Here is a 288,358-nt window from a genome sequence, read left to right as displayed (position 1 = left end):
ATACATATACACACCTAAGTTTAGGCATAGGCAGGACCTTTTGTCACACAAAAGACATTAAACTTTAAAAATAAACAGCGGAAACACGAAGTAAGTATGCATGCAGGCCACATGCTTCATTGCAAAGACAGTTTACTGGAAGAAAATTTACTGGTGCTTGTAGAGAAATGGCAAGAAAAACAATCAGCAAGGAGGCTCAGGACACAGGAGGCAGCAGCGGTAAAAGTGAGACTTTGGTTTATGGCCAAACATATGTTTGGCTCTTTTTGTTTGGCTAAATGTAAGAGCTGGAATGCCAAGCAATGCCTAAAAAAAGAGTGGTATTAAAACCAAAACTGCTCTGTGGTCTTCATTATTTCTTCAGGAAAAATAAATGTATGCAAATTCCTTGTAAATAAACAAGACTGCATAAAAGATATCTGAGATATCAAAGCCAAATTGTTTTTATAACTTAAACAAGATTACATCTGTAAGAGTCATTTATAAAATCTTAAACGAGTAGGTTTATTCATGGGATCCACCTTGCTATTTTAAATGGACATGATAAAGCACGACTCAAGGCACAGGTACTTTGTGGATAAATTAGGCTCACACAGATGTCCTAATTTACAGTAGACATTAAGAATTAGTAGTGCTTCTCTTTACTGAACTAGGTTTTGTTTCTGCATTTAGGATACACATATATGTTGAAAATGGTGCTTTTCCACATGTGGCAACAAGACGACTAAGAAACATCAAATCACATAACCACGGCACTTCTCAGGGATTCAGATGTGAGCTCCTACAATGAGGTCCTCTAAGAAATCTAGAACTAAGCTCTTTTAAACTTTAATTTTTGGCTTTTAAAGGCTTTGCTTGGTGCTCTTGAAACTTCAGCGTACTTCTTAAAACTTTTTGAGCAAAGTAGGATTTCATTAGATTGTATTATCAACATTAAAAATGTTGGTGAAAAGAGGTTCATGCTGTTCTTATACATTACTGCAAATGAAACAAGTAGCCACAAATATTTATTGTAGCAGCTTACTTTCTCAGCAATATTTTTGGCCACTTTGATAGTAAACATGACAAAAGTTTCAATTAAAAGTTTGAAGTCCCCTAAGAATCTCCATAATTTCTCAGAAGTTGCCTTTGGGGAAAAAAAGAAAAAAAAAAAAAAAGAAAAAAAAAAGTGTACCCAGTAAACTTTGAAGGGAAAACAATGAGAATTACTAATGAGATGAGATAAGCAACTGCCAAATTTCATGTAACTCCCTTTCAATACAGACAACAAGTACAAATTTGACTGCAATGAAGAGGTGGAACAAAGAACTGCTGGTTCTCTGGGGAAAGACGGGAAGGATTTCAGCCATCGTTCACACATCTCAGCAGCTGGTACAGCACAGGGATTTACACACACCAAGTCTGTCTCCCCAGTCCCACCCATTCACACACTGTGCTGCGCAGAACGGAGGAGCCTCTGCAGTGTCGAGTCACAGACTTTGGCGCATCAGCCCAAACTTTTCTTATGAGTTTCCTTGCGGCAGCTTTACAAACGTTGTCCTTCTGTTACAGAGTCCTTAGAGCTCCTTTGCTATGGGTAAAATGACTAAGACAAATCTTAAGTGAAGAAAATTAGCTTTATTTATGTAAATTAGAAAAATGAATTGTTAGAACTTTGGTCAAATGATTAATTCTGTACAATTTACAATTATATTTATATACAAAACTTATAATAATAAAAATACAGTACATCACACTTTTCCTGAGTCACAGTGTGTTTCTCAGTTCTGTAATTTTGTGTTTTTAAAGAAATTAGATTCAAGAAGGAAATACTATCCTCAGTTTCATAGTGTCTGCTTTAGATAATACTGGTAACAAGAAAGAAGTCAATACACTACCTGTATAAAATACTTTATAGCCATTGCAAGTTTGATAGTTATTTTTCTATATTAAAATATGTTCCTTGATAAAAATGTTAATTAAATACTTCATATTATAAGTTTGTTGCACTTAATTTGACACAGGACATGCTGACTTCAAATATGTCCATCTCTCATTGCAGAGATGCATACATTTAGGTGAGTTACGTGTATATATAACCGATCATTTAAAGATCAGGAAACATACATCCGGATAGAGCAGATGTCTGAATCGAGGCACAGTATATTAAAATCACTGTCCTATCCTGGACAAGATATGTAAGCTTCAATTGCCTGGCTAGCCTAATCCAAAATTAACGCGAGTATACACCCTGAAAAGTGAGACTGTGTCAGGCAGCGCAGCACCAGCCTGCAGGTACTTACATGTGCAGAATCGTCCCACCGGTGACGCCCTGGGAGCCCTCGGTGAGCCCACGCTGGGGAGCTGCATTTCACAGCATTTGCTACATCTCGGCCAGCTCAGGAAGTTATTAGGATTAAAGCTATCAATATTACCTTTATTGAGCTGAGAGTTTTGAGATCAACAATAATCTATTGTAAGGCTTACAAGGATATTTAATCTGGTTACTTAACGATGCAGTGTGTTAAATTAGTAATTAGGATAGATTACAACCTGCAAGTAAATTTATGTCACGGTTAAATCCAAGAACCAATCAGGGTAACTTATTCTTGACAAGCATTGATCTAAACCAAAATTAATTTTACTTAATGGCTAAGCGTGGGCTGCTCCTAAACATATCTATGGAAAAGTTAACTATACTTATCTAGGCATGTGCATTTCTGGTATTTTAGTCCAAAATAATCCAAAAATACAGATTAGGTGGCTTCTGATAGATTTATGCATAGTGTGAGAAGTCTTACACTAACCGAAAGTTATCTAGAGATTTGCTTTCTCTTAAAAACTTTTTGTAGTACTTCAGTGCAGACTGAAAAATGAGAGGTCAATTCATAGGGATCTTGCTCTGATTAGAAATTAAAAGGGACGTGTTTTGTTGTTGATATCAAAGTGCATAAAATGACAATATGAGACTTTAAAGAAAATTAGTCTTTAGCTGAATGCTTGAACTTTTCCCAGGATTCTTTGCATGTTTAGCAGTCTTCACTTTGATGCTTTCTTGATTGCCTTTCACAGCTGACTCAAGCCTGGCTTTCATAGTTGGAGAGGAAGCTATGAGTTTTTTAAAAACTGATGAGTACTGGGGACCAATCTGCATCAGGTTTTGCAAAGCAAACTCATGTAGATTTTTTGCTGAGTTTGTAGCAGAAGTCAGGGCATTTTCATCCAAAAGAAAGGAAATAAGGATGGGAAGAAGGCAGGCCACCAAAGGAGCACCTGTAAACATGGAAAACACAACTTAAACACACACTTTTTGAAAACATCTTCAGATCCTACCTAGAAGTATTTCTCTAAGTTAACACTTAACACAAACTATACAGCTTAAAATGTTATTTCAACTGTACAGTAAAAAGAACCAACATTCTTGTTAGCAATTTTGTTAGCAAATAGTGTTCAGGACTGGATTCCTAGTGGTTGTTTTCTTTTAATTTGTTACTTACGGCAACTTCCAGCATGTCTAATGCTTTGGATACTAGTAATGGACGTAACTTACGGTGCTCTTCCTCAGCAGCCGCTGTAAGAGCTGTAACCACCTTTATTCCCTCCTGAATGACTTGAAGTTCAGCAGCATGTTCAGGTTTTGCTTTTTCTGTTTCTTGCAGTTTTCCCACAATGGATGGTGCTAGAGAATGAATATAAGGATATGACACAGTTTTGTTTGGATGCTGAAAGATGGAGTGCAGCAGCTGGTAGCACTTACGCTGTACCTAAAGAGAAAATCAAATCTGCAGTTACAAATGGTTGTACTTAAAAATACATGCCAGAGTGTTTTAGAACTCACAGCTTGTCAGAAAAAAAATTAGGGAAGAAGAAATATGTGTCTTACAGCTTGAAAATTCATCAGGTTGCAGGTCTCTAATGTATAATACTTTATAGGAGCATTATAACTTGTAATCAAATTATTAAAGAGAAATTAGATCATGCTTCCTGTTTCTTTCCACCGAGTCCTACATCCTCCTACATTTTTGAGTTAAGGAAAAAATATTATTTTTGTGTGAAGATTATGTCTTAGAACTGTTTTGAAAATATAATCTTTTTTGCACAAATACAGATGACTGAAAATAGGTGCTTAAAATACAAGCATTACCTCTGCCAAACTGTAGGCACAGTATTACAAAGCCTCAAATGGTGCAGTAGCTTGCAGGTCATTGGAAGTCAATAGGACCAAAACTGTAAAGTTCCTACACAATTTCTGAAAGGCTCAGATGCCTAAACACTTGGCTAAAATTTGCAAATGCATACTACCATTTTCTTGCAATCATATTCAGCATCCCCAGTTTCCTGTGTTACTACACAAACATATACAGAGAAGATGCAAGAAAACCAGTTTATGGTGAATTGTCAGTCAAACATGAAATCTAATGCATGTTCTCTTCAGAGCTGGACTTTCAGGGTGAGGAAGTCTCAACTCCTAGAAAAGCCATTTGTATTTGCAGTGATAATAAATACAATTTTTTTCCCCAGTATGTTGGGTTTTTTTAGATGAAGAATAGTAACAGATGAACTGTAGCACTACAGTCTAAAGCAACTATGTACAAATATGAGTACTAGGTCAGAACAAAGCATTAATCTTGTTCAATATTCTGCCTCCAGCAGTGGCCAAGAGCTGATGCTAATGGGACAGTACAACGTAGTGGTACTTGCTCCAGCTCCTAAAGACACAGAGGTGAGGGATTTCATGTGCAAAAGACAGCATCTGTGTTTTGAAGATAAAATGAACAAATAAAATGAAACAGGTGCCTGCAAAACTACACGACTGTATCGTGTACTTATCAACGTATAAAGCTCTGAGTTTGATGCAATAAAAAATAGATCATAGGAATACAGAATTGTATACAGAATAAAAAATGAGAAAATGTACTGCTGGACATGTGCTTGCTAACTTGTTCGAACTGTACTTTAAAATACAACAGATATAGTCAGGACAGAGTTAACTGGAATCAACACACAGCACAAGCGAAACAACTGAACAGAAAATAAGCTAAAATCCATTTAAGATGATACTGATTTTCTTAAAACTTCACCAGTACTTACAAGAGGATCTTTGGAGTCCAGTGTGAATTTAAACTTCTCAATACAACGCTTTTGAAGGCACTCTATGGTAGTAACTTCTGGACTGGTAGACATAACAAATACTGTAATAGCAGTAAGCAGGCTAACTTCATCCAGTTCTTGGAGCAGCCCATCTGCTGTCAATAAAGTAAGCAGTCTGTTAGGTTTGCATTAAAAAGTAATTCTATGAATTCAAGTGTTATTGTATAAAGAGGTGGAATAGAAATATCAATGCCTCTGTTTCTTCAGGAGTCTCTTTTTTCAAATACATGACGTGCTCTGATGCACCGATATGGACTTTTACTGTAATAAAAGCCAAGGCCAAAAAGGGAATTAAGAAGTGGTTATGTGCACATTTAGAAATAACAGCATACTCCTATTCCATTGTTTGCCTGTATAAAGTACAATAAATATCTTTGAAGAGCTGGTATGATGTATTAAGGTACAAACTATTTTTAGAATTGTTTACAATTTTCATTAAGAACATATATTCTTTTACTATAACTTAAAAAACCCCAGCACTCTAAACAAAAGTTCCAACAACAAATTACAATTTGGAGATTAAAGGTAAGGAATTTTAAAAGTACTACAAACTCGGAAAGCTGAAGAAGCAGCACACAGAAAACTAACTTTAAGACAGAAATATTTTTTCTTGACCTACTGTTTTAATACCTGTTGCTTCGACACAGACACTAATAATTCTTCGTGCAGAACCTGCATGCAGTACAGCTTTTATACTCAACTGTAGGCTGAAGCCGTAACCCCTGTTTATTCCATCATACCATGTAGCTACACTGTGGCACTACAGAACACAGGGGTCACCCTGCAACCCCACATTTATACCTCTACAAGTGATGACTTCTCATTTGAACCATAGGGACAAGACTGCACTATAGTTTCAACAGTACTTGGTAGCCAAGTGATTCTCCTGTGACTAAGATATTAGTCTTTTTTTTTTTTTTAAGACATGCATGAATTTAATTTAAATAAAAGCAAACAAGCTTTCACCCTCTTTTTTTTTTTTTAAACACTGAGACTTAAAACTTGTGTTTACCTTGATCCCAGCAGTCAAGCACTGTGACCAAAGCACTACGTAGAAGATCAGTCCAAGCTGTTCGACTTTTCTCTGCTCGAGCCATTGGAGAAGACAAGAGTCCTTTAAGAGCTTGTAGAGATGCAGCAACCGTCAATGGTAACTGCCCATCTTGCAATTTCACAGCAGTTTCTCTAAGTACTCCAATAATTAGGTACAAGATAGTAGGAAGAACTGAAACACTTCCTGTAAAACAAAGCAACTTAATGTCACAGAAGTTAAAAAAATTCAGGTACCTTTTCATTAAAAAGAAACAGTTTTCTTGGATTCTCTTTTTTATTTAACACTTATCTTTTTTTAATCTCTTATCTAAATGGAGGCACCAGTAATTTGCAGTGAGATCTGAAATATCCTGCAACTTGCTATAGCAAACATGGAGTCAGACTGCTTAAGTGAAGTTATTGTATATCTTTTCTTTGATGATTTTATTATATGAAGTGTGGAACTATGTCACGTTCAGAGAAAAGCAAGAACAGAAAGATCAGAACCACTGAGGAGCAGAAAAGCAGCTATGGAAGTATATGAAGTACTGAATCGCAGAAAACAAATTATGAGCATCTAAGCATATTTTGCAATGAAGACAACACAATGAAGGAAATTAACAGAGAGTAATTTCAAAACTGGTAAGAGGAAATACTTCTCTCATGTGATGTGTAGTCAGCCAAGGATGTCATTGCTCCAGGAAATCACTGAAGACAACAATTCAGTACGATCAATAAGAGAAGGATCTCAGATTAAAAATGCCTAACAAAAATTCCTAGAATTATAATAAAAAACTCTAACAAGTATTTTGGAAAAGAGGAGACCTAAGCAGAGAACAGACTGTCCCACAGCCTACTGAACAGATCTTCATCTCTCCCTGAGAATCTGATGGTTGAGCTGTCAGAATAAGTAACTATTAAAAAAAAAAAAAAAAAAAAAAAACCACGGGAATAACTCAGCATGGCATTTTTGCACGTTCTTTTGTCTTTGAATCTAATAGTAATACAGACTTCTGCACATATTGGAGACAATCTAGAAAACTGCATACTTATGTGTTGCTTCTGTCTTAAGTTGTGATTTAGCAAAGCACAGAGTTCAGCACATGGCTTAATACGCTTATGTCCTTCCCTAATCAGCAAAAATGCTTCCGAAGATTTTAACATAATGATGTTCATTGAATAATTAGGGTCTCTGACAAATGCATAAGTATTTTCTGAACTTGAGGACATCTACCTTCTATTTTTAAACAGCCAAGTCTCTGAAAAATGACTGTTTGAATTCAGCAGGAAATGCAGTTCATTAGCATCATTTATTTGAAAATTTTATTATGCATACATATCATGGCAAGTGCCTGAAGTAAGAGACATGGTAGTCACAGGACTGTAACTCCATTTACCCATAAAAGGGGAAAAATTATGCAATTCCCATAGGAATTCCCTTCTCTTTGATTATATGCATTGACTTTTGGAGATGCTTCCTTATTCAACTGACTGCATAACCAAGCTTAAGCTTCTCATTTTAGTCACCTGACTTAAATGCTCAAGTTCTCTAGTGTAAATGTCCCACCTAGTCTGAACCTGCAACCTGTTAGTTTGTGGAACAACTTGAACAGCTAAAGACAAAAAGAACTACAGTGAAAAAAGAAAAATCACAGACTGTTTTTCATACAAGAGAGTTGCCCTAAGAACTAAGTGATTCTATGTTTGTTTCCTTTTGCTTTGAACTCACAAATAATGAGGTGCAGATGGAAAAGATATATCATCACCCTACAGCAAGAACTGCCTACTATTTCATTTGGAGCACGTTATCCCCCAAAGAAGAATCTTGTAACACAGAACAAATTAAGAAAAAAGAACAAATTTCCAGGGCTGGTAAGTGCAAAAATTTGCATAAGGTGTAACACAGATACCTAAGGTGGGAAGAGAGGAGTAGGGCAGAAATGGTTTGTAGGTGTGGCTGTAACAGTACTGAAAGATCATACGTATGAATATGATATTGGGGGGGGCGGGAACCATCTCAAAGATTGGAGTGAACGCAAAATGAATCATGGGTAAAAGTCAACTAATCTGAGAAATCAACCATAACTCCCTACAGTGGTTTCCTAATGTTCAAATGATGGCTTTCAGTGAAAGGTAACACGATACATTTCCCTTTTAAATTGAATTTAGTCTGCATTATAAATTCCAAAACAGACAATTCAAGTAGAATAGAATCATGTAGCTATCACACACTTCCCCTGTAACAAATGAATCTATTAATTGCATTGCTATGTGTGGGAGGAGAAGAAAAACTATTCCTTTAATTGCTTCAGTTTTGTAACTTGTTTTGTAATCTGACAGTCAAAAACATAATTAGAACAGGAAACTGTCACAAGCAAATCAACAAAACTTGCTGCCAGATTTATCCAGCCGAGAAAATTAGGTAATAACAAAGGGGCTCAGAAGAGCCCAATACTCTTTCATTAATCTTTCTTTGTGATGAAACAGCATACCTTCAGGAGAGCAGATTGCAGGAACATCAGAGAGAATAACCAATGCTGCTGCTACCAGTCTACTTCCATCTTCTGACAATAACAGGTGTTTTCCAGATTGAACTGCAGGGCTGCAAGTTAATTTAGGGTTGAGCTGGGGAAGCTGTCTGACAAGAATACAAACACACAACTCCAGTGTTGCGAAGACTAATGATTTCCCAGGCACCAGTCCTCCTGTATCTTTGCCTTCTCCAAATTCTGGTAACGTTTCCTTTTCTGCAGCACCATCATCAACTATAACAAAAAGAAGAAATATGGCAGAAACCTGCAGGCTGTACCTTGTTCCCCAAAAGTTCACTTAAGACTGTTTCATCACCAAGTGAGAATCTTGATACATATATATGTGCACGCATATGTATCCAAAGTTCTATGGGCAAACGTCCATCCTTCTGCATAAGCAAACTATGCACCGATTGTCAAAAGACAAAGGTGCGTGCAATAGATCTAGATGTACAATGTGCTGAGGCACCATGCTAATATGATGTCATCTGATAGAAGTGTTCTGTTTCTTCTCCCAGCTTTTTTTTCTTTTAGAAAATGAGCTTTAAGAAGTTACGAGTAAGTAGTGGAGTGTGGCTTGTCACAGCTGTGTGTGCAGAGCCTCTCCATTGCTCTACTGTAGCTGATCCCAGCTTTTCACTAAGACTCCTCTCTCCCTGACACCACACAAGATTATCCCAGCTGCAGTTTCTCTAGTTTTTCTCCTCACTTCATGCCATCTAGTCACCACCAAAACCACCTGACACCATCATACCACCCTGATTTTTTATGTCAAGCACCTGGACTGACTTAAGCAAACCAGGATTAGTCACCAACTGTGATTGGTGCATCTTTGAATACCACCTTCAGGAACCCAGGTTTCCAAGAAAGAATTGCTTTAACCCAGATTATACATATTCAACATCTCATACATTACTATACCTTCTGCACTTCTCCGCTTTTCCTTCACGTGTTCTTGAGCTGCAAAAAGAATCAGCCGAACCACTTCAAGGGCAGCAAGCTGAATATCAGGTGATTCTCTGGTCAGTATCAGTCGATGCAAAACATTCAGCAGCTCTACACCCAGCTCCTATGGTAAGAAAAATGCTTATTGTATCCACATATCAATGCACGAATTTTAGAAACTTGTTAAAGCCAACAATATTACTCTTATTAATCTCAGTAAGGAACACAGTATAATTGATACTATCACAGGAGTTGGTATTTTGTTCAACATCTAGCTCCTAGCTCCCAGTAGCAGCAGTCCTGCTCAATTCTCCCACCAAATAGTAATCACAGTAATTTAGAGATAAGGCACTTAAAACTACTAAAGAAACCCCCAAGTAACCTTTATCTTATGTTTTATGGCTTTTTAACTCTTGAAGGTGGGGATAGTACATTGTATCCCTCCTACAGTATATGCATCTTCTTGGAGAGAACAACAATAGTCAGCAGAAATTGGGCATGTCCACAGGATTTATTGCTTTTTCCTGTGTTTTCCTGTGACAATTGCATGGCACACAGGATGGTATATAGCTTAATTTAAATTTAAAAAAAAAAGGTTTTTGAAGTTACTGCTTCTTCCTAGGATCACTGGTGTGTTGTGCATTTTTTTGGTTTTGCCCTTTTTTTTTTTTTGGTTAATACCATTGCTTTTGTCCAGTTTCCTTTTATCTTCAATACTTACAACAGAATAAATTCAATTGTTCCAGGACAGCGAGAATAAAACAATTTTTTTTTCCTGGGATTCTGTCTTTACCTGGCTGTCATCCTACTCATCTAATCACCCCTTCCTGATGAAATGTCCTCAAGTTCTCTGCCCCTCACTATCTTCTTACAAGTTCCACATTGTGCTCTTTTTCTCTCCTCCTTCTACAGCTTTGGATTTTGGTAAAGGATATAATTCACCTACCACCTATCTGTTGATGATTCCTGGATATACAATATAGAGTACAGATACTGTTCAAACTAAAATTATGCCTTAATTCTGGGGGGCTTATAATCATTAAGACAGTACCTGATCACCACCTATTTTAGACCTCGGCCACGGAACATCGAAGAGTGCCTGCAGGGCACGTAAGCAGGCTATAATGTTCTCCATTGCTGCATCCGATCGAGGAGAGCAGAGAAATTCCACGCTAACTCCTGGAAGCATCAGAAGAAAATTTCAAGTACATATGGGTTTTTTAAGTAGTACTTTTGTCAGTTACTAAGTAACGTAACGGTAAGTTGAGCAAGCACAGAAATAGCATTTACATTTTCTATTAAGTAAATTAATCTCCTATTGCCAAAGTCTTGGGGCAAGAACTCCATTTCCCTCAAAACAATGAAAGAACTTCAGCTTCTAGACAGTGTTAGACATGATTATAACTGGCTATTAACATAAATAAATTTAAAAAATAGAGCAATTTCTGACTAAAACACTGAACGCTAGGTCCAATTAATAGGCAGACAATTCTTAATGGGTATATAACTGAATATTTGCCTAATCACAATGAATTATATAATAGAAGGAAATAATGGAGAAAATAATAGTTCACAAACTCAGAGGCTGAGGCTTTATCTTCCTATTTTACAAAAATGCTAAAGATCACATCTACCACAACTGGATCATCAGCAATAAGTAAATTACATGGAACCTAAGCTTGCAAATCCTGGAGCAGATAAAATCAATAACTATTTTTCTGAGCTTTCAGGACTCTTCAGATGACATTTTATGACATTGGAGATAAACGTTATATACTCTGTGATCCATATTCTCATTCCGGTTGAACAGCTGTAATTCGAAAATGTGTGATGACTTGCGAAACTTCTCACTGTACACTACAGAACAGCTGTGCAAAGTGCCTGTGTTTTCAAGTTCTTTCAGCTTCTCTGTGGGAAGTGAAAATGAACAAGTGGAATATGTTCAGAAGCAGAATAAACAAGCCAGGAGTCCACAGTAAAGTATATGAAATTTGAAGCACTAATCCAGTAGTACAGGAAACAGGGAAAACGAGCAGCTTTGTACCAGAGGTCCTACTTGTAACTGAGGGAGCAATGGAGTTCAAAAGGAAGCTGGATCTGTGCAGGAAGACTGGGATTCAAAAGAAACCACATTCAGCTGGGTCATACAAACCCATTCCAAAAAGAGATTACAAAAGAAGGATACAAAAGAGAGACTGAATTAAAAAAAATACAACCAGAAATGCCTGATTGTGTAAACTCTGAGAACTGAGATTGAATTCATCTGCCTTATTAGCCTCTGCAGTGGTGGAGGCCTAAACAGAGTTTGATGTGAACTTAAGGAAACACTTTTTTTACCATGGGGGCGACGAAGGACTGGCACAGGTTGCCCAGAGAGGCTGTGGAGCCTCCATCCTTGGAGATATTCAAAAGCCAGCTGGACATGGTCCTGGACAACTGGCTTTAGGTGGCCCTACTTCAGCAGGGGGTAGTGGACAAGATGATCTCCACAAGTCCCTTCCAACCTACACACTATTATGTCATGTAAAACTGCACTTCAGTGATGCTAAACCGTACACTGTATCTGTTGTGCTACAAGCACGATAAAATCTACCCTTGAACTTGCATGTTTATGAGCAGAGCAATAAGAACTTGTTTAGGACTTGTTCAGCTCACACAGTGTTTTTTTTCTACCAACACGTGGGAAAACACTCTACAATTTTCTCACTGGGACTTAAAATTCTTCTGACTGTACCTTTTTCTAAGAGATGCAACATTCAATGTTGCAGTTAAATCTGAATAATTCAGTATCTGTTTGCTAACAGTTTTATCTATCAAAAATGGCATTTTGTGTTACAGCATCTAGACAGATTATGCACTCACTCACCCAAGATAAGATGAAATCTGTCAGTATTCACATCCTCAGGAGATTTCACCAAGGGCCTGGTAGAAGAATCTTGACACATTGTAGTTGGGGTGACAGGTCTAGAGAGATTAATAACTCCTTCATCTGGATCAACAACGACGAAACCTGTGCTAGTGAGCCATAATGCTGTAGCATAAAGTATCAGTGCCCAGGAGTTGTAGTAATGAGGTCTGGCATTTTCAATTGTCTCTGCTGTATAAAATGTACCACCTACAAGAAGAGAAGTTACAGTTTTAAGGACGTCATTTATTTTCAACTGCCATATTTTCTCATTCTTATAAAAGGGAATTCTTCTTTTTATTGAAATTATATTTATTGTATTTTCTGTATGACTTTTTTCTTTTGTAAATGTTCAATATTAAAATTCAGGCCAATGAAGGCACTTCATTTAGATTTATTTGGATAGAATCCAATAAAATTACCTTTTTCTTCTTTCAACCATAAAATTACCCAACAAACAAGAATACCAAACAAACTACTCTTCACATCAGTGAGCCCTCTGGTCTCAAAGGCAGTCTTTAACTTTAGATAGGTAAACAAGTATGCGTATTCTCCATACAATTTAATCTTATTGTGAACTTAACACAAGTCAGCTAGGACGTTAATGACGTGCACTTACAAGCGACCTGTGAAAACACAATTGATTTGCCTTCTTACCTTCAGCAGGTAGTTGTGATGCATATTCTGAAGGGAGAGTTAAGAGAGCAAAATCCTGAAGTGCAGCAAGCCAGAGCTTGCTTAGTGTCCCAAGATCTGCCTGTACTAAGTCCAGAAGTCCACTGGTTGAAGATGTTAAATCTCGGTAGTTTTCTTCTACAAAGTTTGCAATTTTTAAGCAGTGATTGTGTTCATCACTTTGTTTTTTCTGCTTTTCAACTGCAACTATGTAAACCTGTTTACATGTTTGGAGAGAGATTTACAAATATTAACACTTGGAAAACTACTGTGATCATTAGCATGACTTGCCTGTTGATCAGGCATGAGGTTTCCTAGAATGTATTCCTGCTTCATGTCTAGTAGTCATGGGTGAAGAAGTACTTATTTTCTAAACCTTCTGAATCCACTCCCCCAGCTAATCTTAATGCAAGAGTCCCAATAAAGTGAAACCCACTAAAATTCCTAAACATTGCTGCAGTCAACTTCCCTGCTCTTAAAAACTAATACATTACTTGTCCAGTTTCAGCTTCCAGTCACCAAATCCTGTTACAGCTACAAGACTGAAGAACTTGTTGTCAAATAATACACCTATAATCATGATCCCAGAATCACAGTGAAATAATTCCTAAATCCTTTTAACTGAAATGACATACTGCACTTGCAACCAACTTCTAAAAACTATGTATTACTCTGTGTTAGCAGTAAAGAATGAAGAATACAGTCTTGTATCATTTGCAAGCTTTGGCTAGTACCATCAATAGGTTGACTTCAATGTGAGAAGGTTAATTTCCCTAGATGCCTCTCTAGTTATTGAAAAAAGATAGGCTTGAGAATGTTTCAGACCAGCAGCCCTCTTCAGCCTCCAAAATGCCCCTGGAGGGAAGCTCTACTCCTCAACAAAGGAGATTTAGGACAACAGTTCAACTAATTTGAAGTTAGCTTTTGTGAGTATCCATCTCCTGCAATTTTAATTTCTGTATCTTTTTAAAGTTTGCTAGTTGCAGTGGGCTGACCCAGTCCAACCCACCAAGCCGCTCTTTCACTCCTCCCTGCAACAGGATGAGGGAATTCCTTCAAATTCTGGAAACAAGAAATAAGTAAGATCCTAACTGAGAAGGAACTGCCTACAGTTTAAGCGAAATATTTGTAAATTACAGGTCACAAGAGCTTATCCCCAGTTCACTTTGTCATAGTTTCTCATATCTGAGATCCAGTAGAAAGTTATTCAGAGGTTTTTAAGACTCCTAGTGATCTTAATTACAGACTGGAACAATCTACAGATGTTCACTTCTTTCTTACAGTTCAGCCTCACATCTAGTCTGATTTTTGTCCCAGCTTCTGACCACTGGTAAATTATTGTTATATGCCATTAAAAACCTTTTCTCCATATAATAATTTTCAGTTGATCGCAGCACCATATCTTTTCCTGAATAAATAGGCTGATCTACTCATATCTCTCAGTGTAAGCAAGTTTTCAAGATTTTTATTCCCACTTGCTAGCTTTTCTCCAATGGCTTTCCTATTTTGCCAATAACCTTTCTCAAGTATGGACAGCAGACGTTGGTATGCTTTTCTAGAAATGTTCACATAAAAGCTCTCTATTGCCTGCTTTCTCCTTCAAAATAACTTCCTGGTTATACACAGAAATATCATATTAACTACACAACATGCTCATATTTAGCAGGTTATCAACCATCAGCATCCAAGCTCTTTATCAGTGCTTTTTAAGACACATCTTCTGGAGATTACGTACATTATTCACATTTTTTAAATTTTTAAATATCTAACCTTGCATTTACATGTATTAAAACAGGCATTTGCGTGAGCTGACTTTAAGGCAGTTAGCCAATGCAGTACTGAACTGAAATTGTTAACTTAGAACTACCTGTAAGAAGTCAAATGCCAATATACAATGAGAAAAATGGCACCTATTTAAAATGGTACATTCAGTGGACCATCATCATAGCCATTTACATCATGCCAATTTAAAATGAATAATGAAAGATCAGAACATGTTAAGAAATTCATATTGCCGAAATACTATACATATTTCTTAACGTGTAGTATAATACAAACGGTTTAACTAGCAGTGCTTTTGTCAAGATTACAAAATTCAGGAACTGTTTAGACATATCAAAGCAAAGCAAATGACCAGCAACTTCTACTTAATGAAACATGTAAGAAATTCCTGAAACCGTTATAACTGAAAGGTTCTAACTCACCTACCAGATATCAAGACTTTCATGACAAAGCTGGTACACTAACCTCTGCCCAGGCCTTAAGCACAGCCAGTATCTCCATAGTTGAGGTGCTTTCATTATATTGTTGACTTTGTGCTTCTTTCCCAGCCTGCACTTTGATCAAAGAGGATACGAGCAACTGGTGAACTCTTCGAAGGTCATTAAGATCACTTACTACACCACTTGCTATCCAGGCACTGCACACCTAGTGTTGTAAAACAGAAATAATGAGAAATGAGAGCCAAACACCACTGGATACTCTTTTTTTTAATCTCTAAAATTATGAAAACCAGATTTAATTTCTACTGAGATACAGCTACTCTCAGATAATAATCAATGTTAAATGACATTATGGTTTAGTATACAAAAGTAACGAAAGCCAAAACCATCAGAGAGATGTCATAAACAATAGCCAAAGGATCAACTGTGACTAAGTTTCTCAAAAGATTTTAAAGTGCATAAATTGGAGGTAACATGGGTGACATTATTTTCTGTGTATTGAGGATTTGAGGCTAGATGATGCATTTCCTTTTTCTTGTGTGGTGTATCAAGCAAAAAGAATATTTCAGAGGGTCTGTTATCTAAGACTTTTGACTTTCAACACTTGCCTGACATGCTTTCGCTGTGACATCGGGAGGAGTTTCAGGAGCAAAGGCAGGCCTAAGTGCTGCTCCAACCTAAAAAGAAGTTAAACAACATTTAATACATAGTGAAAAATTAACTAAATAATTACTTTTCATAAGCAAGCTTTGTTGGCATTTTCCTTAGTTTTCCTCTATAAAACATAGTTTCCTTTTCATTTTTCCACAGACTTTCAGTGGAAAGAGCAGGGAGACAACTGCAGTCATACTTTTATTGTTTTGTTTTGTGTACACTGAAGACATCGTTCTCTTTGAGAGGCGTCTTCAAAGTTTATTCTATTTTTTGCATAGTCTAAAACTGAAACAGAAACCTCTTCCTTCCTGAACTCTTGACTTGATGAGTAGCCCTCAAGAGAAAAAACAATGTTCCAAACCATGAAAGACTTGCAAAACACGTAAGGAGTGACATTTCCTTACTCCGAAAGAATAGAGATTTAAGGAAACAAACAGCTGAAGTTGGTCAACTTTGCAAAGTCAAAAGATGGGAGAGCACAAACCCTTTTTGCCTAATAAAGAACACATGAACATACTTATCAGGTTGCAGAGATTTTACCTGCTCTCACTGCTGAAAGCTATTTCACTAAAAGCTAATGAAAATTTCCCTTGCTGCTTTAGCCAATATCTGAAAACGCAGACTGAAGTTTGGTGCTCTTTGGGATGAAAGTACAAAGTGTAGTACAAGTACTACAAACACGAGTTTTTGAAAGTAAGTGAGAAGGAGTTGTTTTTAACGGCAATTTTAACAACAATGAATGACCCTCTAAAGCTCAGACTTCATTTAAGGAACTTCCAAACAAGATTTCAGGAAACCACTACTTAAGTCTGGAAAAATCTTTTTTCTGTAACAATAACTAGAAATAGATGGATACAAAGGACAAGAAAAAGATTAGATATTTAACTGCTTCACATCTCTTCAACTACTATGAAACAGCTGATGAGAAGTTCTATGCATAGTATTAGCAGAAACACCTTAAGGGTAGTGAAGGTTAGAAGAAGAATTATTAGCTCTACTTGTGACCAGCTTGCTGGTTCCAGACAGCAAGGACAGATGGTGTATTTTTCCCCTTAGTAGTTCCAGACTAGATCAAGACACTTCTCCTTTCCCACAAAGAAGTGTCAGTAGAATAGAATTCTAATGGCAAAAGCAAGATCAAAGCGGGTTAGGATGTCTTCAGTGTCAAGATCTCTCCATTTCTATGAGACAAATTGGTCTGACTTATTCAATGCCAGCTAGAAATTGAAGAATGGGAGCCAGATGAGTCTTAATACAGCTGCCTGTCATATTTAACGCAAGTGCAGTCTGGAATACAAAATGCTCAGGATGTCTTTTCTGTAAGTCTCAACCAAGACTTAACTGAAACAGACCTTGTGAATACAATCCATGCTTTTACCTACCCCTTCTAGCTTATTTATTGACCAAGGTCTTCTAATGTGAACTCCGGTGTGCAAAGGCTACTTTCTTCTAAGCAGAGTTTTAAATGACAGCTGTTCTTAATATTTCTTGGAATACTTCCAGACTTTGAAACCAATTCTTTCTAAAAACCCCCCCCTTCGTTCTATTTCCTTTTTGCTGTATTCAAATAGGAAAGAGGGAAAAATGCTGAAACTTGAAAAACTTCTTTGGGGCTAAAACATATGCCAACTGAAAAGATGCTTTCTAAGTAACTTAAGTCCAAAGAAATTAATAATAGTTTCCGTAACTAACTGAAACCCAACTCTAGTACTCTGCACTGCAAAAGGCAAATTTCTTTTAGTGATTAACTGTAACACTAAACTTTTCTAAGTTATTAGCAATGGTGCTTACATTGGCTTGATATTGCTCCAGAATTACATGACCTGGAAACTCCGGTTCTGGAACAGATGCAAACTTCCGAACAATAATTAGCAATGTTTGAAGCCCAGAAAGACGAAGTTGATCACTGTGATCTGTGGCAGCCATAAAAGCCATTCGGATCAAGTCAGCTAAATGCAATACCAAAAAGTCATCTGAAGAGAAAGCAGACATTGAAAAAGGAAATAGTTTTATTAAAAGTAGATTTAGACAGAATATATTCTATAAGACAGCTCCCAACTTCTTCAAAATATATATTTTACATTTTACCTTATGACATATCGAAGATTCACTTAAGGCAGCTTATATGTACAAAAATCTTACCTGAACATCTTACATTAGCTGATCTAGACTCCTTTCCATTTCAACGTAAAAAAAAAAAATAAAGTGCTTAGCATAAAGAATAAATATCTTTATGTAGAGGCAGATTTTCTAAAAAAGAGTTTTGTGGAAAACACCTCCACATAAACATAGAGAGGTACTGAAAATTGGCGCTGTGTTTCTACTAATAATCACGCAAATTATGGAAAGAAAAAAAAGTGGCATTTTTTAGTCATACTCCCAGATACCAAACTGTGATGTCGTAGGCTGGTGCCAACTATCACTTCTGACTGCCAATGCTTACGCAGAAACAATGGCTTCCTACACATACGCCATGGCACTATAATCAGGAAAGCAAGGGTAAATGCTGCAGTGATATGCCAATATTTTGGAACGTGAAAATTGCTCTACAACTTAATAAATATAGGCTTCTAATCAGAGGAATTAAAGGTTTCAACAATTACAAACAACAAATTTCTGATTAAGACGCAAACAGCTAACACTTATTTTAAGCATACTTTGCATTCTGTGAAATTCTTTCAGGGCTTAACACATACCTCTTGAATCACGTTGTTTTCCTTCCTGAGCCAAAGTTACATCAAAATGTGCACTGCCTGCATTTTCACACTGGCTTATAATTTTACAAACACACTCTGCAGCAAAAACTCTGGTAGACCATCGTGGATTACTGAAAGGATGGAACCTCTCATCACTGTCGGACGTTAATACAGATGCATCATCTCCTTTGGCAGTTTCTTCTTCTTGAGTGGTATCTATTGAAGCTACTGTATTGAAATCTGTATTTAGGACATGGGGGAGAAAAGAAGAAATATAATATTCTTTCTTACTGTAACTGAAAACTACGGAAGGACTCAAAGTAATCTCTTCAAAGCCCATCTCTAGCCTCCAACTCACTATGACTCCCTTCAGCCTTGGTGTCCTACAGTAAATGATAGAATTAAAAACAAATGTAACAAAACTGTCTGCATTTGGTTGATATTACCTACTGGAAGACAAGATCAATACCACAAAAACAAACAAAGAACTGCAGTAAAAGAAGTCAAAGAAAAAAAAAGTTTAAAATAAGTGTGACACATTAGAAGCTAGTACCTTTCCAAATAAAAATATCTAAATCAAAGAAGTTTTCCTACCCTCTCACCCCCCCGCCCCAATATTCAGTGTAGTAATTTTATCTGCTCAGGAGTGTCTTATGATATAGTAGGTCTGCATCATTCCTATTATTAATTGAAGAGAGGGTCTGATTATTTTCCTTGTACGTAATTGCACAAGACCCACAAGTTCAAATGTATTCTGCATTTCCTTTTCTGATATGGAAATAAGTTAACATTAGAACCATAAATCAACAAGAACATGAACAGGCAACACATACTAAAATGTTTACAAAAGTGCATTCAAAAGGAAAAGGCAATCAGAAGGGAGAAAGTCAGGTTCCTTCTGAAAGGACTAAGTTACGAGTCCAACGTTTCAATATGAAGTACGGTGAGACACTTCATAAATGTCAGACATTGAAGAAACAAAAATACTTTCCCTCAGGACACACTGCACTGCTGCAGCCCTTATTTTCATTGTGTTCTCAACTAAAGTGTATTAGGACTTACCAGCTGAGGCAGCAAGAACATCTTTACAAAGCTTCAGCCAAAAAGAGAGCTTTTCCACTGCCATTGAAGTAAGCATGTGAGTCAGAGTCTCTTTGATATCTTGGCACAATCTTTGATCCAATTCTTTGTCCAGCAAGCCCAGCAATGCCCCCTCCAGGCCTATTTCTCTGATGTTAACATCTGCTAAGAACAAAGCCTGTGAGCTGAATGCTGCTCATCACAAACTACAGTAATGACCACAGAAACCCCACCGAAGGTTGCACACAGAGTATCCTCTGAACAACAAGTATCTAGCCCTGAAATACTTTTGAAATAATAGTATTAATTACTTTAATACCATATCCAGGCCATCTGAGTATAAAACAAACTTTGAACTTTTACAGAAACATAGTAACAACAGGAAAAAAAAAAAAAAAAAAAGAATCCTACTTTGAATTTCACAGCATTACCATCACCATGGCATCTGAGCTCCCAAAAAAAATTATCTTGGGCAATCTGATTCTTCACACTGACTCATACAAGGTAATTGTAAACCAACTTTTCAACTAGAAAGTTAAAATTATTCTCCAAAGCAGCTCAAAACCAGACACACAGAAAAAAAATAAATGAATACAACCAAGTTTTATTTGCCCAATATTACCAATTTTAAAAAACAGCATTTTTACAATATGGTTATAGTCTATCTTTTCTGAAAATTTCCAAATGAGCTTGAACTGAAATCCAAAGTGAAATCATTTATTACCATGATCCCCTCACAGGAAGACACATGAGGATGATCATTCTCACGCCTTTTAGCAAAAACCCCAAACCTTTAGGAAGTTAAAAATTCAGGGATCCCAGCTGATCATTACTTAACCAGTTCTCCAAAGAGCTCAACAGAAACTTTCTTCAACAGGCTTGATACACCTCCCTCAATGACAGATTTTTAACTTAAGAAGAGATTTATGTGGGAAAATAAAATTATGAATACGCATGTAAAACACAGGATTATGAAGCAGTTAGTGGCTAGATATAGAAAGATTTAGGTTTCTCTGGATCTCCACTTGCATTTTCTCATTTAGTGACCCTTACTATCTATAGTATATGAAAAGCAATAGTATCTTCATTGTATCACTAAGAAGGGGTTTGGATGCTTCCATAATTTGGTACTATATAGGGAACTGAAGCAGAAAACTTTTTTGAGTTAAAGATTTCCAGAATGTAGCAAAGTTTTCACACCCATAGCAGAGTGTATTTAAAATTCACTATAAATATGTCAAGCTCTTTGATCTCAAAACTTTAATACATTACCTGGAGTAAAATCTTCTCTGCTCTCTTTAACCAATGCAACAGCATATTCTGATACCTCAGCAGCTTCTCTTTGCACAAGCTGACGTAAGCAAGCTACCACTGCACGTCTCAATAATAAGTATGAGCTACAGAGATTCACCTGAAACATGCAAAAAAAAAGATGGCTAACAAACCTTTATATAATAGCAATACCTCAGTAAGGCAGGTATTTTCTGAACAATTGCAGTTATGACAAATCTGTGAAGTCAGGAAGTCAGTAAGCAGGTAATTGATGCTATCTTGCTAGGCTTTTTTATTTTATTTTTTTTTTTTTAAAACATATCAGTACTTCTAACATTTTCTCTCCAAGGGTAACTTAAAAGACTGGTCTGGGGCCAAATCCATCTCCCCCAGCTCCCACAGGTATCAATAAAAAGACCCCCATTAACTTCAATGACAGCTGAATTGTGGTCTCATTGAATAATTAACTCTATTCTTTGACTACAGGGTACATATAATGGGATTGAAAACTTAGTTCAAGAGAAAATTACACAAATTATCCTTAGATGTAACTAGAGAAATGCCAATGTAACCAAGGGTGAGACAGTCAACAAGGCTTTAGTAAATCTGAACTCCATGCATGAAAGGAAGTTTGTAAGAAAGGGCAAAGAGAACACTGCTGCAATTTCATCACAAAAAATATTATATACTCAGATTACATTAAATTACATTTTAGAGAAGGTGAAAAGAAAGGTGAGGGTTACTGGTGAATGTATCATGCTGAGACAAGTCAGCTCTCCTGAGCAGTTTCTAGCAAAAAAGTTTATAGAATCACCATATTTTAACACCACCAGGCCAGTGGTTGGTTTTTATACTGAAAAATACAGCATAACAGATTCATTATTACAGGAACAAGGAAAAACACTTGAAAAAAAAAGAAGACATAACCTCTTTTTGTTACAGTGGAGCTTTCTGATTATTATTCGCTTGCTTTCAGTTTTAAGAACATTCTGAAGGGGATCCCAAAGGTAAAATGAACCAGCAGCGTGGCCAGGCAAGACAGCTACACCAATACTTATGCAGCTTCTTTTAAATCAAGCTTAGCTTAACATAAAAAAGTTACTCTCTACAAATAAGCAATTCTGTACCCTCAGCTGTCACCATCCTTAAACCAGACAGAGCTGAGTGTCTGCGGCAAGGAAATCTTGCAATAAGGTCACACTCCTCATTTGTCAGCAACAGGTCAATACATGTTAGTCAAAACGACTAGTACACATTAGTTCACGTACAGTTGAAAAGAACAAGTTCAGGACAAAAAGAGTAAGCGATACAGAATTTCAGCTTTGTTAAATTAACAAAACTAAGCTTCGTCTTCTGAATTTCTATGCATGCACATGAATCTACGATACTCAGAATGACACATTTAACACACACAAAGATACACTCTCTGCATAATTCTTCTAAAAGAAAAGAAACTTGACTCAATATGTATGTCTGCAAAATACTTTACTTCAAACTTTAAAAACAACAAGTGAGGCTTTTAATGCAACATTTATGCAAGCAGGGTACGCATTCTACTGCAAGTTGGACATGCATAAATTGCGTGCTCATTTTTAATAGGGAAAAACCAGAGGATCCAATTAAGACTACTGAATAATGCAAGATGCACATTTGTCATCTCTCTCATTCTTCCACATTCTAAGCAGGGGACAGGACTAAATTACAGACACAAAGTGCAAGCATCACATACAAACTTAAATGAACAAACAGTTCCCTTTCTGTGCTTAACACGTTAAAAACCAAAATTATGCCTCACTAAGCACACAAATGAACTGCATGTCTACCATCTGCAGAAAGTTAGGAAGGGTCACTTGACATGCTAAAAGAAATTACATTAAAATGGTTAAAAGGAAAAGATAAAAGATGAAATAAAAAACACCACTGCAAACTGCTAGAGTTTAGGATTAACAAGGCACAAGGACCTACCAACACAGAATTATCCAACAAGATTTCCTGCACAAAAACAAATGACAAACCAGTCATGACAAAACCAAAATATAGATATCACAGTGATACCAACCACACATGGAGACCATTACATGTAAATTCAGCATATATTAAAATTCAGAATCTTATCTCAAACATACCAAAACCCTAATTTGCTTAGTTCATTTATCTTACATTTAATGTTGAACACACTTAAATTGCAAGCCAGCTGCCCCTAAAATTAGTACTTAAACAGTATCAAGACAACAAGTGCGCCACAGTTATTGACATTGTATACTTATTGTATTTCAAAATATCTTTAATGTTTTGCAGCTGAAAACTGGCATTTGCTACATCACAAGCTTACACAGATAAGCTCTTTAGAAGTATGTGCTCACATAAATTGGCTTCAGAGCTAATGTTAGACATGATTAAAAGCATATGATTTCTATTCCACTGGAGCCAAGGATAAGCAATACTGTTAGATGCAAAGCCCCATGAAAAAAGTTCCAATTGACAAACAAGGAATACTTTCAGAAGCTGAAGAAGGGAAGCCAGATAATGGCAGGCACATGTACACAATTAAATAAAAAGAGCCAGTGAAGCTGTGTATCCACTGCCCGCGTCGTGTTTTGTTACTGCTAGCATAGTCACAAATGGAAAAGTCTAAATACTCTGGGGACCTGAACCACCTCATGCTCCGGGGGGTGGGCAGGCAGGTGGAGCAGGCAGCTTGCAGCTGCTCACAGCAGTTGTGTTGGCATGCCCGATGCCACATTTATTTTAAAAAGGAAAAGAAAATGTCTGTTGCAGAATTTTAAAAAGGCAAGTTTGAAGACACAGAAATTTTCTGGAAACCCTGAGGGAAAAGGGTAGAGAGGGAAGTTTGTTCTAATGTCACTAAAAATAATTATTTGCACAATTGTTTTCAAAATTTTATGAGTGAGAATTCATGTTTCTATGGACAGAAGGGGAAAAGATCACTTATCTGACCACAGATTCTTTGCCTCTCCTGTTTTTTTGCCTTAAATAAAGAATGCAGTGGTGAACATCCATAGTATCTAGCACCCACTTTTATACTCTACTTCCCTTTAAGACTTCAAAACACATTGCAAAGGAGGACAGTCACATCTTTTTCTCCACTTGCAGAAATTTAAACTCATGGAGTATGACTTGCTGAGGGTCACCTTGCAAGCCAACAACAGAGTCAAGAGCAGATTTCAGGTCCAGTCCAATAGTTTATTCTGCTTCCCTAGCTACGTGGTGATTTAGTGGGTGGAAACTACATGGATGGATGGATGGATGGATGGATGAAGAGTTTTACAAATGCAGAATTCTGACTGTGCAATGATCTTCTCAAAGACCTGCAAAGTACACACTTAAACCTTCTTTGTTTATGATGCTCTTGAGAGATATATTGTCATTCACTGAAGTGTCAGTATCAGCAACATTGGCCATAGTTTTGTAACAAGTTCATGAGCATAAGAAAAGTTCATTGTGTAAGGCCATCAGCTTTGGTGGAACCTTCCATGTAAAGCTCACAATCATTTCTGGGGTTGAGGTGAACACACACACTCAAGTCATGGACTATGCTTCTTCTCACCTGAGTAATTCAATTATTATTATAAAGTACTGTATGAAGTACTTGGAGACAATTTGTAAAAACAATAAATATCAATAATATTGTATAGACAAGACAACTTTATCATTACGTCCTTTTTATTAGTAGGTACTTGCTATTAGTTAGAGAGGTCATACTGTGCATGGAAGCAGACTGTACATAGACTTACATATGATCCCAAATCCTAATACATTCTCTGAGCAAGAGAGTGTCTTATAGGAGTTGTTCTGATTTTATCAATATAAGAAAAACTGCGTGTTACTCAGAGAAAATAAAATCATAACTGGTATATGTTAAAAGAAAGAACATGTCAGGTGAGTTCCAGTTCTTCTGCTACTAGCAGATCCCTGCCTAACACAATGCGAGGCTAAATTTTTTTTTTTTTCCAATTTTTCCTGGCTCCCACAATCATGTTTCCAGCCAAACTGAATAAAGATAAATAGAAGTAATCTAGACTTTATACAAAATCAATATATGGTTACTATTGGTATACTAGAGCTACCCAGGGGAAGATGTGAATAAGAACTGTGTTAAGATAGATGAGAGATTAAAAGAAACCCACCATACTTTATTGTCTAGGTTTTTTCCATTTCTCTCTTATTTACAGGGAGAGTAGGCAGTCTTATGTAAAAAAAATCCAATCAACCAACCAAAAAAACCCCCTAGCTAGCCCTTGAAAACCCACGAAGGCTAATAACTACCAGAAAATTATTTCTTATTTCTGCTTTCTTCATAGAACTACGTGCTTGGGAACACCAGCTACTCAAAGACAGAGAGACTTCTGGGGAAAAAAACAGACAAAATCCCAGCAAACGAACAACCCCTCCACCACCATTTTGTCAAATGGAGCTGAAGAAGAGTTTTGGTTATTTTTTCCAAAGACCTAGCTTGACTATTACTTATGTAAGCATCAGAAATTTTTATAGAAACTGCCAAGAAGTCAGTACACTGGAGCACTAGTGCTACAGAAATTACAAATTACATCATCAAAAAAATCCAAACAGAACACTTCTCAGTAATTAGTACAGACTTTTTTTTAATCAGTCCTTCACCTAAGACATAAAAAGCAGCAGAGGAAAAATACTGGCCAACATCAAATAGCTGGTAAAACTCCAGCCTAAAACTGTAATAATGTTATATCCTGCCAGACAACTGGCCTTAATAAGAATAGCAGAATGTGCTTGCAAGCAGTTCAGAAAGTCAAGATTTCTACAGAATGTGATCATCTGGTAAAAGGGAAACAGAAACTGAAGAAAAAACTGAAAAAATAAAGAATACTTGCCTGCAGGAGGATATGAAACACCTCACTCCTACATAAGGATCAGTTTATCCGGCTAAAGAAGCATCTGCATTTTTTAAGTGTTTCTGAACAAAACATTTTAAAAATACAAAGATACACACTAGTAAAAGTGTACTCACACACAGGCAGCTGACAAGGCTAGACAAGTTGACATGTCGAGGAGCAAACATGTGAAGCTGCTGAAGGCAAGAGATGGCTTGAGCCTGGACCAGGCAGTCGGGATGATCCTGCATCACTGCGCAGCCCAGGAGACAGGAGGTTCTTAAGGCTGAAACTGTCGTACTGCTGCCTACGTTCAGAAGAGAAAAAGGGTTTAGGTTTTTGTTTTTAAAACATCAACTTTTTTTTTTTAAACTTGATAACCTGCCTTTTTCCCAAGCCACCCCTAACTGGCATCCTCTTGAAGGATACTTTCTGTAACTGTGTTATACTCTGATATCGATGAGTAACCATCACATTGCTCTGCGAAAATTTCAGTGTCCAGGTATCTAAAAGTTGATTTAGATGCAAATTTTAAATGTCTGTGTCATAACAAAGACATAGACTGGCTCTCAACTCTGAAAATATGAATACAGTATGTTTTCATGCTAAATGTAAGAATTTTCAGCCCAAGGTAAGGCTTGGAGAACTAGTTCAAACAAAGGAAAAGATGTCAAAAAGAGACACTACTTTTTAAAAACTAGGAGTCATGTCATCTTCATTGCATAAGCTCACAGCCTGTGAAATACTCTTACAATGATGAAAAATACTTAGCACGCAGTTCCTTGTTGATAAAATTTGAATTGCACATTCATACCATGTTTAGCAATTTTGTTGCTAAGCTAAACAAAGCTGACGCTGTTGTTTATGGCCTACCTTGCAACTCAGGGCCCAGTGCGGTAATAAGTGCATTTAAACAGCGACCAAGGCTTTGGTGAACTTCTGCGTAAGCAGGAGGCACAGTCAACAACAACATGAGAACAAGAGATAAAGTAGGTTCCACATGCACGTGATACAAGGGACCAGCTAAATCTACTACCAGTGACAGAGAGTGTAGTGCCCATGCCTGTAAAAGAAAAGAAGCAGTCAGGTAATGTCTACATGACAGAACAAATACAAGATCTTTTTAGAATTTGATAGTTCAAGTGAAATTCAGTGATTAAGTGTAATGAAAATAGCACTTTTAGGTTCCAAAGGGACAAATGGAGAGGTTACAGAAAGAAACTTTAAGAACCTGATGCTTAATAAGCCATTTTGAATATTTTATGAGGAATTCTATGTTCTGCAATGAAAGAACTGTTTTAAATTGGTCATTGTTAATTTAAAAAAAAAAAATCAACCTAATAGTAAATAAATTTAATAGTGATTATTATTCATCAAATACATCCTACTCTTTGCAAAATTTCTTAGTTCCATGTGCAAGAAGAATTATGAAAAATACTACAACAGAGTTGCTGAAACAACATATTATTTTAGTCTCCGTTACTTTGCACCAATAGCCACATTTGTTTCATGCCAACCTACAGCTCTTCTCTGTGTAAAGATATTGCAGATAAAGGTTAAAAAGATTATTTAAGTGAGATTTAGACAATTACATGGAATACACTCAATGTCTCTTAAAGCTATTCTGATAGATAACAGAGAAATAATTTGAATTAGTCTTCAAAGCGTCTTGCCTTATCCAAGGCCTTATTGACCAAGTTCTACAGCATTCAGGCTACAAATCCCTGTTATTTAATATATAACCCTTCAACAAGAAATACTGTGAGGTAAACTTCGTAGCAGACGCTGACACAAACAAAAACCCTAGGTACTATCTAGTCAAGGTGAATGTGAAATTAGTCAATTCCTAAAACATCAGGTATTGTTTTTGAAACCAGCATATCTCAGCCTTAACAACCTCATTGAGAGTTAAATAAGAACCTCTCACATGCCATCATAGTTCTTGCTTGGAAGGTGGATTTCAGTAGGGACTGTGGTTTTCATTGCCTTTGCGCTCCACCCATCACCTATGAGGTACGTCTAAGAGGCTGTGAAGTGTTACTCTTACAAGAAAAAACTTAATACTCCAGAATATAAATCAGTTCATGTGCAACATAACATTTTTAGATAAGTGACAAGTACCTGTACATCAGGAGAAGTGTTGTCCTGAGATAAAGTATAAAGGATTCCAACACATGCGTTCAGGTGCTGAGTAGAACCTATTCCTCCTAGGTACCTATACAGACATCCCAGAGCCAAAGAATGACCTGTTCTTGATACCACATCCCTAGCAGATTTTAGCCTATTAATTACAAGGAAAGAAAGCTGTTAGTGTAATGACCAAGACTGATACCATTGAATAAGCACATCTACAAATTGAATTTATACTATATAATCACAAAAATATTTTATTAGACATTTATATTTTGCCAAAATTCTAAGTTAATTTATCTGAAGGAAATAACAAAAATATTTTAGATATATGTAAATGATGCTGCTAGGACAGCAGCCCATTTAATTTATCTGAAAGTCTACATGCTTACTTATACAATCTTCTTAAAGAACACAAAAACTAAGAAACATATGCAGAAGCCAGGCAGTGCTTTTTCCTGATAATTTCTTAAGTAACATCAAATTCATGAAGGAAACCAGCTTTTAAAAATTGTTACCATAATAGGGGCCAGGTAGATTTTTCTCAAACGTGTTTATAAACTCAACCAGTAACTTACCACACCTTTTTTGATCTTACTTGTCAAAGCTGACTTGTGCTAATCCAGCAGTGAAGGCACTGTCAGAAACCACCTGTGCCAATCTGGCCAAACACTCTGCAGCAGCACATCTCAGGAGGGGATTATTGCTTTCCAAGGCACCCATTACCAGTGTCAGGGCAGACCTTCTAACTTCTTCTGGACCTAAGCTTCCCTTGCAGTTAGCCAAGTGCTAAAAATAGACATCGAATATATGGAACAGCAAGACAGTGTAGTAATCAGAATGTGTTTTTCTGTCAGTCATGCAAAAATTACAATACCTGCAGAAGGAATCTGATTTTCTTCCCCTTTTATCTGAGGAATTTCTCCATTTTTATTTGTTATTTTGTAAGTTAGAAGTCTAACTCCAGGTAAGTGTAAATCATGGCATGACATTATAATATCAGCATTCTGATCTTAACAAATACTGGATAGATTGCAGTAGAACGCAATAAAACAACGCACTAGCATAAAATTCAGGAAGCAATATCAAGAAGCAAACCAGTGAAAACAGAATAATGACACAAAGAAAAATCCCAGGCCAAAAAAACCCAAACCCGAGTACGAGCAAAAGCTACAGCTGTTATCTGGATTGCATATTAAATATGCCCCACAAATAAATACTGTACAATGAAAGATCTTGCCTATTCTGAAAACATTTTGCCTTAGTTTGAAGAAAGCCTAAGAAGGGAAAAATAAAAAGTGCCCACAAACAAAGGAAAATAAAAATAAAGCATCAGGGAAAAGCAACAAATGGCAGATAGTTGTGAGATTATTTTACCAGTCATTACTTTTTTATTTATACAGTAAGAAATATGAAAGAGACAGTGACAAAGACAGAAATAATACAAACAGAATTTTTCCATCTCTCTCCTATTTGAACGACACTAGTGTGGATGATAGTGTACTAGAGTGTACTAACCCTTTAACATTACAAAAAAAGGGAAAATTAGACTGTGACTCTTCAGCACTTAAGAAAAGTGTGACATCACAAAAAAATGTATTATCACAGAAAATAGGACTGATCTTCACCTTGACTGTTAATCAAAATAAGAACTTCTGTGTAGACGCATTTGAACCAACAGATGCCATGTTTTAGTGACAGAGAAACAAAGGCGAGAATCAAAGGAGAGAGAGATGAGATTTACCTTTAAGGAAGTAGAAAAGGCTGACACAACATTTAGTTGTACTATTTGTTGCCGTGAACCTTTTGTTTGCTTTATGGAATTCAACAACTGTTCTAACACCTGGAGCCTTAAATAAAAACAGAAAAGAAACCACCGAGTTAAGGAAACAAATCAAGCTTTTAAATTTTTTTTAAACACATAACAAAGCCTATATATTATAGAAACAGAGGTGGAACAATTCTATTACCCTAACTGTTGAGTATTTTCCTTCAACTGACATCCCTGTCTACTACAAAAAAAAGTTGTATGCCATATTAGAATAGGTAATTGCTTTATGAACATGAACGTTTTGCCTTTGTTTCCTTGTAACATATGTATTCACAGATAATCACTTACATCTAAGTAACATTAGACAGATGTTATTAAAAGGAACTGTGTACAGGAATGATGCATTTTGGCTTCCACTTGAGAAAGCAGGAGGGAAAAGAAAAAGAACAGGAAAATGCAGTTATCTGCCACAATTACTTCAGGTCTTGAGAAACAGCTGAAGAAAACCAACCAGCAATCTGATGACAGTAGGGACAACAAGCCCAGAAAAACAGAAAGAGGGGAAAAAAAAAACCCAGGCAGTCAGTGAAGACAGAATGAGGAAGGAAATGCAAGTCAGAAGAACGTATCGTAAAGCATGTGGCAATTTTATTGGTGGGTATATTCGCATACACAAACAGCTGCCTTGGGATGACACTAAATCCCAAGCATGCTAAGCAGCCAAGACTGGACTCACATGCTAAGCACTCATCCCTTGCAGGAAATTACAAAACTATCGCCACCTATAATGATCATAATCCGAATGCTAACTACAGCTGGCTTTGAAAATATAAAGCTGTTTAATTTAAAAATAATTGATTTGCTCAATGCTGCATTCAAGAAAATTACCAGCAGTAGTCAATAAGCAACACACTGCAGAAATCTTGAGGAATTTCATGGTTCAGCAATCGGTGTGCATGAAACAAAACTAAATGCCTGGTGTGCAGTAGGAAGATACACACATATACACAAACCCAAGCCTGTGATCCCTTTCAAGCATTCTTGTACCTCGACAGAATTGTTATGACACACACTCTTGTTTCTCCCCATCCACTTTTTATGAAGAATGAGGCAGGATAAGGGTTAAATTTTACTGCAGCTTCCTACACATTTTGTCCGTCTTTGGTTCTGCATCATTTAGTAATTATGTGTTAAACATGATAATAATTGTGTAATATCTCTTAAAATAACTTCTATTTTGATCTGGCTATTAAAACAAAACATTATTTTTCATGATCAATAGAATTTATTATAATGACAGCAACCTCTTACTGGATGTGTGTATTCACTCTGAGTAACTTCAAACAGAAAGTCTAACAATTTGTTAGTCTGAATTATATTATTCAGATGGTTTACAGAATCCACTTATACAATTAATTATTTTTCCAGAATTGTTTTCTTATGTGTTTAATCTCACACACTGTGACCATCTTTTAGCATCTCCCAAATTCCCCAACAGTTAGAGTTACTACTTTACCTGTGAGATTCTGCTACATGGGAAAACATAACTCCAAAAAGATGAGTTGCTGCACTGATAACAGACAATACAGGAGGTAGAGGTTTGGGTACTGAATCTCCTTTTGCAACTTTCTCATAAATTGCGTAAGGGTCATACTCCAGGCTGCCACCAGCTATGCTGTTACCTAATAGGAGCTGTAAGAAGGAAAAAAGTGATGACCAAGTCAAAACCAGCACTGACCCAAATAACCAGAACTGTATGAAATTATAATACCATCATTATACTAGATCAAAAAGTACCTGCTCTTCAATAAATCGGTGGTCAGTCTCCTGCAGTAAGGGACCAAGTAAAAGGAGATCATTCTCATGACAAAGGGGTGGAAGCAAGAATGTAGAGGCATCGATCTGGCTATCTGGGACAGTCAAGTCAGCCACTAACTCTTTTAGAACAGCAGAGAAGCTTCCTTTAAATTAGAAACATATTCAAAATTTTTGTTAATTATTTGCTACAAGCAACTTTGGGAGCAAGATATTTATATTGCAATGGCAACATCAAACTAACATTTTTTCTTAGGTCTTCCAATAGTTTTTTGGAGAACACTCTCGCTACAGGGGAAACAACAGACCACTACCTAAGATAAGCAAACTAAGCACATACAACAATCTAGTATCTGAAAACCAGAGACCTTTACCTTTAAAGAAGGCATAATGCCATACAACAGCTAATCCAGTAAGTTAGTTACATTTACAATTGAAGTAGAGGAAAAAAGTCAGTTACAGGCACAGAAATATTTCTACTACAAATTTCCTGAAAATTAATGCCGTGGAATGTATTACATAACCATGCAGGAATATTTGGACTTGGCAAGCAGATGTAATTTAAAACATACATCAGTTTGATAAATAACCAAAAGCTGCAGAATGTACTCCGCTATTTCAGGAGTTTGCACTCAAAAAGCCAACCATGGGTAATTTACTGTAAGTTACATTATGATAATTTATGCTAGTAGTTAAAACTTTCACATATTCTTGTACATAATATTTCAGACAAGACTGTGCATTATATATCAACAACATCAGGCATTCTAAGTTTGACTATTTTAGGTTATTAAAATAGTCCCTGCAGAGAGAGAACATTTCCAGTGCTGAACCACATGTGAAGAAAGAGGTCTGGCTTATCTGGTAAGTTGTGTTGAAAAACGCTGCAGAACTGATCTTAAAGAATATACACACTCTCTATGCAAATATTACATAAGAATTTACCTCCAGAGCATCAAGATTGCAAAGTCAAGCCCTCATTACTGGGAAATATCAGCATTAAGGGGAGCTTAACTTCACATATCCAGGTCTTCGCATTCAGTTTGGTTGTTAGATGATCACACAATTACCTGTTTGCACCGATTATAATCTCTCACCACACAGAAGTTCCAAAAAGTGGGACAACACAGTTATCAGCACCTCACGGGCCCAAGCAGAACCATTTGTATAGCTGGAGCTGGTAGCTGCAAACAGCTGGTTTACCCTTCCTGAGTCTTGAATCTCTTCTGAGAAAGCTGATCGCCTTCCCCTACCCCCAAACTCCCGTCGGCATCAGCCTCTCCCCTGTAGGCATCTGGTGCTTCGCCTGCCTCCCTGACTAATTAGCAAGGATCTCCAAATGCTTAACTCAAATCTAAATGTAAAAGCTTAGCACTATCAAATACATACCAACATGCATGGATAGTGTGTGAAAGGGAAAGAAATAGTCTCTTTTCAAAAACAACAATAATCAAGAAGAACAACTAGAAATGGCTCTTTCATTAGTTATTACCCATCACAATAAAAACAAAATTTAATTTAAAAAATCCCATTTCTGTGAAAACAGCTTTTCAAATAAAATGTAATAGAGATACTCAGCAATTTTTAACCAAACTAACATTTATTTTAGTCCCAGACACTTGGCCATCCTCAACATGTCAAATAATATTATCTCAATGTAAAGTAGCTCAAAAAATTGAGCTAGAATGTGGCTCCAGCATCCTAGCTATTCATCTCATCCTATTAAGAAGGAAGTGAATGCTTATATCCAATTTTATGGTTTACACAGTGGAACATAACAAGCACAAAAAGCTGACGCATGAAAATAACTCTAATGAGTTGTCTGACAAATCCCGTTAATTTCAGACCACAGAAAATGTCAACAAATCTAACAATTGAAATTCAAACTCCTGAAATTATTTGTGTGAAATTACCAAATTGGACATTATAATAATTAAATTTTTTATATCAACTCACAGGAAATAAATGTTTTATCCTCAAAAACATGAGCACAGCAGCATCCAAAACTAATGAAATGAGAAAATGATCGAGAATATAAATCACCATCGTAGAAACAGAACCTGCTTTTCCCAGCTTAACAACTTCATACTTTGCGTCAGCTAAATTGCAATGTCTGTTCACACAGGAGGGAAGACGGCACCTAGAACATGCTAAATGTTTTTCACTGATGTTCAAGTTAACCCAATACACTCTTCTCACATCTGTCATTTCTGAAATAATGCAAAAAATCATCTGCTACTCGTGCACATTCACAGTAAGCCTTCATAATTTTGCTGTTTGAGCAGATACTGATTTTTACTGATGACAGAAAGCAGCAAGAGAAACATCAGAGAGGCCGAAAGAGAGCAGGAAAGGACCAGAGTCTAAAAAAGTCATCAGAAATCTAAAGCTTTGAGATGAGAAAAAGGCTTGGAGCCATCAATAAGAATCTGTTTTCAACTGTTTATTTTGCTGGGTATTTTGGTTCGTTCCTCTTCTGCTACAGAAAAAAAGCTTTGCGCATTATTTGCAAATACTAAAAGCTTGAGTTACTATTGCTACTATATGTCCCCATCACCAGCTTTCTCAAAAAGAAATAACTTGCACGTTTCTAGCCTCTGGCTAACAACCCAGGTCAAAGAAAATGGAAGGAAATAAACCCATGAACTGGTGAAAGCTTTTCATTCAGTATGTCTCCCCGAGCCATGCAAAATGTGTCAGGCTGTGCAACACAAGAGTGCACCTACTATTCTTCCTAGTCATAATAACTAAAATTATACAGAGAAAAAACACTGCGTTCCATATTCATATTGTTTTCCCAAATAATTTATTTCAAAAAATCCTAGTATTTGCAAAGACACAGTTTCTGCATTAAGCTGTCATAAAGGAAATAATATGGAAAGAAAATTATTTGTTTCAAGCTCCACCTTAAAACCTTTTTTTTTTGTATTTCTAAATGATACATACTTACATGTTAAAATACATAACAGGCCTTGACAGTAAGCTCTGGCAATGTATGCATTTCCATTCTTTCCTACATCTCATACTGCTGTATTACAAACCGGTGAACAACTCTCAGACTACATCTGACAAATTACTGTTTTGATTCTAAGACAATTTACAAAGCTTTCAGCAGGGGGACCACTTATTTTTAACAAATGTTATAAGCTTTTTCTCGACTTATTAGTTCTAGATTGCAGCATCCCCAGCTAGGATGCTCTCTCACTATAGTCAGACTTCAGAGGTCACGCTGTAAAGTAATTGTCTATTTTTCAATAAAGTTACACCATATGCAAAAATCCCAAACAAACCAAGAAATCACCAGAAACCATCCACACTCAAATATCTGTATCCTATAGTACATTGCCCCTGTAATAGTATGGAAGAACCGAAGAAGTAACTTGCTGTAAGGGACACAGGTGTCATTTTCAGTCAAGTACAAGTCACAAATGAATACCACACACTATGCTTCAAGCATTATATACAGACTTCTAACGTGACAACACCAGCTTTAAGGCAAAGGTCAGCGATTATAGAGATTCATTTAGCAGTTACCACTAGATGGAGCAGATTATTTGAGTGAGGATTCCCTCCATGACACAGAGGACGCAGCCAACTCAGCGCCTGGCTGGCCCATATTCTCTCTGTCCTGATGAAATACCCTGTACTTCTTTTTACAACTGCCAATCCTTATTTCAATCCATACAGTACTGTATGGCAAACTCGTATATTCACATGACAATTGAAAGACAAAAGTATTTAGTGTTTTAGTTGAACTGCTAGACCTGTCTAACCATAGTGCATAGTTCTTGGATTAGAGGACTATTTTAAATACTGCCAGTTATGTTCTGCTACAGGAAAGTGAGCCTATCCCCAGATTTTTTTGACATTTGTCTTTAAATACAAATTTTTCATCCACAATCTGCACAGGATCAGATTAATAGATCTGTAATATATAAATCTACTTGAAGCAACTAAATTCTTTTAATTCTTTTAATATTCAACTGCTTTTGCTACGATTACATCTTTTGGACTTAGGTTTCAATGAAAAGTAAAACAGGCATCAAAGTAAGTAAATTCTTAGAGTAGTTTAAAACTGTATGGTTGTCTACCTTCAAGTTACAAATATAGACTTTTGTTGTATTTTTAGTTGAAAGAGAAGAGAAAAAAAGATTATCATGAACACTAGTTTTTCAAAACCATAGTAACTTCAGTACAATTTCATCAAATCTAAACAGAGGGAATAAAATTTGTTTATTAGAAGAGGTGGAACTATTCCTTGCTAACTGAATATATGTTGAATAAAAAGTTAAAAATGAGCCCATGGTATTTTTAACAGATATCTCTTTGTAAGGAAATACATACCTTCATAGGTCTTTGGAGGCAATACTGCTAGTAATTCATAAAGTTTGTGTCTGTAAACTGTTGATGATGTTTTTAAAGAATTTCCATATGATTTACATATTGAAGAAAGCCTTAAAATATGCAAAGCACATCAGAGATGTTAAAGACTAAGCATTATGTAACACTCTGGTTTCATTTGTACCACTTTAATGAATACTATTAAAATCTATACATACAAGTACAGTTTTGATTTACATTACCAATAGTAGAAGCAAAACAACTTATTTCACATATTCTGACAGGACCTCTCTGTTCTCCATTCCCAGTCATAACTTTTATTTAATACTAGATAAATAAATAAGGCTTTCTAGTGCCTTTGATCATATGTATACAATGAATTAATTACAATTAACTTTTTTTGTGGATATCTCTCTGTAAATTTGAGTTTAGATCCCAAATACTTTAATTCACTACATATTCTTAAGGCAAAAGTTTAAAAACTATAAAGCCCTTTTCCAGCTTAGCTCTGAATCTAAATATAAAAATGCCCATCTCGAAAACTTTCTGTCCAAGCGTATTCTCGAACTTTTTTATTTTATTAAAAAATGATCATGCTTAAACATAAATTTGCATGTTTGATTTAAAAAGCAGAATAAAAGCATTAACTTAACAACAGCATGCAATAATTTCTTCCCTTGCTTTTTGAAATGATACTGGAAAACACAAGACATTATGGCAGCTAAAGTCTTCAGCTATACAGCTGAATTCTATACTCTAATTTTTGTACTTTGAAAAGAAAGTTGTTTAGAAAGTGCACTAAAACAAACGCAAGAAGATTGCTCTGTAGCTTTTCAAAACCAGAATCTCATTTAGCAGTTTGATACACACACTTACTGTGTCAATAAATCAACAGCACTTGGGAGTGGAGGAAGAAGTCTCTGAACAACTTCATCCGTAAGAAGACCAGCACAGTGAGAAACAAAGCTCTTGATAGCTAGAAAAGGAATTGGATATTTAGTTATTTAGTATGAGACATGTAGAAGAAAAAAAAAAAAAAAATCACGAGTGCAGTAATAACATTGTGACCATGCTAATAATTTAAAGATAGAAGAAAGCATGCAAAAAAAAAAAATTCAAGTATTTTAACTAATAATTTAAGAAACTGACAAGAATCTCAAATGAAAAAAGTCATATTTACAGATGCACTGTTTTGGTGTCTTAGCTTGGATGTTCATACACTGACTTTTAATTGCATATCAAATGCAAGCATTTTTTGCTTTTTGTTATGGAATATAAATCAACTACATGATAACTCCATGATAATAACTAAAAAATTTTTTAAAATGGGAGAAGGATGATAATCAGATGACCTACTGCTTACTTTGCTAGCTCTCTATTTAAATTTAACTTAATTACTGTACTTTAAGACACTACTTATATGTACATGACTATTTTTCATTATTTACAGAAAATTAAACTTGAGTTCATAGTTCAAAAAGCATCTAGAGAATATACAGTATTAAAGACCAATTTCCAAAAGGAAAAGAAAATATTTAAAGTTTAATTATTAGGTTACTTCTAACATTAGTTTACCATTGAATTCCACATTTTCCGATAGATTTTTAATAGTGAGAGAGAGGGGCGATCACTATACTAGGGCTCACATTTCTGCAACGCCAGGGATCCTTTAGTACTCTGGAATACATAACTGAAACTCTTGAAGTGTTTAAAGACCACTGGAGTTCTCTTTTGGAAACCCAAATTCACAATATTTCATTATGAAAAATTGCAACCTACCAGATAGCAGCCAAACACATAGTACTCTTCACTGGCTGAGAATTGCAACTTTCTTATCCTAATTTTTACCTGAGCCTTCCCACCGTCACAAATGTGTTTGACTGACTCACCAACTCTATTTGGCTTACAGTAAGACAGCTACTAGGAAAGAGAACTGCTGTTCACCAAATATAACAGACTGTAAAAACAAGAGAGCATACCCTGGTTTGGGTCCTCATTCATTACTGTGATATATATCTGTTAAACAACAGAAGGGAAGCAACCTTCCTGATGTCACTTACCACTTGGAATCGACCGATTCCAAGAAGAAGAACAAGAGAAAAAAAACCTCTTGGATTTTTTGTTTGTCTGTTTTTTACAAAAATGAAACACATGTATATAGATATAGATATTTAGGTAAGTATTTCTCTACAAGTATGTATGTTGGTGAATGAATACATTCTTTACCATTCAGTGAAAAAAAAAAAAAAATCACTGAAAAGTATTGTTCTTTCAGAAGGAAAAAAAACTTAGCAGTCAAACTATAAATACGCAGAGCGAATACGCACAGTAAATCCCACTTACCACAGAGAGCACCAGCACGACCTTCCAGTGTTACTTGCCAGGTAAATGAATCTCCTCGTGTCTTCTCTGTTTCTAGGTCTTTAGGAGATGATGGAAAGATGCACTTCCACAGTAACAGCATTCGTGGCAGATGATGTTGGACAACTGCAGGACCTGTAGGTGTTGACAGTTGTCATGTTACCATAAGGGTTAATAAAATTAAATTTTCTCTTTTGTTCTTATATCTATGTTCACAAAATCATTACAGCTGTGAAGAAAACTTTATGCTACCTTCCCAATCATCTCACAGATCATTTCTCAAACATTTACTGGCTTGATACTACATTTTCATATATAACTACGTACTGACACAATTACAATTATGTCACCAAGCCAACTACAATCTCTGTTTTACTAAGTACAGACCCTGTGGATCATCAGCACAAAAGAATGTAATAAGCAACAGTGACGTTAAGAAAAGCAAATATTTGTTATAGGTTAATGTACAAGGTGTGTTTTCCCTAATCTAAGAAACAACTGGGAGCTGCTTGGCACAAGTAACCACTGAAAACATGAAAGGTACATTAAAAATACAAACAAAACAGATAAAATATGTTCTTCATAAGTAATTTAGTGATCACAATCAATCTGACCACTAGTAAATATCAGAAAATTCTGTAAGGTTTCAAATGCCTGACAAGAGGGAAATAACAAATCATTAGCTGATTTTGTTCTGGGATACATCTTAAAAATACCAGTGTAACTCTTCGTGACCAAAGACATTTGATTAGGTTGACTCTGAAATTTATCTTCTACATTTAATTAACAGTGGTCCCACCCAGCCACTGTTTTTCAGACATTGCTCCCAATGAACTAATAGCAAATTTGAAAGAAGTGACATTTTTATTTTAGAAAGTTTTTCTAAAGATTCCAATTTGCATTGTTTTTTAACAGTTATTTTGCAGTGCTAAATTAAATGAAACATCAAAAGAACTAAAAGAACTGAAGTCAGAGGAAGAACACAGAACAGCTTAATTTAGTTTAAGAAAAATTGTAGAAAGCTACTACCTAATGTCATGAGGGCCGCTATCAACAGCCATCCGGCCTGCGTTCGCTGCAGCGAAATGCGACTGTTCTGAGCAGCAGAACACAACAAATCCTCTGCTACCGTCATGATTACCTTTGAAGTTAAAGAGAAAAACAGAGCATCAGCATCTTAGTTACTAACAAATATTTTTCAGTACTATTTTCTGTGATACTTAATCCTGTTTCAGTGTCCCCAAATAGAATGCCATCATCTTCTCACACTACAGCAAGAAACTCAGGCTCATGAACTTGGAATGACCAACTTCAGTACTAGCCTGGTATACCTTCAACAGTTCCTGTAGCAAAGTTACTTGGTTGCTTTGTCCCCTTCTTTTACCAGCAGTAAAATGAGAGCTAACAATTCTCAAAGGAGTATGCGTGGTGAGGATCAAAGTGTTCCCATATTCTGTTTATGACACTATGTAGAAAAAGGACAGCAGGAGACCTATGAATTAGAGCTCAGAAGAAGTGGTGAAAGGAGTAATGATCTTTTTATCCCTCTTTTAGAATAAGGTCTACCATTCTCTCTGACAGTTTTCAATCAACAAATGGTACAACTAAACAAACAAGTTAGAATGCTATGGTACAGCTAGAATTAATCCTATCTTAGCTTCTCCACGATAATTGCATGTGCCTACTATTATGTGCTAAACGCAAGGCGACAATCTGCGCTTATTATCAGAGCCCGAGCTACCCAGAATTTCCATGGAGGAACAGAAAACATGTCCATGGACAATTACCACAGTATGGCTACAACTTCAAAAAGTATTCTGCAACTGGTTTGCTTCAATTGTGTTTCATATACACCAGAAAAGGTATTTCTTAGATCTTGTATTATGTCTGGTTGCCAAAGCAAATTGCTTGTAAATTAGTATTACAAGTAAGAAGTGTCATTATCAATATCATTAAAAGCCTCAGTGTAGTAAATTTCCTTCTATATTTTTTTTTTGCACACTATCATTTATTTGGACAGTACAAACAGCATTCCTCTATAATTTATTTGAAAAACTATTAAAAAAAAGTTTGCTTCATGAAAGTTCGAAATTTGTATACTTCCAAAACTTACTGAAATACTAACACTCTGAAAATAATAGTTTCCCCAATTCCATAATGCTACCGGATGGTTGCAAATGAAGACATTTGACAGACTCTTTATAGATTTAAAGTATTTCATTCTAAAATTAAAGTGGCACCCTTGCTAAATTATACTATTAAAAATTACTGACAGCTTAGTATAAACTACCTGATAAAGAAGCATCGTAGAAAGGATTTCATATAATGATTTCTGACAATTTTTCTGTCTGTGCACTAAGAAAAATGTTTTATTTTTGAAGGATTTTTTTGAACTGAAGTATAAGCATTAGTGCAGCATGCTAAACGCATACAAACCCGCTCATTACTTTGCTCTCTTGAATAGGTTCCACCTGCAACTCTAACCACTCTCTCAAAGGAAAAAGTGTTAATATAAAACAGCTTCTGTCCAGGTCACTACCGTCTACGTTTTATATTTCCTTTTCAAAAGTGCTCCGTTTAACATTGGTCTCTTTCAGCTCCTCAGAAGAGGAGCGAGTCTGTAATCTGGCAGTAGTCCTGGGAGAGAATGGAAAAGGGCTTTTGTCAGCTCCTCTGTTCGCCCCCCTGCCAGCTTAGTGCAGAATCCAGTGTTTCTCCCACACTTTTCTGAGCCCTCTCATAGCTCCTCCTGGCCCTATTTCATCCTATTCTGTTCTTCTAAAAATCTTTAACAGAGAAACTTAATTCTTAATAAACAGAAACTTTAGCTCAGTTTAGGTGTAGAGTATTTGAATGGCACTTCTTATCTATACAAATGGGCAAACGATACTCATTTTGTTCTCTCCCCATGGGCTTTCAGTAATTGCAAGGAAAAGTTTTTAAAAGCTAAGAAAAACAGGCCTTTTTTTAACATTTATAAATTGTTTCATCAGCAGTTAGGACTTTGCACGTTGAGAACTGCAGGTAGCAATGTCTGTTAAGGAGTTGTGTGGAACTGTCAGTACCCAGCAATGCTGAAAGGGTGGGCTGGAATCACTGCAAGGGACATTTCCCCAAATGTACTAAAGCACTCCTTTCATCTTACAGTGGTGTAATAACAAGAAAAAAACCCCACAATCCTTGTGTCAAAATGTGCCACTTCTCCAGTGTCCACTGGCTCCCAAACAGATATTTTCAGAATTGAGAATGGAGGTTTCTACATTATGCAGAGAATTAGCACATACTGTTGACACCTGTGTTGCACCATGGTTTTCTCGCTGTGAGTAACTCCATGGATAAAGTTCACATTGAGATGGAAAGAGGTTCTTCTCCTGGTCTATGTTTCTACATCTGTACATCCCTTAAACTTGCAAGCACAGTATATCCTATCTGCACTAGTGGAGAGCTTGGTACAAGCATCTTAGAGTATGTTAATGCAAGAAATTGGTTTCTGTCAAATTCTGTAAAACAAAATGAAAGTGTGTACTTGTCGGACTTGACCAAATACTTTCAAGACAATACATAATTACCGTTATTGGTGTAAGCACTGACTGAACTGGAGGGTCACTGGTGGGCCTGGGGAATATTAATTTGGCTTAATCTGTTGTTGAATGAGTTTCCTTCCAGGAAAGTTATTTCTAACATCACAGCATGCAATAGATTTGTATGTATACTTCTAATTATTTTTTAATAAAAGAAAGATATTTTCCTTTGGCAAAGCTTGATGCATTTCAGCCTTTTCTCACTGTTAACACCGCAGAAACATCAGATTTCTAATTTAAGCCAATGTCAAACTGGGACAGAATTGCAGAAGCTTTGATCTCGCTGTAAAGAATTCAGTTTGAACTTCTAAAAAATTTAACTCTAGTCATGAAATATTTTCTCCAGGTAAACCTTCTCTTAGACTGTTCAATTTAAGTCCTTACAGCTCCACAGAACTGACCTCTGTCCCTAAACAACAAACTTCCTCTCCAACAAACTTTACCATTAGAAAAAGGTAGCAGTATGAGTGGCAAATCAAGTCATCAGTGACATTTCCTGAGAAATTCACAATCCTGACACATGTGAGAAAAATACTTGCTTGTTTGAGTTACAGTATGCTTCAAAATCCCCTTCTTGAGGAAAGAAAATATCTGATCAGTATACTGGGTTACGTGATCATGTAATAAAGAATATATGGAAATACTACTGCAGTGCTAAATTAAATGAATTGCCTGTAAGTAAAGTATTCAGAGCATACCTTCCCTTTTCCATGTGGAATTCCTAAAGGACTGTGTTTTACCGCACCCAGCAAAGCAGCAACAGCAAAGCTGTAGCCAGTTACTGATTCTGGGGAGGATTTCAATGCACTAAGACGTTCAATGCAACGATCCAACAGCAGGGACACGTAGGAGGGCAATGCTACTGCAATACAGCGTAAACACCAAGCTGCTGTTAGCCTAACCGAAATGCTGGGATGAAGAATGACAGAAATTACTGCTTCCAGAACTCCTGAAAAATAAAATGAATAAACACACCTAAGAAATAGGCAAGCAGATTGTCAAACAAGCAAAAATGTATACAGAGGGCTGGTGAACATACCACTATCCAGGTTCTGCACTTCTCTTTAAAAGGTACTACTGATTTTTATTGTGAAATATTTCTTATCACATTTAAATATATCAATACTTTTCAAAAAAGTTACCCTGAACAAAAAGTAACAATATGGAGAAAACCTAACATACAGTTATTCACCAACATGCATAGAAAATATCTGTAAGTGTTCTCAAGGAAGCAGAAATCCATCCAGTGGAAACAGACATCCACTTGAACTCATCCAGAAAAAAAGAATTCTCACTGCAGTTAAACGAAAACAATGAAAGTAGATTAACATACCCAGCTCAATCAGACTGATTTACTATAAACATTATGAGGTGTTGACTTTAAATACAACCCTTAATGGAGTTAAATTTGATACGGATTTTTTTTTACTTTATTTATTTTAAATTTTTCATACTAGTACAGGCCAGAGAAGATACCTAACTCTTAACTCTTTCTTTGGGCAATGCCTGAACATTTCCTACAGCATGTAAGGTAGTCAGCTTCCTCTCTGCCTTTTTTTTTTTTTTTTTTTTTCTTTCTTTTCAGTACAGTGGAAGAAAACAAAAAAGGATAGAAGGACTAAGGTTGTCCAGGTGAGGAGATTGCACACCAGAGGAAAGGTTGCCATAGTCAATGCCAGACAAAGGATCCCAACAGATTTGAAAGAACTGACAGCCTAGCCGTAAGAAATCAGAGAAGATCACAGTGAACAAGGAAATACATTTTGTACTCTGATCCACAACATAATTGATGGCTTGTACCTGCACTGGAATCTTGGAGCAATGGTGCTGCTGTGGTTCCTAAGCCATGGATGAGACTTCCGAGCTCCTGAAGTGCACACACAAGCACGTGCTGACCTGCTGTTACATCTGTCGCACTAATTCTTGTTTCCAAGTTACTGTCACTCATTGCAGTATCTGGTAACACAATATAGGAAGATCCCCATCAAATCATTACCAAAACGAAGCAAACAGATCGAATTCTGTGTGATAAGTTGTTTATACTACCAAATAAGATTTTATCGTTACCATTTTATTATTGACCAAACTGGTTTCATAAAGGTTTACCTTCACTGAGACAAGTACATTTCTATTACTCAGACAGCATAGTAACACCTGTGAGGGCAGGAGGGCAGATAAAATGGAAACTACCAAATTGCTTATCTTTAAGTGATGGGGAACAGTGGCTAGTAAGAACAATGCTACTCTCAGCCCCACCAAAAGTGACTTGAAGAGGTCACGCTTTGACATAACTTGCCAGATTTTACTACATAGTAGGAAAAAAAGAAAGAGAAAGAAAGAGTGAAAAGGAAAGAGTGAAATAGTATGAGAGCAAGAGAGCAAGATGGTGCGAGCAAGGTATAAAGAGGGAGGGAAAAATCTGGAGTTCTTTGAAAGTTCATCTTTTGAGACAGTATTGTGTCAGCTTGGACATTTAACATTTATATATTTAACCAGTATACAGGATGCAGCTGTATAGCAGGGGATGACTGGTTATGCCCACTATTCTCTTTCTTTTCCCCTACGAGGATGATGATGGAAGGTCAGCAGCTTTTTTAGGAACCTGTGTACAACACTTTAACATGCAAGAGATCTGTTTTCTCCAAGAGAAATGCTCATTTTGGCAATTAGGAACAAATGCTTCTTTTTTGAACCATCAGTAATGTCAGCTGCTCTGAACAGGAAGGCAGAATCTGGCTAGACATATATTAACTGCCAATTTAACTTATTTTACAACACCATCTATATTTTATTAAGGTATATATTTATTATTTTATTATATTTGTAATTGGTTAAAACTATATTCTCCAGGGAAGAAGTGTTAAAAAAGGCGTCTACACTTGTGTGGGTACATGCATGCAGAAACACAGACACACACAAACAAATAACCAGCTGAAGTTAAAAACAAAGCAGCCCATCAAAAGCTTTCTACATTATTATGGTAATAGATCAGCACTATATATTCTATTTCTGCAGTCTCTGGATTAGTAAGTTGGACAATCACTTAAAAAAGGAAAACCAGGGGCTTGAATGGATAATCTTGTTAGACCCATACCCACAACTTTCTTCAGTTTCCAGATGGCCTGACAAATCTCCTTGGCAGCTGCAATTTGAGCTTTTTCCCCAAGAAGGCCTCCTACTGTAGCTCGAAGGATAAACGAAACGCAGCGGCGACAGCCGATAGCATCCGTCTGACTCTGAACAGCCTTAGGGTGAGACTGAGACACGAGATCTAGAATATGGGAAAGGAAGGCAGAGAAGTTCCTTTCAAGCCATCTTGCTCCTAATGTAGAGACAAATACCACATACGCCTGGAAGAGATTTGAAAAGAAGCCAGATTTTAGAGCAAAATCATCTGGAAAACCACTGCCAGCTATCCTGCATACGTTGGGTTTTTTTCTTATCTCTGCACATTGCCACAACTAGACCATCACTAAACTGAGATTATTAATACATGTATGCATACATAAATCACATACATTCTCACTTCGGGTAGCTTCAGGTTTTTTTGATCTATTTAAATAATTTTAATTACTATCAAAACTGCACAAGCGATACTGCAGCCTTCCTTCACTGTAAGTTAATTCAAGCTGCTTGCCCATGTTATTTCATTCCAGAGTGTGAGAAATGGCAGTTTACCCTGCACAGGCACTTGTTATGTAAAACATTGTGTTTGGTCTCACTGAACAACAGCTTCCAGCTATTTAACATTCTGCACATGGAACCCAAATTTAATGTATGAATGCATTTTAAGAACTACTATGTTACAAAACTATACCACATAACCCTGAGAGAAATCTGTTATTATAGGCTTTGCATTAGGGAATATTTGCAGCCCTCAAGCACTGCTCTTTATCTCAATGAATTTTAATTGTTTGTCTTGCAATGGAGGTGCCATAAAAAGACTATGTTTGTCACAACAAAGAGAAAGAATGCAGAGTCACTTTACAAACCTAATCACCACAAGACCGTATATTTTGCCACATAATATGCCCCCCTACAAATGTGTTCCATGTGCCTGTGTTAGATGGTTTTTAATGAATAGATGTACTAGCATCAAGAAAAGGGAATAGAAAAACGAGAATATGCAAATGAACACATGAAATTCTTCATAAGAAAGTTCACAAATACTACCCATATCAACAAACTTCTATATTTGCCTCATACATACTTTGTCTCGTGTCTAATATTAACAACTAAATTATTCACGTGGAAGAAACTGAAGTAGTGTAAATGGAGAAATTGTACTATTAGATCCTGGCAGCATCTAATCCTCTTGAAAAATACTACTTAGGCTTCATAATGTACCAGGACATTACTCCTGTTTTACAGATTTGAAAACTGAGGAATTTAACAGGATAAATAGACTTGTGAAGAGTCACACTGCCATGGCTACATCTTGAACTATATCTTGAACTTGGCTGTGTCTTGAACAAATACAAATTCTTCTTCCATCTGTAAGAAGTCACCTTCAGTGTTTTTCTTATTTTCAAATTTATAATAAGCTGCAAGTCACATCATAATAAATATAAAATCTATAACTGCAAGCATTTTCTACTTACAGGCACTGATCTATGCACAATTTCTCGTTTTTTCTTATGGAAAGGTACAGTTAGAGCATACTATCTAGCACAGGTACTATTGTGTTAACATAGAAATGCATGAAAAGGAGACAACCTCCAAAAACCAGTACATATAGTCAAAACACTGAACTGAAATATCTATTCCTGGAAAACTAATAAAACCACCATGTATACAGAACACCCTAGGAGTCTGGCACACATTTTCTAGGCAAATAGCTGCCAAGGTATTATTGTTCCCCAGCTTTTCAGTCTCTCTGCTGCAAGTTAATGCTTCCACCCAGCATGATCTGAGCACAGAAGACAATTTGGGAGCACTTTCTAGCTGTTTCAGTGCAAAGTCTGGCACCTTCTATCAGTAACTCAAGCTAATTTACAGATTTTTTGCACTGCAGAAGTTGGAAGGCACTGAAAAATTCCCTTACAGGTGAAGAGGATGTATCAAACAGCTGTGGGGACTGCAAGATATTAAAATAATGACAGTCATCTGATATGTAAATGTCCATCATGACCTGTAGTGTTGATTCAGAGGTTTAACATTTGGATATCTACATCTTAAAATGTAAATCATGTTTACGATAATCTTTACAGGAAGACGACTGATATCTGAAAAAACTACACTGCTTTTATCAACATGCACTATATAGTCTGACTTCAGTTCTGCTCAGTTAACAAGATTCTATCCTCTAAACAAGTATCCTGGAACAAAGTAAAACAGATATTTGTTTTTTTCCACTAAATTCTGTTTTCCTTATTTTTCACCCACTTGCTTAAAGCAGAACCATTCTTTCAGAATGGGACCGGGAACATTCCTTAATAGAAGGAAAGTACTGCAAGTTCAAAGAATTCTTTGAACTTCCCCCTTTCGTTTCTAGACAAAAGATATCAAGTTCTGAATTAAAGCTTTGAGGAAAGTACTTATTTATATCACTTACTTGAAATTTATATCATGTGAAGCTTTCACAAGCAATACCTATCTAATTTTGAAAATTTCAAACTATCAGATAAACATCAGAAGTCTTTTTTATTTTCTAACACAGCTCAATAAGTAAATCCTTATTTTAAATTACATAAATTTCATCACAGATTCAAAAAAGGACGAAATAAGAGAAAACGAAATAATAATTATAGGAATGTTTAGCAATCTTAAGAAGTCAGAAATAACATAATCCAAACCTGGGTGACTCCAACTCTAACATCTCTGCTGACTGAACTGGTCCCTTTCAGCATATCACCACTGGCTCGTAGAAATCCACAACTTCCACGCAGAAATCCAGTTCCCAATAGCTCCATCACATCTTCGAAAGAGATTCTGCGGATGTTATGCCTGGTAGATGCTAAGAACAGATGTAAATCTTTAGAGGAATAACTGTAAAACTTGTTACATCTTAGAAGAAAAGTTTCGACTCTAATCATTTTAGAAAAAACAATTTGCACAAGTTTGGTAGCACAACCAAATCTAAATATTGTTGGAGTATAATTTCACAACAGAAACTAAGATATTTCAGGACTCATGTGCTCCAGCAAACCACAATATTTCTCCAGTTTTTCTGCTTCAGCTGTCTTTAAATAGTTTAGGCCATCATCTAATATGTATACATATATTTATCCTCTCCCAGTATTTACCATCTAATCTAAGCTCCCTTTACAAAAATGTGTGTATGGCCTCCTCCCACCACCCAAAGCTTCATGGAAGTCCTGCCTCTAACTCATTCCCACTTACAGCCAAGGACAACCCGCTGTTCCACACTCCAGGCAGGGCAGAATTACCATTCTGCTGTGCTTAGGGGGGCAATAACAGGCCCTCTTATGAACAAAAGCATCTCACCTTGGTATTTAATTAGCTCTCCAAAATAATGACAATAGAATATATTTACAATCTTCTAGGAAAATTATTTATCCCTAGTTCCTATTCTGTTGTTTTATTTCTTGATATAAAGTTCATTTGAAATACGTGCTGGGACACGTGATTGAGAACATTGCACAATGACTGCATAGTGTGCAAACTAAGTGACCCAAATTTTCACTGCATTTTTCATTCTCTTTGAAGTATTGCATTGGGGAAAGAAGTGAGAGAATTTAAGATAATCATGTCCAAAAAAAATTTTAAAAACCCAACTCAACATCAGCAGGTTATAAGCTACAAAGCAGAAACCTCAGGACCAGGCAATTCTTCATGCATTGCTTCCTACGCTTCCCTCCCAGTCCCTTCTCCCCCCTCAGCTTCTGTCTCACTTAGCTCTAACCTGTTTTTAACCAAGTGCTTTCCCACTAAAAATAACCAACCAAACAGCTGATGAACTTCTTGTATTTCTAAAGTGCTGAGGTGAGATTATATAACTATATTGCTTACAAAGATTAAAGAAAACTACTGATTTTATAAGGAGGTCAGAGTATTTTTTTTTAACTTCTATTGGGAAAATATAAGTGCTGATTGTTTTCTGTAACATAATAATTGTCTCCAAATACTGGACCAATGGGACCAATACTGTTCAATATATTCATCAATGACTTGGATGAGGGAATTGAGTGTACTATCAGCAAGTTTGCTGATGACACCAAGCTGGGAGGAGTGGCTGACACGCCAGAAGGCTGTGCTGCCATCCAGCGAGATCTGGACAGGCTAGAGAGTTGGGCGGGGAAAAATTTAATGAAATATAACAAGGGGAAATGTAGAGTCTTGCATCTGGGCAGGAACAACCCCAGGTTCCAGTACAGGTTGGGGAATGACCTATTAGAGAGTAGTGTAGGGGAAAGAGACCTGGGGGTCCTGGTGGACAGCAGGATGACCATGAGCCAGCACTGTGCCCTTGTGGCCAAAAAGGCCAATGGCATCCTGGGGTGTATTAGAAGGGGGGTGGTTAGTAGGTCCAGAGAGGTTCTCCTTCCCCTCTACTCTGCCCTGGTGAGACCTCATCTGGAATATTGTGTCCAGTTCTGGGCCCCTCAGTTCAAGAAGGACAGGGAACTGCTGGAGAGAGTCCAGCGCAGGGCCACAAAGATGATTAAGGGAGTGGAGCATCTCCCTTATGAGGAAAGGCTGAGGGAGCTGGGGCTCTTTAGCTTGCAGAAGAGGAGACTGAGGGGTGACCTCATTAATGTTTATAAATATATAAAGGGTGGGTGTCACGAGGATGGAGCCAGGCTCTTCTCAGTGACAACCAACAGTAAGACAAGGGGTAATGGGTTCAAGCTGGAACACAAGAGGTTCCACTTAAATGTGAGAAGAAACTTCTTCTCAGTGAGGGTGACAGAGCACTGGAACAGGCTGCCCAGGGGGGTTGTGGATTCTCCTTCTCTGGAGACATTCAAAACCCGCCTGGACACCTTCCTGTGTAACCTCACCTAAGTTTTCCTGCTCTGGCAGGGGGATTGGACTAGATGATCTTTTGAGGTCCCTTCCAATCCCTAACATTCTGTGATTCTGTGATTCTGTGAAAGCGATTCTTCAAAAAATACTTCATAAATCAAAACTTCAGAGTCTCCAATGCAAACACACAGCCTCAAGAATTTTGAAAGGCAGTTAGCTGGGCTTAAAGGCATATAATTTTGTCATTTGCTGCTTGTTGCACTGAAGATCTTCTGTGATGCCATTAAAAGCAAAACAAATCTCGGCATCCTGTTGTATTTCATTTAGATTATGGTTAAATATTTAGCTTTGGACTCCTATGATTGGACTGAAAATGTCCAGCTGGAATGACATGAAAGATTTGAGATGTTAATTTTGTGCCAGGATGCTTCAGTTGGATCAAGTCTGTCAGCAAAAATGGTTACATACTCTGTCGAGTCAACCAAACTGCATGCTCATTTCTGCTTCTGGTCACATTTGTACTGCTAGACATTCCAAAGGTGGTTCTGATGATTGTGGAAAAACAGCTTGAAGAGATATTCTTAACTCTTTAGTTTGACAAAAAGACACTCCCTTAAAATCTTAGTGTTTTCTACACTACTGAAATTAACTTTGCCTTTAAATTCTCAAGGCTACTAATTTCTCTCCATACGATAACAATCTTGTGACAAAGCCAACTAGTTTTATCAAAAACTTTTCCTTGTTTATGATTTTATAAATACATATGTGAATGGGTTAACACAACAAAACATGGCACTTCACAAGAAAAATGTTACAAAAAAGACCAAACTGGAGATACACGCAGCCAGATGGAGTTTACATTGTGATTTTTAGTCCAAGCTTCAGCAGAACTTGAGAGTTTCTGATCATCTGACAGATTTTTACAGATGAGGAGTCAGCAAACAAAGTACATACTTTACCTGTTGTCTGTTTTGATGTTAGAGCTCTAGCCAATACTGAGCCTAAAAGTTTTGAAACTGCTAATCGTACATCATAATTGGAACCTTCAAAGGATTTAAAACACAAGGTCACAACGCTATCCAGGTCTGTACTCCACATAAATACAGCTTCATTCTGAAGTTCAAGAAGACACTAGACAAAAAAGGGAAATAAATATCTTTTGATGTGGAAAAGCACTCAGTACGAATTTTAGCTTGTTACATAATACACAGGTTCATACTAAAATGACTTGAATTTTTGCTGCCAAGGCAACAAAGAAATAAAGATAAGCAATTTATGTATTTACTGCTGTGTTGACCATCCATTAAAAGAGAATTTTATTTAAGGAGCTTACTTAATAAAAACAGCTATTAGAGCACTTTACCTTTGCAGCAGCACAGCGGACTGCCATGGATCGATCTGTCAAACATGATCGGGCAGCTTTGTAAATATCTCTATGACAGGGGATAGCAGCAGCTCCTAAACCATTTAATATATTTTGCAAACTAAGCATGATTTCGTAACGACCTTGAGACTGAAAAACGAAAAAGAGAAATGTTGAAGTTTTGTAACCCTAAGCTCTTTGGAAATATAAAATGCCAGCTACCGAAATAGGTAAGCAATGGTTTGGGGCTTTTAGACTTCTAGAGATCTTTTTATGCGGAAGTGAGTTAAAGCAGATAACTTGCACTGTAACACTGTAAGCAAGTGAAAACAGCAATTCTGTGTTCTACTGGAAAGTATTCATTAGCAGTTTAAAACTCAAAACGTGAAGTATAAGCTGGAGCAAAAATATTCTCATGAATAAGGCAATTAGATTTTCTAGTTTATCAAGTTCTTTCATGAAACCAGCTTGAGAATAGCTATGATTCATCCTTTTAAAGCCATAATCCATTAACTCTCTAGTAATTATTCGGAATTTAGACATTGATCTGTATCCTATGACTTTCCACAATTTTTTCATATTTTCGTATCATGCACTTTCTCCTATTCATTGGTCCAGCTACCAACAGTAAACATCCTATTATTTTTCCAGTCATTTTTTAAACATGCTGTTCCAATACCTCTGCATTCTTCATTGCTTTAAGTACATTCCCAACGGTGTCAGTAAAACTGTTTCCCAAAATTCTTCCCAATTTTTTGTATAAATAGCCCAAGCATACCACCGCAGCACTAAAACAAAAGCAAATCCAAAGACGCGTGAAAATGAATGCAGTAACAGATGAAAGGGATTAAGACGACTAATGTAATCAATGGGCAAACAACAAAATAACTAAATAGAATGTCCCAAAAATGTAAGTGGATTATCAAAAGGAAAAAAAAAAAAGTCTGTGTGGGGCACGTATGTTCTAGGAGAAATGCAGATACAAGGGTTGGGAAAATAATTTGGATAATACAAGAATTCAGGTAATACAATCTTCCAATAAATTTTACAATAGGAATACAATTTTCATATCCACCTTTAAAACTTAACATTAATCTCTAACTAATCATGCCCTGCATTATGTAGTCTATGGCACTGTGCTACAGCAGATGCTGTTAGAACCAGCCAGGGACAGGTTTATTTACAACCCGATGATCAATAGTAGAGTGTAAATTGTCTAGTAATTAAAATTCTGCCATTTATATATAATACGGAATAATCAATCACCTTGAAGGAAATAAAAGTATAAGCCTATGTCCTTTTCACAGCACACAGATTCTGAATTTAGTTTCCAGGTGAAGTATGTGACAACTGGAGTCTGTGTGCTCATTGGCAACTCCTTTAGCAAAAGTAAAAATTGCTAAACATTGAGAAAAATAAACAAATAAATAGTTGCTTAATTAAAGAGTGTTTTCCTTTGAATACTTAATTAAGGAAAACATTTTGGTTTTATATTGACACACCTATAACTAAACCAATTAATTTTATAAATACAAGGAAAAAAGAAGTTACATCTTTGATCAGCTTTCAGCTCTTTGGCCAGACCTACTTAAATATGCAGTGATGTTGCTCAGCAGTCCCTTCAAGAAAACAACATTTTACTTATTCCCCAACTGAATTCAACTTTCACATAAAGAATTTTAAAATATCATACTAAATACATACTTAATTAGAAGAATGCATTTAATATTAACAGTAATTCCCTAAATGAAAAAGCACAGTAAGGAAAACAAACTGATATTCATTACCTCTTATACCAAAATCCTATTTTCCTTAAAGCAACATTTTTCATTATTGCTTTTATGCAACTCAGTACACGCCAACAGTTTGGATTCTAATTTTGTTCATGGCATAGCTGGGCATAAAATTAAAATTGCACCATCTTACTACTAAATTGATCATCTGATGGTCACAGATACTCTTTTTAATTAGCTTCAAGACTAAATAGTGTATATTCCACATCATAATCCAAAGAAGGAATATTTAACAAATATGTACCAAAAAAACCCCAAAGCAGAACTACCTTATTACATGATGGTATAACCTGCAAACACTCCTACACAGTTGGCTGTGCTGTCATGGACTTCAGTGTTGTAGGAAAGAGTCAATCCATCACTGTTGAACAGCGATTTCTAGCAACAAAGTGGCAATATTTGTTGAGGAGTAACATCTAGTAACCTAATGATGAGAATCCAGCTACTTCTGCACATCAATATTTAAGTTTCTATAAAAGTTCAAAGCACGGGACTTAGGAAGCTCTTCTGGCTGCTTTCCAGGAATGTATCATGACTCTAGTGGTCTACTTTTTTCCACAAATGTTTCTTCTCTAAGTCCAAACTGCATTAAATATTGAGTCACTTTATTTGTCAAATCACAAGCAACAGCCAGCAGTTTCCAAGGAAGCCTGTAAATTTATATGGGTTTTGCAGGGAAAAAGACACTCTGCCCGTGTTTTTTCCTCCCTGGCAGCACACCTCCATTTGGATATACAGCTCTATATAGGATACATTTAACTTGTTATCTCTGAAATTTGGCCTTAGCGATTGTAGTTGGAGAAGTACCAACAAAAATGCAGAACTAAAATACTTAAACATGTGGTGAAATAGCACTGAGATCAGCTATGAAAGTTTGCTGACCGGCCAAATGTTTTCAAAATGCTTATGGTTTAAAAGCAGCCCTAGTGGATATTTTTAAAACTTTGTAACTCAAAGTAAAGTAATAAGCGGTATTCACACTACATAACCTGTTTATCTGATCTGATACAGCATTCACACACACTCAATTTTAGTAGAAGACAAGCACATAAGGTTCTTTTTAAAATGCTTGCCTACAACATTTCCACATTCTGCCTACATGAAAGAATAAAAAGTTTAATTTATAAGGTAAGAGAACAATTCACTAGAAACTTTCTTTAAATGAGTTTCCAGCTGAATCAACACATTGTGAACAATGATGGTGAAGTGTTGCTACCAGACAACATGGACATGTATGCTAAAGAAGGACAGAAGACAAATAGAGACAACACTTTAATCAAGATTTAAAAAGAAAAAAAAAAAAAAGAAAAAAGCAGTCTTTGTCACTGAACACCAAGTATTCTAAGTATGTGCAGCGCGAGATGAAAGATTTTACTCAATAAAGAGTTCTGTAGTTCCAATCATTTTTCTGTAGCCTGCTGTTTCAGTGTCAGTACTACAAGAGATCCCTTTTTCAAGCCTTTTTTGAAGTACACCACGTTACCATTCCCCTTTTCTCCACTTAATCTCTTATTTCCTCTCCTCACTCCTGCTTCCATACCCAGCAGGATTCTGTACACTGGCACCTCTTCCTCACTCCTCCAGCTACTTCTCAGCCTTCTGAGTCTGGATATCTGGGTATCTGTCAGTTCTGTCTTTGTCATTTCTGCCTTGCTGCCCATGGACTCCACCATCCCTCCTTGCTGTCCTGACATCGTCCCACTCCCCCCAGTGCCGCATCTTGCAGCTGAAGCAGGGGAGACCCGCACAACTCCATCCCACACTACCACTCGCCTATAACGTTAATGCACTGCTGAGGAGCCAGTGGTGTAGCAGTAATTTACTTTGCAGGACTAAGACCCTTTATAGCAAACTTATTCTTAACTCAAAAGACTGCACAAGAAGTCAATTGGAACATGAGGGAAACAAAAAGAAAAATATTATGATATTGGAAAACAGAACTGATTCCTTGCAAAAATCTGTTTTCAGGAAACTTCACATGGGTTGTCAAAAACAGGATGAGCATGTGCAGTAAAGTTGGAAGACAGATTCTGCTCTGCTTTGTATACTGTATCATTAATGCACAATGATATTTTACTATCTCCACCTTTAATTTTCTTCACCATGGTGAAAGATGTGCATTGTTTCAGAAACAAAGGTTATTCATAATATTTCTGCACCTTAAGATCTGTTTTCGCGTCCTGCAATAACAGTAGACATTTCTCTGTTCTTTGGCTAGGCTCTAGGCTGTTAGTTACAAACAGTTCAGGTGTTTCTAACTAACTATATCTGGTTTCCCAGCTGGATTAAGAATTGTACTCAATAACTGTGTTTTGCACCTGGAGTTGTACTTCTGCTTTACTGTACTGCTTTACTATACTCAGCAGTATATTTACCTGCTCTTTGTTTTTCAAACACCTCTGTTATCCATTGCTGGTATTCTGATTTTCAATTGCCTGGCTGGAGATCATCAACTGCCTTCTACCCTCTTGCTTCCTGTTGCACACATACAATCCCCATACTACCACATTCTTTGTTTTATGATCTGTCATAAGTTACATATGAAAAGTTTTCTTCAACTTTTTTGTAACAAGCAGCATTTGTTTGACTTGCTGTAAAGCAAGGTTTCCTCAATATAGCAATATGTATTGCAAGCTGCTTTTGTCCCCTCACTTGAACAAAAACACAAACCAAAACCCAGCCTCAGTTTACCCTATTACAATAAAGTATACTATGGTCATTACAGTTCTGACTGACAGCAACAAGTTTAGCATTCCTACAGTCCTAAATAAATTAATTTGGCTTAGCTTTCAAATCACTCAAGGAATTTATTTCCAGTGGATCCAGCAAATACTAGCTAGCTAGGGCAAATTTTGTTCTAAGATACACAACCTACACAGACTCGCATCCATCACCAAATTGCCTCTGCGTTAAATGCTTCAAAGGTAATGTGTTTTTAAAGCATTTTAATACGATTGACTTTATATTTATGTGAATCATAACAAGAAACTTCTAAATAAGGAGGAAAAATATATTTTAAGCTTATTAAATTTTCAAGGGCAATTTAGGTTGTAAAGCACTGACCAGACTTCCCTCCCCAACATGCAACTGAACTTCTTACTCAAACCTTTCCAGTAAAGACACAGAAAGGAACACATAAAATGCTACCCAATTACTTAACCACTCATAATTTTGCTCTCAAGGCAGCATATATTAAAGGATTAAAATAAAATTGTTATAATACCTAGAGGGAAGGAAGCAATTTGAATTTTGTTTCAGGTTTCAGATCAATTCAGTTTCTCTGTGTAATACTCAAGTCTAAAAATGTTGGAGATGTAATACCAAAGAAAAAATTACTTTTACAGATGGATACACCCACAATAACGATACTAATCAGGGAGGCTCCCAAATTCTGTGTGTCATATGGTACAAGCTTCAATGGGCAGAAACGAGGGCGCATACGCTCTGCTACATTAAATTCTCAGCGTGTAAATCTGTCTCTCTTGTTATTACTGCATTCGAAGTTTGGGGTTAAAAAAGATACTTACAGTTTCGTAGGCAGATAACTTGGTGAATCATCTTTACTCCGAATGAGTTCATTGCATTTGTCAATTGTTTGGTAAACAGAAAAAGTGTCTCCAGTGCTATAAAGTACAGCTAAATTCTTGGCAACAAGCCGTCTGGTAGGAGGTCCTGGTGAATTGTTTAATAAAGAAGTCAACTGTTCAACCAGTATCTTCTGGTTTTCCCTTATATCAGCCTGGAAATAAAAATCAGTAACCAGTTATATTTCAGTTAAATTTAAAAGTTAAAGATAATTAATGCTAATTCTCTTTACTTTTCAGTATTACCATTCTGATAATCTGACATTCTTAATTAAAAATGAACATTTTATTGCACCTTTCTACTTATAGCCATCTCAAATACATGATTATTCTATTCTTGTTTTTTTAAAAACACATTTTTCAGAGCATAATTATTTCTAGTAGCATTTCAGGAGTATTTTCCCCACGGCACTTGAATCATTATATCTGGCTAAAACAAAATTGCCATTTCTTGCTTCTTTTATGCCCATTTTAAAATAAAACAATTTGTAGAAATATGGTAATTTAAGTAGTAAAGAAGAACTTCAGCAGAATTTCAAGAAGTTGAGCATTAGAATGGAAAAAACTTCCCTTCAGATAATAATGTATTTTAGTCTTCTCAATTTTTAAATCCTCTTTAAAAAAAAAATAAAGAGCCTGGCTCTGTATTCCATTTACATATTTTAACACAAATAACATAACTCTTCATAGCATTATCTAGGTTGGTTTACTGTTCACTACCCACGTATGTTATTTAATATACATTAAACAGTGAACAAAACAATTGAACAGCTGGCTGGAAACATGATTAGGAAAATATAAAGCAAAGAGAAAGTTGTTACATTCTTGCTTGCTAGAGCACAAACAAATAATTTGCCATGCTAGGTGGAAGGATGACTGCCGTTCTTCATCATCAGGACGCAAAACCTTGCAGTAATAATTTGAGTTAAAAAATAATAAATTAAAAAAAAAAAAATCACTTAATGCTTATTTCTTGAATACCTTTCATTGGATAAGTGGCTCTGTCCCTTGAAAGACTGTGACCAAAAACCTGTAACTTTTAGAAATTTGCTGCTAATACTGCTTTCATTGTGTGTACATAAAAGACATGAAGCAAATGAAACTGAAAACTGCTCTTTGTTTTTAAACAAAATAACAAAAAAGACAGAGGGAAATAGCTCTATAACATGCTTTTCTTGTCAAGTCTCATTATACTTACTCTGCTAGTCACTGGTAAAAGTTTTTCCAAAAACTGTAACCATTCAAAAATGAACTCTGCTTTTTGAAATTCACCAAGCTGGTTATACGCTTCTTCATTAAGGAGCAAACTGTGAGCTAACTCCATTCCTTGAAATTTTCTTCAAATACCGTAGAATAATGAAAAAAAAAAAATATATATATATGTATATATGGTGACTGAGTCAGAAGTTTAAACACCTAAACGGAAAAAGGAAAAAGAAAAAATTACTAGCAAGTCAGCAGTCATATTATACTTACGCTTGACTTTATTAATACTAAACTTTCAAAAGAAAACTTAATATTAAAAAATAAACACAGTAGTTTTATTTAGGTGGCTTTAGTAATACTTAATGGTTTTGGAAATTAGATAATGGCATTGATGTCATTATGAATTAAAGTTAAATATACTTCAGAAAAATAAGAGGGATTCTCACTGAGCTATTTTTTCTTCATCTTGTTTTGCATGAGCGAGGTTTACTAGTACTTGATCATGTGTATACCTGAAAGTAATGATCATGTGCCCCCAAACATAATGACTTTTGCAACCCAGAATTAAGTGCAGCAATAGCAGTAACCTACACCTAGCAAACTCATGTTAAGTGCATTCACAAATAGAAATGCCAACATCTTATTCAAACACTTTATCTATTTTCAATGCCAAGCAAGGCATAAATAAAAAACAGAACTTAATTACTGAACAAACCTCTAATGCTTTAAAAAAACCACCAAAAAAAAAAAAAAACAAACAACAAAAACCAAACCAACCAACCAAACAGAAAACAACCCAAACAACAACAAAAAAACAGACAAAACAACACACACCTGAAAAAAAGGATGTTTCAAAAACTATATTTTACTTATGTATCTCAGACTGGTTTGGGAATTTCCACATTGTCGATATTCATAACTAGAAGCATTGCCCCACTATTTAAATGTCATATAGCCTCAAACTACAAAATATAATATTCTGTATGCTTTGCAAACAAAAATAGTCAAGGAGATTCTGGTAAAATGTCGACTGTAATTTAAACTCCCAAACAAATTACCCTTTCTAGAGGTCACTGAGGTTGCTGAACACACATTTTTTTCCTGTGCAGTAACAATATTATAGTGTAAAATGATCCCTCAAACAGTAAATGTGCAATACAAAGCAATGGTAAATAATTCAGTACTCGGATTGTCATCAACTGCACAGCAGAAGGTTATCTTTACTACTTTCTATACGATTTTATGTAAAATTTACTCACAGAGGAAATCAGTCACATCTAATTTACTATAATGAATGGTCACTTCAAATGTACATGAAATCCCAGACAGGCTGACAAGGCACCACACTGTAAAATGGCAACCGAGGATAAATATACATACCTAAGTATACCTATATGTATTTAACCTGCCTAGGTACAACAGATGTTCACAATTTACCAGTTTCCTCACTCTTAGAACACTCACAGAACTCAACTCTATCCTCACATTTTCTGAAACATACAAAAAAGTAGGATTACATATGTCATTGAATATTTGAGTAGAGTTTCATCACTGCTCAGCATGGAAATTACATGAACAGGTCACAAACCCTCCTTTGTACCTCACCCAAGGCCTGTCCCAATGTCCAGTACATCTAAATCACCTACTACCACAGCAACTGATTCCACATACGTACAGAGCTGAGGATTACAACTCATCCCTGTTTTCCCCAGCTGAAAAGATCACAGTTCATTGTCACTTAACTTACCCAGCAGATAATTTCTCCTCATTGTAAAAACTGTCTCTCTGCTGCTCCAGGTTCTTAGACAAAGGATGTCAAGAGCTTGATTTTCTAGGAAAACAGTTAACACAAAAATCAACTTTTAAAAAGCACGTGAAATACAAGTGTCTGTTCTACAAGAAAACCCAAGAATTCCAAATTCTGCCATACTGACAATTTTTATTAGCTAATAGGTCACCAAAAGGCACTAAGTTCCATAAATATTATTGGCTGCTTATATATTGCATTCGAATTCGGCCGACTCATCATATTCACCATGCAATTTGATTCATTTAACTACAGAAACCACCTTTCTTATTTGTGTCTTGTTAATTCAGATTAATTCTAAAACAAACAAAAAAATTAAGCTCAGACAGCATAATAGCATCGTTATTTTCTAGGATGATGATTTCAGTGCCTTCATCTGACTTGATGTATCTAAAAAAGCATAGGTGGAAAATATTTATTATATTAATCTGGAATGCTGTCACGAATGACCATGTCCTTGTCATTAAGTCATAAGAATACAAGAGCATTCATGTCTAAATCAACAACCAGCAGAGCTGGCAAAGGTGACTCAACTGTTTTGAAACATTCGTGTACAATACTACTGATACAAAAAGACATGAGGATTATCAGTCCGTTCTCCCAGCTCCCAGACATAATTTTAATATTAGAATCAATGGGCGAAAACTTTCCTTTTAAACTCCATTCAACTTGAACTTCGTCTGGCAGGACATGAAATACAGGTTGCATGCTATTTCAAAAGCAATCAGTTTTCAAGCAGACTTTAAAACAATGAAGTTGGGAGCGGATTAAAAGTACACGTAGATTTCAAAGTAATCTAAACTGCTGTCACGCTGGGGAACCAGCGTTCAGCCTGGCAAAGAGAAGGCCCAGGGGGACCTAAGAGCAACCCTCACAAGGACAGAGAACCAACGAGACAAAGACAGGTCCTTTACTGAAGTGTACGGGAGGGAATAATACCAGAAGTATCGTAATTAGAAACGGGGAAGGTTCCAACTGAACAGAAAACAAGCAGCATAAGGATTAGCGGCCACTAGGACAGATGCTGAGAGGCTGCAGAACACCCTCAGGGGTTTCTAAGACCAGGCTGGACAAAACTCTATGCAACCTGGTCTGAACTCACAGTTAAATCCTTCTTTGAGCGAAAGGCTGGACAAAAACTTGCGGAACGACCTGTCAGAGAGCACTGTAGGGGAAAGGGACCTGGGGGTCCTGGTGGACAGCAGGATGACCACGAGCCAGCACTGTGCCCTTGTGGCCAAGGAGGCCACTGGCATCCTGGGGTGTATTAGAAGGGGGGTGGTTAGTAGGTCCAGAGAGGTTCTCCTTCCCCTCTACTCTGCCCTGGGGAGACCGCATCTGGAATATTGTGTCCAGTTCTGGCCCCTCAGTTCAAGAAGGACGGGGGACTGCTGGAGAGAGTCCAGCACAGGGCCACAAAGACGATGAAGGGAGTGGAGCATCTCCCTTGTGAGGAAAGGCTGAGGGAGCTGGGTCTCTTTAGCTTGGACAAGAGGAGACTGAGGGGTGACCCCATCAATGTTTATAAATATATAAAGGGTGAGTGTCACGAGGACGCAGCCAAGCTCTTCTCGGTGACAACCTATGATAGGACAAAGGGCAATGGGTACAAACTGGAACACAGGAGGTACCATTTAAATATGAGAAGAAACTTCTTCGCAGTGAGAGTGACAGAGCATTGGAACAGGCTGCCCAGGGAGGTTGTGGAGTCTCCTTCTCTGGAGACATTCAAAACCCGCCTGGACACCTTCCTGTGTAACCTCGTCTAGGTGTTCCTGCTCCGGCAGGGGGATTGGACTAGATGATCTATCGAGGTCTCTTCCAATCCCTAACGTTCTGTGAAAAAAAAAAAACCAAACAAAAACACCACACAAAAAAACCCCACACCTGTTAGGACCCCCTCCAACCTGGGCACCGTCTACATGTTGTTGCTATCCTGCCCAGAACTCACACTGCTGACATTTCTTCTTCTGTTAATGTCAGTCAAAGTAAAAGTTTATGTTGTTCCACTGAAGTTATTATCATAACGTGTTTCTTTATATGTGATACTTCTATTAAACAAGCACATATTTGCAAAAATCAACTGGAAATGAGGGGTTTTTTTTAGGAATTTTGTAGTCTAAATTTAAAAAGAAAAGCGTTATGGTGTAGTTGCTGATCTTTATAATGAACACCTGCTAACTAACATGGCTAGAAAGAGAAGCATTTCTCAGAGGAAAGACTATCAGTTCTGAATTACACAGGCTGATTGTTCATTATGCAAGATTTAGTTTTGTAGAAACTGAAAACTAAACACCCAGAAAAACACAACAACAACAAAAAACCAACCAACCAACAAACAAACAAACAATCACAGACCTGATCTTTCCAGTGCTGGCCAACAAACAAACCTTGGTTTCATGAAGCTACATACGAAACAGCACACTCTCCATCCTATCGAAAACACTTATCCCAAACACCTACTAAGACTCCCTTTAATGAGCTGTAAACCTGCACACCAGAGAAATTTATGAAGCTTCAAAAATAATAATAAAAAAGGCCACAGGCATACAACCTTGTGAGAAGAAAAGAATGTAAGGAATCAGGTTTTTACTGCAGCATGTTGGTTTTGCAGTCAGACTGGAGAGCAGCACAAAAGGCACGGTGCTTGCAAGGCTCTTCAAAGCAGCACAAGGACAGAACGCGGGGATGCACTGGGTTTGATTAATATTAAATATGTCCTTGCTATGCGTGCTAAGATGTTACTGGGCAATTTCAAAGTGCAGAAGGAAACACCAAACCTAAACGCATACAGACCAGACACGGGTTTAGCTCTGTCTGTTCTAATGAGAGGCAAGGCAGAGCCACAGGGTGGGCTGGGCAAGCAAGGTCAAAGACCAAATGTGACGCCAGTTGTTGCGGGTATTACAGGGTCTTGAACATCCTCACACACCGGTAAATGCAAGTACAAGCTAAGCACCTAAAGATGCATCCAAATCTACGTGACGCCCGTGTTTAAAAATGTTGAATTATTTGAAAGTCCCTTTCCCCTGATGTTAGGATTTTGATCCTTCTCAATCTGAAAAAGAAACCTGGAAAAATAAATGTGAAATTTCATTGAATGAAACACATACTATGCCATCAACAAAAAATGATAAGGCATATGTGGCTGATAAAAATCTGAATTTCCTAGCTAGCACACCACACCATCCTTCTGGTTTTGTCTTTAGATAACTGAAGTAATTGCAAGATTTACTTTCCCATCAGTGCTACAAGAGCAGACAAAAAAAAAAATCCGTCTTTTTTTCCTATGAGGCAGGTTTATTTTACATTTATACTATGCTACAAAACTGTCACAAAGATTTATTGGACAAGACAGAAGTTGTTCCTACTTATTACTGATGAAAAATTCTTCATTTGCCAACTGCCAATTTGGCAAGCAGAATTGTTCAAGACTGATTAGAAAAGAGCTGAGAAAAGCTCTTAGAACAAGCACTGTATGGAATGCCGCCCTGTAAATTGAAAGGAATATAAGGTGAATCAAGCATTAAAAGGCAATAGCAATTGAGTTTCAAAAGTCCTGATAACTACAAGTCCTTTTTTTCTCTTTGTGGCTTATCTTTAAAAAAATTTTAAAAAAAATAAATAAAAGGTGACTGAACCAGGGTAAGACTGATCTGGATAGCTGCCTTTAGCAACTGGCTTTAAAATACGAGAACCAACAGATCACCCGTGACAAAGGTATAGCAGAGCCAAAAAAAAGGATGAAATTCAAAACAGATCTGTTACATGTATTAAGTTTGTTCTGAGATAGCCAATCTTCTCAGGCTTTAAAAGCTGAGGCAAACAGCCCATAGACTTGTATTTCTTTCATATGGAAGCCTAAGACAAAAATTAATACATAACAAATGGAAAGCTATGAGCAGTAGTGGTAACTTAAAGAATTTTACTTTTCCCCTTCCTTCCACTTCACAGCATATTTTGTGTCTTCAAAAAAAAAAAAAAAGTAATCTGCAATAAAGCAGACTCCTAACTGATCTCCCACTAAAAAAATTAAGCCTTTAAATTATGACTTATCATTTCAAGAAAGATCAACACGAGTAATGGAAACTGCTACACAGATCAAGTATGTACTTAGACACGTATTTTCTTTTAAGATTTCTCACATTTGATCTCCTGTTGTTCCAGCAGTTTGTCTCTCTTTGCAAGGAACAAGTGCTGCTCGAACAGAAATCAGACCAACCCAAGATGTCTGAGCATGATACCGAGATGAGGATCTAGTATACAATCTAGCTGAGGACCTAGCTCCTCTACATCTACTATGCAGGGAAGAAAAGAAAGTGTCCTATAACTTACACTAAAAATAATTATTAATATTTTTCTAATTTCACAAGTATTAAAATGATCCTGTATTAAATCTGTTACAAAGCATAAACATAATAAACCTGTGGGTTCAATTTTGTACCAAACACTAGTCTAGCAGAGAAGTAAAAAGGACATTATTCTTCTAAGAAATGACCACTGTCACTCATTGCCAGTAATGAGTAATAGTAAAAATGAGTAATAGTAAAAATGAGTAAGATTTAAAAGTTACCAGTAATAACTACCAGTGTTTTCATAACAGCTGCCATTGGACTGACTACACGATCATAGCCATAACCGTCATACTGCTGAAAAACAGAGCTGAAGCACATTGACTAGCTTCAAGTTGTCCTTCACTGCATCGCAGTGGTATTTTAACTGACTTCAAATTCATAGGTTTTTTTCCCCTCAGAAAGCAATATTTATTATCATCTATCTAACAAATACATTTAAGAGAAAGCCTTCCAGCCTGACACGTTTAGTCCTAGTCATTAACAGTTGAGATCAATGTTACTCCTGCAGCACTGTTTTAAAAGTTTAATGGGATGATCATTACCCGTGCGGCTGAGCGGACTGCAGGCCAAGCCGGTCGATGCGCAGGCCTGTGTTAGGCCCTCGCGCGTACCTGTTTGGAGCATCTCCCAAACATAAACAAAGCTCCTGCCCAGCTCCCTTGGGCTTATTTCTGACACGAGAAACAGAGTATGATGCTGTTTTTGCATGCTGGGCCGAAAAAACACCCTAAAGCACCAGCCAAATTCAGCTATTAATGAACGAAACATAAACCAAAGTCCAACGGTTACCATGTGCCATTTATGGTAGTAGGCAAACATAAGGAGGCAGGGAGGTCTGCGAAAGGCAAAAAGTGCAAGATCAAACTCCCAGCAACTTCAAAAGCAAGATCCGATTGCCCAGGGAAGGAAGGATTGAGTTATCTTCAGCTGTAACGTAGCTAGAATTTATAGCGCACACAGAAATAATCTGATTTCCATAGACTACAATGACAGACTCTTAATAATTTAATAAGAAATAAACTCTGATTATTTCGGTGTCGAGAACTAAAATCCCAGCTTGAAAAAAAAGCTGACAATTTCATGTGCCCTTTCACTGCTTTCTTGCATGTAGTTTCAAATAAAACATACAAGGAAATTAGGGGCATTTCAGCACCAAGACACCAAGGGAAGGAGAGGAAAAAAAAGAGAGAGAGAGGGGAAGAAAAAGTTAACTCCCCTGAAGACTGCTTGCGTCTTTAGCATTAGTATGTTGAACTGATTAAACCCTCGATGAGGAAGACTATGAAAAGGTTATGAAACCAGAGCCCAGTCTTCCATTGCAAACACAGACATGCTTCAGTTTATCAGTGATCAGTTGCATCAATTTGGACCAAATTACTCCTTGACACCAACTAGACTTGATTGCTTTTCATCCAAAATTAATATAATGCCATAAGAATCCAGGTATTTTGCAGTGTTATGTTATAGTGGTCAGCAGGGGGGAAATTTGAAGCCAAGCACAGAGAAGGTGGGACTGACTGTGATGTTCGACAGCAGTTTGCAAGAACAGGCCATGAGAGAAAGTCATCACGACGACACAACCCAGTGCGCACAGAAAAACAGCATCAGGCCACGGAGAAGAAGGTCCAAGATTTTAAGACTTAAATCAAGCAGAACTGTAACTCTTAATATCAGATTTTAAGTGCCCTAGCACATGAAAAACACACCAGATAGTAAATCTGACAGTTGAGTACTTGTTTGTTTTATTGCATACTCTGTGTTATGAAGGGATTCAATTCCACTCACAAATAAAGCTATCTTCCTTTTTAAATAAAAATATGTACACACTTGCATCACATACTTACCCCAAAGAGCAAAAAGCAATGAAGAATCTGTTTGACTATAAGCAATAAAAAATAACAGATTATTACACAACCATCCATTTCCTCTAATTACTGTGGAAGATTTCAGATTGGGACAACTTCCACTTACATTATATTTTTGCATGCAATTATCCAGCTTAGAAACATGATTCTGAAATCATAGCTGTTGAAACAAGAACCCTTTCTTTCAGGCTCTTTGCTTAACAGTGTTCCGGATTAAGCAATTTGCCTCAGGAAAACTATGCATCTATTTTATCATTGAAAATTTGGCAGCATTTGCGCAGGTACTTGTTAAAGATGTAATCCAAGTGCATCTTCATATACTGCACCTTCCATGCAGGTCTTGCCATATTCACACAGCATTTCACTCTGTGCTACAGAACAAATATCAGGCAGCCCAAACAGAATTCCTATTAGTTTCTCAGCTACTTTCATCTTTGTTGAAAAACAAAAGGGCTGTATTTTGATGTTTTGTGAACAATGATGCTCACACAAAGTACTTGTTTAGTCCCACAGGAATAGTTCCAAATGACTGGCTTTCCTGGAAAAATGCTCAGCAAATGTTATTGATTTTCAAGTTTCAGAAGAATCGCCCTGTATCTGAAAAAGCAACAAAGCTTAAAGGCAACAAAGATCTAAGTGAAATCTATCAGAATCCTTGTTCTGGGCTTGCTAGTTTTAAAAATATTCGCACAAAGAATGTGACCACCCACAACCCTCATACATAATGGTGACATTAATAAGAACTACAACACAATATACATTTGCTGAAGTGTGAAAGAAATGAGAAGACAATGTCTTCTAGGAATGCTGAATTATTTCTGTGAAGTTTTGAGGACAAAGCTTGACATAACTAAAGAAAAAACACCCTGGAAAAAAAATGTGCCTGGAAATGCAATAGCTGCTGAAGCAATGCAAAGCATTCAGGACATTTTTTAAAACTCAGATTTTGGAAGACGCTCATTCATCACATTAAAAAGTACATATACTTTGCTTTCATGTTTCTTATCATCGCTTTAAATCTCCACGTGAGAAGAACCGTTCCAGGAAACCAAGAAACAGCTACTTTCAGTTACCAAGAAATATCAACCAGCCGTTTCCTGAGCCTCAGAGCAGGCGCTACCAGCACACTCCATCCCCCCTTGCGCTCATAACTCTTGAGTAAGAGTTAGGTTCATTTCTGAAGGTTTCAGTCAAAAGATAAACTTGGCTCTATTAAAGGGACCTCTGAGCATTATTTTATTTATAGGCAATCTGGCAAACTGCATATAAATAATTAACCAATGCTTCTAATAGTTAGAAAAATAGTATCATGTCTGGAAGCCTGATTCTGACAAAGTGAGCTTAAAGGATATTTTTTTTCCAAAAAAAATTAACTAAACTTCAAAAAAACAATAACTAGCTTTGGTCTGAACAAAAATGAATAGAGTGCTTTGGTTTTATTTCTTTGCAGGTTTGAAAGCTGGTGTGATAGCAAAGTAAGTACATAAAAACCACAGGAGTATAAAAATCCACATAAATCCTAACAATAATTTCAATTTATCTCTGAACATAGCTTTATTCCTGACAATGTTGTAGATGATATTGTTTATCTAACATAGACAAAATATATCAAACTGAGTATAGTGACAGGGTTTTTTTGGTCACAATGACAGGAGTTTCATGAAATTAAGTTCTTTGTTAAAATGTTAAATTGACTCACAGTAGGTGATATATATGCATATGGATAATCCAAAGTGCAGATTGATTTTAGTATCATTAAGGTAAATGCTGAATACAGTCTAGCTTAGAATCAAATTAAACCACGAGACATTTTTGCTGAATGTTTCTTGAAATCCCAGAAAAGTATACTTATTTTTCCTGAAAACCACTATAGCTATCATAGTACTATGATAGACTTCAACTGCACCGATACCAACATAGAAATTCTGCAGCAGCAGAAGCCCTCACAGGTGTACACTCTGCAGGAGACTTGTTTGGCAGGTCAGAGACCACTATCCAGAAATAAATCACTGACATACCTCACTGCAATGGTTGATTCTCTAGATGTTTTAAATGGCTGTTCTCCAATTAAAACTCCAAAACAGCTCAAAAAAATGTAACTGCATAGGGATTTCTTGATTTTTTTTTTTGCTTTGTGGTGTAGATGCAAACGTAATTCTTGTCATTTTTGAGGTTCTGCTTCTTTAAAAAACAGTAAAAACTGCAAAGGTAAAAACTGAATAGAACAAATATGCCACAATCCAAAAAAGCTTTTGTGAAAATGCTTTTGTGAAACTTCCTGCCTCATTAGGATGTTCTGAATTTTAAAACAGAAGATCATCAGCATTATGAAGTAGTCAGTAACTGACATATTTTACTGACAATAAAAGCAATCCTCTGTTCAGGAATGAAGCACAAGTTTTCAATATACTGAGAGACTTAGTGTAACATTAAACTGGCTTCCTCTTTCCCCTCACCTCCCTTTCACTGTGTCAAACCATCAGGAACAGGAAAAGAAACCCAAACTTCATTCAGCACACAACCAGAAGTAATCTATCTTCTGGGCCTCAATTGTTATTTCACACATGAATTAAGAATATCACATCTCATGTAGCAAAATACAAAAACATACTGACTATTTCTGAAGACAAGGAAGATATTTCTGGCATATGAGACTAAACTAAAAGTTTAGTACAATTGTGGACACAACTATAAACATTTAATCCTACTAAATCGAAACACAAACTTAAAGAAACATTACAAACAATTAATCCAATCTTTCAAAAATATAGAATTTCATTCATAGAAGCACAAAGCTGAACTCACCTTAACTTTATCTTCCTTCCTCCTATCATTCTTCCACCTGTATCTCAATAAACTTTACTCTAACTAAACTTAGACATCTATTATTCTTTCCCTCACTCCAAACTGTCAACACTAACGCAACTTTACAGGTTTCACATCCCTGTGCAAAGTCTTTTACCAGTTATACACTGTGGAGTTGCTCCTTGTCCTGCCTGGACAGCCAAGAATTCAAACTGCAAAAGCCTGCAATAACACTTTTGCATATACTGTGCTACCAAATACTGCCACCCTTCCCCCAGAATACTCTTAATTAAAAAGATTTCTAAGAAAATATAAAAACGACCCCTAAAAACATGTACTCTCCGTGTAAGTGAACGCCAAATCCTTCCCTGCAGTCCCAGGAGCTGTATGGACGGGCACCAGGCGAACATCCACCCTCGCCCGCAGCCCCTCGGGCTCACCCCAGCCCGCGGGGGCGGCTGTCCTCCCGCCCCTCCCCGTGACATCCCGGCAGCGACACTCGGACGGCCCCACGCGTGTGCCCGGCTTCCCTCCCCCCGCCCCGGCGAGACCTTGCTCCGCTCCGCTCCCGGGGCTGAGACCTGCCCCGCAGCGCCGGGGGCCGGGCCGGGGCGGGACGGGCTGTGCCGAGGGAGCCCGGGAGCCGCCCGGCTGCCGGCTTTAGCGCCGGCTTCTCCGCCTCAGCCACCCAGGCGGCTCCGGGGGTGATCCAGCACTTTCCAGGCGCAGGCCTCGGGCAGCCCCGGCCGCTCAGCGAGCCCCCCGGCGCCCCTCGGCCCGCCCGTGCCCCCGCACTCCGTGCCGAGCCCGGGCATCCCGGCTCGCCCGCCGCGGGGCTGGCACCCCGCTGGTTCACGGTCATCCCCGTCCTCCTCCCTGCCCGGCGGCTCCTCGCCCAGCCGGCCGCCGAGGCTCCCTGCGCCCCTCTCCTTGCCCCCTCGGGAGCCCACTCCCCGCCTGCCCCGGCGGCTGGGGGGCAGGACCGGCACCCTCCGCCCGGCCCGGCCCGGCCCGGCCCGCCCGCGGTACCTGGCTGGCACGGCTCGGCTTGGCTCGGTTCGCCGCGAGGCTCCCGCGCCGCTCTGCGGGGCGGCGGCGGCGGCGCTGGCTCCGTCCGTCCGCCCGCCCTCCTCCGGCGCGGGGGGGCGGCGGGGACGTGCGGCCGGGCCGCCGCCGCTGCCGCCCGCCGGCGGGGGTGGGCGGGGAGGCCCCGCCCTCGCTCAGGGCTGTGCAATCGGGCCCGGAGCCACCGAGCGCCCGCGGCGGCCGGCGCGGGCCTCGGCGCTCCAGAGGGCGGGAGCGGCCCGGGGGGACCGCGGGGCCTCGGGGCGGTGGCGGGCGGGAGCCGGAACGGCGCGGTCACGGGGTCGGGGGGACGGGGTTGCGGCAGCGGGGCTCGGCGGCCACAGGGGCGCCGTGGCGGGGAGCGAGCTGCGCGCTGCTCCTGCAGCAGCGGGAGGGCGGCACAGCCAGGGGCCAGCGCTCTCCCACCGAAAACAGCAACAACAAAACCTTCCCAGTCGTTGGGGTTTTTTTTCTTTAAGATATCTGTTTGTTTGGTTGGTTTTTTAATATATGATAGCTCACTTGGCACTGTTGAGATTTGTACCTGGATCTGATGAGAGGCTGTCATGACTCCTGATTTTCACTCCACCCCACAGGCACCCATCTGCACTTGCTGGAGAGGGGCCCTGGCACTGCACCAGCACAGTAACATAAACACTCCGTTTATATCCCTAACCGTTTGTCAAGCTCAACGTTTGCAAAAATTGTTACACTTGGGTTTCACCAGTTCAAGCTTTGAACCCAAATCGAGATGAGATGCCAAGTCAGCAGGTCATCCTGTGTTTATACTGGCAGAGTAAGACGTGAGCTCCTCCAGGATTTTCCCCTGGTTTCTTCTACTGCATAGGTGCTCCAACCGAAAGTTTGCTACGTTGTTGGGAATTACTTCCACCCTTGAAAGTTTTTGTAAGCAAATTCACTGATCATGAGAAAATTTCCTTTGGGGTGGGGTTCTTTTTCTGAATTCTGCCATCGAAGTTCTGTCTTAATAAGGGGAAAATATGTGTCTCTCAACCATTTTTAGTTTAAAAATAAACAAACAATAATTGTATTGTAGTTTGGTAGCTGATGCCCAGCCACGTCTGGATTGGTTTTGCATCCTACCAGCTACCTAGCAGAGCAAACTGGAACACTGACACCGGGTCAGTTTCTGCTGGCAACAAGTTAGGCTGGCGGGATTGAGGTTGTTTTAATTCTGCTACTTCAGCTGCTGCTACAAAGTCGATGAAGAAATAACCTCCTTTGGAATTAAAGACTGGTTTTGACTAGACAACAAATCCTAAAGATGATCTTTTGTCTTCTTATTCCCACTGTGTGACATCAGTTTAGCCTCAGAGTGGAAAACTAGGATTCCTCTCCACAAACTGTGTTCTCTGGGGCCATCTTCTTTGAAGTGGTGCAAACCATCATGGGGAGGGAATAATGCCTGGGATGTGTAAGCGTAGGAGACAAAATCATGTCTAGCCCTTACATAAGCTTGTAAATTTGTCTTCAAATAGGTTCAACGTGTACAGTTTACATACAGTGTGATCCTCTGTGAGCATCTGTATTCAGTCATGTAGATGATACCACTGAGGAATATTTCAAAGAGTGCACACAGAACTGCCTGATTACATTTTGCAATAGATGCCAAGAGCACTAGGCTGCATTACCGTATATGGACACTGGTTTCATTTTTACTAAATCGCCTGTGATACAAAAACACAAGCATTGATGCAATGACCTTTTACAGAAACATTCTGCCAATGGATGTGGTAACAAAGAATACATGAATGCCTCATACCTGAAGCAGGAAACTATTTCCATACTGTATTTCACAGAAATCCACTCTACAGACTCCTACTGGTGTAAAGGTGCTAACCCCCAGTGTCAAAAATAACGTACACCCCACCCCCAGGAAAGTAATTTGCTTAGCTAACCTCATTGTGACCAGAACATGAGTTGTTGCTGCTCAACATGAAGTGATCTGCCATTCAACTTGTGAGAAAGGTCAGCTGAACAATTTATATTCAAAGACCGTTGGTGCTATAATGTTTTCCGTAATGAACTCCAGGAAAACAAAGGCTGCTCTATCTGACAGTCCTGAGGTAACAGAAAGACCTGGTAATATTTCCGAAGGATTTATCATGTTTAGCTCAGAAACAAATGAACAAACAAAATCTAGAATAATTTTTAGAATATTATTGCTGTTAGTATCGTTACTATGATGATTATTCACTCTGTTGTGGTAACAGGCAGAGACCTCCTCAAAATTAGTATCTCATAATGCTGAGTTTTACATGGGCACAGGGCAAGACAAAACATCACTCAGTAAGAAATACAGTCTTGCTCAGTTCTTCCCGAGAATGATCTTTCCCAGCCCCCAATATACATGATATCAGCTCTAAGTAATGCTGTGTTAATGCACAACTCATTTGAATTAGCTGGAATAATGAGGAATACTGACGTAGGATGCTCCTTCCATCGACAAGTACATCAGCTTTAGGATTGCTCTGTGCCAGGAGTGCTTACGTGAGGGTAAAGAATCTGTATTTATTTGATTTATAGCTAACTTTGATTCTTTAATGTGATTTTTTCCCCTAAATTGGTCAACAGAGTGTTAACCATGCACTGATTCAAATTAGCATCTACTTCAGCAGTAATGCATGCCATATTTATCTTTTCCTTTTTCAGTCTGATATAAAAAATATTGTCATGCAAGTTTATATATTCTACTCTAAACCAGACAAAAATAGGACAATGAAATGTATTCACCATGTATTAATTCAATTTCCCCTTTCCTCATCAGTCCTGACTGAGCTTCAATAGCAAATTACTTAATAAAATAAGCAACTGGCAAATAATTGCAATACACGAAGCTACTGATTAGTCTTCTCATTAGTTAGTCTATTTTGGTAGTGGGTTGACTGATTTAGAGCATGAATCAGTTCTGCCATACAAATTCCAGTCATAGTAGAATATCTATACAGGCACACATGCCTCTGAGCTAAATATTTTCTTTCTTACAGCTTTATAATCCTCAGTGACTCTACAGGAAGAGAAAACAATGTATTCCATTGAATTCAGTGGGACTGTTTATACATGAGTAAGAATCGCAGGACTAGGGGCCTGATTTAAAGTAGGTGAAACATCACCAAATAATTACATAGCAAGCAAACCCAAATTACATTATATTTTAAAATCGGTAAGAAGGAATGTCTTAATTATAAGATTACACATTTATTTTTATTTCATTTTTGCAATTATATTGCACAGTCAATATACCCATTTAAGTACAGAGTCAGACTGTTAAGCCCCAATTCTGTGAACAGTTACACCATCAGTAACAGGCAAACTACATTTGGCTTTAATCTGAATAAGGTTATTAATCTACTCATAAACATGACAACATGCTCATTTCTAGAGCTGCAGCAGCACTTGGCGCCCATGGATGCCCACCAGTGCTCCCAGTTTGAGACAGTAAACTATGGAAAGTGTTTCTAATTCCACAAGTGAAACATTCAGGTCCGTAGAGTAGCTGCCTGCTGGAGGTTTGTAGAATCGAATAGCTCGGTCTGTCCTAGCTTTTGCAAGGCCTTAGTTAAGAATCTTGCTTTTTTCTACATGAAAAATAATATGTGGTTTTATTTCATGCTTAAATACTGCTAGGCTTCTTTTTATTCCCAACACAGTTGCTTTTTGTGCTATCATAAAATACAAGAGCTGAATTCCTGCCAAGCAATTACACAATCCTGCTGTTATTTTTAATCCCAAAATGTAAATAAAAGTATTATGCAGGCCTAGCTAATGTCAGACACAGCTACCCAATGGAAGCGGGAAATAAGAAACGAGTACTATCAGAATCACGACACGCACATCTCAAATAGTTCAACATGAATAAATGATCAATCTTCAATGGTAAAAATTAATAATATATTTTTGTAAATTTAAAAACTAAATACCTGAAGAGTCCTGGATAAAGTATTCTGAAAAGAATTAGATGCACATTAATGAGATCCAGATATGGATTGCCAACTGAATATTAAGGCCTCCCAAACCCCCTTTGCTCTCACTGTTAATCCAAAACCTACGTTGCAATCTCTTTTATAATGGAACTCATCCAAATAGCCTTAAGATCCTTACTTGCACATTTTTAATATATACTGACGTAATAATGCATATATTGTGGCACTTACACAGACAAATACAACTAAAGGGAAGAGAAAGCAATCTTAAATTCACCATAACAAGATACATAAATATATATGAATTAGAACAGTGCAACAGGAATACCATTTATTTGCTTTTGCATGCTGCCTGGGTCCTTCCTATTTTAGAAATAGTATGGGCTGTTGCTTGTAGTGATACCACACTGTTCACTGAGGTAGAGTGCCCTGTGGACATTAGCTCAAGTCCCATTTGTGAGGCAGAAGCTAAGGTAGGGGGTAGAGAAAGGCAAAACTCTTGTAGCTCCAACAAAGGTGAAGAGAGGTGAGAACATGCTGCCTTCTGATGCACGAAGAGGAATGGAGGTGATTTCTTGCCTTTGGTAAAAGAGGAAAGAAGCTGTGGTTTTAAAACTCCCTTCCATTTTCGCTCTTTCTTTGTCTCACAGATGGCAAAAGTGGAGCAGAAAATTGCTTTGCCCAAAGCCACACACTGGCAGTAATTGAACTAGGGGACAGCATTGGTTTTAATAGAAAATGTGCAACAGATTCATACTATTATATTCAGGCTGTTCTGGCTGCTGTGTCTTTCTCTTGTCCACACATACCATTTACTTTTCAACTGTAGTTGCACAGCACTTCTGGTAGCAGAGTCTTGTAGGGATTCCCAAATTTTGAGTTGCTTTCAAGAAACTTCAAGAAAATAAGAAGAAATAGGAGATACCAATTTCATTACATTGTTAAGGGAGAGTCCCAAATTTTGGGCGGTGTTTTCCCAAGATATTAAGGAGGCAGCTCTGACTTCTCATCCAGCAGTTGTGACCCTGATTTCTAATCTAAAGCAGCTGGTGGATCTCACAGAGTCCAGCCTCACTGTGCTGTGCAATACACTAGACATAGTGGTAGTCATTGTTTTGCTCAATGTACAGTCTTAAGTAGTGACACACTGAAAAAAACCTCAACGCCCATTTATTAGATGAGAACTGAGAGGCAAAGACGAAATTAAGCCAGTCACGTAGGGGTTTGGTGGCAGACCTCAGGTGGTGCCTGCAGATTTCTGGAGACCACTCTAGTCCTCTGGCATACTGCCACTCCAGCTTCAGAAAGGAGACATGATGTGTTTGAAGGAGGCCCTATAGCAAAGTAGAGACTATTAGAGACTAAAAGCAGAAAATAATGGATGCTTAAAAGATTCATACCTCCTTCTCCAAAGAAGCTGTTTTTATACCAGAGGTGAGATTGAGGTTCACCAGATCATACTTTTAAATCCAAGTAGATGCCTCAGACTGATGGAATAGACTTTGTTCTTAAGGAGGGGCTAAAGAGCAGTGGTTGCATTGAGTCACAATGAAGAACAAAACTTCCGTGAAGCTTTTGTGGTAAACGAGATCAGGCATCACATCTTCATTAAAGGACCTGGTGAAAAACACCACAAAGGCTGGCTAATATCCAGCAGCCCATCAAGTGGATGCCAGTTCAACAGAGGGAAGCGACGGTCTGCAGGAGCTGTTACGTGCAAAATCTTGTTATGGGTAAAGAGAAACCTACCCTATGTGTAAAGTCATACAAATTTTTTTATTAGTATAACTTCAACCTTAGCAGCCTAACCAAAGAACTATTTTTAGTCCAGATCTAATTATCATAGAAAAAAAAGAAAGGAAATAAAAATAAAGAAATTGTATAGAAAGTCTCAATAATAATAGTACAGGTAAAATTGTTATGCACGCACTATCTAGTACATACCCCTTCTCCTGGTGTCATGCTTACCTTTTCACATCCCTGTGGCTCCTAAGGCTGACGGTTTTCATCTAGTGAAAGAGAGAATCATGGATCATCGCTATTTGGAGTCCTGTGCCAGTAGGAGTATGATGTTGACGCTTACGGTTTCTTCTTTCTCTCCTTTTTTTCCTCTTTTTGGAACTAGCTCTCACCTGGGGCTATTTTTACGTATTTCCTAATAAAGTTTTACAACTTGCTTTTATTTCACTGGTCTGCAACTACATCTTTTGCATTTTATTTATCTTTGGTACTTGTTCTTATCTTTTTTACCCCTCAACCTAGTTTTGCCCAGCTGCAGGTCTGCATGTCTTTGACCACTGGCAAGTTGTTTCTAGCCCTGGGGTCTCCAGTGCCAGCCTGTGCCCCATGTCTTACTGTCCATCGCCTCTCCTCTACACTGCAGCTGGTGTTTTCTCAAGGTTGCTGCTGTTCTGTTATAACAGGCCTTCATTTCTCTACACTGAAAGATTACATTAGAGTCATAATGTCTACTAGACATTATGAGTCATAATAACTACTTATTATTAATATCTATATCAAAAATGTGGTTACACCAGACAAAGCAAAAGTAAAGCAAATTAGATATAGTCCCCTGTCAATAGAAGAATTGTTGTTACAGCTAAATCAAGTACAACCAAAGCTCCAAAAAAAGTTCAGACAAAGCACATGTGATAAGCCTCTGTCCGGAGGTCTTGTGAACTCAGGACAAAGCCTGTGGGCTGTTACTAGCAATAGCAAACCAGTCGCAGCATTATTACTAGTATTACTAGGCTACATGCTGCTTATTACCTTGGAATTCTGGATTACTACTTGTATGTTACATCCTTTATGTAGCAGCAGAGGTAAATATTTCCACAAAGGGCATGGGAAAGAAGAAGGAATACTGCTGACTTGAAAACAAGCTATTGTACCTCAACTCATAGTTTTATGAGCACAGTGAATAGTCCATGCATGCTCGGCCTAGACATGCTGGGTGCGCACGCTGCAAACAAGGCTGCAAACCCCCAATACAGCAGTTACTGTGTGACAGTTGAGTTGGAGGCCACACTAGAATAGCATAATGATGACTCCAGATTTTATAGTTTATTTCAAGGAAGTGGGGAATATTAAGCACCTTCCAATAGATATTCTCTAAGTATAGAACAGGATAATTATTTCAGTTTCTGTCTAGTCATAGAATAGAAACTATTTAAAGCAGTGTCAGGTCATCTGTTTAAAGCATATATTCATGGCGGAAAGGAAGGAGCATTTGGCTTTGAAAAAATAATTTTAATCAATTTTTTCATCAGTATGGTCCATCATGTTATTCAGAAATGCCTTGTTTCAGTAAATGGATTGTGGATCAATAGTAGATATAAATAAAGCAGCACGAAGGGCACAGCATTCAACAAGCTGCCAATCATTGGAGCAGAAGACAGCAGAAATCAGTATCCCAAGATGGATACACAAATACATGAGAAATGGATAGATAATACACAAAGATGCCACCTTTTTACGGAAACACCAGAATTATGCCTTGTCCCAGGAACCACTGAAATATACATAAGCCTACATGTGTCTTATATGAGAGATCAGTACCAGGTGGAGTTTGGTCTGTTTTTCACTAAACATTTTCAAGCTCATCCCTCTTAGAACTTGCAGAGCTCCTGAAATACAGACCATAAATTGTCAGGCCGCCAAAGATCTTTCTGGAGCCAGGAAAAAAAAAAAAAATTAAATTCTGCAGACTTTGTATTATACCTCAAAGGATCAATTCTTGAAATAGACTGAATACCTGCAATTCCTATAAGGTCAGTGAAAAGTGATATTACTCAGCACTTTTTAGGATTTGGCCTCCAACAGACGGAGGAATAAAAAAAGCTTTTTCAAGCACAAGATCATAATGAATTTGTATTAGTTATTCACATCAGGAAAATCTTATTCGAATGTCACTGGTAAGAAGTTAGAATATGACTCATATTATGTCTATCATAACTGTTAATTATTAATGAATAAATATGTCATTTGGGACCTAGCTAATATTTGCAGGCCATTTGTGTGAATAGTTATTTTCACCTGTGAGAGTGCCATTGGCAGAAATTCAACATCCTTAGGTATTTCATAATTATTAACAACACAAATCTGAAAAAATCTCTTCACTCTCTTATCAAAACAATGAGCTCTCTATCTGTTAAAAAATGTGATACTCAGATAGTTTGAGCCTGCAGATTACACATTCAGGGTTGGTTTGTGTGGGTTTTTTTGGTTTGTTTTGTTTTCCCAATAAGGATAAGGACAGAATATTTGTAACTACTGATGCACAGTTTAAGATTGCACAGGCTGGCATGCTCACTAACCATGAGGTTTTACATCTTTTCCAGAAGAATTATTTAAATAGGATTTCTGGATAATTACTGCAAAACATATAATTGTCTAATTTCACTTTGAACCCTTCTAAATCCCTGACTTCGAAATCCATGATGCTGCAGTAAAAGAGAAAATTGACTCATAGGATGAATGCAATTGAATCAGTTTTGAATCTGCCACATTTTAATGAAGCTGTTATGTTCTTATTGCCTTATGAGGCAGAATTTCTCATTACTTCTTCTTAACACCATCTGTTAATAAAGCTTACTACACCACCGCATAAGGGGTCAGCTGGGAATGGGGCTTCAAATGTGCCAACACTGTATATAAAAGAAATATCAACTGTTCTCTGCCTGGCAGATTCAGTAGACAAGAAGCTGGAAGGAACTAATAAGGGCAGAGGGAACAATGAGATGGCAGCATGCATTGTACCATTTTTATTTTGTTTTCCTTTGAATATTTCAGTACTTTTCCTGAGGCTCTGTTATGAAAGAATTGAGTAGACAACAAGACCAAGGTAACAAGGACACAGACCAAGCTATAGCAAGCAGCCTATCAAAACACATCAGAGGAGATTTCAGAGTGCAAACTTCAGGAAAGCGATTCAGTGGTACTGCTTCAACTTCAGCTTCTATTAATAGATGTGCCTCACTTTTTCCTCCCTGTATAGCCCACGTTCAGTCCCAGTCCTACCTTAAGTGTCCCACCCCTGCACACCTAGGATGAAGAAAATGAGCTTTCTTATTTAGTATTTACTCTCCGAGAGCCTAAAAATTCAGTGAAGTTTTGCTTTCAATATATTTGTTAGCTAGAAAGCATTGCTATTTTATAGATAGAAAACAGAAAAGACAAAAATGGTCTGACTCAGGAAATCTGGGAACAAATAAGTACATCAGCATTCTTTTTTTTAACCTATAAACATTGCTTGCTCGAGCGTACTTTACAATGGCTAATACATGGAATATTTTTGTCATTATTTTGCAGTAAGAAACATATGCATCACCCCATTTTTGTTAATAAAGCCTTCCAAATTATACATCTTCATCGGATCAATATTGACAATTGTTTTGAGCACACTTCAGATGAATATGGATATAAACCACACACATTATCACAAAGCAGTCTCAGGTGTCCTTCTATTTAATGGGATGAGCAATGTCAGTACAGATGAATGCGAGTCTTTCTTACACCATATCTCCCAAACCATTTAAGTACATTAATGTCTAGACATGAAAAAAAAAAAAAGACAAAAAAAAAAGACAACAGTTGCAAGCCAGTATGGTATCCAGGATATAATTTATTTTTTCAAAATTCAATCAGATGAGTGTAAGGTCCATTTGTATCCAGTTTTAACACCTGCCTGTTCCCGTATGTGCCGTGCTTGACAAGAACACCTGCTTCCATGCATTTGGCATGGGCTGCCAGTTCTTTTTCACACAGAGTCACAAACTGAGAATAAAGTTCCAGCCCCTTTTCTTTTTCAATGTTTGCATGGTACTGCATCTTTCTTCCCTTCAGTTTACCACCTAGGGTAGCTTGTGGTATGATTAGCACATCGCCTGGTAAATCAGTAACCGAAACGTACTCGCCGCTTTCATTTTCACTTAGTTTAACATTCAACAGCGTGTTGACTGCAAATACAAATAAAAGTTAGTGTTACTAACATACATCAAACAGGACCTAATATAACATCATAAACCAAGATTCAACAAATATTGCGATGTGTGACAAAATATTTAAGCTAAAGAAGCTGATTATTAATGCAATGAAACACAGACAGTCTGTAAATAGTATTAATGAACTAAGATGTCTGAGTATTGTGAAGAATGTGAAGGACATTTACATTAGTGTAATATGCCTAAAGAATTATTTCTGGGGAAAGTGGCTGGCTGGCTGAAATCCTGAAGTTTATTCTAGTTGGACACCCCCTATGGAATTCAGGATCCAATTTGTGACCCTAACTTAATTGCCTGATACTCCAACAAGCAACATTTGCAGGACACTACACATTGTAGGAGATCAGACCACCTTCAATGCACTTGGGAGAAGTTTCTGGCCTGACTGTCTTTTCATTCTGGTTGCTTAGCAGTTTGGTCTCAAGTGGAGTGAGGGGTGGGCAGGGATGTCAGAGGTGCAATTTGGCCCATAAACCATAACATATAAACTTGCAAATAGAATTGATACTTTTACTAGCATAATATTTTCCAATGTTTCTATAAGAAATCAAATCATTCCCTCAAAATTTAATCCAACTCTGTTTAAAGCTCTGAGGATACTAGTCATGTCTCCAAACCCATAAAAGTTTAACGTTGTTTGAAGCAAAAAGAGCTGAGTCGTGATTCAGGAGCCAAAAAAATACCCATTTAAACAGTTTCAAGATATATTTCAGAAAAAATATTCTGTAAGACAGACACTTAAGAAGGATGGTGCTGGATGAATCTCCTAATAGGAAACAGCACTTTCTTCTTCCAGCCTGTTTCATCTGCCACACAGATGTAAAGGTCATTATTCACAGAGCCATAGAATCATAGAATGGTTTGGGCTGGAAGGAACCTTCAAAGGTCATTTAGCCCAACTCCCCTGCAATGAGCAGGGACATCTTCAACTAGACCAGGTTGCTCAGAGCCCCGTCAGCCTGGCCTTGGATGTTTCCAGGGATGAGGCATCTACCACCTCTCTGGGCAACCTGTGCCAGTAACACTCTCATGAAACTCTCAAAAGCGCAAAATCAATTTTTATATCATAGCTTTAAGTACACCCAAAGATTTCAACCTAGTTTAGCATCACAGAAAGACTGTTCCCTCCAAGATCCAAGAGAGACCCCCCCAGGAGCTGCTCTCAGCATTTTTAATAGCACCTGTGCTTGTGCACTGCCAGGTCTTTCTGCTGTTCCCAGCAGGCAGCCTGAAATACACTATTGTTACACAACCCTTTGCAAAACCACTAATATCAGCCAGACACAGAAAAAGCGCACTTTTATCTGGAATATGTGGCATCATGGAATTTCCCAGGTGATCCAGTGCTACTGATGGAGGAAAGAAGGGAAAAGAAATTAAATAAAAGTAAAAAAGAAAACAAGAATGACAACGACAACAAAACCTCAAGCAAAACCAACAGTGAGTGAAGACAGAAATCACTGCCATTTGACCTTATCCACAGCATCTTATCTGTTTTGATGTAAATGTCAAAGTGCATGTGGAGAAGAGGGAAAGAACTGCAGATGTTGCTGTTATCACTTCTGAACCAGAAACCTGCACTTGAAATGTTTACAATGTATATAGTATCTCTTAAAGGAGATGGGAAGGACACTGTTCAGCTATCCACCCAACTCCCTCTGCTGGCTATAATTTTAAATATCCAACGCATACAGCGAGATCAGTGTTGAAATAATTCTCAAATCAAGCTACAAATTATTTAAAGGCAATTTTCTCTAAATTCAGGTCTGTCCTCGACTGAACCTGTTGCCTGATACATGTAATATGTCAAACAGCAGGCGCAGCGCTTTCTCCATTTGCCAGAATCTTTTCATCATGGGAACTGATTTTCTAACAGGTTGATCATGAGCAGACAGACAGAGTGAGAGGTATGGAGAACTGTCAAAAGAAACAAGACTGACCAAGCTGTTCTTTTAGCCAGGTGATTGATTTGGAACGATGCTATGTGATGGCTTGTTGATGACTTCTCCAAAGGCTTGCTGCCTTCTCTGCCTCTAATTCTCTTCTTCTTTTTCAAACAATACAATAATTTATAGGGATTATATCATACCAATTTTCGGAACAAGATCCTCATCAGCGTCTTTGAAGAAGCATATGTAGATAACCAGCCCTCTTTGGATCTACGGAAGATTACAGAAAACTATGTCAATGTTTCCCATTGTCCACCATGTACACTTATCATTAAAACTTGTATCCAAAATTACAAAACTACACAACAAAAAAAAGCTTCCAAGAGTATTTTTAGTTATTTAGTATAGCTTCAGACATCAACTTTAGACACCACACTGTAGAAGCTTATGAGATATATATTGATTATCTGCAAAGGGCTTCTACGTACAATTAAGCAAATTTATTAGCTCCATGTGAAAACAAAGTTGGTTGGAATGTACAGCATACAGCATTAACATAGACAGGGTGACAAGGTGAATTAGTGTGCTTAAATCCAGCATAGCAAATAAATAAAGCTTTTTCCCTATCAAACATACAGATAAAGTAATTTTCAGTGTGAATTATGAGTTTATTTCCAATTATGAAACATGGCAAATACCACAGGACTCATAAGGAAACTGAATTATATTTTGATGTTGAAAGTAGTCTAGTACAGGATAGTTCTGAATAAACAGAGTCTGTTCATTAAAGATTTAAATATGATGACCAACAATGAAGAAGTTGTTCAGAATATTATGAAGTTGCTCAAAATATTATTTATCAGTTTGGGTGAAATCTTTTTAGTAAAATGGGTGAAAGGATATGCCACTTCTTCAGCATTCAGAGAGACTGCTTTTAAGAACTATTTGAGGGAAGAATTTGGAGCAAAAAGCACAAGGAAATCCTTGTGTAGCTTTTCTGCTCTCTTGGATAGTTCACAAGGAATGCGTGTCCAACAGCCTGTGCCTTAGTAAGACAAACTGATAGGCTCTGCAGCCAACAGCAATTATGTCTCATGCACAAGTATACCTGAACAGTTTCACTTCTTCAGGAAATAAAAAGAAAGGCATACGATATCCAAATGCATACAATATCTAAAAACCCCTCACCATTGCTTTGTCAAGAGTAAGTATCTTTGTATATTTTTTAGAAAAAAAGTAAATGTCACCTTATGAAATACCACCTAAGAGATGCTAACTAGATTGGGGCAGGAAGGAGTCATTGATGTTATCAAACAAAAAGGATAAGAAATGTGAATAGTTTCTTAAAAATACCTTTTTAAGGTTTTTTCTCTCTTGTCTTTATTTTTCCATTCCCTTTTCTTTAAAAGATAAGGTTTTTGGTGAAGAAAACTTAGCTATACACATGAGATTTTATCCCTTATTTATTGCAGAGATGAAACAAAACACTCAAGGCAATGACTGAGAAGAGCTATGCCTTCTCAACTATTTTTCTAGTGACTAAGTCCTGGAAAAAGAATGCTCTTTGTAGCCAAGATGTCACCTGCTGAGAACTTTCAAAAGGTTTAATGGGTCCTTTCAAAACTCATTTTAAGCAATGCAGAATATTATACAGGTTCCCAAATGACTGCCTTATTTCATAAACACTGTAAGAAATTTGATGGCCTGAACCTCAAATGACACTTCAAACCACCTGTTCAAATAAGGGAGAGAAATGCAGGCTGCCAAAAGTTAGACATCTTTATATGTTTAGCTAAATATTTGTTCCAGAAACAGACCAATATCAGGATACTATTAGAGAATAACAATGCACACATACCTACTCATAAAAATGTTTGTGATAAAATAGGCCAAACACATTTACATCGTATATATCTGACCACTGCATTAGAAAGAAGTGACTCTGTGATAAAGCACACATCACAGAAAATCATTCTAGTTCTAAGACTTGTGACAGTGTGTTTTACACAGTCTCACATATGGAAGTAACAATATTCTGCAAGCAGCTCATTTAAAAAATGAAAAAGTAAATAAAGTGACATCTGCAAGTCCTAAGGCCAGACAACTGAAGATTAAGGAAAAACATTCATTATTTTTCCAGCCTCTCTCATGATTTGATGCCTATTTTTGAATATACTTTTTATCACAAGATGAGACATACATATTGAAGGAAATTAGAGGGGAAGGAGGTTAAATGAAAAAAAGTTAATTCAGAGACAAGTTAAAGGTGCTAGAGGATGCTTCTATTTATATTGCATGTTTATGATTGTCTAGAACTTCTATAGTTGAGAACGATTCAACTATTTTTTAAGTTGAAACTTACGGTTTCTACTGTGACTGAAACCTGTAGCTGACCACTATTCTCAACATGTGTTTAACCGTGTTTCAAACTCTTGTTACGTCTTGAATTCATTAGCTTTTTAATTTTCCTAATTGAATACGAGACATAAAATTGAATGCAATTTCAGGAGCTAACCTAATGAGAATGTATGCCAGTCCTCTGATCTTATACCCATGCTTCAGATGTCCAAAGACTGGTACTTGTTGCCAGTGTGAGGAACAGGAATGTGTAAACCTTCTGAACCAAGGAAAACATTGCATTGCTGAAGGTCCTCTGTAACCTATGAAAGTCTAGTTGACTGCCTTTCAGAGCTATATTTAACACAGGAAAGCAAACTAACACAAATAAGGTTACAAATTCGACATGCTGACATGTGAACAGACACTGCAAGGAACTTACGTAGTGACAGGCAGGAGTCGGGCAGGGAAACTGCTCTGTGCGGATTTGCTGTTATCAGTAAAATGCCTACATAAATATACCAGCAAAGCAAGTTACTTTGCAACACTGTCATTTATTATACAACTGTCCTAAGTAATCAGCAGACCAGGCAACCTCCATCATGAAGGGCTGAAGCAGCCAGCCCCCAAGGCCACACAGCCAGCCTGAGCAATGCTGCCCTCTACTTTTTTTCTTTCCTTTTTTTTTTTTTTCAGGAAAATGTAACGCAACTGGTTATGAAAATGGAGGCACTTCGTAATCCTTAGCAAGCCAGCTTGTGAAACTAACTTGTATAAGTTATTCTTTGCCATTTCCATTTCAAGTTCAGATTTGCTGCTCCTTATACTTCATACATTCAGAGATTACATCACCTACCACAGGTCACGGAACAAGCCTGTGCCTGGTACTTTGCAACTCTTTTTGCTACCTTAACCAGAAGACAAATCAAGGGAAATAAGATAAGGGGGAGACAGTTTTCATTGCATAAATTGTAGGCACTTATACTTTTTAGCTGAATATTCATTTTATGTTTCTTTTCTCCCATGGTTGTGAAATGCACTGAATCTCACCTTATTTCTTCCCTGCATTTAAAAGGAGAATTCCTATTTTTCCTCCTAAGTATTTTGCTGTATACATAAACTTCTACGGATGCTATCTAACCAACATTTCTCCGTAAACAAGACATCCCATCCCCAGTAATCCTCAACAGGTCGGAAAAACTCAATTGTGAAAACACAATGAAGAGCAGTGATTCACATATAAAGTACACTCCTAACTTTTTTCCAGATAAAGAACATCCACACTAAAGTTCCTAAAATACCTACAGGGGTCTCTTAAAGCTCAGAAGCTATTCAAAGCCACCCACGTAATGTGTTATTTATAGTACATCAAAAACGTCTCAAGGTGAGGACCTACTTTTAAGTTGTTACAGATCATCAGGAACACCCTGGTTTATGTAAATAATAGTTTATGAGGTCTGTATTTTTTATTTTTGTATCGACATGCATATATACGAGTAACATTACCAGAAAATGTCAGCAGCAAAGATTCCTCCCAATGACCTCTAAAGTAGCCATAATAAAGAAACTACAAACTTCCCATAGTTTTTTGCTGCAGTGACTAGCTCTTGTTACAACAGATTTCTCCTAAAAAGACCCACATATCCAGGAAAGACTCCTGAGCACCCATGACAAATACTATTAAGGTTCACATCTGAAAAATATCTGCTGCCGAGACTGCCCAAATCTCTTGCATATTCCTTTAGTGCAGCCTATTACTTTCCCAGTGATTTTGGTTAAGCCATTTTAAACTTCAAATAAGATATATAAACAGCATAACCTCATTGTAATAGAGTTAGTCTTGACATCTCTAAACCATAACATATGTCTCTTTTTGGACAGTTTAAAAGACAGTCAGTAAAATGACATGTCTGCTTTTATTTACTAGATCTACAATTACTTCTGAGATTAGCAAGCTAGAAATTGGATGTTTTTCCTAAAGTTAATTTATTCTGTGCTGAGCAACTTTCACTTTAATTAACCTTACACTGAGAGGCTAATAATGCAATACACACAGATGCACTTCAGCCAAACACAGTCTCTGTGAGATGACACGGATCTCCTCTGAGCAAAACATTCTGGTTTCCCAGACCATGCTGCAGAAACTGGGTCTTATGGTTCCATCTGCCTCTTCCAGCCAAGGAGATAATTTTTTTAAGGACAATGTCCAACAGGGGAAAGACCTACAGACAGACTTTTTTCAACTCTGTCTAGGTTTGCTGAATGAACTCATAAGCCCTTTAAACACACTGGAATTTTTACTTTTAAAAAGTTATGCAAGTGACTATATTTAGTCCATTTAGTCATTAAGAAGGACAAAGGACAACTGAAAAAACCCAAGATACTTGTCACCTGCACAGATGACTCATTCTGCTGTAGGTAACCCATAAAGAGTGAAAACCAGAGCAGGAGGGGTCATCCCAAAGGGCAGCGCTGGGCGCTATGGATAGCATGTGGCCCAAAGAGCCTGCAGACCTACCAACCTCTCCAGCCACAGGACTGTGGGAGGAAAAAGGAGAAATCACAAAGTTTCCCTCAAGTTGTGTGGTGGTCTACATCCTAAATTTCATTGTTGATTAGTGGTCTAATAATTAAAAAAAAAAAAAAAATCAGAACTACAGCTGCCATAGTCCCACTGCTCTACCTCCAAGTGTAGACCATCACACAACTAATCAAGTACACAGCTGAGCCCATCGGCCACGTTTGTAGCATCTCCGTGAAAGTGTATTTAGGAAAGGGTATAAAATTCCAAAGAGGGAGCAGCAAGTTTAGAGGAAAGGGGGTGCTCTGTGGTGGAGCAGCCATGCTCCTGAAGGGACCCATGCCGGAGCACAGGGGAAGAACGAGCAGCAGCCAGAAACCACCACACACTGACCCCAGGTGCCTGTGTTGCTCATTCCCTTGCTGAAGGGTCTGAAGTGATAACAAGGAGGAAGGAGAGGGCTCTGGAGCACAGAACAGACATCGGCTGGGGGGGTGTCTGAAGTGGAGCTTAGCCTGGGAAAGGCAGACAGGTGTCTTCCCCAAATGTCTAAATATTTGTCTTTTTTCCCCCCCCAATACCCAAATATTTATCTTAACTGTCAACAAATTAACTTCCCCGAGTCGAGTCTGTTTTGCCGCTGACGGTTACTGGTGATTTCTCTGGCTTTGACCCGACGATTTTCTTGCTCCTCTTTCCGCCCCGGCCGGGCCGGGCGAACGGCTGGCTGGGCGCCGGGCTGCGGCCGCGCCCTCCGCGCCCCCGCGGCCGCTTCCGACGCGGGCGGCTCCCTGGGGAGCGACCCCGAGCACGGACACACGGCAGCTTTGCAAGCCAAGTGCGGACACAGCGTCGAAGTGGGATCTCCCGAACCTCCCCGGGCGTTACTGCCGGGATCAGTGACCACGCGTGGGGGAAGGACGGCACTTTCCCTCCTGTCACCTCCCAGGGCACCCTCTTCAGAAGCGGACGCACCGCGACCCCAGCGCGGAACCCCCCGCTCCCCGCCCGGAGCGGCCCAGCGCCGCTGCCCCTCGCCCCGCGGGGAAAGAACGGGAGATACCGCGGCGGGGAACGGCTTGCGGCAGACGGTACCTCCACCCACTCGGCCTCGGAGCCGCGCTCGGGCGGCTTCACCTGCAGCCGGGCGGACACGCACTGCTGCAGCAGCGCCCGAGCCAGCGCCGGCCGCGCCGCCGCCATGGCGGGCCCGCACGGTCCCAGGGCGGCAGGGCGGGCCCCGGCGCGGGTAACGCCTTTCCGCCGCCGCAGGCTGCTGGCGGCCGTGCCCCGTGGGGCGAGGGGACCCGTCCCCGGGAGCCCGCGGGGCGCAGGCTGCAATGGCAGCTGCGGCGGGGGTAGGAGAGGGGGCGCCGGCCCGGCCGCCCTGCGGGGGGTCACGGGCGCGGCGAGCGGGGCCGTGGGGCCTGCGGGGTGGCGGCGGCTTTGCTCTGCAGGTGTCCAGAAACGACCTATCTGACATACAAGCAATAGAGAAAATCACCCAGTACTGTATAAAATACTATATACCTTTTGCAGAAGGTAAAATAGGGCTCGTGGTCTGTCAGTGATTTCTAAGGAGGGGCAAGGCAGTGAGGACACAAGATTTAGAAGGGAATAAACCGAGTATTTTTAGGGTCCAACTTACTACAGCTAGCAAGGAGTCATGTTTGGGTTTTTTGGTTTTTTGTTTGTTTGTTTGTTTGTTTGTTGGGTTTTTTAAATGAGAAATGAAAAATCTGCTTGTCTCGTGGGGAAATGTTGCATGCTTAGGTTGAGAATAGTGTTCCGTGTAGTTTCTGCATGGAAATGAAAGGCAATATCTGAATATTGTTTGTCACTTCTTTAAAAGTAAGTGGTGTTTCTGTTTCAAGTGACTGAGGTGAACCTATCAAGTGGGAGCATTTCTCTTCAATTCTACTGCTGTGGAGCAGACAGGAATGCAGTTAAAAGAGATCTGGATAGCTAGGGAGCAAAATCATGATCTGAAAAAAAAAATGCATAGTTCTGAAATGAGTTTCCATACCTAATGGGAAAAGTTGAAGAACTGCAACTGTTTCTTTCAGGTGTTTGGCTACATACCCTAATATTCATCAAACAGCTCCTACATTTGAAGAGTTGCGCCTTCCTCCCGTCCGTGAATTCTGACAGATACAAATTTTCAATAATATTGGCAGCAAAGCAAGGATAGAGCGATGCAGAATTCAGTCTCTCTTGGAATACATTTTAAGGCCGAAGATATTGTTGTTACAACTTTTTTTTTTTCTTAATAAGACATAATACATAAAACGTGAGTAAGAAAGCCAAATTTTATTGCCTGGCTTCGGTCACAGAGTAAGATTACTGAAGTTATCTGTTGCACAGCAAGGGGCAATATGCACTCATTAATAGCCCGTGTTACACATAGGGATACATTTGGCTTCTGTCCTTTTAAAATAACATTCTCTTGCATGCATGTTCAGTGGGGTTGCTCTTCACAAAGCAAACCTTTGTGAAAGAAGAAGAAATCACACTAGGTGGTTAGTGCATAAACTAGCTCATTTTTGCTAGCTGTAGGGTATTGTTAAATATGAGCTGGTTTTGTTTAAACACAGCTAATTTTATTTAAAATACCTTATGTTCATTTACTCTAAAGCTGTATCCCCAGACTTATTAGGAAGAGTTTAATGAGGTAGAAATACATTTAAAATGAGGGGGTTTCCATATATATATTTGTGATAGAAATTGTTAAGGAAAATGGATTATAGTACAGTGTGAGAAAATTATGTAAGCAGATTATAAAGGGATATTAATATACAAGGATATTGGTTGTTCTTTGTTGCGCTGCCTTATTTATGCCATAATTTGATGGATAGCATTTACTTACGTGCAAGTTTCAACACAAATGTCTTTGAAACAGTGTGTAGAAAAATTAGTATGGCATCATTGTTTATTTATGGATGCTTGGTGTAATTATGTAATATTTTCCTTGGGAAGCCAAATTCATTTTGTTGTAATGCATCTTGCATTTCTTCAATCTTACTGGGCCGTAGTTAGGTTTAGGGCCTTTGCATGCCAAAGAACAACAGTAAGTTTTGTGGTAAAATTTTAGATGAGAGTTTGGATTTGATTGTGGTTTTCGTATAGGAAAGAACCTCCTGACCTCTAAAGAATATTTACATACATAAAATAGATCAATGGTTTTATCAGTTATTATATGAAGACATTTTCCTGCATATTCTGGATTTGACACCTGTCCCAGAATATACCTTGTGTCCTCTCTGCTGCTTATCTCTGAAGCAGAGAGTAGGTATTTTGAGGCTGGTATCCAGAAGACATTTCTGGTTATTTTCACATCAGTTCTCTTTCAGAGGGGCAGATGGCAGTATGAACTATTTCTCACAAATTTCAGTGGACATGTGTTTTTCCATACCCCTTCTGTGAATGGTCATGTTTCATATATGTTTAATGGAATGAATCCTTTTGTGAAGTGTGGGGGGGTGGGTGCTGAGAGCTGTGCCTCAGTGGGTACTTGACTTTGTCCTGTTTGATTATCAGAGGATGAAATGCTAGAGATCTTTTAGTACCAAAATGATCTCAAGTGGTCTTGAATTCTTCCCTAGGGGTGATTATTTTTGTTAGTAATAATTTTGGTGTTGCATACCATTTTGCAGGGGCAGTAGCTGACTGGAACTCTGAAGGGACAAAATGCATCTTAGATTTTATTCCTTTGTCTGTGGTGTCTGAAACCATGATCAAAAGTCTTTCAAGCAGCTATCACATCAACAGAGTGCCCCTAGGTAATATAATCCGTTTTGAAGAGAAACTATACAAAGCTGCAGTGGCACTTAGATAGCAAAGATACAAAATAGGTTGCTGGTAAGGATTATATCTTGGTAGAACTACCTCTTGTGGGACAAGCATAGCTGAAAGGCTGCAGAGTGTCAAGGGAAGAATTAGATTCAAACATTTTACTTTCTCCATTGTCCAGTGTGGAACTCTCTCTTCCCACACATACAGAGATTAAAAAAGCCAAGTAGCGGGGCACATAAAAGGAAAGAAAGAGCACTTAGTTAAATCACTTAGAAACATTTAGTAAAGAATCACAGGTGGATGCCACTACTGCTGTGAAGGGTGAGCCAGAACTGATGGGCTCCGCTGTGCTAGCTGGTAGAGGTTGCTCTTAGAAGACTCTTTCATCATCACAGATGGCCTGGAAAGTGGAATTTGTAGCAATGAATTGCAAATTTGTGTCATGAGATAAAGAAAATTCACAAAATACTTGGTAAACTGGGATTGGTGCTTAAATAAAGTACATTTTTTAATTTGATCATGCTGAAACAATAGATCAGTCCTCAAAGAAAGGAAAAAGATAGGCAATATCTTTAGCTTAAGATGTTAAAACTGCCACAAGACAGCTCAGAATTTTTGGTTTTGAAGTAATGTTTACAATCTTACCTCCTGAATTGAGTCAAGTCCTTTGCTTTCTGTTGGATTATGATCCTTTTTTCTTCCCTTTTGCTCCCAGTTTACTTATTTTGCTTCTGTTTCTGAGCTACTTAGGCTACTCATGCTATCTGTAATGAGCTATCTGGCTCTTTATATTTGGTGATTTTTTTTTTTTTTTGGTAGCCTGTTTCTCAGTCTAGTTCAAGATCCAATTAAGCTTTCTTCTTTCTACAGCTCCTGAATTGCCAACTGAAACGCTGATTAGCTGTGAGAGAGGAGGTATCGCTGAACAGTGATGTGGGTGTAGAGAGGATTAGGTGGTGGTATTAGAATATTTTTATTGTTTAAGTAGCAGACACATTATGATGACTGTATTTAGTTCTGACTTCTTTCTTATGTAAAGCACTGTCCAGACATTAAGGCGAGGAGTATGACTGCCTCCCAACCATCCTCCACCTTCCTCCAGAGGTATTTAAATAGGGAGGTGGAGAGAGGGCACGAAATGAGATGGAATAGCAGTCATGTCACTCAAAGACCACAAATATTGCACAATGCCTGTGTAAAGCTACCAGAAATAGCTCTTCCAGAGAAGATGTGGGGTGAAGACCGTCATCAGTTTTGCCTTCCAAACAGACCCCAGATCTGTTTAGCCTTCAAAAGAAGCATTGCAGGCTTCTGGGGGAAGATGATTTAAAGGAAGAGATGGCACTGTGATTTTTATCTTTCTGGTTTGCACCATAGCTCTGAGAAAAGTCGTGATTTCTTCAGCCCCAGTGTTGTAGCTTGACAGTGGGTACACCTCTGTAGCTCTTCCAGCAGAGCCAATTTACTGTCCCCACCAATGTCAGAATTGTTTCCAGTGAAGGTTGGTATTTCTGTTGTGGAAGGGCAATCCTGTGATTTGAGCAGTTGATTTTATGCATTTTTAAAGTACACAGCAAAAATTAAATGCACTATATAAAGTAGATTAGTGTTTTGTTTAGTCCTTCATACAATTACAAAACAGATACTGAAATGTGTTAAATTAGAGTAATCAAAAGTTAATTAAATTTCTGAACAAAATAACAGACTCTGCATGAAGGCTGTGTCAGGTACGATTACAGCTTTTCTAAGTGAGAAGCAGAAATTTGGCTTTATTGGAAAAAAAGGTAGCCAGATAAAGGCATGCGATCTGCTTGCTTATTATGATTGCCTAAAGGAAGTAAGAACACTATTAATCACAGTTTCTTTCTCTAGAGCTGCTGGGCATGTTCATTTGCCTGTGACATTTAAGTACTGTATTTTTTTTCCTGCTTGGGTGTCTCCTGCACCAAACCCTTGTCTGCATGACTGGCAGATGTTGAAGTTTAAAGGACTTCTGTGCCCTGCTCCATTGAAACCAACAGGGCAGCGGGAGTACATAACCTACATATGGTACATACTTAGAGTATGTACCATAGGGTCTCATTGTAACACCTCATACTGGCTAGGAACAATACAGGGGTTTTTTTGTTTGTTTTTCATATACCTGAGCTAATCTAATAAGCTACAGTCTTGAACCTTTCTTGTGTGGAGTCAACCTTGAGTTTCACCACAACACTCTCAATTCTGGAATTCGGAGGGTGTACAGAGCCACATATCTGGCTCCAGAACAAGTCTCTCAAAGGTCAGCAGTTTTCTGCTCTGGTTTAGGAATGGTGGTGCCAGATCCAGGCTGATCCCCACAGGCATATTCAAATGCCTTTCTACTTGCTTCCCCAGGCTCATGAGGTTGGGGTCCAGGTTCTAGACAGCATGACCATGTGGATACAACTTGGATGTAGGACAGTAACTGGAGCAGTGGTGAGGGAAATAGCACCCACCTAGCTAGTAAAAGCCAAAATGCATAGTCAGAGGGCCTGGAGCAAATAGGGTGTAGTTAGAGTGCTGAATGTGCATCTGCAGCTGCCCAGGCTGTTTGCTCTCCCTGAGTAGGCTCCGTGTTCGTGCTCAGGCCAGAAGCTCAGCTTCAGCTTCTTATGCCCCATATGGAGCTGCTGACACACATCAGTGCTGCACACATCAGTGCGAAGCCTGGCGCTGGTCTGGGAGCGTGTGAGGTGGCCGTTCTGCTTTGCCACTGAGCTGCAGGTGGGTGTTGCAAACCCGGTTCCTCCTCATGTGGGAAGTATGGAGAGCGGGTCCTGTTGCAGGCACTGTGGAGCACAGGTCCTATGTTCTTTATGTCCTACTTTCAGGGTTGGTTTGGTGCAGACCTGGGGTCACCACAGCAAGTGCTTGTGCTGTGCTCTGCAGCCCCTGTATTACTGGTCTCTCTTATGCTGGATTGTGTCCCGTACCTCTGTCACGTAAAGGAATTGAAATGTTCTCTTCCCCAGGTATTGCTGCATAACTGCTCTTTTCACCTCATAAATGCTTTTGCAATAGCAATTAGTACTGCAGAAGTGTGGTTTTGTTGGTAAATGCCATTTCTTTCATTTTCAGTGAGTAATTTTGATGGTAGTGTGAGGACATTGCTATGGACAGAAGTGCATCAATATCCTCTAAGAGCTGGAATTTGAGCTCTCTGTGTTTTCAATAGATGCCATATGTAAAATTCTTACAGTATTGGCATAAAGCCTCATTATTAAGAAAGTACATAGATTGAGATGTGACTCTTTCTGCTCCTTTCACAAACAGTATGAAAGGTCATTTATTATTCTCTGTGTACCTGGAGTACTTCTTGCTTCCAGTTACTGTTAAGTGCTGGCATAATCAGGCTGCATGTCATTTTTTTTTTTGCATTTGTGTGGATAACTTTAAAAATAAAAATCTTACCACAGCTTCAGGCCAAAAGCTTTCTCCTTGAGCCACAGCTCCTATCCGTTTTTTGTTTTTCCCCGCAGGCATACTGATCCTTAGCTACTCAGGAAAGCTTGCACACAAATGATAGGTCATTAGGAAATTCTCTGAATAGTAAACCTCTGAAGTCATCCCAAGTGCTGTTTGCCATGCATCATGATAAAATTGGGTGAGTTTGAGGAGGCACTAATTACATGCTTGGTCTGTCACTTATCGGCTGCTGGAGCTGTTGTTCCCGGCACACAGCAACCTCTTTTGCAGCATCCTTCGACAAGATTGCTGGAGCTCAATGAGCCAAGCAGGGTTGACAGATTTGGGCATTTTATTCCCTTCGACGTAAAATCATTGTGTTAAAACTCAAATGGGTATCTTGCTTTGGCATAACACAGCATCCTATACAAATACAGTAATGTTGATCTAGGGGCTTTTCTTAAGATTGTATTTTGGGAACTTATCCCCTTAGAACAATAGCAACTATAGGTCTGCCATTTACCATCAGTCTTTAGTTTTTGATGGTTTGTTTCAGTTAATACAATAGGGTATATATAATCCTTTCATGATTTTAACCAACTTAAATAGCAGTTGATCTCGTTTCCCCTCAGGTCTTGTGGGGAAAAAACCAGATGTTTAATGCAGTGAGCTAAATAATAGAAGATTGTAAATTCTAATGAATATTCATGGAGTCAAATATGATAATGGACCATGTGTCAAGAAATGATGTGATTTCCTGCTACGCCTTCCAGTGTGGGTTAACATGTTTCAAAGAGCTTCCAGTGTCAAGAATTGCTCTTTAATTTTCACACTTTTTTTAAAGCTCAGATTTTTTTAATGCATGTTTCTGAAGTCATTTGGGGTGATACTATTTCTTTATCCTTTGATACCTCAGAAGTACTGCAATGATGACAAGGAGATTTTTCACATAATCTTTTTTTTTTTTTCTTTTTAAGCTGCCAAACAGTCAGAGTTTCTTTCTTTTATTATAGATGCTAAATAGCTGCTACAGAGTGGAAGTAAAACACTTTATCTTCAATATTTGATGTTCTAACACAATATAAAAATATTTGGTATAACTTTCTAAAAGAGTTTTTTATTTCATAGATAATTCTTGGAACTGCTGGAGGCTTAGATTTTTATGAATAACTGGGTAAAACAATTACTCTGTAACTTGGGATATGTTACTATCACTTACAGCTATTTAATCTTTCCTTGGATAATCTGGTGCCCATAGGACAAAAAAAAAATCGCATCTTTGTAGTGACAGTCTGAATGAGGGTCATGTCCAGATTGAAAAAAAACTTCATTTTGGTGCCCACAAAAAAAATCCAGCACAAATATGAGGTGTTTTAGCTCACGTTACAGAAAACATGGATTTAACTAATGCACTCTTGAGCTTAGAGAATGACTCAGCTCACCTTCAGGTGAACCTCTATACTACATCTGTACTAGGAAGTTAATAAATTGCAGGAAATAGACACTGCAACTCATCTTTACTTTTAACAGTTCCTGACATACTTTTGGCCAGGGCTAACACACTAAAAAAAAAATTTTGGTCTTAGTTCAGCAGTTAAGATGGGCCAGGACCCATTCTCAAGACACAGGTTGCATGATACCACCCTGCTTTGCAAACCTCCTTTCTCTAATGAAGTTCCAAGTGTTAACTACTAAGCCAAATGCTGAATTCAACAATCATTTAGTGTATTTAAAAAAAAGTTACTTTCTATCAATAGTGCTTCTGTTTCCTGTAATACTATAATATTTCGTCATGTCAGTGTCTTATTAAATTGGTATTTTAGAAGGTACAATGCAGTCCTTTAGTGGCAGTAATTAGAAGAATGTAAATTACACTTATTTCTGTGATAGAGTTGGTTTTTAGACCTTAGTTTCAAGATCCACTGGCCAAGAGCTTTCATGAATAATTCTCTAGAAAACTATTAATACCTTCCTCAACCAATTACAATGAGAAACTTAGTTACTTTGCTGCAGGGAGCCATGAACTCAGTCCCTCTTCATGCCCAGGGAGCTAGGATGGAAAAGAAAGCAAAGATAAATTCTCTGAATTGAGAGGAACTTGATCAGCATCAAAGGTGCTCTGCCGTAGGCTGTGCCTTCCTTGGTCTAGACTTCCTGTAAAGGAGAAAATTGGGAAGTTATAAACATGCCTGTTTTCGCTCTCTGTGAGAGGAGCATCAGTTGGCTCCATTCTGCCTAAAGGAGCCTGCTGTTTGATATTAGAGGATGTTAGCCTAATTAAAAATCTGAGGCACTGTCTTGTCGCGATTGAGAGACGGGGACGCAGCTTGATGCAAGCAAGATGTCCGATTTATTGAGCTAACACACATATATTTATATGTTCTAAGTTAAGCGTGTCTTAAGGTGACTGGCTAATCATTCTAGCACATGCGCAAGACTAGCAAGACTACTTAAACAATAGACTATTTAAACAGAGTTTTTTGATTAGGAGATGTTCCCGCGACTATCAGTCGGCCACCTGTGGTCACGGGTTATTCCTTGTCCTTGGGTGTAGGCGTTTGCTGATAACCACAAATTCCTTGTTCCTGGGCCTTGTCTGGGCACACTGCGTTCCTTGTCTATTGCAACCCTCGATTTTGCAACAAGCTAGCATACAGGCCTCAGGCCCAGGCAACAGCTCTCGCTAACCCACATCTCCCCCTTTCTGTTTTAATTAAACATTTTGGCTATCCCAAGGTCGATGACCAACTAACTCAAGAACATCTTCTCTAACTAACATTTCCATAAACGAATCGCCAACTTGCGCCAGGGACAGACAAAAGTCTGTAACCCCAGTGCGATTTGCCCATGTAAGCCATACATTAGTACGGGGGCCATCTTGGTGCAATTCAAATCCCATGCTGACATATGTAAACACCCATAGGGCAACCACAACTATTCCCTTGCCCATCTCCGTAGCTTCTTATTCCTTCTTCGCTCACACTCCTTCTTTGTTTGTTCCCACTTTTCTGGGGCGACTATCCAAATTTGAGGTATCTTGATATCCTTACCACATTCTATTTTGGAAAATCGGATATTGCCTAATTTTTGGATTACAATTCCCACCCAGTCTACCGTATGATAATCAGGTCGCGGTACTCCCTCAGGAGGGGTCTGTGGTAGAGTAAACTCTGTTTCCCTTTCTATTGTCAATAATGTATCTAATAATATATCTACTTTTTGCCACTCTTTTTCAAGACAACCGTGACACCAACGTTCCACCGTGTGGCGGTTCAGCCACTGTGATTTACCACAATTAGCACAAATCCTGCAGATCCACGGATAACAATTTGTACACTGGGGGCATTTAAGCTCCCAATTAGTAGCTTCTAAAACAGAGTTCATTCGAGGGCGGTGTCCTCTTCACCGGGCGTAGAATCTGGATTCAAGATGTCGTCAGAGGGCTGCTGCTGTAGTGCCTCTCGAAAGGGCCTCACATTTTTCGCTGGGATCCAACGGGGGCCTCTTTCTGTGGAGACACAAGCATAGCCTCTACCCCATGTAACGAGGGGATAGGGTCCCATTACTTTACCTGTTTCAGGGTCCCGAATTAGCACCGGTGGCTTGATTCTGGGTTCCAAGAGGGTGTTTGTACTAAAATGTCGAACTATGGGAGGATTACTGTCCAACAGAGAACAATTCAAAAAATTAAAGACATATAAGGCTTTCTGTAATCGCTCTTCTGGAGTAGCAGTCCCTACTCCCCCTTTTTGTTTTTGTAACAAACACTTGAGGGATTGGTGCGAGCGCTCTATTAGGGATTGGCCTGTGGGGGAGTGAGGAATGCCGGTGGTGTGTGAGATTCCCCAAGAATTTAAAAAGGAATTTATTGATGAAGAGACATAGGCAGGGCCATTGTCAGTTTTAATCTGTGAGGGTATTCCTAAAGTGGCAAAGGCTCGCGTCAGGTGCCTTTGAACATCTCGCGCTCTTTCTCCTGCATGACAAGAGGCAAACAATGCACCCGAAAAGGTGTCGATAGAAGAATGTATATACTTCAAACGACCAAATTCAGAAAAATGCGTAACGTCTGTTTGCCAAAGCTGGAGACTCTGTAACCCTCTTGGGTTAACTCCTCCGGCAACGGATATAAAAGAATGTCTTTGGCAATCAGGACACACAGCAACAATATTTTTTGCCTGCTGCGTGGTGAGGTTAAATTGTCGTTTTAAACCTCCAGCATTTTGATGAAAAAAGGAATGGCTAAGTCGAGCTTGTGCCACACGATCGGGTAATACCTGCACAGGTAGCGTAAGCATATCAGCCTGTCGGTTTCCCTCGGCCATAAACCCAGGTAAAGAGGTATGGGATCTAATATGCATAATAAAATAGGAATGATGGCGAGAATCTAAGAGGAAGACAAGCTCCTGTAGCAAGGTAAACAAGACTGCATGAGAAACATCACGGAGCACTGAGGCTTCTGCTCGTTGAACAATTCCTGCAACATAAGCAGAATCAGTAATTACATTGAGAGGGATAGACCATTTCCGAAAGGCGCGAACCACGGCTGACAATTCTGCTATTTGAGGAGAGCCCTGTACAGTTTCTACATCAGAGTCCCAATGTCCAGACTTATCGTCCCACCAAAGGATAACGGACTTGTGAGTTCTACCCGATCCATCTGTGAAAACAGTAAAGGCCTGTAGAGGCTGATCGCTTCTTTTTGGCATCGGCAAAAGGTGAAAATCAGCGTGTAACAGTTTATGAGAAGGTGGATGCGAAGTAAGTTGGCCCGTATAATTGACTAGAGCTGTCCCTAATGCGTCCGATTGTTGTAATAGCCATTGTAAATAAACAGCTGTTACTGGTAGACAGATAAGGGTAAAGTCTGTTCCTGCTAAAGTCAACAGTCTTTGTCGAGCTTTAACGACAAGGGATGCAAACATTTCATGCTGTGTCGAAATAGTTTTTGTGGCTTGGTTGGGTAAAAAAATCCATTCAATAATCAGCAAAGGGTCCGGTTTCTGGCTATCCCACTGAAAGATCAGTGCATGAGGTTGCCGTGCAGGATTCAAAATGATGAGTTGAAAAGGTAACTCAGGTGCCCATCGATGCGCTTGTCTGTTGGTAATTGCCATGGCAACTTTCTGTAGGGCATTAACAGCTTCAGGATTAAGATTCCGTGGGGCACAGAGATCTGAGCCTCCTTTGAGCATTTCAAATAATGGGCTTAGGTCTGCATTAGTAATGCCAAGCAAGGGTCTGACCCAATTGATTGTTCCTAGCAGTTTTTGTACATCATGTAAGTTTTTTACCTCCGTGGCTATTTGTAAAGGCTGAGGAATAACAGTTTGAGCTCGTATGCGCCACCCTAAGTACTTCCACGGTGGCGTCCGTTGTACTTTTTCTGGGGCAATACAGAGGTTTGCCGATTTAATGGCAACCATGACAAGGGCTACAGCTTCCTCCATGACTTCATGGTGTTCTGCTGCTACTAGAATGTCGTCCATATAATGATACAGTAAGACATGGCGCATCATGGTTCTAATTGGACTAAGTATCTTAGCTACATACCACTGACATATTGTGGGACTGTTTTTCATTCCTTGTGGCAGCACAACCCAGTGGTACCTTTGTAATGGGGCTTGCATGTTGACGCTTGGTACAGAAAAGGCAAATTTAGGGGCATCATCTGGATGCAAGGGAATATTAAAAAAGCAATCTCTAAGGTCAATGACCGTTAAATGCCAATCACGAGGAATCATAGTAGGTGATGGAAGTCCTGGTTGTAGGGCTCCCATGCTTTCCATAGCGTCATTAATTTTCCGGAGGTCATGGAGCAGGCGCCACTTGCCAGTGTGTTTTTTGATAACAAAAACCGGCGAATTCCAGGGACTGTTAGAAGACACAATATGTCCCTTCGATAGTTGTTCTGCAACTAATTCTTGGAGGGCGTGAAGTTTTTCTGTAGGTAGGGGCCATTGATCGACCCAAACAGGGGTTTCAGTTTTCCAGATCAATTTTAGGGTCTCACGCCCCTCAATGGCCCCACCTAAAAATGTGCCTGGGTAGTTTGAAGAGACATACCCCATTGGGATAGCACGTCACGCCCCCACAGAACCATAGGGACAGGTAAAACAAACGGTTTGACAGATGCTGTCTGGCCGCTTGCATCCTGTATCTGAATTAGTTCTAAGCTCTGTCGACTAGCTCCATATCCCCCTATCCCAGCTAACGCTTGGGAAACATCTGCTAGGGGCCATTGGGGTGGCCATTTGGCTTGAGAAATGACAGTAACATCCGCACCCGTGTCAATAATTCCGCACAGTACAACCCGTTGATTCCCACGAATAAGAGTACATCGACATGTGGGGCGTTTCTGCGTGATAGATTGGACCCATAAAATCTGCGGTTCTCCTGTGGAGCCAAAAGCTCCTTGCCTCTGTGGCATTAACTGGTCACTAGGCAGAGAATTATCAACTTTGGGCATTAAAACTAGTTGTGCAATCCGACTTCCCTTCGGTATAATACAAGGAGGAAACGGAGTCCAAGCCATGATTTTAATCTCTTGAGAACTGTCAGCATCTATTACCCCAGGTAATACAAAAAGTCCTGATAGCGTCGTAGACGACCTTCCCAACAACAATGCCTGCGTTGCGGGTGGTAAAGGACCGACAATACCAGTGGGCAACAGATGGACTGAGGAATCAAGTAGCGTTACTGCATAGGAGGTTGCCAGGTCCAAGCCGGCACTTCCTGCTGTTGCTGGGCAGAGGTCGGCAACGCTGTTGCCCCCCCCACCTGCGCCCGCGGGGGGGCCATCCGCGGAACTTGTGTCTGCACGCGCCGCGGCCCCGCGCTCTGTGACCGGTTTCCCTGTATCGGACGTCCCTGAGAGTCATGCTTAGACCTGCATTGATTAGCATAATGCCGTCCCTTCTGGCATTTAGGGCAGATCCCGGGTATCTGGGGACGCCTCCAAGCACTCGTAGCAAGGCAATCTTTCTTAAGGTGGCCCGGCTTCCCACAGCCGTAACAGTTTCGGGGCGGTGGAGTGGGGTTAACTTGCCCACGCATGGCCGCGAACGCGGCAGCCATAGCCTCAAATTTATGGTCCATGGTACCGATCCTGTTACAGGCTTCCACCATCTCGATTAGGGTAGGATTCTGATTCGGGAGAGACCTTAAGAGTTTTTTGCAGTCAGCGTTAGCATTTTCTACGGCTAACTTAAGGAGTAGAATTTCTCGGGCTTCCGTATTATCAATCTGCCTTTCTAGGGCTTGTTTTAATCTATCTATAAACTGCATATACGGTTCACGAGGTTCTTGGGTTATAGTAGTAAATGCTTTCTGGGGTCTGCCTGAATCAGGAACTTTCAGCAGAGCCCTTTTCGCTTCCTCTCGGAGTGCTTCTAAAGCTTCTCGAGGGATATCCCTAGCTTGAGCGACAGGGTCCGAAAACCGTCCCGTCCCTGTAAGATGTTCTATGGTCAACGCAGCTAAAGCAGCATTAGCATGCCCCGCATACCCCAGCAAAATTGTTTGCAATCCTGTTCTCCATTGAGATTCCCACATTGTATACTGAGTCGGAGTCAATAACAACTGCGCAAGAGACTTCAGATCGTGTGGAGTCATAACATATGTGTCAAATACTGAAGACAAAAGACTTGCAAAATAGGGAGAGGATAGCCCGTGCTCGGTGACAGTACGGCGTAACTCTTTGATAACCGAGAAAGACAGTGCTTCCCATTGGGCCCCCCCCCGCCCCCGATATATTACAGGAGCGACTATAGTTCTCGCTACTTCCAGCTCCCCTTCCTTCAACGCCTGGCGCTTAATTTCTCTCCAAACATCATGAGGGTCAAGGGGAAATAAGTCAGGCTCCTTCTCGGGGTCGATAGGCCCCGGATCAAAGGGATCATCATCAGGGGGATACCCTGCGGCGCAAGCTAATAGTGGCGCAGAAGGCTTCACCCCATTAGCAGCATCGGGAGAGGTTACAGGACAGGCAGGGGGTAACTGGGAAGGCGCTGATTCTTCCTCGCAGGAGCCCCGTTGCATTTGCTCCTGTGCTTTCACAGTCTCAAAAACAGTTCTCCATCTAGGGAGCATACGTTGCGCCTCTTCGTCCCCCGCCGTAGCCGCATCCCATAATTTAACCCCTACATCGTCCCAAAGCTCACGTGTAAAAATCGAAGAGGCAGTTACTGTGGGGATTTTCACCTGCACCCACTTGAGCATTAATTTAAGATCCTGCCCTGAGAGGGTCTTCTTCCCATGCTTTTTAAGCAACGCTTTCATTAGCTCATAAACGTCTCTCTCAGGGGAAGACGCTTGATTCCCCATTTTTTAGTTTCCCGCAGCTCACCTCTCGTTCCAGACGGAGGGATTAAGTAGCCGGCCGGCTTATCCTGCTTCCTTTCAGCAGCTCATCCAAAGTTCTGCGGGACTCGCGACCTGCCACCAGATAGGCGGTTCTTCATTCCTCGGCGGTCTCACCATAGGCGATCACGTCGGGGTCACCAATTTGTCGCGATTGAGAGACGGGGACGCAGCTTGATGCAAGCAAGATGTCCGATTTATTGAGCTAACACACATATATTTATATGTTCTAAGTTAAGCGTGTCTTAAGGTGACTGGCTAATCATTCTAGCACATGCGCAAGACTAGCAAGACTACTTAAACAATAGACTATTTAAACAGAGTTTTTTGATTAGGAGATGTTCCCGCGACTATCAGTCGGCCACCTGTGGTCACGGGTTATTCCTTGTCCTTGGGTGTAGGCGTTTGCTGATAACCACAAATTCCTTGTTCCTGGGCCTTGTCTGGGCACACTGCGTTCCTTGTCTATTGCAACCCTCGATTTTGCAACAAGCTAGCATACAGGCCTCAGGCCCAGGCAACAGCTCTCGCTAACCCACACTGTCTCTTTTTTTTCTTTTTTGTGGGGGATAAGGGGGGGGTGTGTGTGTGTGTAAATCAGTAATAGTAACGCTTCAGCATAGGAGATTAGAATTCTGGGAACTCTAGAGTATATTCCTGGACCTACCTCTGGCTCAATGTAAAACTCTGCAAAAGGGTTACTTTGCTTCACAACTAAGGATTAACCAGAGAATTGTGTTCCAATAATCGGCTGCTCTGGCTCCACAGTGCTGGAGTGCCTCCCAGTTTTACATGATTGTGCTTCAAACAGGTTGCACAGACAGAAGAAGTGTTCTTGGGTCACATTTATTTTCAGCTGTGTCCTTGCATACTGAAATGCTCTGGAGCAGGTTGCTGCTGGCATAATTGTTTAAGTGGTCCATATACATCCCAAGTGCATTGGTGCCCTTCTGTGATTCTGTGGAATACCTTGTGCTGCTGGTGTTCTGGGAATTACGAGATAAATATTGAATGGCCATGGAGCAGAACCGAACTGGTTTGGAACATGAACCAGATTTTTAAAGTAATTACCAAACACTAAAAACATGAGAAGTTGATGTAATGTCTCAATCAGCCTTATTGGTCAAATAAGATTTAATTTGCTGTATAGAACGCATTTAGGCTCAAGGTTCTGATGCTAACAAAAATGCTTCCTGTAAAGCATAAGCTCATTACTGAGAAAAATGAAGAGCAGAATTAAAATTATTTCAGAAACTGAAACTATGACTGAATGCCATTATGACTCAGGCCAGTGGTGTCGAGTGGTTTATGGAAGCTTTTAGGACAGTGACGATCTTTTTTATTCTGTATTTGTACGATGTCTAATACAATAGGCTTTTTCTGCCCCCAGGACTTTTATCATTGCAATTTATCTTCATTACTGGAAAAAAAAAAGGAAATAAGAAAGAAAGAAAATGACAGTCTTCCTTCACTGTTTGTAAAATATATGGCAAAGATTAGGAATACTTTAAAAAAAAAAAAGAAAATTTTTGGTTTTCCCTTTTCTTCAAGTATGGAAATACTGTTAATTGGAATAATTTCCATTCATGCAAGGAATATCTATGTATCAGGTACCTAAGGAAAAATTATATGGCTTTGTTACTGAAGGGCATATTCAACAAAATAAGTCTCTTCATTTTCTGTACCACTTGCTTGGGGCTGGAAAAATTGCTGTAATATCAGCTGCATCTTCACTGTGATGTGACTGTTATTATAGTACGCAATATTAACCTGAAGAACTTGATGACTGACTTCAGAAGAATCTAGTGATAATTTAAATAAAATTTTAATATCTTCTTGACTGTGAAGGACTGCACTGATTAAAATGTCCATGCGAAAGCAATATACAAACTAAATTGGGCTCAATTCTGCCAGATCTTCGTCATTTAGCAAAACAGAACTAAAGGAGAGGACTTAATTTCTTTCTCAGTTTAAGGTTTGGCAAAGCATTCACATAGGATGAAGCTACTTCTGTGGTCTTATTTTTATTGAAAATATTAATACACATGATAAAAGTGAATACATTAATACTGTTTCTTAAGTGTTTTCATTGTGCTTGTTAACCTGTTGTAGTTTCAAGTATTGCCATGTATAATGAAAAAGGTTTGCTTCTTAAGGCGATATTCCATATGAAAACGCAAGTAAACCTCACTTGTTTTGTATGGATATCTGAAATCAGAATCTGTTAAAATCTCTTGGGCCAAATTTACTTTGCAATAAGTGGGCATAACTGCCTTGATATCAGTGATGTCAGCCTTGGTAACTAAGCCTAGCAGAAAAAAGACGTAAGAAGAGAAATTCTAATGAATGACAGAGAGGCAATACTGTGACCCTCTCCTCTTACATGCCTGCAGTTGTTTTCTCCTCTCGTGCTTTTGAAATTCTCTACTTACATGTTTTTGAGGTGTGCCTTACTGACACAGCTGGAGCCTGTTACCCCCAGGTATGACTCAGAGCCCACGTGCACGAGTTCTGCCAAGCCAACGCCGGTCTGCGCGGGGCCAGATCGTGTCTCTCGGCATTAAGTAAGGCACTCTGGGAGCTGCTTTAACCTACGTGAGGAGCATAGCAAAGATAAGGCAAAGATATCACACCGGTAGGTGTTTTGGCTTGGTTTATATTGCAGCCTGATCTAGTTTGTCAGCCCCACAGGAGAATGACAAGTCTAGCAAGAGCCAGGAGAGCAGCTCTGGCTTGGTGGCAGCCGCCAGGCTGGGAACCAGTGCCTGGCAGCGTGGCTCCTGCACCAGCAGCTACTGGGGAAGAGCATGGGAACTCACACGGGATTACCACTGTTTTTCAAACTAGGCCTAGCTTTAAAAAAGCTTGGCAACGACTGCGCCAGTTTAAGATAGCATGGAACGGAAGGAACATGATGAGCCTGGGTGTCCTCCCTGCTCTCCAGCAGTCTGAGGCTTAGATAGAAGCAGAGTCTGTAACTTTTAAAAGGAAATCATAAAGAAAGTTCTGGCTTTTCCAGAGGTGCCACAGCTTCTTAGGGCATTGTATCTTATTTTACTATATAACAATACATGGCAGATTATATCGTAATTTAATGCATTAATCTGTATTTATTAATCAAATAACATCAGCTTCATTGTCTATCATATGAGCTTTGATCAGTGGCCTAAAATTAACTATCTTTGACTTCTTTGCTTCATGAACCAAGTAATTATCGCTATGTGGACAAAAAGGATAAAAAGCAACATTTTAACCTTCTTTATCTTAAATGTGCCAGGGCTGCCCAGCCAGGGAAAGAAACACTGTTGGTGACCCCATGCTACAGCCTGGTACGGACCTCTGCTGCCAAAGATGATGAGCCTAGCCGCGAAGCTAAAACAACCCCTTAGTTCTGAAAAACATTTCTTAAATATAATTTCTAGCTTAAATTGTGACCAAAATGAATGGCTCATATGATTAAGCAGTGTGTCCTTAATTTACTATATAACTAATATGGTAGATAAGAATGGAAACGCAGGGCCCCATCAGCCTTGAAAGCTTACAGTCTTGATAATTTACTTTTTTTGAAGCTGTTTACTTCCTATTGCACACAAATCAACCTAATTATCTACCAAGTCATTTTTCAAATGTTAATTAATTTTAAAAATTTGGAGTCATTTGGCAACAAATCTCTCCTTGCTGTACCTGGATACCCTTAATTGATTTTGGGTGGAGAAAGAATATGGTTAAACACAAAGCGATCTAATTTCAGACAAAAATCAATTGTATTTTTATCATGTTAGCGTTCAGGCTGAATAGCAATTTAAAGTCTTTGAAACTTTTTCCTACACTTACTTAAAGAAAACGTTATCAATTTACATTAAAATTAAATACTGTGTTTTTCATTTTGTTGAACTATTGAAAAGTCCAGAGTGGAATTTTCTGGAAGATGCAGAGATTGCCTGTAGTTTCCATAAAGACACAAGTCTGGCAGTAAAATCTTTGTTAATTTTTGGTTGCATTTTCCTAGACTCTTATTTTAGCACTGTATTTGGACTGCAATTGCATGTCAGGCAAACAGACCAATACTTTGAAATGTTAAAATTTAAATAGCCAAAAGCAATTATGAGAAGTATGTAATCCATAAAACTGTCTTCACAATTAGTAGAGATCATGGAATACTATTCAAACTGTAATCAATGTATTCCACTATTATCAATCAAGGTATTTTGAAAATGTCTGCTTTATTGCTGAGAACATTTGAGCCCTAATGGCCAAATTCTACTTTTCATATTCACAGTCAATACAACACACTGCCGTATTAGCTCTCCTACTATTACCATACCAGCTCTAAAAGAAATTATTAAAAATATTGAGAATTGTTCCTTCTTAGATGACAGTGTGGAAAACTCCTTCAGCTTACTTTTCAAAAAATCGATTTTGTGCTAGATCAGCTTTACAAAAACACAAACCCACAAAAATATGTTTAAGGGTTGTTCCAGTTGGTGTTAGAGCTATTCTCAGAACCAGAAAGTATATGATGGAACTTTTTTGCTGTTTTCTTTTCTTTGTGTAGGCTTTGAAGTGATGGATATCTAAACTGTATGCCTACCAGTGATCCTGCATTACCAATTTAATTTCTGTTAGCTGCACAGTGCACTTTAGCACTTTAACACTGCCTCCAACTGCTCAAGGTAGGAAAACCAATTATGCAAATTTCTTGCAAGGCAAAAAGTAACATGGTTTCCTGAGTCAGTGAAAAAAAGTCCCTGGAGGTAGATCTATATTATAGTTTCAATATGAAGTGGCTCATTGGTTTTCACTATTCTTTTGCATTTTGGTGCGGCAGTAGGGTAAATTATTGGGAAACTATTTCACCTCTTCAGGGGTCTGTGCTAACTGTGCAAAATACACTCATGTGGGTACAACAAAAATGAGAAGTTGAGTGAAAATCACTTCAAGAATAGCAAAAAAAGTTATTTTTATCATAGTAATTTTTGTGTGGTAGCTGAGCACTGGAATAAGCCTTTGAAAACTGTGGTTTTTAGCAAAATGCTTGATTAGCGCTTTTAATAATACAAGTAAAAAAACCCCATTTTAAAGTGGTGGTTTAAATTCCACTCAATGTGAAAGAGAGGAAATGTTTATTATAATCATGCTTTAAACTGATGCAAACCCCTCTGATCCATTACCTATCACAACAGCTACCAACAAAGGACACCATCTACACTGTATTTTATCTTTGAAAACTAATGGCCTGAAACTGCCAAGATCTGAATTACTTCTGTAATACTACTCAGATGAATAAGGACTATTCATGAAATTGTTGCGAGCAAATCATGTCAAACGGATTTAATTTTCTTCCACAACATAGTTACAAGCCTTGCAGGTGGGGGAAGCAGTAGGGGATGTGTGTCTTAAAGCTTTAAACAAATACCACTTGACTTAAGGAACAGAAACATGTTTTTGATGAAGGCTCTATGGAGTAGGTGTAAACTTTCTCGAAGACCAAAACTATAACCAGAGCAATTATTAGTGCTTCAATATTAGCAGTATTAAAAAACAAGCCAAAACCAAAACAACAACAAAACCCCAAACGAACCACCAAAAAACCCTAGCCAACCAGGTGGCATCTGTCATGGCTACAGGTCTCTTTATCCTTTTAATTAAGGACCCAAACGATGAAATGGAAAATATTTCTTACATTTGCAGAGGACAGAAACCAAGCTCCTGGCCAACCATTTTGTGTGCCAAGATGCCAAAGCCACTGACGAGCTGAAGGAGCACCGCAAACGAGATTCGGCAGGGACAAGCACAACGCTATAAGGAATAACCCCAAACCGATTTGTAACGCGTATGGTCACCCAGGATTTTCCCCTCGGCCCAGTTTTCCCACACGCCGGGCAGGGAGCTGCTTTTCCGCGCTGCCGCTGCGCAGCGGCCCCGCTCGGCGCCGCACCCGGGAAGGCCTCGCTCTGCCTCACGGAGGTCGGGAGCAGCAGCAGCAGCTCTCGGCGCAAAATCCTCCATCTCCAGAGAGCTCTCCGTGTCCCCGGGGCCTGCTGGGCCGCCGGGGCGGTGCACGGAGCGCAACACCGGCCGAGGGGGAGCGGCCCGGCCCGGGCAGCGCAGGGGGCGGGCCGAGGCGCGGCGAGACGGCGCCATCTCAGCGCGCCCGGGGCGGGGGTAGCGGCGCCATGGGGGCTCCCTCCTGGCGCTGTTTGCTGCGCGCCGCCCGGCTCCCCGCCGCCGGCGGGACGGCTCCAGCGGCTTCGCGGCGCGTCCCGGGCTGCGGGCCTCCCGCCTGCAACGCGCCGTTGGCCGACTCCGCGGTGAGTGAAGTGCGAGCGCTGCGCCGTGCGCCGGGTCGGGGACGGGTGCGGGACGGCCGCGCCCGCCGACCGCTGGCTGTGTGCCTGGGGGGAAGCTGCGGGGGCCGGGAGGCGGGAGGGCCGGGAGGTGCCGGGGTGCCCTGTGTCCCGGCTCGGCCGGTTCAGCGCCCGCTCCGCGCTGCGGGGATGCGGTCGCTGCAGGGCGGTAGCGGCGCGGGGCGGCCTGGGGCAGCGGCCGGGCCGGGCAGAGGAAAACGAGGCTATGCCCGGCGTTGGCCCGGACCTGAGGCAGTTCTCTGGAAGGGGCGAGCGGTCGGGCAGCGCCTGTGGTGGTGGAATGGGGCCACCGGGTAGCGGGTGGGACGCTGCCTGTCGAGACGCAGGCTCCTCTCCGGCCCATGGTCCTGCGGGGAAGAGCCGCCGTGCGCCTTTTGCTCTGACATTACAGCACCGCGGGACTTGCTCCGGCGAGCCGGCGCCGGTGCGGGTGCCTCTGCGGGGCTGAGGGGAGGGACGGGCCCTGGGAAGCTGCCGGTGGCACCGGGGGCTGCGCTTCCTGCTGCGTGAGTTGTGCTGAAACAGCTGGAACCTGACAAGACCACTGGGTCTGGCCTGTTTTTTAAAGCTTCCCGCCCCCGTGGTGTTTTGGTTTATTTTAACACAAGCCCTCATTCTCTTTTTCTCTTAAGGATTCTGTGAAGATAGATCATATTTAACTGTCTAAACAAAATGCGCACGGAGGTTATTTTGACGTAGGCCCCGCTCCTGCCAGCCTGCCTGCGCAGCTCCCTTTGGGACCGCCTGCTTGCTAGATGTGTTTTTTGGAACAGTAGTGAAAATTTCTCAGCGCGCAGGTGGGCTCTTTCTGTCAGCTCTCCTTGGGAAAGCTGCAGGTTGGTGCATACATGCTTGTTTGCTTTCTGTTTTAGTCCTCAAGCTCCAGGGATGAGGCTCTAAGGGACAAACGTGCCCGGATCCTGTCCCGCGGGCTGCCGAAACAGAAGCCCATAGAAGGAGTTAAGCAGGTTGTGGTCTTGGCTTCTGGAAAAGGGGGAGTTGGAAAATCAACAACAGCAGGTAAATTTTTTTTTTTTTTAAATCGTTTACTTTACAGATTTTGTAATACTTTGCAAGGTGTATTTGAGCACTTGTGTCATTACTTTGTAATTGAGTCCCACTAACAGCCCTTCACTTCTGTCAAGTCCTGTTGCCACCGATAAGAATCTACGTGGGTACGGAGGTCTTGGCTTTAAATGAGGTGCCCGTCTAGCAGACAGCTTTGAAGTAATATCTTTGTAATAGTTTGGTGCTGTACTGGGATGGTCTGCTTTCTTACGAGGCAATATAGTCTGAGGTGGAACAATCTGTTCTTCCTTCTCTAGCAGCATAGGGATGCCTGCACAGTATTCTTCTGTGCGATGTCGGCATAGTCATGTGCTCTGTAGAGGATACTAGTATTTAGAAGGTTTCAAAATCAGATCTCTGTCCAGTTTTCTCAACTACTTGTATACTTTCCTAAACAAAAGATGAAACAGCAGTTATAAACCACACAAATTGATCAGACCCTTTTGAAGCATCTTCAACTCTTCTCTTGGCCCCACCATTAGGTTTTGAATTAATTTTTCTCTAACTGTGTGGTTCCTAGGTGGTAGAACAAGATAGTCGATGGGTTACCAGAACTGCAGAAATTTGCTTGAACTTATAAATGACACTGAAGGTAAACGTCTTTGCAAAGATCTCTGTAAAGTGTTAGAAATTGGTTTAAAAAAATCTCTTTCTTAGCATCTAGATTATGAAAAGAGTCGTCCTTTAGTTGCATGTTGTCTGCTCTTCACCTCCATTTGCCATGAATGACACACTGATGTAGCTCTTAATTTCTCATTTTGTGGTTTGTATTTCAGCCATGCTTGAAAAGGACTGACTGTCTAATAAATACTAGAATGGACAAGCATGATATCCATAGTAAGAGTAACTATACTAAAAAAAAATTGAAAGTATTTTTTCTGTACGTAGGATACACATATATACTATCCTATACATAGGATATACATTCCCGTACAAAGACATTCGAAACAATCAACGCTTGCATTTCTTAATGATGTACATTTTAGTTGATGGTTATAGTTCATGGGCTGGTTGTTTCAGGTTGCTGAAAATACCAAATATCTGTTTGTAAATCGAAAGATTTACAAACTGAACAAAATTTGAGGAGAATAATCTGAATTTATTGTTCATGTTTGCGAACAAATGTGCTAATTTAAGTTCCGTTAACTGGTATCTGTATGTAATTTGTACATAAAGTATGACACATAAATATCACTTAAAGAGCTACAAGTTCAGACCCATGCATTGAAAAATAAAAAGTCAGAGTTCAACAAGCATTGAATAAGAGAATTGAAATGTAAATGAACCATTCAGATGTTGCTGTACTGGGCAGCCTTTTGTTAATAAATATATTCATTTATAATATTGAGAATAAAAAGGAATCCAGGTTCTTGTTTGTTAAAATGAGATAAATTTCATGGTTCTGATGAACAATTGAAGATCAGATAACTCATGAACAAAAGTATTGCATGGCATCATTTCTGAATTATGCACGTAAAATTGTGTTCTTCTTAATGGAGGTTTGTGAGGAACGTGTTTGGTGACAACTATGACTCATTTTGAGAGCAGGAGTTGAAGGAGAGTGGTGAGAACCTCTGATTCCTAAAGCACCACAGAAAACATCATCAGTCTTATTGTCTGCATCTCTCTGAAGGACTGTCAAGGCTCTTCATATTCCTTCACGTGTTTCAATTGCTTTGGATCTTCATTTCAGGAGAAGTGGATACGCATTCTGGTCAAGTTTGTCAGGACTGTTCCTTTACCTATCTTATTATTTCTGTTGAATAACTCTTTCTGTTTGTTGCATATACATTTCCTGTTGTATTATCTGTTGCTTCTAGCATTTTCTGGTCTTGTGAAATCAATATAGTAAATGATTAGAAGAAGAAATTGTGTTGTAGAAAAAATATTTTTGAATGCATGTTTAAATATTGTGATTGGTTTTTTGTTATTGTTGTTTTTGTTTGCCTAGTGTAAGTGTTGGTTTGTTTGTTTCCTATCTTTCCTGTCAGGATTCTGTAGTTTACCAGCATTCTGCTGTATGTACTCCATCTGGCCAAAGATTTGGTGGTGATGTATTGCGTTTGTGTGTGTGTGGTTGGAGATGAGAGTACTGTAGAAAATTGATCCTGGTATGAGAAGAGTTCAAAGTGTGGTCTTGAAAGAAGTTTCTAATTTATTGAAACTCTTATTGTTTTCAGCTGTGGAAGTGGAATAAAATTAATGGTTGGTGTTCTTGCTCATATTTCGTTAATCTTGCAGTTTGAGGAAGATAAAACTACTGATACTACCAATGACCTTGGCCTTCAGACATTTCTAGCAAAGACTAACGGGCTGAGATTTTTCATTATTGTTCAGGAGAGCTGATAAAGTCAACACATGGTCAAATGTATCTCAGTTCTATTAACTGTGTTTTAATTTTTTTTTTTCTCTTGCATGCTTTTATTCTGTATGTCGAATGTCCTATTATTGAAAGTCCCCCTTTCAAGGTAGGGGCCAAAATCCACCTATTCGCCTGACCAACCCAGACATGGCTCTGGGCTTTGGCAAAGGTGATAATAGTATTTATGGTTCTTGTTCAGGATCAGCGTCACGGTTTTTTATTCTAGGCCTTCTCTACATTTTAAAATATTCTGATAAATAGTCATAAACTGATTATTCACTTGTATTGAGATGTGAGTATTGAAAGTTATCTTTCAGAGCCAGTGCATCTTGGTTATCTACAGGTGTTTCATTGATGATGTGGATTAGCCATGTCAGAGACGTAGATACACTCAGCTGGCTCTGTACATTTCTGATTTTGGGCCAAGATTTATTTGTATTGTTAGCTAAACGTTCTGAGAATTCAGCTGCGCTCTTCCTAGGGCCAGTTTGGATTTGGAAGTTACAAAGTCCAAACTAATGAACCTTCCCAGACTTGTACTGGTTTCAAGAAGACTGACTCTGATCTCCCTGTACATCATTCTTGATGTCAGTCGGCTGGTTTAGACTGGGTGGAGATATTGTGGTGACGTTTCTTGGAGCCTGCTATGAAGTTTTAAAAAGTAATTAAAAGTTGTATTGAACTTCTGGAATGTATATGCCCTGCTCTCCTGCACTCCTGGTTATGGGAACTTACTAGTTAGGGCCAACATGAATATTTAGGGTCAGGTTAGGTCCTATGCTGCATCTCTACACCCTCTTGGAACTGATGGTAATACAAATAACAGAATGCAAGAATCAGCTGGATTCAACAGAGAACATGAGGTGTCCAGCTGGGTATCCAGCTAAAAACCTCAGTTATTTCCACTGTAACCATCTTCCTCTTTTCCTTTCAATAGCTGAATATCCTTTATTGAAGAAGCATTGTGGATCATACTTTCATTTTTACAGGGGGTAATTGTATGGGAAGAAGATAGATGTATAAAGTGGTTTTGAGGCTGTGAGGGGTAACTTGCTGCTTTCTTTGTGCCTCTTCAGACATGAGCTGCAGTTGATTTTATATATATATATTTTTTATTTTTTATCACTAGTTTGCTTGTTTTTTCTCCTTATCTGTGATTTGTAGATTGATCTCCCAAGTTTCAGAGGACGAATTTTCCTCTGATTGATTCAGGGAACAGTTAATCAAGCATCTGTTTAAAGAGCAAACTGAAGAATAAAATCCATATGCTTTATCAGCTTAGGAGTAAACAGAGGCTGTGTGCTTCTTAGGGAAAGCTGTACAATTTTTCCCTGTTAACCTCATCACCATGTTGTTTAAAGGAACTTACCTTTATCAATACTAAATTCGTTAAGCTGGGAATCTGGCTCCCCAGCTTGTTCTCAGTACCTCCATGCTCTTCCATGAGAACAAGGCTGACCCCAGCTTGTCTGTCTCAAGAGGTTCTATGGACTGACCTACAGCAATGTGTAAAAAAAGCAAAAGCTATTACCATGTTACCCAAGAAAGGGGGATGTGTGTGTGTGTTTGTTTTTTAAAAATGTATTTTAAAACACATTACTCCTTGGAGTACAACAATTACTATTTGGTTATACTGAAGCTTCTAGGAGGCCTTCCAACGTAATTGAAGCTGGCGAGCCATGAAAAGATACCATTTCTTGCATGTGCTACCTGTAAACAAACTCACAGTCTTTAATTGCTTCATCCCTTTTTTTTTCCCTGTTCCTTTAGTTACAGTTGCTTTCAAGGTAGATAAGTCTTTGTTTACTGACATAAAAATCAATTGCGAAGCATGCGTTGCACCTTCTGCCAGAAAATATCCACATTTAATATATCACAAGAAATCAAAAAGAGGTGTATGATCATCTATCTGGTCATTGTACTTCAATAGTTTAGATCAATACTTAATCTCTGAAGTTTTTAGAACATTCACTAGAGACTGTGGTGAAGGTTACCTGTGGTAGGGTTATTTTAGTTTTGTAGTATGCACTAGTTGCAAGTCAAGCAGGTACTTCAATGTTTTCTGAATGTTATCCTTTGCCAAAATACTTAGACTGTATTTTTATTTTGTGTGTCCTCTAGAAACTTAGAGTCTGCAAGTTTTTGCAGATTAGCTTGAGTTTGTTATCCTTTTAACAAACATAGACGGAAATGTGGGTGCTGCTGCACCTAAACTAGGAATATTGTAGAGATGCAGGAAGCTAAGAACCAAGATGATGAATGCAATTATTAAGTGCGATGTATTTATATTATATTTTCTCCTGTTAGAATGATAACATTCTAAATATTAAGGAATTAAGTTTTCTTGCACTTAATATTTTTTTCTTCCTCTTTCTTGCAGTAAATGTAGCCCTCGCCCTGGCAGCAAATGATTCGGTAGGTGAACATCTAATTATCAGCCTTAATGTGAAGCAAGTGTGTGAGTCATAAATAAAATGGTTACTGCTGGGGGCAGTCGCATACATTAAATCTAAGTATTTACTCTGACAGTTAATTTCTTTATTTGTTTTCCATGGACTTCTGAGTTTATATTAATTTGTTTATATTTTATCAGTACCATGAATGACTTAGTAGCTTTCATCCTTCATATGGGTTTGGCTGTCTCGTTTCCCTTGTGTGTCTCTGAGTTCAACTGCAATTCTGCAAGGATGTGTAGACATAGTAGAGGATGTTTGTACAGGTTGGAGGCAAGTAATAAATAATTAAATTCTATCACTTCAGAGTACTGACTTGGAAAAAAATATAAGTGCTGGATGGTGTCCAAAACAATTTTTTTTTATAGCTGTAAAGGTTTACTTTTTTCTGGAGAAATTAATGTGCAAAAATATTTTATATATAAACAGCTGAGGAAAAAAAGGAACTACATATCTTGCCTAAAGCTTGGAAATATGTTTTTAGAGGGATAAAATATCACTGCCCAGTTTGGTATTGCTCAAACTATTACTTAGACTAGAGATATACAGTGAGAACCATTAAAGTTTAAAAACAACAGGTCTTCCTTATGTCCATCTGCTGCTGTAAACTGAGAGTAGTTCTGTCGTGCACATTTGTTGCCACAGAGGCAAACTCAGAAGCAAGCTTCACTTCCTATGTAGGGGTGTATGAGGCAGGTTTTGTACTTCTAAAGCATTACTTAAAAATGAAGCATCCTTAAGTACTTAAATCTGGTGAATGTAGCATCTTTCCATTGTAAAAGATGAGTCAAAGAAAACAACAGGTAGGAGTGAGGTTTACATGCAGTCTGCATGTGTCCTGTAGGAATTTTGTAAAAGATTAAAAAAATTTCCATAAGCTCAGTCATACTTGCTAAGGAGTATTTAAAGCTGTTATATGAAATAGGTACTGTTTGTAATGGCATCTGATCTTGATATTTCACAGTTTTTAATTCTGTGTTTTAAATAGGATGCTGGAATAATTTGATTTCAGAGAAAATTCTGTCATCTTGAAAAGCAAAACTGCTTGAATGGTTCCTTCTAATTAACTTTAAAACATGGCATTTGCTGTAATACTTCTACAAAAAGAATGTGATCCTGCAATGTAATCTGTATTGCAGCATGGTCATTGAGTAGCTCCATGGAAACCATGTCAACTAGTTGTACATAACTTTCTGTACCAGTGTTTTTAGGATTGTGCCTGATACCTTTCAAATATGCAGTTTTGTGCATTGTTTATATTTAGATAAAGCATCTCTTAGTAATTCTGACATATGCAAATTGTGGGATTTTACACTTTTGTTAGGAGTTAAACAGCTGGCTTTAAACATAATGTGTTACACCACTTCGGTAGTCCATTAAAACACTCGTAAAGCACACAAATAGGATTGACCATAGCCCAGAATGATTGAAAAGGTTGTTGCCGGACTTATTTGGAAAATCAGGGACCAAGAAATAGGTTTTAATGAAATTGAGCCAAGAAAGTTAAGTAAACATAGAATGCACTAGTCAGGTACACCTCAGGAATATGAGGTGGTGTAAAATTGGAGGTCAGTGTCTGGTGGATGTTAATCAATGAAGAGCAGCTGAAATTGATGAAATAGCTGTGACTTGCTTGAACTGATGGTCACAATTTAACAAGCTGCTGCCATGGTGAAACTGTGCATTGATGTAGTTACAGGTTAGAAAATATGAAATTAAGGTGGATTGGATAAGTTCTACTCTAGCTTGTTTGTTTGTATGTTAATTTTTTTTTAAGGTACCGATGACATACATTGTGTTTATGTTTAACCTTTGGGCTTGAATTTGCTTGTATGTTCATTTGTGTACTCCCATTGATTTCAGTTTACTAGTTTTGTGAGTCAGGGTTATGAAATTAGTATCTCTGGGACCTTGATCCGGGCTGGGACTGTACAGTGCTCTGAATTGTGCAGGGATCATTGCAGTGTTCCGTTTTGTTATGGTGGAGGTTCTTTTCCATAACCTGTTGATGCCTCCTGCTGAAGTGAATTTCTTTGACCTCAGACATGGACTGCTTTTTACTTTTAATAACTACTGATTTTGTGTTGCCTTCTCATGGTTTCCCTTCCCTTCATTGCTGTTGTTAAGTTCATCTCCTTCTGAGGAAGCAGTAATGATTCTGTCAGTAGCTTGGAGCTTCAGCAGCCTCCTGCAACTCCTTATGTCTCTTATAAGCAAAATGCAGATTTATAGAAACTGATACTTGATGTACTGTTTAAAGGAGGAAATAAAGACTCGTGAAGAAAAACGGGTCACCATGACAATGAAGGTCGGTGGTTCCTTCGTTAGATGCAGTCACTTTCTGTTACAAGTTCAATGTTTATAACTAGATTTTCAAAGCAAGTAGTATACTGGAGCTAAATGACTTTAAAAATAATGTTGTCTTCTGATCCTTCAAGTGTTCTTTTTCTGAGATTATACAAGTCACAGACTATTGAGAACAACTGTTTTCTGGTGAGGGATGTGGAAGATGCTTTCAGAGGAGATAGGATTAGATTCTTGCTGCTTTCAGTGACAGCTGTGACATCTTATTGTTGTTTGATAGTGTCGTAAACTGGAAGAAGATTAACAGTCAAAGCATAAAGGAATTTTTTGTCCTCTTGATAGAAGAAAGCTTCCTCCCATTGTTTCTTAAAAGTCTACTTCCTAGAGTTAAAAAACCTAAACCAAAACCACACTGTTTCTATAGATTTTTTTTTTTTTTTTAAAATAGAAGATTTTTCAGTTATTGTAGTGAAAGTCTGAAGTATTAAAGCATCGACAGAGTCTTGGACGCTGTCATGGGCACACAGTGTTGTTGGCAGAGCTGGGATTAGAATTCAGGAGTTCAAGTCTTGCATCCTAGTGCTCATTCGGTTTGGCATGTTTTTACCTCATGGTTACAGACTAAATAATTCAAGATAGGATTTCATTTAGGTTCTTAGATACCACATCCAAGACAAAGTAGGTTATTTGGGAGTTCGTAGTATGTTTGGGGTTTTGTTTGTTTGTTTGTTTTTTAGTTGGTTGGGTTGTTTTTGTTTTTTTGTTTTTTTGTTTTTTTTGTTTTTTAACACAAAGCCAGCGAAACAAACGTGGTGGCCTCTTATCCCTTTCTGGAATATTAGGCTTTTGGTACCCCAGGTTACCTGCTGTAGATGGATTAGTTAAGAATTGCATAAGCTCTTGTGCCCGTACCAAGACCTATAAATCTATACAATGTTCTTTTTGTGTTAAGAAATAACTTAAAGTTTTACCCTTGTGTCCTATTTAATTGCTTGCCTAGTTTGACAGCTGATTCTTTTCATTCTTTTGATGTACCAGCAGTTAGTTGTGCTCCCCTAGGAGCACTTGGGAAGAATTTTTGGGTTTTGTGCCAGGACGATTCATATTCAGGCTAGAATGACTATTTATGAAAGCTGCCTGGCCAGAGACGATTTTTCATAGTAGAAACAAGTTGAATTAATAGATGGCAGCAATAACAGGGTAGAGATTGCTTGTTTATGAACAGAGTATTTTCGTGAGCAAACACCAGCTGTGCATGACTAAGGATGGCACAAATCCAGTTGGGAGGCTGCGTGCTTGTGCTGTCACTGTCAGGCAAGCTCCCCGGGCAGATTTAAGTCTTACAAGCAGCGCCTGAGGGAACTGGGGCTGTTTAACCTGGAGAAAGGAGGCTGAGGGGAGACCTTATTGCGCTCTACAACTACTGAAAGGAGGTTGTAGAGAGGTGGGTGTCTGTCTCTCTTCCCAAGTAACAAGGAGAGGAAACAGCCTCAAGCTGAGCCGGGGAGGTTTATATTGGATATTAAGAAAAACTTCACTGAAAGGGTTGTCAATCATTGGAGCAAGCTGCCCAGGGAAGTGGCTGAGTCACCATCCCTGGAGATGTTTAAAACAGACATAGATGAGGGATGTGGTTTAGTGACGGAGTTGACAGTGCTAGGTTAGCAGTTGGACTTGATGATCTTAAGGGCCTTTTCCAACCAAAACAATTCTATGATTTCCTTTGACTCCCCTTTCCTTTCCAGAAGACTTACGTGTTTTGCGATAGGATGAAATGGCTTTTGTGTTGTGAAGGACAGAGAGGAGCAAGAAGTCCATATGGAACGAATAAGCATCAGCAAGTGGCTTCTGCCTGCAGCAGTGGGGACACGTGATTAAAGGCATCAGTTTTAACTATTCCAGCCTAACTCTGTGTCAGGGGATTGCTGAGTCAAGCAGCCCAAGACCAAAATTTGAATTACATAAAGGGCGATTCTGTGGTAGGGAGCGGCCTTTGTTTTCCCAAGCAAACCCGCCGGTTGCTGAGCGGCGCCCGTAGTTCCGTGGGAGCAGCGGCGGTTCTGAGGGGAGGAGGGCGGGCGGGCGGCAGGGGCGCGCTGCGCCCCGCGGGACTGCGTTGCGCTCCGGCGGGACCCGGCCCGGCCCGTGTCTCCTCAGGCCGGCAGCGCTGGGGAAAGCCCGGCGTTAGCCACGTGAAATACACTCACCCGAGCGCTGTCACGGCCAGAATGGCACAACGCGGATTTATTTTAATTTATATATATATTTTTTTTAAAGTAGAAAATTCCTGTGGATATCCGCCTGTTAAATGCATTTGATAGCAAGAAGTTTCTTGCAACTATATAGTAAGTTATAGCATAGATATTATGTAGTTATGAGCAGAGTCTTCATGTGAATTCACTATGGTGATAATAAAATTAGTTTAATTGTTTTAGAATGTGTGTTTTATCAAACAACACACTTTAATTTTAACACTACTCAAAATCCACCCAGCCTATTTTCTTTACATTCCAGCTTCCCCCCTCCCCCCAAAATATTTGGCTCCTGTAATTAAACTATTTGTTTACAGGATAGTATTTGACTGCTGAATTACTAGATGACTTTGCAATGCATATATGTTTCTTTCTGGTAAGGAAAAAATTCCATGTGGTGGTAACAAACATCTAGAAGAATTTAGGCAATAATGGTTTCCTTCACTGACTAATTATAGTGTGAAGGCGAAGTTTTGAACTGTTTGGTCATCCTCCTATGCAGCTTTCCTAATTATTAGGGTTTGATTCTAGGCATCTTTACCTTTGCTGCCAAGAGAGTCAGAAGACTTCAATTGCTATAGATAAGATGTTCATGCTGTTCATGCTTGTTTCTTAATGCTAAAAAGTGTCAATAACACTGGAGATGCCAGTTAGAATTGATTTGGGTTATCTTGCAATGACAGCGCAGCTGAGACAGATCAGCTGAGAAGATGAGAGAATAAAGCTTTAAAAATCTTACTGTTTTTCAAGTAAAAAATGAGTGAAATTAAAAATATTTTTAAACACAGGCCACTTAGAATGTTTTCTTTTCATCAAATAACTATATGCTTAATTTGAGGAAAATAATTTTTTTTTTAAGTATTGCATGTAGAGTTAATTACCTGCACTCTGAGTCTTCAAGTCATTGAAAGCCTAGGGCAGATGTCAGAGATACTGATGTGAAAGATGGAGCATGTTTATATTAATGTGGCATACTGTGAAAGCCAGGAGGCATCTTGTAGAGATGTAGTAGTGTTTGGGATTCTGTTTTGGATTTTGGTAATTTATATTTTAAATGGTGCTGTATTTATTTATTTTTTTTAATAGAATACATAACGTGCAAGAAGGCCAAACAAGTTTGTATTACTGGTATCTGATGATTTAGAAGTCTGACCAGGAGCTACTGCAGACTGTTGTGGAAAAAAGTGCCAGAGAAGTTCTGTAGCTGATGAAGGAAAAGGGTTTTTAAACCAGTAGAAGAGTGAGTGTTTAAAACAAGTTGCATTTCTAGGCTAGAGAGTGAGAAAACTGCAGTGATACTCTTTCAGCTCTAATCCAATTTACAGCTAGGCACTTAAATAGTGTGCAACTGAAAGAGTTAGAGAATTAGGGATTAAAAGATGGCTATCCAGTGTGTCAGTATGTCAAACGAGGAATCCAGAGTCTATACCGATTTTAAGTTCCCTTTTGTCCTATGTATTGCTGCTTGCGGTTTGGGATTAGCTCTAAGTCTGTAATGACATTAAAAGGGTAAATTGAGAGTCCTGGTGGTGGATTAAGAGCACCAGCTTGAAAAATAACTGGTATCTTCACTTAGCAAAGATGGAATTTCTGTCTTTGAAATGGGCTGCGGCTGCTGAATATCAGGAGTGCTTCTAATATCGGGAACCCTTCACCATCTAGAATGACGACAGTTCATTAACCTGTGCCTCTGTCTCTCCCAGGCTGAATTCTGGCTGAACTCCCAGGGAATTCTGGTCATCTGCAGAGTTTACTTCAAAGTAAAATATCATCTGGTAACATCCAGTGGGGATACATATGCCCTACCAAGTATGGAAAAAGTCTCAGAAAAGATAAGCAAAAATGAAATTAATGCTGTCAACGAGTCTCTGGATGTTTAGCAGTAACATAGGCTGTGTTGATTAACAGCTATTTATAGTAGCTTTTTGTGGGCTGATTTTTTTTCCTTTTTTTTTTTTTTCCTTATTTCTGTTGGCATGAAGTTTTTTATCAGGTTTGTTTGTCAAGAAAGCATTTGGCAACTTGGAAGAAATCAATTAATATCACCAGGTTCTCCACTGAACACAGAAGTATGTATGGAGGGGTCCTCTGTGATATATGAATGGAACTGGTTGCATTTGGTTGAAAAACCTGTTAGTGGAAAATGTAGTTGATTTCATAGTTAATATTACCTGAAAGACAAAAAAGGGAACCTACATAAAGAAAGTGTGTTGGAGAGACTAAACAATTTTTAAGTGTCTGCTAAAATAGTTAACAGTAGGAAAGATATGGATCATTTTGTCATTAGCATGGACCCATGTCATCTGTACAAGGACCTTGTATAGTAAAACTCACCTGTGTAAGAGAACAAACATCATAGCAATTGAATAACTTTGAAACTGCATGAGGGAAAGCAAAGGACATTAAGTTTACTTGATTTTTACAAGACCTTTCTCTGCCAGTATATAGAGGGACTGTGTCTGATATGACCTTCAACGGTTTTAATTTTTTTCCCCAAAAGGATTTATTACAACTAATTTCAGAGCTTGAAAATCATTAATTCAGAATAGAGCTATCTTGTACATCTGCTGCTCACAAGGCAGCGGTCAAGTTCAAAGGCTAAACTGAACTTTAATTACATTGAGAATCTTGCCAGAGAAGTTAAAGGAAAGGATCTTTTTAGTGAGGTTATCTAGGCCTGTAATTTGTACACTGCACAAAATGAAGCTATAAGATTCTCATCTTTCAGGGGTATATGCAAAAATATGGTTTTTATCTATTGATGTAGCATTTGGTTTTCTTGTAAATACAGAATCTTGTACCTGGTGACTATGAAAACTTGTTTTCATTTCTTAATGTGAGAGAAGTTTCTAAATTGGCATGAAAACTTTACTGTATTTGTACTGGGGTAAGAGATGCAGTGATTATGTAGATATACCTTATGCTGAATATTTGTCAGAAATCTTTAGACAGGTCTAATTGGGCAAATTAATATCTTGTTGAGAAGATTAATGGCAGTGAAGTAAAAAGTATGATGTAGTCAATGAAGTAGAAATTATGCTGTAGTCAATGATGTAAATAAAAGCAGAAGATGGTGTTCTAGTTGTTAGTTATAGTTGGGGACAGAGTTTTTACAAGGGTGTGTTATGACAGGACAAGGGGTAATGGTTTTAAACTAAAGGAGGGGAGCTTCAGGCTAGACATGAGGAAGACATTTTTTACATTGAGGGTGATAAAACACTGAACAGGTTGCCCAGAGAGGTGGTAGACGCCCCATCCCTGGAAAAATTCAAGGCCAGGCTGGACGGGGCTCTGAGCAGCCTGATCTAGGTGAAGATGTTACGCATGTGTTTTAGGATTTGTTTTAATACAGCAGTTCTTTGAAAGATGTGCTGATTTACATGTGGGCTATATGGATGAAAATGCAATTTATTAAAATTTAATTTAATTTTGTATTTATTATTGTAACTCGTGCATCTGGATTAAACTTCGCTTAGCGTGAGAAGTGTCTGGTGTTGGTAATTCTGATTAACAGTTTCATGTGGTACCATCCGGGTGTATACAAATTATGTTGTCTCTTGGGGATTTAAAACATTGTAAATGCTGCAAGAGCTGATCTGAACTGTGCTGTGCCTGTCTCGAAAGATCCCATGGTACCTGCCATAATGCTTTTCCAAGATGATTAACCTTGAGTAAAGGGTTACTGGTGTTCTAGGAATACTTACATACTGCAAATGCAGGGGTAGTTGAGGGAAGCAAAACTCAAAACCTTTAGCTTATTGGGCCAATGCTTTCTCTATAACCTGCTACTTTTAGGCAGTGTGAACTCTTTTTACCTAACATATTGAGTTGCTTGGTGAGGGAAAAAATACCCTACCTTAGGCTATCTTGAGTGAGGTTCTGCCAGTGATTTAAAGATTTTTTTTTCTGAAAGACCTTTCTCCTATAATCTGGTAAAAAGCACCGTGGCTGTAGGAGCACTTGTGCTGTCATTAACAAGAGTTGTAGAAACTGGAGAATCTGTTAATTATTTTTCTGTTTGAAGACAACTGGTTTATTGAAGCATATCCATACACAAAAGCAGTACCTCTCAGAAACAAGCATCTTTCCTACTTTTGAGGAAGGGTGTAAATTTTTTTCAGAAACTGTCAGGATTATTGTATTAGCTTGAAACAAAGATTAGCTTTGTAATTTGGAGTAGTAGCTGGACTTGCAGCATCCTCCTAGATAACTGAGGGATATTTTTCTCCAGCGTGCATGTATTTATTTGTAATTTCAGGAAATCTGGTACACTCATGGATACACTCCTGCTGACTCCTAGGAATAAGTGGCCTGTGGTGATGAAGATCTTACTATGCCAGGAGGTTGTGAATTCAGTCTAATTAATTTAGATCATCCTAAATCTTAAGTCCCTTTAGGCTGAAATAGAACTGTAGTGAGTTGTAAGATCATTGTAGTTAGTCAATCAGTGGATAGTCACAATCCTTGTTGGGGGGGAAAAAAAACCCTCAAAAAGTTGAGGGAAGGGATGTCAGCCAGGTTTAAAACATTATGTAGGTTTTTCTGCAAATATTTACTTTCATTTGAGAAGTAATTAGGTAGCACAGCCCTTAGATGGTGTTTTGATGGGTTCGATTAGCTGCTGACACAAATAAAGGGACTGAGTCATGAATCTTTCTAATCTGTTAAAATATGCATGTTGTACAAGAACAAAGAAGCTCTCATACTGTTGTTGATGTCTTTGAAATCTAGTGTAAAATGGATCTTTTCAATCTTTCTGAAATTGCAGCTTTCATACACTGTGCAAGAAGTAGAATAATTTGTCAGAGTAACTCCTGAACTTTTTTGTAATGGCTTTCACAAGATGATATAAAGAAAGAAATATTAATGTACCTAAGTGAGATAATCCTTGTAATTACATATGCTTTGTTCTGTTTAATAAAAAAGAATATTGAATAACCAACCCCAAATTTGATTGATTTTTGTAGTAAAAACATGTTTTTCAAAGTAGATAGATCACATACCACAATGCATTTTTTACTTCTCAGTTGTAAAATTTAAGATGCGTTTGGCTTGTATAAGGTAAACTTGACACTTTAACTTGCTCAGCTGTTAAGGGTGTCTTCAGGGTTGACTATCAATAGGTTAAAAAAAAAAAGAGAAGAAAAGAAAGCAACTCCCACAGAAAAGCCCCAAACCAAAAAGGTTATATATGTTGTAGTAAAAAGGGTCAGTCTTGCTTCTCAGGTGTCTAGGCTTCTATGATTTAGTTTCTTAATTGAATTTCAGATTTATTTAAAGTAGTGACCTGAATCCCTGGGTTTTTAATCTGAGTGCATTTCTGTTTAACAAGACAAACAAACTGACCGTGATGCCACCGAATGTACTTCCTGTTTAGAAATCCTGTTCAAGGGTAGAGATGCTGTAGACTTGCATTAAAAGCCTCATTATACTCTTTTTCACACCAGAAACTTGATCATTACCACTGAGCCTTTGGCTTTCTCTCATTCTTTCCCATCAAAACCGTGATAACAAAATGGCTTAATATATGATACCAAATCGTGAAAGCTTTATCCAGAAAACAAGGTGCACAATTTGAAACACCAACAGTGAAAGTCTGATCTGGCATTATTGGAAAAGCTCCAGTTGCTGCCTTAACCTTTCAAACAAGCTCTTAAACATACTTGCTTGCAATTTTGCAAAATGTTGAATACAGTTAGTTTATATTAGAGGAACTTGACGTTTAGCACTTCAAAGTGCTTGCTCATTACTACTTGATTTGCAGAACTTGGTAACTGGTAGTATGTCTTGCCATCTGTAGGAAAAATTGTTTAATTTCTACAAAATATGCATGTATATCTATAAAAAAGCATATAGAAATGAATCTTGTAAGTCTAAACTACATAGTTATAATTTTTATTTAAAGTTTATTGCCTAATGTACCATATGTAGTTGAATAAACCCATTTTTTAGCATGCTTTTGTGTAAATGCATTTGGTTAAAATGTTATGCCTGCTTAATTGGCTTCAGTATTTTCAAGATGTCTCCAAAAGTTTACTTTGGCCACTTAAATGGAAGATAAAAATGGTTTTTTATGTTCCTTGTAGTCACTAGTATAACTCAAATTGCATTAATTTGAATATATTTACAAACATTGCTTGGTTGTTATACAATAAAATTTCTTACCTTTTAAAAAAAGTTAAAATATTATTTCTGCATAAATGTACATGGAATAGAGAGATCATTGCTTATAATGTTTGTTAGTATAAAGTCTGTGGTCTACATTGTAAGAAAGAAAATGTACAAATGAGGATTCTGTGTATTGAGAACCTAGATTTTGTGAAGACGTCTGGCTCAACTAGTAGAGACATTGTTATCTTTCATGCTTCAATTGCAATTTAGAGAGAAAGGAAACAGTGGTGACTTCTGTCTAAAATCAAGATAATATTTTTATTTCTATGGGCAGTTTTAGTATTCTGCTCAACTAATAATTTATAAAGGAAGATAGACATTTTGACAAATACTTTTTTTTGTTTGTTTCCCTACACAGACAAAAGAAGTTGGTTTACTTGATGTAGACATATATGGACCTTCAATTCCAAAGATGATGAACTTAAAAGGAAACCCAGAATTAACACCAAGTAAGTGGAAGTCATTTTTCTTGCCGTCTTTGTACAGGGATGAGCATGGACCACTGATGGGTGCTTCTTCGGTAGAGCACAGAAGGGATGCAAACAGGAGAAGAAGACTTAGTGTATTTTTAAAATTATTTTTAGGAATGAGGTTACTTTCAAAGCTACCTTGTACAACTATGAGCAAATTCAGGGTTGCGTTTTTTTTTTTTTTTTAATGTTGGCCCACAGTTTTTGGGAGTTTCATGGGTTATTACTAGAGACACTGGAAAGGGTAGCTAGGAAACGAAGGTTATTGTCAGTAGTTTTAAATTTGCTATACAGGATGCCACTATAGAAGACATTCAAATTAAAAACCAAAAAACACTAGTCTAGGAAATGAAAGAAGGATAATAACAGTAGCTTGTATAAAATGTCACTGAAAAGATTGTATTTGATCTCTTTCTTCAACCAAACACGCCAGGCCACTTGTTTCCTTTTTATTTGAAGTTGTGCGTTTAGGAATGCAGTGGTGGTGGCTTGACCACCAGAAGGTAAAGACAGTAAACAAACCTCCTATTTTTCCTTCTGCTAGGAAGGATTCTGGTCTGGGGAAAAGTAAATTCAGGTAGGCGAGTCTGGAGAGAAGTAAAGAAGACCTAAAGTAGAAAGGTTGCATTGTCTGTTTACCTTTCAGAGATTTAACTTCCACTCAGGCCAGCCAAGGGTGAAACTGAAGATGACTTTATCCTGATACCCTGTTCATGTGATGTTTGAGTATAAGGGAGCGTGCCTTTTTGGGAGTGGTAGGGACACTGAGGCAATAGGATTTGTTTAATGCTTTGTTTTGCCTGTTCTGTGATAAAGTGCATATAATTATAAAAATTAAAAACGTAACCACAGACAAAAACAGTCCCACACTTTTATTTGGTTTATGTGGCAAGCTTTTGGTAGCAGCAGTGCTACAGGGGTGGCTTCTGTGAGAAGCTGCTAGAAGCTTCCCCTGTGTCTGACAGATCCAAGGCCAGCCATCTCCAAGATGATCACACCACTGGCCAAGGCTGACCCCATCAGCAATGGTGGTAGCGCCTCTGCAATAATGTATTTAACAAGAGGGGGAAAAAGACTGCACAATTGCAGATGGCAGAAAGGAGTGAGAATATGTGAAAGAACTCTGCAGACACCAAGGTCACTGAAGAAGGAGAGGCAGGAGGTGCTCCAGGTGCCAGAGCAGAGATTCCCCTGCAGCCTGAGGTGCAGACCGTGGTGAGGGCAGCTGTCCCCCTGCAGCCCGTGGAGATCCACGGTGGAGCACAGAGCTGTCTCCAGCTTGTGGAGGACCCCATGCCACAGCAGGTAGATTTCCAAAGGAGGCTGTGACCCTGTGGGAAGCCTGTGCTGGAGCAGGGTCCTGGCAGGACCTGTGGACCCATGGAGAGAGGAGCCCAGGCTGGAGCAGGTTTGCTGGCAGGACTTGTGACCCTGTGGGGGACCCACACTGGAGCAGTCTGTTCCTGAAGGACTGTACCCCATGGAAGGGACCCATGCTGGAACAGTTGGGGATGAACTGTAGCCCATGGGAAGGACCCCCGTTGGAGAAGGTTGTGAAGAAGAGCCGTCTCCCACAGCAGGAAAGAGTGTGAGGAGTCCTCCCCCTGAGGAGGGAGGAGCTGCAGAAACAATGTGTGATGAACTGACTGCAGCCCCCATCCTCATCCCCCTGTGCTACTCAGGGGAGGAGGTAGAGAAGTCAACTCAAGGGAGTCAGGTTAAGCATGAGAAGAAGAGAGGCATGGAGAGAAGGTGTTTTATGATTTATTTGGTTTTATTTCTTATTAGCCTACTCTGATTTGATTGGTAATATATTAAACTAATTTCCCCAAGTTGAGTCTGTTTTGCATATTACAGTAGTTGCTGAGTGATCTGTCGCGGCCCTTATCTCGACCCATGAGCCTTTTGTTATATGTTCTCTCACCTGTCCAGCTGAGGAGGGGAGTGATGGAGCGGCTTTGGTGGGTACCTGGTGTCCAGGCAGGGTCAACTCATGGCAATGCTGTAACACCTGGCCTACATATTAAAAAGTACTAGGATCCTACTGAAGAAAGTACAAACTAGCAATACTTGTTGACAGGGAGGGACCAAGGATATGTACCAGATGAAACAGGACATAAAAGGACGTCAGTGAAATATTAAGCTTTTCAATGTCCATTAATGATTGTGGACAGCAATGACTAGGTAAAAAGGAAGTTAAATATTCCTTCCACTTCCTTTCATGCCGTGATCTTTTTGTATCACAGAATAGTTGGAAGGGATCTTCAAAGATCACCTAGTCCAACCCGCCTGCAAAGAGCAGGGACGTCTTCAACTAGATCAGGTTGCTCAGAGCCCTGTCCAGCCTGGCCTTGGATGTTTCCAGTGTTGGGGCATCTACCACCTCTCTGGGCAACCTGTGCTGGTGTTTTACCACCCTCATTGTAACAAAAATTCTTCCTTTTATCTTGTCTGAATCTATCCTTTTATAGTTTAAAACCCCTTGTCCTACTGCAACAGGCCCTGCCAAAAAGTCTGTCCCCATCTTCCTTATAGGTGCCTTTTAAGTACTGAAAGGCTGCAATAAGGTCTGGACGGACTGTTCTCTCTTCCAGGCTGAACAACCCCAACTCTCTCAGCCTGTCCTCACAGGAGGGGTGTTCCAGTCCTCTACAGCTCCTGTGCTGTTGTTGTAGAATGTGCATTTGTAAGTGATGTTAATTTGTGCAGGTGTATGGGTGTTGCAGTGGTGGTTGTTCTATGCATTCTCGCTTGGTATGAGGCATGCAGAATGAAACAGTGCCAATATCTTTAAAGGGAGGTTATTGAGCTTGCAACATTAGCCTCTGAAAAATTAAGTGGCAAACTGAAGATTTCTTAATTCTGTCTCTTTATTCTTATGCCCTGTACTCTGGATAAAGAAAAAGTAATGTATTTCCATGGGCAGATGCACTGAATGTGCTTCTACAGGCAACTGTCAAATTGACTTCTTTTGCATATAAGTACCTCGCTTACAAATATGGGCTTCATGTAGATTAATTTCTAAGAGAGATTGAGAGCACTTGGTTTTATTTGTTGGGGTTTCTGTTTTATTTTTTGAAGTCAAAGGCTAATTCAGTTGTGTAATAAATAACTGAACCCTCTCATTTATAATCAGTAGAGTTTGACTTCCTGATACAAATGGAAGTCTTCTTGCGCTCTCCTGTACTTTGCACCCTGTCAAGGGTCTATGTCACAGGCTTTGTTTTCCTGTAACAGATTCTTTTCTGATGAATTTTGCATTTGAAGTGTGTGATGCAATATGAGCACAAAAGGGACTAGGTTGTGGTGTTCTTGATCTCTTTCCTCTTTGCCTTTTTATGTGATGTTGACTTTTTCCTTTCCAAAGGAGATCAGGTAAAAATTCGATTGTCCTTTTTTTTTTTCCCCCCCTTTGCTATCTAGAAAACTGATTAGGTAAGTTTGAACTTCTTATACATTTTGCTATGTATTTTTTCAGTCCATACCAAATTTAAACCCATGTAATGAGCCACAAATAAGAAGCAAGTTGCTCAGTCTGTTTCATATGGTCATACAAATTACCTTGCTAGGAATGCAAGAACTTAAGAGTATATTCAGTCAGATATTAGGGCAGCTCAATTTTGTTTGTATATAAATTTTAGTGACTGTAGATGTTTTTCGTATACAACTGAAAATTCACTATAAGCTTCTGTCTTCACATGTTTAGAGAATTGTTAAAAATACATAATTCAATGTAATAGAAAGAAATTGGAGGTTTTCCCTGAATTGAAAACGCTGCTGTTCACTTATAAGCACTAACATTTTGATCGCTAAAACGTATTCTTTCTATGTCTGTGTGGAATGTACAAGTAAATATTACCAGGATTTAAGAACATACCTTATTTTTCAACTGACAGAAAATGAATTTGTGTATTTCAAAAGCTTGGCACATTACACAAATCTACTGAGAAACTCATGTTCAGACAAGAACAGAATTCCTGAAATACAAATTCTGTCCACTTCTCTGTGTGCTTGTAACTCTTGAGTTGGCGAAGCTGTAGAGTAACAACAATGAAAGTGCTGGCAAAGTAGCTGACATTAAGATGATTTCATTGTGAAAATGGGAATTTGGAGGGCGTAGGAAGCTTTGATTGTGAACTTGAAGAATTGCTTTAGTGCATGACAGATAGGAAAAGCTTGCAAGGAAGTGATTCATCATAGGCGTGTATATATATACGTGTATAGATATAAAAATATGTATGACCCTTGCATTTTGGTGTGTTGAGGTTTAGTGTTATTCTCCTATTTCTTACTACATTTTCAATAATAAAACAAACTCTGAACAAATATTGTTTATACAGTAACTGGGCAAAATCAGGCAGTTCTGTGTTAAAGATAATGCATTAACAATCGATAGCTAACAATAAGTCAGTTAAAACTTTTTTTTTTTTAATAGCAGAGCAATCGAAAATCGTGTTTGAAGTCTATTGTTTTTTTTGGTGTGAGGCCTGGATTTGAGAATAAATTTGTACGGTAATCCTGGGAAGTTTTGAGCACTCTTGCACCATGATATATGTTTCTTTTCTCACACATAGCAGTTGAAAAGGGATTAGGGGTGCCTGGTACCATACAGACTAAATCCGTGCAGCAATTACTACTTCTGAATAGGAATTATTATAGTTATGCTATAATTAAGTTTTCAAAAATTAATTAGGAGTTCTTAGTGAGGAGAGAGTCTGTATAAATGGAAGATACTCTACTATAGTTTGCAAAATTATATTAATACATTGGGAAGGCTGCTAACATTTAATAAAGTGTCATTCAAAATACTTTAGCTGAATGGTCAGGGAAAAATTGGTTGATAAGTTCACAACTGAATTTTATTAGCTAATGGAGGATTATCTAACTATGGAATAAATATTAATTTCAGCAACAATATATACACAGGGCAATGCTTATAACACAAGTAACAAAAGCATTACTTATACTTCCTCAAATAATTTACTTAAAAGCAGTTTGCTGGCTTAGTGAACTGCATAATTTTTTTTTTTTTTAATCTGCTGTTTGAACTAGTTGTCAGAGAGCAAAAGCTATTATATTGCCAAAAAGATATTGATAAATATAACATTTCTTCACTTAATTTAAATGATCATGAAGGTTCTGGTGGGCTTTTTTTCTTTATGACAATTGAGTGTTCTCTTAATATTTCAAAGCTTTGCCATTTTATGATATTCTCAGTGTCTTTTTTTATTTCTTAATTTAACAGTATATTCAAAAGGTCAGTAGTGAGCATATGTTTTCTAAAATTGGAATAAAAAGTAATTTCTGAGAGAAGGATAGCAGTAGTTGTGTCTGGCCCCATTGAGTCTAATAATATTGCAGGAGCTGTAGTAATGAAATGACTGATAAAATTCTTAAGTCAGAAATGGACATTTGTGTTTTTTCACTGGGTCACATTTACATATCTGCTACTCTTTAGACTGTGAAACAGAATCTCCTAACAGAAAGTGATAGTATAAAATAGAATCTATTGTAACTGTTTAAAGAGTTCTGCTGGAAATAACTGTATCAAGAGATTGTGGTGCATCCATTTGAGGAATAGAAAAAATGTTACATAGGTAGGGTAGTTATTGAGGTAACCATGAAGAAGTTTCTTGATCTTACATAAGGGTTTAATTTTAAAAATACAGTTTGTATTCTCAAAGTTGCCTTTATCATGCTTTACCAGTGGAACTGCATCACAATTTAAACAAAAATTAAATGCAATTCCTTCGAAAAAATCATTGTTTGCTACCACCGTTATCTCTTGATTTGTGATTAAGTGATTTTTAGATTGCACGTAGTCTAACGATTCTCTTTACTGATTCTGTTTTGAAAGAAGTCTGAACTGAAACCCAGTATTTTACTTGTGGTGATGTCTTACCCCCATTTATCTGGATGGCTGGAGTAGTCCCATGTGTCTTACATGTGACAAAATAATCATTTAGAGTGTTGTAATTAGTCGTGGTTTATATTTTGGAGGCTCTTTCATATGTGATGAGGTAGTTGAAAATGAGCAGAATGCTCAAATGTTAAATATTTTATTCTGGACCTTGACTTTTGCCCTCAAGCCTGTAACAATTAACCTCAGACTGGATTAATTCAGCTATTGTAGAATTTACTTGTAGAAAAAATTGATGACCTTTACTCGGAAGGGAAAGAAGGTGGAGGATACTCAGCTCTGCAAGGAATTATTTATAGGCATGCAGTTGTTAGCTGCTGTTTAAAAAACAAAAAGCCTCTAGACAGTTAACTTATTAAAATTTTATCCTTCATTATACATAAATTCATACTTACAAAAAAAAAGTAAGACAAAAAAGTATGAGAAATGTAGTGTAGTAATTAAAGCCTCTTACTGAGAGCAGCCTCTTTTGGAAAAACAGCAAGTCAAATTTTACTAAATGCTATTGCAATATAAATTACTGAAACACTGTAACCTGAGAAAAATATATTTCAAATACTTGAAAGCGGAAATGTGTTACTCTTCATGTTGTTAATCCTGCAGTGCAGTAATTATAAATGTTCTGATACGGATTATGGCTGGAAAATATTCATTATACTATAGAGTTTACTCACAGAGATACAAATGGTTTGTCTGGTTCAGCTTCTATACAAATTGGAATTAAATTGCAAAATGGTTTTATTATAGTAACATGATAGATACACATTTTGTTGTGCATACATAAACAAAAGAAAATATTCATTTTGTTGTTTGTACACTGAACACATTTACCTTTTTGCTTATTTCAGAGGAGTAAATGTTTCCATCTCTCTTATCTGCTAGAAGTAAAATTAAAGAACTGTAACTAATTCTGAATTTTCTCAGTAGTATTAACCTTGTGATTTCACTGTCTTGGTGTTTTGGTTTTTGTTTGTTTGGTTGGTTTTTTTGTTTGGTTGATTTTTTGTGTTTTTTCCCGCCCCCCCGCCCTGTGAGTTTCTTGCTGTATTTTCCCTCTTTCCTGCCTGTTCTCTACAGTACAATGGAGTGGCTTCTAAGAATAAAGAAATGAAGCAGAAAACATCAAAAATAGAAAAAATGTGTTTAATCCTTTCCCTATAGTGACCAGAAGCTAAATGTGACAGCAAGAGTTTAAAAGCTAGCATCTCTTTGCTTTGCTTTAGTTGATGGTCATAATCTTGTAAAGTACACAGAACTTTACTTACAAGTGGTGGAATTAGAATAAAATCGCAGAAGGATGCATGAGGGGATTCATGTGAAATGCAAAAGGGAATATTTAATATACACAGAAACACATTTTTTTAAAGTGGAAAATAAACAAGTTTAGTGTACTTTTCATCTATGTCATCAGTGTCCAGGTACTTGAGGTAATTTTTTTTTTTCATTATACGTAATCCTTTGAACAGTGTGGTTTTTTTTTTCCCAGATCTTTTCAGCTACTTTTTTTTTTGTTGTTTTTTGGATTTTGATTACAATATTGAACCTGAAGAGGCTGGATCGACTCAAATGTTTTGAGTTCCACAGCTTTGCTTTGAAAGCAAAACCAGTTAACTCTAGTTGACTGGAACGTTTTTTGAAGCGAGATCTTGAGTGGAAGGTACCGCGTAGGGACCGTCTGCCCCTGGGGTTCCTGCCTCTCCCTGTCGTGCTGTCCCGTTGTCTGTCTCACTGTTACAGGTCTGACCTGGGCCGTCCCCGCTCACAGAAGCGAGTTGATGCTTCAGATGACATGAGCCTTCCCAGAGCTTTTGTGTGTTCGGCCAGAAGCCTTGACCTGAACGTGTATTGTTAGCCTATTTCATTCCTTGTGGGTATAAAGAACCTGCCCAAATTAGTCTAATAAAGCTTTTGATGCACTATAACTAAAATTTTTGGCTCCCTGGGGATCTGAGGGCTTTTCAAAATATGGGCTATTTTAGTGATTGTTAGGAAGACATTTGTGATTGGAAGTAATGGCAAGAGACTTAAAACTAGTCCTGTGTTACTATTCTAAGCCTAACAAGTCAGCAATGCTTTGAAATGTAACAAAGATATGACTAAATCATTGTGCTGTTTACTTGTGCCAGACTTGCTTTTAAAGTATAGTCTTCCAGCAAGCAATTAGTTATTTTGCTTTTAGGTAGAACTGATGAAGTCATATCTGCAAAACAGTTCTGTTAGTGAAAAACGTCTTCTACAGCTTTGTTTCCTCTGCAGTCTATCAGGAGGAAAAAAAAGTAGAAAACCTACTCAGGCAATGGGACTGCCTAAATATGAGGAGCAAATCTTTTGGAAAAAGCTGCGTTTCCATATGCATTTGTTTTTTAAAGTCGAACTGTGAGCCGTGAATAATGCTCTGAGTCTCATTGCTATTTTGCTTTAAATATTTGTGATGCCTTTGTGGTTAGATAACACAGTTAGTGTGGGGTGTAATGGGAAATCACAGCTTTCCTTGTGTGGAGCTCTTCAAGCTTAAAATACAAATTGCAGTATTTCTGGGGCAATCCTGCAAATAAACTTTTATAACACAGTGTGAAATCAAGCTTGAAGTCTCAATTAGTCTGTCACTTGCCATAGAATATTCTGGGCTTCTGGCATAAGCAGTTAAAACAACGATTTAAAATTTGTGAGTCTGACCTTCTTCTGGTGATGGCATCCTTTCCCCTCTGTCATAGGTTAATGTCTCTTTTTTTTGTTTTTTTGTGGGATACTTCTCTTGCTTCCCCTCCTTCTTTCCTTGTTTTCCCCCCACCCCATTGTTGTAAACCTGATATAGTCTGAAGCCTTTGTGTCCTTGACTGAAACCTGGATCCTCCTATCATGGAACAGTGATCTTGGGAAGTGACTTTCAAAATAAACAGCAAATAAGTTCCTTATACTTCTGCATAGCAGCAGCTGTATGAGAATTACTGTTTACTGTGATGAACAGAAGGTGCTGTGTAAGTTAGAGTCCTAACTTAGATTGTGATAGCGTATTCTGTAGTCACTGCAGCATGAAATTGTACACAATTAAAAACCAGATGATGCAAAAATTTTTCAGATTTTACAAGTGACCATGCTGAAAATCTGTTTCAGCTTGTCTGTATGTATGGTACATTAATTGAGTTTGTCTCAGATAATCTTGTTTAACGTACTGGAATCCACAGACTTTTCTGCAGCGTCTGACTAGCGCGGTGTGTTTTGTTTGCCATACATCTGTGTTTCAGGCAGTGAGATGTCACTGAGATGTGAGGAGGTGGAAAATAGCGATTTGTCATGAAAACCTCAGCTAATGATGAGCTGTGCGAACAGCAGCAGAACCTTTAGCTTTCGTATAAACTATGAAGAAACATCAACTTGCTCAAATTTTAATAAATGTATGCAAAGGAGATACAGTATGGGTTTTTACTTAAATTACACACTATGAAAAATGAAGGAATTCTTAAACATCTGAGCTATTCAGAAATACACTTTTAAATATGCTGCTTTAATGCTTAAATATGAGATGCTAAAATGTTATTTGGAGACTTGGGTGTTATAGACAATATGTAGTGTAACTTTCTGCAGGTTTTTCTGTGTACTCTGTTTGCGTCTCAGTTTCCTTTTTAAAATTTTAATTCTTTTACATATATTTGGGAATTTCAAGGGAAAATACATTACTTCAGCAATGCACCTAAACTGTTTAGATCTCCTAGATGTTTATCAGTTGCACATTACATGCTTTCCAACATTGGAGATGCTGTAAGTGGAGCATCAGACCTTGGCGGAACACAGCACAGGTCTTCAAATCCACAGGGTTCTTGAATAACCTAGAGCAAGTTTCACAGTCCAGGTCTTGATTCCCTCATTTGTAACATGAGAGAATTATTTCCCACCTCAGAAGCACGTTGTTAGCTAAAAATGTTCATTTTGGGTGCATGGATGTTCTGGAAATGGGGCTTGTATAAAAATTAAGAATTGGGAAACAGATGTATTCAGAGCATAGCCTGGAGCTTGCAGTGGTGTCTGTGCTGGCAAACACTTCTGCATTGGTAGTGTCTTTGGAAACCCTTGGAAATCTGCATGCAAAGGTCAGTAGGTTGTTTTAACTGGAAAACTATACCAGTATTCTACTTTTTGATAGATTTAGCTATTGATGTCTCATCTTAAAACAACTTCAAAGCACCACTTTCCTGCTTGTTGACCAAAATCCAGTTAACACAGACAGGTGACTTCCACTATTAAGATTTTTTGAAGACAAACATTAAGTAAAATAATTAGTTATCATTCTAGGAAGTCTCTGATCTTCCGTTATATTGGCAAGTTCCAAAAATAACGAACTACAATATGAAATCTTTAACAGGGAGGAAAATCTGAGCTTCTAGTGTTCTCATCTCATGTTTGGATTTTTGTCATTGAAATGTTAAAAACCCCTGACTTATCTTGTATTTCAGACACTCGAAAACTCTGAGCTACTCCTCTGCATTAGTGCTTCCTCAGCCAGTGGGCTCAAAGTAGGTTTGCTAGGGTGTTGCATGATCTCCTGCATGTACTCCTATTTAATAATTGTAAGCTACCTATGCCTTTTCTTAAACAGCATGATGCCTCCTAAGGAGGTGTAGTATAATGTCACCATCTTCTGGAATAATGATCTTTATTAACCTGATAAGACTGAATGCAAGCCTTTGTTTGCTCCTAATGTGGCAGTCAGCAGACATCTTCTGAAAACTAAGCCAAGAATTGAAATGTTTCCTTGGGGCTTAACCCCAATGGGCAACTGAGCACCAAACAGCTGTTTGCTCACCCACCTCAGGGAGATGACGAGAGAATGAGAAGGGTGAAAGTGCAAAAACTTGTGGGTTGAGATAAAGACCATTTAACAAGTAAAGCAAAAGCTGTGCACAAGCGGAGCAGAACAAGAAGTTCATTTGCTGCTTCCCATGGGCAGGCAGGTGTTCAGTCAGCTCCAGGACAGCAGGGATCCATCATGTGTAATGGTTACTTGGGAAGACAAATGTCATCACTCTGAACATTCTCCTTCCCCCAGGTTTTATTGCTGAGCGTGACATCATATGGTGTGGAATATCCCCTTGGTCAGTTGGGCCCAGCTGTGTCTCCTCCCAAATCCTCGTGCACCCCCAACCCACTCACTGGTGGGGTGGTGTGAGGAGCAGAAAAGGCCTTGATGCTCTGCAAGCGCTGCTCTACAATAACTAGAATATCTGTGTTATCATTACTGTTTACATCACAGATCCAAAACACAGCCCCGTGCAAGCTACTATGAAGAAATTTATCTCTATGCCAGTCAAAACACTATATATAGCTCTATACGTACTTTCTGTGCTGTACTAACCTATGGCCACCATCGGATGGCTATGTTGGGTTTTCTAGAGGAAATGAATAGAGTGGCTCAGTTACTTTGTCACGATAGTCTGCAAGGCTTGATGTTTCTGGGGAAAAAGAGTTAAAAAAAAACAATTTACAAAATGCAGAAGATCCATTCTAGTGACTTCAGCATCATTCTTCCCTACATGAGTAGGAATCCAGCCTTCAGACCAGTCCTAGAACTTTTAAAATCAGCAATCTGCTATAATGCTGTCATGAATTTGCATGTGTCTGCCTTTTCCAGTGCCCTACTTGTATCCTACCAGAAAAGGCATTTTATTGACCTTTCATTGGTGTTCTGTTGATCTTATTGATCCGATTCTTATGTTTAGAGAAAACACAGCAGCCTTTTATTTAGGGTCATCAAGCTAACTGCAAAGTTGTAAACAAGGGTATTTTTTCATCTCTCGATGGCACAGTATTGCTGTGTGTTGTGATTTTAAGAAATCTGTTTTGTTGCTTGTGGGATTTTTGGAGCTTTATGGTGGACATTTGATAATGGAGAAAGAAGTGTTAACTCTGAAAGCAATGAGAATTAGAGATGTTACTGAGATCTCATTAAACTAAATCTTCTTTACATGTTATGTTTTAGAAAATCTTCATGAGACCCAGGGCGAAGGAGGAGGAATGCCTGTTGCTTTTAATGAGACAAGGCTGATTACCAGAGCCCACTGAAGCACTTCAGATTTGAGATAGTCTTAAGAATGCTTTTTAGCAGTAGGCACACAGTGGGATACTCTACAGTATTTTCTGTTACTTTGAGAATATGCAGAACATTATAGCCAGAATATACAGCAGGTTGTGAATTGTTCTTGTGCATTGTATAAATTTGATTAAATCTTGCTGCTCAGAGCAGTTTGTAGTCCTTGTTGTTAACCAGATAAAATAAGATTCAGTTTTTGTAAAATGAAACTCTGCCATTGAGAAATAAACAGTGCACATGTTTAACAACGGAGAGGCCCCTTTGGCTACTCTGTCAGTCAGTGTTTGTGCACTCACAACAACTCTCCTATTCTACCCACCGAGGTGAAGGAGAGGATGATTTCTGAAGGTGGGTCTGTTCTGTGAGATTAATGTGTCTGTATGAGCTCTACACAGAGGAAACCTCCATGCAGGTAGTGGGTGTTGAGATCTTACCTTCTGGATACTTGACTGACATACTGTAGAGCACTTGGATTGAACTGAGAAGCAGCATAGTATTTTGGTGAGCATTTTTATAATAAATGCATCTTTTCCATTCTTGTTACCCTCCAGTTCATGGTCCTCATGTACTGGGCAGTCAAGGGTTGGCCTCCCCTTTTTTTATTTTTTCTCCCTTAAAGTCGTTCCTATTTCATGATAAAAATGAAGCAGACTTAGAATTTGCAGTGATATATGATGTTGCAAATACTTTTTTTCCTGTTTCTGTTTTTACAACCCTCTCATAGGTAAATATGTAGTAATTTTTCTCAAGACTTCTAACAGTGTCATAGTTTGTGGTGCTACGTATGTTGTTTGCAAGAGCACCAAAGCAGTGCCTAGAGATGGCTGTATGCTGAAGTTCCAATGTCATCAGCCTCTTCATAACAAAACTATCTTACTGCAAGGGGGAGAAGCAGGACTGTGATTCCTAGAAATGTGGTTAGACAGTATAATGCCACCAGAATAAGCCCTGACTAAAGTCTGAGAAGAGCTGTGAAGTAGAGAAGAGGTGTGTTACTCTGGTGCAGTGCGTCAGTCCAAGCCCATCTCTTTTCCCATAGCAGTTCCATACCCATTCCTTAATGCAATAGTCATTCAAGTGATTTGCTTAGCTTCCTATTTTGTTCTTTTTGATTTGTAAACCAAAACATCCCATTTCTTTTCAGCCATATTTCTACAAAATTACATGGCTTGGATGCCCACTGACTTGATTGCTTGAAAGCTTTCATCTATCGAGTTTAGCTGTTCAATTTGTGTGTTCTTGAGTGTTACTTTGTCTGAATTTGGAGTTCAGCTTTGCACCGCATTATATTCACATTGTTTTTATTTTACTAGCTATACATTTTTTAGCTTGGGTGCATCAAGGTTTTCTGTCAAAATATGTATTATAATATATTTTTTATAGCTTAAAGTATTCCTTCTGTTTTTCTAAGTTACTGCCTATGCACGCTCTTAAAATAAACCAGCTAGACCGAATAAAATTCCTCCTCTTCTTTTGTGTGTGCACACCATTTTGAGGTAAGGTGTGGATTTAGATGGCAGAGACTATTAAGAGGAGTTTTGGGCTTTTGTGAGATTTTGTTTTGAATGCTGCTTTTTTTTTTTCTTTACTTTCTGTTTGTTTGCCCTTTTGCCAGCAGAACAATTACAATATTTCCTCCCCATTTTTTTTTTTCTTGACACTGGAAAGCATAGGAATATGGAGCATGACAAGGACGTTAGCTCTGCAGTGTTCAAATAAGCATCTTTTGTTCCTACAGAGATTTTAGAAGTCCTGCAGACTTTGGCCAATCTGAAGAAATCCGGGATTTCTTAGCTGGAGCTGTTGACAATGTGTAGTTTAGGGGCGGCTTTATTTGGTACCTCACCTCTGGGGTCCCAAAGCAGACTTAATACAAGGAGAATTCCCCCAAACACTTGTGTGTTAATGGGAACGATCCTCTGATTCATGAGATTAGTTAACAGCATATTTTTTAAAAAATTTAAATCCATTTGTGTTGTAGGACTTTGATTTTCTTCTGATGTAAATGACTCAGCATTTAGCAAAGTGTTGCTGAAGTAGAAGTCTGCTTAGTAGGGGATTTATGCCTCGCAGCATGGGGTTTTCATACAAATAGATGAAGTTGGTTTCAGCAGCACAAAGTGACATTATGTTGTGGGCAAATGCATTGTTATTCTGGCAAAAGATAAATGAATCAGTAAAATGTAATAACCTAAGAAAAAGTGGGGCCGAGTTTTTGGGTAGGATAGATAAATGTATACACATATTGAAGGAATGAGAGGGAAAAAATAGACAAATCCTTTTAACAGAGAGGGGAAACTGCTCTTAAAAAAGGAAAAAAAAAAAGTGTAAGCTTATTTCTTTAATAAAAACAAACCCCAAAACCAACTCCACCCCCAAAAAACCTTGTTTGCTTCTGTTTTAGAAAATCTAATGAGGCCCCTTAAGAACTATGGAGTCGCATGGTGAGCATATGTTTTGATTTAAATCAAGCTTCTTTACAGATGTACTTTGGTATTGTGCTGGAAAGCTTAAGTTTTTGCTTTGTTTTCTCAGCATGTCTATGGGTTTCTTGATAGAAGAGACCGCCCCGGTTGTGTGGAGGGGGCTCATGGTTATGTCAGCTGTTGAGAAGTTGTTGAGACAGGTAAGGACTTAAGTACATATTTGTGTTTCAAGCAAATTCGTTTTTTAAAATGCTTTTAAATGACACATGAGTGTTCTTGACATGATTTCATATCCTAGTTGTGAGCTTTTTTGTAGTTCTGGTCTTAAATTCTTAAGATTTTAATCTTAACTTCAGGTAAGAGGGAAGGCTGACGCTTTTTGCATTTACCTATCCCCTTCAAATAGAGCTGTTGTTCCATGCATTTGATGAGTGAATCACCCCAATTTGCCTTCTTTCTTATTCCTTTTTATGTTTTTTTATGCAGTTGTTAGAAAAGGACATTTTGAAGTTGCCTAAGGATTTGAATGTATAGGTATCAATGCATATTTACAGCTGTATTCCCTTATGTGCTTGTTAATTTCCCAGCACTGAGAATTCTTGGATGGTGTTCGACGTATGACAGGTACATGAGAATCATTAAGCACCATCTCTGTGTAATGCAGATAGATTGTTAGTTAATAAATTTCTTCGCATATGGAAGCGAGGTGGCTTTTTTATATCTTGACATATTTTTTTTCTCCTCCTATTGTGAATAGATCTGTGAAGTGCTAATGAGACAAACAGCTGAAAAAATGCATTAAAGTTGCATGTTTAGACTTTTAAGTGACCCAGATTGTTCATGGCTGACATCCTTTCCAGGGATTTAATGTATACAGCTTGGAGATCACTGCGTTTCTGTACATTTTCTGTAAGTGCCTCCAAATCTTGTGCTCCCCTAATGACTGAAAAGAAGATTTTTTTGTTTTCAGCCTTTTCCCATTTTTACTGAATTCTCCTCTAACACAGACTTCAGAATAGTTACAATTGCTGTCCTAGTCAGAAAATCCATGTGTCTGCCAAAATTTCAGGAAGAACATCTTTGTCTAGATTTGGCCTTTAAAAGCAAGGGGTGTCCATGCCAATAGCCGTGGGAGGCTGTTCTGACCTCTGTTTGTGTTGCATTGCATCGGCCAGGCTCACAAAGACTAGAGCCTAAAACCTTGAAGCTGGAGCTAAATTCAGCACCTGCTGCACTGGCTGCTCGAGCCTGGCAGACCGGGGACTGGCAGGCCTCGGAGCTGGCACTGCCACCCGTGGTGTCCCCAGCTGGGCAGCATGTGCCAGCATCCTTGCGGAGGGTGCGGGTGATGCCGTGTGATGAGCTCGTCGCTCCCTAGCAACCGAGGAAGCAGTTCTGGGCTGGCCGATCATGCTGTAGGAACGAGACAGCGTCCATTGATGCTCAGGGCATCAGTGGTTTTCCTGACAGTGGAACCTGAATTCTGAAAAAGGAAGGCTTTACACCCAGGTTTTTTTCTCCCCACAAGCATTTTTCTTTTGCACGATGACCAAGGTTGTCTTAAATCTGTGCTGGAAAAAGTTATTTGCATGTCCTCCTTCGAAGAAAAAAAGCTCACATGAGAACCAGCAGGTTATATCTGACATACAGGTGATTTTTAGCAAATAACTAATAAATTTTCCAGACTAACTCATGCTGTTTTGTTTTTAAAAACTGTAATCTCCCTTCTGACATAGTTACTAGTCAGTCACAAGGAGTTAACTGTAGAACCAACAGCGTTATAGCCTTGGACACCTAAACAATAGAGGACCACGGCATGTGATGATTTTAAAGACGCTATCATTCCATTTTATATTAGAAATAGTTTTGTGATCTGTTGGGGGCTTTGAAATTTTTCCTTGTGTTCTCTTTATATGTTCTGATTGGTCTTGTTTGAAAAGTTAAAGTTGCTTGCAAGAGTAAAATACTTCTGCTTTTGTTTAACTTTCTAAACCCATGGTCTTAAGATAGCTGCTTTACCTCAACAGCTACATATAAACCATTTAAATTAGCAACCTGATCTATAGCATAAGTGTAAGGAGCTTTGGTGCATTCAGACAAGCTGATAAAACATTAAGTTCTTAACATGATTAAGTCAGCCAGATAGAAAACACAGAGACTCCCAGACTTTGGTATTAAAAACACTGATGCTATTTTATAATCGTGTTTATTGTTAGATGGTGGAGGGTTTTTTTTGTTTGTATTAAGAGCATCAAGACTATGCGTTCACTCTGTAAAAAACTTTGGATGCTTGTTTGGTTTTTTCCATGTGAACAAATCTGTTTTCCAGAGTTTATCGTGCTTCAGATACTCCCAATAAAACACTGAAGGGCCTAGTTTCCAAATTCATTAATGGGGACTTGTTAATGAGTTAACTTGTTAGCTCATAATTGGTCCGTGCCTGTAATGAGTATTTAAATGCTTCTCTTACACTTGCAGCTTATTCTGGAATTCTTACTTTGGAAAATGCATTTGTTAAATGTATACATTGTGTGCTTTCTTACATACATACTGCATGTAACCACATTCTTTGTAATACGTGTATGTTTGTCCTTCTCTGGTTTTACTTCTTTGGTTGATGAATGCTTTTTCAGCACAATCCAGAGTCCAACCTCATTTTTGTCTCTCTTCACTTCTACTTGCATATGGCCAGAATGTACGTTACTTTTCAGCTAAAATACCACTCCAGGCTCTCTTTTAGCCACATGTCTAGTCTGAGAAGTCACCTTTCTTCCTGTGCGTTGTATAGCGTCAGACTGGTAGATAATGGGGAATAATATTTAAGACCAAAATTAGTGCTTAGTGTTTCTCTGGTAATCCATATCTCATGAACAAGGACGGTTTTCTGGAACACATATGGTTTACCTTAAACAGAGTTTGAAGGTAGTGTGCCTTGTAATGCAAAATAGAGTAAATAGTTTAGTATACTATATTACTTACATTATATATTGATATATGTGTATCAAATCAGTACATAAATGAAAAAATATATATAGTATTGATTCTCTAATGTTCTACTTTTATTAAAAGTATTGTTCAATAGAAAAGAAAGAAAGGGATGGTAATAAGTTATTGAGAGAACAAGAAATACATAAGGAAATGATTTTTTTACCTGTAGTGAAAGCGAACTGCAAACAATGGAACATTTGATTCTGTATAAACAAGTTCATAACTCTTTCAGGTAAATGTATCTCTAGTTTACATGCCTCAAAATTATGCAAAGTTTTGTTGTGGCTGAGAAGTGACTTCTTTGTTCACATAATTAGATGTACTGCAGGCCTGTTTACACTGCAGGATGATCTTTTTCTCTTATCTGGGTTTTAACTCTTCCCATTTCCCTGCTGCAATTATCTTCATGTAAAAATTCTTTCACCTCTGTTAACACTTCCTTTGAATCTTGCTTGGCTATAGGTGAGATGAAAGAGTATTTTTTGTTTACTTGAGTATTTTAAAAGATAGCTCTTTTTTCTAAAGATATCTTTAAAGCCCACATAAGGAAATTTTGGTCGTTCTCCAGTGTCATCTGTAGCACTAGGCTCTTACTATTACATTCAGTTTTCACTTGACAGGCACTTCAGAAGCTGCCTACTCTTTTGTATAGTCCTGTTTAGCACTTGTTCCCTTATTCTGTGTGTGTCTCAACTCAGTGCTATGGTACGTGGTTCAGATGAAACAAGCTACCTCAAACTGCATCATCTTGGTGTATTTGCTGTGGGAGCGACTTCTGGTTAACCTTTCGGCTAAGTGTAGTAAAGATGTGAAATATTTTGAGAGTTCCACAAAGCCTGCACTTGAACAGTAATGTGTCTGGAAAGATGTGTTGAAGTATCAAGTAGACAACTAAGAACTGTAGAAATGTAAAGATTTTTTTTTTTAAAAAAAAGCAAGCAAAACTTGTTGGCTGGTTTAAACTGCTTTGCAACAGGGATTTTAAATGGTCATCGCCACTGTCCCATACAGTCTGTATGGTAAGTTTTCTAGCACCAATCTCATTTCTGTCTGAGGAGATCTTGACAGGTCAGTCAGTGGCAAAGACACAATGAGAAGGGTGCGGGCACAGTCCTGAACGGACCCGGGAACGGCATGACTGGCTGCTCTACCTCCTGGAGTACATTGTGGTCACTGTTCAGCTGAAAGGCTGGGGGAGAGACGCTCTCTTGGCTGCCAGTTTAATAGCTGCTGAAGTCATAGCAGCAATACAAATGGGATGGGTTTCTTGTTGAGGCAGTAATCAGTAGAACTTTTAATACGAAGGAGAGTAAGTGTTTGTTTCTCTCATCTTGAACTCTGTCTTATTCTATATATGTTATCAAGTTGAAATACCATCAGAGAAGGAAAAAATTCAGTATGCGGCAGACAAGTCAATTTTCCTATTAAAAGAAAGAAAAAGTATGTAGAATATGAGTGCATATTTCAGCCTATAGCGTTCTCCTTGTATCTTTGCCATATCATTCGATAAAGTTTTAGCACTATTGGAAGCAAACATTACCTATACAACATGGATTACAGATGTCAGCAATTCTTTTAAGTGCAAATAGTCCCCTTGTACCTGGTCCAAAAATCTTTGCTCTTTTCAAGGCAGGGGTCTCTGGTTGATTAACATCCTTAACAGGATTTGTTACCCTGACATGGCATTTTAACCAATGTTTTTGCAGGCTAATCAGATCTTGCATGGTAAGACTCTTGTATTTCTTCCTTATCATGCTTCTCTAGAGTCTCAAGGACATTCTGTGCCTTGGCAGCACCCTTGGTATAGTATGGCTATAAAGTAGAGCCTCGGTGCTCTTAAGTGTATTGTGAGCTCTAAAGGTTCCTTAGATGTACCTGATGAGGACGGACACGTTTTCCCAGAGAGATGATAAAGCTTTTCCTGGAGTGGCTCAATTCTAATGAGTTCCTAAAATACTCTTATTAACTGTAGTTGCTCCATCCCTTTCTTGCTACTTCCTTTAGCACTGCTTTAGTGCCTCTGTTTTATAAAAGGTATGTATTGAAAGAAAATTAAAATAAAACAAAGTAATTGGAAAGGAAAGAATGCAGAGAACTTAGCAGGAAGCAACTTATATAAAACTTGCAATGCAGAGCAGTTGCACATGAGCAAAAGGAAATGGGGCCTTGCACTTTGAAGCATGGAGAGGTTTTTATCTCCTGTGGATTCATGTTGAAAACCATGAGTTCAGCAGAAGAATGATCAAAATTATTTTATTAGCTCAACCCGAAGCTGAAAAGGGCTGTAGTCTGAAGATCCAGCCTTGTCCTTAGAAAAACTGTACCTCGGTTTATGCGATCATTGTCATTGTACATAATTTTGAAAGTTTGGCTAGAGATGGAGATTTTGTGTGCTGCTTTCCTTCTGAAGCTGTCCTCTACTAAGAGAAGAACTGCCTCGAAACCAGCACTTCCCAGAGGTAATGGTGCCAATAGAGTGTGCATGTGTGAATGTACGTATGTGTACTCAAACCTTTTCTATAGCATATTTCTCTGATGCTTAGTTATCATACATAAGTAGTTGTAGAGTATCATATGTTATTTGGAATAGGGAAGATGCAGACAGATGGATAAACTGTCTTTGAAATATTGAGCAGACTGTGGGTCGTGAGGTCTGGGATATTTCAAGAGCCTCCATGAAAAAGCTGTCATAAAAGCAACAGTGGAGTGAATGGAACAGTGGAAAATTATGTTTAAAGATTTGGGGTTAGATTAACTTGGAAACAGTAGTAGTATTTAAATCTTGGGAGAGCCAAGACTCTGGAGGCTCTGTTGTGGGTTTTTGATCATTGCCTGAAATGGCCCGTCTCTATAGATGTTCAATACTGGTTTTGTTCGACATATATCGGTTAGTAAATTGTTATGTGCATGTGTGTTTATAACACACTGTGTTAAATCTCATAAACTCTTCAGCTTATACATTTTCACAATTTTGTACTGTCTTGCTTACCTGTGCGTATGAATAGATTTCTTACAAACAGAACAATGGAGGAGCTAAGGGAAACCATTCCAAATTAGAAGGAATAGTGTATATTTGATTCGGAAGCAACACACAACAAGAACATTGCCAGTGAGGTAGTTAGGTACTACATGCAGAGCTGTCTGCCTGATGGATTAGTATGGTTTACTAAGAGTTGTCCTTTGGCTTCTGTGTCCTTTTTTTTGGGACCATGGAAGTTTCATTCTGTACTGTGTGTTCAGCACTGTACTGAGTTATCATTTCTTGAAAGATGCAAAAAATACAAAGACTGGTATTTATGATTTCCAGATAAATCTAAACTTTCCTTTTATGCTTTTCCATATTTATGAAATAAATTTATTATACATCAGTACAGGTTGCCTGGAGAGATTCTAGAATCTCTCTTTTGGAATATATTTTTTTTTTTCTTTTTTTTTATCTTGTTATCAGTGTCATCTCTGAGTATTTTACAGTGTAAATTGGACAAAGAAAAAATTCAAAGCTAGCAGCAAATAACATCTTAAAATAAGAAGTTACACATGTAAAATAATAGAGAGCATCTGCCGCAGTTTATTGTCGCCTTGCAGTAAATGGTGACACATCTTTTATGTCCAGATATTTTAGAAGAAAAGTTGAAGAAAGGAAAGTGGGAATGAGTTCAGGAATGGACTCTGGAGACATGGATTTGAAGGCTAGCATGTTTTTAAGTGTGCTGGGCAGGGTTACTGGTGGTTACTTGTGTACATGAAAAAATTTCAAAATACGGGCTACAGTAGATACTTAATGCCACTCTTCCACTAATAAAGAAGTGAAGTATTTTTTGGCTGGCGTTTGTTTGTTTGTTTTGTGGTTTGTTTTTGTTTGGTTGGTTTTGGTTTTTGGGACTTGGGTGTTGCTGTGCTGGACACAGCAGTGCCTGAGGGGCAGGTGTCCTGCCTGCAGGAATGGAGAGTTAAACTAAAGCCTGGGCTGGAGCCACTGCCTACCTGGGATGGTGGGGATAGGTCACTTGTCATTCTCACTTGTCATTCCCAGTGGTACTGTCTGGGGGGTTACTTTCACCTCCTGGATTTACCTCCTTACTCTTTGGCACTGTCTTAGGAGAAAATGTGCAAGCCTTAGATTTTAAGGTTAGCAACAACTTCTTATCGTTCAGATCCATGGCTTGGGCAAATTGGCGTGAAGTTCCGTTTTTGCTATGTTTCATCACTTCCATGGTAAATGTAATTGGGGGCTTGCTCAAAGATGAAATTGTTATTAGTGTAGGCAAAAACCTGTTTCTTGTCAGTATAAAATTAGTGAGAGAGTGTATTGGTGGATGAGAGGGAGCAGTGAAATGAGATTTATCAGAGAATGACACGTATTGGGTCAGGAAGAAGATGACAATAACAAGTTGATGGCTCTGATTTTTTGCAGCTATATTTTGAATAAACTGAAAGGATCCCCAGAATAGTAGTAGTGAGTCAATGATGAAAATTATTCTTATTGTAAATGTAAAGAGCAAGTGAAGAAAAAGCAGTACAGTGCAGTGCTTTTTTTGAGGGTGGATTTTATTTTTAACACTTTTTGGTTTAGGAAGGGCACTCTATCAAGAGATTACCATTGAAGGCATTTAACTTGCATTATGGCAGTAAATTTTAGAGACAGGAAAAGAGTAAGATGCTGCAGTGGTAAATTGTAGCAAAGATGGTCAGAAACATGAATAGCTTAGTATGTTTTTCAATCTTTTATTATCTTTTTGCCTTTTAATACACATTTAAGAGTCTGTGAACACTGGTTTGTTTATCAACAAATTAGATGTACCTAAGTGCATATGCTAATTGCCAATTGATATTGTTTTCCTCTTTCTATATTTTGTGTTTTGCTAATTTCAAAACTGAATTGTCTTTCACAGTATTCGTGTATTTATTCGGTCTGCAAGTAACTGAGGAATTGAGGCAATAGTCTGTATCAGGGTATTTACAGTTTACATTTCACAGAGCTAAACAAAGCTGTGCTTATATTATAAACTACAAAGAAGTGTTAATACTTTGCAGTGCATAATTCTAAAATACAGTAGTCTCACCAGGTGTCACTACAGTGAAAAATTTGCCAGCATTTCAGCAATTACAAAAATATTTCTTCTGTTTTATTTTTCCGTTTTGAGTTATTTTAGCCTGAGGTGGGCATACAGATTATTAGTTCAGGCTAAAGTCTACTACTTTACAGCTTGGGGAAAAAAAAAAGTAAGTCGAGACATCACTGCTCTTCAGAAGAGTAAGAGCACTTGAATCTTCAGGGAGTTGGGATGCTTTTCTGTTTTTATTTTTGTGATCCAAAGTATGAAAATGAAAAGATACAGACATGTCATCCCTACAGATAAGATCACTGATATTATGTATTTGTTCTATTTAGAAAGGTCAAGATCTGCTGTTGAGATATTTTGGAAAGCAGAACAACACTCAAATAGTGGCTGAACTTTGCAGTGCTAATACTGCACTTTGATATCCTACCAAGACTGCATCGACGGCTGCCAGACAGTAAACAATAGCTCTGAAGGCTTGTAAGATTTTTTTTTTCTTAAATCTGTAATAAGCTTTCATTTAAAGCAAGGAACGTCAATTGGCATCCCTCATTTTGTCACTGAAATTAAGGAAACTGTTTCAAGGGCAAGATAAGCAGGTGACCCACTCATCCCTTATAAAAGAATTTGTTTTTAAAAATGCTTTAACCGATTTTTATTTTTTTAACATTTTGCTAAGTGTAAAGGATGGAGAAACTAATTCTCATCCAGAGTCCACTGAAATAAGTGGAAATCTTGACACTAATTTCTACACCGTGCTTTGGTTGTGATGTTGATGTTTAGAAAAGCCTGTTGCAGGAATTTGTATAATCGTCACTAGTTTGCTCACATGCTAATAGTCACCTTGAAAGGTCCTGCTTGTCCAGAGGGAGCTGCCTTAACCAGTCCCAATCAATATGTACATATTTAAAGGAAATGATTGTACTTCCTGGTGATTAGAAGCTAAACATAGATTCAGAGATCTACTGTGGCCGAAAGTGGGGGACATGACAGAAGACTCCTGCTTTGCACCCCTCTGCCCCCCAGGTTCATTCCCTATGGCGTTGGGCGTATTCCTGCCCTCCCCCTGGGACTCAGTGCTCCTCTGTGTTTTAGGATGGGTGTGATTGAATGAATATGGGCTTGATTCTTTCTTTTTGTTTCTGGCTGAAGCTACAAAACCTGTTCTGTTGCTTTTCTTCCCCTAATGAAGGAAGCAAGATCTATACAGATCCCTGTTGCTTTATTGGCTCACATTAGCAGCTGATATGAAAAGCGATTATAGTCTCTGAAAGGAATTGACAGTCATAGAATGAAGTGTTAGGAAAGCCAGAAGAAAACAAAAACATTAGCCAACATCTTACTGCTGAACTGGAAGCATTTGCAGTAAATGTATTTTAACTGTCTTTGAGGATTAAAAAAAAAAAAAGCCTAACAACATAGTAAGAATGTATTTACAGCAAACATTTCTTGGCCTGGTTCCTCAGCTGTCATGGTTATGACTGTGCAGCTACTGCTGCTGTGGGAACAGGCAGTGAGAGCGTTTTCTTTGCTCTGCTTCCAGTAGCCTCATCTCTCACCCAGATTACACAGGTATGCATGTCTCTGCCCTCCTTTGCATGGAACAAAACAAACACCAAACATGCAACTGTTTTGCTGGATTTGCTGACTAGGCAAGAAGAAATGGCAGAGAGCTCAGGATCTCTCAATGTGGCTGTGCTGGGGTAGAACTGTTTTGCTGGGGTTTTTTTCCATTCTTTTTTTTTTTTTCCCCCCTCTTGAACTTTTAAAGGAAGCTGGTTTGAGGTTTAAGGTTTCTCTGCAACAAAGTTCAGAACATTGTGCCTAAATGGCATCCAGCTTCATTCTTGGAAAGAGTTGGCAATTTAAGCATGTTCCTAGGTGTTTACTAAACAGGAGTAACTGGTGGTAGAGGAGCTAGGAAGAGAGAAGGCACTACTTGTTCTCTTTTCTAAATGAAGCTTCCATTATTTACCTGAAAAATTTAAAAAAATAGCAGACATCTAATGCTACTCTTCTACTTTCTCTATTCTCCACCAATAAGGGTGTCTGTTTCTTTCTAGCTGCTGTAGGTTAGATGCAAAAAGGGACTTGGGTGTTGCTGTGCTGGACACGGCAGTGCCTGAGGGGCAGGTGTCCTGCCTGCAGGAATGGAGAGTTAAACCAAAGCCTGGGCTGGAGCCACTGCCTACCTGGGATGGTGGGAATAGGTCACTTGTCATTCCCAGTGGCACTATATGAGAGGTTACTTTCCCCTCCCGGAGGTATCTTCAGACTCTTTGGCAGTACCTTAGCAGAACAGGTGCAGTATCTTAGAGTGCTGAGGCTTAGAGCTTGGTGTGGAACAAATGGAAATTAATGGTGTAAGTCAAAGTTGGTAGGTTCACCAGCTGGAAGTGAACAACACTGAAGACGTTGAGCAAGAGGACTATTAGGAAAAGCCTATGGGACGTGTCTCACTTTCTGTCTCTGTCCTGAATTTCAGCACCTAATTGCAGCCTGTGTTGAACAGCTCTGTGCAGCAGAGATTTACAGCCAAAATTGAATGTCTTCTGTTAGGTGCCAAGACCTTTCTTTCGGTTTAACTTGACAGGCTTATTCTCTGTTCATAATGACAGCCTGGGAAGGTTCCATAACCATTCAGCCAGGACATGGGAACTGCAAGTTCAGTTACTTTCTCAGTTTAGCTTTTAAGCCTGTATTTCCCACTACCCGGGAAAGTGCCCAGAAGTCCCTTACAGCAGTCAAACCCTTCTGCTCTACAGCTGGGGATGCAAGATTCTCAGGGCCAGGACTAGATGTGTGAAGGGGGAACATGACCCGTGCTATGCAGGAAATTCAGTTTATCTGAAGTTTCAGCTTTCCGGGTGAATATCTCAGCTACTGACCTTATGTAGGGTCCTGGTGCCTCTATGGCTTTTGCATTCTTGGTTGTACAATGGCCCAGGTAAATGCCAGCTGCCTGAAAAATTGAAACTCACACCTTCCAATTCATAGGTTCTCTGATATACCTAATCATGCTATTAACAGCCAGAATTATAACAGCAGAACCACAGGCTTTTTTTTTCGTTTTCTTTTTTTTTTTTTAATGGCCATAAGTGCTCAGTTTTGTGTTGGATTTGATGTTATCACTGGCAGGTGTGTTTAGAGCATGCCTGCTAGATTTGGCCTGTAAGTCTTGTTCCTTTCTCACAAATGTGTAGTTAATGGATCCCAAATGGGTTTCTGGTTGAAACTTGGTGTTCAATGGAGATTTTGGTATTTCTCTTCCTGAGTAGTCGAGATCTTTGGGAGAATTTTTAGGATTGCTTCTGAATGTGTTGGTAGAGCTCACTAAAGCTGCCTTTTTTTTTTTTTTTTTGAGCATTTCTTTTTCGTCTTTTTGATCAAAACAAAAGTGGAACCTCCCCACCCCTGAACACTGATACATTGTTTAGATTTATACACTAATTTTACTTAGTAGCTAAACCAGGAATATATCTTTATAAACAGCTTTTTAAAACGAATATTGAATTAATATATGTTAAACTGATTGCACGGAGGTGTTTTTTTTTTTAAATAATCCAACTTGTGTTCTGACCATTGGAAGCTGACAGGCTGGTCCTTCACACGCACCATCCTCCCATATCTCTTTTGCTCCCTTAAAATAACTGCAGATATCCAAGAATAGCTGCAGTTTTTGTACCAGTATTCTTTGTAGAAAGTGATCATTTCTCACATACTAAGTGACTGACACAAACAGAAAGTAATTTGGCTTAAGGTGTACCAGGGATTAGTGTCTGTCCACCCCTCACCTCTGAAGAAAAAACCCCTTCTTTTCTGTAATATTTATGAAGCCGTGGTAGATGTGTCCCATCTTTGAGTGTTTTCCTCCATCAGCAGTGTATTTTAAAAGAAGGAAGGTGTTCTACCAGCAGAATGATGCCTTTGAAATACAGATCTTTTGTCATGCAGCTAAAGTGGGTGCCCATTTTAAGTACTTTTCCTGCTAGATGTAAACAGTTTTTTTCTGTATAAAAACCATTAAGTAAGAATTGGAGCTAAATAAAAACCTAGGAAGCAATGGAAAACATGAAGACTGTCCCTTGCTTGGCACCAACCACTGGATGTCCATGAAACTCGTGGTGTTAGCACCTTCAGGAAGTTATTTTAATTAGGTTTAGAACACTTTTAATTTATTGTTGCAGATTCATAACATGCAAAAGCATGGTTCTGTGGGCACAGCAATTATTTTGGTAATCTATACGCGAGGCTTTCACAGATTATCTGTTGTCTAATTCATAGTAAATGCTCTTACCGCTCTAGGAGTAAGACATTCAGCATGTCTTTAAATTGTGGAAATGTTATGTGTTCAACTGCAGAATTTGTACATTTTTAAAATTGCATTGATTTTAGTTTTTATCTGTGTCTTTAGTGCACTGTCTGTGGTCCACTGTTCGCAAGCACAATGAAGTTGGTTTTGCTACTTTCTGACCGAAAGGCGTTTCTTACGACAGAGCACGTACACCAGCTTCCCAGTCACAAGTCAATGATCTGCTCTGCTCACTCTTGCACGGGCTCTTGCTTACATTCTTTTTTATCCACATTCTGTCGTTTTCTTGAATCTTCCTGTGGAATCGAAGGTTCTATATTTTGTGCAGCCTTGTGGTGACTTCTTGTTGGGACTATTGACTGTTGTGCTCCAAGGAAATTCAAGCAGACTCTCCAATGCTGGTTTCATTAGCAAGTGTAGAGTATTTTGAATTCAGTGACCGGGGGGGTTATCCTTGCGAATTTTAAATATGGAACGTTTGCAGGATGTATTTTTGTCCATATTTGTGAAAAACAGATTATTTTAAAAAAACCAAACCATTTTATTATTGAAAATGAATGTTTAACCTCAAGGCTACTACTCTGAGATCTGATAACATCTCACCAGACAAAGAAAACTAGTCCTATATTCAGATTTACTGTCTTTTGACCTTAGTTAAGCAGTCTACATCAAATTGATTTTATTCCAGTTTTTATATTGCACAATTTATATTCATATTGGAGAGTTTTCTTCAGCAGCACTTCAAGTGACTTGAATATCATGTTGTTTTCTTCTGTAATCTTTTTTTGAAGGCCTTAGACTGGTCTCTGTACAAGTTCCCTTTTCTGTACAAAAAAGTGTTATACACTGTACTTAAACAGAATATTCTGACTTTTAAAATCTAATGATTTTTAGTTTTCATGCTAATTTAAAATCAGTGTCTTGATGATGGGCATGAAATGGTGCCTATATTAGTCTATTGGTACCCCAATAAGGAATTTATTAATTTTCTTATAGTAGCAGAATATGAACTGAAGCTTAAGGAAGTTAAATAACTTGAGAAGTAGGAACATTGCTTTCCATTGCATAGCTTAAGCATTCAGTCTTAAACTATACATTAGCTTCTAATGTCATTACAGAAATATAGGCTAAAATACATATGGGGAGTAGGCTTAATAAGCTTGTCCCTTTTCATATTGTTGCCAACACTTGTAATATTTCCTTCTGTTATTGTAGGGAAAATCTGAATCAGACAGCATATATAAATTTTATGAGCTTAAATTGGGTCGTGATAATACTACTTTAAACATGTGTTGTTGGCTTTGGGTTTGATAACTAAATGGTGCTTTTGCCTTTTGTATTAGTAGGGAGAGCTCAAAGAGAATTTATAGTTGAGATGATGAGCTTAACATAACTGCATCAACCTGGTGATTAGTTTAATTAGATGGTGTGATGCTAGCCCACTTTCTTCTGATTTGTTCACCTTTGTATCACTTTACTTTTGTGTTTAATTTTATTGCAAGAAGACATAGGAACATAAACCTGCCTAGTTCCGTCTTCCTTTCCTAGATGTCATTATTCAGCAGCTGAACTACAGACAGTTCTGTGTCATAGAACAAGAAAAAAAAGGTCTATATTTGAGGAAAAGTTTCTGCAAGTTATGTAGTGCAGACTGTTTGTGAGTCAAGCGTCGAGAGCAGCAGATCAACAATGAACCTCAAGACCGCATAATAAAAGTTTGTTTCTCAAACTGTCATCTTTTAGAGAAAAAGTGTTTTGAATCCCTGACAACTGGGAATCTCAGCTCATGGAAGTTTTTCGTAGTAACACCTTGAACCTAGTGGAAGCATCTTTGATATGTAGTAGCTCTGATACAGTCTGTCGGTCATGCTGGGAATGCGCAGAGCTATTAGTTTTTGGTCATCCCCAGAGAGTGTCCCCAGTCTCTCAGGGCCATGGCAGGCACCCCACAGCTGAGTGCCATCGTCCCTTCAGGCTGACACAACGTGACTGGGCTTTCTGAAGGTGAGCAGGAGCCCGGTGTTGAGTTCCCCCCCCCCGTCTCCTGGAATGCCCCATGGAGAACAACCTCTTCATTGTCATCTTCTGGGAGTTGTTTAGTTTTGTAGGTTATGTAAACGAAGGTGACAGAAACTTCAGGCCACTGCATTTGCCTCCAGTTCTTAACGTTATTAAAAGCTATCAGGGAGGAGAAGGCCAGTTTCTGGCTTGGTTGTTTAGTTGAACAGGACTCTGGCTTTCTTCCTGGGTACTTATTTCTAAAAGTTACTCCTAGTCTATAATGAGAAAGAATCAGAGAATTTCCTTCTCTTTATGGAAATCTTTGGAGCAGACTGTTGTTATGCTTCGCCTCAGTTTTTCTCTGAACTTGGCAGAACAGGCTGCTCAGGAATACCTTAGAGGGAATTTGAACCATTGCATTGCATCTGTTTTTTCCTGGTGTTGGATTGCAAGGCTTTGAGATTGGTTAAGCATCAGAGGACAGGTCGAAGGGGCAGTCAGCTTTGTTCTGAAAGTGTCAAGTTGCATTAAGCACTGTAGAATATCCTGCTATGGTATAAGTAGTTATTTCACTACCAGAGAGAAAGTTTCTACAGGGACTAAAAATCTTCTGGGAAATGTCTCCTTCATCAAATATTATGAAAATAAATATAAATATGTTTTACTTAAAATGCCATGTTTCTTTATACTATTCCTAAACTATCTGTTTTGTTACTTCACAAAACTACTTATTTGTTCCCAATGTCTATGTATGTTTAAGCAGAATCTTTTAAGTAATTTTTCAACAAAATATTCTTAAATATTTGTTTTATCTTGCCTTAACAGATGCAAATATTTGTGAACAGTTATATACACATACATATTCATTTAACAACAGCATTCCTTACCTTTATGTTCTTCAGCTGTTTGCCTGTATTAAATCATTTATATACACAACCAAGTAGGTAGGAGGAGGGGGATCTGGCAGGACCACGCTGTGAGCTGTCTGCCTTGGAGCTCTTGGTACTCTGCTGCTGCTGTTGGGAGTTTGGCTGCCATGTCTGCACCTGCAGCACTGCTTGATTGAAACTCTGCATGCATTCCTCTTAATAAGAACAAATAAATAACATCTTATGTTATTTACCAAACACCAGGATTACTTCAAAACCACAAGTAGCAATCCCTCTTCTGTGCTAATATTCTATCACTTCTGCCTCATGCTCAGAGGATGCTCAGGCTTCATTCCTCAGCAGAAATGCCATCTATATATCTCTATGCTCTACCTTGGGTTCAACTTGCTATTTGGAACCCTTACTCAAAATGCATATCTGGTATTTTGATTATGAATTGTCACATAAACAGAGTGATTGATTTAAGTAATTTACATAGAAGCATTCATGAGGTTTCTGAGCAAGGGAAAATACACAGAAGCACATGGCACTTAATTATATTGCTTAACAATAAATGTCAAGTTAAACCTTTTTAAAAAAAGATGAATGCTATACTTAAGGAAAGCGCAATTACATTTCTATGGTTTGAAGTGTTATACACACTCTATATATTAGAGGGGCAAAGGTATTAACACTACTGTACATGCAAAGGTGCTGACAGATTTCAGATGCTACAAGGCAGCTTTTCTAACCGCTGTCTGCTTATTGCTTGCAAAGGGAACTCGTTTAATGTGCTGTTAATCTGAGCTCATTTTCTGGTGTGCAACTGCATTTGCATACAGACACACTTCTCAGAACTGATTGAGAACATGAGGACTAGTGGTCCTGATTTGGTAAATTGTTGCATATAAACAAGATTTGCATTCAAATTAGTGTTTTGTATCACAGCCTGATTGATTATATGTCCCATTTTAATAATGTTGAATGAATGGCAATAGTAGATTTCAGAAAGCCACTGCTCTGATTATATACTCTAATTCTAAATTTAATTAAAGATGTCTTTCCCCCCTTTTTCTCTCCTCTCTCCCCCTTTGCTGAAATTTAGTAACGGACCTGGAATTTCTTCTCCTGTTAAATAATGTGTACACTTCTATAACAAATTGTTTTACTTCCCAAATTACATTCAGTAATTTGTTTAATAAAAGACTGTTATACTGCTTCTGTTTTCCTGTGGGAGGGTAATGGAGGAGCAACTGAATTCCAGAGTGTTCATCGTCTGCTTCTAGCGGAACAGCAGAGAATAAGAGGAAGCCTACAGAGAGAAATGGGGTGAGGTGCAGAGTTTCCCAACCGAAGTCTGAGCAAATCCATGTTGTTTGGAGAACACTGCTCACTGCTGGGCAAAGACACTGGCTCAGTTCTTTTCACCAGTTGATAGCTGTGTCATTGTGGTGCAGCTTTTCATCTTCACCCTGAATTACAAATGAAAGAGAAGAGAATAAAATTGTGAGGACAACTCTGACTACATTCAAAATTTAAAAAAAAAAAAAAAAAATTAGTTTTAATGAGAAGTGATTTTCCAATCTATTTTGCCATCTGACTTCCACCAGTTCAGTGCCACAGCAGTGGCATAACTCAGAAGGTAGTTCTCACATATATTCAACACTTGTGTACATAGACATATTCACTGTTGTCGTTTCTGAACTGGAGTGACAAAGGCCTGTCTCAGTCCTACTCTGCGCAGCAGCAGCAGCACATCGTGTCCACTGCAGCTGGGCTGGTGTGGCTTCTCCATTTTTCTGTGCTCAGATTTATAAGTATTATAATGGAGCACAATTCGTTTGATAAAGACAGCTCATTTCATTTTTTTTCAGTCCATGGATTTGAAAATATACGAAATAAGATGGTTTCAGTGCCATAAATTAAGCATTATAATTTAATTTCGCTATGTGTTAACAGAGTATTTTTCCTGTTGCCTAGCAATGAGATTTACCATGAGATTCACCATGTGCTTAGAATTCCACTATTAACTTCTGTTTTCAGAGGTTTATAACTTTAATAAAAATTCGTGCTTATAGAACAATCCAGAAAGTACATGTTGGAAGTTCTTTTCGTTGTTATGGGGTCACATACTAAGGAAGCTGGAGGCAGAAATTTCTGGTGCCCTCTGATTTCTGTACCCATTCTACTGTATGTGGTAGTTTTGGAGCAACAGTTGCTTTGTGTGTTTTTGGAGCAGTAAGCTATTTATAAAAATATCCTTTTACTTTAAAGCTCTGACAGGGAGACATTTTTACCAAGGCAGCTACCTCTGCTCAGAAGAGCAGCAATTGCTTTGTGCTTCCGCACAAAACTGAGCACCAAGGAAAGGATTTGAGTACCGGCACTGGAGGTCTTCTCCATTGACGTTCCATATAGTAGTGGAATAGGGCTACGTGTTTTCTTTGGGGACCTGTAATGCTTGCTGGGTAGGAGGATCCCATAAAGCTCCATGAAGGAGACTGGTGCGTGAAGAGACTGAAGGAGCAGAACCTCTGGTGAGAGTGAAAAGTTATAGAACAGGCCCAGAAAGTCACCCTGTTCCACGAGAGGAGCTAGCTTAAAGTTAGGGTCAGCGAGTATATGCAAAACCAGACAGCTTTTAGCTATGGCAAAAAGCCAGTGTATTTTTTTTAATTCTAGTTACCTCTGGTAAGTGTGGGATTTGGATTGTCTTGTACTATTCCATGAGACAGTGCTGTACGTAAAGAGACTTGAATTTGAGCTCATGGAGAAAAGGGCTGAAAACTCCTCAATGTCCAAGTTATTTCAACAACCAAGCCGTTTTGGCAGACAAAGTGATTTGAAACAGTGTCAGAATGACAGTAGCGCTGTGCCACTCATAGATGTGTTTCTGGCCTGCATCTTGCTGCAAGTCAAAAAGGAAAAAACCAGTTTATTCATAGTTTCTGTAGAAGTGTTTAAGGAAGGAAAATATGATTACTGAACTTGTAAATTTGGACTTAACAGAAGATGCCAGGCTCAGCCTTTATGAAGACACAGGAGAAGAAGGTATTTTAAGTTAATAATTTTAAAAAGTGAAACTCTGTATACCTTAGTGTTTCAAAATGGTGGTGATTATTATGAAAGATTTGGTTTTGCATCCTGAGATTTATGCACTTAACTATTTGTAGAGGATCTGTGTGTTTAGTTGTGAATCTTTAAGGAACTTGATTGTAAACTGCTACTATTTTTAAACAACTGTATAATTTCTGTTTGTCACCTTTATAATGGTTAACTTTTAATTAAGAACCAGAAAGTTAAAGTTCATGTCTTCAAGTGGCCAAAGTAATTTTGACTGGAAAAGGAGGCATTCATCAGCACTGACATTTTTTATAACTAAGCAAAATTAGTTAAGAAAAAAAAGTAAAAACCAGGTTTTTAGATAAACTGTCTTCTCTGCCCCACAGTTATGTTTCAGTACATACATTTTTGCACATAGATGTAATTTGGGATTATATAGTATCAATATGATTATGCATGCTAATTAAGAAATCTGCTAGGTATATGTCATTTTTGTTTGCAAAATATAGATATTGTAGAATAATATAGATACTATAGATAATATAGATCAACATTACATGTGAAAGGGTAAAGTACAGTATTTGCTGTGGTTAATATAAGCAGCATTTCTGGTTCAACTGGACTGTCTTGGGCACCGTTTAGTGCTCCTGCAGCCTTTGTGTAGAAAATGAGGAAAGGGAGCGGTGCCTGAAAGTCCCTAATTTAGACATCTGAAGTTAGAATTTGCAACTAACCTTCCACATCTCCCTTCTCTCTTAAGTGCTCCAAAATCTTCCATCTTCATCAGCCTGCCTTGAAAAATTCCATTTCTTGCTGGAGCGCTACGTTGGGTTAGTGGTCTGGATTTCCCATGGCTTGTGCTCCCCCAGAAGATCATGATCTGTACAAGAACTGAATGAAAATACACGAGTGTTCCCCTGACAGGCTCGAACGCTCCAGGGCAATAACTGCGGGACTGGCAAAATGTCGATTGTTTTTGCTGTGAAAATAACTCTGAGGGAATGCGCAAAATAGAAAGTAAAATCCTGCTCTTGTTTGCAACTTTCCTCTATTAAAGCAGCTCATACTATTGTATCTTTTATATATTTTGTGAATCAGAAACATACCATATAATAATTATATATAATGTTATATATTATATTATTATATATTATAATTATTATGCCTATGTGGAGGGAAAAGTGAGGGGGAGACATTTGTGGGTCTTTATTTTCAACGTAGCTATGATTTCTAAAGCTTCTGTACTGCAGAGACAGAAGAGCTTGTACATGTCTGCTGGCTAGCAAGAGTGCACTGGTACTAACCCGCACCACGGCAGAATTGAACTGAGGGTCTCCTGAAGCTTACTTAAACTGTTGGGAAATGTTTAGGTGAAGTATAGCTTGGCTTTACGTGATAGAGTAGGCTTAGAACCATTTCTGTTCTCATTAAGAGAACATTTATTGCAGTACACAGTACTCTAGAGAGAGTTATTTGACTCTTCTGAAAATCTGTCCTAGTAACGAATGTAAATAATCACAGCATTCTCATATTTAACCCTAATATCTTTAACGGTCTCTCTTATTTGATGCTTAGCAACCAGTACTTTTTTTTGTTGTGTGATATCTTGTTTTGGACCAGATGATCTCCAGAGGTCCCTTCCAACCCCAACCATTCTGTGATTCTGTATGTTGTAAGTTTGTATAATTATACCTTGTGATTTTCATTTAACAAATCTGTTTATTTGTTTGCTTTTCCTCCCAACAGCTCTTTTTCCTAGGCAAAATTTTGTACTGAGCTCTAACTTTGCAGTCACAAACCAGAAAAAAAATGCTAAATATTTATGTATATTTTAAAAGAAGTGATAAGAAGCAAGCAAAATTAGTTTTAAATGTATGGAAACAATTCCTAACTGTTTGTTGCACAAAACCCAGAATTTTAGCCTGACCTAACGTTTTCTTCTAACCTGCGACTAAGCGGCTACAAAGCAAAAGTCTTAAGTTGTTACTACTTTTTTTGGGAGGGGAAAGAATTAAATAGGATTATGCTCATAAAGTTGATAATAAAGTTATGCTCATAGCTTTGAGTGATCAGCGAAGATTTTGTCTCTTAGAAAAATAATGTCTTGATCCTGTACTGAAAGTGTGACTAAAAGGGCTTCACAGTATCATTCTTTTGAGGTGGCCTTGGTTCATGTGTTTTACATTATAGGAAACAAAGACTTTAATAAAACACAAAGTACCTTAAATAAAAGAACTTCAAGCCTCCAACGTACACATTTATTATTGTCTTCTAGGTTGACTGGGGTCAACTGGACTATTTAGTAATTGACATGCCACCTGGGACTGGAGACGTACAGCTGTCAGTCTCACAGAATATTCCAATTGCAGGTATGTGTATTGCTTGACTGTTTCAGAGATTTGAAATTAGTTCTAAGTCTGGTAACTTTAGAAAAATCTTATTTTAACATGCCAGTCAAAAAGTCTTGTGATTGTCTTTCTAACACACTAAGAAAATGTTCTGTCAGTTGTGTGGTGATGAAAAACAGTATTAGTGATTTTTAACGTGTTAACTCTATGATTGTGTTACTTTCTTTTAACCTAAGTTTCAAAAAGATTGAGAAGTCAAGTATAGCAGTACTCTTGAAGGTAAGGCAGTCATGCCAAAAACTGGTAGGGTTAGCAGTAGAAAATATTTTCTTTGTACCTGCTGCATAATAAAGCTAATACAATAAAATAGTTTGTCTTCATGATTGCTTTTTAATTAGAAGCTGACAACACTGTTAATGCACAACATTTATTCAGATAGACTATGCAGCACCGTAATACACTATAATGCATTATTTTTCCTCTTGTGTTATTAATTTGACTTTTTTTAGGGGATTTAAACTTGGACAAATCAATCTTGAGATACGCAGGCTGCTCTCTAATCTCATTGGTTTCAGCAGGAGTTAGAGATACTGCATCTGAAAGAATGCTGAGCATCTTACGAGATCCAATAGACCGTAATGGTTTATTACCTGTCTGACATACTTCAACAGAAAGTTGTCGATAGCCAACATAATCAATGTTTCGAACTCAGTGGTAGAAGAGACAAAGCAATCCTTAGAGGCCCAGGAATAATTTAATAATTACTGTGGCTCTTCACCAGGTGAGTAGTGCAGTGCCGGAACATGTTACCCAAAGAGCCCATGGGATCTCTGTCCTTGGCCGTTGTCCAGATTGTGCTGGACAAGGCCCGAGCTGACCCTATCTAGCATTGCCAGTAGGTGACCTCCAGAGACCTTTTCCAGTCAGAAATTCTGTGATTCTGAGGTATTAAGGAATCAGTGGGACTGCTTGCTCCACTTTTCAGTGATACCAGATAAATATGTTGGTACAACCCCAAAATGGTAGCATCTTTTACTGCTGTCATTCTTTTCTGGGTGCACCGGCAGGCCCTGGTTCCCTCCAACGCTCCTTTTTCTCTGCACTTCGGTGGCAGTAGCACACTGAAGTGAAGCCCCTAAATATTAAATTCGTAGAACTATTTCATTTACGTATAGAACTCTTACCAGGCTGCCTCATAAGTTCAATTAATAAAGAATTACGGATATCTAAAAGTTTGTAAGATAGGATAAAGGAGTTAGCTGCAAGGGGTTTAAGCAATGAGGCGAAACATGGCCGTGGTATGGAAGTTTTTGGTAACGTTGAATTTCACATTAAATCTTGTATGTAAGGTCAGTAAAATTATGAGTTAAAGAGGTGCGGCTTTATCTTTGTGGATTTTTTTTTTTAAGTATGGCAGGTATTGATAATGCTATTCACTACAGTGCACCTAAATGTCCTAATTTAACATAGAAAAGGTTGTTAGACTCTTAATTTTCAAGGGATTATTGTGTCCTTTTCCAACAGACTTCTATGCTGTCTTCGGAAGTGTGAGTAGTTGTGGTGTTGGTGCACTGGGTCCTCTGGGACAGAGAGGTGATGGAGGAAAGTACTTTGATCCTGTATTTATTCTAAGTTTTGCCGAGGTCTGTTTGTGGAATGTCACGCGATCTTTCTAGCTGATACATTACATCAGTGTATGGAAACCTTAATTTAGATAGTGGGTTTTTTTTCATAATACACCTTCTTAGAATGTAATAGATGTTAACAAAAGCAAGACAAGTTAAAAAACAAAAGCCGGATTTTCTTGCTAAGCACTGCGATGTCCTCATTCTTGTGTAGGTGTAACAAAGTGAAGGATTAAGATTAAATAATTTTTATTCAGTATTTTTATTAGTTTTCCATGTGATTGTTGGAAACCTGTTGTTGTCATACCTGTTGAATCAGGTTTTGAGGCAAGTCTTAAGTAGACAAGATGTTGATTGAAAAAAAAAAAAAAGGAAAACAGGTTTAAAACAACAAGAAGCAATGCAGATTTTCTTGATATGCCATAAAAGGGGATAAATTCTTGCCCGTGTCTCTCTTTGAACTCTCCATTATGGTTTTCTGGCGTATTTTTTTTCATTTGTACAAGTATGGGCTTTTACAGCTTCCTAACTGAAGACAACATTTTGATTTGAATTCTGAAGTGGCTTCACATTCTTACCACAGTTGCTCAATTCAGCATATTACTTCATCAGTCCTAACTAACTTCATGAAATTAAGAGTGATAACATCACTTTACATTTGTCTTTCCCATTAGTTGTTTTTGTTGAGCATGTTGAGGTCAACTCTTGCAGTTTAAAAAATAAGTGTATTGCACTTTTGATGAAGACAAGCACAGCAGACGAGGAGTGATAAGATTTGTAATTCCCTGTGTTCTTGCTGGCTCAATGAATTGTAGTGATTTATAAAGAATTTTCTCTGTTTTGTATTATGGGTATTTTTCATTCTTATTGGAAGGGCTTCTTTTGTGTATTACAGCTTGAACTGTGCTTTCTCCTTTTACTCTTGTTACTTGGTTTCTGTCTCTTTGACAGTCCACAGCCTTGTTTTCCATGCTTGTATTTTCTTAAACCTTGTTCCTTTCAGTTGTACAGAGGATTGTGTTACAGATCTCAATGATGATGTCTTTGGAGCAGTCTACTGAATTTTGCTTTTTTTGTGGGCTCCATCTTCATTTGCAATTCATATTTCTAAGCCGTGTGTTGTCTTATTTTTTTACAGAAAGCATTTGGTGTTGTGTGATTCTGTTCCCTCTCCAATTTTCTTGTTCTTTCTTTATCCTTTGAGGATGTATTAGTGGCAAAATTTCTCTCTTTTTCATCAGAGACAGCATATATATCTTAGCTAAGTACATTTAGAAGTGCATTATCTAGTTTGCATGAAAGTTGTACTTTGATTTGCATGCATGCATATGTGAGATACAGTATTTGCATGACGGTTTCTTCATTATTTATCTGTGGCTTCCTGGGGATAGACAGTGTAGAAAATTTTTATTCTGTCTCTAAATAAATTTACAAAACCTGCGCACATATTTTTGCCAGCCACTTAGAGATTTTTCTGTGAGTGTGAGAGCGAGCACTGGTAAAGGTGTTTTGTTGGGGGCAAATTTGCCCAGATACGGCATGAAAAACTGTAGCATTCCAACATCTGACAATAAGGGAGGGACTGATAGCATGCGTGAAATGGGACTAGGTTTTAATTTTAGAAGACATTTAAATTCTGCATCACAGGTACGATGATTTTCTTGAGTCAAAAAGACATTAGAGCAATACCTAATGGGTATAAGCAACACAACAAAATGTGTCTTATCATTCTGATTGTCATTAAAGAGAATATCAGCCTCACAACTTCAGCTGGTGTGACAGTTTCGTATGGGTACTTTTCCTTCTTTAAAAGAAGATGAATAAGGGAACTACTGTGACTTTTATTATTCTTAGTCGCTTTACAAGGAGATGCTTCTTATTTACCATATTATTCTTTAATAATCTGTAACTTTTCTCATGTTGCATTCATTCTTCAAAAAACTAGTAGATGAGAAATTACATGATAGCCTGAAAATGTGATATATATTTCTGTTCAACCACTACATCTGTCTTCAGATGCAAGTCTGCTTTCTGAATAGAAATCATGGGTCAATCTGGAGAAGACTTTGTTTATGGTCTGTTGCTATTTCTTTTGTATTTAGTTCTACTTCTTCTACTTTGTTCTTCTGCTTCGTCTTCTGCATGAGATATTCAGAAGTGGGGTCCTTATGATGTGTTGAACGTGCACGCTTGGGAAAGTTTGAAACTCACACATTTTCCAGCTTTTAAAACATAGTGGGTTTCAGGTAACGTCAAGTTTGATATCAAGATATAGTGTAAACTAATGATATTATGAAGAATAAGACTTGTGATTCCTTTGAATTACCTAGCTGCTAAACCGAGAAATCTTAAGTGTGTGTATTTGTTTGATTATTTAGCTGAAGGAGCCGTAAATCAAATTAATAAATAATGTTGGAGATGGAGGATTAGCCTCATCTTTGTGTCCCCTCAGCGTGCGGAGGCTGGGTGGGCAGCAGCGAGGGCGTCTCTGTTGGAGAGCCAGTCCCAGAGCCCTGCGCTGGGGTTTCTTCCTCGTGGAGAAGCTGCATCGTGGGCACTGACTGTTAAATAACTGAGGCTGTCTGCTGCCCTTGCCTTTATTAGTGTTGAAGTGAAGTCTGTGTTAGTGAAGTGTGACAGCTTGACAGCTCTAGAGACTGACACTCTGTCTCAATTGACAGAACTGACTCCAGGTTAATACCGGAATTTTTTTATTTGCTAAACTTTGCCATATCACTCTTTTTCTTTGGATATCAGGGTGCCATGGCAGTGAGAACCATTAGAACCATGAGAAAAATACACCTGTTCAGTGGGAAGTGGCCTAAGACAACCAAATAATTGCACGTCTTACCGAGCATTCTTTTAATAATTACAGTAGTGAGCACTGGACTGAACTGTGTTTATACAGGAGACCTGAAGGTAAAAGGCTTCATGTTTTATTTCCGTGCTCTTAATTTTCCCATCTTTAGGAAGTAACTTTTTTCTTTTTCACACAAAGCAAGTATTATTATAATCTTATAATAATAAGCTTTAAAAGGCTGTTAATAAGAATCTGAAAAAAACCCAGTTAAGATAAATGAAGTGAAATCAATGTGAATACTATTTTGTTTTTCTCAAGTTCTATAAAAACAGAAGCATTGCTGTTGCTAGTCATGCAGTGAATGAATATTGTCATCTTTTAGATTGAAAATCAACATAATACATAGTTCCTACTATCTTATTATTGCCTTATGCTATAAATAGTGTAATTTTTCCTAATGATTGCATCTTTCAGCAATATGTAGATCTCAACTATCTCCTGAATGCCTTTTGCAGATAAGGCTGAAATATTTACTAAAGGAGTTTTGTTACTTCAAATTTTAGTTCTCAAAGAATTGTAATTAAATAGGGTTTCTTTTGATGGCAGCGTTTTGATAGGTTTAAATAAAAACAAAGAGCGTATTTCTGTCTTTACTGATCGAGCGTTAAAAGTCTTATTTCTTTTAAATATATACATTGAAGAGGAAAGAGTAGAGGGTTGTCACCAAGTTGAAGACACTTGCCATTTTTAAATTCTGAATGAAATGTGACGTACCAAACTGGTGAATGCCAGGGTCACCCAGAGCAGGGTGTAGCCTTGTACACAACTGTTCCATAGCAGCGTGTGGGACTCAGGACAACCGGATCCTGCCTCAATATACAATAATGTAGAAGAACAGGAAGTTCCAGGTGATGAGTAGACCGACTGTTCAGAAATGAGCATTAAAAACAACAAAAAGAGAATTTCATGTCAGATTTTTAAAAAAGAAAATACTGTTGATGTGTTATAAAACTATGCATGAATTAGCATGAAAAAGAACTGTGTCTTGTGAGAGAAAGGTGTCCCTTTAAAATTAACCAAAATTGCAAGCTGAGTAGGTATGGTGCTGTTTTCTGAAGAGAAATGATCAAAAAAACCCCAGTGCTGGAGTACAAATTGTGTGTAGCACACAGCTTAAGATTAGAGGTGTTTCTGTGTTCTCTTATTGCTCTTTGTGTAAGTGTCTGATTGCCCCTTGTTGAATATCTCTTACTTTGATGCAAATCACAGTTGCAAGGCATGTGATCTTCTTTCCTTTTAGTTTAACAATAATATACAATGTTTTTCTCCATTTCTGAGCTTGCTTTCTTCTTTTATGGAGGAGGTACATCATTAGTTTCTACGGTAAATTTTTGAAGATATTTTATGGAAGCCATCTGGGTAATAGTCAATTTTACTTGATCTATTTTTGAAAGGCAAATATTTTTAATATCAGATTTTTATGTAGATTTACTTACTTTCATGCTGTATTTTGATATTTTAAATAACTGCAGGAAAGGAAAGGCACATACATTTAGGTTAGATTGAAAAACAAAAAAAACTTAGTCACACCAGTGGGATTTAAAAATAGTTCTTTGTATTCACCCAAATGTAATTTGTATAATAAAATAGGTTACGTCTCTTGTCAGAAAAAATGTAGAGGACAAATGCAAATAATCATCAGAGTTATCTTAGCTTTGGACACTCGTGGTACTTCATTATGAAGTGTCAGACTCAGTAGACTCTGTAAACTGAATTTAGAGACCAAAATACAGTATGAGTTTACACATTAATGCCTCATACTCTTTCAATATAAATTTAAATTTTAACTCTTGGCTCATGGAGATTGATTTAACACACATTGCCTGTCCAAGCTGAACTGAAAGTATATTCAGTGCAAGTTCTTTAAATTTTATCATCCCCGAAAAACAGTTTCCAGGTATTGGGAAAAAAAGCTGTGAAGTATAGAGGCTTTGAAAACTGAGGTTCTCTGAGGTCTGGCAACAGTGGCTAAGTGTATGTTAAGTACTAGGTTAGCTGCAATTGCCTCGGGTTTTTTTAGACCAATTATTCTGAATAGGAAGAATAAACGAGCATAGTGTTCAGCTGACAATTGCAAAAGATGAGAGAAATACATATGAATAGTGGTACCGCATTCTCTCCTCTAGCTATTTCTTATGAAAAAAATAAATGTTTAAATCTGCCCCTTACCACCTCCACCTCTGGGGAAAGAAAAAAGTAAAAAACTGAATGGTTTTTGGAGATGATTGAAGCAGTCTCAGTGTTGTCTTTTGTGTGTGTGTGTGTGTGTAGTAGAACACAGTTGTCTTCTTTGGATTAGGACCTCTAATTTTTTTTTTCTTTTAAAATATTCGTTTGTCAAAAGAGACTATTTGGACTTTGCTCTTGCATAGTACAATGCTCATTATAATCTGGACATGATTGGCAAATGCCCTTGAAAGCAGGAGGTGGAATGGAGTGGAGCAGAAAAACGCTAATTCAGATAGCTAAGGAAAAGTGGAAAGTGGCAGAGTGTCTGTGAGGGCGTAGCTTTTTATTTAATGCCTGTACTTTGCAAATAATGCTTGTTCACAGATGTTATTACAAATGTTTCCAGTGTTTTCACTTTGCTAAATAACTATTGCATGTAAAGTGCTTTAGTGTGACATATGTATGCGGTTTGTCATGACCAAACCCAAACATTTTAACACAGTGAGAGCTGTCTTTCCATGTCTTTCTCCATGTGATCTAGCATGAAATGGATGTTATAATATTACTGATCAGTTAGATGAGGGTAGTTTAACTTCAGCGTGACAACTTTATCCAGCTTGTGATACTCCTCTGTTCAGTGGTTTCACCAACAGTTCCTCTTGCCGGGAGGAAGAAGCTTGCTCTAAGATTTATGTCCTCTTTTCATGTGGGCAAGGCAGTAGCATCCCAATCTTTAATTACCCGCTAGCTCGTGGGCAGAAGAGGATGTGTGGCTATTGGAAACATCCACTGTCTGAACAGTTGTTCAAAGACTCCTCCAAGAAGAAGGTAGTGAGCAGGCTGGAGGTGAGACACAGCTGGGATCCACCCTTTGGGACAGTTCTGAGCTGTATTACGAGTCTCGAGTAAGGATCCCTTAAGGGAAAATCTCACCAGGGATTTTTAATGTTTTTATATCTGCTATCGCCAGCTGAAATTCTAGCAAAGGCACAAGTCTTTGTTCTTGCAAGATCTTGTTCTGCATCTTCAAGTGCAAACTGTATCCATAATTGCGAGCAGATTTTACCTGTGAAGTAACAATTAATTTAACAGAAGGTGGGAGGCAATCTGAAGAGATCCGCAGCAGAGAAGACTCAGATTCACCAGGCAATTTATAACCTGAAAGTCCCACCTAGAAGTTTGAAAGGTAGCAAAAGCTACAAAAAGTGCATGAGCGCTCTGCTGGGATGAGGCCATGCACAGCTGCATTGAGGCCTGAATGTGGTTCCTTGCAAGAGCATTCAGTGCTTGTCCGTCAGCAGATGCAATTATTAGAAAAATGCAGTATATCTTTCTGTGTCTTTATCCTCCAGAACTACATTTGTTGGTCTTTCTGGTCAGCTACACTTCACAGGTTTTGGAGTGGCATTATTTGCTAAGTTAATAAGAATCAGAGTGATGTAAGGCACAGTCTAATATTTGTGTGTGGAGGGGTCCTTAATCATTGGTCTGGATGAGATGCACATAGTCTGGTTCTGAAGTCTGTCTTTGAAGGCACTGGAAGGAAAAGGGAATACGTTAGAGAGATCTTTTTTATCCTAAGGTAGACCTTCTGAACTGCTGCTTAGCTGCTTTTTAGACCTGCCTGTTTTTCGCTTGTGTACAAATGGACTATACCTAAGGCTTGGAGAGATTCCACCTTATGCCTTGTAACCCAGAGCATTTAATGCAAACCTTAATGATACAGTGAATATAGGTGATATTTTCTATACACAGAAACTATAGGCTGTTTCAGCGCTTGTATTTCTCTGAATACCAGTCCACCAAAAGGGTGAGTACCAATGTGCTGTGTAGACACACCTTTCTTTTACTGAGGATTAAAGACCTGAGGTTAAAAAAGAAAGGCGAACATCAGTGTTACAGGCTACTGTTAGTTCTGTCTCTAAATATTATACACACTAAGCATAGTTTTGACTAATGCAACATACATCAGCTTTTTATCAACTGAAATTGGGTGAAGTTACAAAAATAAATGGAATGCATGAATAAGTAGATATGTCAGTTAAACCTAAATGTGCTCAGCTTAGAAACCCTTAGTGTGCTCAAAGCACAGAAATTATTCTTTTGCACACAACTGCAAACATAGAATTTGTAGTATGTTTTAACATGCAATGTGATAGCATTATACTTTCTGCAACTTCTCTGTTCAGTTTGTCAGTCTTAGTTTGCCTCATTCAGACAGAGGCTTGTGTAAACATTGTACATATTTCTTCAAGAGATGTACTGTGTGCATGAATTCAGTCTTATTTCATTACTTTATCGATGAAAATAACTCTTTACTGTTTGATATTCCTATTAACCATGTAGAGCCAAGACAGCGAAGTAAGTGTGAGCTGTCTTCTTTGAATCACTTTCTGAATTACACATATGCAAACTTATTCAGGGAGGGGAGCACAGTGAAAAGTCTCATTTGCCATATTTGGTTGCTAGTGAAGGAAATAATGCTGCAAATAATTTGAATTCTTGAACTTCAGGTTGGGTTTGCTGGACCGGCAGTTATACCAAAGGAAGAGAAAAGATACTTATTTTAAAGGGTGTTAGTATAAGTCAGTACAAGCTTGCTGTGAATAAATTTTGTCTGTAATCCAGCTCAGAGTGAAAAGGAAAATAAGAGAGACACATCTATTATACCCTCAGCAGCTTCCTGGGCATGTTGGCTTTCGTTCTGTGGAAGCAGCCATGCACGCTGTCCATGAGCATAACTTTAACTCATGCATTCAGAAGCTGCAGGTTTTCATACAGGGAGTTGGTGTTTGCAGCAGCCTAAACTCTGCAATGCGCCATTGGGTCTTTCTGGCATTTTAGCTCTCTCCCTTTGGGTGGGGTTCTCTAGCAACAGAATTTGTTAGGCAAAAATATCGCTGGGATAAGCTGCTTGTGGTTCTAGTGGGTGTTTTCATGATGCATAGTCTCTGTCCTTCAAGCCATGCCAATTATTTGAGTCTTAAAAACATTGATAATGAACCAGAAAATGTAAACTTCAGTTTTGTTGACTGCATATTGACTTCTCCCTGAAGATCTAGGGATTTCCGAGCCAGCATCTTCAGAGAAGACTGTGAACAAAAGTGTGAAACAACTGACATGACTGTATACACATAAGACACAAATTTCCAATTTTGTTTGAAAAGAAAGCAGTAATGAGCATTTTGTTTTACAAATATGCGGAAAACTCAATGGCATTGAGTCTAAATTACTTGTGGACTGTGCTTTTAGGGAAGGGTGCCTTCGTTTTACGGAATTAACCCTACATTTCAATGTCACCTGTGAAGTGTTACCCTACACTTCAGTGAAATGAGGAGCTGAGTTGAACATAACCGAAAGGCTTCCACATGGTTGTTTGCAATGCCATTGGAAGCAGGTCAGCTTGGGTAAATAGCAAATGGTTTGGATGCCAGAGTTCTAGCAAACAATAGGGAAATTGCATTTGCTTAGTACGTTACATATGCCGTTCAGTTTTTGGACTTGTGTCTAATATTATGTAAGGCAGCGATTGGCAGCTTTTCAGGAGCGAGGTGCCAGATTGTATTTTTCTTTCACAAATTAGAGGTTAAGAATGCTGGTTGAAAACATTCAAGCGCGCTGGCAGGCGGTGTTTGGAAACGGCTGCCTGGCGGGCGGGCAAGATGGCAGCCGGCGGGCAAGATGGCAGCTGGTGGCCGGCACGGGGCCGCGGCGAGGGGCTGGGCCCCTGTCCCGACCCTGCCAGAGCCAGGGCTGCTGGTGCTGTGGCCAGTGTCAGCAACGCCAGCATCGTGTGCCTCTGGAAATCTACCCACTTCTCCCTTTGCTGTGTACACCAAGGGTTGGGAACTGCAGGCCCAGTAGGAAACTCTGTCCCATGCATCTGAAATTGTCTGTTGCAGTTGGTATTAGTGTGAAGTTGGGCATAAATTTCTTGCGTGAGGTTGGGTTAGTGTGGCTCTGTGAAATGTTTTGTATAACAGACGCTTCGGAGGCTGGATGGTCACTGAGAAACCAGAGCTAATCAACTGACCATTAATGTCCTCTTTTGCATTGCATTTTTCTAAAATAGGGACAAGCATGAGCAGATTTGTGATGAAAGTTTTAAAGAAATAATATTTGAAACCCCTGAGCATGTGAAAAAAGATACTCCTTGTGAAGCGACGTGGAATATTATTATATAATGTCTATATTGATTTTGCAGGCTGTGTTAATCAAGAAGTACTATAGGGTAGTATAAGATAGTAACCTTCAGGCTTACTTTGGAATCTAACCTTTGACAAAGAGCTCTAGCTGTTTTATATATTTAAGAACCGTTGGGAGTACTAATTATTGGGTAACCTGGAGCCATGTCTGAACAATGAGCAATACTTTACTTTTTTCAAGTGTGCATGAGTTGGCCGCTTGTTTTGTCGTATCACTCATACAACACCCTGGTGTTGCATCTAGTGTAACAGGTTTCAAGATTGTGCCTGCCAACAGTTGTATCGGGAAGTTGTATTGGGAAGCAGCAGTCTGGTTACAGGCAGCTGCCTCTTCATTGTAGGACAAAGCTTGTTATTAAATTAAATCTTTCAAATGTAATTATGGCATGGGACACTTACTGCGCAGATATTCCCAGAGTACCACCTCTGCGACCTGACAGCTTGTGGACCATCTTGTCTTCTGTCCATGGTCATATCACAGCTAGATCAGTTTTCTCATTAAGAAAATATAAATGGTGTCTACATAGAAAAACTTATAATGAAAATATCTAAATTGTTTCTGTCACTCCATATCATATCTCAGTGATCTTGGTCATTCCCTAATAATAAAAAAAACCTAGCATCATAATATTTTTTTTAATCTAAAGAAGAAGATGATACTAGTCTTTTTATTAGGGAATGACCAAAATCACTGATATACGATACGGAGTCATCAAATAGTCAAAATATTTAACAGTGTAATTAACAATACATGTTTTAATGGTATTTCATGTTTTATTTTCCCAGGAGCTGTGATCATCTCCACTCCGCAAGACGTGGCTTTACTGGATGCACGCAAAGGAGCTGAAATGTTTAGAAAAGTCCATGTACCTGTAAGCCTCTACCTTAAAAATACTAGTAGGCTGTTTTTCCAAAATGTAAAAAAAAAAAAATCCACGTATTGCAAGAGGTGAACAAACCATTTAGGAATCACTTGAATTTTATAAATTCTTATTAAAAACAAAAAAAAGTATTAGAATCTATCTTGTATCTGTATCAGGAGCTTGCTTTACCAGAAAGAAAAGAGTTTTATCAGGCCAAGGTCATAATAGTACTTGATTTCTTTTGAATCACTTCATTTAATCACCTGGAATGGATCAGACTGCTAAACAGAGTATCTTACAAAGCAATGTGTGCTTTCCAATTATACTCTCTTACTATTAATATATCCTCATTATGTGCCCTCTCCAGAACTGTCTGTGTTGGAGCTTAAAATCTAAAATTTCTTGAAATGTGGAAAAATAATATATTGATACATTTTAAGAAGGAAATTTAAGTTTTTGGGAAGATATGCTTGTACCTAGTTGTCACTTTGCCATTTGAAGGGCTCTGTGACTGTCAAAACAAGTAGAAGGCTGTCAGTATAGTTTTGTTTTTCATGAGGTTTATAGCTTATATGGTAGCTGGCTTGTTTGAGACATGCAAAATTAAAAAATATTCACAACATTCATATGGATTGGGAGAAAATATTAAACAGGGTGACATCTTTGACTGTATTTTCTATGTGTGCTACAAGTTGCTAAGTAACTGAAAATTGTACTCTAGAGTATGTTCATGGAGAGTTTCATTTTTCATTTGAAATGTGGAGTTGATGAAAAATATAAACTGAAATGCTTCCTTCTCTCAAACAGTAAAGAAAAAAAGCCATTTTCTATACTTCAAAAAGGGTGTTTTTTGCTAACTTGTGTGAAGGTTACTTCTGCTCTTTATTAAGAAAGATTCCTTTCATAGCTAGTGCTTTTTTAATTTAAAACAAATGCAACAGAAACCTTGAAGTGACTGCTTTCCCTTTTTGTTTTAATTTACGGAATAGCTTAACAAAAGAAATACATTGATAAATTCCTTGTTGTTAACTATTCCTTAAGCATATTTGCACCAAAATGGACATATAATAGCATTTATCATTTGCTACTGGAAGAAGAAAAACAAATATATATAACAGAAGAATAACATATGGAATGTCCTAGTTTGATTTTATGTTTGAGTTTGCTAAATTATGCAAAATTATTTTCTTCAAATAAAGTAGTGTTCAAGTTAGTACTTTGCTGAATTTTCCTTTTGATTTAATGAGACATTACCAAGGTTTCTTTCTAAGTCTGTTTTGTTTAGTGTTCTTTGAAGAGAATGGCCTCTAAGAAAATCATGCATTCTAGGATAGGCTTGGCTGCTATTAATTTGATTAGTGGTAGATAAAAAATATGATACATTTTGATTTGTTTGAGTTTTCAGAATTTTCTAAATCACATGAACGCTCACAGCGAAGCTGTCGTGCCAGATGCTGAGTTTGTATGTGTTTGAACCAGTCATCAGATCTTACCTTTTTCGTGGTGCTGCTTCATTTTATTCCAGCCTTGTCCGTACATCAGTACAGACATGTCATGTACTTTGGTGGTAAAGCAGCTCCTGCCTATGTATTACATTTCTGCGTGTCAGCTGAATCTGAGGATCTAAAGAAAGTTTAGTTATGTAATATTTGATGGACAACTTCAGACCTGAGGTTTACATCGGAGAGGTGGAATCTGTGGGACTGTGCTGAGATTGTGTGTCCTGGTTATGTAATTGACTGATCTTTAAAAATCTAATCTTTGGAATCTTTAATCTAATCTTTAAAAAAGCGCTTGCAAAGAGTCTACTTTTCAAAGAAGCAGAGAGTCTATAGCTCGCTGAGCTCTTAGTCTTTGAGTATGCTTGCTTATACTTAATGGACTGGAGTCTCTCCCTCGTACATATGGGCATAGATACATACACCACACACCACCTTCCTCTCACAGTTGTTAACATTGTTTGTCCTTTACTACGCTGAAATTAGAGTAGAATGACTGAAGGAACTCATGAAAAACTGGTAATGAGAGTCAGCATTAGAACCAGGATTAGAATGCAAAAGTCTTATTTTCAGTCTTAGGACATAGGCGCTAGAAGAGGAGTTCCATCTCTTGTGCAGTGCAGCACACCTGGTAAGGAAGGAGTTTGCAAAGTGGTGCTGACTCCTATCACAAGTTTCAACATTCTCACCCATTATGTGAGTTTGACCATCATTTTCATGCATCCCAGAGGCTTGCTCTGGGCAAGTGACAAAAAAAAAGTGAATAACTTTGAGTATTTAGGAAAAAATTGCCTATTTTGACCTGCTGAAATTGAGTCCAGTTCAGTATGGTTTATCTTATCCCTGAAAGATATCATCATATCCCCAATCATATCCCTGAAAGAAAGAGACAGGGTTTTAGTTAAATCTGCAACTTTTCTGGTGGGTTTCCTTGAATTGGAAGGTTATATTGTGGATTTCACAGGTTTCAAAAAACTGCTTATGTATACTCAGCTATGTATTTCCTTCTAAGATGTACTACTAGATGAACTTTTGAGGTCCCTTCCAATCCCTAACATTCTGTGATTCTGTGAAAATTATTTGGCTACGTACTTACTGGTATTTCTGTAGCATGCAGAATACCCAGACGACATTGTGGTTTTATATTGGGCACAGAAGTTAGACCCCAAAATTGCTTGTTCTAAAATGAAAGGTAGGAAGACAGAAATATTATTGTGAATGTTTACGTGAAGCACTGAAACATCAAGTGACTGATAGATGGTTATGCAGGAAGATGGCAGACTGCAGAACTGTCACCCTGGTCACTTCAGTCTCCATCAGATTGAAGTCAGACCTCAGCACCATCTGTACTTAAATACAGGGAACAACTTAAGTGGGTTTCTCAGGAGTTGTCTCCCTATGTAAGGACAGAGGGATTTCCTTTTCTCACTGTGTTTTCTTTAACTTAGAAGCTACTATATTTGGACTTCAGCATGATTTGTTGTGCAACCAAAAGGTTAATTGAACATAAGAAATTTGTAAACATTCAGAAACAGTGTGTGTGCAGATAATTCGTATTGAAAGTTTTCTCAATTTCCTGTTATTTCTTGATGTCTCTTCACTGTTTAAAAGAAAGATTTGACTAAATGAAATTCAGTTCCATGCATTATAATTGTCCTCTCCTCTGCCACCACAGGTTAGCTCCTGCATTGTGGTGCATCTCACCCTGCCAGTTTTCATCTCATTCCTGAGCCAAGTTTGCTGAGAAATGTACAGGGAAAGGAGTTCAATAAGGACTAGAATAGAATTCTCACATACTTATGGGATAGTTTGTGTAGAGAGTAACAGCTGCTTTGAAGCTTTTCCAAAGCTATTATTTGAGCAGAGAAATGAGAGTTATTACTGACTTCATTAGCAAGACCTATTACTTTGTAGATTTAAAAGCTCGGAAGAGCATAGTGAATGCTTTTCCATCTGTAAATATATCTGCAGAAATATGCGAGTTAAAAAATACACATCAGCACTAAATTTGTGTATATTTGCACAGATTCGATATTGAACTGGGTGCCTATAATTGGCAACTTAATATTAAAACAAAAGTCTTAGTATTCCAGAAGAATAATTTGTATATTAATAAGTATGCACTACTCATTGGTTGACAGGAACAACACTGAAAAAATAAAAGTAATTGTGTAATGCTGAAATGTCATTTGCTTTTAGTCAGATTTGTTGAAATGGAAACAAAAAAGGGCAGTGAATAAGACCTCTAAAACTGATGTAGCATTGGGGATACAGCTGTATCCCAGAATTTGCATAAACCGTGGCAGAAGGGCTTAGTTATTAGGTTATCAAAGAACTGAAACAACTATAATAATCCTTAACTGTTCGCAAAACAGTAGTAGATCACACAACTTTGTGAGTTCGTTGAGTCATAAATGTTGTATGACTACTTTGAGGAGAACAGAAAGTTCAAACCCCAAGATAACTGAAGATTAATTAATTAATTGAAAGTATAAACATCAAGTTCTCTTTTCTTCAGGTGCTGCAGAAAATGGCTTCTCTGTATCCTGGTTAAAATATTCTTTTTCTTGTGTCCAATAATAGTCCTTCCCGTGTTCTCCAGCTTATCACCAACAGAGTGAAAATTCCAAGACTTTAATTTAAGGAGAGCAGGATGAATGGCTGCTCAGAGGTCATCAGTGTGGATGCCAGAGCCATTTTTGCCTTCCCTGTACCTTATACCCTTGGACATGGAGTATTTCATCTCTCTTTTAATTTAAGAACTGGATGTGAAAATTACCTGTAATAATGTGGCAGGAAATATAAACTTGTTCCTCTTGCTCTTCTGGCAGTTCCAAGGGGAGAGCAGAAAATGGGGAGAGTTTGTGGTGTTAAGTTTAAAGTAGGTAATCTGTTGTTGTTGTGGGTGTTACGGTTTCTTAAAATGTTCCTTGCTTTAAACTCTCTGAAAGATTTACCTAACACTTCTTAGAAAATAGTGTGAAACACATTATGTTGGTATAGAAAAAAACAGGTGATCATTTTTAGCTTAAACAGAAGGAAATTTTTATTAACATATTGTAAATAACATGCTTTTTATTTTCAGTTTTGATGCCAAAAGTTGTACATTCACTCTAGGTTAAATAACTATTTGTTGGTTGCATTGAATACTGGTGTTTCTTTTTAGATATTCTTCGTTAGTGTAGTGGCTGTGTTATACCTCTAATAACTAGGCTAGCTCGTTCAAGCACAAAAATAGAATGCTGCAAAGTAAATAACAACATTTTGTACTTGAAAATATATTCTCATATTTTTAAAACTTGGCTGTAGTGTGTGTGACATACCTAGATAACATATAAATCTTAAAGTGAAATATTGTAACATAGAACCTCTTAAAGCGAGTCTTCTGTCGATTAGCAGATGGGTAGAAGCTTTCACCCTGTGGTGTTTGAGTGCTGTTTTCATCACTTTTGAGAAATTCTGCTCTGCCTCAATGAATGGTTTTGTTTACTAGGTGAATAAAATAAGATCAATGCTATCATTAGCATTATTGTACATTGTGAAAGAAGATTTTTGTGAGCATGATTTGGCAAATTTTCATTTGACATATTTTGCAAGGATGATGTTGAACACCTGGCGTCAACAGAAAGGTACCTAGTATGTGTGTATTAGATTTCTATGCTGTGGTTTTTGCTACTTACTTTCATATAATTATTTCTTTTGTTTGATCTTTAAAATGTGTTTCTGCTCTTCAGAAGAACAGCAAATCGGGTTCTTTTCGAAAACATTTCCCTACAGCATAACTTACAAAAATATCTTAAAAACATGTCTGATTGTGTCATTTCTTGTAATGGTATGTTTTTGTTTTGTGTTTCCCGAAACTGCAAATTACAAAGCCATAAAACACAACATGAAAATTCTTCCAGTATTCGGAGTTTGAAAATGAAATAGCAGCAGGGAGAGTTCTTGGAAAGATAGGCCTGTACAAGAGGTTAATCTTTGAGAGGTATAAATGAGCAAAACTTGAAATAAAGCACAAATGACAGTGCAACTGAGACAACTAATAAGGGTTGATAATAGTGATAATGAGGCTGATATTACTTCTGCTTCCCATTATAAATGTATACTTCTTGTTGATTCTTTGTTAATAATCTCTTCTTTATTGTCAGAGATGAAGAATGGAAATACTGATGCTTGAATCCCAGATTTGAACATTGCTTTCTTTTACTTTAACAGGTTTTAGGACTGGTTCAAAATATGAGTGTTTTCCAGTGTCCCAAATGTAAGCATGAGACACACATTTTTGGAGCTGATGGTGTAAGAGATCTTGCAAAAACCCTTGGATTAGATATTTTAGGTAAGGATATAGAAATGGTTTTATTTTTGAAGAAAGATTTAATGGTGTGTGTGAGGGAAGCATTAACTAAAGTATGGAACTGCATAATCCTGGTTCAGACAGTATTCAGATATAATAGAACTAATAACTTAGTAGCTGGATGTCATAGTTTTATATTCTCTGTTTCTAATCAGGATATGTGAAAATTCTTAAATTGCATCTTAAATCTCTTTTGATTTATAAACAAGCCAGAACATGAATTGTTTTGATATTGATGTGCTATATTACCTGAAATTCCTTATGCTATTGATCATACAATAATTTTTACAAATAACCAAGAATTCTATTTTGTCTTGTAAAATAGACCTAAACTCTGTCCGTTAATGTCAATAGAAGTTTTTTATTTTATTTAAATGAAATTACTTGTTATATATTGAAATAAATATGGTAGTTGGAAATGCAGTCCCTGAAAGCAGTTGTTTTTATGCCCATCTAGGGATATCTTGACTTTTGTGTGGAAGGAAGCAGACTGTAATGATTGTATTTAAGTGTTGAGATTAAAACAATACGCCGAATTGCAAAACGTTGTTTCAAAAGAAATTTATCTTTATTGAAAACAAGAATTAGCTATGATTAAACAATCTGGCATGCTGTAAGTTAAAATATAGATTGATCTTCAAAATATACATTGCTATTTTAAAAAGGCGTATTTCATCCTGTGCTGTCAGTAAGAAAAAAATTACAGAATATAACACATCATAATTAAGTTGGTAAATGGGATAATTGCATGTGCTAATGATGTGTTTCCATGTATTACTATAATTATCTCAATGATTTTCCATAGCTAATTCATTAAGAACAACCAGGAAGCTCACTTAGAAAGATCAACACAGAAACATCAAGGTCTGACATAAACTTAAGCTAGCAAGGCAGCGCATAATTAAAGACATGCTTTTGGGCTATCTTTTAGTTTTCTGCATCTATGATGAGTTGTGATGGGAGCCCCAGGAGACTTCCACAGCCCTGGGTGATGGGGATGGATGCAAATGCTCTGCAAGCAGCTGAGTCAAACATACATTTCGATCCACAGGCACAAATGATGTGCCGTGCCATTGGTCCCATAGGTGGTTTTGTTATTCCCTAAGAGGGCAGAACTGATTGTAATTGTATTTAATTAAGAGTAATGTGAGAGATTTATGGGGTTAGCAGGGGATGGATGAGATGTGTGAAGAAAAATGGAGTGAAGTTTGCCTTCAAAGCGGTAGTGTAAACCAGACTAAGATTAAGAATAATGCCTTAAAGGTTAAATTTAGAATGACAGCACTTGATCTGATTAGTGTGCTCCTCCTTCCAGGGATGACCATTATATAATAATACCATATGGTATTATGAGAATTACTGCTTACAGATTTTATATTAATCTATCCCAAGTGGAATTTTTATCCCAATGTTGTTATTATTTGAATTCTGCCCAAAAGCCTTGAGAACTTATTCTTTTTTATATATATATAAAATGTTTATAATTAAAATTAGTATTTCTAAATTTATTTTGCTTATATTTTGCAACACCTGTGGCTGTTCTGTTTGTTCAACTAAGCACCTAGTCCTCTTGTGAAACCTGACATTTTATTTGCTCAGAAGTGGCTGCCTTTAATGTATACTGAATAACTCCTTTATTTTGCTTATGACAGAAGACAAATAGCAGTTGCCACTACACATTTAAGTGTAGTTCATCATTTCATGTACTTTTGATTGTCTTATCTTTTTATTGTTCCCTAAAGGAAAGTGTGCAAAGGTTGTGCTGCTGATTGTTTCTCTCCCTGTCTCTGAAATTCTCCTATTTTGCTTTCTGTTTTTTTGAAGTTTGATGACCATAACGGTGACCAGAAAACTATACCAATGATATACATAATACTAAAATAATAATTTCTGTACACTCCAGCCTGAACATTTTACTTTCTAACTTTTTAAACTGTATCCACTAATAAAACAAGCAACAGTGACTCCCAGATTTTAAAAATTCTTCTTGTTTTTACTTGCTACAATAAATTAAAATTTTTCTCAGCTCTTTTCTTTGCAGTCAGCAATACTTGTTAGTATCAGAAAAATGTTTTTCTGGGCAAGTTCCAGTCACATTCTGTAATGCAGAAAGTGCAAAATCTTCATCTTCCTCAAACCCTTAGCACCCAAACAGCTGTGCAGGTGCTTTTGCTGTCTTTATGCTTCTGCTTAATTTATAAGCATTTGATTTTTTTTTTTTTAAATTAAGATTGCATTTCGCTCTGTCTTCTGACTGGCACTTTTGCTCATACAAGCCCTGTTATGCTCCTGTAGAACAAGCACATCTTTGTAAGTATGAGGAAGAAAAGAGAGAGGCTGCCATTTTATAGTAGAGCGGTTCTTCTTGTTATTCTCTGAGATTGTTATTAAGCTGATAGTGAAGAAGTATTTTTTCATTAACAAAGCATCCTTGGGGAAAAAAAGTGAAGATTAGTCTCTGCATAAGATAATGGTAGGAACTAACTTCTGGGAGATTTACAAAGTTATTGTTATTCTATTAAGAATATTTAAGGGTAAAAAAACTTTCAAAGGATGCCCTAAATATTTTTTTAAATAAATGAACAGACTTTTAAGCCTAAAGAAATTTATTAATGACTGAAACAAATAACAAATTGTAGTTCTTCAAAGATTCATCTCAATAATGATGGAGCCACAGCTTTTGTGTTTGTTATTTGTTTGGTTGGTTTTGGTTTGTGTGTATTCCTGCTTGATTTTGTTGTTGGTTGGCTGGTTTTGGTTTTTTTTAATACCTTAAGCTGTGTCAGTCTTTGTACAGTTTTTTTTAATGTTTCTTTTTCTGACTACATTGAACTTCAGTAATTTACAGTGGCCTTGGTTTGGGTTAAATAAATGTTGCTAAAGTGTGTGAATTAAACTGATGCATTTTCTGAGACCAATTGAGATTGGACTGTTCTGTTTACATCCATCCATGATGGAAAATGTAGCTGTATCTTCCATTAAAAGGAAGCTGGTCTTCGATTCATTCCATAATTATCTATGTAGCAACGAACTAAACATGAGAACTTCAAGTTTTCTTTAGTGCTAAAAAACCGTATTTCAGAAAGAATGTTTCAGAATGTAATAGGGCTGCTAATTGATTCTCCTTTAGAGCATTCCTTTCCTCTCTGACAGTTCCCTGCTCGTTATAAAAGCAGAATATAAAGAAGATTTGTATTGGAAAAAAGAATGAACAGAGTAGTTGTCTACCTTTTAATTGGATCCAAGGCCTAATAAGGACAATAACAAATGCTATTATTTGGAAATTAAGTATTCAAAGAAGTCTTTGAACAGTGATTAAAATCTTAAAACAGCACCGAAAAGAATATACAATGAGGAGATAGGCTGAACAGTAAGTTGCATGATGGGCATTTGCCTAACACTCAAGCACTTTTTTCTTTTGTACTCAAAATAATTTGTATTTCAGCCTGTGTTTTACTGTGTATTTGAGGCAAAAAAGCAAACTGCCTTCTCTCATAAGTAACTACAAAGCATAGTCCTTCCTATTCAGAGAATGAAAAATCCAGAATATTAATCATTATGGAGGTACAGAAATTGTACTGCAGCCAATTTTCATTTTAAATGCTAATTTTTTGAGATTAAGTTATTCAAAGAATATACTGAACTGGAATTTGATTTCACATTGCTTTAGGGCTATTTTAATGAAACATTTAAGAAATATTAAGCCTTCACATATGTTTATCTTGGTATTTTTGACACAGGCGACATTCCACTGCATGTTAATATACGAGAGACGTGCGACTCAGGACAGCCTGTGGTGATCTCGCAGCCTCAAAGTGATGCTGTAAGTTTGGTGCACTGCACTTAAACCTGTTTGAAAAGAAATGTGCATCTGAGTGTAACTTAGGGAAATGAAGTAGAAAAGGGTAGTATCATCAAGTAACTCAGGCCCTTCATTTTGGAATGCCGATATCCGTTCTGCTTCTGTGGGTTTGGTTTTGTTTAATTAGTGTGAATCATTCAAAATTTGATCCAGGTTCTGGCATGCCAAGAAGAGGAATGTCAGCGTGAGGCCTCATGAGACCTTGCAGCTAATGTGGGTCCTCTAAAACTGTCAGTTGAGCCTTTGGTAGTTGAGCCTGGAAACTGTCAAAGGGTCCTATCAAAAGATGTTTGGAACAAAACCTGCGTATTGTCAGTACCTGGGTTGTTTTGAGCAGGAAGTGGAGGAATTTACACCCAAGAGGAAATGGATTTTTCTGGGCCTTTACCATGACATTTTATTGCCAAAGGAAAGTATGAGTTGTTGAGGTGATGGGAATCAAATACGGAAGTCTATAAAGAAAAGCAGTTGCACATATAAAACTTCATAAACACTGACAGAGTAAGATTTTCCTGGCTAGTATTTTCTCTTATGCCTCTGCTGGAGTTTGTGTGCCAGGCTCTGTAGGGCAAGGTGTTGTCTGCCACATTGTGTTTGCACAGCCTGTGTCGTGATACATCCTCACCCTTGACTGCTGCTTACATGTTACGTTAAAAAAAGTGATTGGTGCTGATAATAGATGGTAGAATCAATTAGAGATAAGGTGGAATGTACAAATAAGATAGCCTTTCTAATATCATGCGTGCTAGGCACATACTGAAATATTTTTTCCTTCCCACTCTTTTAAAGGAAAAAAGGATAATCCAGTGTTACTAACATACTGATTGGGATGCCGGAGGAACAGTGACGGTCTTAAAATTGTCATACATCATTTTATTTTGGAAGAGAAGCAGCAGCACTGTGGCATGTTGATTTCTAGTTGAATACAATATTTTAGCTAGGCTTGGGCAAAGCCCATGCTGATCCTCTATGGAATAATGTAGCGATCTTGAGTCTAGATCCTCGTGAAAAGGAATCTTCATAATCAATATGGTAGTTTCTATCTGGGAAGTTTGATCAGCAGGGTGAAGGTTTGAATACATGTGTGGCTTAGGTCAAAGTTGAAGCAAAACAGCTGAGCAAACCAAGATGGAAGGCTCACAGTATCTGAAATCTGTAATAACCAAGAGTCTGTAGCCCGCAGGATTATCAATCTAAAAATTCAGACATGTAGGACAGCATTCTGAAAATTTTTAAAAAGAAAGTCTGTTTTGTTGCCATCTGTTCCTCCTTGGACTATGTTCTGGGTAATGAAAGGAGGGGCTATAAGCACCAGTTGTGGCAATTCAGTTAAATATGAAGAGGAATAGAGATTGACAAATATGTGTGACTCTGGGGAAAACTTTTAATATGCTTCTCTGCCATTGTGTCTGTGAGATAATCATTCTCCTCAGAGAATGAGGTTTTTTAGATGTCGCTAATCTCTACAGAATGAAAAAGAATTTCCCTTTATCCCTGGTTTGCTTTTCATTTTAAAGACAGATAATATTATCGTTGTTCTCTTAGATTTTAAAAGAAAAATTAAAATCTTAGCACATAACCGATGGTGGGAGAGGTCATATAAGGTCAGATGCTAATCTTTAATACATGACACCCATCACCATGTTTCTCAAGTAAACTAAAATTGTGGCTATTCATGCATGAACAATTACAATTTTTCAGATAGCGAATTATGTGCGCAGAGCTGCTGAAATTCTCTCTGCTCTTGTCCCTTAAATGTACAGGGTTTTTTTTATACAAAATCCTATGCCATTTTTGTTAGAACACATTTACAAATCAAATACAGAATCACAGAACTGAAATAATACCTAGCCGATTCAAACAGCAGGGAATAAGGATGGTGATTGACTTCTCAGAAACCCAGCATGCTGTCACACCTTCTAAGCTCTGTCAAGACTAGAATAAAGGATGTTTCTAAAATATGTTGGCTAATACTTTTTTTGCTTACACACCTGCCATAAAGTTCAACTTGCCTTGCTGATGTAAAAAGTATAGCTCTCACTCTACACTAGAATTTTAAAATGTGTAAGCAAACTTGTCTAAATTTGTCATTTTAAAACTTAGATGTAGTTGGTGGAGAAGGGAAGCTTCCTTTTCACAACTGGCAAGGAAATTACTAACAACCAAAACAACCCTTCCAGAAAAAAAGAAAATTACTTGTAGAATTGTGCATGTGTGAACTTAGCTCTTCCTCAGGGAGGGTGCTGAATACATAGGACTTGTCTGCTTACAGAAGGGGCTGACAGTGTAGCTAAAGGATGGGAAGGTTTAATGGTTCTCTTCTGGTGAAGCTGTAGACAGTCCCCAGGGAGAAATAAACAGGGCTGGAAAATGATTTTGCTCTCGATCTAACATTATCTACATTAGTGTTTCTGTCAGCTTAGTTGTTTAAACTGTGGCTTGTTTTTGACGCTCTTCATTGAAAAAACTTTGTTAGGTGCTGTACAAATGGAGTGTTGCTGTGCTCGTGTGTTAGCCTCAGTGTCAGCGGCTGCTCGAGCTGACAGAGGGCAGACAGACCGCAGCAAGTGGGAGTGATCGAAGATCCTCTACAAGAAGCTAATCATTTCTTAGTTGAATCAACTGTGAGGACTTACCAGACCCTTCTGGAGATAATTGAGAGTCTTGGGAGCATTTTCTGCCTCCATCAAGCTGTGGAGGTAGATTGGCTGACTAGGGCTTCACTTTTTTTCCTCACCCAAACATAAGAGAGAGTCTCTAGACAGCAAAGGCTAATGAAGGAAAATCAGGAACACTGCTAGTGGTGGAATAGGGAAAACAGTAGGGAAAAATGTAGAATAAGGAAAACAAACGAGGAATCACTGAAACCAGGTGGAAACCCTGGGGGAAAAGGTAAGTAGAAGTTCTTGTCAGCTCTTCCATCTATGAGCACAGAAGCCAGAGAGATACGGGACAGTTGGTGGTTATCTTGTGAAGACTTCTTGCTAGAAACTTTTCAATGTATCACAGCCTTACTGGCACAGTGGATTTTTTAATACTTTGCTAGAACAGGCAGCTTAGCTGTGACCGTCAAGCACCAAACTCCCATCTGTCTCAAGATCAAAGCAGCAGCTCAAGGTAGTGCAAAATACGTTTGCTGTACCAGTGTGTCCATTCACATTCTAAAAGCTAGGGAGTCTTGTTGGGATAGATGTTTCAGGGAGGAGATGTGCTGGAGGCTGAGGCAGACAGTAGATGTTGTTTCTCATCTTCTTGTCTTGGGAATGAGGTGATTAAAAAAAATGTGGAAGAGAGGTGATACACCTCTAAGGTTCAGCAGGGATAATTTATTCAAGACAGCAGAGAAATCATGAAAGAATGAAGTTCAGATTTCACCTTCTTCCCTTTTTCCAGTATTAAAGAGATAGTGAGCCCTCATGGCAGAAAGTGTAAGAAGGAAGACTGCTTTTGGAAAACAAAAACAAATTCCAGGAAACATGTAATGGTCAGTTCCTTAGTGTTTACTTGCCACATATTGTTATGGAAAACATTTGGAATCTATTAAGGAAAAAATACTTCGACTTCACTGTCTTGTTCTGTAAAAATTAAGTGGAGTATATTGGGAAGGTGGAGGAAAATGAAAGGGTGCAAACCTGGTGAATCATATATAGCTTAGAGTGTTGGATCCCCAGATTGCGCAGCCTTTTGCAGGGATGGACAAACTTCCATGCAGTGTAGTGCTGAATATATGACTTGGGTAGGAGAAGAGCCAAACTTGTCCTGGAGCAAGGAAGCCAGGACCTGTGGCTGGAAAACGTGCTTAATGTCATCCCATCCAGCTTGTGATAAAGACCAGTGTAGGATACAAACCCCACATACTTCTTGGGGGAGTTTCTGTTAACTGTCTAGTTCACCTTTAACAATGTGAAATGTATTCAGCCCTCTTGCAGATTTCATAAGCTCATATATATTGGTGAAGGATTTTGAGGCCAGTAAGTTGCAGACAGTTCTATAAGGGGAGAGTAAAAGCCCAGTCAGGTGGGAAGCAGGGGCACAAAGCATCGGCCATCTGACGTAACAGAGGACATTCAGTCTGGTTAAAAATCCCTTTTCAATTAAATTAGAAATGTTACAGGCCTTACTGTGGTATTATCCAAAGAGACAGGTGGAATTTGTATTCAGAAAGACCTTTTTTTTGTAGAACTCTGTGAAAGGGTGATGTGTGAGTAGGGTGAAAATGTGTAACCTTTTAAAGCTTGCAAGAAATAGCTGGAGAAAAATTGTGGTAGTAATAACAAATAATGTTTGCTGTTGTTTAGCTGTCATCAATAATTCCATTTAAAGAGTGGTCTCTCCAGCGTGTGATGTCTTTAAGAGAAAAGCAAACCCTGAAGAAGGCTGCATGATATGATTTATAATAAGCCTTATCATCAAGGCTTCCTTTGAATGATCACAGTAACATTTGGTATGTGCAGGTTCAAGTTCTTCATTCAGGTTGTACATAGTACAATGCATCATCAGACCCTCATTTGTGCTTCACGCTGCTGAAGAAAATGCTGAGTGGTAGGATAGTCTGTTTGAAGGATGTTACCGTATTGCATCTGAATTGCACTGTTCTACTTCACCATGTTGCTGGGGCAGGATGTCTTTTTTGATGTACGTAATGGCACCTGAGTAATGTACATGCATAATGGCACCTTGGGGCTAGCTTGGCTTTTGCAACTGCTGAGATACGGGATTAACAGGAAATTTCCCATGAGCACTAAGGAATTTTTTTTTTTGAGGTATTAGGTTCAGGAAGCATGCAGTTTACTTCTGTCTCCTCCATTTCATGTTGCAGTTTATGGATTGACTTCTATTGTCTCGTTGGGTCCCCTTTCTGGGCTGAGACTTCATTGCAGCTTGGCAGCAGTTGCGAATATGTGCGAAGAAGAATCCTGTGGTAGAACTGCCCAGAGGAGGACAGAGTGGGAGAGGCTCTGGGTCTCTTGCAGCAATCATGAATTTTGCTGGGTGGCATGAAGCTTTTATCTGAAGTGGAAGCTCATATAAAGCTGTGTTTACCATCCTGCTTTTAGTGCCTTCTGAGTTGACCACAGCAAAATACAGTCATCAGAGGGCAGCTCCAGGCGTGCACTGAAGGTTGGAGTTGTGTCAAAGTAACTAGCAATTTCCATGGAATTTACAGCAATTTAAAAATCTGATTGGACTGTAAAATGGACTGTGGCTGAGCAAAAGAGAGTGCTAATACTAAGAAAAGCTATTGTCTGTCATTATTTTCATGTAGATGCTGGCTAAGTCTAGTATTTGTCCTTGTGATAGCCATTATTTGATTAGTTGCTCATTGCTCGTGGTTGCTAGCAATGAATAAAGTATAAGCCCCTAACAGCTCTGCTGAGCAGATTTATGTATCTTATCCTTCTTTACAGGTACAGTAGCATCCACAGCATTTGACATTCTAGACAGTCGGGCTTAAATAGATTCTCCCTTGGATTGCTGGGCTGGAGAAAGCATCTTAATAGTCTTGGAGTCTTTTAATCACAAATAGAAGTTAGAAACCATGTCTGGTGTACTTGGCCTACATGCAGTTGGGTCAGTATGCTTTTTCTGAGTTGCTGGTCTGAAGCTGTTTGTATGCAGTGGTTTGGGTGAAGGCAAATGTGGTGTCAGCTGCTACCTGTTTTGACTTTGCTGATGGGTAAATCGTATTCTGTATTGTTGTGGCCATTGCACAAGACACTGGAAGCCACTGCAGTGACCTGTTTGCCGGCCGAGATGTGCGCTTCAGTGAAAGGCAAAGTAGCAGGTCAAGCCAATCCAATCCCTGAGAAAAGGGCAGAGTCAGCTCTGACCTGTACAGTCATTTTGCGGTAGTCCTAGCAGTGATGCATACTTCCATCATCGGTAAGATTTTTAGGAAGAATGAAATGCCATAACTGAAAGGCTCACAGTTCTCTAGGATTACCAGAGGGCTTAATTAGATGAGCTAATAAAAAGTCTTGCAGTTTAAATCTACCCTGTGACAGAGTAATGAATCAGAATGTTCTGATTATTTAGGCTAAGTAGGACTTTTCAGTCCTTTTCCTGATGAACTTCATTACGAGTTCTCCATTTCCTACTCCCGGATCTATGCTGTCATTAGTCACTTCGTCATCTACAGTGCCCTCTCAGTCCTAAGGAGGTTTGTGATGTAAAGAATGCTGCGCTCTTTTTTGGCAGTGTTTGTACTGGTGTTTAAGAGGTGAACAGTCTCTCACTGTGGCCATTATCCATCTCTTTTGACTCTTATCGGTGTCACCTTCCACTTCTACCTGTGCCCTCCCCAGTGCTGCTCTCAGACTCCATCTAGACAGTGTTCATAATGAACAAGTCTGGTCTGGTTTTAGGGCTTTCTGTCTTCCTGTGCACTTCTCCTTCACCCTCTCAAAGCCGGGGGAATGTTTGGCTTCCAGCTAACTGATGTGTTACTGTTAAATATAAAGTTGTCCATCTGCAAAAAAATGCTTTCAGAAAGACAGTCTATAAACCATTCCTTTAGAGCTTCCAAACCATAAAGGGAAAAACTGATCTGTAAAGTTCACTTTTATCCTATTGAAATGAAAGTGGTTGTGAGTGATGAATGAGAACTCATCCTTTACTTTTTCTTCTCTGACATTTCACCCAAAAAGGAAATAAAAAACCCTCTCAGTTTTAAGTTGCAGGCCATCTTTTTTTGCTTAGTAATGAGGGAGTAAACAGGTGAACTGAGCTGTACTCTCTGCCTACAGATGCCACATTGCAAAGATCATGAGTAGAACACATTCAATACATGTTGGGTTGGTTTTTGTGTAATGAAAGGCATATTGGCAGTCACTGAGATTCCATTTAGACCTTTCATGGCTGTCGATATATGTTACTGCTCATTGACAGGGCCTTACAGCTGAATGATTTGTACAAGGATAGAAAACTAAGGCTTGAAACAGTTGATTTTGTCAAAGGCAGGTTACTGGTGGAATTCTGTAAGGACATTTATGAGATACTGTTCTGTTCAACATATAAAGGTCTAGGAAAACAACAAAAGGATTCTTGGCAGGTAAGACCGATTGCTGATAATACTAGGGCCAGGTAATACTAACATGCTGTCTACAAAGAGTTGCACCAGGAACCTCCTGTTACAAAGTGACAGATCAACTACTTGGCAAATGAAGGTCTGTGCACGTGGCAGAGTTGTTGCCCAGATACTCATTGACGGTCTTTTTTTGGGGAAAAAAAATCTAGTTTATTGGGATCTTGACATAGGGTAACACACAAGCAATCAAGTCTCCCAAGCAGGATATCTGGTTGCTGTCTGGATGGTTGTGGGAGTCTGTTCCAAGGACCTTTGCCAGCCGTGTCTTTGGCTGTATCAAATGAGACTCCATGAACGAACGGCTGATTAGCTCAGTTTTAACAATGCATCTAGTCCCTGGTCCTATATGACTACTACAGCATATGCATGATCCATTGCTGCTGATTATCTTGGTTTATGTACAGAACATCTCCTATCTTAACTATGTACAAAACACTGTCTTATGTTACTATTTCTGCACATACAGGAACAATTTCTATGGTGTATTTATAATCCTGTGTACAATTTGGTCAATTCTGGAGCAGGAACATCCTGGACATTCTCTAGAAGGGACCAGATTTTCCATGCAGGTTGTTTAATTGACTCATTAAAACGTATGAATTGATCTGTGCAAAGCACGAGCTGCTTGCAGGACTCTTCAGGGTAGTCCACATTTGCCACCTGGAGTGTTCCTCCACTGATTAGTCAAATACTTAACTGCAAAGGCAGCTTGACTTCAGTCAACCACCTCATTTCAAGTTGGTCCGTTAACTCTTTATGCAGGTTGCTGGCTGGAGAGTAGCTGGACCATCCAGGGAATTGATAGCTCAGCGTGGTGGGTGTTGCACATGGACACAGCTGTGTTGCCCGACTGTGCTGCAGTTGTACCCGCAGGACAAGTTTGAATTTCATGCTTGTAACTGAAGTTCTATAGTTCTTGCCACAAAGTCATGCATATGGGAGGAAACAATTTAGTTTGGTGCCTTAGTCCTTACAAACTGAGAAAATGATGTGGCTTTAGTTTTAAGGTGATGTAAACACTGAGACTATGAGGCACTGAGGCTGGGAGCGCCAGAACAGAAAACCCCGCAAGGCAGGAGCAAACCCTGGAGGAAAAGAGACGTGTTGGGGTGCCTGGCCCTGCAAAAGGCTGCTGCCTCGTTCAGCTCAGTGACATTTGGTGCTAGTGGCCCAATTGAGAGACTGACCTTCTCTTCCTGCACCTCAAGCTCTGGCTCAGGTTTTTGTCAGCTCGTTGTCCAGTTTAAAGGCTTATCAGGGATACAACGTCTGTCTCGATGTTAGAGCCATCTAAGAGATGCAGGAGAGAGCTGCAGAGCGGTGTGGTAGGGAATATTGTGGTGATTTCTTCTAGTAAAACAGGGAAGGTTGTCAATTTGGGCTCCATATGCAGATTTATTTGAGAAGATGAAGTACGTTGGTTACAGTCTAATAGAGAAGAAGGAAGCTGAATGGCAGGAGAGTTTTCTGTTAGAAATTTCTAATTCTGTTTCTACTAGATGAGCACAGAACATGATGCACTTGCTGGAAGTTGAAGTATGATAAATTCAAATTATAGATAAGGTATATATTTTTAATAATGGAAATAATCAACCTCTGGAACAACTTACGAGAGAGAGGTGTATATATATACACACACACAAATATACTCCTAGTTGCAAATCTTTATATCAAGATTGCAGACCTTTCTAAAAGGCATGTTCCATTTCAGCTACAAGTTGTTGAGCTTGGTACAGGAATTATTTGGTTTCATTTTGCAGTTTGTTCTGTGTTGGACCTTAGGCAATATTTTTATCCATGTCTCTTGACATTAAATTTATGAATACTTGATGTTAGACTGGTCATGTGTTGTGTTTTTAGAGATGTTAAAAGATGTATGCTTATTTGGGTCACTTCCAATAGTCTTACAGTTCTGTACTCTTCTGCTGTCCAGCTGATGGTATCTGATGGTATCAGGTTGGTGTGAAAGAGAGATTTTGCTTTATGGATTCTAGTGTTGCAGAATTAGTTCTTTCTAATACCCACTTCAGTCTTTTGGAAAGATGTCTCTTTTTGAAAATACTTTAATTTTTAACGTCTGTATAGGAAATTCTGTAGTGTAGTCTAGTCTGTAATGAATTATTTATATCTATCTATCTATCTATCTATCTATCTATCTATCTATCTATCTATCTATATCTAAAAAGTTTCTGAGAACGTCATTGTTTCCTCTGATTCTCTGTCTCAGTCCTGTGCATGATGCATCTCAGTCTGAAGGGTGAGGGAAGTTTATAACCAATAGTACCTGTGGGACTAAAGAATCTCCTTCCTCCTCAACACTTCTCCTCCAGAAGAATATTGATTCTGTTTGCTGTTCAAGACAGATTGTTCAGTCAAGTTCTATTCTGAGAATAATACCAAAGTTAAATTTTAACCGTGCCCCCAATATTTTAAATAATGTTTGTACTTATGTATTAATGCATCATTTTTCCTAAACACGAAACTAACTAAATTGAACCCATTTATTTAACTTTTTCTTCTTTGAAGGTGTGTGAAAGAACATATACCTAATGAGATGTAAAATATTCCTTTTTATAGGACATGAAAGGTGCTAAACATATGTTTCTGTTTTTACAGGCTAAAGCCTATCTAAAGATAGCTATGGAAATAGTAAGACGACTGCCAAAACCTCCTGCTTGAAGTGTGTCTCACTGAAACTTACACAAAAAAGTGATCTTTTGGTGTGACCAACGCAGAAGAGTCCTGCTACCTAATTATAAGGATGCCGTGGTTGAATCCTGAGAACTTTGTAGCAGTTATTTTACTGGAGGTTAAACTATGATTGTGATATTTACTGTTTTTCAGATCACCGTTTGGCAATGTCCAAATGGATTGAATTGTGCAAAAGATGATAGACAATATTTAGCTGCTGGATTGTAACATCATCAGGCAAGAAGGGGTGAAGTACATTTTTTACATGCATCCTGTTTTAAGGTCAAGAGTAAAAACCAGCTGCTCCAGCCGAGCAGAATGGCGAGAGGGGTGCCAGCGCATAAGCAGTCCTTAAAAAAGACATTTGCCATACTCTAATTCCTGTAAATTTGATTCAGCTTTTTACTTGGTTAACTACAAAGGTGACCTTAAGTTCTTCAAAATTTTAAGAAGCAAATTCAGTTACATAACTGCAGTACTCTTGTGTGTTCATCTTAAAAGAAAATTTAAAAAATTCTATGTATACTCTGAAGAGTTCCTGTGATGGATCATGAGCAAATTCATTCATTATTGGATAATGTTCGATCATGAGGCTATCGAGTTTAGTGGAGAATGGATTACGTGACCCTGAGGCTTCTTTCTTGACTGTTTTGCGTTATAGTGGACCCAGACAGAAGACTTAGGTTACCCAGGTCTTCATAAAAAACAAATGTTGTGCGTGAGCTCAGTTTGCCAGGGGGTGCAAATGATCAAGATAACTTAAATTTAAGATTGCATTTACCAATTACAGTGCAGCAACTTGGAATTTGAACATAAAGATATGTTTTTGAAGTAAAGAAAAATTTGGTCTCAAACTGTATGGCCTTCTGGTTTGTTTTTTGATTGCCTTATATTTCTGTGATTTTTTAAATTTTTGTGTTGGTGTGTGGAAGTGGAAGATTATGCCTTCAGGGAAGGAGTTCCCATTGACACTTAGATATCTGAGTTGACATTTAGGCTTTTTCATTTACACAGTCAAGTGTGGGTATCTTAAACATACATCTTAGCCAAACCATACTGGGAATTTAACCACACTAGAGAGTTCTGATGTTGACCTCTGTGGGACCAAGATTTTCCCCGTAGTTCAAATAATTATTCATAATTCTGGATGCAATTATTTTTTCTTATTGAAGTGATACAACTTCAAGAATATTTAAGTAATATCTACCCAGAATTTACATGGGAAATCTAGACACGAATTATGGGTTGAAGTTCAAGCTGAAGTGATTTTGTAAATGTAAATTATATAGTCTAAAACAGTTGATTTTTTTTTTATTATTTTTTTTTGCTTCGAGTCAATCTCTGATCCTTCTCGCCTTCACCCTCCCCCTTGAGATCTCATATCAGTGTTCAGCTTTTTCAGTAGCATATTATCCCAGGCCTGTAGAATTGACACAAATATTCACTTCCTTTAAATTGCCCAGTATATTTTACAAAAATTAAAGCTGGCTTAGTCTTCTACACTTTCATATTTTATTGATAACTTACTACTTTTTTAAATGGAGTTTTATCTCTACACATATTTATTCGCTTCTGCTTTACATATTGTAATCGTTGATAAGTATAAGTAATCCCATGGTTGTTTTGGCATAGTATAATAATAAATCTCAGTGGAATAACTGGGATTTCTATACTGTTTTTTAGCAAAATATACTTTCTGAACTTTGGTATTTATTATTTTCATTCTGTTGAATATCTCTGACACCCAGTTCATGTTGAGACTGGGTGAACAATCCATATTCAGATATAAGGGTTGTTTGTTTTCCCTTTTCTTTCTCATTATTTCTTGTGTTAGCTGAAGGATGAAGTTTGCTTTCAAATGTCCTGTTATTTTTACTTCTTTTAACTTTTTCTTTCCTTTTAATTAAGTACTGTGGTTTTGCTCTGTTGAATCTTTCACCCGCGGAACTATTTCGAATGCTTTTATCAAGAAACTGGTTATAATGATTAAATATAGTTTCTAAGCCAGTCTGAAAATTCAGATTTAATTAATATTTTTGTGGAAGGGTTGCACAATATAGTAAGTGAGACTTGATTTATTAATTAAAAATTATCAGTCATTTAAAAGAATATCTATAATTGTACAGAGCAAGTAGGACTTTGCTTTTCTTTCCTTCTTCTCACGAGTGAAAAAGTATGTGTTTCACAGCCCTGCTCTCCTGCAAAGGCACCGAAGGGCATTGACACAGTGCTGTTGCTGCTGAATGTTATAGAAACACACACTCACATACACATATCTTTTTATTATACAGTACACTGTTAAATACATGTTAATGAATTCTAGTCAACATACAAGATTTGAAATCATCATTCATAAAATCACTGATACAAGTTACTGTATTGTGGGTGGTGGGATCAGTTGGAGGTTGGGCAGGAGACAGTGGCATTTAACCACAGTTTAAAAACACAGATTATAGACTTGACATGCAGTGTTGTTTGCTCTTTTCCACTCCAATATTTTACTTTCATCTCTCTGATATTTCCTAGTGTGCTAGTACATTTTTTTCTAAAAATGCTAATCCTAACAGTAGGACCTGGTTTTCCTGCGCTGTATGGGTAGATGCTCTTTGCTCAGGAGCAACAGAGACTTACTACAAAATTATTGTGATCATGGGTTTCCAGCACAGAATTATTAAAGTCTGTAGCACTGTTAAGCTGCAGTTATCCCACAGAGGATGAGAAAAGGCTGGGGAGGTGCCCGGCCAAGCAGGCAGGAGTGGGGACACAGGCGAATATCAGTCCCAGGTACCTCCTGTGTAGGTTAAGATCAAGATTCTCAAGATCACGTCGCATCACTGTCAGAGTTATTTTTGCTTTCACGACACGGCCCTTTGTATAGTGACCACAGTTGTGTTTGCAGATAGTTCCTCTTGTTTCTTGGGTGAGGAGCCACATGGGCTCTGTGTTAACACAGTGCATTTCCTGGCTTTCACAAGTTTGGGTTTTAATCAAAGAGTATGAAATTGTGTCAGTGAAGTATTTTGCTATAAAATTTTTACCACCATGTTCAGGTCATTGTGCACTGTCGAGCCACTGAGACTATGGTCTGTTCATTCCTTCAAATGTTAAAAAATGTGTTGTTATTGTGAGAACTTTAATTGTTACTTGAAGCGATGAGAGGAGAGTAGTTTGCAAATCAGTTTTTCTCTACTAATTCATTTGAGTTTTAAACTACAACCCATTTCAGTTGTTCTGATTGGTGATCATGGTGATGAAATAACATTAATTCAGAGGAAAACCAGCAGAAGCAGGTCCTCTTCAGTGCGTTAACAAAAACCTCCTGTAATTCTGAGCTTGCTTCGAAGTAGTTGGACTCACTTGAATCCAATGCAGCATGTGAATCCCTCCATTATATCTGTCCCTTAGTAAGTACATGGTTTCCACCTGGACCTACTCCAACTCCCTGTCAGGTTTTCCCCACTCGGGATGCAGTTGTGCCAATGAGGGCCGGCTCTGATCCAGGTCAGGAGCTGCATACTGGTTTGTTGGTAAACTTTGTTCAGGCTGTTATTGCTCTCCCCTAATGTAAACCAAAGGCTGCAATGAAGCGGCGGGGGGAAAGGGAATAAAGAAGGGGTCAATCTCATGCCAGTGGGAATATCTCCAGGTACCCAGAGACTCCGCTCTCACAATATTGGGCTTGCAGGTGCAAGAATGTTTGTGGGAGAAGAACAGCAGGAGAGCAACAAGAAAGCAAACCCTTTCTGTTCCTCAGGTGAAAGATTAAAGAGCTGTGAGAGGCTCTGCGGGCTGCAGAGCTCATTTGCAAAGGCCAAGGCACTGAAGATGCTGTGTGACAATATAAATGGGATTTTGGTACTTACTTCAGCTGTGCAAAGCTGCTGTCAGAGCACCACCAACCCCGAGACTGGTGCGGGAGCTCTGGACTCGGGTACCCAAGTCGCAGACACTGCTCCTGTCTTTCTAGATACCGTTGGTGGGGGGTAGGTTCCCCATGCTGACTTTCCCACAAGATTTGCACTATTTGCCCAACGTGCAAGAAACTTGTTCTATGCTTGGCTTTGGCTGAGAAGATTCAAATCCAGAGTTCCTAAACTTAGGAGAGGTCCTCAGCCACCTGGCTTAGACCTTGCTGAGAACTGTCAAGCAGCATTCATCACTTCTGATAAAGCTGTATTGCTTGTGGAAGGCATAAGGAACTTAGTCCTAATCACAGCTAATTATTTTTTAGTGTAATAACTTGGGCTAGAGTTTGATCCTTGCTCCCAGCTTTATTGATGGTTTTTACCTAGTGAGTCTGTGAATAAAATAATCAATTCTTAGGGTAGTGTCTGGCATTGTATCTGCTTACAGACTTGAGAAAAGGCTGGGAGGTTCTGCTTTTGGACCTTCGTACCCATGTGTCATTTTAGTTTCTCGTGGCCACATCTGGGCCTATATTGTTCTCGTCATTTATATCTAACAGGATTACTTCTAGCAGAGATGGTTGGGGGAAAGGCTCCTGCTTAAGGATGCTTGGCAATAAGATGAATCTGAATTGCTGATTTAATTTCAGAATTGACGTATGATGACAGGAGTTATCAAGATGATTATATTTTATTTTGGCAGCCTATCAGCTAAGGCACCGGTGTATCAGCCACATATCACAAAAACACAGCAAAAGAAAAATATTTTCCCGAAAATAGTTTTCAGCCTAAATTTAAGACTTATGTCTTCTTGCGGGTTCTGTTTTACGTTATAAAAATATTAGGTCTGAATAAAAGGTATATTCAAAGGTCTGTATTTTTCCATTCACATATTCAGGGAGGCCTTTTTTTTTCAGCAAGAAGAGGACAGACACAGCTTGCCATTCTTTATGCGCCTATTGCTCTCAGTTTCTCTGTTTGTATGAGCCTAGATCTGAATACCCACTTTAATCAATGCAAATAAATGACTTCTCCTAGGGAGGATGTGAGTCTTCGAACAAGCTAGTGGGGGAAGAACATCTGTTGTTCTTTAACATCGTTTTGAGGGCTTACAGATTTATTTCAAGTGTTTTCACTCATACCACTGGGATTTTTCTAAAACTTGTGTTATTTCCTGTGGTCCAGAGGTTTTGTGTTTTCTATGGGAGAAAAGCAGGAGACTCCCCACACTTGCCTCCCCCATGAACGCTTCCTGTTCTAAACAAGGTCTATTTTAAGAATACAAACTTCTGGTTGCTTTTCTGAAATGTGTTAACTTATTTATTATAATGACTTTTTAGTGGTACTTATGTGTACTTTCTCCTTTTTACTTTCAGTGATTTTTTTTTTTTTTCAAATAATATTGAAGAAATACTATAATGTATTTTTAAAGTCCAGTTTGGCTGCGTATTTGGGAGAAATAAGTGGAGTGAGAAACTACCTTATTAAGCCAAGCCCGTATTGGGTAGTTTTAATTTTGGAGTGTTCTTCCAGTGTGTAAATGTTGCAAATATTTTTGCATCTCATTAAGGAAAACTTTTGAAATGTACAGAAGTTCGGGAGCCCGAACACTTCCCCGCTCCGCTGTGAGCGTTTTGAGGGTGCGTGAGATGCGTCTCCAGGCTGGTCACACAGGCCAGGATGAGTTTACATGTTGTTTTATCTGCTGAATCGGGAACTTTCTAGTGTCTCTCTTTCGAGGAGGAATTTCCATATAAACAGGCTTTTGCCTGCGATACCTTGAGTCTTCTAGTGAATTACATTTCAGATGGAGTTGGGGAGGTTGGGGTTCACGCTCCCCACTTCCTCCTGCAGGATAATAGGACCCAATGGCTATTTTGGAGAGTTACTTTTTAAAACAAGTGTTAAAAGGCTGGGAAAATGCGCCTCGTAAGCATCTAGGCTTTGAAAACTTGGTCTAATAAATCCACATTTATTCGTGAGTGCCAGCACTACTGGCATCTCTTTTGTAATGCCTTAATATCCTAAGCTTTTAGAAAGCCTGTGCATTTTTGTTGCTTGTTTGCACTTTTTTTATAAATCTGTGTTTTACAAATGCATTTCTTATTAACACAGACAGTGCTACTTCACTTTCGGCTTAATTTCTCTACAGTATAAATAAAACTCTTTTTCTAAAGCAGTTTTTCTTGACTATTGGTAACACATCTAGAAATTTTTTCCTCTAGAGAAAGAAATGACAGGGCTGTTTGATGCTGAATGCCTTCTTCCCTGTTGGCTTAATACAGGAAATTGTAATTGCTATGTCAGTGAATGTTGTTGGTTTTGCTGCCCCGATGGGAAAAATATCTTCACTAATACAAAATGAAACTGCTGATAAAATGCCTTTTAATTATTAAGAACTTAGAGCTCATGAACATTGAAAACGGAACATGCTAAGAGTAATTTACTGAAAATATTCCCATTTTTACACTTGTTAAGTCTTTGTTTTTAAGAAAGTAGTAGTAATGAAGACATTTGGTGAAACTCTGTTGAAATGGATTGCTTTCCACTGGCTGAAAAGGCCTGCCATTTTCACAGAGAGCATGACTCAGAGAAGCTAAATGTTATTCACCGTTGGTGCCTGTGTACTGAATCCTGTACATGAATCTGCAGTAGCAGGTGACAGGAGGGAAGAGAGATGATGTACCAGCATTGCCTGAAATGACCTCATGCCAGGAAGCAACAGGAATTTGTTTGGCACAGCAGAAATAGAAGCAGAATTACATTTTTAGTGAAGGGAGGTGGGTCAGGGCAAAGCAGGGGATACCTTATTAGTTTGTAAATGTCACTGCCCTATGGAAGGAAATTAAGCAGTTATGCTGTCAGAAATAAAAGTGGGAATGTATCTGTCCCACTTCTGCCAGAAATGTGCAGCTGGGGAAGGTGTGACCTGGGGTGCCCAGCACCCCGGGGACGTGCTGGTCCTGGTGCTTCAGAAAGGTGGCAGAACAGAAACAGCAGATCTCTGCGGATCATCAGGAGTTTTCATTTCTGACGCAATTTCTGCATGTTAGGGAAGCTATTGAGAAATGTATTTACAAGTGAATAGCTGAAAACAGTTGCCACGGAACGTTACTTGAGAAACGGGATGTCTCAGTTTTTGGTCGGCCTGTTTTACCACAGATAATGTGTCATCCCAGGGTGGTTGTAAAGCAAATTAGCATTGTAGCTGTCTTTACCACAGGAGCCGAAGTTGAATACAATAGCAGGATATATAATCACTGCGAAGCGTTTTTCCTGACACTTGGGTGACACCAACAACCAAGGAATCATTTTGAATACCTTACTGAATTACTGTGCCAGAGCTGAAAGTAACCTGAAGTTTCATCCTGTTCTGGTCAGTTTTTTCTGTACGAAGTGTTTCGCATTTCTGGCACTTCACTACTGTGGATTGGTCAGATAAAAATATTTATGTATGGAAGCTCCAAGAGGGAATTTCATGCTTTGAAGTGAGATTATATAATTTTCTTCAAAACAAAAGGATGAATGATGGGGTTGTTCTTTATTTTCTGTTTCGTTTTCAGGAATTACGGTCACTGTAAGATACTAACTGAACATTATTTTCAGTAGTCGGATTGGAACTCTTCTAACCAGGCACCAATCAGATCTTGAGAAGACAAACACACAAGCAACATGAAGCTCTGGGTTTGGGTTTTTTTGTTTGTTTGGTTGGGGTTTTTTTATATGAATGTCTTTATTTAACCTTATCTTCATTTGCATGGGAACAATAGCGAACTGTGGCAGGTAAAATGCACAAGACAGTTGAGAAGCACGTGGGTTAATTGTCCCGGTTAAGGATCATGACGAGTATCTGTTGAACCCAGATTTCTGATGCAGTGTGTGCATGCCCTGACTGGAGGAGCCAGCAGCCTTCAGACAGTGCCACAAAAGTTTCCGCTTCCAGACTGAAATACAAACTTGTTCTGTGATTTGCTACTGAGAAAAGTCACACCCCGAACTGTGACCGCGTTGAACCTTTAGCCTGAACGTTCACCTGTCCCTAACACGGGAAATGACTCACCAAAATGTTTATTCTTCACATTGCCTTCTACCCTCCCCAGGAAAACAGGGATCTATTTACTCCATAATGTATCAGCACTTCTTATCGGACTGTACAGTATCCCTGCCGAGGCTGGCACTGGTCAATATTTGTTAGTAGCTGGTGTTCTCTTTGCAGAAGGACAGTTGCTGTGTGTAATATGAATACTTGGGAACCATGTTCTTAAATTGCACCTGGCTGCTCCTGGCAGTTGTGACGGGTCATGATTGTTGCTTTGATTTACCCTCTGAGTAATGCCGCGTTATTTGTAGGCAATGGGTGGCCCTGCAGTTCTGAAGCGTTACCGTCCACAAGCTAAAATGCTGCACCGAGAATGCCCCTCCAGCAATGACACCTGAGCCTTGTCACTCCAGCGCCTCGGGAAGTGCTCTGCCGGGCACTGGGGACCGTGGCAATGGCAGAGCTGTCCGCTCTCGTCTTCGTCAGGAAGGACTTAGTAGGGCCTGTTGGGACACAGAGGCAACTGAGGGTCAATAAAACGGTGTGAGGAAATAGCCTTCCCACGTTAGGTCTGCACATGAAACTGGTGAGGATGGAAACTTGGAGGAAAGCTGGAACCTCTCTACTGTTTTTCTGGCCTTTTCACAAAGGTGACCCCTTTTGCAGCATTGTAAAGTAGCAGTTTTAAGTCACATGGCTTTGGTAAACGGTATTTTTACTATTTGGATTACTGTAATTTCAAAAAGTGACTGAGCTCTCTGTGCACATTTCATCAGTACCTGTGTTGCATATAATTCTTTCAATTAGTTTGAATATGTCCTGATATTTTTTGCATCATCATACTCTGGTTGCCTGTTAGCACACTGCTCACTGATGATTTTAGTACTATTACTTATTGCATCACTTTGTAAAACAGTTCATTATTTCCTCCCTTTATATACTATGAAAATGTCCCATTGTGCTTTCACGCATTGCATGCAGTACGTCTTCTGATTTCCATTGCGGCTCAACTGCAAAACTAGGAGGAGGAATACACACGTGATTGGTTTCTGTTTGAGTAATTGTATGTTTTGAAAAAACCTTTACTATTCTAACATGTGCTTGTCAAGCAATACTTAGAGCAAAATGTGAAGACTTTTATACCTAATGCTTTTATTGCTCTTCAAGTTCTTTTGAAAGTGTGTTATTCATAGACTTTTAAGAGAACTGTTTGGTTTGTTTTGTTGGTTTTTTTTTTAAAGTGGCAGTGTTTGATATGTTTAACTCAGAAATTAAACTCAGAAAACTGTTTATGAGATACAGTTTTATGGTTTCTGATGGGACATATGAAACGCATATTTTCTGTAGCCTCTGCTCTCTAGCTTAGTGCCACTAAGATATGAAATAATAGAGCCTGGCATCCATGGAGAGGTGGTCACACTAAAATGCAAAGAGGATGATTTGTTGTTTGCATTGTAGCACAGAGAAGGTAAGGAATTGCTTGCATCTCAAAGCCAAGCTCTAAGAGTAGTGACCTCTCCGCAAATTAGAAATATTGAGACTTCTAATCCCTAGTTGTAAAAAAGAATTAATTTCACTCCTGTGGTACGTTGTGTAGAACCAGATCACTGTCTCTCTGTAGGAGGCCAGTTACTGCTTGACAAGACTGGCAGCTGCGAAGTTCCCTGGCAACAAACGCCTTAGTCTTCAAGAGGATCATTGCATTTTGATTAAGATCAATTTATTGGCACTACTGTACGCAAACAATTTGATTAAACCCTTGAAACTGCTGAATGCTGACCTCCAGGGATTTTGTTCTATAAGACACCTGAGACTTTAATTTGGCAGGTGGTCCAAAAATCATTGAGTGACCTCTGGTCTGTGGCACACAGCTTTGCTGATGCTTGGGGAGGCACACGGTGCACAAGTCGTGCTGATCCATCCTCTCTCCCAGGAAACCTCGGCTGGGCTCACTTCAAGCCTTGCTTCCCCTGAGGGAGTTTTGAGCATTCCTGCTCTTTTAACGAGCTACATTGGAAGATGCTTTTGTGAAACAATGATCCCGTAAGAGCAGAAATACAGTCGAAGCTAGTTCATCCTGGAGCTTGTATTAACTGCTCATTACCAGCATTTGTCGTCATGTTTTCTTCAGCTGTTGTTTTGGTGTAAGCAACGTCAAGTGATCTGACAACAGCAGAAAATCACACTGCTTTCAGAGGCTTAGATGCAGTTTAAGTGTATTTCTAGCAGTTAGCAATCATCTGCAGACCAGCATCTCTTTATGGGGGCCACCCGTTCTGCAGCCCAATCCAGATTTCAGCCTAAGGGCACCGTTTGGTGCGGTTACCAACGCTGTTGCTCCTGTTGTGTTGTGCTGTTGACTTGCTCAGCGTCATGCAAAGCAAACGTTGCGTCGTGCTGCTCTGCACCGGGGCCCCGGCAGCGGGCTGGTCTGTCACAGTCTGGTGCAGCGATCCTGACAGTCTTTCTAAAGGGACGCAAAACATTGTGTGAAATGTCAGTGTTTGTAATATACACCCTGGACCAAGCCCCTTCCTTCTGTTACGGGGGCTCGAAACACTGGCTGCCTCTGGAAAGAGGAAAATCAGCCCACAGTCTCGCAGTTCTCACTGTGAGAACTATAAAAGGAAGGTGCTTTTCCTAACATTTCTCGGTACGAGAAATTTTCCCAAGCAAGTGAACCCCTTGGGAGACAGAGGAGGCTGTGGGAACTCGCTACCAGCCCTGGGGCTCAGTGATGGGCTGAGCGGGGCTCATCTCCTAGAGCCCCCGATGAGGGCACAGCCCATCCCTACTGCTTCCTAGTGGATTTCACCCTTTCGTGGTTGTAAATCAAATCCAGGTGCTACGGGTCCCTTTTACACCCTGCCCGCTCGTTCCTTGCGACGGGTGAGAGCTGTGTGTGTCGGGTGCGACCTGCTCGGGGGCCGCACCGATGGAAGGGGCAGGAGGTGACAGTTCTCAGCAAGGGACGAAGCTCTGCGTGCAGAGGCAGGTGCTGGGACTGCATGGAAATACAGACAATAGAGATGCACACAAGTCTGTGGTTGCAAACTAACTGCAGGGTTTGTTTAAAGAAAAGAAGTCCTGTAGAAGTGCGGTTTTCACTAGCGGGCAAGGAAGGGGGAGAGCAGAAGGGGTGAAGAGTTGTAGTTGCGTAGGGAAGCTCTCACACGTGTAACTAAGGCAATAATCCTCCAATTTAGAAATTTGACCTAGGCCCTCTCTTCCAAAGAGAAGCATCACATATTTTTCTCACAACTGTGAGAATCACCCCTCCTGCCATAACTTCTCCAAACAAGGGGATGTTTCTTCTCATAACTTGAATCTCACCATTCTGTTTTGGGGGTGAAACAACAGCCTTTACTAATCTAAAAGAAAATAAGCGGCTCGGGGGCAGGTTTTTTTACCCCTAAGGTTCATTCTGCATTGCGAAGAGCTTACAGATCACAACTACGTTTAGCTGTTGTATCATGTAGAGTCGCCTTTTTAACGTCAGAGTAAAGTCACGGTGCTAAACTCTTCAGCAGCTCTGTGCAAACACTTGCAGTACCATTGCATAGTCCTTGTGCTCCAGCCACTTGTTTCTTCGAGTGGCTGTAAAAGCATGAAACAACACACAGCTGTTTATCTTGCAATTATCTAATTACCTGTGATAGGAATAGGATTTAAAAAATCGCATTGTATTTGTTTGAAATTTGCTGAAAAGCTTATTTGCAACTAACCACATAAAACCTGTAAACTGCATCTACAAAGAGACAGATATAGAAAAATTATCACTTTTTTTCTTAAAAAAATTTCCCCTCCGAAAGTCAGTGACTTTCTTTTCGTTGACTTTCCTTTTGTCTTTCACTATTTAAAAAATAAGCCCGGACCTCTCTGGTTCTTGCCTTCTTCTGCTTTCTTTAAATGACTGTTATTCAACAGAGAACATTGAGCTAAATCTTAGGTATAAGTTCTAAATAGCAGGAGATTTAGGAGCTGGCAGCAACATTTGGTTGAAGACTTTTAGAATGCACCAATCTAAGCAGTCTAGTAATTTGAGGTTGATTCCATTAATTTAGTTCTTTAGCAGAAAATACCCTTTTTTCTTGGCTTTATCTTCATGACAGATACCAAGAAACTTTTGTTCCTTGGTAATTTCATATTTAATGCATACCCATACAATGTGTTAAAAGAAGCTTTTTTCAATACATTTATTTATTCTTCTAAAATATGTATACACTTTTCTTTACCTTTTCGAAGCAGAATTGGTAATATTAAGTCTTTGATTTTCAAACTGGAAAGAATCGCAGCTTATTTTATAAGGATTTTTATTCCAAATCTTTTTCTGTTGTATACTGGTTCATTGTTAAAATTATTTCTGCAGTTCCTATTATGTGCATGAATTTGAAAGGCTTTGACAAAAATAAATAGGTGTGCAATCAGTTCAGATCGTTTGCTAAATATATAATGATAGGATGTACACCACATATAATTGCTTCTAAATCCAGCTAATTGATTGTGACTACGTTTTTGTGATGTTCTCTTCTAAAAGCGTACAATTCGCATTTCAGGATATGCTGCAATTTACATTTATAACAATGATATTTTGACCCAGCTTATGCAAGTATCGAGATTTCAAAGAAGAAAAGGGAGCAATTCTCCCCCTTTTAAAAGCATAGTTGGTGTGGCTAGGTAAAGGACCACAGCATTTACTGAAGAAGAGATTTGCTTTGCAATCTCTGGGTTTCGTCTAGTTTTGAGATGGTTGATCAGGTGCCCCTGGAGTCTTCCCCCAAGATCTGCAAAACAAATAGATTTGTCACAAATGTTAACAGGAGAGTCAAGGAAACTTGCTAGATGTGTCATCTGAGAAATCCGCTCTGTTATATTGCTAAAATAAAATACAAGGAGATGGCATAGACCACAGCTTGGATTTGGTAGCTGTCACCAGGAAGAGAAAAATCGGGCTTTAGCCCGATTTTGTAATGTTAAAAAAATACACAGAAGGAATGGAATTATCTCAGTCTCTGATACAACAGTTTGTACAAAGATATCATTTTCATTTGCATCCTGAATACTTGATGCCTGCATACCAAGAAGGTGTAATATTTCTACAGAAAATACCCACGTACTCAAATTTGGCACACAAAAGAATCCCCGCTCCAGGGAACAAACAGGTCTGAACTAACTGAATGCCTGTGAAGAGGTGTAAACCTGTCTCTAGGAAGAGATGCAAACAGCACTATCAAAACTATTTGGAAGCTTTTTTCAGTCCAGATTCCTCTGTGCCTGTAATTTCAGCATTCATACAACAATAAGGCATTTGTGTAGCTACTTTTATATAAGGACACAATACTTGGTACATTTGTTTATGTATTGTGCCTAATAACACTCCACCTAAAACCTGTGTGCTTCGTATTTACTTTGCACATAGAGCTGACTATAAAGGTTCATGCTAAATGCCTGCACTCCTGGGCTAAAATAATGAAATGAAGGCCCTACCTCAAAATTTTTGAAGAATTCAATTTTCCTGTTCTTTTAGATGGGAACACTTTCCTTTCTCCTCACCACCGTAAGTCTTCCTGTTATGCCAGAGACATTAAAAGAAGAAAAAAGTTTGTGATTTAGTATTGCTTTCACAGAACAATTAAAATACTTGTTCTATTAAAATGGTATTATTTCTATTGATTCACCTGTCTAGGTATGACTCATGTAAGGATGGAAATGCATTTTTATAGGATAGGGGACTGCCAAGCAATCGTTTTGGAAAATGGTGAGTGGAAATCACTTCTAAAGAGGAAAGGGTCATCTTGAGTGTGTATGAAGGAACACGACCAGATATTCTTTAAGAACAGCCGGTAACTATCAACTTCCATTTCAAAACCGCTTGGCATGGCCTTATTCTAGTGTTTTCCCCATGCAAACAAACATCTAAAAATGCTTCTGCTTCTGCTCATTAGCATAAACACCTTTAAGAACATATTGAAAGTGACTTCTACATCTGGTTGCCTTGTAATTTATTAATAAGCACATGCTGTTTAATAAATGATTATTTTTTGTAAAAAGCATTAAGAATTTATGTTTGAGGTTTTTTTCTTTTTAGAGAAGTCAGAAAATAGTTTGGAGTTTGAGGAGTTTTTTTCTCTTTTTATCTACTGTAGATATCTATATTTTCCATCAAGATACCAGGTAGTGCACAAAAGGGGAGGCTGCAAAGGTCAAGGAAAACATCTTTTCAATGCAATGAGACAGTGAAATGCTGAACAGGGAACCCAACCCTGGAAGGGCACTGTTGGCTGTGAATAATTTAAAGATTCAAAACCAGTACTGAGTTTTGCTTTATGATTTTGCATTAGAATGATGACCTTAGCCTGGAACAGTCCTGTCATCCAGATTTTTTCTGATGACTGTTTCAGTTTTCTTTTTCCATACTGAGATATGGTTAGTTAGAGCTTACTTTTTTACCACTTGGATATGTGTTTCAAGCTTACTTCTTGTGGCTTGGAGCTTTGATGAGCTAGATATAACCTCTCTGTTTCCAATATGCATGATATACCTCCTCATATGCATGGCATACCTACTAAAGAAATTATAATTATCAAGCTGCACAGTCTGTATATGGCCTGTCAGGGCATCCGTACACTTGCTGAGTATTGATTTTTCCGCACAATGTGAATTAATGGAAAATTTCAAATCCTGAAGTCTCTTCTCTGACCTGCTGCTTTAAGCAGCATTGCAGAGGGAGCGTTATCAAAATAGGGATCTGAGTGATTGACAAAGGAGGTGGCCATTTGAGTGCATGGCGTATTTGCACAGGTTGAGACAATTAAAACTAAGGAAGAAATGGGAAGTGGCAGGGAAGCACGAAACACTTTTATCCGACTTGAAACTAGATGACTTCAGACACCAAAAGGTTCCTCTCTTGTGGCAGCTCTCAAGCACCAGCTGATGCTATAAAGAGAGAATTCAGTCATCGCTGGCCTTTTCTGGCTTCATTTCCAGGGGCGAAAGAGGTCAGAGTGGCTAAAATAAAGTCAGCATAAGGTCTCAAAAACGTTAATATTTTAAATCATGTGTTTTATATGGCTTGATGTGACCTCCAGTTCTAGGCAAACAAAAATGAAGGTGAGAACAGAACGTCAAGAGCTAATATTGACTTGGAGTGATCCCAAGTTCAGTACCGCCAAAACTGAATTTGCAAACCATCAGGCTGCATAAAACTCATGATCTGCTTAGGGAGAGCTAAAAAACCAGCCAACCAACCAACCAACAAACCCTTTTTATCTGCCTGTGGTTTTTGAGACTCTATTTGAGGCAGTATTCACAGGTTTCTGCAGCTGTGGAGACTAGAACCTTACTATTTTGTGTTCCTGGAAGTCAACATAATAAACTCCCAAATTATGAGTATTTTAATAAAATGGTGAAAGTTGGCAAAATTGCAGGTTGTGGAGATAGAGGGCAAAATGCCATTGCTGTTAAAGTATTGCTTAGATACTGACAGAAAGGATTAGCTTTCTGTAGCCATATTTTACTGCAGCTGCTGTGGTGAATTGGGTCAATAGGGTTGTAAATGGGGCTGATCAATGAAAGAGGAAATCCTGTGGCACCAGACAGTGGCTGCAGCGTGACTGCAAGTGAATGAAGATCTCAGATAGAATGACTCTTCAAAGGACTTCACCTATCTCCTGAATTAGATGGACCAGAGTCAAAAAACGAGGGACTTTGCTGGATGCAAGCACCTTCATCCCCTCTAACATCAGACAAACACAGAAAATGACCCTCCTGGAACACCCTCCTCTTGCCACAAGCCGTGTATGTATTTTTGCAGGAGGCCCAGAGCTGCCGTGGTGCGTGTGGGAGCACCGGGCAGGGGCGGGATGCAGGATGGGTGGTTGGTCTCAGCGCTGTGTCTGACCTCCTGCTGATGCTCCAGTGAAGCGGCTACTGAGGACTCTATGCAATCACCTGAAATTGCTCTGATTTCTGCTCTTTTGTACCAACCAGATCGGTACATACAACACGGAGACTGAAATCAGCTGTATCCTTGATGCAGGTCAGCTGGTTGGGAACCTTCTGGAAAAATATTGTTTCACCAATAAATGGTGACTGAATAAAGCCAAGTCTTGACATAATTCCATTTCTCCATTTCTTCCATAATTTCCATTTCTCTTCCTTTCCTCTCTCTAGCTCCTGGCCTCCGTTCCTTCCTACCTTCTTATCCCTCTTGTTCTTCAGTTGCCAGTGCTGCAATCTTCCTGTCCCTGTAGCATCTCTTAGTCCCAGTTCTGCTTCTTGCTAGACTGGCACCAGGTGTTCAGAGATCCAGGAAGTAAAACCTACCCTGAGACCTAGAAGTTAATTTACACAGCTTACATGCAACCTCTACATCTACCTTTTTTCTTTTTTGTCCATGTAATCAAACTTTTTTTTCTTTTTCTTTTTTTTTTTTAATTGAAAATATTTACAAACAGGCTCTCTGCCGTTGTTTCCCCAGTCCTGCTTCTGCTAGGCTTGTAAATATTTTAAATTAAATATATATATATTTTATTATATATTAATAAATTCTGCTGAGCTTTTAACTTCTCTTAGAATCCTTCATCTTGACAGTGCTCCTAATGTCTTCAGGTTCAGGCATTGTCTCAAATGTGCATAAGCAACCTGAGAGGTGAAGAGGTGACTGATCCATATGAATTTACTTTTTTGACTTTTTGCTCAGGGTTTTTCTTCATATGTAATGCTTTCCTATTTGTACTTCCTCTCACTTTCTTTTTCCTTGGTCGGATGAAAGTGTGCTAGCACACAGAGCTCCTTGGTAACAACAGCCTTTGTGTGTGGTGAAGGGCAAAGAGGTGAGATATTCCCATCCAAGATAGAAGGAGAGATGAAAAGGAGGACACACAAGGAAGCGTATTCACAGCATGAACATTAGTAACCAGTGTCTACTAAACACGCAAAGGTTGGTGTTTCTGGCCAAGTAAAATGTCTTGATTGCAGTTGCCAAGTGAGTCGATGTGTTTTCTATATAAATTTAGAGGCATGGCCCAAAAATGCTGCTTGTGGCAAGTGACAGTTCTTACGGCTCACCATTAGATTCCTGTCCTGTTCATACATGTGTCAGATGTCCCTTCCACACTGAGAGCCCAGGGTGACTGACCATTCACACAGACTTGGAAAGCACCGGTTTTTCAAATGTCCAGCTGGTTTCCATTTCCATTAAGCCTTGGTGCACCTAGTTTTGACCAGACTTCTTACGTATCACCAACCCCTGGGTATTCCTCAGTCACAGTATCCCCAGGGTTTCTGGAGATTTCGTAACTATTTAGCAAATTGTGAGATAATGGATATTTGAAATACTGATCAGATCAGTGAGTAAAAGTTGTTTTGGGAGGTAAGAGAACGACCTGCCTGGTGCCTCTTAGGAGCAGTGCTGCTCCCCTCCTCTGCTCCCTCACAGATGGAAGTCTGGGACAACAGACCTGCAGTGTTTTCAAACAGCTCCTCAGCTGCTGAAAGCGGTGACCCAGGGCTGCACAGAGCCAGGAGGAAGAGGGCACTGCTGTAATGACTTTGGGGATGGAGTGGGTGTTGTGAGACTGGGTCATGATGCTCCCAATGGTGGTGGAAAGAGAAGCAGTGATGGAGAGAATCATCTCGTCACTCCAGTGTCCTCTAATAAAACACAATCTGCTTTGGAAGCTTATTTCTGTATGCTAATAAAATGGAATTGCATTTCTGAAAAGTGTTAATATCAGCACAGTGTGCAGACTTTTATAGTGGAAAAAAAAAAGTCCATAGCCTGTTTTACGCTAGTAATCGCTACTGTTAATCAGTCTTTGTTATCTCTAAATTGAAGTAATACTGTGAGCTACTCGTGCTTGCTGCTTAGCTTCACTTAATTGTCCAGACATTTGAGTCAGCACTGACTAACCTAGATGCCAAGTCCATATGCTGACAGGTTCCCCTGCTCTGAGGGGACTGTTAGTTAGCAAGCTGCCCATTTAATGCTGAGCACGTGGGGCCTGCTGTGTAGTGTGAATGTGCTGGCCCAGCAGACTTGTTTCAGTGCCAAAATGCTTCACAATTGGACATAATTTTTCAATGTCACACTCCCTTTCAGGGAGCTCTCCTGACAAGTACAGGCTTTTGTTTTCTTCCCTCTGAACCGCCATTGGGCGCTCAGAGATCCAGGTGGTAAAACCTGCCCTGAGGCCTGGGAGTGCTTTGCAGGGCTTGCACACCACCTCCCTTCCCGTGCCAAGGTAGAAGTGGCCATGAAAGCATTTCGTTGCCCCCGTTCCCTCCCATTATCCCTTCTAGGAGCTACACAATTAAAAGTTGTGGGCCGACTTTACTGAAAGGAATGGTAGTTCCTCGCATCAGCGGTTCACTGGCACAAGGGGCTGGATCCAGTCTGTCGTGTTGCTTCAAAGCTCCTCAGGTGGGAGGACAGAAGCAGCTGTATCTCCCTCCAAGGTGTCAGAGAAGCTCAGCATACTAGAAAGACCAAATTAATGTTTTTCTAGGCATTATCTGGGCTCTCTTCCCCCTCAGCACAGCTCGCTCTTCAGGCTGCCGGGAGCAGTTCAAGGGTAACAGCGGACTCCCCAGGGCCCTCGGTTATTGTTGGGTAAATCCAGCTCTAGGTCTTTACAAAAAGTGAAGAAGTATGAAATAATAAAGTGAAAGGTGAGAACAGGGCATTGATTGTATTGAATGATACCGTCAGTCATTACTTTTGCCCTCTATCGTCTATTCTGTTTTTATGGACAGACCCACAGCTTTGCTTACCTTTTCGTGGGGCTGCACTGCGGCGAAGCCTGCAGGAGCTTTCCTTCTCGTCAGTGTGCGTACCCATCTCTGTTTTGTTCCTCACTTGCTGAGGATGGAGCAGTACCCACTGTTGGTGCTGTGCTCTGGTCAGGCAGAATGAGGTCTGTCGAAAAGAAAAGAAAAATAAAAGGGAAGGGAGCATTTATTTCCTTCTTGTGGGCTTCAGCAACATTTTGAAGCTTGGGCTTCAGTAGGGCAGTGAATGTGACTTGGTATTTTAAAACTAAGCAGACTGCATAGTCCTTTCACAGTCCATGGCATCATGGATGATTGTGCATTGTGCTCTTAGCAGATTATTAGTTTGATGTTTCCCTTGCTTTCGCACTTTGGAATGGAGATTTCTGTACCTCCAACAGGCTAGGGAAGCCCCAGAAGCAGACTTAGTGTTACATGGGGTTGGAAACTTTTGGACAGACCTTTTTCTTTTGAGAAATTCATTGAAACTGAGCTGTGCAGGGACCTTGATTGTGATTTTTTTTTTTTTTTTTTTTTGCACTGGCTTTTTGCTGTAAATTGTATTATTATATAACCCTGATTTTAGCCAGTAGAAAATGAAATGCAGAATTAAAAAAAAAAATAAAAAGAAAAAGGATGAAATGTTTTGATTTACTGGATTTTTAATGCTGTTTTGTGGCAAATGCCCATTTTTCAGTCCACTCTGGAATGAAACAATTTTTGCAACAGCAGCTGTTCACGCGAGAGACATTTTGAAATCTGACCAGCACTGTGTGCTGACCTGCATTGCTCATCCTTCTCTTTCCAGGTGGTTGTGCTGTGCAACTTTTGCTGTGGGCTGTGGTGTAACCTGTTAGGAATCATCAGAGAGGTTGTCTGGGTATCAACCTGGAGAAAAGAGTGTGGCAGCAGTGAGCAGCTTCTGCTGAGGAGAGGCAGAAAGGATGCCTGGAAAATGGGGGAGCCTCGCTGGCTGCAGTCCTGGGTTTTGAAAGACTGAGGGGAGACTTTCAGTAACTTTATTTATTATTTGCATGGCAGGGTCCTCTGCAGAAAGGAGAGGAGACAGAGTCCCTAGGAAAAGAAAGCAGAAGAGGGGAAAGGAAAAATAAAGAAGGAAAAGAGATGGTCAAGTTTTCACGACAAAAAAGTTGCAAAATTACTTGAAATTTTGTAAGAGGAAGAAAAGGGAAAAAAATGTGAGCAAGCGAATGTGAAGAAGCAACAGGTGACTTGGTGCTGCCTTGTACACACTGACAGGAAAGACAGGATGGCTGTGATTGAGAGGCTGTGGAGACTGAAATTATAGAGAAAAGTGGGGAAAAAAAAGGAAAGAACAAATTCAAGAGAGGACAAAACCAAAGAACATGGTGAGATTCTCTTCCTAGTAATTTTGTGGAAACCAGCAGTGGTTCTGGGCATGAGGTGCTATTTTCTGTGTGTTGAGAAAGCAGTAAGCTCCCTGACTTTCGATACGTTTCCTGTCTAGTTCAATGTCTTGAAAGACGTGGTATTGCCCTGAAGTCTGGTAACAGGCATAGGCTATGCCGTGAAATTCCATCAGTTTTAATTTATCTGGCTACCATGGATGTCACAGGGCAGGAGTATCATGCAATTACTCTTTAATTATATGATTAGTTTGTAGGGTTTCCTATTAAACGCCATGTAACTACATGGAGATTACCATGTAATTACCTTTAGTAGATCCAAAACTAATTAGCATATAACCTGTATTCTTGCCTTGTGGTTCAGAAGGCTATAATCTTGTAATGATATGGTACTCACTGTGCTGTTTGCCTGCCACTACACGCTAATTTCCTTGTAGTTAAACGCACAGTAGTTTTCATACAAGTAGTATTTGTGCCCTGTTGCCAGTTGTCCTATAAACTTGTGCCCCTGTTGGCTTTGACAATGACTTCAAGCAATTACATTTTCAAATTGCCTTTGCGAAGTGCTTTTGTTATACCTCTTGCTTGCTGCTAAGCTGTAAACTGAGCTGGATGTGAACTGTAAAAACAATCCTGAGATAGGCGCCTTGATTAGCTTCATTCATTTGCTTCATGGCACCACATCTAGTACAAAATGTGTGCGCCCATGTTACTGATGTTTACTGTTCGTTTGTGGAAAGCAAAGATTTCTGGGTAGCAAATGCTGCAAGTAAGGCACCAGTTCAATAATCATAATGAAATTATGTGCACTTTAAAGATAAGCATCCCTGTCCAAGTTTTAGTGGAGGTAAATTCTTTCTGTGTGTTTCTCTTTTAAAATTCAGCTGAAATATTGGTGAGCAAAGCTAGCTCGCTTGATAAACAGATGCTAAGTTACATCTTTTAGTAGATGAATAAAAATATTTTTAAAATATTTGCTCTCTGGTTTTGCATATATAAGAGCAAATTAACTGTGTTTATTCTGCAGTGTATTCTTTGCTATTCAGTTTCTAATGAAGGCCTCCATCATACTTCTCAGCTGGGATAGGGCAGGAAAAATGACCACTATAAATATAGATGGGTTGATTTTTCTGTTTTCCTTTTCCCTTTCCCTTTCCCTTTCCTTTTCCTTTTATTTTCCTTCATTTTACCCAGTACCAATGCCTTTGAGTGGTTTTCCCTGACAGAGCAGTACTACAAATTATTTTTCCTTGGCCAAGAGATGAGCAAACATAAATTGTACACAGCAGTATTTGGTCTCTGTAAGACACAAAATTTCACATCCTGTGGGCTATAAATCTTGCCACTTTATACAGGAATGATGCGAGCTACAACTGTTCCTGCTTCAGCTTTGAGACTTACCCAGCAATTTGCCATTAAAATGAATAGTGTTTTTCGGGGATTGCCTCTTAGCCACAATAATAATTTCTGCACTGATAATTTTTACTGTGCCTAGTATGTGATTTCAGAAGCTAATGCTAGTTATTAGGATGTCAGTATGTACCTTGTCAGTGGCTTTTTGCAATAGCTCTCCACCCCATCAACCTTCCTGACTGGTGCCTATAAAGACTGGTCAATCAGGTGACAGCAACTTTTTGTTGGATCATTAAAAATATTAAAAAGAGAAGGAACATATTCAAATTAGTAATGGGGGGGGGTTGTCCTTGCTGTTTTTAATTTATGCATTATTTGCAAGCAGGAGTTTGGACATAACCACAATAAAGCAATGCCCCAAATCTCAGAAGTTGTATGTGTAGCCACCAGCAGGACTTCGATGACTCTCAACATAATGCAGCATGAAATCATTCTCAGACACAGCATAAACAAACTTCTCACACTCCCATCATGGTGCAGTTTCAAATATGGTTTTTTTGTCAGGGTCTCTCTCACCAGAGATCCCTGGAACCCTGCAGGGAGAAGAAGAAGATTGCTGTGGCCCTGAGGAGCTTCCCTAGGAGTCAGCTGGGGATTTGCTTGGCTGCACATGGGAGCAGATCACAGCATCAGCGATGGACCTACCCTCAAGGGTCTGAGCAGGCATCCCAGGGCCATGCAGGCTGGTGTGGGGCCGGTGCTCACAGCCGGCCCCGGAGGAGCTGTCTGTCGTGATGGGCACGGTCGCACGTGGTCAGACCTGCGGTGAAGCGGCGCTGAGCCGTAATGTCTGTACATGGGCAACCAGCCTGCGTTTGGGGTCTGTGGGTCTTGTGGCCCATCAGTCTCCTGTTACACCCACGCACACACACGCGCTCCCAGGCAACAGTATTTGAAGGTGCGATTAATTACAAATACAGTGGTTTGCTGCCTGCAGCTCCGCCTGGCCTCCCACCATCCTGCAGTATCTTCTGCCCCTCTTTGCCTCCTGGCCTGGTTCCTCTCCAGCTCAACTCAGACCCTCACCTGGTTCATGTCCATCTTCCCAAAGTCCAGCTACCATCCTGCAATGCTCCCCATGTGGTTTACAGTTTTCCTCGAACCTAGAGTAAGCTCAAACGTGTAAATCCAGTCTGAAAAAAATTGCTGTGTTGTTCTCACTCTTTGCTCAGAGGGTCTCCTAAAGGTGGGAGGACGTTGAAGGCACTGGCGTTTTTAGAGTGGCGAGTAAGCTGCGTTAGCAAGGTGGGCTGGTTGTGGTTCGGGTCTGTTTAATTCGCCTGTTGCCCGAACGGCTTGTGCCCTGCTAGAATTCTGTCACCTGCAGGTGCAATAAATGCACTTCACATTTCCATGTTCAGGCTGCCCGTGAAAATATGCAGCAGGAGCAGACCCGGGCAGAGACCTGCAGATCGCTGCAGATCCTGCTGCCCAGTCTCCGTATCCTTTACTCTGACAGTGACATTCTGCTGACTTTGACTGTGTAGGTTTCTTCCCAGGCAGTTCTGCATGTCTTTGAATAGTTTCATCTAGACTATCCCCTTAGCCTGTTTGTGCTGGGGAATGTCATGTGAGACAGTGTCAAAAGCCTTAATAAGTCAAGATATATGACATGCACTTATTCTTTTCTATCTGCCAGGTCTGCTTCTTTGTCAGAGAAGGAAATTACAATAGTTTGACATGACTTGTTCTTGGCAAATCCATTATTGGCTTTTACTCATCTCTCCCTCTCTCTCTCTCTCTCTCTCTTCTTCTAAGGTCCTTGAAGTAGTTTATTTATTTGCTCCAATATTTTTCCTGACTACTATAAAAGGGGTTTTGCTCCTGAAACCATCTCTCATTTTTTTTTTATAATTTACATCAGTTAGGTCAATAAAATGCATGATGTCTCCCTATTAACCGTTTCTGATGTGTATCTCTACACTATCTAAGCTACAAAACTGCTGCTGCTGCTGCTACAGTATTTGCACAGATTGGTCTGAAATTTCCTAGCCCTTCCATTCACCTCTTTTAAATAAGAGCACGCTATTGCTCTTTTTTTCCTTTTCCTGGACCTCTGCATTTGCCATCCATGTGGTCTGAGAGATAACTGCTAATGGTCTGAAACTATTCGCCAACTTCTTCGAGTATCCCATGATGAAATTAGCCTGGCCAGGTGAACTGAAAACATCCAGCTACTCTCTAATGTCTTTCTCCCTCTTCTAGGCAGAGATATTAACTCATGTGTTGTTGGTACTACTAGTGATAGCAAACTGCCTACGGCTAAATAAATTCGATGCTTTGACCTCTTACAGGTCTTCTGCTGACAGCTTTCTCCCCCTATGAGCAGCAAACCACCTCTTTTCTTGGTCTTCTTTTTACTAACAACCTATTTATAGAAATACACTCTTTTTGCCATGGATGTTTCTTCCTAATTGTATCTCATTCAGTCCTTTTCTGATTTTGCCCCGCCTTTATTTTATATCCATTCTTCTGTGACTTAGTTTACACTTTCGAGTATGTTTCCTTCTTGCGTTGAGGGCAATGAAGAGCTTATGATACAGACAGATGAGATGAACACCACCTCCTGTTTAAGTATTCCGAATATTTAATAAATACATGAGATGCATAAATATAAAACCATGCAGGAATTCAGATGTGCAAGTGGACGGCAGAACTAGAGTTAGAAAAAGTCTTCCTCAGCTACGTGTGATCTTTATAGTGAAGTGTTTGGTTTCTGCAGCAGTTAATGTCTGGCTTTGCTGCATGTTGTTGCTCGGGATTGGTGTGATTTATCATTTCAAAGTAGTCTAGGAACTGAGATGAGGCAGCAACACTGCAGAACAGAAAATTCTCTCGCCTTACAGGAAAGCTGCAGAATAAACTTGGAGGCATCTTTTATCTTTCAGCTTGTTTGTATCAGCCTTCATTTTTCTCTGTCATTTTTCTCTATCTTACATTTCCACTTTTCTCTCCTCATCTGTCTCGAGGTGTCAGAAAACTGTGGAAATCCATGTGGAAGCTGGGAAAGCCCAGCATGTCACAGGCAAAGGCGGCAAATGGCAGGGAGTTAGCAGGTGCTCTGTCAGTGGGCTGAGAACAAGCCAGTACCTGCGAGGTTATTGTGGTGGAACTGGGATCACTGGTGGAACTGGGATTCTTATTGTCAGAGGGCTGGCAGCTGCATTAGTGGTAAGGGCTGCTGTGAGGTCCTCCTTGACATTTTGTGTGAAACCAGGAGGACAGCAGAGCTGCATGTGATGCCTGAATCTGGGATGTCTATACCAATCTTTGGGAGACAAATGAGAAGAGCTTTGGCCATTCAGTGCTGGCCTTGTTGCTCCTGTTTATTTGAAATCTCTAAAGGTGACAAACCTGTGGACTCTTTACCACCATAGCAAAAGGGATCAGTGTTCCTTTACCTGTGGAAATACTTATGCTCTGATATCTACTTTGAAATAAATGGTCTGTAATGAAGGTGGTTTCATCTGGGGTGCCTGACTGAAATCTGGTGTCTGACGAGAAGGTGAATACAGCATTGTCCAGCTTTGTCTCCTCTCTGGTCTGTGACGTGCTGAATAACTTCAGGCACATGTTGTGCAGCTTGTGCTGGCGTTGAACCAGAAGCAGCTTTGTATGTTCGCTCATGATACCAGAGCTGTAGGGGGCAGACTCGGTGTTAACCATCAAGTTTAGTTTGTGATGTTTTGTGCCGTCTGCTTTTGTCCTGTGTGCCAGTAATAGGTTTCTGCAGTACACACAATCTGGCTGCCCGGATCCCCCCTTTTTTTTTTCTTTTTTTTTTTTTTTTTTAAATATTAACTTCCCTCCTTTGGAGAAATCCATGAGGTGATGAATAGAGACATGGTTTTCTAGACTCTTAAATGCAAGAGAGGGACAAGGGAGCGAGATATATGAGGTTCAAATGTGGGAACAGGTGCAGCCTCTTTCTAGGATAGTAATGGGGTTATTAAAACAACAATGACCTAAAAATGACAGAAGTTCAGTAACAGTGACAGTAAGAATGGGTGGAGTTCGCTTTTCAGCAGAATATAAAACTGTTGGTGGCATTCAAAGTTTGATTACTTTAAACTTCTTCTTCTCACAAGAGCTCTGGTATGTTTCTGTGTTTTGAGTGGAGATGGTGAGAACATCCTGAAAGAGCAATAGCATTTGTGTTTCACTCAGGTCTTAAGTAGAGCTGTGAAGTGACCTATTGACCATGTCCTGGTGATGAAGCTGAAGGACTACCCTGGGCCTCGGTTCTCCTTCCCTACATAAGAGCAGAGCCACTTGGCAGTGTCACTCTTGGACAGGTTTGTGTGACGACAGGTACACTGAGCGCAGAATCATCTTTGATTAGTTCTGCTCCCGGGTCTCAGACTTTCATATGGGACCAGATACCTTGGCTTATCTCCTTCTGGATGGGGTGCTGCAATCTGGATAACATAGTAAGGGTGGGTTTTGAATTTTTTTTTTGAATTGTTTCAAAGCAAAAGGAAAAGTTATTTAACACATTTTAATTTAGTTTGGGATTATTTATTCATCTATACTAACCTTTTTCTCTCCTCTTTTTCAAAATGTGGATTTTAAGAGGACATTTTTTCTGTCCATCTCTCTGAATCTCAGTTGTGGGCAAAACACAGTTACCTATCAGCAGCTGTGCATGCAGAACTTTGCTAAAGAGCCAGTCAGCCGTTTTCCAAACATTTTCTTGTTTTCTTTCTTTTGCAGTGACTGAGTAGACACAAAATCACCCTGAACACCATAGTCTGTTTAAATTCTATGGTTATTTCGCCACACTTGGAATAAAAAAAGCATAAATTGTTTAGAAACTTCTATGACCCATGTTTTTAAACAACTCTCTCCAATAACTCACTTGAAATATTCACCCTGCAGATGTTAAAAATGTATATGTCAAAATCATCATCTGCTTGTGCCACTCCCTCCAACTCTGTTATGGAAGTATTACTAAATTGCATCACACTTATTTACAAAGCTACATAATTTAAGTGAATATAAAGCTCAGATTTTGATAAACCTTTCAACTATAAATTTTTTACTTCTCAAATTACCATGGAAATAACTTCTGGGAAAAAAAAAAAGGTGAATCCAAAAAAAAAGGCCACTTAAATTCCAAGTACATAAGATGGTACCTGTACTTTTCAAGCCTAAATTGATGGAAGACTGTTATGAAATGCACTTGGACCAATGTGTAGATATTCATGGACATTATAAAACATCTGCAACAGAAAATGCACTGTGTGTTTATTATTCACATTTCGTATTCATATGGCATCAGAATTTACCTTGATCTGCTGTTATACAAAGCTATTGCTGAAACAAATGATCACTAGAACCCTTATTACATTTTCACATATCTGGCACAATGTTTGAAGATGTACAGACATAATATAATGCATTTTTCTAATCTGTAATGGGATGAGCATGTGTCTTACCAGCCTTTGTCAAAGGCTTTTCACAGCCTGGATATCCCAAAAACAATGTGTCTCAAACAGATTCTGAGACAATTATTTCTCTAATTTGGAGCATAATAAATTTAAGTTTTTATTCAACTTGCTAGTTACATGAAAATAGCTAAGTACCATTATTTTTATCTCTAGGTTTTTGCTTGTATGTCTTCCAAGGGTTGTGTCCTAAGGCTAAGCTCACAGTCAAAAACGCCAACTTAAAGTTCCTCAATAAATTTGAATTAATTTCTGAGTCATTGCTGTTTCTGTAATGTGCATTTGATAGAAACTAAGATAGTGCCCTATTAGTATTAGAGCTTCAATTTTGAGAGGAGACTTGAACTGTTCCCGCTTGTGACTCTGCAACATTATACAGCAAGACAGGGCAAATGTGCTTTACATTGGTGATATCCATTCCATAATAAAGGTAAGAAAACTGGCCAGAATTGTATTCATGCTATCCCAAATAGCATTAAATTGAAACCACATTTGCATGAGAACACAGAAAAAAGGGAAAAAAGTGGCAAAATATCAGATCAAAAGAAATACTTTTTCACGAAGGCACAATGTGATTTTGAGACTCTTAACCAAAATAATTTCCAAGTGCAGAGTTTAGCAAAAATTCAAGACAAGGATTAAACACACAAGTTAATTTCAAGCAGAAAACATTGCTTGAATACAATGATGAGAAACAGTGCATTATGATAACAGAGTATTATATTAAAAACAGAGCATCATGATTAAGAGAGCATTATATGTAAAAGTAAGTATTTGTGCTCCTGTATTTGAACCGGAGTCTTAAGAACTTGGATGAAAATCATGTCCTTTTTCTTACCTCTCAAAAAGCAGGGTGTTTAATCTAAGCTAATCTTCTAAACATTCTGTGTAGCGTCAGAGGAGGAGACACAAGGCGCGATTTCCTTGGCATTTTAAAGCTCAGGTTCAGCAATGAGCTCCTTATTTATCTGCACCAGACCAATCCTTCATCAGGTCCAGACAGCAGGAGCTCGGCTGCTCATGCAGAGCTTGGGTAAGCATTACTAACAGCATCAGTGAGCGAGGACGGCTGCCTTCAGTTCTGCGGGCAGCGCAGGTACAGAATCGAACCACACAAAGCTCCTTCAGGACTGGGACATGAATATGATCGATGGTGATTACTTTTCTAATATCATCTGTGTCTAGACAGATGAGTATGTTCTTGTTAGCTGATGAGTTGTGTTAATGGCATTGGTAGGAATGTGTCTTCAGACAACCATTTGCTTCCTCTGAGAACTGCATTTATGATGTTCCACAAGGACTGTACACAACTCAATAGATGCTGAAAAGCCTCTGAATGTTCCTCATAGTCTCAATGTTTTATTTTAAATAGCATGTCATTTGCGAGACTCCCAAAGACAGATAGCTTTCCCTGCTAGCTTGCAGTCACTCTGCAATTATATGGAACAGACGTTGAAATGATGATGGTGGCGTCTCACTGCTACATTTTGCTGCTGCTATGATCTAATGTATTTCAGCAACAAGCAATTCCCCCTGCGTTTTGTATTCATCAGATGTCGACATTAACACACTGTCACTTCTATCAGCTACACGCAGTTTTTTTCAAACTTGAAAAATGGTTTTTAATCTAGAAAAAGTGCCACTATATTACTGTAACTGTAAAGGTGGAAGTTACCCAACGCAAAGGTAGAATGATGCCTTACCTTACCCTGAGTGTTAAGATGTGTATATTGGCCATTATGGAGCTAAGTGTGCTGGGCCAAATTTTGCATGCTGTATGCTTAGCCTGTGTTGTTTTCTGTAAGCATCTGCTTTTGATGAAAAACACCCAGCCGATGTGCATGCTGACATTTGTAGGTATCATTTTGGTTTAGTTTATTGATGATGGTTTAATAACACCTGTTGAGGTTCTGTCCATCCTTGATCAGAATAAAAAAAGCGATGGAAAAAATATACACCCGATTTAGCTCACAGATAGCATCACACTAATGCTACTGAAAAATTCTCTGTGAGGTTCCAGCCTTTCCTAAATCTGCTGCACCTCCCTGGGGGACACGTGCCTGTTTATTTCACAGCGATATCACTTATCCTTAGAGAAGTTCACAGTTCACAGCACATTCTGTATCTTCTTCTTTATCTCTGTGGTATAAAAGTCTGTCGGGTTGTTTTTTATAATGGAACAAACCACGGAGCTCTAGAAAACAAAGGAAAGGTATTTGTTTGGTTTTCATCCCCATGGCTATAAATCAAGAGATCAAAGAAATATTGAAAAGGTATCCTACTAAAATGGTGAGTAGAGAGAATTTTCTAGAGGTGATTTGGAAATTAATACATGTGGAAGAACGTGGAAAAATATGATCATTTTGCTCTACCTATCTATTTATTTATCTCTGTATAACTCGTTCACAAACACTGATGGCTTCATATTGCCGGGAAAGTTATTTTCACACTTCCTGCTGGTTGAAGATTTCATTTCTTGTACATGTCTAAAAATACATAGATTAAAAAAAAAATCTGCATGCAGCAATTTACCACCATGTGGGGACTTCCTCTGCATATGCTCAGTGTTTTAAAACTGCATCAGCAATGGAAAACTGCTCATGCAGCATTTATTACTGACCTGCACTAACTCCTCAGTCACCAGGCAAAACTCACCACTGGAATTTTTTCCCCCTGCTAGTTTGAACCAAGGCTGCACCTTTGTGCACCGTACACTGCTGAAGAATCTTCAAGATCAAAGCCTCATGCCTGAGCACAGTCTTGTTCCTGGCATGTCGTGCCAGGCCCTTTTCTCTGGGAGTGCTTTGATGCAGCAACAGCAGTCAGGAAAAATAACAGAGCAAGAGCAAAGCGAGAGAGGAAGGAGGCAATGCAAAGTGTTCTCATGTCTCTAGGCTTCTGCATTAAAGCTAATACATGCAAACCCCCTCGTTTGGATAAGTTTCTTATTATTACCATTGTTTTTGTTAGTTACTGTTTCCGTCAGTCATGCCTAGAGACTTCATTCTCTCATTCTTGTGAATACACCAGTGAAAACATAAAGGATTGCTGAGAGCAAGAGGCTATTTCCAGCCATTCCCAGTGTAGGAAGAATGGCACACCCATTGATTCACCCAACCCTGCACCTGGCCATCAGCAAATGGAAATGTTCTGCATGATATTATGCAGTATCACCAACCTGAGAGGTTTGCAAGAACTATGACAGCACTGTTTCCCTTTGATGGAGCTCTTCTTTGCTCAGGAGAGGCTGTTCTCAGTGACCGATGCTCAGCTCTGAGTCTCCTAAGGGACCTTCATCTTACTCTGTTTTGCCAGAAGAGGCCACGGTGCAGGACTGAGAGTGAGCATCACAGATGAAGCAACTATGAAGAACCTCTAGGACTTGTGAAAAGATAGGCATGGTTTCCAAAGTTAAAACTATTGCATGCAGAGGAAAAAAAAATACCCTTATGTGAATACCACAAAAATCTAGTAATGCCAAGAATCATGGGGGCAAAACCAGGGCCACCTTTGAAGTCAGTGAGAGGCAATACGGGAAAGTACAATGCAGATAGTTTCTGTTTCGGGCACAGCTTCTGAAAGAAGCCATAAAAAAGCTTTCGCCTTTTTTTACTCCTGGTAGAACAGGACTGCTAACACCCCGGCTAGCCATTACACTGAAATACCAGGTTCCCACTGACACTTTTCACCTGAAGAAGGTGGCAGTACTGTGGAAGAAGTCTCCTTGGTTTCCTCGCTATGGACAGGACAGAGAGGAACGATTGCAAAGAGAGAAAGGCTTTTCACTAGAGTCAGGAGATGGTCCTTCCAGTCACTTCTAGGAGTCTATTTGTGCAGTTGCAGCCACAGCACCTGGGAAGGCACCACAATACAGCAGAAGATGTAGTTAAAGAATCACGGAATGTTAGGGATTGGAAGGGACCTCGAAAGATCATCTAGTCCAATCCCCCTGCCGGAGCAGGAACACCCAGATGAGGTTACACAGGAAGGTGTCCAGGCGAGTTTTGAATGTCTCCAGAGAAGGAGACTCCACAACCTCCCTGGGCAGCCTGTTCCAGTGTTCCGTCACCCTTACCGTGAAGACGTTTCTTCTCAAATTTAAATGGAACCTCGTGTTCCAGTTTATACCCATTGCCCCTTGTCTTATCATTGGTTGTCACCGAGAAGAGCCTGGCTCCATCCTCCTGACACTCACCCTTTATATATTTATAAACATTAATGGGGTCACCCCTCAGTCTCCTCTTCTCCAAGCTAAAGAGCCCCAGCTCCCTCAGCCTTTCCTCATAAGGGAGATGCTCCATTCCCTTCATCGTCTTTGTGGCCCTGTGCTGGACTCTCTCCAGCAGTTCCCTGTCCTTCTTGAACTGAGGGGCCCAGAACTGGACACAATATTCCAGATGAGGTCTCACCAGGGCAGAGTAGAGGGGAAGGAGAACCTCTCTCGACCTACTAACCACCCCCCTTCTAATACACCCCAGGATGCCATTGGCCTTCTTGGCCACGAGGGCACAGTGCTGGCTCATGGTCATCCTGCTGTCCACCAGGACCCCCAGGTCCCTTTCCCCTACACTGCTCTCTAATAGGTCATTCCCCAACCTGTACTGGAACCTGGGGTTGTTCCTGCCCAGATGCAAGACTCTACACTTGCCCTTGTTATATTTCATTAAATTTTTCCCTGCCCAACTCTCCAGCCTGTCCAGATCTCGCTGGATGGCAGCACAGCCTTCTGGCGTGTCAGCCACTCCTCCCAGCTTGGTGTCATCAACAAACTTGCTGATAGTACACTCAATTCCCTCATCCAAGTTGTTTATGAATATACTGAATAGTACTGGTCCCAGTACCGACCTTTGAGGCCTCCAACCAGACTCTGCCCTATTGACCACAACTCTCTGGCTTCTCTCCTTCAGCCAGTTCCCAGTCCACCTCACTACCCGATCATCCAGTCCACACTTCCTCAGTTTAGCAGCGAGGATGCTGTGGGAGACGGTGTCAAATGCTTTACTGAAATCAAGATACACCACATTCACTGCTTTGCCATCATCTATCCACCTCGTTATGCCCTCATAAAAGTCTATGAGGTCGGTTAAGCATGACTTCCCCTTGGTGAAGCCATGTTGACTGCCCTTAATGACCCTCTTATCCTTGACATGCCTTTAGGTGGCACCAAGGATAAGTTGTTCCATCACTTCTCCAGGGACGGAGGTGAGGCTGACCGGTCTATAGTTACCTGGGTCCTCCTTCTTGCCCTTTTTGAAGACTGGAGTGATATTTGCTTTCCTCCAATTCTCAGGCACCTCTCCCGTTTCCCAAGACTTAGCAAAAATGATGGAGACATCACAGTTGCCCATTTGCACAATGGCGCTGCACCTTCTGCTGCTGGGCCCAGCTGCGACCTGGGCTGTTGCGAGGGGTGTGCTGGCGGGCCGTCAGCTGCAGACACCTGAACCCCAGGTAACAGTACTGGAGTTTCATGTCTCTGGCCTGACAAGCACTTTTTTCTATCCAGCTTCTGCAGGTGAATAGTCATTCATATAAAAACAGAAGAATAATGGCTTGATATTAAGCAGATATATGATCTCTTTGTGCCTTCAGCCTTTACCTAGGGGAAAGTCCTATTAGATTCAGCAAAAATTTGCATAAACTGAGATTTTAGGAATGAATACAAATGTGGATTAAAGTTGTTTTTCTGTGTTTCTGTGTGGCAGAACTCTTTATAAACTAGACAAGTTACAAATACTTACAGATGATAGTGACGGGTTCACTCTATGAAAACAAACAGTGGATTGCATTTAGGGACATACAATAAGCTAAACAACTACTCCACTTCAAAATCATCTTCTGTACTTGTTTCTACTGGCCTGTCCATATGGATCTGCCAACCGGTAACCAGTAGGCTGCAAGCCAGTAGGGAATACTGAGATTTTCTTCCTCACTTGAATTGATGCTTTCTTTATCTTATTGGGAATTACTGTCAGCAGCTGATTTTACTGAGTTTGCCTAGGCTCACAGCTGTCCTACTGTAAATGCGTATTCTTCTTATTGTTTCCTTCATACATCTAATTTGTTTAGGTCATTTGCTGTGATTACTTAAGCTGTCTGCTCTTAACTGTCTGTCTATGAGCAGATTTCACTTTTTCTTGGTTTTCGCATAATCCAGAAACCAGTGTGTGACTCGGGTATTTCACTAGCACAGTTGCTTATGTCTATTTTACTACCATCTTTAATTTTATCAGTAAAAATCCTTTTGATTACTCCTTTGCCATATTAGCAGAAAAATCGCCTTCTGAGCCTCAGAACATGTTACTGGGGGTGGGCAATGCCAAGCTTCTGCTTTGGCTTTCTTTATATTAATAAGAGCTTTCTGTTGTCATATCAACAGGAATAAGTGTTGATAACAGATAAATAGAGGATGGGTTAAATTCCACAAGTGACTTTAATGTTTGCACTTTTAGAGATGTTGGCTGTAGTAATTGCACTTAAACTCTCTATTTGCTTTCCAGCTTCAATTATTAGCTGATGTCACCTGTGTCATAAGGCTGGAATTCACTAAAATAATATGAAATGGATCCAAACACCCTGCAACTATTATTCTCTCAACTGAAATTTTTCTCCCTTGGATGTATCACTTCTTCAAACACTGGCCCAATAGCAGGACTTAGTACCTGCATCAGCATTTAGAAAACAAACACAAAACCCGAAGCAAACAAAACCCCATAATGTGTTGCCATTAGAAGATCTGAACCAGTAAGCTGCTACACACACTATATCCTCTATGAGCTGTCTGCATCATGTGATTTTTAGTGTATTATATTTGCAGTGTTAACCATTCATATGTCTTTGCAAAATACTGGCATCCTTTGAGAGATCACGTTAATCCAGAAGGGTAAATGCTTCTGACTGGAAACCATGCAAATTAATTGATTCGAGCCAACCAAATCAGCCCATTTCAAAGTTTTGGAGACTTCTGAACAAAGATCTGTCTAACACCCACTCAGCATGGGTCATCCTTAAAAGTCTTCATCCTGTGCCATGAAAATTCAGGGGAGTTTTCTCTACTGTCTTTCATGGTAACAGGCTCAAACATGTTACCCTGCCCACAGTGAAGTCAGCATCAAAACTGGCAGACTCTACGTTCATTGCAAAAACATAGTTGTCAACCGTTTAACATCTGAGAAAGCTGAACAGAGAAACATCATGTTCTCCGTTGTTATGAAGAATAAAAAGGAATACGACAAAATGATTTTTTTCCTTAGATTATCAAGAAAACAAAAACTGTGTAAAAAAAATTTAATTCAGGTGAAACTCTCACAAAAATGCTCTGGCTAAGGATTAGAAATACATAGTATAAACACTTTTTTAAGGGTCCATACATTTGCCCATATATATTCTCATTATTGTTTTACCAACTTGAAAGAGGTGTAACTTGTATAAATGCAAAATGATTTGTGAAATGTAAACAAGACAGTTTTCCTACAGACAATGATTGTAGATCACACTGGGTAGGTAAGACTTGCATGGCTTTTCTTTTTAAACATGGTGTTTATGCAAATATTTACGTTCCATTTTAAACTCTTTGTTTTTTAAAATAACAGTGAACGTGTGTTCAGTGAAAGAACAGTATATAATAATGTAGTAGTCATAGAGCCAACAGAAAATTTTCTTAATCTTCTTCAAAACAATCTCCTAGATAAAAGTTTGTCTTTCAGTTAAGGGCAAAGATAAGGGAGGTAAAGCCAAATCCCTAATCCAGATTGCCTCTCAGAAAAATGCTTTACGTGCCTCTTTTTCTTTTTCCACTCTCTTTCTGTTTATAGCAGGGAAGAGAAAGAACCATGTGAAGTATTGCAGCCTTTAACTAGTAAATACGTGCATATGGTCTGTGTCCAGTCGTGTTTGAATTATAACAGAGACGCAACAGTCTTGGTGCCAAAGCATTGAATGTAAACATCAGAGCAAGGTTATGTTAACTTGATTGATCTGAATTGATGAGCTGCATTAATAGTACAAGCTTCTCTACCTCATTTGCGTTAGATGTAATGGAGAAAGCAAAAAGTGATAAGAAACATTTTCCTCTATAAGGGAATGAGCATGTCACCATATGACTCAGTGGGGTCACTGGGAACTCTGCCTTCCTGAACGATTTTGGCCATCCACTTTGGAAATGATCAGTTAAATAAATAACAAAAGTGATGAGCAGCAAAGGCTACGTGCAAATAATGTCCATTTCCTTAATGAATTGTTTCAGTCCCTCTATCAGTCCTGGAATGCGTTTAACTGCACGAGCTGTAAAAGAAACAAGAGAAACTTCTTTTTTTAGTGGTGTGTGCAGCTGCCAAACTTATTATCACATCAGAGACATTCCCCACAAGTTGTGTATATCCTGCATGCTTGTGCTTTCTTATCACTGAACATTACAGTCTATATTGCACCACATATTGCTCAGCTGCTTCCCTTTCATGGAGGCTCATTTATCATGTGTTTTGGCTTGTGCAAGGATGAGATTAACGGTCTTCTAGTTGCTGCCTGATTTATTCCTACTTTTCATAACTTCTCAGTATAGTCAGCTGTATTTGTTCTTAGTGAGTGTATTAATTATACTTAATCACTCCATTTAGCTGGGAGAAGTACAGGATCCCCTGATGCTACATCTTTGATCACTGTTCTCCTTGAAAGCCAGACACTACCAGAAAAGGGTCCCCCACTCCCCTTCTTCAATGATACTTTCCCATTTATTCTGTCCTGTCCCTTCCCAAAGCTGTATATTCTTAAGTTTTTCTGAATGTATTTTCTGTATGCGTTTGGGCTTTTGTCACTCTCCTTCCTCAGGCATTGTCCTCTGTCTCAGCTTAACCTTCTGTCCTTCCCTTGTCCTGCTACACCTTAAGTAATTGAACTTACAGTTTATTAGACCCGCAGTTGCAAGCTGTGATAATACTGAAATATACAGGATGTATTTACCCAGTGCACATTTTAAATCCAGGTAGGCAAAATGTAGAACACTGCTTGTGCCTCTTATATGTGGATGAGGAACACTGAGCTGGGCCAACTGGGGTAAAACTTCTCTGGAAACATTACTGAGACTTTGTCCTGAGATTTTCCTTTTCCTGGTGGATTTAAGTACTGCACTGCAGTTATGTGGTCACCAAACAGAATACTTTGCACCAAAGCTGAAGGAAAAATATTCCAAGGCGGGATCCAGGTTTTTCCCTCCTGTGCATGTATGGCTTTTTTGTCTATTGAAATTTCTCTGAGAGAGCAGCGAGGGGATAAAATGAAGAGCACCTTCCTTCAGTGATGCAAAAAGCCTGTATTTCAGCAACAGAGGTCCATCTCTTGCCAGGCATTGCCTAGAGCTTTACTCTTCTGGTGCACTTTGTTTTGCTTTCTGTTCTTACAGTCTACCAGGCTCTGTCCTGGAACTAGTGCCTCAAGACCTTTCCCTTCTGCACAGTGCTTCTTCTCTCCCGCACATAACTGCATGTCAAACTCTGCCCGTTCCCTTTATAAGAATGCAATGTTCTTGGGAGCCGACAAAAACATAATTTGCAGTGGCATTTCATTGATGTACTTGTCTTCCCAAGGGTCAGGATAACAGCCTGCAACAATGTGGCCTGCAAAAAAAAAAAGCCAGTAAGTTGCCTTTCAAAATCAGTAATGCACAAATAGCAAGTCACGCTCCTCCGCCTTGCTTCTGCTCTGTGTCAAAAACTTTGAGTTCCCATCTGTTAGTATTTTCCTTGGGACATCTTGCATCTCAGTGTAATCTTCCCTGCCATTTTCTTTGGCAACAGTCACCAGAAGGTTTTTTGGCTGTTAAGGCAACTCGAGGTGGACAATATCTCCTTTATGTCATTCACACTCCATGTTGTTTGAAGAAATCTCTGGATGTCTCATTTCATAAGGGAAAATGCATGCAACAAACAGCAGGTAGCTGTAAGCCTGCTTGAGTCATGTACATGTTTTGCCTGGAGGTCAGATAATTAGCTCAATCAAGCCTGAGATGTTAAGTTCAATAGGATTTGAATGCCTAAACCAATTAGGTTTCTTTGAAAAATGTAACCTTCATTTGCAATATATTTTACCCTTTCAGGCTAATTAATCACCTGGACAAGGGCCTTTAAAAGACATTAATCTGAAAAACCTAAAGACATTATTGTGTCCATGCGTCTGGGGTTAGGGCCATGAGCCTTTTAAACCCCACATCCACACCCATCATCCTTTGAAACACACTACCTGAGCAGCACACAGTTAAAGGAACAATCCAAGCCCAGATCTGTGCTTCTGTTTCAAAATCTTCAGGACGTATTGTAAGGACCACAGCTACATCCCAGTTGTGTCCTTGAACTCTCAGCTACAGGCTCCTGCCTTCAGCTGAGGAGCAGGTCGGGGTCACTGGGTTAGTCCTCCTGGCCCTTTTCAGTGTCAAGTCAGACAGATTAAGTTAAGCCATATTAGTAATGGTTTAGCTTTGTAGTGAAATATATTAAAGAGGTTTCACGCATTCATCTTCTGCTTCTCATCACATTGAAACGGCAGGAATTTACTGTCTGGAGCAGCTGTGACATATTTACTTCTTAAACTGCTACAGCTGTTTCCCAAGCAAACTGAGGAGCTTGGCACTGCTGCCCCTGTACTTTTCCATTCCTAGAGCCTTTGAAGAGGAAGATCAGACTCTCTTAACAAGCCTCTATGCCTCTGAGAACTGAAAGACTTCCTTGCCCATTGGAGAAAAGGCATCCTGGCCTAGTCAAATGAGTTTGATATGGGCCTGAACAAGAGGTGTAGTGTGAGGCTCTGGTCTCAGTCCTGGATCTTGAATACCAATGTGCAGTCCAGAGTTGCTTCTGGCTTAAGTCATTTGACATTAACTTTTCTTGCTCTGTCACAATGACAAAGATCAAACAGTTTCTTTCATAGGATGTCCTGAGTTGGAAGGGACCCACAAGGATCATTGAGTCCAACTCCTGTCCCTGCATATGACAACCCCACAGTTCACACCATGGGTGTGAGGGTGTTGTCCAATCACTTCTTGAACACTGTCAGGGTTGGGGCCGTGACACCTCCCTGGGGAGCCTGTTCCAGTGCTCACCACCCTCTGGGGGAAGAACCTTTTCCTAATGTCCAACCTAAACATCCCCTGGCACATCTTCCTGCCATTGCAGCTCTGGGAAATGGGCACAGGCTGTGGAAGTACCAGAAAATTTATGGAGCTGGCCCCCAGAACAACTGCAGCCATCACCATGCCTGATTGATTGCTGTCATAACCTTGCAGAGGTCTCCTCATAAACCAATGCAGTGGTCATGAGTGGGTTTACATCACTGGGGTCTGAGGTTTATACCTAGGATCCGCACTCAGCATAGTTTGCACAGGAGGTTTTGCTGCACGGGGATGCCAGTAGCTCCCTGAGAACTCCACAGGAAAGCACAGGGGGTGAGTGGGAAATGGGGCAGAGCCATGACAGCCAGACATGACACTGGTAATATTGGCACAATGGTCCTGTATGCACTACAGAGGAATTCTCTGTCACCCCTTCTGTCCCAGGAGAGGCAACACAATCCAGAGGAGACTGAATTACTGAGCATTTGTCGAAGATAAAAGAGGGAGGCTAATAATTACTTCGAGCTCAGCTTATGAGTAAAATAGCAGTAACAAAATGAGCTGGGGATAGAATCAAGCCTGTGCATATAAAGGGACAATATGAAAAGAAAACCAGGGGCTTTAAACCATTGTCATAATCAAGTTGAATGAGTGCACATTAACCATCACACCGATGTTAATAAGAAGTGAAATATTGGGTTTTTTTCTGGATGTAGGTTAACTAACAAGTGAATCCTATGCATTAGTAATAGCTGAAATACTTTGTTTAAACCAAGGAAAATCAGAAACTGTAGCTCACTACCACCCTTCATCATGAAGAAACCCAGCTACAAAGATTTTTCAGCCAGCATGGGGCAAGGTTGCATGCAGGGCAGATCCCAGCATCATCCAGCCCTCTAGCAGCATTCACAGACTGACACAGCAGCCAGCTGCCCATCCAGCTCTCCCAAGGCTTGGCAAGACTTCCAGGGTCAATACAATGCAAAAAAAACCCCAGCAAGTTGTTCCACGCAGTCACTAGGGAAGTGTGGGTTACAGTAGCAGGGGATGGCAGAGCTCCACAAGAGGAGCTGCAAGTATTTCAGCCCACAGGGGCATAAATCTCTCTCTAGTCAGTGGCTGCTCTAACTGCTTTGGGAGAGCAGCCAGCTGGATATTGCATAGCTGCACTCCTGTCAGGGCCTGGGTGCTAGGCCGCTTTCCAAAGCCTGGCAATTAAACCAGGAAAACATTCAGTTAGGGGATAATTTAAAACCTTAACGGTAGTACTAACCAGAACAGGAAGTTCTATCATTTAACAAGATTGGTAATGGTTGTTTGCCCTACAACGAAGGGAGAAGCATGGAACAAAGTCTAACACCGTTAATAAATTTCTGCCCCCTGGTGAATCAAGATTCACCTTTGTATGTATTTTACTGAGTAATTTCAACCTAATCATAAAGAAAAAGGAACAAAGAAGGCTCTTCCCTGCTCCCCCACGCAAGTGGTTGCTCATCCGATGAACGCTTGTGGGTCCTTACTGAGCTCTGGTGTGGGATGCTGCTAGCCAGCAGTTGAAGTATGACTGTCCCCTGCTAGTTATCCGACCAAGGAAGTGTGCTGCTTAGAGCAAGGGCAGTGAAAGAGTGAGGACATATTTGGAAAATAATCTCTGTCACAACGTGTCAGCCTGCAGGTGCAGTCGGGACGGGCTGTGCTTGCTGAAGTGAAAAGCTCCAAAGACACTGCTAATGGCCGTTGTTCATCTCTGACAGGGTTTCGATGCAATGTTTCAGCACATCGGCAAACTTCAGGATGTCGATGCATCTGTCACTTAATTTTTGGTTCTTTCTTTTGGCTTGTGAAGAAGCACGGAGTGATTGTAAAGCATCTGTATGTCTGTAGTCCAAGCAAGACCTGTTGAACTTTGCTTTGAACATTGCTTTGCTATGTATGACTAGTAATATCTCCACTGGAGGGGAAACTGAAGCCCAGGTCTTCCCAGGATGTGTCCTTATGCGTTTTATCCAGACTATCTTATTCAATCTCCTCTAGCAGCAGCAAGTCGTGGTGCTAAATGGCCAGGGAAGGCTTTGAGAAGGAAGGAAGTAGTGTAGGTAGTAGCAGTGTTAAAATGTAGCCGGAAGCTACTTCTGCTTTCTCAGAATTTTTTTTTTGCATCTGCTTTTTTTCCCCCTCCTCAGTCTGCTGTTTAGGCAGAGTTTGATATGAATAGTGTGTGGTGGAAGGAGGAGGGCAAAGCAAGGGACAGCCCTTGCCCTAGCCCTGGCTGCTCGCCATGAACTGCTGACTGCCCGCCTCAGCTCGGCCTGGCTATGAAGTGCCAGAGGGCCTGCCACACTCGCAGAGGTTTTATGCTCTGTTTTGCAAGACTAGGAGTGATGTGACGTGGACACTGATGTCTAGAAGAGGATATAACTGTGAATCTTTCTTTATGGCAGTCCAGAAAGTGGCAGCAAAGTCCACCAGCACTCAAGCTCCAGCCTTTGTGCTAGCGTTTCTTGCTAGAAAGCTTTGGTTGCTGCCTGGTCTGTCAACCGCTCTGTGAACCCCATTCTTAAGCCCCTATGTCTCTCTATAAAACATGAAACTGTGGACTTAGGACCAGGACTCACTAGGCAGCAGGATGTTTAAAATGTTGAACCTAATTCATCTTTAGGAATTAAACCTCTATTTATTTCCTCTATACAGTACTGTTTGCAATCCGACAAGTGCAATTAACTCACGTCTCAGTCTCTATAGATAAATAATGTTTTTCATTTGCTTAAATCCCTATACAAGGGCTTGCCTGTTTGAGAACTCATCAATAAGACTGGCAGGGTGACTGCTGTATGTTTCTAATCCTTTAACCATTTGTTTACAAACAACAGTTGGGTGTCTATGCTGTGCAAATTAGTCAATAAGAGGAGAATTTTGCAAAAGGTAAATTAAAGAGGATTCAATTTTAACTGTTTATGTTTCAGTTTTTAAGAAAATAAACAGAATTTCCCATTTTTCAGGAGTTTCCATCCCTTACTATTTGTTACGAATTCCTTAGCATTCCTTTTTGAGAGACTTGCTCTGGGTAGCTGTCAGAGTCCAAGTCAGAGAGATGGGGCGACATGAAAATATCAGTTCCATACTTGGGGATATCTTGAGTGAAAAAATCTCACAAACTTAATATAATATCACTAATACGATTCTACTTCTAAACCATTCCGTTTGTATGGATGGTTTTCATCTGTACACTCTCATTCATGCACCTCAGTGAGCATGCCTAGCTAAACCTGTCTCCATTTTGCAAGGGAAATTGAGCACAGATTTGAGTGCCTTCTGTTGTACAGCACACACCTGCAAATCTACAGAAAGTCGGGACCCCCACCATCTAACACAGAGATTGGACTACACTGTTCGATATCAGTAGCGTATATATTGTTTTTAAACTTATATTCAATTAAAACATCGTCCATATAGGAGCTTTTCTGTCATATCTTAGAGGTAACTATAATTTTATTATTAAAATTAAGTTAAATACACATGTACATAAAAATAACCTTATCCTGAAGGAAAATAATGCTAGAAGCCATTGATTTTCACAAATGGCTTGATTTGGCTTGATACCAGTTTGGGATGCCAAGCTTTAATAGATATGAGCATTGACTTTGTGGAAAGATGCCTCAGCATGTTTCAAAAGGTGCATGTTTTACAAAACTCATGCAGTAGTAACTTGAAAGTAATAGACTATAGTATTCTGTAGTGGGACTCTGTAGATGCAGTAAATGTTGCTACATGCTTTTGGGTTATTTTTTTCTAGAATGCTGTCGTGTTTTTACAAGATTGTTTAGACAGATGTTTTTCCTTTTTTTGTGCAAGAACTATTTGCTCTTCTGAGGCTGAGAGAGATTCCTTCTGATGTTAAACTGACATCTGGTCTCTCTGTGGCAGGATGTCTGCAGGTAGAATTGCTGTGGAAATACATCTGTTAGATAATTTAAGTACACAAAGTTTTAGAGTTGTGGCAGACAATAAATATATAAGCTCACAAATCCTAACCGGTGTTCAATGTACATCCTACTGAGTGTGAGAATTTAGGGACTTTTCAGATCAGGTTTTTCTCTTAGATGTTTTTGCTGCATCTTGAAAATACAAGGGCAGATTAATCTGATCGTTAATATGACACTTAGTTCTTAAGAATCTATACCATTATAAAGTGTTTTTTCTGTGAGACTGAAGTCACAGACAAATTGGAGAACTCCTGAGCCAGAGGGAGCAGTATTAGAGACAGAGCTGCCTGGCTGTGAGACTCCTTGCTCCATGGCTGGTCACTCAGTTTATAGGGGTGGATGAGCATGGGAGAGGTCACAACAGTGCTTATCCTCACGCCCTGTCCCACTAGGATGACACAGTGGGATAATGGGATAGACTGCCATCAGTTCAGAGAGCACTTCTGTATTCAAATCAGTCAGTATCAACAAACACTGAGCTGGTTATCTTTGGTATCTACTGACCATTGAACTGTTTTCACTTTTGCTTTTTCAGATATTTCAAGTTTTACACTACTGAGCTTGCCTCTTTCCAAAATGCAGAGTTCTCATACTTCTGTCCAGGATTTCCACAAGGAAAACATTTGGGTGTATGCACTATGTCATTCACATGCCATAAATATGTCAGGCTCACCATGCGTACATTTAGAGTCAACCTAATCACATTTAACTCTTCTCTGCTCCAACCAGGATATCAGACATCTAGAAAAATAGCTGAACTCCTCCTCTTACATCCAGACATGTCCAGAGTAACTCAAACACAGAGCAGCCGGACAAAGAATTAGATTGTGACTCATTCTGTGAAAGAAACAATGTGGTTTCCTTGTGCTTTTTGAACCCCTTCACAAGGACTACCTGCAGTGAGAAATGAGAAACAATGCCATGTTTTTCTGTATGGGCTGATGCTGCTATCCTTCCACAGCAAACAGGGCTACTATATCTCACATTCCAGCAAAAGAAGGGATTCACTTAACTGGTGTGGAAGGGTTTGCTTCTCTGCGGTCTCAGGCTCCACAGGTCCTGCACTCCTGTTCCAGCCAGGTCAGGTGTGAAGCTGCCTCTGTCCCCTTCAGATGGTTATTTGTGTAAAGCATGAAGTATTTCATCCTTCTCTTTGGGAAACGTGAGTTTCTGTTCAAGTTGTGTCACTTTAGGAGCAAGTAAAAGAGATGGGAATGAAACTTAGCTGCCAGTAGAAAATAAGAAAGGAAATACAACTTTGAGTTATCCAGTGTGTAATGGCAAATGCTGCCAGAAAGATAAAGTGCACGTCTGTTGTAACCCAAGAATCTGCCTAGGTCTGGTGCAAGAACACGATGTTTGATAAGCAGCTCTCTGTTTACAGTTTTGCTATCCCAGCCAAATTAAACCTTTTACCTATGTGTGCTGCTGGAACTACCTTCAATGGGGTAACTCCCTGCAGAATACCTGTCCTTACTGCATTTACTGGTGTTTGTAAATTTGAATTTATAACTTGGTAGCAGGCTGTCCTTCTATTTCAAAACAAAGAATGCTAATTAAATATGAAACTACTCGCTAATGAGTGCTGTATTCACTGGATGGTTTTCACTGTGGTACCTCATTATTTCAAGTCATATAATGTCCTCTAATAATAATTCTCATACTGAATCTTATTTCCTTCATGTGAATTTCCATAGATGCGTCATTTTAAGGCACCACTTCAGCTATGAGATGTTCCAAATGAAATAGTGCCATTTAAAACCAGTGCTTCTCAAGGATAAAAAATCCTATTTTTTTTTTCCCACATCATCCCTAGTCAATCAGCTAAAAGCATCAAATTTATCCTAATCTAATAGTGGCTCCAAAGAGTTAAATACATTCCTCTGGAGCAATGCCACTGAGACAAATTAGATATTCCAAGCAGAACCAGGTTCATTGTGTAGTTTGCACATGCAAGACAGTTTATTCATGGAGTTTTTATCAAGAAAAGATACTGAACTTGTCAGAAAATAGTATGCATTGGGCTAAATCGTGCAATTCTCATCCGTGCCTGTGAACATTCGTACAAATAGACCCATGGGCTTCCCAATGAAAGTGTTTCATTATTATCATTCCTCGTACAGTGATCATTATGTGATTTGAAATAATAAAGCACCACAGCCTCATTGACTTCAGCGACACTACTTGGTTCACCAACATGAGTGAGGGCTGTGCAATGTAGTTAAGAGGATCTTAATAACAAAACCTCTGTTACCAAGTTAAATACAACCCCCCCCATGACCCTGCCATGGAACAGTCAGAAACCAACATGGGCACCAGTTCTCCCATCCCTGCACACACACACTCATCCCCCTCCAGTTTTTCTTTCAAAACAAAACCAGCTGTAACTAGAGGCTGAGTTTTACAAACTGAAAGGAGCTTGTAGCAAAAAGAACAAAAGTGCTAGTGTGCAGAAGCCACCCTGCAAAGAATGTTGGCAGGAGAGGAAGCCAGACCCTTCCACTGCTGTAACCTTAAACTATCATTTGTTGATGTTGATGTATTTCTAATAAGTGAGGAAATGAGAACACAAGGAAAAGGGGGATGGAGAACTTGAGACCTTTTGGAGACTAGGCTTTTCACATTTTTATATAGCTTGTCAAGGCAGAAGGAACTCTTTATTGAGTGAAAATAGCATACACTGCACAATTCACCCTTACACATATGTGAATGGGAAGTGCCACAATTTGCAGGCTTTTAATGTTACAGAAGTGAATCCAGTAAAGAAAAAAAAGTCACTCAAGTCCAAAGTGCAGACCAGGATGGGATTGTGGCTCCAGTTTCAGAGAGAGCCAATGCTTCTTCGAGGGAAAGATGAAGTGGTATAATCTGGAGCATGGCAGAGCATTACTTCAGTGTGGAAACACTATGAAGTTTGGTCTTTCCATGCACACTATAAAGGGGTCTCTGTTAAAAGAAAACACCATTTTAGTAGCAGTACTGCTGTCTAGGGAGCTGCTGAGACTGATATATATGGGTTAGTCTATAGTCTTGGGCTGAAGGGTTATCTTTATTTACCAAAAAAAAAAAAAAAAAAAAAAATATCTCAGAGGCATCTTCTAGTGCATGAAGAAAACAAATGAGTGTCCATCAGCAGTCATATTCTATCTGAGGATCTCTAAGCACCTCAGGAATAGGCAGTGTCCTTACGCCCATTTCACAAACAAATTGTGTCTGATAGAAGTTGTGGCAAAGCCATGATCAGCACTCACATTTGCTGACTCATTCTCTCTTCCACCAGAACATACCAGTAAAAGTAGTTTCCTATATCAGTTTTAGAGCAGCCTTCGACTTTCAATGGCTGAGGTGGAAATCACAGTTGCAGTGAAGTCAACAGCAATTTTGTCCCTCACTGCAGTGTCCCAGTTAAGTAGCAGATACTGTAATAAAAATATTTCACAGCCATCAACCCTGTATGAATTATCAGCAGCTGTCAGTTTTTATACTGAAAGATAAAGGCCAATAAAAGACATGGTATCTTTTTTAAGTTAAAATGCTATAAGGATGAAAAAAATCACTCCATTCCAAGAGTTAAATCCAAGCTTCTTCTCTAAAGTTTCTATGGCAACTAGATGCAATCTGTAGTGATATGGTAGTTAATGAAATGTTTCTTCCAGACCAACAGGGCAACATGTAACATTCGGTAATGAGGGATGTCTTTGGGGAAAGAACAGTGGCATCAAAGCTGCCTTCAAGCTAACTACATTGCACGCTAAAAGCATGGGGTAAAGTGTGTCCTGAAGTCCAATTCCCTTCTGTTTATTCACAGTGCTTCCTTCAAGTCTGCTCTGACGGTGAGAAACACTGCAGAAACACTGGTAATAAGAACATTACTTCAGAAGGAAGAGAGTAAGGAAAGAAAATATATTTGATCGCTTCCTTAATTGAATCATAATAAGAAAAAACCCCAACTTCTGAAGTAGATTTTTGTGTGTGTTTGAAAGAGGTTTACTTTTCCTTATAAATGGATTAGCTAACTGTTGACCTTTGATGTCAGCATACTATATCATATCTATATGTGTATGTGTGCGAATAGTGTGGATACAGATTAAGTCTCCATCCTTGTCTTGACTTCTCAGAAGCTGAAATCTATGTTAGCCTCTTTTTCAGCCTAGGTTCATCCCATCAGATAAAACACAAATGAGATAAAAGATGCGATAACTGTGCATGTGTCTCTGAGAGACAGAGGCAGCAACTCAGACACAACACTCTGCACCTGAGCGGTGACGCAAACTCCCCTGGTGCCCTCTGGTCCTTTTTGGCAGGGGTTGACTGTGCTGCCAAGACAGCTCCTGAGAAGCAGTTCCTGCCCTGTGCGTGGGGACACAGCTCTTCCTCCGATGAAGAGGGAGGAGAGGAGGTCAGGGCAGGGCTTAGGAGCCATCCGGTGGCCTCCTGCTCCTCGTGAGAAGGTCTCTTCCCTCCTCTGCTCTGGGGCAAAGCTTTGCAGCCTACTTAGTTGTTTGTTCAAAGCTGTAGCTTTGTCTTTGCGGGCGCACCAAACTTGCAAGAAATCTCACAGATATGTAAGTAAACGCAACCACAGACACCTGATTTTGGGTGCCCAGGTTTGACATGTTGGCTGTTGAATTTCTGTAAATACTTTTCCTACACACAGGCCTTGAAGAGCTGTATTAATGAACAGTCTATCCGGACCTAATGGGTACTTCCCAAACTGCCTCCCTTCAGTGCCACATGAATGCAAGTGTCCGAGCATGAGAGAAGTTAGGAACATGCTCTCTCCGTAGCCAAAAGAAAGAGAAACCTAAAAAACACACCTAAGAGACAGAGATTTAATTTTCTGGGGTGAAAATTAGTTGTCCTATATGAATGTGCTATGGTTATGTTGTACAAGATATACCTACTATGCTGTAGTAATACTGCTGTTGCAGCTCTGACAGCCTAAGGACATAAAAAACCAAACAGGGCCTCCCACGTACAAATCCTGCTTCAAGGCTTCAAAAATAGCTTAGATGCTAAAATCCTGGTCTGCTTCTCCCAGTGCCATAAATGGATCCTGTAAGAATAAGCATCATTTTCCTTTCCCCTCACCAGGTCTTGCTTCAGACACGTGTGCAGAAAAAGAAAATAGAACAGGTTACATGCAAAACAGATTCTTACCCTGGAAAGAGAAATGGGTGGCTTATTGCAGTGGGAGAGTTTCAGAAACATGCTGAATAAGGACTTCAGGAGGCCTCCTTAGGGCTGTAAAGCCAGGAGCAGGCTCATCCTTGGCGCTCACATCTTGGCCAGGGGACTGCGGGATGTGGGGCCACAAGGCAGATGCTTCATTAGGCTCCGTTTTTTTCCAAAGCACTGCTGAACGGTGAGAAAGCTACATCCTTTTAGCTGGACCTGGCAAGGATCTCCAGCTTTGTGGGTGTGACTCAGTGTGGCATTAGATGCTTTCGTTTAGGCATCTGCATTTGAAGATTTTTAGCAAATCTAGTTTTAAATGTATGAACTGTAAAAAAAACCCCACAACAACTTCATGGCTGTACCCCTGCCTCTGTACTATTAAAATACAGTGGAAAAGATTGGTGGTGTGCTGGATAAAAGCAATGTTTCCTTAGGCAAAATTACAAAGTATATTTTTTTTACTTTCTGGTTCTGAAGTGACATTTACAGCCACAGGACGTAAAGAACAAGGTACCTTAAAACACCCTTGTAAACTTTATACAGCCACTTAAGATGAAGCATAGTAGTAATTTATTTCTAAAAGGTTGAACTTTGTAAAAATTGTTGTCACTCAGTGAAGATTTCCCTCTCCTTAGCCAGGTTGTTTTAAAATGCATAATGTCTGTCCTTTGAAATGTCTCATGCCCTCTGTCTCTGCTCTTGTTGGTCTCCTTTCTCCACTTATACCAAATGCATTCGTGGTTAAAGCATTGATAGTGAAAGCAGTGTTAGGACCAGAAACTTTTTCTTCGTGGACAGGGATGATATTTGCCATTGTTTTAACAGCTGCATAAAAAAATGTCCTACAGTATTAAACAGAAGCACTCTGTTTTCAGCTTTGTCCTTATTTTGGAAACTGTCTGGATCACTAAAATAAAAACACAACTGTGCAAGCAGCAATTTATATGCCCGAGAGAAGGGTTTGTTGTTAAAAAATGCATTATGTTAGCAATAACAGTATTCATTTGAGTTAGATCATATGCAGTGGAAAGAGTTGAAGACTTCTAAACCCATATTTTTCCAGCCTTCAGTTGTGTCAAATACAACAACTCACTACAGGTATTTTGCTATTATCTATCTGAAGTTCGGAATAGTATTTCAGTTTGAGATTTCACCTCTGTAAAAAACAAAACAATCAACACAGTCCATCAGGATCACAATAAAATATTGTGTCATCAAAATTCAATGTACAGTTCACAGCAAATCAGAGCCAATCAGAGCATTTTAGTAGGACAGATAGTCATTTTGGTGCAAGGGTATCGCACGTGTCAGCATGGCAGCTGCCGTGCTATGAAAAGATCACTGTGCATAAAGCTGAGGCACAGATAAAGCTGGCCTGGAACCACATTGTTTGCTGTGGCCAAAGAAATGAGGTTCTTCTGCAAAAGTAAGTAAATTTTGAGTTATGTGTTTTGCATTTGTAGAGATTTCATGCAAGCTTCATTAGACAACTATCCCATAAATATGCTTGCTTTTTGAGAACAGTCTCAGAATAATTAATGTGCCTGAGCAGTGCTAGTTATCTGACGAATTGTGTATTTCAACAACAGAGAAAATTTTCTTTGAAATGGATTATGATTTGACTTTTCAAATGCTAAATATGCACATCCAGAACATCTCAGGCTATAGACTGAGGCCGCTGAGACCCTGTCCTGTCCTTCTTCCCTGTGTGGGCCCTAGTGCTTGAGTGGCCACATGAGGAGTTGCTTCAGAGAAGTGAGGAAAACTCATCCTACAAGAAAAGTCATTACTTCTTGGCTAGATCAGCTTTCTGGATGAGCAAGGCTAGGAACACATAGCCAGGAACGAGGGGGAAAGGCTTAGGTTGACTATGTTATCCCTGGAGGAACTCTCTGAGGCTGATTTCCCATGCCAATGGCAAAACTCCTGAGAGGGGGGTTGGAGAATCAAACCTTTTGGGTGTATATTCACTGAAATCTGTTGCTTTCAAGAAAAAGGGGCCTGGAAAGCCATGGTATGAGGAAGTTTCTGCACCTTTGCCCACTAGGTCAATCTGGATAAGCAGATCTGCATCTGTGGCTTTCGCTTGCCCTTCTCACAGTAATTTGGCTGGTATAGATCTACAGACAATTCCCATGGTGAGTGGAATTAATTCCTTCTTGGATTTGTACACTGTACAGATAGAAGGCAGAAAATAGAAAATTCCTTGCTGAATGTCTGCCCTTTTGTGTTCTTTACAAGTCATTTTTGTGCCATACCTAAAGAAATGGTGGTCTTACACTACAAAACAGTACACACATCATCCCTGCCCCTTCTATATCATAGCAAAAGCCCTGCATACTGACTGCGGTTTGTGAAGTCCCATATTGCTCTTAGATGTGACCTGTTCTTGCTCTTTCATTATTGATGCATTTCCTCACTGTGCTGAAAGATTCTTGACTCACAGAGTTTTTCAGCACATCACTGTCATTGCAGTGAATCAAATACTGTAATATTGCTAAATATCATCATTTATCAAACAGGCACAGGACTGAATTCAGATCCAGGGTACACACACATATAAAGGTTACCATACATATGTTTTTTCTGGGTCATTCTTTAGTTCTCTGGCAGTGTAATGCTTCATATGAGCTGGGCCTATCGTTGCTGGCACTGCAACTCTAGCAACATGAGACATTAGTTGATGCTGATTTACCACTGTACCTAAAAGTTCAGTGTACAGCAGCTTCGATGAATATAATTGTGTAAATCCTGGGATGCCTATAAGAACACTGCAAGCACTACAGTTGGGAAGTACAGGGAACTAAGTTCAGGTCCTGAACTAGTTCCCTAAACCAGGAGAGCTTGTATGAGTTTAACACAGAGAACATTTGTCGTTTAGGAAGGACGCTCCGGTATGTCTTGGAGGCAGAGGTGTAGGGCAGTGAAAACCAAATATAATGATGATTCTCAGACACTTTTATGTCATCATAAAAGACCAGTTGAGTAAGGAGGCAAAGATGACTGAAAGAAAAATTGTACCCAGGGAGCAGTCCCCCTCTTCCTCTTTACATACTGCTCAGTCATTGTAGGTATGAAGGTCAAGGCTTTTCAGTATTCTCCTGTCTGAACTCAGTGCCATAGCTAACAGAGTGTTGTTTTACGTTATGAATTCTTTGCTTCTCCAAATAAACAAAATTGCCTGTATTAACTTTGTGTATTGAAAAGAACATGCGCAGATTCGTATAGCCCCTGACTCCATGGGAAGCTCTGAAGTTTTTTGTTTGTTTGTTTTTCTTTTTATCTGTGTCATACCCAGTAAGTGAAAAAAGCAATAGAAGGAATTTAGATAGTGCTGCTTTTCAGAACTTAAGGAATCAATTACATTATTATTACTATGAAAGTATAGGTATGCTTTCTATTGCTAATTACTACACCTAGAAAGACCACAATGTAATGGCCATCCTAAAACCCAGGGATAAAGGAGAAGCCTCATCTTGTCTTCCAGGATTATTATTTTATATTAGCTCCTTTCTTGTTAGACTGGAGTCGTCTTTTTTGTCTAATCCTATTCCAGTGCGGGCACTGCACCAGGGCAGGCCCAAATGGGCAAGTCGTGAAGTCAGTTAACTGCATATATACTGGATATCCCAGTCATCAGATAAAATACCTCTAGCAGGTACATGTGCTCTGACAGGCCTGATTCTAAGAAAACAAGGCGGGTGGCACACCAGGTCATGAGATGGCATGTACTATCATGCACCAAAACTAAAACAAACAAACAAACAAACAAACGTGAGAATCCAGAGACCTTGTACCGCACAGAACAAACACAGAGCTGTCTGAAAAGCTGGGGAGTGATATGACGTGACAGGAGCAAGTATGTTGTTACTGCTATCTCCAGTTAGTATCTCGTAGTTTGTCTCATTCCTCGCACCGGGTAAAGCACCTGGAGCCGTACAAAGGGATTTTCAGGCTCTGGTGGGATGCAAATTCCCTGTGTGGGCAGCGGGGTGAGGGCTCACATACCTCTGCCCTCCCCGGCCCTACCATCGGCAGGGGTGTTGAGTACTGAGTGGCAGAGACCCCGGGCAGCTGGAGGCAGGAACCTGGCTGTAAATGAGACACCCTTCCCTGATGATGCCAAAAGCCATCAGAGCCTCGGGGCAGCAAATGTGCAACCCCGCCGCACACCCCACACCGGTGCAGAGCGCTGCCTCCTCGGAGGGACGGCTGCCCGCAGTAACCATGGCATCCCTCGCTCTGCTCCAGGACTGGAACCAATTACTGCAGCCAGCCTGTCATTTTATTGCATGAAACTATACTGCTCGGTGCGCAAAGACATAAACTTTTTTTCTTGAATATTCTTCTACCACCAGTAGTGTCACTGGGTGACCTAATTCCTTCATTCACACACACATTTATTTTTAGTGAATGTCAGATAAAATAAGAGCATGATTGTTCAGGAAAGAACAAATCAACTGTGTGAACTTATTTTCTAAAGGTGAACTGTCTGTGGGGAAATTAATGCCAATTTTTAATTACAAAATCACACCAATATTTGACTCTGACTAAAATGTTTGCATTTCAAATACAGGGGAAGAACTATAGTCTACTCGTAAATGAATTAAATAAATAAATGCAAATATATACAAAGCTACATTTGAAATGGATAATTCAAGTGTAAACTATCTTAAAAGGCAGCTGCTATTCACCTACAGAGGAGAAAGGAGGGACATTAATGTGTATACTTTGGCAGTTAATTGTCATAAATGTTATTTAAAGATTCTAGTCATAATCATGCATATCTAAGTAAATACCTGAAGATTATTTAGCATTCATAAAGTTTATGCTAATTTATCTATATATTGTAATATAATACATATATATTATGTGTGCATATAAATATATATATGTAACACTCTCTACACACACCTCATACATGCTACATCCATTAACAGAGAGTCATCTACTGTAGGTTTGCATCTGTTGCAGATTGTTATATAAATAAAAGTCTCCTTTTCTTTCCCTTTCATATGTTCTAGGTGTGGTAGACAGTGGCCTCACTGAAAACAAAAGCTAAAACTTCCAACCTTAAGTCCAAACTTGTTATTTAAATATAAAATTCCATTCAGTCATTTTACACGTAAACCAAAAGTTATGTATGTGTATGTGCATGTACACATACATATTTATGATTACGATATTCAAAATGGTAGTTTGGTAAGGCTGAATACATTTTTGAATGCGAGAGAAAATACTCCAGCAATGTGAAATGTGAAAGCTGGCCTCAAATATTCTCTGTATGCAAACTTTCTGCTGGTAGAATTTAATCAGTGTAAACATTTTTCATTTTGAACAGAATGGAAAGAAAAAGGGTAACTAATAATAGGTAATGGAGTAGAAAGATAAATTACTTAAAATCAAATAATGTATCAGATTAGCTAGTGATTAAAATAGATTTTTTTTTTCTGTCAGGAATCTAACCATTAGTTCCAGGCAACAGTATTCGCCGTGTCAGCTCCAGGTTTCTTATAAGTTCATGTCTGCAGCAATCACCGTCTAATCAGTGATAAACTGAAAAGATTTTCTAGATGTTAAAGGCTGGGCTTTGATTTGTGCAGAGAACAGCCTCTGCGCTCCAGGTTAACGGTGTGGCTGGGACCCAGACTCCGTGAACCCGCTTCCCCCACAGCCCCGCAGAGTTCACATCCCGGCCTGAGCTCCATGGCCTTGGTCTGGCAGTCCAGGCAGAGCTTTCACTGTCCAAGTGATGACCCTCGATTACCTTCGTTGAGTTTGCTACAAATTTTCTGTTGAGACTAGACGTGGGAGTTGTCAGGGAGAGCAGATTAGCTGCACTGAGGGTGAAGAAAATGCAATGTAAATGGTGAGATCAATTTACAGATAACTTTTTTTTTTTTTGGTGGGGGGAATGATATTTTGTGCATATTGGATTAGCAGTAAAAAAATATTCTAGCTTACCTAACAGATTTTGGGGGGCATTATGAAGAATTTCCTGTGCAACACTTAGCGTTGCTCATGAGGAAAACAAAGTCATGTCTGAAAGACAGCCATGGGTAAAACTGGTCTTAAAAGTACTCATTTCTTAATGTCTGCTTGGACTCAATTAACTATAGCAACTTCTGCTTCATGCCACTTGCCATCTGCTAGTCCTCAATTAGTCTGTCCCCTGGGAACTGAGCTGCATGGCTCTGCCCTGGCTTATTCCCATGGTTGGTCCTCGAGACTCCTGTGAAAGTGCTCGATGCTGCAAGGGCTGCCCAGCCCAGCTCTTAGTGGCTCTCCAGAGGGACCAACGGGATGGACTGTGTTCAAAGTGGCTGGCAGAAGCCATTCCCTACTGAAGGCAGCACCTGTGCCAGGCACCCTTGGGGTATGGTGGAGCAGAGAGGGTGGGTGTCCATGCCCTGGTATGTCTGACGGGAGCTGGAGCAGAACTGCATACTCTATTATGCTTTCCTGACTTGCCACTCCTAAGGGCTTTTATGCCAGTGCTATATAGTAGAGCAGGTCCTTTGCGACTTTAATGCCAGGGTTTTGTCAGCCTAAATCACAGACATTATCTTAATAGCTTCATCTGCTGCTCAGCTGAGCAGAGTGAGGCACAGAGAAGGATTGAATCCCTTTGCTTTCTGAGGGATCATTGTCTTAAAGCACTGCTAGAAATGTTGTAAATAAATATTCCTTTGGAAAAACCTCTCAGTGCCTGTCCAGTCTCAAGAACTGCCTTTGCAGGTAGAGAGATACTTCTGGAAATTTTACAATTTGAGGAATGCTGTTCTTCTGGAATTTAGTGGGCTTGGTTCTTCAAATGTTGCCTTTCAAAACCAAACTAGCACTGCAGCAGTCTCCTAGAGATTCCTCGTGCTGGAATCACTTCTTAAGCAATAATTTGCAGCTAAAAGAACCAAGTTTAAAGTTATATGCCCAAATTCTAGGAAGAGACTAAAATTTTTCTGCTCTTTGGAACAGCAATATACTTTATTATTGCCTGTAGTCCCTATGATTAGGATAACATGAACATGCTCATAGGAAGTAACTGAGGAAGTGACCATTTATGCTGCTGCTGCCCAAAAGTCTAGAGCATATGGTTATTTATTTATCCACTGCAACAATTACTCTGTAAACATGCAGTACATTCTTGGAGAGAAACAAAAGCCAGTATCTCTCAGCAGGGAAGAGGGAGCCCACTGGTGTGTCCCACCCAGCGAACAGGGCCAGCCATTGTTTGGGGCTGTGCTCACTGTTACCATGCAGGGGATCTCAGCCCCTGCTGAACACAGCCCAGAAAGCACATTCCTGCATCAAATGTCATCATCCTCAGAGTCCAGATGAGAAACTGGAACTGAAGCAGGTGAAGCTGCCTACAATGAAGCATCCCAATTTCATGGTGATGTCCATATTAAACAAAAAGTGTGAGAAATTAAGCAGACAAATGATAGCGAAGTAAAGTTGTTATTAAAAGGATACAGATTCCATCAACAGCACTGAGTTCAGTAAATAGAAAGGTCATCTTTCTGTCTCTCCCTCACTCTGAACTGCAGCATGACTCAGAAGAACAAACAATTGAATAGGTTTCATTAGATGCCTGCATGCAGATTAGCCTGGTTTTTTTTATTACTTGAAATTTCATTCAGTTCCCTGTTTGTGCCACAAACAACAAAGTTAATTCTTAAAAAATGCAACTGTAAAAGCAATATTTTTTGCATATGTTTAACAATCAGCCACAGATTAATCTATTACATGCCCCTGCTTTGATGGAACTGTAGAAATAGAAGACAAGAAAAGGAAGGGAGAAGTGAGAGGAAAAACCATCATAGATTTGTGGATGGATCTAGAAGTTGAAAGGGCGTACATGGCAGGTGTGCATGTGCGTTAGAATTAATCACACCAGTAGTAATGGTTGTCATAGTCTGAAGAGAAATAGAAGGAGAGCTGGACACTCCTGATACTTTACTTAAACCATAAGATTTGGGCTGTGTGTCTCTGCAGGGCAGACTTCTTTCCAAACATTTTGTGCCCTCTGGGGCAGGCAGAAAAATCTATTCCTCATGACCTTTTTTTTTTTAGGAAAAAGTGTAAGTAAAGTTTGCAGTATGATATTTGTATGCAGGGATTAGCTCCTGGTTTCTTTACTTGGTATAATACCTTAGGGTATGTTTTTAAAGCACTACACAGAATTTTGGTCTCACTCGTCAACTTCTGTTGACTTTAAACCTCATGAGTCACTTTGACAATATATCCCAGAGGCTTTCTATCTTATATTGGCTTTTATTTCAATTTCCCTGCTTTTTGGGGGTTATTTCTGAATTTAGGGTTAGCTGTCATGGGAAGCTGTCTTTAAGGAGAATTTTCTTTGCATGTGGAGGATGTTCTGCTTTCAGCTTTTCAAACAATTATTTTTTCTTCTGCTTTTCTTTGTGGAAAAAAAAGCCATTTTTCTTAGTATCTGCAATTTCTTTTGCTTATTTGGTTTACACATGCCAGCAATGGCTGCATTACCTCAAAGTCACCATGCGTGGTCCCCTTGTGAATATTATTGTGACTTACGTGTAACTGTAAATGTACCTGGTAAGACCTATAGTACTATAATGGCTAAGCACTATAAGACCTAGCAAAGAATTTATAAACTATTTCTTTTGCAGAATGGCTCTTTTCTTCTCTCTTAAGAAAAAATTCCCAGCTGATTTTCCATATCAAATCTTTCAGTGAATCACATGATGTGATAAAGCTTTATGAAAGTGATACTTGGCTCCATCACAGCTGGATGCACGTCTAATCCTCTGCTTGGTAATCTGTTAAGGTGCCCAGAATGGTGGATTGGCCATCGTTTGTGGCTCTCACATAGAAGTTATGTCAAATAGAGAAATTTATGAGGGTGAGAGAGACATTCTGTCCCCAGAAGGGATTTATCCCAATTCACTTCATTACTCCTCCAAAATGCTACATGAATAAATAGCGTTAAGAAGAGAACCTCAGTGAGAGACAGGTCTGTCTTCTGCTAAATAGGGATGGCAGCTATAGTTACCCTTAGTTCCTCTCATTGACAGCTAGCACCAGGTGGGCTAAAAGGCATGACGAGAGGCAGCTTCCTTCGTGCTGGAAAAATCTCGGTGAATGTTAGCCACCTCTGCCAGGCTGTGCCATCACCTACATCTGGGTATAGCATCAAACAAGGGTTGACAAAAGAGTAAGTATTTCCCTTGAAGCACTTGGCAGAAAATAAACAGCTAGAGCAACTGTCAGTAAACTCTTACTTCCTCGGTAGGATTCTGATAACAATGGGAAGAGGAAGGAAAAACTAAACAAACAGTACATCTGTTATAATTGACACAATAGGCTAGTTTCTCCTCTTGTGGCTTTATGTGGTCATAGGCAAGGATGCAAACAACGATAAATGCAACCATTACTAAAAGCAACTGCTCTCCATCAAGGTATTCAGGTAGCAAGATGATGAAAATTCAGGCTGAGCATTGTTTTCAAAAACATTTTCCACTTTGCAATGAAATAGCAGCTGATTTTCCTTTTTTCCTGGTACCTGTTTCATCTAACTGACAAAAAAGTTGTTTCAGGATTGGAAAGCATATTGAAAACATGAAATAATACCAATGAAATTCTTATTGAAATTGTGCAGAGAAATTACACTCTCAGCCTTTCTTTAGTGTTTGTAAAAGTCTGGGCCATAAATATGGCATACATGGTATTGCTGCACATCATTATCAACAGTATTGTTTTCATTAAAAGAAACATTTTCTCTAGCTTCACTAACCATTGGAATCAAATGCTTTACTGAACTCTAATTAGTGTAAGTGTACTACATTACCTTTGGCTAGAGAGCTGGTTATCTTGGTAAAGAAACATAAGATTTTGTTAGTATTTAGCTATACTAAGTAAGGTCACGTTATATTCCATTCAGTTTCCATTGTGCCTTCAGGTCTGACTGTTTTCCCCTTCAAATCTCTTCCTAAAGCTTTGCATTTAGTTCAGATCAATTTAATGGGCCTGTAGTGGCCCTAACATCTCTTCTTTCCCCTTCCCTGCTTCTTCACATAGGTGATTTTCTGGTTACTTGGTACCATTCCATTTTATAAATATGTTGCTAATACTTGGTATCAGACCTAGAATTTCCTGTGCCCTTCCTTTTGAAATTCAGTCAAGGAGATGACCTAGCCCTTCACATGTGGAGATTTGTTTCCAAGTCAGGACAAGTTCCATACCCTTTTCCCAACCTATACCTGCTTAATTTTAGGAACATATCTATATGTTCTTTAATATCTGCCTTTTCCTTGTATAATGAGCCTAATTTTATCTTTCCCTGCTTTTCAGTTTTATGACTAAAGGGCATTGTTTTCATTTCCTTTGACTATTGAATATATTGACTTTGTTCTTACACCTCTTGACCAGTAAGATGTTTGTTTCTTGACTGACTGGTGGGGTTTTTTCGCCATTCCCTTATTGTCAGTAATGTTTTTGAAATCTTCTGCCTTACTGTATCGGTTCCAAATAGGACTGGCACCCTTAATTTAATGACATTCCCACTTTCTTCAAGGAAGAGGTTTTTGAGTTTTTTTGCCTGGCTGACTTCACTAGTCCTCTCACTTCCTTAAAATTTGTCAAGTCGGGGACTTTCACTATTATGTGTACTGCAACTCTTGCAGTAATAACAGTGTAGCATAAATATCCATGGCAGCTTTGAATTAGGTTACTCGTGTGCTCCTCTAATTGTACCAGTTAGATTTGCTCGGGCTAACTTACTCTATTTCTTAGGTGAGTTTTACTTCACCTCCTGCTAGTTCCCAAGTTTATTACAGACTGCTGAGTTACAGCTCATGCTTTTTGTTTGTTCTTCCACTCCATTGAAATGACATCAGCTTCAGATCATTCAATTCAAGGTTATTTCCCATGATGAAGTTATTTTATAAATGTCCTCCCTACTAACAAAACCAAATGTAAAATAGAACTCTGTTCAGTTGTTTTAACAACTATTTGATGAAAATACCTGTTGGTTATTTTACCAGGGAATAGCTGGCCTCTGAATTATTAGTGGCATTTTTCTCAGTTCTTTTCCTTGGAAAGTTAATGTCACTTACAATTTGTCTCCTTCCAAAACCACAAGTTTCTCTTTATGTACATGCGATCTTCTCTAAATAGTTCTTGGTTAGAGGGAGACTGGCTTTGACTAGACCTCAATTTGTCACTTGTTCCTAGGCAATAGTGTCTGTTTTGGCTACTGCTTTTTCTACCATCTGAATAGTTGGCTGAGCTTGCTCTCAAATATCTTCACTTCTCCTGTGATAGAAAAGTTACATCATTTGTTCCTGATGCAAAAGAAAACAAAAGATGACTATTTCTTTGGTGCACTTTCTGCTCCAGTTTGGTACTCTACTGGTATTCTACCATTCTCTCTTTGTATAGCATCAGCCCTGATCCTAATGAGCTAATTTCTTTTTGTATTCCTTATAGCTGTTAACAAGTCTTTGCCACACTTCTCCATGGATCTGGTGGAGATGCTAGCTGTTGCAATGCTGCAGGTGGTTGAGGAACAATTGTTATTGACTTGTAGTTGAGAGTCACTTCAGGGTTGTGCTCTTAGGTATCGCCAAGTTGAAAAGTAACAAAGTAAGTTAGGGAGAGTTCTCTCAAGGTCACAGAATAAAACTCATCCTTGTTCCTATGCACTGCTTGCCCACTGATATCCCTTCAATGAAAATTGGATGAACACTGGGTTTCTTAAAGAAATCATGCTGTATTTATGGAATTTGGTTTGCTACTTATTTATTTTGTATTCTCAACATTTTGCTGAAAGAGTGAAGAATTGGTGCCTGGAAGCAAAGTTGGAGAAAATTTAAAACACAAATTTAGAAGTTTCCTTGCATATTCATGTGGAATAAACATTCCACATTTTGTCATTGTGTTCAAGATATTTTCTGCCAGAATTCACAGATAGTCTGTAGATAAGTTTTAGAAAAGGTAGTAGATCACCAGCCACTCTGTTTAAATAAATGTCATAATAGTAAAAGGAAATCAAGAATATTAACTGTGCAACACAAGGATTTGTGTTCATGTTGATTTTAGTTAAATATCTGTGAGAAAGACAGTAATTTTCATCACTCTTTCTGAAACAAGTTGGTAAAAAAAGGTGTAAGGCAAATAAAATCCACCGGTTAGACATTTTCTAAGTAGGATTCATTAAGGAGGAGTGAAATGTTTTTGTGCATCTTTTGCACTCATGATGTACTTTAAAATGAATGTGGATACTCAATGGCTCCACTTAAATTACAGTTTAACCCTCACCCTAATGCATTTTCATTTAAAAATGAAGTTTTGATTACAGATATCAACAGAAAAATTAATCCATTCAGTGTATTTTTGAGCAGTGTTCTTCGAAGTTAATACAAACTATTTACATGCAGATTGGGCATTATCTGTACATCCATGTTTTTGATTCCTTTTTCCTCTCTGTGTGTATGTAGGGAAAGGCAAAAGAAGAGAGAAGGAGAAGGGAGAGACAGAGCATTGGGAAACCTCTTTGCTGATAAAAGTTTTCTGCAGAAATCACTAGTGTTCAGGGAGGCTGGAGAGAAGTCTAACCACCACAGTCAATAAAATATTTTGATGGTTTATAATCTCAAAGAGAGAGCCCCTTTCAAATTCATTGCCTCTTGCTATTACAAACTCTGCAGCTGGCTCTTCAGTGTGCTTTGCCTGATATATTACGTTAATCAGCTCCCTTATTTTTGCTAGGCAGCAACCACTCCTTCAAAAACCCCACCTAATTGAGTGAGCTATTTTGAGGTGTTTTGTCTTGCAGCTGGGAAGCCAGACTTTTTGCCAGTAATTTGTAGTCTCTGCTTATGAATGAAACAACTTCGTAGCTTCCTCAAGCTGGGTTTTTGGAAGCTATTTGTCAAAGCTTTTTTCATAGTTCAAGGCAGAAGCCTCCACTGCGGAAGTAATGAAAAACTTTTGGAAACTAGTGGAATTTGTTGATAGTAGTTTTTCTGGTTTTAATCACAGAGGTGGTCTCCTGCTGGGAGTTTCCCCCTTTATATAAATCCACTGTAGAGAAGACATTTCATGTCTCTCTCGTAAGACACTTTGGATTCTCTAGATTCTTTCTGAAAAGCCTTTCTCCTGGGACTTGCTTCTTTCCTTGTTTCTTTTCTTTTCCTGTGAAAACTATACATATTCAATAATATTTTAAAAACTTTAAATTATACTTTTTTTGTCGCTTTGAAGGCTTTTATTTTATTGGAATTAAACAATCTGTATGTTATTAAAGTTTACTTCTTAGCTTTGCCTGCCCTTTTGCCTTTATAAGAGCAGTCTTCTGGTAACTGGTGCTGGAGAGATTGCAAAAATATTGACATGCTCTTTCCTCCCTCTGAAAAACTGCCAGAGACTGATTTTTCTCAAGCATGTTCCATTTCCAATTTAGTCAAGCCACTAGGCTGCATCAGTAACTCTTCCTCAGTTAAGATTGTTTAAAGCAAATACTCTATTTTCCTATTAAAGTATCTCCCTATTTCCCTCTAGAGAAGCACTGCTACTAGAGATTGCAGGGCTGGCTGCACAGCATTATGAAGTATCAATTTTTCCCTCACCAGCCGTGAATGAGCCTGATCATGGCCTTCAATTTGATTATGCGTGTTCAGATGAAGGTTGGCTGAGGGTGGAGGAAATGCATAAAGCACAGCTATTGCTGTTCAGAGACACTGGTGACAGTGGGTGGTATAGTCTTTCTCTGTGAGGAATGACCATTTCAAGTCTTCTGTTGGCTTGCTCTGCCACTTTAGCAGATGCCCCGGCCTGATGGGTGCTGGGAGGGCAGGCATGTTCCTGCTGAGGAGCACAGCACCCAGAGGATCACTTCCATGGCAGGAGGAGTCCCATGTGAGAGCTCTGCCACGAAGGACCAAAGGAAGCAAAACACTAATGCCAGAGCCAACACATTCACCCAATGTAGCAGTACAGGATCTGGTGGAAACTGAATGGTTAGGACTTCAGCAGGCTGAAGGCTGGAGGAGGAGAGCTCATAGCGACTGCTGAAAAACTGGAGGTGGTAGAGCTCTAACCAGAGGCGGTAAAAGTATAACTATTTTGCCTTTCTCTTTTCCTAATATGTTATGTGTATCTCGTCAAAATTTGAAATTTTCAAGGGAAATATTGACATCTTCCCACTTTGAGGGCATGGTGTTTGCTAGAGTGCTGAGGCCACAGAAGGCAGGCAGTTACCTCCCGGGTTGCCTTCAACTTGGAACTTTGCTTTCCTCCTACCAATAAGCAATGGTCTAAGAAGTCGCAATTGTGGTCTTTACAGCCTTTTCTGTAGAAATCAAAGACATTTTTTCTATTAAAGGTGCAAGTGAATGCAGAGCATTCCCAAAGGTTCTTGGCTTTGCTAAAAAGACTCTTTACGCAGAAGACAGTCTAATCTTTCAAACTTCCTTTCCATGAGCCCGTTTTTTAGATAATCCATCTTTGCCTGCTAGCATACTACTCTTGATAATGAGTCTGTCCTCACATCAGGTTAAAATGTATCACTACAATTAATTTCTTTTAAATATAGTGTTCAGAGGATAATGAGAACTAAGCCCTATTTTAAAGCTGATCAGGTGGTGCAAGATAAGAATCTAATTCTTTTCACGGAAACTGACAGACTTTTACTTCAAAACCAACTACACTTCATTAAAACTGTGATAAAAGCCTGCAAACTAGAGCCGAAATATTGCAGCTGTGAGTTCTCCAAAGTAAGTGAAGAATTCCTATATTGTTTCAGTATGACACGATGTGTATGTAATAGGTTAACTCTATTTCCAGACACATTTGGACCTGAAGTATTGATTTTCTTCCTTCCTGTTCATATAACTAAAGGAATTTAGAGCCAAACCAAACAAAGGACTTTTAGGCACCTTAGGTGGAAGTTAGGTGGAATTTAGATGCCTATATCCAACATCTTAGTGCTGAAACCCTTCACTTCAAATGCCAGCTGATCCTGAAGATACCAGAATTCTTATATTTTGATTTAAATCTTTCCAGGCATTTTTTGCACAAGCTCCAAACTGTCTCAGTTCTGTGCTCAAATCTAATCACAATCACAAACCAGAGAGTAGATGCTTTTCTTCTCAGGGGCTTGAGGCTGTAGATATTTCTGGAATGTGTTTAATATTGCTGACCCCTCTAAAAATAAATGTGTGATAGCCACCAACTTCTTTTAAGGCACAAGAAGAAGCACGTCTCATTTCTTCTACAGCATTAGAGTGCCTAGGGCATTCAGGTACTGGAAGAGATCAATGTTTGGTCCCTTCCCTTCCACTACTTGAGGAAATCAAATAGTGTTCTCAATGCATGACATATTCTGAATGGGGAAAAAGGGAGACCTGGAGAGGAGCAGAACGGTGATTAAAGATTTCACTGATCTAAAGAGGAAGAACATAGGAGATGGCACAACTCTGTGGCTAGGAAGCTGAGGTAAACCTCATATATGGTAGGGAGATAAATTCTGCTTCAGCATGCCTTTTTCACTGTTTAATATAAAACACTATTTTATATTATCCAGTATTTTTTTTGCTGAATAAACCAATTCAAGGCAAATTGATTTTTAGTATTATGATATTATTCTACTGTGATATTATTTTGTTATGGTCCTGTGTTCTGATAGATTTTCTGGTGGCATTAACAGAGACATGGTGGGACAGCTCACATGACTGGAATGTGGTCATGGATGGCTATGTCCTTTTCAGGAAAGACAGGCCAGCCAAGCGTGGTGGTGGAGTTGCTCTTTACATGAGAGAGCAACTACAATGTATAGAGTACTGTCCAGGTGCGGTTGAGGAGAGAGTTGAGAGTCTGTGGGTGAGAATTAAGGGGCAGGCTGGCAGGGGTGACACTGTTGTGGGAGTCTATTACAGGCCACCAGATCAGAGTGAGGAAGTTGATGAGGCCTTCTATGGGCAGCTGAGCGTGGCCTCACAGTCACAGGCTCTGGTTGTTATGGGGGATTTTAACTACCCTGATGTTTGCTGGAAGGACTACCCAGCCAGCCAGCCTCAGTCTAGCAGATTCCTCCAGTGCATTGACGATAACTTTCTGATGCAAATGGTGGAGGATCCGACTAGGAGAGGTGCGCTGCTGGATCTCGTCCTTGCTAACAAGGAGGGTCTGGCTGAAGCAGTAAAGGTGGAGGGCTGCCTTGGTTGCAGTGACCATGAGATGGTGGAGTTCAGAATCTCATGTGGCGGGAGCAGAATACCGAGCAGAATTGCAACCCTGGACTTCAGCAGGGCCGACTTTGGCCTGTTCAAACAATTGCTGGAGGAAATCCCGTGGGCAAGGCTGCTTGAAGGTAAAGGGGCCCAAGATAGTTGGTTAATATTCAGGGAATGCTTCTTCCAAGCTCAAGATCGGTGCATCCCAACGCGCAGGAAGTCAAGGAGGGGAGCCAGGAGACCTGCGTGGTTAAACAGGGAACTGCTGGGCAAACTCAAGTGGAAGAGGAGGGTTTACAAATCATGGAAGGAGGGGCTGGCCACTTGGGAAGAATATAAGGCTGTTGTCAGAGGATGTAGGGAGGCAACTAGGAAAGCTAAGGCCTCCTTAGAGTTAAACCTGGCAAGAGGGGTCAAGGACAACAGAAAGGTCTTCTTCAAATACATGGCAGATAAAACTAGCACCAGAGGCAATGTAGGCCCACTGATGAATGGGGTGGGTGCCCTGGTGACAGAAGATACAGAGAAGGCAGAATTACTGAATGCTTTCTTTGTCTCTGTCTACTCTGCCGGAGGCTGTCCTGAGGAGCCCCGTACCCCTGAGGCCCCAGAGGAAGGCAGGTGAGAGGTGCCTGAGGACTGGAAGAAAGCAAATGTCACTCCGGTCTTCAAAAAGGGGAAGAAGGAGGACCTGGGCAACTATAGACCGGTCAGCCTCACCTCCATCCCTGGGAAAGTGATGGAACACCTTATCCTTGGTGCCATCTTAAGACATATCAAGGATAAGAGGGTCATCAGGGACAGTCAACATGGCTTCACCAAGGTGGTGTTTGACCAACCTCATAGCCTTTTATGAAGACGTAACAAGGTGGATTGACGATGGCAGAGCGGCAGATGTGGTCTTCCTTGACTTCAGCAAAGCATTTGACACCGTCTCCCACAGCATCCTCACGGCAAAACTGAGGAAGTGTGGACTGGATGATCGGGTAGTGAGGTGGACTGGGAACTGGCTGAAGGAAAGAAGCCAGAGAGTCGTGATCAATGGGGCGGAGTCTGGTTGGAGGCCTGTATCTAGTGGAGTGCCTCAGCGGTCAGTTCTGGGACCAATACTATTCAATATATTCATCAACGACTTGGATGAGGGAATTGAGTGTACTATCAGCCAGTTTGCTGATGACACCAAGCTGGGAGGAGTGGCTGACACGCCAGAAGGCTGTGCTGCCATCCAGCGAGACCTGGACAGGCTGGAGAGTTGGGCAGGGAAAAATTTAATGAAATATAACAAGGGCAAGTGTAAAGTCTTACATCTGGGCAGGAACAACCCCAGGTTCCAGTATAGGTTGGGGAATGACCTATTAGAGAGCAGTGTAGGGGAAAGGGACCTGGGGGTCCTGGTGGACAGCAGGATGACCATGAGCCAGCACTGTGCCCTCGTGGCCAGGAAGGCCAATGGCATCCTGGGGTGTATTAGAAGTGGGGTGGTTAGTAGGTCGAGAGAGGTTCTCCTTCCCCTCTACTCTGGCCTGGTGAGACCTCATCTGGAATATTGTGTCCAGTTCTGGGCCCCTCAGTTCAAGAAGGATAGGGAACTGCTGGAGAGAGTCCAGCACAGGGCCACAAAGATGATTAAGGGAGTGGAGCATCTCCCTTATGAGGAAAGGCTGAGGGAGCTGGGGCTCTTTAGCTTGGAGAAGAGGAGACTGAGGGGTGACCTCATCAATGTTTATAAATATATAAAGGGTGGGTGTCACGAGGATGGAGCCAGGCTCTTCTCGGTGACGACCAACAGTAAGACAAGGGGTAATGGGTTCAAGCTGGAACACAAGAGGTTCCATTTAAATGTGAGAAGAAACTTCTTCTCAGTGAGGGTGACGGAACACTGGAACAGGCTGCCCAGGGAGGTTGTGGATTCTCCTTCTCTGGAGACATTCAAAACCCACCTGGATGCCTTCCTGTGTAACCTCACCTAGGTGTTCCTGCCCTGGCAGGGGGATTGGACTAGATGATCTTTCAAGGACCCTTCCAATCCCTAACATTCTGTGATTCTGTGATTCTGTGATTTTTTTTTTAATTCACCTATTGTTAAAGTTGCAATAAAAATACAAACCAATACAGGAAGGGTAAAACAAGCACTGAATCATGTGGTGTATTTATCATGTCCTTGTAGCTTGCAGCAGTAGTTTTCCAGTTAAGCTCTTTAGGACAAGTAATAGCACCAAAAATGTAATGATCTCATCTGTATGTAATGGAAATACTCCGTGAATCAGGTACAGCGGAAACCCGCTATCCTTTCTACAAATAAGGAGCTCAAATACTTTAAAATTCTAGGGATATAATTTTAATGAATAAACTTAGAGTAAGGTTTCTTTTTGGTTTGGGTTTTTTGTTTGGTTTTTTGTTTTGGTTTGGTTTGGGTTTTTTTTAGCGAGTAAGAATTTCCCTTACATAAGAATAATCATTCAAAGGGATAGCTTTGGCAGCCTGGCAGTGAATGGGGTTAGAAGCTCTGAGTGGACACTCAGGACATTATGGAAAAAAGATGGGTTACTAATACTTCCATATATAATTATGGAGATATTCTATCAACTCATACAGTGAAACCAACTTGTCAGATATGGAGAAGTTTACTACAGGGCATGGCATTACATCTGGGAAACAAGAAGATGTTATATAGTGTTTGTTCATCAGAAATGCAGACAGTGTGGTGATGATGAGAACTTGGCTGTTGGATGCCAAAATGAACTGCTGAGAGACATCTATGAGACAGAATTGCCGTGCCACAGGAAAATACTTCGACATGTTTGTAGGGTTCTCTGTGAAAACAACACAACAATGAATGATAATTTAAATAAATTTAGAAAAGTGTTTGAGAGCAGACCAAAAGAGATGAATATAACACTTTGTGGACCTGTAGTGTTCCCACATCTTGACTATTGCATTAAGTTTGATGATTTAATTTTTACATGAATATAGAAGAATAAGGAAACAAGAACAGAACAGGACAATAAAAAACATCAAATATTTTGCATAACTTCTACATGAAGCTACAGTAGGACTTCAGGGGGAGGATAGATATCCATAATGCCATTAATGATATGGAAAAAGAAAATGGGAAGTAATTAATGAGTATGTTGCACAGTATAAAGAGGAACCTGGTGAAATTAGGTTTTAAAACAAACCAGAGGAAGTTATGCAATTTTCCCAGCTGAGATTTGGAACTGTAGATGTTGTCTAATCCAAAAAAAGGTTGGACTAATTAATGAAAAATAAGGAATTTTCTTAACATAATCACATAGACCCAGCATTTAGTTTAGGAAGTCCTTCTGTTCCTGACCTAGAGAAAGTTCATTCAACTTGTTTTTGCTCTGACTCGATATGAAATTCTCAGGTATAGAGAATACAGGCAGCATGAAAATTGTATTTGCTGAAAGAGCCATACTAACAACTTTCATAAACAGAAAATATTGCACAAAATGGCTTAGAGAAAAATATGAAAATTAAAATAGAGACCCTATACATCTTTCTCCCCAGCCCAATCAAAATTAGTGAAAACTTTCTAAGTCCTCAACTTGAAAAAATGCAGAACTGCCTATTTCCAGAGATGCCATCTGTAGCTGGTTTAGAGTTACTTGTGACTGCAAAGCCTGCTACAAGGCTTTAGGAGTGAGGCAGCCTGCAAATAAAGTTTCTGTGAGCCTTTTGTAGAAGAAGAGTAAAGAAGTTGTGGGAGAGGAGCTTCCACGGGCCAACAGTAAGAGTCTTGATAACATCTTTTCTACTTAATCTTGAAGTCAGAAAGTTCTTTTGGTACAGTATTGAGAAGAAATGTTGATTTAAACAAATAAATTAGTTCCTTAAAATATTTTTTAATACTTTAAAACACCTGAACCATTAGAAACATTACTTCCAATGCTAGAATGTGCCCGTTTCCCCTCAATACAAGCATTTTCATCCACATCTAATCAGGATTAGGCCACCCTCTGAGGCTATGAATTTAGTGATTGGTTTGTGAAAGGATATTAAAAATCACTGAAAATATTACTGAATTCATTGCCTGATCTGCCAGTAGGCAGCATCTGAACAAAAGCATTATTTCCTTTTGTGAATCATGGGTACTATTGATTGCCGTTCCAGTAAATGTGTAAAGCAAGAGAAAGAATAATATAACTTGGCCCTGTAAGTCACATTCTGAAAGAATGAGCTTTTAGAAGTGGAAGTTTTGGTGATTTAAATTTCCAGCAACCCAGTCTGAATTCCAGGAGGATGCTTGTTAAAATTGAACCATGGCAGAGTCTGGATGGTTTAGCCCATGCTCTAGGAGTCACAGGATGTACAACTATTGTTATGGTTACTACTAATAATGAACAGAGCTCCTCTACCTCTCTTTCAGCAGATCTTTCCTTGAGGCTGAAACAAGTGGGAGTTCAGATTATTAGAGCTCAGTGAGAAGAAATAAATATGTATTTTAACTTTGCATCTATTTGTACTGGTAAGAAATTTTCTCTTCTTTCATGAGAGCCCAGTGCTGCAAGTTGTTGAGCATTCTTCATGTATGTTTAGTTGAGGATGCTCAGCATTTTCTATTAGTTGGTTGGCATATTTGAGACCTTCATGATCTTTTGAGCTTTTGGTAATCCCAAGGTGGTGTACGCTTGAAAATGTCAATGCATGAAACTTACCTTTCATTAAATTTTAGCAATAAAGGACTTCTTGGAAAATACACTGAATCACTGACATGAAAAGTAACATCTACCTAGGTTCTGCTGCAACCAGCAGGAACTTAACTATTGACTTTAGTGAAATGGGAAAGTATTTCAGATGAAACATGAGACAGATCACTATAAAATTCACCTTAATTACACTGCCTTAACTTTGGAATTGCATATTTCGAATGACCATTGCACAAGACCATCATGCTCTGATGGGGTTTTTCAGCTGACTTAAATCTATGTACATAATAATATAATGTAGAAAATCAGCAGAACTCAGGTTAATGAAGCTGTATCACTGCTCTGCCAGTGACAGGGAAAAGCACAATCACATATTTGGAAAGTTTAAGAAAGTGGATGGACTGGTACCCCTGATGGGACACAACCAATATTTTGGGTTGACCTGACCCCCTCTCTCTCTTCTGATACAGACACTTTCTTAAGAACTGAGAGGCATGATAACAATGCTGCTTTTCCAAATATTCATGTTGAATTATTCATTGCATTTTAATAGAGAATAATCATATGCAACAGGTGTTTTTCCTCTGGCTTGTTGAATCACAGCGTAACTAGCCTCCAGTTATTTGCCTCAGGGAAAGAAACGGTAGAGCAAATCAGCCTTATTTTAAAATAATTACTGCAATCCTACAGTGCCTGTCAGTTGTTATTTTACTGTTTTATGTCAATGTATAGTACATGTACAAATAGGCCTCTGAAACTGGGAGAAAAAAATGCAACCTATGAAATAAAATTTGAGAAAATAACTTGTGGATTTAGTAAATATGATTCCAGTAGAAGTGAAGGGCCTATTCTATACATTGCATTAAAATCCTTCTGAGCAGAGGAATAATGAATTGCTACCATGATGATAAAAGGAATAAGGATTATTATAATTTTTCTCAAAATAATTGCCATGATATAGGGATGTAGTTGGGGTCCTAATTTTGTGGCTTTTATGTCAGCATTTAAAAAAGATTAATTTAATTTAAGCAGGATTAAGTAAAATTTCAATAGGAACTGAAAGTATGTTTTACCATTCTGATTCTTTTACATTTCTAAAATACAGTGGCAGTTAATAAGATGTTAGTGCCATACCTAAGTGATAACTACTTACTTATTTAAACTGACTGATGCAGCGTGATACTTCTGATGGGTCCTGGATATTAACAAAGGGGAAATCCAGCTCATTCCCCCCTCCCACACTTGTGCACTTATAACACTGCACAAAGTCTGCAGGTCAAGGGAAAGCTTGAAAAAGAATCTCTCTACATTTGGGCCTCTCCAAAATTACAGAAAACTCATATCCTGGGCGGGCCATTTTGGATGAGGGCTTAGTGATCAAAGACATACATGTGCATGTCCACCTCTTCAGCTGACGGTTCCTGCTAGATGCCCTGTCCCACACACGGCTCGGTCTCCAACTCTGAATAATCCCTGTCTGATGTCTGTTCAGGAAGACGCTGCTTGCTGTGACGGAGCCTGATACCGCCACTGTTCTTGCAGCACATGTAGATGCACTAAGTAGGTGGAGTTCTTTGATGCCCAGATGTGACTCTCCTGAAGGTAAGTCACCCATGGCTAATGGCAACCATCTGCGACAACCTTCGGTCTTTCCCGTATTAGCAGGACTGAGGGCTGTGGACTCCTGACCAGCTGCGAGGCCCTGCAGCAAGGCGTTGCTCAAACATGCAGCGTTCCTTGAGCTGGTGCAGGCTGAGGCAGCGTTGTTCCCTGCAGTGGACTCAGAAAATGAAAAATGTATTCCAGTGTCATCAGATCTACCCAGCGGAATGTACAGACAGACGGAGAAACAGTGTAAGGTTAAATTTGAAGCTATTAAACTTAGGTAAATGTGTAGACCATTAAGAGGACTTTCCCAACCATAAAACCAATATAAACGTTTTTGTTACTGTTTATTCTTGTAAGCCCAAAGCTGATAATTTTTAATAACTTATATCTCTGCAGTGTTAGAAACCCAAAGCTGATTTACTTGTGCTTCTGCATGAGGCTGGGAAGATTTTGTTTCTACTTTAACAATTAAAGATGCTCTTGTAGCACAGACCTGGACATAAATTGTTTATAATTTTCATGTTGTCCCCTCACAGAAAATGATCTTCGGAGTACATAGTGTTATCCAAAAATTGAAAGGTGAGATAAAAATATGTTTTCAGATTTGGAGAGTAATATGACTAAGAGAAGATTTTTTTGACAATAGACTAAAATGAGAATAAAACTTCTAATTCTGATGCATATAGCCAATACGAGCATGCATAGTCACTCTTTTCAGAAATTTAACTCATTTAACAATATTTGAAAGAAATGAATAACACTGTGCTATTTTCCCCTTGACAGCAACTCTGCGTGTATAAATCTCAGGTATTCTTTAACCCAAAGCTTAGTTAAATTTGAGCTTTAAAAAGTCCTTAGACTATTTGAAATCTTTTATATATTTAGTGTATTCATGACCACAGAAATGCAAACTTCATGGCTCAAACAAATGTTGGGTGGGAATAATGCTCATCATAGGTCTTTTCACAATCTGCAGTATTTTCAGTAGTGTTTCATAATGTGAAGACTGGACAATATACCAGCAAGTAGGCAAATTGTAACTAATATAACATATTTATTCTACTTGTTTTTAATTCTTGTATTTTGTTATTTTGGTACACTCTGCATGTTAATTTTTTAAAGAGTAAAAGTATTCCAGTTAGCTTTTTACACACAGAACATTAAAATAAGAAAAAATGTAGTCTTTGCATTTATTAAAAAATAATAAAAATTATGCATTTAAAATGTTAATGAAAGCTGTTGAGTAATTAGATTTAATAATTCTGTACATTTACTCTTCAAATTATTCGCTAGTCTTGTATTAGTGAAATACATAGATAATGAAAAGTAGAAAATAGACTTCATAGTTCAATTAAAGATAAAGCAGAAGACACAGTGAAGGTTTTCCTTTCTACTCTATTTCTATCCTCTATCTCTCTCTCTCAATTTCAGAGGGAGGCAGGAAGTCAAGGAGTTTCTGCTGTAATAAAAAGGCACTTACGACATGGGCATTCCCATTTCTCCCTCTTATTTCCTTTTCCTTCAGCCAGCAAGGCCTGATTCTCAATCCATCAGTGAAGTTATTGTGAACTTACTTTGAACTGACTGACTTGTCCAACTCTACATCTCTGACAAGAGATGGAAGAGCTGAACAAGAGTAGGCATGCAGGAAAGTCCTAACACCCTGCCCTTTTCTTCCTATTTTCCTCTTTTGGCATCTTGACAACTCCTACTGAAAGCTGGAGCCATAGGGTGTGGGAATCTTGCATTTACTCCAAACTGAGGATTCAACAGAGGAAAACAAGTACTTTCTAACAAATTCAAGAGATGAGCAGCTTAGATCTTAAGGCCTTGTTTCTTACGTATTACATTAATAAGGGCACTCATTTTTTTTCCTGTTGAGTAAGATCTGGAGCAAGGTTATTTAAGAATTACAGAATATATTGGAATTAATTTAATATTATTATATTATTTTTTATTTATTTTAATATTATTTTATCTTTAACCAGACAGAAATTTTGAAATATTTCTTACCACTTCAGTCTTTTTTCTTATGTCTCTTATTGTTCTAATGGTGAATGATTAAAAGCCACCGAGATTATCAGCCTAAGTGAAGTTAGTTATGCTGAATCTTCCAGCTGTAGCTCAAGATTTGTTAGATCTAGCCTGTGTTTTCATCGCATACTTTAAAAGAACCACGTCAATTCCAGGATTCCTTAAGCTATATATATGTACCGAATAACAGATCTTCTTTGGAGAGATGGTCTTCAATTTATAGCACTGTACCTTTGTTAGAAACAATACAATTGAGGTCCTTTTGGAAGTCTGGACCTTAGTGGGATAGTTGAAAATACTCAACAAGTGTAAATACTCAGTAATAGGTGCCTGTGTGCTCCCTCAACTATATAAACATTTTTTAAACATCTGACAGCTGGGAATTCAGCTCAAATCAATTTTCAAAATGAAATTTAGGCTCCTAAAGTGATTTTTATGTCTTCATAAGTTTTACTCTGTAGCCATTTTTCATGGTTTTGATGTGTTGCATCTATCAGTTACTAGTTAATTCAATGAACATATTGAAACAGAAATTCTTCTAAACTCAAAATATAAGTCCTATGATACTGTCCCACAAGCACAGGTTCTTATCTCATCTGTACATGGTTTTTATTCTCTCCTTTCACAAGGTGCATCCGTAGAAGGAACAAGCACACAAAATGTACAGTTACTCAGTATCTAATTGTGACTGGAACCTTCTAATTGTTCTAACAATACTAATTGACCACCAGGATGCAAAAGTTATGTGCACACTATCTTCTGCTTGAATTTTTAGCATTTTTTTTTTTCTTTTGGGTGCTTGAAGCAGCCAGTGACACAGTACATCAGCTGTGTGCTTCACCAGAGAGGAAGATGCTTGGGAGTGTGTCTGTCGCTATTGTCACCTGCTGTAATTAACAGCATGCTAGGAGCTGTAAGCAACCTGGGAAGCTTGATTGCATCATGCATTAAGGAAAGGACAACTCAACAATTTGTGGGTCTTTTTAAACTAAAGAAATAATCATGGCAAACCAAATAAATAACTTCAGACACAGTCCTGGGTTCTGTGTGTTTGATCAAAAATCCTAGGTTAACAAAGAGATAAATTAAATAAAATAAATCAAGTGAATCACTGATAAAATAAATTTACACATATTTAAACTATGGCTTGATTTGATCATGCTCAGTGTTTTTGGTTCATTATGATTATAGGGCCTGATTTCCCAGCTCTTTACTCTTGATTTATGCTAAAGAACGAGGTATACCATCGGTTTCAGACCTTCCGTTCGAACTTAATGTTAAATTAACCTTAAATTATGGGTTGGATCTCATTACATTTCTGTTTCCCAAAATTAAAAGTGTGTTTGAGAAGCAAAGAGAGGGAGAGAGAGACAAAGTGCAAGGGAGAGAGAAAGCAAGAGCACAATGTACTGCCCAGATGTCTCTGTAGGAACTGTCTCTAATGCTGGGAAGCAATACATTACACTGCTGCCCCTACTTCCCTTTTTTTTTGGTGAATGTTTGCCAGAGATTATTATCACACTATTTCTCATCAGAGCTGGAGTTTCAGTTTATCAAAGTGTCAGCGTAAGGACTAACACTAGGGCAAATTTGCTGCAATATGGCTAGACTGTGAGCCCCAGTCTGACAGCAAACTCACTAGAATGAAACCTAAGTCTGTAGCTAAAAAGGTTTCGTAAAAATCATTAGGCAGTAAGGGACAGATATTACAGGTACTTAAACCTCTAATAGTTCGGTGTGGTGTCTACTATTATAGTTTTCAAAGCATCTGCGTGTCTGGCACTGTTATTTTCCTGGGAATCAGGCATGTGGGCATTTTGAAAAATCACAGTGATTTTTGTTTCTTATGTTACTGCATGCCTGACAGTACAAAGCGTACGCAGTTTCTCAGTCACGAGGACTTCACAGGACAGGAGATGCCACACCACTCAGGTTCTTCCTTAGAACCTATGCTCCTAGTCACGTGGAGAGCTCCATCTGAATTGATGATAGTCCCCCCTGTTCTGTTTTTCAATTGTTCTAATCATCAAAGAATTAATCACAAATACTAGAGATTTTCTAATTCTGATGCATATAGCCAATACGAGCATGCATAGTCACTCTTTTCAGAAATTTAACTCATTTAACAATATTTGAAAGAAATGAATAACACTGTGCTATTTTCCCCTTGACAGCAACTCTGCGTGTATAAATCTCAGGTATTCTTTAACCCAAAGCTTAATTAAATTTGAGCTTTAAAAAGTCCTTAGACTATTTGCAATCTTTTATATATTTAGTGTATTCATGACCACAGAAATGCAAACTTCATGGCTCAAACAGAGTAGGGGACAAAAGGGAGGCAGTAAGATGAGGGGCCGAAAATACTGATAAACTGGCATTCATCATTATATCAACAGTAGCACGTTGCTTTCTGGACACCTCCGGGGAGCTGTTTGGCAGCTTCACCCCAAATGAGCACAACAGAAGACCATCACAGAAAGAGTCTGCAATGCTTTTTTATGGACTCCAACTCTCATTTTGCAGCTCTGAATCACAGTATCGTTCCCTCTTACATCACCTGGCCTTGCAGGATAAAGCTGAACAGTTTGGGATTGTAATTCCCAAAAGCACCATTAATGCAAGTAATCTCATGGACTTCTCCTGGGACCAAATCTTCCGCAAAGTCATGATCCCTTTTATGATATGGTGACTAAAACTTTGCCTGTGCCTACAAATTGATTTATGCCAGCAAAGTTTTTACTATAGACATTTTTTTTCCTCAAGACGTGTTTGGTTAGAGGAACTAGAGTAAATATTTCATAGGATGATAGTAGCAAAATTGAATGGCAAACTAACACTTTTACTGATCTTGGACCTCCTGCCTGGACATCGTAGTGAAAGACACACTGGAAATGTGTGAATGAATGACCAGTTGCTGTTCCCTGGGAAGCACTATGTTGGTACTCAAGTCCTGGGCCTGAGGTGCTTATGCAGATAAAACGCTGTCCATTGGAAGTCTGTGGGAGCTTTGCCCAGGGAAAAGTTGATGGTCCCAAAGAGCAGTCATCTGCAGTGGACCTCATGGGTTAAGGTTGCTGCTGACTTTCTACAGGGGAGGGATCAAGGACCTTCTGCCAGGAGTGCTTTCCTGCATCTAGTGACTCAAACTCTGGTATTGTTGACAATAATTGTGGGCAGCTGCTGTGATGAGAAATTGCGAGCACATCTCTGAAGGGGTATAATTTTTGTGATCTACAGGTTTTTCTGTTTAAAAATAAAAGGCAAGCCACACGTGTTTAAGAGAGTTCCTTTTTCCTGCCACCGAAGGAAAGTAAACATGAATTTAAGGTGGTTTTTTTTTTTTTTTACTATGGCTCTGGAGCCTGTATCAAATCTCTACTGTTTCTTATTTCTTCTTTTGTTTTATAAGTATCTTGAAACATTCAGTGTTCACTGAATATTTTCTCCAGAACAAAGACTGTTCTGAAGGAGAACATCAAATGCTGAAACACTGCGTGATCCAAAATTGTTGGTTTTAAAAGAAAAGCATTTCCTCCTTTTTGAAAGTTTCTCAATTATTATGAGCTCCTTTCTGTGTCAGCTCTTTGCTACTACAAGAACTATTCTTAATAACCAAAAATTAGAAAAAGAAAAAAGCTTGTTATAGAACAAAACTCCCTGAAGAAAAGATGATGCAAAACAACAACTAAAATACTGTCTCCTACCAGGTCTGTTTTTAAAATTGAACTTTACTTTCTTCTCTAGGGCTGTGACCAGTTTTATTGCTAAAGTGAGATGTTTCATCCAAGATTTGAATAATACAATAGTACACATTAGACTCAAAAGTATATATTGGGGATTGAATGCTTGCCTACCTAATCAAGGTCCTCAAGACAGTAGCATCTTGCACAAGTGCTGTGTGTAAGTGATGTGGTATTGAGAGAAGCTGTACTCACACATGCTGTTTATTGCTATTTGTTGTCATTCCTTTCTAACATGATTCACAGGACTTAGAATGAGGCAAAAATACATTTTGTGGAGGTATATGTCACTATGAAAATTCGCTGGTTCACTCTCTAGATTGCAGAGGATTGTGAAAACTTCAGCTTAGTGGCAAAATTCTGTTTACCAGGTTTGTCTATGACAGACAGCTCTACTTGAGCTTTGTCCAAGGCTGAGAATTTAGTTTTAAATATACTTCATTTATTTAATAAAAACCTCTGTTGAATAATTCTGACTCTGATTTTACGGCTGTGTGAATACATTTCTGTTATTTTTCAACTTAATAGCTTTTCTAAAACCTTGCTATTTCACTCCTGGTCATTTTGAACTTACATGACTTCATTTAGGGGGCATTAGATTTTGTAGAACTGTGCTTTGAAAAAGTGCTGTAAATCTGTCGTGCAGTTCACGTAATTGCCCCCTTCAGTGCAGGGTGCAGCTTCATGTTATACACCATTTGGTTTACCTGTAGTTAGATGCTGAAAATGACAGTCCTGTTTTCTTTGTCTCTCTGTCCCTCTCATATGTTTCCACTCCATCTCTTACATAAAATCTAGGCTGAAAAGTGACTTAATTCCCTGGTCTGGCAGTATTTTAGCTGCTATTTTACATAATCTTTTTTTATTTTTTGGTCTTGCTTTGGAGGAATCAGCTTTCTGCTCAAGTGGTCCAACTCACCCTACAGCCACTGAGTTAGTAAGCTGAAGGCAAGCAAAATGACAGACAGACCATGCGGAGTATGTATGACACTAAATGGCAGTCCCAGTGACTGTTATTTACCTTTTATATTAGCTATGTCTGGGCCAAAGTCCACTGCTCCAAGCCGCTTGAGCCAGCTGCAGCTCCATTGCCCGTAGCAGCGGGTTTTGAGCTGCACTGGTTTTATCTCTGACTCTTCCTCACCTCTGCCCAAGTTGTCCTTCTTGACAAGCCGGCGCAGGGCTGATAAGGGAGGTTTGCCTCAAGCTTGTGTGATGACATTGTCATACTAATCTGAATACCGGAATTTACAGCCATTTTTGTGAGCCCAGGTTGTAAAGTTGTAGCATCACACTCCAAGGGGCTGGCTAACAGGTGCAGCAGAGTGCGGCGCTCTGGGCGCGACCGTGGTGGGTCACCCTCAGCAGCAAGGGAGTGACTGTCCCCATCACCTGGGGTCCAAGCTCCCAGCCTCTGCCCCGTCTACAATGGAAGCAGTAGGAGAAACAAACTGTACTAGTTTGTACAGAGATTTTTATACGGTAAAATCTCTGTGAAAGAAAATGCAGGATATAGGACTGAGGTAATGCATACAAACTTTCAAGGGTTTTTATTTTAATCGAGGAATTTCATCTTACGTAAATATATTGCATTTAAATAAAATAACACAAATGTATATATTAATTGAATTATACGATCGTTATCTGCCTGGAGGACCTTTTAATTATTTTATTGTTAGACTTTTTCCCTTGAATGAAAAAAAATTGATGTGAACAGAATCATCTGAAGTTTCTGAGATGTGTATCCTGTGTATCTTCTGCATGTAAATCTACGTATACTTTGGAATGTAAATACAGTGACAGCTCACTTTATATGGGGGGGCGTTATTATTGTCATTTGTCGGAGTATTACCAAAAGAGACAGTTGACTAGAAATAAAATACAGCAAATATTTTAAAAGAAAAGAGCAAATAACCATGCAGTTGCTTCTGTATCATTCATAGCATGGGATGCATATTAGTCATCATAAATGCTGTGCTGGGGGAGCAGATGCTTTAAAAGGTTTCTTCCTCTTCTGGAAACAACTTGGATGATGAGTGTAGAAGGAAATCCCTAGAGAAGAATAAACTATCATGTTTATAAGAAGATCTTATTGACTAACTAATTGGAAGGATACTAAAAAATTCCCAGGGGAGATGATCTACAGCTCTATGACTTTTACAGTCAATACTTGGAACAATATATTTTTTATAATGGCAAGAAATCCATTTACATTGAAAATACCATGTATCAAATTTCTTAATCTGACCACAGATTCAAAACCAACTAGTGACAGTGAAGAAAATGATAAAATTAAGCATGTGGTACAGAAAAAAATTCTGGTACTGATAGTGTGGCTGTAAGTTAAAATCTGCCTTACTACTTAAATTTGTGAGAACTTAATAGGAAAAGAATCAAAGACTGTATTTGACAAACAACTGCCTTAGAAGAAAGAAAATGTATGCCTCATATCTACAATGCTCTGTCCCCCCTGCATTTCATTTTCATGCCACCTTTTACTACAACAAAAGTACTGTATTGTAAAGCTGCAGATGCAATCAGAGTGATGTCACTAGAGAAGAGTCTGTAAGCAGAAGCTGAGGAGATTTCTCTCTTTACAATAGAAAACGTGAAAAAACATGAGCCTTTCTGGGAAGGGACAGGGAATAAGCAGAGGAGCAGGTCAGTGAACCCAGCATCTTTTCTGGAGGATTTCTGCACCAACCTTTTCCCATCTTTCATTTGGTTTCTGATCTCCCACCTCTTCTGTGTCCCTTCTCTCTCCCTGTCATTTTTTTTTTCTCTCTGGTGGAGCCAACTTCAAGGAAATTTCAAGATCATCCCCAAGAATTTATTGTGTCAATTGCTGGCTATTTGGAGCTATCCTACAAAAAGTACTACTAAGCCTTTGTTATAAAAAGTTTACCTGATTATAGCACTATATCCAGACAAAAAAACCCCTCCTATAATTGTTACTAACTCAAATATTATGAAGTTGAGCCATATCAGTTAATTTGAATGCCCAGAAAATTATTCATATCCTTATTTTTTTAATGATAAACTGCATTTTTGGTGAAAATTAAGAATGATGAACTTGGAAAAGATACAATTTTGTCCCAAATTTTTCTTAATTTCAAAGCCATGTTTGTAAGACAAGTTACAAGTTTGTCTTCAGTATCTTTACAGTGAAAATATCTTATGCACATATTATGAACTCACAAGCCAGAAAAGCAAAATTCAGTTCATAAATTTGGTATGCTGTACCTGTCTGCTAGTAAATAAATATAAAAGAATATTCAATTCAGCAATAGATTAGACATACCACATATCCTTTGTACTCTTTCCAGGGAGGATATATACACTATGAAAGATTTATATGGATTGGTTTCGCATAGTATCATGCTTTTCTTGGTATTATGTTCTTCGATAGCTTGTATATATAACATCAGTATAACCTAGAAGTTTATTTTCATCTGGAGCTCTGCTACAGCTCTGCCTATCATATAAGCAAGGAATTAGCATGTCTCTCTTCAAACACAATACACTTATTCTGGAGGTCTTTCTAGCTCTGGCTGTGATTGAACAGCATTCTGCTATAAGTTCCTGTGTTATTTCACTTCATCCCAACATTTCATTCCCTTTGTCAGTTCTTTCTGGCAAATACAAATAATTTGCACAGTGAGGATGAGAGGGGAAATGCAAAATAAGTTGTTCTTCCTCAGTTCAGGCCTGCTCGCTTCCTACTTCCCAGCTCACATCCCGAACCTAAAGTCTGGTCTGAAGAGGTGCCAGCAGGCACCTGGCAAGAGACAGACAAGTCTGACCTGGAGTTTGTGGTCAGGCTTATTTTTTCCAATGATGGTGTGCTATGTTTTTAGCAGCGACTTTTTTTTCAGAGTTCATCTGTTCTGCCAAGCTGGACCATTGTGGACTTTGTTTGGGAGTGCCAGACCACTGATAATCTGCATTGCCCAGGCAACATGGCGTGCTGGAGCACACCCTGGGTTCCCTTTCCGAGGCAACCTGTGCAGGTAGAGGTGCTGCACATCATGCATAGTTGCATCCCAGTGCTCCCTACAAACAGTGAGTGCAGCTCACTTGCAAGTCTGCCAAGTCTTGATAGCTCCTTAAATCCCACCATGCCCTCGCACCTTGCACATGTTCACCATCCTCAGGTACACACTGTAAAAAGCCATTCAGTTCCACCTATTTGGCACCACAGCAAAACGCCAAGGAATAACCTGAGCTCAGAAGAGGTCCAGACACTCATCAGTACAAACTGAGATGAGGATTCATTACTCCTCTGGCAAGAAAGCCGCCTGACAGGACTGTATTCTGAGCAGGGCAGAGCTGCCCTACATTGGCTGTTCACAGAGCAAGGAAGAGTTACACTGAGTCCGAAGAAGTATCCACATCTGTGACACTAACTTTTGCAGATGAGACTAACCTTTGCAGACAACACTAACCTTTGCAGACAGACAAGTCTCTAGAATTCAGGAGACCCACCTGTAGCTGCTTTCTCCTCCTCTTCCCTTCATAAGGAGCTGAAACCAGGACATGTGGACCAGCTAAACATCTGGAGAGGAGCTGAGCTGTGATGAGTATGTTTAATGTTTTGGGAGCGGGGAAGAAGGCTTGTGTAGGTAATGAGGGACTGTTCTGCTTAGATTTGGGACATCTGATAATGATAGGCAAGTTCTAGCCAGATAAAAGCAAAGACAAAGGTAGGACATAGCACTCTTGTGGAGAAAGGGAGCCTTTCAGAAACAGCTCACCCCTTCCCTATCCATCTGCTCTCCCCTTCTCCTGGATGAGGGGGAATTCTGGACTGCTCACCGATGGAGCCATTCTCTGTGCTGGGGAGAAGCAGTGGTAGGTGTAGCAGGTTGGCTGGCAGCTCCACCTGGTAACAAGCTGTGCCACGGCCAGGTGACCGCTGTGCTGACTGCAGTGCTAGAAGGCTTTTCTTCCCTCAGGGAGATAGACCTTCCCAGGCATCTGCAGGTGACTCGTGCACACAATCCTCCTTCCCCCTTCTATGCCAGCCTGGATTAGCTGCCATGGCAGCATGTTCAAGTTGCTCTACGCAACTGCTGAATGCAAACACACCATTCAGATGGGTAAACAATTACCTGACAGGATTCTGTTATGATTACATGGCATGATCTGGTCATGATCAGGCCCTCCCTACCCTAACTAGACATCCTCTCAGGCACCTCCCCCTTCTTCTGGCCTTGGCTTGAGTCATGGGCTGGTTGAGGCACAAGTTAGCATGCTTCCCCCTGTGGATTTTCTATGCACGGTTCTGGTCACATTCTGGTTGCTTCACCTCCTTGTTGCTGGCTCACTAGGAAAACAGGGAATGGCTCTGCACAATATCAGATAACTCTAAGAAGGAGAAAGGGGTTTCCTGCTGGGACAGCAGGGCAAGTTGGTGACTGCTGCTTTCTTTCTGTGGAAGTAATGCCAGGCAAGGGGACAATAGCCTGATTACATGCCAGGTTTGGGTAATGGCCATGTCCCACCCACTTGTCTCCTAGCTTCCCATGCCACCAGGTCCTGGGCAAAGCACTCCATTAGTATGGCTCACAAATGTGTATCCTCTGAGAATAAGGAAGTTTGGGAAAGGAGCATTGTTGGTAACTCCCTTTGTGGACTCTGACAGACTAGTTAGAACCATATGATCCATAGCCCAAGGAATGCACCATCTGCAGGGCTGGTAGCTAACTTGGCATCGTGAATGTCTCTCTGTCTCCGCTGTCAGGAAGGGAGTGCCACCCTATGTGTGCTGAAAAACAGCAGAACACCTGGACAGGAGAAAGTGAACTTGGTTTGTATAGCTGGTCATGGCACCTGAGCCACTTGAAAGTGAGAAAACATGAAGCACCCTCTGCAGGCATCCCATACTGGCTTATTAACTTGGCTGCAGGTGTACATTTAAAGTGGTAAAATGTGAAAGTAGGTTCCTCCGTTTTCCTGCAGAGAGGAATGTTTAAATTTGCATTGTGCACATGTGTGCTTCGTTCTTGTGCAGGCACTGCCATATCTAACAAAGACTTCTGGCCATGGCAGGTCTGGAGTGCTGTGTGGTTGGTGGTAGCTTCTCTTGCCCGTGCCTGGCACTCTAAAAAAGTGAGAGCGTCTTGGACTATACCTGAAGCCTGATCTACAGACAGAGGCAGGGCTGCTCTTCTCCTGTACATGGGTACAGAGCAGGTGAGGCCTGCTAGTTCCACCCCCAGTTTGCCTGGCCATCTGATGGAGATGGAGGGGGGCCCTGAAGTGGGCTGGCTGCCCCTCAGTTTCAGGATGAAACCTGAAGGACAGCAAAAAATGGGATCTAGATTATTTAAAGCATGCCGGGGTGGTCACAAGACATAGCTGAGGCAGGGGAGTGTATTGAACTTTTGCATAGTAGAAAAGCTTCTGGTTGTAGATTGCAAAGACCAGTGGGATAGTTCAGGGTGCTCCTTCCAAAGCATGAGATGGACATCCTAATGGGCTTGGCCCAGGCCAGGGCACCAGACTGAGTCTGCCAAATGATATACGCATCTGTGTGCTATTAACAGAGATAGAATGGGCACAGCCAGAGTAATCAGTTTAATTAAATGCTTTGTATCTATAATTTGTTTGATTTTAGAGCATATTAAATTAAAATTAAACTTCCAATATATTATTACAGGAACATATTCTATTTCCTTTCTGTCCTATAATAGCTGTGATTAATACATTCAAAAGTATACATTAGAATGCCACAATAATGAACAGAGCTAAATGAATATAAATATCTGCAGTAAAATACAATGAAGTCCTGTGGTGCAACAGTAATGTTAGTCATTTTTGCATGAATAAATGAAGGCAGAGTGTGAAATTCTGTAACTCTGCTTTGAAACAAAGTCTCCAGCTGACATAGAGCATCAAATCTTTGCAGGACTAGGCTGTTGTAAATATTTATTGCTACTAATTTAGTGCTTAGTCACAAAATAAAGTTTTTTTATTCTTCTGTCTCCACTGTGTTCCATTTTCATTCTTTTCTAGAAATGAAAGCTTGAGATTTTATGCTGACAGCATCAATTTTTGATGTAAAAATCAACAGAGAAGCACTTGCTCTAGTCCCTCACAATAAGTGATTCAGCGCTTGTGGCTGATTGCTGCGCATCCATTGATGCTGAATTTTATTGGCCAGATTCATTGATTTTTTGAGACAAGAGAAGAATAGTATCATTTGGCCTCATCTCCTTCATAGCACGGACTATAACTTTTACTGAATTAGAGCATATTTTAAAGATCAATAAAATCTCGTTTGCATAGAAAACTCCACAGGTTTTAGTAAGGTACTTGAAAGATTAAATATTGTTATATTTAAATATCTGCACTTTGTTTCTCTTCCCAATTATCTAGTTTGATAATTTTCATCCACTGTATCTCTTACTTAAGCTGGGCAAGTGGTGGAGGTTTTCTTTCAATAAATACAGGATAATAATCCATCCAGAACCCCATGAATATGCCAGCCAGTCTTCATAAAATTTGAGTGGAAGCTTATGTTGGGAAAATATAGATTGGCTTTTATTTTCAAAGAGAGAAAAAATGTAAGAAAAATTTAGATTAATTCATAATGTCTTTTCTATAAAGAAAATTAATTTATTTCTTCATCTGGTTAAATAAACTCTTTTAAGTTTTTTTCTTTTAAACTTATTTTCAACTTCTCATTAGAAGTTCTACAGAAAAGGCTTAAATCTTAATTTTAAAAAGTCTTAATGAAAAAATTGAAGCAATTTTGAATGACATTTAGCAAAAGTTGAAATGAAATATTCTTATATCTTAAAAATTCTCCACATTCCCTTTGATCTTCTTTCTTTCTTTTCAGATACATTTGCCACCTTGTACTGAAATTTGTTATTTTCTTAGTTCTTCTGAAATACTGCTTCAAATCAAATGAATTTATTACTGAAACAAAAAAGCCAGCAACTTATAATCAATATTGTTTTGACTACTAGCCTAAGGAGTCCTTTACTATCCAAATCTTCTCCAGTGCAAATACATAGAGGGCATGAACAAGTCTGCTCTTGTTCTGTTTCTGAAGTACAATGGAGAAGTAAAAAGTACAGTGTAAGACAGGCTTTCCAAACTTCTGCCCAAGCTTGTGACTCTTTTCTGAAGTGTTTCTGATTTAAAATGCAAATTCTGAAAGGGTATATAGATTTTCCAGTACTTTTGTTGCCAAATGTGTTCAGAGGTACTAGCAATGTTATTATACTGATTGATATTCATAAAATTGGGGAATCATGTTGTTTGGAAAGGATCTCTGGACCTTGTCTGGAACAACATCCTGCTGAAAGCAGGGCCAGCTAGAGCAGATAACTGAAGGTAATCCCCTGCCTGTACAAAGATTACCTTAAGCCATTGCACTGGAACTTGTATCCAGATGTTATCTGCCATGAACCCTGATCCCTCTTCTGAGTCACCTCTTGCCAGGTAAGTGAGTGACAGCTAAGAAAATAATAGATTAGGTCTGCTGACCTTTCGGATGCGATCTCCACATCCTTGTGACAGATCCCCAGTGCATGTTAAAATGGTGTAAAGTAACTCAAATGCATTTCTAAATGTGCTATTAAGGGTACCTTTGGCATGAAGGAATCCTGAGATGCCCCAAAGGCAGCTTTGTGTCCCTCCTTGCTGTCCCTGACACAGGGACTAATCAGGATTAGTTTGGGAATAGCTGCTGCAAGATCAGTAGTTTTTCTGCTTTTATGGAGCTTCTGTTGGGTCTTGCTTTGACCTCAGGTAGCTCCTGGAAAAAGGGGAGCCATTGGTTGCTGACTTCCAGGGGTGCCTGGAACAAGGCCAGAGAGTCTCCTTAGCCTAGTCATTTGCAAACCTTTAGATCTTCTTTAATTCAGGCTTAGTGGCCTGAAGAATCCAGCCTAACAAATACAGCTGTTACAGTAGGTCATGGACGGAGCCCAACTGCCAGGCTATGGGGGCTGCAAGAAAAAATTGTTTGAACTCAAAAATACACAGTTCCCCGCGTCCCAGGTGAAGTGCTCTCAAAAGCAGCTGCTGAGCATTTTGCACTGCCTGCAGGTTTTAAGAATTCTTGGGTAAAAACCATAAGTAGGAGCAAAAAAGGATACATTTCTACACCATGGCTGAAAAGTTCTCGTACGAAAGGAATATGCACATTCTTCTAGGAACCTTGAGACAACAGAAAATGTTTCTTACATTTGTCTTGCTGGTTATTGGGAGCAGATAGTAATTTCCTGGGCTAACCACATAAAAAAACCCCAACAAACAAACAACAAAACGAAACAAAACCAAAACCAAACAACAGCAACAAAATAAAACCAAACCAAAACCAAATAAAAGGATGTTGTCCTATGTAGAGTACAAATCAGGTTTTAGTCAAGTGTTTTGCTCTTTTCTGTTAGTCTACTTCTGTGCTGCCGTCTTCAGCAGGTTATGCCTGAGCCAGGTTTTTTTTAATTATTCTTTTTTGAGACATTCACTATTTCTATTTTTGAAAATAAAGTTGTGAAAACTATGTCAATGTCAAATACTGGGTAAAAACTGCTAGAGGTGATGGTATCAGAATGTGGTTTTACAGGCTTGTATAACTTTTGAAAGTGATTTAAAAACAAGAATAGAAATTCCTTTCCTGATATATTAATTCTTTAAAATAGATAGGTTTTCTTTGTTCAGCATAGATCCTTGAAGGTCTTAAGCAATCCCACTAGAAACCTAATTTTATTAGCATTTTAAAAGAAATACTTGTGGAAAAAATTCTTTAAAATCTGTTTGGAGAACTGTGGAACATAGCTTTACTTTACTCACCCACAGTATTGTCTGATCTTTTAAAAGCAGAAGAATATTTTTCGGAAATTGGCCAAATGTTACCATAGCAATGGTCTCATGGTCAGTTGCAAGCTGATGACTGATATTAAAATATTTAAAATGTAGCACAAAGTCATTACTCCGATGTAATATATGAGTCTACATAGGAATTTGTTAATAGTCCTGGTCCTAAACTCTGGATTTGACAACCAAAGGCTTTTTGTTTTGGTGTTATGACCAGTGAAACTGCTGGTTTCATTTTCAGGAAAATGGGAATTTAATTTTCAGCAAAAGCAGGTTCCCTCACACTACATCACTTTGTGCCGACTTTCTGCACTTTCTGCTGACTCTGCCAACGTATTAAAGGGCACGAGCGGCCTGCGGTCACAGGGCCCTTAATGTATGTGGAGGGACTGAGGAAATCTTTAGGGTCAAGTAGTTCTTCAGGGTTGTATTTCTGCTACCTAGTCCATCAATCTATTTTCAAAATGAACCATATTAAAAAAGTACGGTTTTCAAAGTATATTGACGATGACATCAACTCACTTCAAAATCTTAATCGTGGGGAGAAGCAAGAGATTTTGAACAGCTGAACTATCTCACTTTAAAATCCCTGTGATCACAATTTCAGCAACAGGAAATACTCCTACAAATGAACACTTTGCCCTATCTCTGGGTAATTTTCAGTGTTACTTGTGCTGCATATCAGAATGGCTTACTCATCAGAATTATGCACCATTTTGAGTGTTGAGGAAGTGCTGGTGAGTTTTTGCGGCACTGCCCAGGCAGGCTGTGTCTAGATCTGGGTTTACATCTTCTAATAAGAGGCCTGGATCTACTTCTTCAGCCTTAGGAAGTACATGCTGGAGGACTTTAATTAGAAAACAGGAAAGAGAGTTAAACAGCTTATGTTTCAAATAAATAAATTGAAAATTGAGTATCCATATCGAGGTAGCACTCTCTGTAGTACGAATGGTCAAGGAATCTGAATGAGAGGAAATGGAGTGAAAATACTAAATTAGATTACAGTATGAAAAGAAACAGATAGTCTGGACTGAATTAAACTACTGACATTTATATTAAAATGTAAAAGGCTATAAGAACAGTATATACATTATTCGAATGCCCTAAGATGATCGTACTTCAAAAAAACCCACAGATTCACATCCTTCTGGTAGATTTTTAAAAGCCCACTTCTAAAAGAAGAATAGAGAAGATGACTATGATATTTTTAAAAACTAAAAAGAGCCAGGGAGAAACCTTACCTGACACAGGAGAATATAGAGTAATCATTTGACAAATTACATTTATTTAAATAAGAAAGATAAACTAGAATATTACTGACTTAATTTCTCGAGTTACTGTTGACTCTTGTAACTTTGGAAATGAAAACAATCGCTAGTGATTTTCTTACTGATTTACTCAGAAGTATGAATGTTACATTGAGCACACAACTTTTCTGAGATTTATGAAAAATGCAATAGAGCAACTTCTTTTCAGAGTATTCTCACTCTAACCATGAGCAAATGAAATGGAATATAGTAACCGCTCAGTGAAAAAAAAAAAAGCCCAAAAGAATGCTATATCATGGTAAACCTATATGCAAAGGAATCAGTTTTCCTACAGTCTCACAGATAATGAAAGACACGCACTTATAAATGATTGCAAATTATTTTAAAGATAATTCATTCTAGCTTTTCTTCATTCAGATTGTCCAGTCAAGATTGTTAAGGAAATTAACAACGCAACCTATAATTTACAGATACCAAATCAAAATTAAATCGGATAAAGGTAGGCATCTTCCTTGTTAGAAAATGGGTGCAACGTTTTGTATTTTTGTTTACTATAGACAATGTACAAATGGAAACTATATATGGCATGTCTTAATAAAGCCCCTTAATCTATCTATCTAGTTATTAAGTATTAAGTGCCTACCTGGAATTTAAGTGTATGCCTGAAAAATAAAAGCGTGGAGAAATAATGATGGATGTTATGTGTTTTAATGGCATTTCCTCTTATCCATCACACAGGGAGAAGTTGTGACACTGTAATCACTGAAATATATGCTTAACTTTACAAACTTCACATGTCAAACTTGGCTGAACATGTTGGCAAACATGTAGAAAGTTAACATGTACAGGGATGTTCAGACCTATTATCTTGTAGAAAATCAATGATACCAAGAGTACTACTCTGCATTTTTCTGATGGTTTCTATGCTTTTTACAGATCTGAAATTAATGAAGCCTAACGATAACCTGAAAGATGACATTGCAATTTGTTAGTGGATCTGAGGTGAAAATCTGAGCTTTAAAAACAAAGAATTAGTTACAGTAAAAGGCAAAAGCACCTATAAATTAGGTGTCACAACTTGTAAGTTTAAGGCATTTGGTGCTAAGAATGGGATCCAAAACCAGACTAGATGCTCAGGCTGCCCTTAGTAATGACTTGCTATACAAAGAATCTTCTGGTGAATGGAGAGTGATATAAAGATGCCCTAAGGAAGTCAGGGAAGCGCAACTACGCTTCTTAGTTCAAAGAGCTGAGCACAGTGGAAAATCATCTAGGGAAACAGAAAATATGTTCAATGTCATCCTCACCTTTTCTCTTCAGATGGAGAGTATTCAAACCTGTAGCTTTTATTTCTGTGGAAAGATCCAAACCACAGACAAGAGGCAAGATGGAAGTGTTTCCACTGGAGTTTTCTGTTGGAGATGTGCCACCGGGCAGAGATGAAGGAAAGACTCGCATGACAACTAAGAGTGTAAAGAAGAGCATGAATCTAACCCCATGGTTAGGACACCAGCTGTAAGGGAGGGTGCTGAAAAGCTGGTCTTTCTATCCATCCTGCGTTAGACAATTGCTAGAGAAAAATAAAAAGAACCAAAATAGTTTACAGAGCTGGAAGCAGAGTCCAGGATTTCCTGCTCCTAAGGGAATGCACTGGGCAATACAACACGGAGTGGTCTGGCAGTAGATTGATAGGGCTTTTCTAGATATGTTTGTGTTCTGTTTTGTGTATACATTGCTATTTTTTAAATCTAGCCCTAAGCAATTTGTTGATTCCACATAGTAATTCAACGGCAAAACTAATACATACTTCCGTACCGTGACCAGCAACTCTAACTCCTGCAGAGCTCTCTTGAAAGACATTTTAAAAGCCTGAGGCAGATGTCAGCAATTCATGTGACATACAAAGGTTTGGCAAATGCCAGAGAATCTGGTTACCTCTCCTGAGGGAGAAAGGGGTTTTTGACAGCTGACGGAAGAGTTGATTTTGTTCATTGTTTGGCCACAATGGGTTTCATATCCCAGTGTAAAGTGGGGAAACCATGAGTTCTCCCTATATCTGTATTCTTGATGTCGGTTTGGTTCAGCTCTGCTGGGGATTATTTGCCACTCACGGCTTGCATCTTATTGTATTAATGAATTGTATATATGCATGATGGGAGAAATTTGGATCCTAGTGGAGTTACTGGCAAACATCCCACTGACTAAACAGGGGACTTCGTTGAACCCAGTGAAGACTAAGGACATGGATGGATTCCTGTTGGGGGTTTGTCAGAAAAAATTACCTGCTCTGTAGCTGGCAAGCCTCTGAAACAAGGCAACTATTACCTATCCCATCAACCATTTGAGTACTCCAGGTAATGTATGTAACTGGAAAAAGAAATGAACTTTTATTTTTCAGAAAGAGCTAAAATGACACTTTTAGAAAAGTGAAAATAAATGTTCTTTTTAAAGCAAAGAGCAAAATCAACCAGTCAGCTTTCTGAATGCAATCTGTGTGATTAATGTGTCTCAAAATACAGACATTTCTATAAAATATTAATTACTTCACTTGTGGACTGTATTAAATTACGTTTAGCAGTTTTGAAATTCCTTCCATATATTTTTATGAGTAAATAGTATTTATTAAATTTTTTTATCACAGAAACCACTTCCTGTGTAATTTGACTCTTTTTGTTAAAAAATCTGACTCGTTTGCCATGCACAACAGAAGTCCAGGGAGCTTCCTAGGCGCAGAGATGACTTTTGTGAGAAGGAATCTGAGGAATGTGCTTATTTTTGCTTATAGCTACAGTGTCCAAAATTTCAAACACATGAATGTTGAAGATTGACTGATTTTTTTTCTTAAATTTGCTTTTTTGACAAGATAGCACCATTGTAGTTTCTCTAATTTGAATGATTTACATAGGCAAATCTATATGAAAGTTATGAATAAAGCTCAAATGCTTGATTTACCTCAAAACACCCAGAATGACTGAAATGTGTTTAATTTTCTGTTTTACTAAAAAGAAAAATTCCCCTAATTGCAAAAGTAATTTGGTGCTATATTAGTTGCTTGATGTAATAAAGTTAATAGTTCATAAATATGTCTGTGACTTAACAAGATTATTTTCTGTTTTCCTTTCAGTCTTATTAAGATGAAACTTTGTAAAGAAGGATTAGATTATAAGGTAACAAAATGGTAATAATGATAGCTACCGTTTAATAAACACTATATTTTCTCTTATTCATGTGTTCAAAGATAGAGAGGAGTGCCCCACCTCTTTCATGTGCACAACAGATTCACTGTCAGAAGAGGAAGGAGTTGGCAGGCTCATGAATAATGCGAAAGGAGGAGAGCAGCTGTTTAGTAACAAAACCTTCTTAGCAGCGCCTTTCAGCCACTTGCTGTACCATTTGACGTGGTACTCGTGAGAATGTGTGCACACGCGCATGTAACTGGAAAGACAGGAATGCAGAAAAAACAAAATCACAGCGGAAGCACTGATTGTTATCTTAACCAGGTAAATATGGCATTTTTATAAGAGGAAGGATTTTAAGATTTCAAGTATGAAAGAACCACACGAAAGAAACCTTTCCTCTGGCTCTTTTTAAACTTCTTTGTGTCAGCACAGCACATCTACACGAGGGTCTCTGCCACTACTTCTGTTTCTGCAACACCCAGTCAGGTAAATCGTGGCTTCCAGACAGCTAATGGAAATTTTGCCGTTCATACCAACCACATCAAATTTTTACCCTATGACTTTTCTCGGCTTTACTAATACAAAAACAAACAAACAAACACAACAACAACAACAACAACAACAAACCCAACAAAACCCCCCAATAATGCAATTGGAAAAGACAGTGTAAAAATTACCGGGAAAGATACAGTGAGACTAAGAAAATCACCAAGAAAATAATGCACCTGAAAAAAATGGCAAAGAATGACTTCCAGGCACCAAATGAGAAAAATGTCTATGTTGTTCTTTACTGGGACAGTTCCCATAAATGTATATGCATGTAAGTTGTTCCTACTAAGTAGAGTAGTTCTCTTGACTGCAGTCTGTAATGTCTATATACAGAGAATGGGAAGAATAGACTTGTTATCCTGAATTCATACCACTGGGCAAAAGGAGAAAATTGCATATCTGTTCAAGGCAATTAGCAACTATTATGAAAACAGGGCTGCACTGCATTGTTCACACAGGCTAAAGAGCTACATAAACTTTTGATGAAAAAATAAAATGCAAGTGCAAGAACAACAGGTTTCTAGAGGACATATTCCATAGCTGTATTTGTTTGCTGTTGTCCAGGACTCCAAAACACGTTCTTCATACCAAGGATTTAGGGATCCCAAGGTTTTGCCTTTTTTTTTCCACATTTGGGCAGAAATTACCTTAAAAAAGGGAAGTGTACAACATACTGTCAAAAATTCTGTTACATTAATAAATTTACATTTGCATTTAAATGTGTTCAGATGAATCCATTGACCTATTTTACAATGACAACAAAAGATCTTTTCCTGTTTATTGTAGGTGCTTAATAATTTAGGCTTTTATTTGGCAGCACTTTTAAGACATGTTTGCTCAACTGACTATTTTAATGCATATGTGTTTTAGTGTGTGATTTAGATGTCAAGTATTTAGCATAGGAATATAGAACCCATTTCAGAGTCATAGCTCAGAATCCAGGTTTTAGGAGTAAATGTTCTTGATGTTTTGTTAACTTTCTATGAGCTCAAACAGCCTGAATTCTCCTAATGTAGTCTCATCTGGCTACACACTGGATTCATACCACTGGGCGAAAGAACAGAACTGTGATTAACAGCTGTTAGGAAAGTAATGGCTGTTCTGTGTTCTTCACACTGGAAAAAGAGCCACATACATTTCTGGTGAAAAAAACAGAACACACGCACAAACAGTAGCTTTCCAGAGGACTTATTTTGTATCTGTATTTGTTTGCCTTTGCCCAGGATTCTGATACGTACACAAAACAAAAGCCTGTTCAGCCTCTCCAATCTTTAACGCAAGATCTGGTAACCCTTTCTAGCGTACATTTTTCCTACCTCTCCCTTTAAGTTCGGGGAGGGAGGACACAGGGACGTTCAGCCCTATAAGTGCAATTTGGCTTGAAAGTATCGCAGCCTACAATCAAATTCTTGGTAGTTGGTGAGCGGTCTTTATTTCTATTAGATTTGCTATTCGAGACAATTTCTAAACAAGTAAAATATCTTTACAAGGATAGTTTCAATAGTAGAAGTCAATATAATCAATGGTGTGGTCATTTTATAATTGTAATCTGTTGGTAAAATGGACTTCCTCCCTGCTCCTTCCCATAGAATTTGTTGCCTTTAAGTCTCCTCAGACATTTGCAATTTGCAGGAAACTGCTCTTCGTGTGATACTAAAAAACTGCAGTCTCTGACAACTTTTTATTAGAGAAGGAAAGGTGTTTGCTCTTTAAGGAAGACTGCTTTGAAACGCAATACTCAGTACGATTTCTTAGGAAACTTGATATTTTAGCATATTTTTCTTCTAACATCTCAGCTGTTAGTATCTGATACTACAACAACTTGGTTATTGAAATCACCTTGATATGTTTGGAATTTGACCAGTAATATTGTAGTCAAATGAAGTGATGTATTATTCATGCTTAGTTAGGTCAACTGAACACATTTCAGCCTTACCGTGTTTGCAATCATCTTGACTAGTGTCATAATATTTTCCATCACCTCTCCTGAGGCACATTTAGCACCTTTTTTTTTTCCCCCGTTTAGAAAAAGAAATTCTCAATTATAACTGTAAAGCAAACAGGCAACTGAAATCCACCCATTTCCTAGAGCTCTGTTATCCCTGAGGCATCTGAAACAAAAACATATCAATACTAATCACTTAGCAGAAAGCAATCAAGAAAATCTTCTTACTCCCAACTCTCTCTTCTCTCCTTACTCCTGCAACCAGTGTGCCTCTAAATAGAAAAGCCTGCGTTGTCTGAAAGCACACAGGGAGACACGATGATAGCAAAAGCAAGCCTCCTTTATGCCCTTGTCCCCAGGAGCCTTTTCTGGTATCTTCTCCTTGCAGCCCTTTTCTTGTTCACCTGTGATAAGTGTAATCTCTTCTCAGCAGCTCAGTGCTTCACTCACTGATTTCAACAAGCAAGCAAGCAACAGAGGAAATGTTGTTCATAAAAATCTATCCTCCTCCCCCCTCATCAGACTTGACGCCTGTACCGAAATAAGTGATAAGTCCATAGGAATTGGTACCCAAACCTGTGTGGGTTTCGGCAGCAGCCTCTGTTGGCTGGAGAGGATGCTGCAGACACACCTGTCGAAAGCCCCTGGCCAGGGCTGCGGGTGTGCAGGTGTCTGGGTGTCCTGCTGAAGCCAACGCTTCTGTGGGGCCAGGACAGAGCAGCCGGGGGTTTGGAGCAGGAGTTAAAACTGGCTCATCACAAGTAAAACACCAAACTGAAACAACTGGCTATTTCCTTCTCTATGTAGAGCAAAGCAGTAGCTCTCCCCTGAGTGTTTAGGTTTCATTAGTATGTACATCAGTGCTAAACTCCTCCTGAAAGTGTTTTCTTTCTTTGTCTAAACTAAAACAAGTAAGGTGTTTGGCTAATTTTCTTTTCCATGTAATTCTTAGAACTGGATTCCATGTCTTCGCACACTCTCTCTCTCTCATGTTCTGTTGGATCTTTCTGGACTCCTGTGGGATTTTCCAGTCCCTAAGAGTCACTGGCTCCATATTGGCAGAGTAGAAGGTAGATGAGTTAGAAAAAGGCAAGGACTCATGGCACAAAGAGCTGATTCTGTGAATCTGCTAGCTGTCATTCCTGTACTGGAGTGTGATACAGATGTTTTGATCCAACTTAAATCATGGGACAACTTCTTTTGTATGGCAGATTCCAGTTTACTGCTCTTTCACAAGCAGTATTTACTGTTCTTTCATGGGCAGACTGTTTTGTGCCTTGCGCAGGAGTATAGGGGGACAGGAAAATGAGCTTTCTTGTACAACATGGTCTGCTCAAAGTCCCCTTCAAAACTGCTTTTTTCTTTACCTCTACAAAGTGAGCATTTTTCTGGTAGTACATAGAAACAGGGTTATGTAGCAGCATGCTGGTCCACAGGAGTGATCAGGATGATAAGCATGTGGTGCGTTGGCATCTATAAGAAGAATACAAAAAAATCCATGACATAGTAGCAGAGGTACTGACCATGCTCAGTTCCTTTTCCCACGGCTTGCCTACACGCTGCCCACTGTTAGGCAATATCAACTAAAATAATGGATTTTGTGGCAAGAAAAAAAATAAATAAACAAAAAACCCCTTTGGATGCTACCTGATTATCTTACAGATGTGGAAAGAATGATGGTTCTGTCACTCATACTTAATCAAACCATAGTGAAGCCATGGAATGAGAAAAAAGTATATAATTTTGTGAGTACACATAATCATAAACTTGACACAGAAATCATTAAATGAAATTATGATTTTAGGAAACACTGTTGCCTACAGCCAACTTGTATAAAGCAGTGCATCGACATATTCAAATATCTATTTACATTTCAATTTTCCATAGATAAAATAGCATTCTCCTGCACAAAAGATCAATAAAAATTTGAGGGAAGTAAATCTCGCATAATTTATTTCCAAAATAATTGACTTCTACAAACGCAAACAGTGATCTATGGCTAACTGATTGTTTATTAATATCTTTTTGTATCTATGTGAAGAATCCTTAAGAGAAAGAGTACTGCAGGGAAAAAATGCTTGATTTTGCACAAGCCAGGTTCAGTGGTCATGCTCCTGATATTCTTTTTGAAATCGTAGATGATCCAACTTAACGGAAATTGGTGATCAATGTAGTATTAAGTTTAAAAATGAGTAAAAGATTTGTTTAAAAAAACCCACAACCCCAAGACGTGAACTCCCAAACAGGAACAAGGGTGGAGATTAGGAGAAAGGTAAAGAGAGGGACATGTTCTACCTGCTATTTGTTTTGTCAGGTGTACTGATGATCAGGAAGCCAGTGATGCTGGTGAGCTTTACCCTCAACACCATGGAACTATGCAGCGATGTGGGTCTCTTAGTAAGTGAATGCATTTATCTAAATGATTCCTATTAGAAACTGAACAAGTTTTCCTTAATAATTGGAGATGATGGTGTCAGTATTTACACGTCTGTTTTGCCTTCCCTTCCTGTATACAAATGTTTTTACATGCAATGCAATGAATTAACACGAGCATAAATAGTAGAACAATTTCAAAGTGTGTGAAGATTTTCTCACAGAGAAGGTGCTGTAACATTGATTCTTAAACTTTATGCAAAACGGTGCCTTTTCTTTGAAGTGAGACAGACCTGGCAGTTCTGCTGTTTAATGAGGGATGTTGGGGAAGCGGTCTGAAAAGCAGCTTGTGGTACAAGAGTATGTGCAAATTTCATGTTCTACAACCAACAACAGCACATTGATTTTTGGTTCAGTACACTGGTAAGATCGCTGGCTTTGCACTTCCAAGTGGTGTAAAGAAAGCAATGATGGAAGAGTGAAGGCAATTAGGAAAATGCTGTCCCCATGAGAAGTATGTGCATTGCCGATGTGATTTGGGGTTTGAAATCCCCCAATTCCAGAAGCATGGGGAAATATGAACTTTTCTCTCGTTTGGCCCTGCTTAATAAAAGAGACAGAAAGAGGCTGGGGAAATGGTGGATTGCTGCTGCTCCTCTTGTTTTCTTTTCCTAGGGCCCTGCTGTCCAAAAGGAACGACAAGCAAACTATGCATTCTTTGCCCACCTTGCATAGGCTTCCAGATATCTACAAGGTGCTTACTTTATTTGTGTTTATAATCAGCCCTTGAAGTCTGAGGGTGTTTGTAAGGGGAAATCTGCTACAGAAGGCTCAAATAACAATAGTCACTATAAATAACAAACGTTGCACATCGGTAATGACTTTCTTCTGAGTTTCTCAAGGTTTACTAAAATATTTATCTGAAATTTCTTACTGTAAAATTAACAAAAGGCTAAGCTAGCTAAATTATTATTCAATTTCATTATTTTTATGCTTTCTGTAAGTTATAATGCTCCCTGTATTCTCATCACAGAAAAGAATTTTCAAAAGATTTCTTCTGATAAATACTCAGAAATATTTCTGAATTATTTTAATAAAATCTCATATTAAAATACTTTGATCAACTTGTTTTCATTTCTCTTATCGCTTCACTAGTGACACGAAATCTTTAAGAGGTCCTGTAGCTCTAACAGGGCATAAAACTACCTGTACATCTACTGTTTTCTCATGGATTTGCAATTTTCTCCCCAGTTTCCCAGTGAAACTTTATAAAATATGCATCTGAAATACCTCTACCCAATAGTTAACATTAAACTGCAAAGCTTATACATTTCATAGAGTCTAGGAAAACCATTGTGGCATAAATGTGCATATAACCCTGCTTGCTGGTTCACTGACCATAATTCTTTACTTTTTGTAGCTTTATCCAAAGTCAAAAGGTTTAACAAGCTCTGCAAAATCATAGCAAGCTGCGTACTGTAGCCTGCCAGAACTTTGCATGCTTCCTGGAAGGTAACGAGCAAATGGAGTTTCTGCACATCAGTTTCATCTTATTGCACTGATCTGAAGTGAGGAAATCTGTATGAAAATCAATTTCTGACTTTACGGTCTTCCTCTACCATATTAATTTTTGGGGAAATACTTAGGGTCAGAGGAAGAAGAATTAGCTGACCTAATTCTGCCTGGAAACTGTTTGTTTCTTTCATCGAGGACTGCTTTTGGAGCTGATGGTGTATCTACTGGGGACCAACATCACAGGAAGCGACTTGTGCCAGTTGCCTTTCATCTGGTTGCTGTGCCTCCTGGTGAAGAGGGCACCCCCGCCCTCCTGCAACTAATGGTGTTGCCATCTGCTCCTAACTGAAGCACTGCTCGCTGTCTTTGCGCGCTTCAGGTTTGAGCTTGCTGGGAAAGGCTTCCTGCTATTCGCAAGCTCTT

General features: G+C 39.1%; 3 protein-coding genes across 14 annotated transcripts; 1 reads left to right on the top strand and 2 right to left on the bottom strand.

The window, feature by feature from the left end:
• Nucleotides 1-1,621: 1,621 nt before the first annotated feature.
• On the bottom strand, nt 1,622-69,897 carry HEATR5A (HEAT repeat containing 5A). 6 transcript variants are annotated; one of them, XM_065635705.1, is made up of 38 exons: nt 69,746-69,897; nt 59,632-59,715; nt 57,877-58,094; nt 56,622-56,833; nt 51,981-52,089; nt 51,302-51,451; nt 50,898-51,069; nt 47,805-47,965; nt 45,104-45,359; nt 43,810-43,965; nt 42,708-42,958; nt 39,458-39,569; nt 38,411-38,563; nt 36,944-37,043; nt 36,071-36,180; nt 31,709-31,872; nt 31,428-31,603; nt 29,885-29,990; nt 28,739-28,929; nt 28,132-28,291; nt 26,884-27,073; nt 26,148-26,317; nt 23,108-23,134; nt 21,143-21,281; nt 19,853-20,032; nt 18,791-19,030; nt 17,886-18,067; nt 16,049-16,117; nt 15,466-15,645; nt 13,201-13,435; nt 12,505-12,753; nt 10,690-10,817; nt 9,615-9,762; nt 8,655-8,927; nt 6,143-6,367; nt 5,071-5,225; nt 3,530-3,743; nt 1,622-3,252 (listed from the first exon to the last, which is right to left on the bottom strand). In XM_065635705.1, the coding sequence occupies exons 3-38, from the start codon at nt 58,000-58,002 to the stop codon at nt 2,951-2,953; spliced, it is 6,171 nt and encodes a 2,056-aa protein (XP_065491777.1). In that variant the 5' UTR covers nt 58,003-58,094; nt 59,632-59,715; nt 69,746-69,897; the 3' UTR covers nt 1,622-2,950. The 6 variants fall into 6 exon arrangements, with proteins under 6 accessions (XP_065491777.1, XP_065491778.1, XP_065491779.1 ...); XM_065635706.1 differs by having other exon boundaries at nt 5,071-5,222; XM_065635708.1 differs by having other exon boundaries at nt 3,167-3,252; nt 3,530-3,658.
• A 9,431-nt stretch (nt 69,898-79,328) lies between these two features.
• DTD2 (D-aminoacyl-tRNA deacylase 2) lies at nt 79,329-87,704 on the bottom strand. 2 transcript variants are annotated; one of them, XM_065636517.1, is made up of 3 exons: nt 87,570-87,704; nt 81,817-81,886; nt 79,329-79,682 (listed from the first exon to the last, which is right to left on the bottom strand). In XM_065636517.1, the coding sequence occupies exons 1-3, from the start codon at nt 87,675-87,677 to the stop codon at nt 79,357-79,359; spliced, it is 504 nt and encodes a 167-aa protein (XP_065492589.1). In that variant the 5' UTR covers nt 87,678-87,704; the 3' UTR covers nt 79,329-79,356. The 2 variants fall into 2 exon arrangements, 1 of the variants encoding a protein (XP_065492589.1); XR_010606324.1 differs by lacking the exon at nt 79,329-79,682 and adding an exon at nt 84,396-84,461 and having other exon boundaries at nt 81,812-81,886; nt 87,570-87,659.
• Nucleotides 87,705-108,220: 20,516 nt separating this feature from the next.
• Nucleotides 108,221-259,810, top strand: NUBPL (NUBP iron-sulfur cluster assembly factor, mitochondrial). Of its 6 annotated transcripts, none has more exons than XM_065635983.1 (11): nt 108,221-108,364; nt 109,294-109,441; nt 114,232-114,266; nt 125,390-125,480; nt 139,911-139,950; nt 140,042-140,132; nt 160,501-160,594; nt 172,219-172,304; nt 178,010-178,130; nt 181,889-181,971; nt 259,614-259,810. In XM_065635983.1, exons 1-11 carry the CDS (start codon nt 108,230-108,232, stop codon nt 259,623-259,625), a joined length of 936 nt encoding a protein of 311 aa, XP_065492055.1. In that variant the 5' UTR covers nt 108,221-108,229; the 3' UTR covers nt 259,626-259,810. The 6 variants fall into 6 exon arrangements, with proteins under 6 accessions (XP_065492055.1, XP_065492054.1, XP_065492056.1 ...); XM_065635982.1 differs by having other exon boundaries at nt 259,611-259,810; XM_065635984.1 differs by lacking the exon at nt 259,614-259,810 and adding an exon at nt 205,419-205,493.
• The last annotated feature ends 28,548 nt before the right edge of the window (nt 259,811-288,358 follow it).

This window comes from Caloenas nicobarica, chromosome 5 (assembly GCF_036013445.1).
Source record: "Caloenas nicobarica isolate bCalNic1 chromosome 5, bCalNic1.hap1, whole genome shotgun sequence".
Taxonomy (NCBI): Eukaryota; Metazoa; Chordata; class Aves; order Columbiformes; family Columbidae; genus Caloenas; species Caloenas nicobarica.
Note: the sequence above shows the minus strand (reverse complement) of the source record. Positions and strands in the feature narration are given on the sequence as shown.

Coding starts and splice junctions, on each gene's coding strand:
- DTD2 (XM_065636517.1), bottom strand. CDS start 87,677: ATGGCGGCGGCGCGGCCGGCGCTGGCTCGGGCGCTGCTGCAGCAGTGC. Junction 81,887..87,569: donor CCGAGGCCGAGTGGGTGGAG/GTACCGTCTGCC, acceptor AATCTTCCGTAG/ATCCAAAGAGGGCTGGTTAT. Junction 79,683..81,816: donor GGATCTTGTTCCGAAAATTG/GTATGATATAAT, acceptor TTGTATTTGCAG/TCAACACGCTGTTGAATGTT.
- HEATR5A (XM_065635705.1), bottom strand. CDS start 58,002: ATGGAGTTAGCTCACAGTTTGCTCCTTAATGAAGAAGCGTATAACCAG. Junction 21,282..23,107: donor TGTTGGATAATTCTGTGTTG/GTAGGTCCTTGT, acceptor TGCATGTTTCAG/GTGAATCTCTGTAGCTCATA. Junction 13,436..15,465: donor TGCTTAAGGCCTGGGCAGAG/GTTAGTGTACCA, acceptor ACATGTAAACAG/GTTTACATAGTTGCAGTTGA.
- NUBPL (XM_065635980.1), top strand. CDS start 108,230: ATGGGGGCTCCCTCCTGGCGCTGTTTGCTGCGCGCCGCCCGGCTCCCC. Junction 139,951..140,041: donor AAGAACTATGGAGTCGCATG/GTGAGCATATGT, acceptor TTGTTTTCTCAG/CATGTCTATGGGTTTCTTGA. Junction 140,133..160,500: donor TTGAGAAGTTGTTGAGACAG/GTAAGGACTTAA, acceptor ATTGTCTTCTAG/GTTGACTGGGGTCAACTGGA.